Source organism: Thamnophis elegans, chromosome 15 (assembly GCF_009769535.1).
Source record: "Thamnophis elegans isolate rThaEle1 chromosome 15, rThaEle1.pri, whole genome shotgun sequence".
Classification (NCBI taxonomy): domain Eukaryota; kingdom Metazoa; phylum Chordata; class Lepidosauria; order Squamata; family Colubridae; genus Thamnophis; species Thamnophis elegans.
Genome location: NC_045555.1, coordinates 37,847,871 through 38,111,218, shown reverse-complemented (window position 1 = coordinate 38,111,218; position 263,348 = coordinate 37,847,871). Strand labels below are relative to the sequence as shown.

Sequence of the window (263,348 nt, the reverse complement as noted above, 5' to 3'; positions counted from 1 at the left end):
AATAAAATGTGAATGTACTTACTGCAATTGTGAACGCCATAAGCAAACAAGAATAAATGTGTATATTATCAATAACTAACAAACAGAAGCTATCTAATGCAAAATTTATTTGGCAGGCAAAGAAATGCATAAATATCATCATCTCCCCTGCATCTTTTCTGCACAAGGTCAGATTATTCCTCCTGAAGCTGATTTTGCTTTCCTATGAAAAGCAACTACTCTGGGAGGAGAGCAAGTGTAATATGTCATTGAAGCCAAAGGAACAGGTGCCACACAACACTTTGGTGACAGGAGCCACTTTTTTGGTAAGGTTGCACTTGGTGGAGTCAGAAGACCCAGGTTTTTCATGCATTGAAAAATTGGGGGGTTGTGTTTGTTTTATTGTGTCTGGTTTGTTTTTCTTTTATAGTAAACATAAATCTTCATTTACCTTTCCATTGTTTAGCTCTTTGTCGATGATTTTGAGAGATGCAAATTCTGGAGACTCTGGTGGCTGCAGAAATATGATATGGCAACCACATATGACCTATGTTTGTTCCTTCTTTCCTTCCTTCCTTGTATTTTGATTCCTTCTGGTCAGTGTTGTCTCTTGGTGATCACCTGGAAAAGTCCCTGCAGTTTTTTTTTTGGCATGATTTGGAAAGTGGCTTGTCATTGCCTCCTTCCTAGGGCTGGGAGAGAGTGACTGGCCCAGGGCCACCCAGCTGGCTTCATACCTAAACTACGGGACTAAAACTCACATCCTCCTGCTTTCTAGCCCAGTGCCTTAACTGCCTACATCCAGGGACGGATTTTCCTATTGCCCCTGTCTCGAATGGTATGACTGTTGTATGTTTTTAAGTTATGCATTGTTATGCTTTGTTTTTAATTTTTTAATTTTTTTGTCTGTATTCCCCTTCCCTGGTTGAGTTGTGAGCCGCCCTGAGTCCCCTTCGGGGGGAAAAGGGCGGCATATAAATGTAATAAACTGAACTGAACTATAGGCTAACTAGGCTTCAGCCTAGGGCCTCAAGATCAAGAGGGGCCTACATTCAAATTGTTAGCAAAATTAAAATTACACTATTCTAAAAACAGTGAACACTAAAACACTGAACCGAAAATAAGGAGAACTTCTACGCATATGACTAATAAACAAACATAAAAATGTATTGGTTAAGATCATTCCAGCACCGCGGCAGTTGGGGAGCCCGTCCACGTTCCCGGCACCGGCGGTCAGGCGAGAGGCGCGGCCGCTCCCAGTAGCCGCCCCGTCAACGCGGAGCCCACCAGCGGCCAGGCAGGTGAGGGCGAGGGGGCTGAGTCGGGCAGCTGAGCGCAGCAGGGGAGGCGGCTGGCCTCGCTGCCTTTGCCGCAGAGCAGAGCCACCCTCCGTCAGGAGGCCAGCTATATATATTGATATATATTGATATATATCACAGTAATGATGTATTTTATTGTCTCTCATGTAATTTACAAACTTAAAAATGGGAGGTGAAAGGGCCTCATAAGTGGAATAGCCTAGGGCCTCTTTTCATCTAAATCCGGCCCTGCCTACATCAAACTACTTCATCCCTGCTTGTATCTTAATTTTTTGCACTTTTGTGGCTAGTATATCATGAAATATTAAAATAACGCCTGCTATCTTTCATTCTTCCTCTAAGGGTAGTATTTATTAATATTTCTAATCCTCCCAGTGCCAGATAAATTAAACCTTGCCTTTTGATTATTCATTGCTATTGAATTCCCCAGAGTACAGAAAGTTGGCCTTGGTCGAGGTCACATAAGAATCCAGTAATGGAAAATAGAGTAAAATGTGGAGCCTATTATATGACAGGCACCGGCTTTAATCATAACTCAAGCCTTGGCAATTTGAAAGGAACCAGTCTCTGAAATAGCACTCTTATTATAGATAGCCACACACACATTTATTTTCAGGGACTGCTTTGGCAGCCCATCTCTCATTTCAGCATCAAAGGTCTTTTCCAGTATTTCTCTCAAGTGTTGGGATATATACCCTTACAAATATTGTTGGAAGAAATGTCCTTCTGGGTTCGGCTCCAAGTGGGGGGAAAAGACACTAGAAACATGGAGGCTGCTTGGAAAGATGGTTTAATGGTGATCAGGACCACATCTTTTGAAGTCAGGGGGAACCACATGCTTCAAGATGTGGGGTGAAGAAGAAAAGAGAAAAAAGAAGGGGTTTGCTGAGTTTTCAAACTCTTTGTTCAGCCCCACCTCTCTGTTTCCTGTTCCTATGTAAGAAATGTATTCTGATTGGTTGTCAGACTCCCATGGGGCCACGCAGAAGCAACTCTCTAGGCTGTGTTTTGAGTCCAAGTTTGGTTAAGTTCCTAGATGCCATGTGGTGAGTTTCTGTAGGTTAATCCTACCTTTGTTATGTAAAGTAGACTAGCTCAGGGCCCCTAATGACCCATTGGGAAAGGTGGGGGCTATTGAGTGAGTCTGTTTCCTGCCTAAAAACATGTTTCTCCAGTTTTGATCCAGGGAAATATAATATTCTGCCTTTTCAATATTTCCCAGGATATTTCATTTTTTTAGGAGAGAGGTGGGTGCTAACTTCCTACAATATATATATATATGGGAGGAAGATCACCACTTCCACTCTCTGTCCTTCGGCTCGTCACAAGAAACCATCCAGGCAGAAACCCAATATTTTTACTGTTGCCTTTTTGTTACATTTTGTTGTATTTGTGCTGATAAATAAATAAAGGGAGACTAGTATAGATCTATTTCAAGCTATTTAGCTCTCATCAGCTAGCCATACCCATGTTGGTAATCGAACCTGTGCTCTATTGCCTCTTAGGCAGATGTGTTAACCATTGAGCTACAGAGCTCGACTCCTTATCAGCCAGCCAGGGTGAGAGGTATATATTTAAAGTTAAATATATACCTCTTTAAATATATACCTCTCACCCTGGCTGGCTGATAAGGAGTCGAGCTCTGTAGCTCAATGGTTAACACATCTGCCTAAGAGGCAATAGAGCACAGGTTCGATTACCAACATGGGTATGGCTAGCTGATGAGAGCTAAATAGCTTGAAATAGATCTATACTAGTCTCCCTTTATTTATTTATCAGCATAAATATAACATATATATATATATATATATATATATATATATATATATATATATATATATATATACATACATACATACATACATACATACATACACACACACACACATATATATATATATATACACATACATATACATATACATACATACATACATACATACATACATACATACATACATACCGTATTTTCACGACCAAAAGCCGCACCGGATTATAAGCCGCAGTATCAATTAACGTTAATTTTTCAAACTTTTTCCACATATAAAGCGCACCGGGTTATAAGCCGCACATTTCCCGACGCTTCTGGACATCTGTTGCAGTCGCGAGGAGGAGCGGAGAACAGCGCGAAGGTTCTTGGCGCTCCAGGAAGCCCCGAAAGCAGCTGGGGGAGGCGCACGGCTTGGTTTCTCCTCTCTGGACGTCGCAGCAGCAGCCCCAAGCGCACCGATCTCTGTGTTTTTCGCATCGGGGCATGCTCTTGCAGCACACCCCGATGCGAAAAACACTGAGATCGGTGTGCTTGGGGCTGCTGCTGCGACGTCCAGGGAGGAGAAACCAAGCCGTGCGCCTCCCCCAGCTGCTTTCGGGGCTTCCTGGAGCGCCAAGAACCTTCGCGCTGTTCTCCGCACTCTCCTCGGCTCCTCACAACTGCAATAGACGTCCAGAAGCGGCAGGAGCTATCGAGCTGGAAATCCAATCCCCATTAGCCCCAAAAGCCGCTTCTGGACATCTATTGCAGTCGTGAGGAGCGGAGAACAGCGCGAAGGTTCTTGGCGCTCCAGGAAGCCCCGAAAGCAGCTGGGGGAGGCGCGCGGTTTGGTTTCTCCTCCCTGGATGTCGCAGTAGCAGCCCCAAGCGCACCGATCTCTGTGTTTTTCGCATCGGGGCATGCTCTTGCAGCACACCCCGATGCGAAAAACACTGAGATCGGTGTGCTTGGGGCTGCTGCTGCGACGTCCAGGGAGGAGAAACCAAGCCGTGCGCCTCTCCCAGCTGCTTTCGGGGCTTCCTGGAGCGCCAAGAACCTTCGCGCTGTTCTCCGCACTCTCCTCGGCTCCTCACAACTGCAATAGACGTCCAGAAGCGGCAGGGGCTATCGAGCTGGAAATCCAATCCCCATTAGCCCCAAAAGCCGCTTCTGGACATCTATTGCAGTCGCGAGGAGCGGAGGAGAGCGCGAATCTTCTTGGCGCTCCAGGAAGCCCCGAAAGCAGCTGGGAGATCTTTTTCCATATATAAAGCGCACCGGGTTATAAGCCGCACTGCCGGTTTTGGATCAAATTTTAGGATTTTCAGTGCGGCTTATAGTCGTGAAAATACGGTACATATATATATATATATATATATACACACACACACACACACACACACATACACACACACACACACACACACACACACATTCCAGGAGGAAACTCCTGGAAACACCAAGCCTGAAGTAGCCTGAAGATGACGAATGAGACTTTGTCGAAACGTCGCCAAGACATCTCCAATTCTACGCGGGAGAAAACCCGAATAACTAGAGACCTACATATATATATATAAAATAGGGATAAGATATCAGTAGAGACTTTAATCTATATCAGGGGTGTCAAACTCAAGGCCTGGGGGCCGGATTCAGCCCTCAGGGTGCTTAGATTTGGGCCACTGGGCTGTCCGGGAAAGGACCAGCCCATGGTGCCTCTGTAAGCAAAAGCCCCCCTCCCCAGCTCCATTTTCACTGGCAGAGGGTTGCAGGACATCGTCACAGCTGAAAATGGAGCTCAGTAGCCCAATTTCACTGACAGAGCACCTGGGCCACCACAGGGCGCCCCTGACATTCAGTGACATCGAGCTGGCCATGCCCACCATAGCCCCCCCCTCTCCCCCTGAGGTCAAACACAACCCTGATGCAGCCCTCAATGAAATTGAGTTTCACACTCCTGGTCTATATTCTCATGATTTTAGAAATGTGTACATATTTTTACTCAGCTATGATATGAAGATAGAACAAACGAAAAGGTTTATGACAAAATGGATGCAGAAATTCAAAGAAAGAGTACAGCAATAGGAAGAACTATGGATTACAGCTACAAAATTTACGCCTAGTAATAAATTAAAGGAAATGTGGTTCAAATAGTTTTATAATTGATTCACAATTCCATCAACAGTAACTGAGATGGGCAAATCATACAGTAATAAATGTTGAAAATGCCAAGAGGCAGAAGAAATATTTTATCATTTAGGCTGGGCATGTAAAAGAATTTAAAAGTATTGGAAAGATATAGATAGTATAATGCAGAAAAGTTTGGAAATTAAAATGGAAATGAACAATTGGAAAGAACAACTGCTTTTATTAGGTATAATCTTAGAAAAATATTAACAATTTAATAATTTAATTTAATTTAATAATTTAATGAGATATATACTTAAAGCAATAAAAATAATCTTTGTTCAGTTTTGGAAGAAAAACAGGAACTCAGCAATATTTAATAGAATAACAGATGTTGAAGGGACCATAGAGGTCTTCCAGTCTAACGTTCTGTTCAAGCAGGAAACAAATGATTGATAGGTTGACACTCCCCTCTTCTTTGTGGCAGCCCCTTAGATATTGGAACACTGATATCATGTCACCCCCAGTACTTCTTTTCACTAAACTAGACATACCCAATTCCAGCAACCATTCTTTATGTTTTAGCCTCCAGTCCTCTAATCACCTTTGTTGCTCTTCTCTGAACTCAACATTTTTACATTGTGATGACAAAAACTGGATGTAATATTCTATGTGTGGTCTCACCAAGGCATTTTATAAAGTGGTATTAACACTTCATGTGATGTTTTTGTTTGGGGACTTAAATTTGAAGAACATACATATACAATATACAAAACTAATAGTATATAAACATATACAAAAGAAATTTAACCAAATTTGAGCAAGAATGGTTCCCATGAATAAAACACATCACACAACATGGCAAATATAAAAATATACAGTCTGACTTTAAACGAGGTCTACATGCTAGCAAATATAGTAAATTAGTAATTGTATAAAGTTGTGAGAGACATAAATCGTTTCCCCTTTTTGAAAGTATTATTACTTTGTTTACTTTTTCCCGTTTTAAGTATTTTAGGTGCTTTAAATTTGCTTTCCCTTTTTAAATTTCCTTTTATCACCACATAAATAACTAGAAATGCGTGAATATGTAAAATAGGTGCCACTTCAAATTCCATTAGGGGATTTTGAGCAAGGCTTAAATTTTAAAAGTATATATTACAAACACTTTAGCTCAGAAGCATTTCTGGTGTTTTCCAACAAAGCTGTTTTTATAGCTTCTCCAGACTCCTTGTGCCATGATAGAATAGAATAGAATAGAATAGAATAGATAGATGATAGATGATAGATAGATAAATGATGGATAGATAGATAGATAGATAGATAGATGATAGATAGATAGATAGATAGATAGATAGATAGAGATAGATAGATAGATAGATAGATAGATAGATAGATAGATAGATAGATAGATAGATAGATAGATGATAGATAGATAGATAGATGATGGATTGGATAGGATAGATAGGTAGGTAGGTAGGCAGGCAGGCAGGCAGGCAGGCAGGCAGGCAGGCAGGCAGGCAGACGGATAATGGATAGATGATATATAGGCATATAGATAGATGATGGAGATATGATAGATAGAAAGATAGATCGAAAGATAGATGGATGGATAGATAGATAGATAGATAGATAGATAGATAGATAGATAGATAGATAGATAGATAGATAGATAGATAGATGATGGATTGGAGAGGATAGATAGGTAGGTAGGCCGGCAGGCAGGCAGGCAGGCAGGCAGACAGACAGACAGACAGACAGACAGACGGATAATGGATAGATGATAGATAGGCATATAGATAGATGATGGAGATATGATAGATAGAAAGATAGATAGATGGATAGATAGATGGATAGATAGATAGATGGATGGATAGATGGATGAATGAATGGATGACCTGGCTTTGCTTTGCAGTGGCCTAAGTCATTAATTTCATCCCTCCCTCCCTTTTGTCTGGATGAGAATACAGGACATCTCAGATAAAATTATGAGGGAACATTTCTAAAGGCATGGAACAAAGACATGTTCTAGTGATGAAGAAGATCAGGAAAAAATATTTAAAGCTTGGGTGGTATGATCATTCTGTTTTGAATCTGTTTTTGTGCCTTTAAAACCTAGGTTATTTCCTCTCTCTAACTATTTTTTACACTGAATCCACTTAGGTCAGTTAATACCATGAATATTCCCCACATAGTTGGAGCGCCTCCATGCCTCCTCTCCTCTTTCTCTGTCTCCCCCTCTCCCCCGTCCCCCTGCTCAAATTAATGAGTTAGACCACCGCAAAGACAAGCCAGATCATTTATTTTCAAGAGTGGCAGCAGCAGCCCGATTAGCATAATAATTTGCTATTCAACATTGGACTTAAATTTAAACAAGGATAACTGATGGTACGTACCTCTGTTTCATTTGCTACTGCTATAGCAAATTACCTTATGTGCTTTGGGCACCAAAAAGGTTAACCATCACTGACTTAGGACCATGATTGGCGGTTTGTCCAGATGATGATCTTGCAAAATCAGGATGTCCTTGGTTTTCCGGAGCTTCTCATCTTGGAACATTGGACAAATGTTTGCATCAGATGCAGCCAAGCATGTCCTGAAGCTATGTACACACCTTGGCTGGACATTGCATTGTTGGAAGAAATATCCTTCTGAGTTCAGTTCCAAGTGGGGAAAAAGAGACTGGAAACATAGAGGCTGCTTGGAAAGAAGGTTTTAATGGGGGAGAGGACCACATTGTTTGAGGTCCTGGAGGAAAAGGTGATCACATGCTTCAAGATGTTGGGTGAAGAAGGAAAAAAAAGGGGGGGCAAGATGCTGAGAGTGCCCTGGTTTTATGCCCTGTCTGGCCTTTGATCTTGATCTTGTATTCTGATTGGTTGCCATGGGGCCATGCAGGGGCAACTCTGTAGGTTGTGCTTTGAGTCTAAGTTTGGTTGCCTTGTTGGCTGGTGTAATTTTCCAGGTGCCTTATGGTGAGTTTCTGTAGAGGGTTAATCCCACCGTTGTTATGTAGAGTAGACCACCTCAGGCTTTAATGGCTCATTAGGGAGGGGAGGAAGCTCCTTTGTCTTTAAAAACATGTTCCTCCCTTTTCACATCCAGGGAAATATCATATTCAGCCTTTTTAATATTTCCTAGGATATTTCATTTTCTAGGAGAGAGGTGGATGCTAACTTTCTACAGCATTAAGCCAACATCTGGTGAATTAGGAAATGTCTGGGTTCACACCTCTCAGTATAACAAAAAGTAAAAGCTCCTGATAACCTTTTCACCTAAAAAAAAATCAATGTTTTTCATATTATTATTTGTTGTTATGAGCCACCCACAGTTGTCTTTAAGGTGAGTGACTGTAAGCTTCTTTTAAATAAATACATAATTATCTTCCCGAGTTCCTGAGTAAAATTGTGATCACTGCTAAAAAAAAAATTTTTCATCAAGACAAACCAAATATTTTAGGGACGAAAATGCAATTACTTTTTGGGACCTCATTACCTCTGTTTCCCCTCTTTCACGTGTTTAGTTATTGCAGCCTTACACATCCAGTGATTTTTGTGGGAAAGGCATTTGTTCTTACATTACAGCATCTGTAATGAGATGGATTAATTTATTGAAAACTAATTTATTTGGAATCTAACATAGTCTCCTCTCCTGGTATAGAGCCGAGGTGGCGCAGTGGTTAAATGCAGCACTGCAGGCTACTTCAGCTGACTGCAGTTCTGCAGTTCGGCTGTTCAAATCTCACCGGCTCAGGGTTGACTCAGCCTTCCATCCTTCCGAGGTGGGTAAAATGAGGACCCAGATTGTTGTTGGGGGCAATATGCTGACTCTGTAAACCGCTTAGAGAGGGCTGAAAGCCCTATGAAGCGGTATATAAGTCTAACTGCTATTGCTATTGCTATTGCTATTGCTATTGCTATTGCTATTGCTATTGCTATTGCTATTGCTATTGCTATTGCTATTGCTATTGCTATAGTGATGACTATCCATTACCCAGAACTATTCCTGCAGACTTGGCAGGAATAGAGCTGGTCTCAGGAGGTCAGATTTATTTATTAATTTATTCGGAAATATTTAAAAAATGATTTCTCTCACAGCTTTATATCTCTCAAAACTCTCATGAATCTCCTTCCTTTTTTGGATTCTTTCACTCCATTTATTATTTATTTATTATGCAATTTATAAGCCCCAATTCACAAGACACTAGTGATTTCATGATTCACTATTCATAAAAGCACTTGAAGAAAAAAAAAAGCACAATCAGTCCACGTAAATCTAGACAATATAGTTCAAAGTAACTATTTTTTTTAAAATAATAATAATAATACTGAAATTCAATTAAAATAAAAGCATTAGACCAGGGGTGGACTTCAAACATTTTAGCAAGGGGTTCTCTCGGCGGTTGCTGGGTGGGCATGGCCCAGGGGTGGGTTTCTTGCCCCGTTCCAACCGGTTCGGTTGAAACGGGGCCGGCGGCGTCCTCATGCATGCGCGGTGCACGCATGCGTACTAGCGTCTGCGTGACACTCCAGCTGCTCCTGGAGGATCGCGCAGGCGCTGTATGCGTCCTGCGCATGCGTGGAAGCGTAGAACCCGTCAAAACCGGGTAAGGAACGCGGGCGGGCGGGTAGGCCCTTCGCCGTTCCCGGAAGTTACTTACTTCCGGGTTCGCCGACCAACCGGTTCGCGGGGACCACCGCGAACCGGTTGAAACCCACCCCTGTCCCGAACCCCTGTGAATCCCCAGCAGCCAATCCCTGATTGAACATCTTAACACCTGGTTTAACAATGGAAATTCTGGTCCCCATTGCGGTTGTAAGTTGAGGACTACCTGCACTTAAGTTCCTGGGAGGCTGCGGAGGAATTCAAACCGTAAACCAGACTGGGAAGTCTAAAAATATCCCAGGAAACGGCCCCCACTGAACCATATTTCTCTTGTTGCCAAGAAAGCCGGAGATCCGTATTCAGGTCCATGAAATCACCACGAATTGAACTTGATTCGAAGGATATTTTGTGTTTATTTCTCGGAAGAAGGATGTCAGAGCCATTATTATTAGAGGGCAAAACCCCAGGCAAAATTAATGTTGCCAGACAAGCATCATAAACATGATATATTGCGGCTGATGAAGCATAACTCTCCCTCTTCACATATAGTAAATTGCCTTTTAAAAATCATAATTTTATTGAATAATGCTGCCACAGCTATTCTTACTCCTCTTTTTTTTTATTTTATCCTTTGTGTGGGACAGATTCCTCTTCTTAAAAACACAGACTTTTAAGACCATCTGTTGCCACTAGATTATAAAGTGCAGGGGTGTCAAACTCATTTTCATTAAGGGGCCACACAGTGGTGAAATCTAAAAAAAAAATCCTACCAGTTCTATGGGCGTGGCTTGTTGGGGGGGGTCATGTGCCTGGGTGGGTATGGCTATGTAGTCATGTGACTGAGGGGGCGGGTTCAAAAGACTTTAACAATGTCCTATTGGAGCGGGGGTTGGACTAGATGACCTCCAGGTCCCTTCCAGCCCTGGATTGCTGTGCTCTTTCAAGGTATCCTGTGAAGCTAGTGCCAGGTTTGTGGTCCTTCCTCCCTCTCCTTTTTTCTTCCCTTCCCCCTTCCTTTCTTTTGCAGCACCCACCCTACCCCAACCCTTTTTGGCGTAGCAGGCTTCAGGAAAGCCTCGCTCCCAGGAGGGAACCCCCAAATACTAAAAAAAAGTTTTTAAAAAAGTTCCTACCATCATGCAGCACAACTGATCTTCGGAACTTTTTTTTTACTTTCTTAATTTTTTTTTACTACTGGTTCGTGTGAACAGTAGCATTTTTTACTACCGGTTCGGGTGAACCAGCCGGAACCAGTAGCATTTCACCCCTGGGGCCACATCAAAGTTATGTGACTCCAGGGGCCAGGGTGAGCATGGTTGGGGTCAAGTTGGTGGCGTAAACGTGGCCAGGGTGGGCCTGGCTGAGGTGGGCATGGCCAGCTCAACATCACTCATGTCGGGGACGCAGGTGGTGGTCCGAGCGCTCTACCAGTCAAAACGGGCTCCTGAGCTGCCCGCAACTCCCCCGAGCTCCGTTTATGCTGGGAGAGGCCCCCAAGCCTTGAGTTTGACACCCCTGATATAGTGACTAAAGAAAGGAAGGATGCTAGCATATACAGGAAGTCTTCCATTTTCTTTTCTTTTTTATTAAATTATTTTATTTTTTTGTTACATAAACAACACATGCCCACACCAGTGGGAGAGAAAAAAAATCAAAACACAAAAAAGACAAAAAACAGAAAACAAGGCAGGAAAAACAAACAAAACAAAAACAAAAAAAAAAAAAGAAAAAAGAAAAAAAGTATAGAAAAAAAGAAAAAACACAAGTTTATGTTATAAAAAAGTATATCAGCTGGTTACAACATGTTTTTGTGCATCTCTTCCATTAATTCATATTAATTCAAACATCTTAACTCAAATGTTTACCATATTGACATCATCATACCTCCACTTTTAGTTGACTACAGTTGTTTAAACATCCTTCATCCTTAACTATGCCAAAGATTTAATCCATAACCACATGCAAGCATTTCATTTACTTGTTTATAAAATCCTCCATTAACATCAAATCCTCATATCCTGTTTTAGCTAAACATCCATAATATTTAATACCAAAAATTCCATCCTCCATGTATATAGTTTACTATCATTCTCCTTTCTTTATGTAATTATATCGTATATCATAGCATTTTTCCCCATATTAATTAAGATTAATTAAGATAGTTTTATTTTATTTTTTAATAGTGATTAAAAAATAGTGAGGAAGTCTTCAATTTTCATCCATTCATTTAGTGAAACTTTGAAGTTACGGCACTAAATAAAAGTGACTTACGGCCAGTTTTCACAGTTACGACTGTTGAAGCATCCCCATGGTCACCTGATCAAACTTTGGGTGCTCGGAAACTGGCAAGTATTTAAGAAATGGATATTTATTTATGAAAATAGAACTATGACCACTTTTGGTTTTCATATACCCATGAATGGTAGTTGCCCTGGGTCCAGATGATGGATAAATATCACTTGGTGGTTAAAGAACCAGATGTGAAAAGAAGAATAAGATGTACAAGGGTTCCACCACAAAACCGCGTTCGACTAAAGCACGTTCGACGAAATCGCATAGCTGACGTCATCATAGGGTGACAACAGCGCGGAGACAGAAGCACGCTGTAAACGCTAAACCTAAAATTAACCACTAAACCTAAACCTAACCCCCCTAAACCTAATCCTAACCCTAACCCTAACCCTTAACCTAACCCTAACCCTAATCCTAACCCTAATCCTAACCCTAACCCTTAACCTAACCCTAACCCTAACCCTAACCCTAACCCTAACCCTAACCCTAACCCTAACCCTTAACCTAACCCTAACCCTAACCCTAAACCTAACCCTTAACCTAACCCTAAAGCTAACCCTAAAGCTAACCCTAAAGCTAACCCTTACCTTAACTTGAATTGGCTTGCTTTCAAAGCGCTATTTAAAGTGCCCTTCTTTCTCCGCGCTCGCTGTTGTCGCCCTGTTGATGATGTCAGCGACGCGGTTTAATCGGGCGCGCTTTAGTCGAGCGCGGTTTTGTCGTGCCACGATGTACAAGTACCTTAACTGAATTTTTTAGCTTAAGGAATGGTTCCAGAGGTTAAGATTCTATCATCTTCTATCATATCGTCACATCACATCATCATTTCATTTCATCTCAATATCATACTGTACATCATATCATAGATATATCACTAAATAAATACTGTTGTCCAGATCTATTTGGAAGATTCTTCTGCATCTCATTCTATCAAAGCATATTTGACATCAAAAGTAAAAATTTGCAACTTTACAGCCACGCTGGATTTCATAAAAAGAAATGTTGAACAGTTAATAATGTTAGTATTAGCAATATTTGCATTCTGCCATTTCCCAATTGCAAATTTATTTTAAAAGTGTTGCTTAAGGAAGCCACTAATGTAGATCTTGATATAGATGCTGGGGAAAGGTGCTATTTTCAGCTCTCCTCTATTATAACCATCTGCACCTGAATTTTTTTCCAGTAGGAGGGACAGGTGGTCTCTTGCAGCCATATGCATCAGAGTGGAAACTGTTTATATTTAAACTAAGATTGTACTGTAACAATTCTGCCGCAGAGCTGAATGCTTCATGGTCAAAAGCATTCAGGTATGGCGAGAAAAGAAAAATGCATCATGACAAGCAAAATAGGCCAGGAACAAATAAAAAAAGGCCATCAGAGGTGTCAATTTGCTTTAGAGATAGATCCAATTCATTATATAATGCTTACCAAATCTGCATTTCCAGTTCTTCAGGGACATTCACCAACAGTTGATTACTCCTCTTTTATTTAAATTTCTGGGACACCATTTTAATAATTTTATTTTTTGCACTAACTGTTAAACAATCAAGATAAATTTTATTTCTTTAAAACAGCAAAATATGGCTAAATTAAGTGTAACTTTCACCTACAAATGGCTGCTGGCATTTCTTGTGGATAGGGCAGTGGTGGGTTTCAAATTTTTTTTAGAACCTCTTCTGTAGGTGTGGCCTGCTTTGTGGGAGTGGCTTGCCAGCCATGTGACCGGGTAGGAGTGGCTTGGCAGTCATGTGACTGGGTGGGCGTGACCAACTTGTAAAATGTGTTGAAACTCACTTAACAACGCTCTTGCTTAGCAACCAAAATGTTGACTCAGGAACTCTGGCATTTGAAGCACACAAGTCTTAAAGCTGTCAAGTTACAAGACCCTTGCACCCCATACCCTTTAGAAAAAAAACCCCAGGGGTGTTCAAACTTGACAGCTTTAAGACTTGTGGACTTCAACTCCCAGAATTCCTCCTCTTGCTCTTCATCTTGATGATGTGCGGATGGGTGGGGGGAGGGAGCTAGAACCGGTTCTAAACGGTTCTGTAGATTTGTGGAACCTCTTCTATAGAAGAAGTTAGAACTGACAGGAACCCACCCCTGGGATAGGGGATAGTTTTGTCTTGCTCATTTTATGGAATGTGTTTTTATTTGTCAATGACTAAAATAAAATGTTGTCTGCCTATCTGTCTGTGCTCTTTCTGTCAAAATTAAGTACTGAGATACCCAATCATAGTGTGGGAAGAAATATCCATCTGGTTCAGTTCCAAGCTGGGAGAAAGACACTGGAAACATGGAGGCTGATTGGAAAGATGGTTTAATGATGAACAGAACCACCTAGCCCATGGTTCTGGTGCAGCCGATAAAATGGAGTTGAGAGAGAGTAGTTTTTATATCATCCTTGAGCTTTGCACTTGAACTTCCTGTTCCTGTGCAAGAACATGTATTCTTTTGGCTGTTGTCAAATTTCTATGGGGTCATTTAGGGGTCATAATTGGCTCCATGGGCAAATGCAAATCCTAGGTGTTTATCTGAGCCTCCAGGTTTGGTTGAAGTTTGGACTGCTCTGGGGGAGGGGGGATGCCATTCCCTATTGTGGCTTAATGGCTTTTGTCCTGTTTTGGCTCTTGGGTGAGGGCTCATCCAACCATTCTCCCTTTGTTTTGAAACATCCTCTCTTGAAGGGGTTACCAAACCTGCATTTCTAAAAGCTGGCCTCAGTGTCCCCTGGGGCTATTAAGAAAAAGTGGGGTTTGCTTTCTACCTCTAAAAAAAACATGTTTCTCCATTTCTCCCTTTGGGGAAATATAATAATCTGTCCTTTTTAATATTCCTCAAAATATTTCATTCTTTTGGAGGGGTGGTGCTGGCTTCCCACACTAGCAAACCTACCTGCCTTTTCAGAGAGTTCTAAATCTTTGAAATCCCTAAGATGTGGAATTTCTTTGCTGAACTGAGATTGATCACCTGGAAGTTAGAGAGAATTGTTTTCCTTCCCTTTTTGTTTGCTTATCTATTATTGATGCTGAATGTCTTTCTTTCAATTTGCAACTGGTAGAAGGGGAATTACTTTATAAATCTACCCATGAACGGAGATGTAGTTGACATCTCCTCCATCCTCTTGCCTTGTTTTAAATCTACTACCTTTAATTTCTGGCATTAGAAAAAGGAACACTCATGTCCACAGCTTTGGAATGGAGAATCAAAAGTTTGCTCTGTTTCTTTAAAAAAACAAGTTTCCTTAAAAATATTCTGTGATCTTTTAATACAATCCAAGATCCATAGATCTGCCTACTAAGTTGCAAGTCGGGTTAGGATCACACATTTATTCATTAATAAAAATACTTTCTCGCACGACAATAGCGCGCCGACAAAACCGCGGCGAGAAAACCGCGACGTCATAAATGCGCCCACAACAACGCGCCGACAAAACCGCGCCCACAAAAGCACGATTTAAGTTAAGGTAAGGGTTAGGGTTAGGTTTAGGGTTAGGTTGAGGGTTAAGGTTAGGGTTATGGTTAGGGTTACGGTTATTACGCTGTTTTTGTTGTTTTTTGATGGCGCATTTTCATCGGTGCGCATTTGTCGGCGCGCTTCTACATGCATTTGTCGACGCAATTTCAACCTCATGGTTTTCTCGGTGCGGTTTTGTCGGTGCACTTTTGTCGGCATGCTTTTGTCGAGTGCACATTTGTCGGTGAACCGACTCACCGGAGTGTAAGACGCACAAAGATTTTAAAGAGGCAATGTTTTTTAAAAAGGTTTTGCACTCTGCAGACCTCCCAAAAATGGGCCATTTTTTGGTCAAAAAAAGGGCATGAAGAGTCTTTAGGAGGTTTGTAGAGTGCTCCTGGGGACTGGGGTGGTGGTGGTGGTGAGCAAAGAATGGCCCGTTTTTTCACTCATTTCTGCCCTCCCCAGCCCCCAGCAACACTCTGGAAGCCTCCTAAAGGCTCTGCACGGCAATTTTTGCAAACGGGGCAAGGTTTTGGGAGGCCAAAAATGCTGTATTCAGTGTATAAGATGCACCCAAATTTTCACCCTCTTTTTTTGAGGGAAAAAGGTGTGTCTTATACTCTGAAAAATACAGTATGCTAATTGTATATGTTTGTCAAGGGATTCTTACTTATTAACACTTAATCAGTCAATGCTGTGTGACCCCAACAAATGTTGATTTATTCAATAAATGATAATTAAGGAAATTATCACTTGGCTGATTATGAACTCAGCCAGTGTTTAATAGATTTTTAAAATAACAACGATTCAGTAGTCAACACTAACATTAACAATGACATTAAACAAGAGATTTATTGGTGTTCTATTTCCTGTCTATGGAGTTTGAAAAATTTAACCGCTTATATTTTTGCTTTATTATAGATTAAACTGTCTTACCTATTTAAAAAAGAACCCTACCAAATCACTCTAATATTTACTGATCGCCACTTCTAAAATAGTGTAAAACACCTTGATTTATAAGAAGCCATGAAATAGAAAATCGCTCTGTTGGCCAGTGACACTAGAAAATTGAGAAAATTAAGCATTGAACCATAAATATGACTTTCAACAAAATAGCCATTTGCACTGCGAATAAGGTGACCAGATTTTCAGATTGGAAAAGAGGGACGCCCTTGACCCGGGGGGGGGGGGGGCCTTGATTAAAAATTTTTTTTTTGTCAAAAGGTCACCCCAGGACACTGAAACCAGCATAAATACAAATCTGTTGCCAAACAAAATTTGATCACGTGACCATGAGGATGCTGCAACGGTCGCTAAGTGTGAAAAATGGTCGCAACGGTCGCTAAGTGTGAAAAATGGTCGCAACGGTCGCTAAGTGTGAAAAATGGTCATCAGTCACTTTTTTCAATGCCATTGTAACTTTGGTCACTAAATGTTTTCCCCCTCCTCGAGACTCCTCACTTAGCGACCATCAGAAATACAAATCTGTTGCCAAACATCAACATTTTGATCGCGTAACCATGAGGATGCCACAACGGTCGCTAAGTGTGAAAATGGTCGCTAAGTGTGAAAAATGGTCATCAGTCACTTTTTTCAATGCCATTGTATCTTCCTGATTATTAAAAGTGCAAATTCACTCAGTGTCAATCATGACTCCTGAGTCCATTTCAAAGTATTGTGCATAGAAATTTTAAAAATGGCTTGTTTCAATTTATTTTGGATAGAATCTTTTTTTAAATAGTCTAAGACAATTTAAAAAAAGAATCAACACAGAATACCACTATTTTTAAAAATCATATGCACAATAAATAAAATATTATTTTAAAATACATTGAGCCTATACTCCTTACAGTAAATGACTCATCTGGAAACAAGCCAATAGCATTTTTTGTGCTTTCAAATTTACAGATGTTCCAAAATCAGCTTAAAGTCCAAATATTTAAAGTAAAATTTTTACTCGGGAGTAAAAAGCGGCTGCCGGTCGCGCAGAGAACTTCCACGTGGTTCCATCCAGACTTGCCGCCCGTGCCAGCGCAGCACAGGGGCTGGCTGTGAACTCCGCAAAGCCAAAGGGGGAGAAGGGGGCTGTCTCCTCCCCCCAGCCCAGCGCCTCCCAATTCCCACGGTACCAAATAAGACAATAAGAATAAAATAAGTACATTATTTACAAAACATGATTTATTTTACTCACCACCAGTAAGCGCAGCTGCAACCCCAACAAGAAAGACAAAATAAAATGGAGACTCGCGCATGCGTCCTCAGCTAAGGAGTCCAGCCAATCAGTGAGCTGGTTGGCCAGCTCACTGATTGGCTGGAGTCCAGCCAATCAAATCAGTGAGCGGCAGGCTGGGCTGGCTTAAATTTGTAGGTAGCATAGAACAGAACGATGAGCCAGCCCAGCAGCTGATGGGCGGGAGCTGCGAGCGCCAAAAAAAGCGTGCCTTTTAAAAAAGCGTGCGGGACACGGGAAAATGCATCAAAAAGCGGGGGTGTCCCGCCAAAAGCGGGACGTCTGGTCACCTTAACTGCGAAGGAGGAGGAGGAGAAGAGGAAAAAGAAACATACTATGAAATAACTAACAAGCATTACCATATTTTTTATATTCTTTTGATTTTTTAAAACAATAGAAATGCAATAGCACCTAAAATTATATACTACTCCAATAGTGCTTTACACCATTCTCTGTATTGTGCCCAATAATCTAGGCCCTCATTTTACCAACCTAGAAAGGCTGAGCCAACCTTGAACTGGTCAGGATCAAACTTATCGCTAGGGGCAAAGTTAGCCTGCAATAGTGGACTATTGCCATCTAACCACTGCACCAGCACAGCTTTTTTTCTAAACAATATATAAGTAATAGCCTAAATATTAAACAAACCTGTGTTCTTTAATTTTCTTTACGATTTCTAAATAGATTTCATGTTTGTAAATCTTTATATTTTTATTATGCATTTTATAAACAACAACAAAGGTTGTGTGAGGTGATGAACACATTGTTCATTGCATGCTCCAGTAGGAAACAAGTGATATAATATTCACTCCTATTAATAATGTTTGGTTCAGTTATCTGCAGTTTGCACATTAGAAGAAAAACTTTGCTATGAACATAGAGCTTCCATTTTATTTTCAATTTGCTCGTTTTGGCGTATGCTATGTCAAAGATTTTATCGGTTCCCAAGAATGCACTTAGTTTGTTCATCTATTTACATTCCACTTTTCTGCAACATGCCAAACTTATCACAAAAGTATTCAAATAATACAATCATACCAATACAACACCACCCTAAGACAACAATCGGAGTTCTAATTATTACTGGGGGGGGGGGATAGGACCCTAATTACGTGACTAGATATAGAATTCAAATCTGGGACTGGCGATAAATCTGTTTATAATACCATTTGAATGGTACCATTCTTATTCAATGCACAAAAAGTTCCTTTTGTTTTAACGGATACTAATAAGAGAGAGACATATAAACAGGAACTTATGTGTATGGAATATGAGGCAAAGGAATTGTAAACTCAAAACGTTCTTTCTTTTCCTCCCAAAATACTTTGTACCTCATAATGAAGTCAGACACAAGTCTACTCTTAGCTTCTTTTTGCAATTGTAATTGTAATTTAATAAATTTATATGCCGCCCAATCCCGTAGGACTCCGGGCGGCTTACAACATACAAGACTAAAAAGATAAAAAGTTAAAAAATAGGGAAAGAGAATCGTTCCACAGGGCCAGAGCAGTAACAAAGAAGGCCCTCCCCCGAGGGGTCGTCAGCCGGCATTGTCCAGTCGACGGCACCCAGAGAAGGCCTAGCCTGTGAGTTCTTATCGGCCGTTGGGAGGTATGTGGCAGGAGGCGGTCTCGCAGATATCCGGGTCCTAGGCCATGTAGGGCTTTAAAGGTGATAACCAGCACCTTGAAGCGTGTTCGGAGACCGATAGGAAGCCAGTGCAGCTCACGGAGGATAAGTACACCTGATATCGCTCGCGCGGCTGCGTTCTGGACCAACTGTAGTCTCCGAACACTTTTCAAGGGCAGCCCCATGTAGAGCACATTACAGTAATCAAGCCTTGAGGTGACGAGGGCATGAGTGACCATTTGAAGCGCCTCCCGGTCCAGGTAGGGCCGCAACTGGTGCACCAGGCGAACCTGGGCAAAAGCCCCCCTGGTCACAGCCGACAGATGGTGTTCTAGTGTTAGCTGCGAGTCCAGGAGGACACCCAAGTTGCGGACCTTCTCTGAGGGGTGTAAAATTTCACTCCCCAGGCTAAGGGATGGAATATCTGGACCATGGGGCAATGATAAGCCTGTGAGTTTAAAGGAAACCTGGCTATTTTTTTTAATTCCCCGAAATAAGTAGGCTTTGGATCCAAACACCCCCAGTTGTCCAAAACTTGAACAATGCTTTTATGAGCCAGGACATTTAATTAGGACCAAGGGTTGAGTGTTGAAATAGAGCATTTAGCAAAATAAGGTAAATTAAATACTGCACCTGAATTGCCAAGTGAAAAACAACTTCTGCAGAAGGCTGATGGACAAAATATTGGCCCTTTTGACTCTTCATGATAACAAAGCAATTGCTATAGGTATAATTACTGTCAAAGGATTAGTGTCTGATACCGACAATTAATGAGCAGTCCTACTCAGCTAATTGACTGAACGAAGAACAGGAAATGCATGGACCTGTCCATATTTTCACCGGCTTCATTCATAACACCCTGAAGCAGGCAGGCAGGGGATGAATTCATTTATATTTTCCTGAACTTAAATCTATAAATAGTTTTTAGAATTTTAATTTGACACTTCTAAGGTTTCTTCAACAGCAACAAATGGGTGTTTCAACATGTTTGTTGACTACACAACATTTTCTTTGTTTTGTTGTTGTTTGAGTACTAATGGGAAGCCGTACTAAATCCCGATTGTAGTATCCCCCAACTGTTTTCTCACAGACGAAAATAGAAAGGGTTGCACTTGCAAACTAGTTGTATTCTTTCATTTATTCAACTTAGAGATGTGTCTTTTTCCAGATCTCTCTTTTCAGGCATCCTAGGGGGCTCATTTTAAACAACAGCCAACAGTATAGAATGCCTGTGAGTAGATTGGTATGGTTCCACCACAAATGCACGCACAACAAAAGCGCGCCTGACTAAACCGCGATGTCTAAAGTGCGGTGACAAAACCGCGCAACGAATGAGCGACTAATTAGCCCTAAAGCGCGCCGACGAAAGCGCGCCGCCAGAAGCGCGCTGTAAACCTAACCCTAAACCTAACCCTAAGCCTAACCCTAAATGTAAATCTTACCTTAAAGTAAATCACGCTTCTGTCGGCGCGCTGTTGTCGGCACGCTTTTGACATCGCGGTTTTAGCGCCGCGGTGTTGTCGGCGCGCTTATGACCTTCGCGCTTTTGTCGGGTCACGGATTGGTATGGCTGAGTCCAGCACTATATTATTTTTTCTTTTATTTCTATTTAAGCCATAGCTACTCCATACTAATTGAAACATTTCCCTGGTTGTACTAAATAATTTTATGCTAACTACTTTGGTGCTGACAGAAATCCTAAAATCACCTCCTCCACGGCTATTTGGCTATTTAGTGACACAAATGTTCTACAAGAAGGTCACCATGGCAAATAAGAATGACCATTTGCAGGCCACTGTGCTGCTCATATATAAACATTGTTGAATGGTTTATTAGGTTTTATTTATTTTACTGGATTTCAACTAAGTGACCATATTATAGTTCCTATTTGATTTGTCCTTACAGCTTCACTCCTCTGAGTGAGTAATTGTTGCTGATTGTTCAGTTAGCAAGTTGGGTCCAAATCATCCCAGATATGACAGCCACCACCACCTGTCCTCCCCTTGTCACCCCGAGCCTACCCAAATCCCTGCCCACTGCTCAATGGCACTAATCAGGGTGAATAATTGACATCTGGAGAAGGACATGAGCTGCAGTGGCGCACTGGTTAAGAGTGCAGTACTACAGGCTACTTCTGCTGCCTGCCTGCTGCCTGCAATTTGGCAGATCGAAACCCACAAGGCTCAAGGTTAACTCGGCCTTCCATCCTTCCGAGGTCGGTAAAATGAGGACCCAGATTGTTGGGGGCAAGAGGCTGACTCTGTAAACAGCTTAGGGAGGACTGTAAAGCACTGTGAAGCGGTACATAGCTATTGCTATGATTGACATCTGTAGAAGCACAGAGCTTGACATCCTACCAGATTGCCTGATTCGCATCGTCTATCGAGGTGAGGATGCAAGCCAGTGTGGAAACAGCAGCATTCGTGTGATGACATCATCGAGGTTTGCTGCCCTAGAACTTTACATTTTGTGCAGGATGTACATTCAGACAAGCTGAATAAACAACTCAGAACTTCAGTCTGACTCAGGGGTGGGTTTCAACCGGTTCGCGGCAGTCCCCGTGAACCGGTTGGTCGGCGAACCCGGAAGTAAGTAACTTCCGGGAACGGCGAAGGGCCCACCCGCCCGCCCGCGTGCGTTCCTTACCCGGTTTTGACGAGTTCTGCGCTTCCACGCATGTGCAGGACGCATACAGCGCCTGCGCAATCCTCCAGGAGCAGCTGGAGCATTGCACAGATGCTAGTATGCATGCGTGCGCTGCGCGCGTGCACGAGGACGCCGCCGGCCCCGTTCCAACCGAACCGGTTGGAACGGGGCGAGAAACCCACCCCTGGTCTGACTTAAGCGTAGTACATAAAATTATCCACTACAATGTCCTACCTGTCAATGACTGCATCAACTTCAACCACAACAATACAGGAGCACACAATAGATACAAACTTAAGGTAAACCGCTCCAAACTCGGCTGCAGAAAATACGACTTGAGCAACAGAGAGGTAAATACCTGGAATGAGTTACCTGACTCTGTGGTTTCATCCCCAAAACTTTAACTTTAGACTGTCTACTATGGACCTCACCCCATTCCTAAAGAGGTCTGTAAGGGGGCGCGCATAAGCGCACCAACGTGCCCACCGTCCCTGTCCTAATCTTCCCTTTTTATTTGTATCCATTTCATGTATCCAAAATCATGGTTATACCTATTTATGTTGTCTAAAACAGTGTTTCTCAACCTTGGTGACTTGAAGTCCTATGGACTTCAACTCCCAGAAACCCCCAGCCAGCATAGCTGGCTGGGGAATTCTGGGAGTTGAAGTCCACAGGACTTCAAGTCACCAAGGTTGAGAAACACTGGTCTAAAACATGCTTGACGAAATAAAAAATAAAATAAAATAAAATAAAATAAGTTCTTGCCAGAGAGGTTTATTGAAATAACCCGCAGACTTCTTAACCACACGATTTGCTTGCTTTGTCTTTTCATCAAGTCAACCTTCTCTCCAAACTGGGCTCTCAAGCTTTGTGACGTCTAGAATTAAATCCTTAGGATTCACTCTACACCGCTTTAGGAAGCCCGAGTCTAATTTCTCAACGGCGATTCTTACGACCGTTCATGAAAGTCTTAAGGGAGACACCTTCAAACGTTTGGCAACGTTAAGACTCGTGGAGTTCAATTCCCAACACCCAGCATAGCTGGCTAGAGAATTCTGGGAATTGAAGTCCACAAGCCTTAGACGTTGCCAAGTTTGAAGATCTCTGCCTCAAGGCATTGTTTCTCAAACTTGGCTACTTGAAGATGTCTGGACTTCAACTCCCAGAATTCCCCAGCCAGCATTCGCTGGCTGGGGAATTCTGGGAGTTGAAGTCCAGACATCTTCAAGTGGCCAAGGTTGAGAAACACTGCCTTAAGGCGACCTTCCTAACATTGCACAAGAAGCCACGCCCACCGCCCCCCCCCCCACACCCGCGAACACTCTTAAGCCAAAGGGAAACCCTTCCAGGAGGCGGGGAAAGCGCTCCCGTGACGTAGCACGCTGCGTTCGGATGACAGGGGGTGGAGGCGGGGCGAGCCCAGAGAGGGCGGAGTCAAGGGCTGGGCTCCGCATTTCGCCTTGCCCGGTTGGGCAGAACGTTTCCTGGCTGTCTCCCCCTCGGCCCGGCGTTGGTCTCGCTCTCTCCGGAGCTTTGGGGCGGGAGGCGCATACGCCCCCCGTGGGAGACCCGACAGGTAAGACTTGGAGGGGGGGGGGAATTCCCAATGGCGGGAGAGTTTAATGGGGGCAGAGAGGAAGCGGAGCCCGAGTCTCCAGCCGGGTTGGAAGTCACGCAAAGCCAAATGGCTAAAGGAGGAGGACCAGCGGGGCGAGGGTCTCCTCTTGTCTAGTCCCAGAGCAGGGAAAGCTGCCTTCTCAACCTATTCCCACTTTAGGAATAGGCGCTAGTCCCTAATATTCTTTTTTTCTTTTGTGGTGCAAAGCCAGGTTTCTTCCTTTACCTTCGTCCTATTCCCGCTTTCTGCTTACATGGTGTTTAAAGCCCTTCCTTTGCAACTCTTCTGCCCCATACACCTGTCGGTCCCCCCCCCCTCCAGTTCCTTAAATTTGCCTTCCCAGTAACAGTTGGAAGGGACCTTGGAGGTCATCTAGTCCAACCTCCTGCTCACCTGTACTAGGGATTCGAACTGCCGACCTTTCTGATTGACAAGCTCAGTGTCATAGCCACCTCGTCCCATTACATCCAGCTTACATACAACCTTTTACCTTTTTTCCCGGGGACTCCGGTGTGTGATGTATATTCTCATATGTAGAATGTTTCTGAAGCAGGCCCAATATGAATATAGTAGGAAATTTGCATGGGAAATAAATAGCAATAGCAATAGCAATAGCAGTTAGACTTATATACTGCTTCATAGGGCTTTCAGCCCTCTCTAAGCGGTTTACAGAGTCAGCATATTGCCCCCAACAACAATCCGGGTCCTCATTTTACCCACCTCGGAAGGATGGAAGGCTGAGTCAACCCTGAGCCGGTGAGATTTGAACAGCCGAACTGTAGAACTACAGTCAGCTGAAGTAGCCTGCAGTGCTGCATTTAACCACTGGGCCACCTCGGCTCTAAATAATGGGGGGTGAATATTGGTGGTATTTGTAAGAGGCGGTTCATCCTGAATGTCAGAGAAATCCTTGACAGTGTGTAAAGTTAAGTCTGGCCAAGAAAACTGCAGTTGCAGGAGTCCTCACTGGCTCGAAGGCACCAAATTAAAAAAAAATACAAGTTAAATGTATGTTGATAATCTATCTACTACATCTATCTCAGAAGAAGAACCCAAAGGTGGTTTTTTTCAGGAGGCAACTAGAGTTTCTTGTTTTTTCTTTGAGGACATTTCACTTCTCATCCAAGAAGCTTCTTCAGCTCTGACAGGATAGTGGGGAATGAAAGGATTTATATTCCTTGCAGACAGCTGGCCATTTGCATCCTTTTAGAGGGTCGTGGAAGCACTTGGTGGTTTATCTGTGTCCTCAGGGTCACCTGAGTGGTGCTCCTGGTTCCTGTAGTCTGACATTTTTTCCCTCTGGAAATCTATTCCTACTCCCACACCATTCAAAGGGTGTTCATCCCAAATTGTATAGCTAAGAAGATTCAGAAGAAAGACTGTCATCTTTGTTACCTGTCTGTATCTGCCTGGATCCATTGATATGATGATAACTGGAGATGATGATAAATGTGTGGCATACCTCAGCCACACTTCTTTCTAACTTTAAGCAACTGACAAAAAGAGCTAAATTGGTTCTAAAAACCCTTAAAAAAACCTAACTGCAAGTCTTTGCCAGTTGTACTAAACATTTGAAAGTTAGGCTGTTTCATAACATTGGACTTGTCAAATTTCAGATATATCTTTACACAGAATACAAAATTTTCCTGCTCTCTTAATGGCCTATATTCGCCTAGAAATCCTTAAGGGGATTTTCAGCAATCTTTCCACAATCTCTGCAGATAACTTGCACAAGCCAATTAGTTGTGTCTGTGAGATGCTTACATTTTTTAAAAAAATGCTTAAAATTACAGCCAAGGACTACTTGAGATAGAGTTGTTTATTATAAAACAATGAAATCAGAGCCTAGTCTCAATTTATTTGATAATAATCAACTCCACCTTGACTTGCAACCACAACTGGGACTGGAATGTATGTCTTTAGGCCAGTGTTTCCCAACCTTGGCCACTTGAAGATGTCCGGACTTCAACTCCCAGAATTCCCCAGCCAGCGAATGCATTCGCTGGCTGGGGAATTCTGGGAGTTGAAGTCCGGACATCTTCAAGTGGCCAAGGTTGAGAAACACTGCTTTAGGCAATGAGATTGTCAAGAGAGTCCTGGCCTAATTTACAACCCTTTTCGTCACAGTCATTAAGTGAATCACACAGTCATTCTCCCCTCCCCCCCATAGTTTTTAATTACTGCAACATTCTCAGAACTTTCAATTAATGACCATTTCTTTCCAAAATCTTGGTCCATTTAGCATTTCAGTAATATGACAAAAGAGGGCTGAAAGGATATTGTGGTGGTTACTGAGATTTTCCAGTTGAATCCTATCTCACATCAATAAAACTAATATAGATTCCGACAACCTTAAGAGTATGATGTGTTGAAAATACAATTCATTGACTAAACCTGCCTGCAAAACAACGATTTTGGCTTAATGTGAATTTGTGCTTATGACCTTGTAGCTGAATTGAATTGAATTTTGAATTGAATTTATTGCATTTATATGCCGCCCTTTTCCCCAAGGGGACTCAGGGCGGCTCACAATCCAAGTCAAGGGAAGGGGGTACAGATCAGGAATAAAAAAGACGAACAGGACAATACACAATTTAAAAGCACACAACAACCATACTATTCGAGAGGGGGGGCAAAAGCTCTTTAGCCCCAGGCCTGTCGGAACAGCCAAGTTTTAAGGGCTTTGCGGAAGGCCTGGAGGGTGGTGAGGGTTCGAATCTCCACGGGGAGCTCGTTCCAGAGGGTCGGAGCAGCCACAGAGAAGGCTCTCCTCCGGGTAGTCGCCAGTCGAAACTGGCCGGCGGATGGAATTCGGAGGAGGCCTAATGTGTGGGATCTAATCGGTCTATTGGAGGTAATTGGCAGCAGGTGGTCTCTCAAGTACCCAGGTCCAATACCATGAAGGGCTTTATAAGTGATGACTAGCGCCTTGAAGCGTATCCGAAGACCAATAGGCAGCCAATGCAGCTGGTGATACAATTAACTCCAAAATGACTAAACCATCCATAGAGGAAGAGAACTTTTTTTTATAATATACTACTGTACTGTGAGCTCTAAATTGTATGGTAAATATTCAAGAACATAAACCCCATACTCCATATTTATATTTTGCATTTAAAAATATTGTTAAAGAGCTTAGAGTGGCTTACAAAGTTATCCTTACAATGATTTGTCAGATCATTTAGCAGCCCTCAGGATTGGAAGCAAACGTCAGAAATAAGTAAGTTTTATAGTGACATTAATTTAAAATGACAGCCCAAGAATTCTGACCAGGACTTTGCTTTCCAATATGAACTATAAATATAGATTCTTCAAGAGTTAGCTTCCCCCCCCCCCCTTATGCTGTGGGAAAAAGAAGCCTGTCTCTTTTGAGAAGATAGGCCAATATCTATCTTAGATATTATTTGTACAGCAGCTAATCTATTACACCCTGTTGCAAACTGGTTTGCTCTGTTACCTGAAGCTGGCCTGACTGGAAATAGTCCTATTCCCCTGCTTTCCAGAGGGTTTTAGAGCTCTCTCCTCTCTTTTTCAGTGTATACATGAAACCTCTGGAATAGCAGATATGTTGGGACAGGATACGGCATCATTAATATCGTGATGATGCTCAGTTATGTATTTCTGCTCCCGGCTGTTCAAATGAAGTTGTCAAAGATCTCTCCCAGTGCCTGGAGGCTGTGAGGGTCTGAATGGAGGAAAACAGGCTTTTCTTGAGTCCCAGGGGTGGGATTGAAAATTTTTAGCAACTGGTTCTCTTCACAGTTCCGGGGGGGGGGGGGCATGGCCATGGGGGACGTGGCTTACTCGGTCTCCTCATGGCAGGACGGGGGGGGGGGGGGTGTCATCCTTAGAGACCGCCTGCTGCCAATTACCTCCCAAAGACCCATTAGATCACACAAGGTTGGCCTCCTCCGGGTTCCGTCTACTAGCCAATGCCACCTGGCTACTACCCGGGGGAGGGCCTTCTCTGTGGCAGCTCCGGCCCTCTGGAACGAACTCCCCGCAGGGATTCGGACCCTCACCTCTCTCCAGGCCTTCCGAAAAGCCGTCAAAATCTGGCTTTGCTGGCAGGCGTGGGGTTGATGAGTTCCCCTCCCCTCTCGACTTGTGTGGTTGCGTGATTCTTGCCTATTTTAATTATCTGTATTTTGTTCTATGTTCCCCGTTTCCCTTTTTTGAATTGTTCGCCGCCCTGAGTCCTTCCCGGAGAAGGGTGGCATACAAATAATAAAATCAATTCAATTCAATCCTCCCCAGGCTCTAGAAGCTTTCTTTGAGCCTCCGGGAGAGCAAAAATGGCCTGGAAACGGGCCTGTTTCCAGATTTCCAGACCTTCTAGTACGCCCATTTTTCGCCCTCCCAGAGCCTCTGCGCAGGCTCTGTATTTACCTGGCATGATGAACAGGCTGTGTGAAGACTCCTGGGAAGGGCAGGGTGGGGTGGGCTGGGTCAGCCGGTCCCTGCAACAATTGGTTCGGCGAACCGGGTGCAAAATTAGCATCTGGTTCGCTCGAGCTGGTCCGAACCGGCTGAATCCCACCCCGGTCTCGAATATTTCAGGATCACACGCCATGAGGTTTGACCCCATGAGTCCTGAAACTGGAGAGACTTCATCCTTCACTCTTGAGTAGTGTTGCAGGGCCATGTTTCAATTCAGTGTGCAATGTGTGGGTCCTCATGGATGTCAGAAGAGCAACTGTGGTAAAGGGGACTACACAACTTTATCTTTTGTGCCAATTGTATCGGTTCCTGGACTCGAAGGACGGTCTGGCTCACTCAGCAGCTGCCTTGCAAAGGGCCAAGTCAGGCACATTAGCAGTTAAAGGAGCAAGAAGATGTTTTTAAAGAAATATTTTTTTTTCAGTTTTTTAACTTTTGGTTGTTTTTTTTTTAGGTTTTAAAGATAAGACTGGACAGCCACCTGTCTCAAATGGTATAGGGCCATGATGGTGAACCTACAGCATGCATGCCAGAGCCGTTTCTGTGGGCACGTGTGCTGTCACCAGCTGGTCTTCTGGTTTCTGGTGCGCACATGTGTGCTGGCCAGCTGGTCTTCATGGGCGCTGGAATGCCAGAAAATGGGCCAAAAAACAGCCAGAAAATTGGCCGTTTTGTGGGCTGTTTTCAGGCTGTTTTGCGGGCCATTTTCAGGCCTTTTTTTGGGATGTTTTTGGCCTGAAAACAGCCCCAAAAAACCAGCCTGAAAACAATCCCCAAAAGGGCCAAGAAAGCCCAAAAAACAGGCATGCAGGTGCTGGCCAGCTGAACTTCAGGTTTCTGTCTCTCCAGCACGCACATGCACACATGCACACTCATGCACCCGTATTTCGGTTTGAGCACTTGATGCCAAAAAGGTTCGCCATCACTGGTTTCCTGCTTGAGCAGGTAGAAGACCTCCAAGGTCCCTTCCAGCTCTATTCTGATGATTGATTGATTGACTGATTGATTGATTGAAAGATCAGCTATGGGTAATAGAGCCAGCAGGGCGCAGGGCAGCCCAAAGGGTAGAGAAGGCAGATCCTTACCTTATTGAGGCTTGGGGCTACGATAGGAGGGACCAAGCCAGAAGTACCTTGTATTGGAAGTTTGTATCTTAGCCTAATGACTAGGTAGGATTTGGTTAACAGTGGCAACTGGGACAGTCAGGATTGCCATCACTAAACAATGTAATGACATGACATTGCCCTGTATGACCACATCACTTAGTGATGGCAATTTATTTATTACTTTATTAATTTCTATAGGCACCCAGGGTTAGATAGTGTCATTGACACAGTGGGCGTGAGTTTAGGTAGACTTAGACAGTGGAGGATAGGAGGACCTGACATGCTGTGGTCCCATATTCTGTATGACAGCCATGAAAAATTGTCAGCATAGATGTCAATGTAGCCAGGAAAAGGGCCCCTTCCCATACTCGGCCCCAGGTTTGGGCACAAATCAAGGTTTCCAAGGCCTTATGAAAGACCAAGAAGGTTGAGTATTGCTAGTCTTAGGTGAGAATGTCCCCTTGGGCAGAGGCTACAGCAGAGAAGGCATGTCTTCTTGTCCCTGCCTTCCCTTGAAGGACCATCCAGAAGCTTCAGATGATCCAGAACATAATGGCACAGGTAGTTATGGTTCTTTCCCCAGGCCTTGGGATCAGGATGACTCACCTGGATGAGTTACAATATATTTTAGTCTGGTTACAATTTTACTGTTTTAGTTGTGTTTTATTCTCTTTTATGTTGCATTTGTTGTGGATATTTTTTTCTTGTATGTTGCCCAGAGTCAAACTATTTAGGTTGGACAGCCAGAAAAATATTATGAATGAATAAATATCTTACTTAACACCAGATATGACTGAGCATGCCATGCAAATACTCTCATTGCCGAGGTGCAGCAATCCGCGCTGCCATGCTAATCGGTTGAGAGGCTATAGGTAAGTAAAGCTCAAGGGGAGGTGGGTGGGCCAACCTGATTGTCGGGGTGAACCAGTTCTCCCAAATCGGTCTGAACCGTCTGAATCCCACCCCTGGCTGCAGTCACCACTTTGGTCGATTTTAGTGTCCAGGAAAGATGAAGTCCTTTACTGTTTTGATGGTTTTATTGTCGGTTCCACCACAAAACCGCGGTAGACTAAAGTGCGCTCGACGAAAGTGCGTACGTGACGACATCACAGCGCGACGAAAAGAGCACGCTGTGAGCGGTAAACTTAAAATTAACGCGTAAATCTAAACCTAGCCCTAAGCCTAACCCTTAACCTAACCCTAAACCTAACCCTAACCCTAACCCTTAACCTAACGCTAAACCTAACGCTAACCCTTAACCTAACCCTAACGCTTAACGTAACCCTAAACCTAACCCTAACCCTTAGCCTAACCCTAACCCTAACCCTAAACCTAACCCTTACCTTTATGTGAATCGGCTTGCTTTAATTTTATTTTAATTTTAATTTAATTTATTTTTAATTTTATTTGTCGCGCTGCTGATGACGTCACGTACGCGCTTTAATCGGGCGCGCTTTAGTGGACCGCGGTTTTGACGGGTCACGTTATTGTCAATCTGCATTTTGATCTGTGTCTTCTCTGTAGTGGTCATTATCTTTGTTTCCTTAATGTTAAGTCCAAGTTTTCACTTTCATCTTTGGCTTTCAGGATTAGTCACTCCAGAGCGTCCATGCTTTCTGTAAGCAATGTTGTATCATCTACATATCAGAGGTTGTTGATATTCCCACTACCAACTTTAATCCCAAATGGTAGATTAATGTGCATTTCTGATAACCATTTCTGTGTACTAACTGTACAACTGTAGAAAAACATTCTTACATCATAAAATCCCACAGCATGGGGCAGACCTCCCTTTTTTGCAATAGTTAAACTCACAACATCCTCTTTTGCATAGGTAAAATGGTGAAAACTGCATGAGGATTGCCAGTCCTTCTTTTTTTAACAATTTGAGGGGACTTATTCTTTGCTTACATCCAGAATTTTATAACAGTTCCTTCCCTTTTGGTAATAAGAATTTGTGTGGCATATGTTCACTAACTCCCCCTTTTCTGTGAGACTAAGATGGGATTGGTTGTTATGTTGCTTCAATAAAAGGGTTTGTCAACAGTAGTCATAGTTTTCAATGGTTATGTTTATAATGCCATCTGGCATTCACAAGGTTTACAGCTGCTTTCTAGAAAGGGAATATACAGTGTTGGCGAATCTTTTCGGTACCGAGTTCCGAAACAGGAGCATGCGCGGGAGAGCGCTACAAACCAGAAGAACAGCTCCCTGATCTGCATGTATGTGCCACGAAGCTGAGCTTCTGCTTTCTGAGGTTCCACCACAAATGCGCGAATGACAAAAGCGCGCCTGACTAAACCGCGGTGACAAAACCGCGGTGACAAAACCACGCCGACGAATGAGCGCTGAAGCGTGCCGACAACAGCGCACCGACAGAAGCGTGCTGTAACCTAACCCTAAACCTAACCCTAAACCTAACCCTAAACCTAACCCTAAACCTAACCCTAAACCTAACCCTAAACCTTACCTTAACTTAAATCGCGCTTCTGTCGGCGCACTGTTGTCGGCGCGCTGTTGTCGGCGCGCTTTTGACATCACGGTTTTAGCGCCGCGGTTTTAGCGCCGCGGTTTTGTCGGCGCGGTTTTGATGTTCGCGCTTTTGTCGGGTCACGCTTTCTGGTGCGTGATTGCGCACTGGCCACCTAGTCTTTCAGTTTCTGGTGCGCATGTGTGCGTGAAGACCAGTTGGCCAATGCACATGTGTGCACTAGAAACCGGAAGCTCAGCTTTCCGGGACATGCATGTGCACCAGAGAGCTGCTCTTCTGGTTTCTGACGTTCCTGTATGTGTGAAGATCAGCTGACTATATGCGTACCAGAATCCAGAAGAGCAACGGGCAATGGCTGGCGTGCCTGGAGAATGGCTCTGTGTGACACTTCTGACATGCGTTCCACAGATTTGCCATCATGGGCCTAGTGCAGTGATGGGCAACCTTTTTGGCGTGGTGTGTCAAAAATCGGCAAAAAATCGAGCATAACTCGCGTTGTGTGTCACTTCGACAAAAACATAATTTTGCGCAATTTATAGTTGCTGCTAATGGCGCTCACAGTTCCCGTTGGCACTCCGCTGTTCCCTGCTGTGGTGCGGTCGTAACCGACAGTCCCAGGAGTAGACTCTCTGTGCCGGCCTGACTGGAGAGAGGCGCGCACTGTTCCCGCGCTCCTCTCCTGCGGGTCCTCCCTTGCCGCGCTGATGACGTGTGTGCGCATGGCACGCACGCCTTACCAGCAGCCCCTGCGCTCAGAAAGGGGCAGCGGCGATACAGTAAGTGAGTGTGGGCGGGGGAGATCACACGTCCCGCCCCCGCCCCGTTCCTCCAGCACAGATTCTTTCATCCTCGGCGGCCGTGCAGGAGCCGAGGATGAATCGCATGAAATCCTGTGCGTGTCACCCCAAATGGCTACGCGTGTCAGCACTGACACGCGTGTCATAGGTTCGCCATCACTGGCCTAGTGCCTAGTGAGAAGGTTTTATTTGTATTCATGTTTATTGGGTGTTGTGAGCCGCCTAGGACCGTCAATTGAGATAGGCAGCCATATAAATTCTTTAAATAAATAAATGCAGGCACATAAATATAAAGCTTATAGCCTTTTCAAGAAGCTTTATCTTTTGCTGGGATCACGTGGCTGCCTTCCGTCATTGTTTTTTGGATCCAGAAGGGAAGATTGATTTTTAAAGTGTTCAGCCCTGTTTTTTTCTCTCTTAATAATTTCACTGCACCACAAACTATGAAATGGTACTATGTAGTGGTCAGCTTCCTTTGACCACCAGAACAAAAACATTTTAAGGGCTAGAATATTGCAAAATATGCCTTCCAACGAAGTTGATGGAAGGCCATAGCAGCAAGCCAAGAAAGCACTTTTCTGGATGCTCGCATGCCTTTCTGTCTAAGTAGCAGGTTGGGTTGTAAGCTTTATTGGTGCCCAGAGGTGTCAAAAATAGCTAAGCTATATAATGCAAACCAAATTAACAAGATCTATTTCATCTCTTGGTGCTACGCCGATATTAAGAAACTATGTAGTGCAAATTAAGAATAAACATGATCATACAAATAATAATCACAAAGTCTTAAGTTCTGAAATAAATCTGACTTCTAAAGTTAGCAAAGAAGTTGTTATATTAAAAACTAAGAGCTAAAATACAAATTCTGCTTAGTAAAGATATTGTTAGTCACAGGGGTTCACCGACAAAAGGGCGATCGACAAAACCGCGCCCGATTAAACCGTGGTGACAAAACCGCGAGTTCTAAAGCGCTCTGATGAATGAGCGCTGAATTGCACCGACAACAGCACGGCGACAGAAGCGCGCTGTAAAACTAAACATAACCCTAAACGTAATGCTAACCCTAACCCTAAACGTAACGCTAACCCCAAACCTAACCCTAAACCTAACCTTAAACCTAACCCTAACCCTAACCCTAACCCTAACCTTAAACCTAACCCTAACCCTAAACCTAAACCTAACCCTTACCTTAACTTAAATCGGCTTTCTGTCGACGCGGTGTTGTAAAATGCCCTTCTGTCGATGCGCTGTTGTTGACGCATTGATGATATCGCGGTTTTAGCGACACGCTTTTGTCGTGCGCGCTTTTGTCGGGTCACGAGTCACAGGATCTAGGACATTTTTTTCTCAATCCTGACAACTTTAAGATGTCTGGACTTCTAGAATGTCCAGCATGATGGATGGGGAATTCTGGGAGTTCAGAAGTCCAGACATCTTAAATACGTCACATTGAAAAATACTGGTCTGTGAGGATGGCAGTGGAAAGTCAGAGGCCCATATTTGTATATATTTGGATAGATGTGAAGCAGAAGTGGGTTGCTCTCGGTTCAGCCTGGATCGGGCTAACTGATAGTGGCGGTAGCGGGAGGCTCCGCCCACCCACCCCAACAGTTCCGTGCATGCGCAAGAGCGCGCACACGAGTGAACTGGTAGCGCCAGAATTTGCAACCCACCTCTGATGTGGGTTTATCAATATCAATAACTGTATACACACATATACTTTGAGAGCCTGATGCTAATAATAAAAATACTGGAAAAAGCTGCTAAGGCTTTCCTTATCTTATTTTCACCAAAATGTTTTTTAGAAGGTCTTTTTATGTCTCAGAGGTATTGTGGGAAATTAAGCATGGCTGCTATCGCATTGATTCTGCTTATAACTAGTATCCAGACATCTTACAAGAGGTGTAAATAATCATTTTCTGAATAAGTAGATGGACTATCAGGACTTGATTTTATTATTTGTCTGGCTTAGGCAGAAAATGGCATAATGGACTTGGTATATTAATTACTTTCCCAATCAATAGCTGCATCTTAGGTGTACTAGATTGGTCTGCCTTCATGAAGTTATAAATAAATGCTGAGTTGTGTGTATAAGAGTAGAATAAAGAATGTGTAATGAGTGCATTGTTCTTTTTAAACCTCCAGATGTTCACGTAAAGATCTATGTGACTCAAGATACAGACAGGGGTGGGCTGCTACGGGTTTGCCTGGGTTCGGGAGAGCCCATAGATAACATTATGGTCTGTTCGGAGAACCCCCAAATCCCACCCTTGTCTGGCCCCTCCCACCCCACCCTTCCACCCCACCCTGCCCCTCCCAGGATTCTCCAAACGGCCCGTTTTAGATGTGAGGTAAGTGCAGGGCCCACACAGAGGTTTCTGGGAGAGGGGGGGGAAATGGGCCTCCCGGAAGTTCCAGAAAGCCAGAAATGGGCCTGTTTCCGGCCTCTGGAGGACCTCTGGAGCCTGGGGGAAGACGTTTTCACCCTTCCGGAGGCTCGAGAAAAGCCTCCGGAGCCTGGGGAAGGTGAAAATCCCCCCCCCCCCCCCATGGTGCAGGAGGTTGACTAGGCCAGTGTTTCTCAACCTTGGCAACTTGAAGATGTCCGGACTTCAACTCCCAGAATTCCCCAGCCAGCAAATGCTGGCTGGGGAATTCTGGGAGTTGAAGTCCGGACATCTTCAAGTTGCCAAGGTTGAGAAACACTGGACTAGGCCATACCCACCATGTCCCGCCCACCCAGCCACCAGGCAGAGAACCCGTTGCTGAAATTTTTGAAGCCTACCCCTGGATACAGGCAGTCACAATTGAGCTCAAAATCTCCGTTGCTACGTGACACTTTTCTTAAGTAGTTTTGCCTCATTTTACAACTTTCCTTGCCACATTTGTTAAGTGAATCACTGCAGTTGTTAAATTAGTGACATGGCTGTTAAGTGAATCTGGTTTCGCCGTTGACTTTGCTTGTCAGAAGGTGAAAAAGAGGATCACACGACCCCGGGACGTTGCAACTGTCATAAATGAGAACCAGTTGCAAAGTATCTGAATGTAAATCACCTGACTATAAGGAAGCTGCAGTGGTCATTACTGTGAAAAACAGTCATAAGTCACTTATGCCGTTGTAACTTCGAATGGTTACTAAACAAACTGTTGTAAGTTGAGGACTGCCTATATTTTCCTCTTTTCTTTTATTGTTACAGGTTTACTCCTTTATAAACTAATTGTATTTGAGCGAAACGTCTCCATGTATTAGTTGCTTTTTAAATACTGTAGTAGAATTTGTGGGCAGAATCTTTCTAATAAATAATAATCTTGAATTAACCTCCTTTTTAAAGATGCAAGTTAGCTTCACTGGCAGTGGTATCTTGATTCAGTTTTGGCATACAGAAATACAGGTAATCTTCCAACTATTTGCGGATATAAAAGTGATGAAAACATAAATATACAATTACCGTATTTTTCAGAGTATAAGACGCGCCGGAATATAAGACACACCATGATTTTGAAGAGGTAATTTTTTAAAAAAAAAAGTTTTTGCACTCCACAGGCCTCCCAAACCCTCTGCATGCCTCGTTTTTTTGGAAAAAAAAAAAAAAAGGCATGCCGAGGATTTGGAAGGCTTGTGGTGTGCTCCTGGGGGTGGGGTGGGGGGCAAAAACGAGCAAAAATGGCCTGCTTTTTTTGCTTGTTTTTGTCCTCCCCAGCCCCTAGGAGCACTTTGCAAGCCTCCCAAACCCCCTGTACGTCCATTTTTGCAAAGTGGATGGCATTTCAGTAGGCCAAAAATGCTGCATGTAATGTATAAAACGTACCCAGATTTTCACCCTCTTTTTTGGGGGGAAAAGGTTCATCTTATACTCCAAAAAATACGGCAATCCTTGCATTTAAGACCTTCACAGGTTTAGAAAGCAAAAGATAATACATGTAGTCTTTTAGGGACCATTCAAAGTTAAACTGCGCTGAAAAAAGGGACTTATCACCATTTTTCACACTTAACAAGCATTGCAGTCATGTGATCAAAATTCAGATGCTTGGTAACTGACTCAAATTTGTGGCGGTCACTGCGTCCCGAGATCATCCGATCACCTTTTGCAACTTTGTGACAGGAAAAGTCAATGGGAAGGCCGGATTCACTTAACAACCGTGTTACTAACTTAATACCTGCAATGATTCACTTAACAACTATGGCAAGAAATGTTGTAAAACGGGGCAAAATTTACTTAACAGATGTCTCACTTAGCAACATAAATTTTGGGCTCCATTGTGGTTGTAAGACACCGGCGGATTCACTTAGAGACCGCTTTGTTTAACAACTGAGTTGTTGGCTCCAAGTTCAGTCACAAAACAAGCACCAACTGTAAAGGATTTTACAGAATAAATTCTGTATACAGAATAAATTCTCTTTTGAACTTAAACTTGAAATGGAAAACAAAACTGGTTTTAAGGATGGACCTAACTGAGCATTATTTTGTCTGAAGGATATTTGTTGTTGTTGTTGTTGTTGTTATTGTTGTTGCTAGTGGGGAAGGCCTCCCTAGCTGTTTCCAAAATGGAAAAATAAATCATGGGAAATGTTCCATGGACTGCAGCCAATACATTTCCGTTGAGGAGAGTCAATTTGTATAGTCAGCAGTGATGGTAATGCACTTTACGATGATATGATGTTACCGTTCCATGCACGTGTCTTGAATGATGATAACTGCACCTGACAATTATGTCACCTGAAGAAAAATGAAATGTGGACCATATCTAAGACACGCTTGTTGTTTGACGTCTGCAACATTTTAATTATCATATCCAGAATTGTCACTAGAATCCAGAGCTGGTCAACCATTTATAATTTTAGCTTCAGTTCACTACTTACTTTGTTCTTTTACAGAATGGATATTTATTGGGATAGGTGTCCTCTCAAAGCCATAACAGGCATTAATCAGACTGAGATGATAAATTCTCCTAGGTGAGAAGGCGACAAACATTTTGGCTTCTGCTTAATCCTCAGATGGTTGAATCTAGATCAGTGTTTCTCAACCTTGGCAACTTGAAGATGTCTGGACTTCAACTCCCAGAATTCCCCAGCCAGCGAATGCCTCATTGTTTGTGAAAAATGGAGCATGCAGAGAGTTTGAGAGGCCTGCAAAGTGTTCCTGGAGTCTAGGGGGGCAGAAAATAGCAAAAAATGACATTTTTTGCAAAAACGGCCCTGTTTTTTTGCAAAAACAGGGCATGCATAGGCTTTGGGAGGCTTGTAGAGTGCTCCTGGGGGCTGGGGCAAAAAAGAGCAAAAAATGCCCCATTTTTCATTCGCTTTTGCTCTCCCCACCCCCCAGGAGCACTTTGCAGGCCTTCCAAAGCCTATGCACGTCCATTTTTGTGAAGGGGGCAGGGTTTAGGGAGGCCAAAAATGCTGCATTCAGTGTATAAGATACACCCAGGTTTTCTCCCTCTTTTTTGGGGGAAAAAGGTGTGCCTTATACTCCGAATAATACGGTAGCTTGTACCCATTGCTGCGTTTCCTGTCTTCAGGGGCATTGGAAAATAAGTTGACCACCTCTTCTCTATGACTTTGACAGTAGTTGTTCAGCGCATAGAAAGATGTGAGAGTCAACAAGGCTGGCATATTGTCTGTCACAGCAGCAAGGACCTCTATGGCAAAAGATGAAGTTTTCCCTTTCAGTCCAAGCCAGGGGTAAAATCAACTTACTTTTGCTACCGGTTTGCAAATGCGTGTGTGTGTGTGCATGCTCTTGCTTTGCTCGCATGCGCCAACTCCGCGCATGCACAGGACATTCTGGGCATGCGCAGAGCATCAAAAACAGGATGTGTTGACACCCGGATGGGTGGGCAGAGCCTCCCACCGCTGCCACTATTGATTTGCCCGAATCGGATAGACCCAGTCAAATTTCATCCCTGATCCAAGCCAATTTAGTTTCTGCTTCCAGGTGAGTGGAATTCCCACTAAATTGGAATTAATATGATAGCCCATTAGCCTGAGTTTGATCAAAGAAACTATCCATTTACAATCGGTACCTTCTTCCAGAAATCAAATTCAGATTTATACCACAAGTAGAGTAATGAAGTTCTCGCTTGACAATTGTCCTCTGTTGAAAGATTTTTGCACCAGATGATCTGGAATCTAAAAAGAGGTTAACATTTCTATGCTTAATGACACTACATTAAATTTAATGGGTCAACAGAAATAAGACTGTAGGTTGTTCATAGGATTAAGAGATCAGTTACAGCTTTTGAGTGTTACCTGGGGTCTTATTAAAACAAGCCATTCTTAGTTGTGTCCTAAGAATTGCACACACTTTGGTCTTAAGCAAAAATGGTCTTAATCAGAAATCTGTCTTAAGCAGGGGTTAAAGCAACTTATGTTCGCTACCAGTTTGCATGCGCAGAGCGTCAAAAACGGGATGACATCTGGGCCTCCCGCGGCCACTGCTATCAGTTCGCCTGAACCTGATAGAACTGGCTGAATAGCACCACTGGTCTTATTCATAATGTTTACCCCAAGAATAGAATAAATTTGAGACTTTCTTCTATTTGTATTTTGTATTTGTATTTTATTAAATTTATATGCCGCCCTTTTCCCTGGGGGGACTCAGGGTGGCTCACAACTTAAGAGGGGAGGGGGGAAAAACAAACTTTGGACATATAAAACAATACAAATTTAAAAACACAACATTCATATCATTCGGGCGGGTTACAATCTTAGTCCCAGGCCTGACGGGATAGCCAGGTTTTGAGGGCTGTGCGGAAGGTCTGGAGGGTGGTGAGGGTACGAATCTCCACGGGGAGATCGTTCCATAGGGTCGGAGCTGCCACCGAGAAGGCTCTCCTCCGCGTGGTTGCCAGTCGGCATTGACCGGCAGATGGGACTCGGAGGAGGCCTAATCGGTGAGATCTAATAGGTCGCGTGGAGGTAATCGGCAGTAGGCGGTCTCTCAAGTACCCAGATCCACTACCATGAAGGGCTTTATGGGTGATAAGTAGCACCTTGAAGCGAACCCGGAGATCGACAGATAGCCAGTGCAACTCGCGGAGGATAGGTGTTATGTGGGTGAAGCGAGGTGCACCCACAATCGCTCGTGCGGCCGCATTCTGGACTAGCTGAAGTCGCCGGATACTCTTCAAGGGCAGCCCCATGTAGAGCACATTGCAGTACTCCAGCCTAGAGGTCACAAGGGCACGAGTGACTATTGTGAGAGCCTCCCGGTTCAGGTAGGGGCGCAACTGGTGCACCAGGCGAACCTGGGCAAATGCCCCCCTGGTCACAGCTGACAAATGGTGTTCGAAAGTCAGCTGTGGATCCAGGAGGACTCCCAAGTTGCGGACCCTGTCTGAGGGGTGTAACGTTTGACCCCCCAGCCTGAGAGATGGAATATTTGCTGAATTGGTGGGAGGGAAACACAACAGCCACTTGGTCTTATCTGGGTTGAGCACAAGTTTGTTAGCCCTCATCCAGTCTAACCTTGGAGCTGCAAGAAAGGAAAAATGAGTCTTCTTCATTCCTTCAGGAGCCTGTATTTTGTTTGGATGTGAGGCAAAGCGTTGTTCTCCTCCCTCTTTAATCACCCCTTGATGTGATTCCAGTCTGCGAACATGGTATGTGTGATTTGTCTGGTGTTTAATATTCTCGGGTGACCCAAATGTTTCGAAGAGCAGAGACAGCAGGTCTCACTTTCTGTTTCTTGAACTGAGCTTCAGATGAGGGAGCAAGAAATTGCAGAGATCCCAACTTGTAATGACTGAGAAAAGCATGATCATAGAACATCAGCAGGCTATGCAACTATGGGGTGCCTCCAACAAAATCAGGTGGGGTAAGCTTCTATTGATACCACTAGCTAGACCAAGGGTGTCAAACTCAAGGCCCGTGGGCCAGATGTGGCCTGCAGGGTGATTAGATCTGGCCTGCGGGGCTGCCCTGGAAACAGCAAAGGACCGGCCTGCAGTGCCTCTGCCAGCAAAAATGGAGCTTGGGAGGGCCACGTGCTCAGGCCTCCACAGGAGCCCCCAACACGAGTGATGTTGAGCTGGCCACACCCACCCTGGCCATGCTCATTGTCCCCCCCTCCCCCAGGTCAAACATAACCCTGATGCGGCCCTCAATGAAATCGAGTTTGACACCCTTGAGCTAGATAATGCTGTACTGAGCATATTGAAGGAGCAAAGCAATAAGAGTTGAAAGAGACATCCTCGCCTACGATTAAATACCAGAGACCAACACTGGCTACTATTAACCCGTGACCCGACAAAAGCGCGAACGTCATAAGCGCGCCGACAACACTGCGGCGCTAAAACCGCGATGTCAAAAGCGCGCCGACAACAGCGCGCCGACAACAGCGCGCCGACAGAAGCGCGATTTAATTTAAGGTAAGATTTACATTTAGGTTTAGGGTTAGGTTTAGGGTTAGGTTTAGGGTTAGGTTTAGGGTTAGGTTTAGGGTTAGGTTTAGAGTTAGGGTTAGGTTTAGGGTTAGGTTTAGGGTTAGGTTTAGGGTTACGTTACAGCGCGCTTCTGTCGGCGCGCTTTTGTCGGCGCGCTTTAGGGCTAATTAGTCGCTCATTCGTCGCGCGGTTTTGTCACCGCGCTTTAGACACCGTGGTTTAGTCAGGCGCGCTTTTGTTGTGCGCGCATTTGTGGTGGAACTCTATTAACCATATCTAGCCTACTTTAAAGGGATGTGGTGCCTCAGTGGCTAAGACGCCAAGCTTGTCTATCAGAAAGGTTGGCAGTTCGGTGGTTTGAATCCCTAGTGCTGCGTAACAGAGTGAACTCCCATTACTTGTCCCAGCTTCTGCCAACCTAGCAGTTTGAAAGCACGTAAAGATGCAAGTAGAAAAATAGGAACCACCTTTGGTGGGAAGGTAACTGGGTTCCGTGCACCTTCGGCGTTTAGTTATGCTGTCCACATGACCACGGAGACGTCTTTGGCCATCCCTGGCTCTTTGGCTTTGAAACAGAGATGAGCACCGCCCCCTAGAGTCGGGAATGACTAGCACATACTGTATGTGAGAGGGGAACCTTTACCGTTGCCTTTAGCCTACTTTCCTTTGCATCTAAAAGGGATATGAAGCTTTCTGCATATGAAATTATTCCCGCATCTCTGCTGCCTTAGGAAGCTGCCTATAAAAGATTTTCTCTCATTCTTTCTACTTTCTCCATCAGCGATGAGCTCGCTGGTTAGCTCTGTCACAGAAGTTGCTTTGATCTCCTTCCCCATTTCTGACTGTGATCACAGAGGCTGAACCAATCAAGTTGCTTGTGGAAACCGCAGTACAGGAGCATGGAGTGTGACACCACATTGTTTCCCATCTACTAAATGGGAAGGAGTTCCCTTTTGTTGTGTCAGCCTCTTCAGCAATAGATAGTGCTGTCTTTTCTTGTAGGTGTCCCCTAGATTTAGAGTGGGTAGTTTGCTAACGCACATAAATTGAACAGCATCAGTTCACAAACATTGACACTGCTTTCCTTCTTGCCTTTTTCATTAGTAAGCTGGTTTTTGTGAGGATTGATGTATTTCCCCCCTGGCCTGCTCTGAGTAGTTTTACTAATGCTGGACCTTCATAATTTGATAACCAGAATATATTCTTGTGGAAGGTTTGGCTTGCAATTAACTGTCCAGGAACTTCAGATGTAATGCAGTGGTGGGATTCAAATTTTTTTTACTACTGGTTCTGTGGGCATGGCTTGGTGGGTGTGACAGGGGAAGGATACTGTAAAGTCTCCTGTCAGGGTTCCAATTAGCATCCAAAAGTAAATCAGAATCCAAAGCAAATTATTGCTCAAAGTTCCAATTTATTAAGAGAGCCATGTTGGCACATCTGGGAAAACCCAAATCTGAGAGCTTCCTGGCTTTCCCCACCCAGTTGAAAGTTCAAGATCTTTCCCCCCACACCCACAAGTCCATCACATGGTCCAATCTTCCACTGCCATGGTGGCAGATCCACCCATCCAATTCCGGTCAAGTGCAGAGATGCAGAGACAAAGGATGACCTTGGCCTTCTAAAAAGAATTTTGTTGTGACTACATAGTATGTTTCATTCATTCATTCATTCATTCAAGTCTTTAGCGTCGGTACGGCATCGCCAATCCCTTCGCTGTAGAGTCGCATGCATCCCGAACCATCGCCACCCATTGTTTGCGATTTTGAGCGGCAGTTTTGCCATCTCGTATGGTAAAATGGATTCGCGAGAGGTCTTCTTCAATCAGCTTCATCCATATTTTCTGTGGGGCGTTCTTATGCACTTTCCAGGTTTTGGGCACGGGTGCTTCAATGGTTATTTTGGGCCAGGAGTTGCTGTTCATTCTCCAAACGTGCCCTGCCCATCGCATTCGGTTGCTCCTTACAAGTGTTTCGATGGTTGGTTGGTTCAGGCACAGTTTCCGTATATAGTCATTTGTTTTCCGATCATGTAGACTGAGCCCGCTTATGGTGCGTAGGCATCGCATTTGGAACACCTCCACATAGTATGTGACTCCTTACAATCCCCTCTCCCATTTTCCCACAATAGAAAATGCATAGCAGAGTTAAGAAAACTATGGCAGGCCAAAGACCCAAAAGAAAAGATGGCTACAGGCCTGACATCTCTATTCCCACCCCACTCCAGGGGAAGGATACTGCAAAATTCCTATTTCCTCCCAATCGGACTCAGGAAGCAGAGAATAAATGGGAGCGGGGCCAATCAGAGATGGTATTTACCAGTTCTCCGAATATCACTCAAAATTTCCGCTACCGGTTCTCCAGAACTGATCAGAACCTGCTGAATACCACCTCTGATGTAACGCTGCAAGTGACTTAGCCATAACTGAGAAATCAGGAATCAACATCAGAGGAAGATTAATTGCAATCTTTCATATCCAGGGCTTTCTTAATGAGTGGTAACAACTGTTACACAACACAAAACATTTTCCGAGGTCGGTAATGCCACAAAACTGACTCTCTAACTGTCTAATTAAAACCTTGACACTCTTAATGGCTGATGCTCTTTTTTTTTTGTTCAAGCTCTCATTCACATAGTTTGTCAGGGTTGACTTCAAAACCAATATGGATTTTAATATTATTGGAAGTCTTAGGAAATAATCTTACAGAGTGCAGGATGGGCTGCCAAGTAGCTGTTCTAGAAGAGGCCAGGAATGTGTGATGTATTGTTGGATCTCTGACGAAGCAGTGAAAATTGGACAGGAGTGGAGGCTCATGGGGAAAAAATGCTGCCTACGAATAAAATGTTTTGAGCGAGACTGCTTTTAAAAATAATTCATGATTGATTGACCAAACCCATACTTAAGAAACACAGGCCTTATTTCCTGCAAAATAATGCTTTTAAAAATTTGCTTTTAATCTATCGTAAGCATCATTCCATATATAGATTTGTTTTTTGGGGCCCTGAAAAAAAAATCTCTTTAGCCATTAAAGCCAGGAAAGTTTGTGGAGATGGAATGAGAGAAATAGATGTTGAAAGCTGATTCTATTAACTTTCTCCATTCCCTGCTCTCTTATTTTATGGTTGATTTCCTTTCAACAATTTTGGACGTTTTGCCCAGCGTTAAGTTTTTGAATGTTATGGCTTTTTCTGCATCTTAAATATTTGCATTACGAGTATATTTTTCACTTCACAATGCAGGAAAGACTCGACTAATGGCCATAAATTGAGCCCTGAATTTCTGTTACTAAGTGAGACATTTGTTCAGTTAGCTTTGCCCCGTTTTACGACCTTTCTTGCCACAGTTGTTAAGTGAATGACTGCAGTTGTTAAGTTATTAACATAGTTGTTAGGTGAATCTGGCTTCCCCATTGAATTGCTTGTCAGAAGGTTGCAAAAAGGGATCACATGATCCCGAGACATTGCAGCCGTCATAAATATGAACAGTCGCCAAGCATCTGAATTTTGATCATGTGACCATGGGGATTCTCACAGCGCCTTCACTTAATAACCAAGAAAGAAACCACTCAACTCCATTTTGCAGAATTAAGAGTACTTTTACTGATTATAAGTAAGTTTGAAGTTTGAAGTTTTGTTTTATTTATATGCCGCCCTATTCCCTTTACAGGGACTCAGGGTGGCGAACAACTCAAACGGGGAAGGGAACATACAATACAAGACACGCATTTAAAAATAACCAACAACCATACCTGTCGAGAGGGCAGAGGACTCATCAACCCCAGGCCTGCCGACACAGCCAGGTTTTAACGGCTTTTCGGAAGGCCGGGAGAGAGGTGAGAGTCCGAATGTCCGCGGGGAGTTCGTTCCAAAGGGCCGGAGCTGCAACAGAGAAGGCCCTCCCCCGGGTCGTAGCCAGATGGCATTGGCTGGTAGATGGGACCCGGAGGAGGCCGACCCTGTGCGATCTAACGGGTCTTTGGGAGGTAATTGGCAGCAGGCGGTCTCTCAAGTACCCAGGTCCAATACCATGAAGGGCTTTATAAGTGATAACTAGCACCTTGAAGCGTATCCGGAGACAGATTGGAAGCCAGTGCAGCTCGCGGAGGATAGGTGTAACGTGGATGTATCGAGGTACACCCACAATCGCTTGCGCGGCTGCGTTCTGGACAAGTTGAAGTCTCCGAATGCTCTTTAAGGGCTGCCCCATGTAGAGCGCATTGCAGTAGTCCAGTCTTGAGGTCACGAGGGCGTGAGTGACTGTTGTGAGTGCCTCCCGGTTTAGGTAGGGATGCAACTGGTGCACCAGGCGAACCTGGGCAAATGCCCCCCTGGTAAAAGTAATTAGAAGCTAAGCAAAGCTGGATCTGAGCAAAAGAGCACGGAAGCATTAGATATCAATACATGATTCATTCCCCTCCCCTTGGTACCCCAGTCCATAGTCCAATCATATATCTCCACAGCTGTCAGGTGGGAGACATCTTCAAAAATCATTATCAGATTGGTATGCCGGACAGTTGGCCTTGGCGGGAAACTCCCCTCCTTTCCACATGGGCAAACGAACGGTGAGAACAACTCCCAATTAACAGTCCTCCTGTACAGAATATTTCCCTCTCTCAAATACCATGCCCTCCCCTCCCCGTTTCAATGGCAGCCGAAAAGCAAGCAGCAAAACAGAGGCTGACAGGGATGCTACAATGGTTGTAAGTGCGGAAAACGATCATAGGTTATTTTTTTCCTGTGCCGTTATAACTTTGAACTGTCACTAAATGAAATGTTGTAAGTCTAGGACTACTTGTGTTCCATACTTTCTCCTCCTTGTACCCTAGAAGGAATAGACCAGACAGACAGGCCTTGCTTATCAATGGAGACTGAGTGGAGCATGTGGCCGGTGTTAAGTGTTATCATAAAAGAGGACCTGACCTGGGCTGCTCACATTGCAGCACTGGTCAAAAGGGCCCAGCAGAGGTTATACTACCTGAGACTTCTCAGGAAATAACAACTGAATGAAAAACTGTGGCAACCTTCTACCGCTGCACCGCAGAGAGTATTTTAACTTACTGCACCTGTGTATGGTTTGCCAATTGCACCATGGCTGATAGAACAGCGCTCCAGAGGGTTAACATCAATGCCCAGAGGATCATTGGTTGCCCTCTCCCCTCTTTGGAAGAGCTTTATAGCTCCCGCTGCCTTAAAGCATTCCTAAAGATCCATCTCATCCTGGGCACCCTTTTTTTGAACTATTACCATTGGGCATACGGTACAGGACAATAAAAACAAGAACAAATAGGCTGAAAAACAGCGTCTATCCCAGGGCAGTAACTATATTGAATTCTACGGTATAGTGCAATATTCATGCAATATCGGGTTTTCAATTTCAATTGTACACAATGTGAAGGATGTGTGTTCATGTTTTATTTTTATAATTTAATATCCACCGAAGATGGCATTTTCCATATTTTTGGAGTATAAGATCCACCTTTTTCTCTCAAAAAAGAGACTGAAATCTGGGTACATCTTATACACTGAATACAGCATCTTTTGCCTCCTGAAATCCCGTCCCCTTCACCAAAATGGCGGTGCATACATAGCCTTCAGAAGGCTTTCAAAGTGCTCCTGGGGGTTGAGGAGGGCAGAAATGAGCTTGGGTTTTTTTGCTCATTTTTTTGCTTGTTTTTTAGGGGGCCACCCCCCAGGAGCACTCTACAAGCCTCCTAAAGGCTATTCATGCCCTTTTTTGGAAAAAAAATGGGCCTGTTTTCACGAAAAACAGGCCATTTTTGGGAGGTCTGCAGAGTGCAAAAACTTTTTTTTTTAATTTGCCTCTTCAAAATCTTGGTGCATCTTATACTCCAGTGCGTCTTATACTCTGAAAAATATGGTAATTTCGTTCATGAGGTGCAATGACAACAAACCAAACTAAACTAAAATTCTAACTATTGTAACTACTTCATCCATCTGTGTAGGTCATGCAACATGCTAAACCTCAACAGACTATGGTTTGTTTGGTTTATCGCAGGTGATTTATATTTTCAGTAACGCATGGTTAAAAAAAAGCATGAATTTGCACGTTGTGTGCATCCAGCTAGTATGAATTTCAATTTTAGTTGGTCATAAGTCTTTTTTTTAATTGCTGCTTTGATTTTCTGTTGACTGACTAGGGACGGCATGCTATCATTGAACTGCCTGATTTATATTAAGAAGTTCAGACAGATTTGTTTAATTATAGAAAGTAAATCATCTATTAACTAGATCCAGGGAGACTCAAATTATTGGGACTGTTGAGAAAAGGAATATAAACATCTGGAAGACTATTAGATCACTGCAGAAAAGAGTTTTCTGTCTCTTTCCTGTCATCTACAGTTGTTTACTTAAACATTTTATTTTAAAAATTGATAACAGCCTCCCATCTTAAGTACATAACCCTTCCTCTATATTTTTGAAGCATAGGCCTGTAGCCTTATTCATATTCATCCTCAATCATGGAAATTCCTTGAACCAGTAACTATCTCAGCCTTTTAGGTGGAAATGCTTTATATCCTGGAAGAAGGAAGAAATAAAGACTGGCATTTTTTTCTTTTCTTTTTAAGATTTCTATCAGGAACTCAATGAATATTTTAAATAGACATGCTATGTTCAACTCAGCACTAAATAACAATTTGAGAATTCCTTTTAGCCTTGTATTCTCGCTTTCCATCCCCCTTGGGCTAATTCCTTTTCTTATTTTGTCTTCGTAGTATAACAGCAAATTTATATCAAAGCTAACCATTGTAACATGCTTAGGTTGAAAAATAACCTGGGACAACGATGGAATATTTTTTAAAGTCTCAGTTACTTTAATCAGCTTGCATTAGCTAAATAATAATCTAACATTAATTATAATCTTAGCCCGGTTGTTCCTATTAAAGGTAAAGTAAAGGTTTCCCTCACATATATGTGCTAGTTGTTCCAGATTCTAGGGGGCGATGCTCATCTCCATTTCAAAGCCAAAGAGCCAGCACTGTCCGAAGACGTCTTAGTAGTCATGTGGCTGGCATGACTAAACGCCGATGGTGCATGGAATGCTGTTACCTTCCCACCAGAGTGATCCCTATTTTTCTACTTGCATTTCTACATGCTTTCGAATTGCTAAGTTGGCAGAAGCTGGGACAAGTAAAGGCAGCTCACTCCGTTACGCCGTGCTCAGCACCTTAGCCACTGAGCCACCGCGTCCCTGAATTGTTCCTATTACATTAATTATAAAGGGGCAATTGGAAAAAGGGATTATGTATTATGCAGTCCAGCCTTACTTTCTGATCTAATCATAGTTATGTTTATGCTGAAGTTGGATTGATGGATTTATTTTGTTTTGGAAATGATGGCAAAACCTCTTGGGTCCTGTAAACGTTTCTTGCCACAAATCATTAAAATTATTTTGTAGGTTTCGCTATAAAATAATGGCATACATTATCTTGGAAGCTGCGTTGTTGAAGAGCAAGCACCTTAAAAGCAAGACAGAACAAACAGCCTCAAACCACTTGCAAATTGAAGTCATCTTTATATGAATTGTTTCCATTTTTGCAATTCCCAGGGGTACCTCTGAAATAGATTGTTGTTTGTGTTTAGAGACGATGTTTCCATTTTAAAGAGTTCATCTTTAAATACTATTTAGTTCATTAGCCAACTTTCCACTTTTCTTCCTATAATAATCAAACCAATAAACTGGCTTTTTTTGACTGGGAAATGCAAGCTTTTATTAAAAGAACATCTTAATTACTAATGAATACTCTACAGAATGTTAGGCAACGTTTTTGCACTCTCTAGAGAGGGCAACCATGCCAAATTGCCCTTTCCCTAAAAACGGCTATGTGTGCGTATGTTCCAGCATAACTCTGGAAGACCTTGAGCAATTTCAATCAAACTTGGTACACAAAAACACTGTGGGAGTAAGACACCCTTAAAGCCCCTTGGGGTGTGTGTTCTGTTAAGATACAGCCTGTCGTGCCTTAAAATGGCTTCTACTGTACTGCCATAAAATGGCTTCTACTGTGCAGCGCAGTGGAGTTGTCATGGTAACAGCTTCACAGTACTCCACAAGGGGGCTCTCTCTGGTAAGGGGGAAAATCCAACATTAGAAATTGTGTTTGGTCTGGACATTTTCCCTCTATAAATAAATACCCTGGCAACGCTGGGTTATCGGCTAGTCTTCAAATAAAAAAAAAACCAGGGTATATTATCCGGGTTATTTCCATAATTACTGGTCACTGCCTATTTTTGTTATATTTTTGTAGTCGTAAACAAATACATTTGTAGCAGGGGTGGGTTTCAACCGGTTCGCGGCGGTCCCTGCGAACCGGTTGGTCGGCGAACTCGGAAGTAAGTAACTTCCGGGAACGGCGAAGGGCGCACCCGCCCGCCCGCACTCCTTACCCGGTTTTGACGAGTTCTGCGCTTCCACGCATGCGCAGGATGCATACAGCGCCTGTGCGATCCTCCAGGAGCAGCTGGAGCATCGCACAGACGCTAGTACGCATGCGTGCACCGTGCACGTGCACACACGTGTCGCGCACGTGCACAAGGACGCCGTTGGCCCCGTTCCAACCGAACCGGTTGGAACAGGGCGAGAAACCCACCCCTGATTTGTAGTTTGGAGAAGAGACTAGCTGACTTTACATGACTGCAGTAGTTGAGTTATGATGCAAAGACTAGGTTGGGTTTGATTTCACAACAGATACGTCGGTGAGTACTTTCACAATGTAAATTGGTGCCCTCCAGTTATTTTGGACTGGAAATTTTGTTGATTGGATTAGTTCTATTTTTAGATTATCTGGGGATCTCCCTTCATTTTATTAGTCATACCAACAGCCCTATGAGATTTTTAAAGAAATGTGTGTGACTCAGAATCACCTAACAAATTTCCATGACTGAAAGTACTGTAGACTTGAAACAGGATCTCCTTAACACTCACTCAATCAAAATAGAGCTGGAAAGGATCTTGAGGTCTTCTAGTCCAGCCCCCTGTTCTAGCAGGAGACCTTATATAGGCCTATACCATTTCAGACAAGTGACTGTCCAGTCTCTTCTTAAAAACCTCCAGTGATGAAGCACCCACAAGTTTTGACCACAAGCTGTTCCACTGGTTAATTGTTTTGACTGTTAGGAAGTTTCTCCTCAATTCCAGTTTGTCTCTCGCCCTGATTAGTTTCCATCCATTGTTTCTTGTCCTCCCTCTGGTGCTTTGGGAAATAAATTGACCCCCTCCTCTTTGTAGCAACCACTCAAATACTGGAATACTGCTATCATGAAGTCCTTCTTAGTAGTGGGATTCCAAATCTTTTCCTAACAGTTGTATGTGCCCGTGCTTTGCGCACACACAGCTCTCAAAGACTGCCCTTGGTGTCAGCACTGGTGAGCTGAGCTATTTTTTTTTAGCTCAGCTGAGGCGTGGCAATCTGCTGCGCGAATCAGCTGAGCTAAAAAACAAGGGGATATAGGACAGGGAATGACAGGGCAGGAGGGCGCGGCCAACCTGAAGTGGTATTTACCAGTTCTCTGAACTACTCAAAATTTCTGCTTCCGGTTGAATTGAATTGAATTTTATTATTTGTATGCCGCCCTTCTCCGGGAGGGACTCAGGGCGGCGAACAACTCAAAAGGGGAAAAGGGGAACATAGAACAGAATACAAATAATTAAAATAAGCAAGAATCACACAGCCACACAAGTCGAGAGGGGAGGGGAACTCATCAACCCCAGGCCTGCCGGCAAAGCCAGGTTTTGACGGCTTTTCGGAAGGCCTGGAGAGAGGTGAGGGTCCGAATCCCTGCGGGGAGTTCGTTCCAGAGGGCCGGAGCTGCCACAGAGAAGGCCCTCCCCCGGGTAGTAGCCAGGTGGCATTGGCTAGTAGACGGAACCTGGAGGAGGCCAATCCTGTGTGATCTAATGGGTCTTTGGGAGGTAATTGGCAGCAGGCGGTCTCTCAAGTTCACCTGAACTGGTCCAAACCGGCTGAATACCACCTCTGATGTAACGCTTGCAAGTGAATTAGACATAATTGAGAAATCAGGAATCGACATCAGAGGAAGATTAATTGCAATCTTTCATATCCAGGGCTTTCTTAATGAGTGATGACAACTGTTACACAAAACAAAACATTTTCGGTAATGCCACAAAACTGACTGTAACCGTCCAATGGAAACCGTGACACTCTGAACGGCTGATGCTCTGTTTTTTGTTTGAGCTCGCATTCACATAGTCCGTCAGGGTTGACTTCAAAACCAATATGGATTTTAATATTATTGGACCTTCTTTTGTCCAATTAAAACCATGTCCTTCTTTTCTCTAGCCAAACCAAATCCTGCTACCGTTCTTCATAAGGGTTGGGGTTTTTTTTGTCTCCAGGCCTTTAATCATCTTAATTGTTCTTATTTGCACTTTTTCCAAAGTCTCAGCATCTTTTTTTTTTATAATGTGGTGACCAAATAATGAGAGCTTCTCTGGATATTCTGACTGGGACGGACGAGATACTGTATGTAATCTAGGACATCTAGAAAGTATCAGGCTATGTTTTGGGTTGCTAGGAAGCAAACCAAAGCATTCTAGTCAGCAGACTGGGGTAATGCCTAGTCTTCCCTTTTAAGCTTCATCTGCGCTAGGCCCAAAATGGAATTTTGTGCAACGAACCCTAGGAATCTGACTTTCCAGCTGTCTCCCAGCTGGAAAGAGCCTGTTTGGAGTGTCTCCTGGCTCCTTGAGAGACCGCCTGCTGCCAATTACCTCCCACAGACCCATTAGATCTCACAGGGTTGGCCTCCTCTGGGTGCCATCTACCAGCCAATGCCATCTGGCTATTACCCGGGGGAGGGCCTTCTCTGTGGCAGCTCCGGCCCTCTGGAATGAACTCCCCGCAGGGATTTGGACCCTCACCTCTCTCCAGGCCTTCCGAAAAGCCGTCAAAACCTGGCTTTGCCGGCAGGCCTGGGGGTGATGAGTTCCCCTTTTATGTTCCCCTTTTTCCCCCTTGAGTTGTTCGCCACCCTGAGTCCTCCCGGAGAAGGGCGGCATACAAATAATAAAATTCCAATTCCAATTCCTTCTTCTTGGCTTGTCACCTTTTGGACTGGTCTCCAAACAGGTGCTGCCTTTGTCCACATTTCAATCATTTTTATCCAAGACACCAGACCAGTGGTGGCTTTGGGATCCCGTTGCAACTGGTACGGTGCAAAGGGGCTGGGCATCCACATGCACGCATGCAGCATGCACGCAGTGCGCACATGCGTAGTTACCGCCCGGGACACTCCGCAACGCTCCAGCTGCTCGGCGGAGGTCCCGCAGGCGCCGTAGGCTCCATGCGTGTGCGTGTAAACCCCAATTGACTCAAATACAGGTAAGGAGGGCAGGTGGGCTGGTGGGCCCTCTGGAACACCGTACCGGAATGATGCCTGGTGCTCCCAGCAGGCACCGGTACACCTGTACCGGGGCATACTGGTTGTATCCCACCACTGCTTCAGACTGATTATGACTTGACATCTCAGTTTGACGATAACTTCTATGACAGGGAATTCAACTTGCGTGGCTGCCTACAAGATGATTATCGCTGAATTAGAGTAGAAATTCTGCCAGGGTTTAGGAAGTCCAGTGGTAAATTGTGAAGCTTAACAAGCTAGCGGGTGTTGTTGTTGGTTTTTTGTTTTGTTTCATTTTTGCTAGCTCGAAGATTGAAAAGGAGGTGAACACTGCAGCTTTTTAGTTTCTTCAAAGGCCCCCGGATCTGCCCAGTTCAAGACTTACTTAAGCTGCTCTGTCTTTTTAACCAACTTTATGAAGTTTCAGAGGAAAAATAAAGTACAAAACAACAACAGCAACAACCAAGATTAAAAAGGAAGGGAAAGTTGAAAAGAGACAAGGGAAAGAAAGGGGAAAGGGATACAAAAACAGTGACAGTGACTTCCCACTTTCTTGTAATTATACAATTTTATCATACAAATATATAATAAAATAACCCATTACTTTAAATTAAAACAAAAGCGTCATATACACAGTATACAAGCTACACAATAAAAAAGCCCACTAAAATCATATAAAAAATAACCACTTACTCTAAGTTTAAATATAAACCTTTGAAAATATAAAATATGCGTATCTAATAATAACAGTAAAAACAATGTGTCTACATAGGTAGTCCTTGATTTACAATCATTTGTTTAGTGACGGTGCAAAGTTACAGCAGCACTGAAAAAAGTGATTTATGACCACTTTTTCTCACTTATGACCTTTGCAGCTTTCCCATTGGTCATGTGGTCAAAATTTGGACGCTTGAAAACTGGCATGTATTTATGACACTTGCACTGTCCTGGGATTAGGTAATCATTATTTGTAACTTTCCCAGCTGGCTTTTGACAAGCCGAGGTGGCGCAGTGGGTAGAGTGCAGTACTGCAGGCCACTTCAGCTGACTGCTAGTTCAGCAGTTCAGCAGTTCAGATCTCACCGGCTCAGGGTTGACTCAGCCTTCCATCCTTCCGAGGTGGGTAAAATGAGGACCCAGATTGTGGGGGCGATATGCTGACTCTGTAAACTGCTTAGAGAGGGCTGAAAGCCCTATGAAGCGGTATATAAGTCTAACTGCTATGGCTAACTTCTATAAAGTCAGTGAGGGAAGCCAGATTTTCTTAACGACCGCACGTTTCACTTAACAACTGCAGTGGTTCGCTTAGCAACTGTGGCAGAGAAGGTCATAAATTGGAGCAAAGCTCAACTGCCTTGTGTCAACCATGAAGATGATCTGACTGAGGCCATTTTGAGGCTTCAGTGCTGCCACAGCTGAAGCTAAGGGATAGGAAGGAGGGGAATAGAGATAGCTGGGGTTTGTAGCCAAAACAAAATACTTTCTCTTGGGAACCAAGGACATTTGAGCAGGTTCTTGGAAGGTAGGGATTGAAGTCACCTAGCAACTGGGCTGCATCCTGATTGGACCGTGTGGCTGATAGTTTTGAGAAAGTGAAAAACGTCTACTTTTAATTAGGTGAAAACTGCGGGAACATTTAGAGTCAGTTTTCACTAGCCTGTGCCAATATAAAATATCCAATATTCTTTGAGGAATCTACCTGTCTCAGAGTTTTGTTTGCTGTAGATATGTTACTTGGAACCCTGACACCTTGCTTAGCAACAGAAACTTTGGGCTCAGCTAAGTTGAGGGCAACCTATAGTCATAACAAATCTTATCAGCAAAGCCTAAAACCAAAACTTCCTTTTTCTCTGTCTCGTTCCAAACAATCCAGAAGTGATCTCAAAACCTAAGCTGTTCTGATGCTTTCATTCTGAAGCTTTTCTTTATTTCCTTTCCCAGAATGTTGCGATTTCGTCTCCTTCCTGCTATGGCGGCCTTGGCTGTCACTTCCAGGCGCCATTTTGGTACTTCTCGTTATGCCCAAAGCCGACGCAGGCTTATGATGGTAGCCTTTGCAGGGACAGCAGCTCTAACCACAAGCACCGGGCTTCTTTGGAGAAGGTGAGTGCTTTGAAACTACCATTCCTTGTTTTGCTTTGGGTTGCTAAAGCAAAATGACAGGCAGGTTCAAAAAAAAGAAATAAATGTTGTAGATACAATTGTGAGGAAAAACGAAATGCAACCACGTCATGCAGTTTGCATTTATATAACCCTGTTGCAGATTAAAGAGCTAGCTGATTGAATCTGGGCTATGTTCTACACCCCTACCGTTTCATTCCCCTAACCTAGATTTGCTACTGTTTGCTGTCGAGAGGTAAAACATTTTTCAGCATTACAGCTGTTTTATGAAGGGCAACCCAAGAGTCTGGGCCGTACTGTGGTGGGTTTCAAAAATTGTTCGAACCTACTCTGTGGGTGTGGCTTCCTTTGTGGGAGTGGCTTGCCGTCCATGTGACCGGATGGGAGTGGCTTGCCGCCCATGTGATCGGATATGAAGATGCCGACGACACTTGTCAGAACCACCTTAAATTACCTCACACACAGCACTGGCATGCATAAGAATATGATGTCAACTTGTTTTTTAAAAGGCATCTTTGGTTTGCGTTAAAACAACTTCAACACACGCAATGTTCTGATTGCACCACAAACGCAGTAGTCATCCTTACCTTTCACAGAGGCACTGAGTTTTATAAATATGAGCATGATAGTGTAGAATAATCAGATCCAAGGACCAGTGGTGGGTTTCAAAAAAGTTTGGAACCTCTTCTGTAGGTGTGGCCTGCTTTCCGGGTCCACTGGTGGAACCTCTTCTAACCGGTTCGGTAGATTTGACGAACCAGTTCTACCGAATAGGTGCGAACTGGTAGGAACCCACCTCTGGGGCCATAGGATATATAGCAGTGATGGCTAACCTTCTTGTCGTTGTGTGCTGAAAACACACAGCACATGCACGTGTGCCTACACTCATAATGTAATGCGTGTGCAATACCCCTCACGCTTCCCCCTCCCCTCGCACATGTGCGCACAACTCTGCACACACACCCACACCGCATTTTTTGCCTAGCAGGCCTCAGGGAGGCCTCCTGGCTCCAAAAATGGGGCACAGTGTGGTGCGCCACATCTCCCCTCCAATGGCCCATTTTGGGCCTAGCAGGCTTCCCTGAAGCCTCCTGGGACCAAAAACAGGGTGCAGGGGAGCGCCCCCTCAGGCTTCCCCCTGCCCCCCACGCATGCACGTGTGTGACACTGCCCCCATGTATGTGCACACCACATCTGCATGCGCTCCAGCCCTCACTCATCTGCAGCAGAGATCCGAAAATCAGCTAGTGGCAGGAGACGTGCGCGCATGCCGGTGGAGCTGAGCTGGGGAACTGCTCATGTGCCCACATGCCGTAGGTTGGCCATCATGGATATATAGTGGGTTATAGATAGTCGGGGTGACAAATTAGTCCACAGTGCTAGCTTAATATTGCTTTTCTTGCATCTTGTTTCTTTTTAAATAAGTTGGCAAATCTCCGGGGAACAAAAATGCAGTGAATATACAAATAAATAGCATCTATATTGTCATATAGCATTTTAGAATCACTTGGTAACAGCACGGGGACCAGCCTGGGGTTTTAAAGTTCCTATTCGTTGTGTGGACAAATGATTTATATGCTGGAACCGCATAACATAGTTAACTTGGGTCCTGAAAAAAGTATTGTTTGGGACTTGTATGCTATTATTGAATCATAATGGCAGTTTGGTTTAGTGGTTAAGGCAACAGGTTAGAAAGCAGGAGAACATGAGTACAAGTTCTGCAAATAACTAACTAACTAACTAACTAACTAACTAACTAACTAATAACTAACTAAATAACTAGATAACAACTAAATAACTAAATAACTAAATAACTAAATAACTAAATAACTAAATAATAACTAACTAAATAACTAGATAACAACTAAATAACTAACTAACTAACTAACTAAATAACTAAATAACTAAATAACTAAATAACTAAATAACTAACTAAATAACTAAATAACTAACTAACTAAATAACTAACTAAATAACTAACTAAATAACTAATAAATATTGTGGACTAGGAATTCATAACACATAAATTCATAACTTAAAATGAAACCGCAATAAAGACGCGGTCCACATTTGCTATGTCTTTATATGACGTAGTTAAATGAAAGTTTAAGATAACTTAGCCAACCTAACCAATATATTGTTTTAGTCTATTTGTAACGGAATCTCTGCATAATGTGGCTGGACAAGAACATACTGTGGTTGCTACTTTTCAACGTGTCTACTGAAAAATACACTTTCTTGAATTCAGTGTGATTTAATCCTGAATTCATCTCAAAAGTACTGGAATGTTTAGAAAACCTGAATTCACAAATACTGTATTTTTCAGAATATAAGATGCTCTGAAGTATAAGACACACCTAGCTTTTGGGGAGGAAAACAAGAAAAAAAAAATCTGTCTCCCAGCAATTTGCCTCCTTGCAACAAACAATTTGTTTCAGTTTCAGCACATCCTGATTAGCACCTCAAAAAAAAATCTGCCTCTGCCTCCCAGAAATTTGCCTCCTTGCAGCAAACAGCCCGATTCAGTTTCAGCACAGCCTAATTAGCACATGCAGCTGATTGTCAGTTGGATCGGCCTCCCGATGATCAGCTGTTTCAGGCTGCAGGGATTGCCATAACCTCCGGGGCACCCCATTTTCCGCTTGTTCCAGGCAGCGGGAATCAGAATGGGTGAAATTGGGCCGTGCAGAGGCTGAAAACTGGGCGGCAGTGGCCAAAAATGGGATGTGGAGGCTGAAAATGGGGCGTGTGGAGGCGGCAATAAGCAATGGTAATCCCTGCAGCCTGGAACAGCTGATGGTTGGGAGGCCGATCCAACCTACAATCAGCTGCTTTGCTTAATTAGGCTGTGCTGAAGCTGAAACTGAAACAGGCTGTTTGCTTCAAGGAGGCAAATAGTTGGGAGACAGAGGCCAAAGGGGTGGGGGGGCTGGCAGCTGGATGGGGCTACATTCGGTGTATAAAATACACCTAAATTTTCACAATCTTTTTTTTGGGGGGGGGGAGGAAAGGGTGTGTTATATCTGAAAAATATGGTATTTATTTACATACCTGAAGTTGGAATCAAGAGGTATCTTCAGGTTAGGTAAACTTTCATGGAGCAGCCTTTTAATGAGAAACACCAACTAATTTAAAGTGAAATTTTGTATGAATAATCTAACAGAGAAATTGAACCACTACAAACAATGATATAACACAATGTGTGGTGCTGGGATTTCCCCCCCCCCCTCCAATTAATTAGGCAGATTCACTTTCATGGGTATATGAATGCTTGCTGTGCTGCAGAGCTACAATTATGTGGGGGCAGGAAGATAATGGATTTTTCTTCTTTGAAGTTTCCCTTGCATCACACTGAGACTCTGATATGTGACACTAATAAGGAGTGTGTGGTTTCCAGTCGAACCTTGTGTAGACTATTTCTGGAGCTGTTTCTCTTAATGAGGAATTCAATGAGAAGCACCCTGATAGTAAACCTTGATCAATCCTTTGTTTATGTGCTGAGATGAATGGGATTGGTGAGCTACCGGCATGTTACCACAATTCAGAGTATTTGTGAATTATGCTATGGGCCTTTAAATGGTGTGGGAAGCCATCCCCCCCTCCTCCTAGAAGAATGAAAAATTTTGAGGATTATTAAAAAAGTTATTCCCAAACTTCTGGTTGGGCTGTTGAGCCTGGTTTTTTTTTCGTGACCCGTCAAAACCGCGGTCCACAAAAGCGCGCTCGACGAAAGCGCGCATTTGACGTCATCACAGCGCGACGAAAAAAATTAAAAATTGAAATAAAAATAAAATTAAAGCAAGCCCATTCACATAAAGGTAAGGGTTAGGTTTAGGGTTAGGGTTAGGGTTAGGTTAAGGGTTAGGGTTAGGTTTAGAGCGTTAGGGTTACGTTTAGCGTTAGGTTAAGGGTTAGCGTTAGGTTTAGCGTTAGGTTAAGGGTTAGGTTTAGGGTTAGATTTAGGGTTAGGTTAAGGGTTAGGTTTAGGGTTAGGTTTAGGGTTAGGTTTGGGGGGGTTAGGGTAAGGTTTTCGCTTTATTTTTACATTTTTCGATCACAGCGCGATGTTTTCGTCGCACTGTGATGACGTCAAATGCGCGCGTTCGTCGAGCGCGATTTTGTCCTCCGCGATTTTGTGGTGGAACCATGGAAAGGTGGTATGAAAAGTCACCTAGGGCAGAATTTCTGCACCTATTTCGAATGTTTCTCCGGTGGGCAAGAAGACCATTTTTCACAATTACCTTGTCAGGAAGATGTCGATGATATCTCCGCGTTTAGCCAATTTAGGAATAAGATGTCTAATTCATACTGGCGGAACTACGAATTGTCTTTTATTAACGGAGAACGCCTCTTCCGAGAGGGGAACCTCACAAGGGCGTCCTTGGACATTCAAAAAGGGCAGCAGAAGTAATTTATTTTTATGAGAACGCAAGAAATCCAAGGCTGCTATTATCTCAATAATGGGAGATGGAGATGGGAACAATAACAATTTCAGCAGAGAGCAAATGCTCGCAAATGTGAGTTGGAGCCCATCAACACGTTCGGAGGATTAAGAGATCAGCCTTGTATCCATCTTTTTTATTTGCACAGTGCATTTATCTTTGTCTCTAGAGTCCAGATTTTATTCACCAGTCCATTTCCATCCCTTCTATTACTGAGCAGGAACGTAGGAAAGAAAAAAGAATCATCAAAGCTGCAGCACTTTTAATTGTTTAGCTGTTTTTCTCAAGCAATGTCCAAGTTATGCTCCCTGAGTTGTCTGGCCTGGTTCTTTTGAGGTAACTGTAATATGATGCCTGGCTTTCATGTTAAGCTGGAAATCCACAAAACGAATGAACAAGCTGCTTATTTCTCCTTTTTTCAGTAGGGAAATTACCTGTGGAGGATAATTCTGCATTAGGTTCGAACACTGGATTAAGGGATTAAGTATTTGTAAACACGTCAGATCTCATACATCAATGTGAAGCCGTCCTTCTAAATCCAGGCATAATGCAGGACTGGGTTGTTTATGCAGTGAAAAATTAATTGGTTGTTCTTATGGTGGTTTATGGCATGGGGTGGCTCAGTGGCTAAGACGCTGAGCTTGTCGATCAGAAAGGTCGGCACTTTGGTGGTTCAAATCCCTAGTGCCACGTAACGGAGTGAGCTCCAGTTACTTGTCCCAGCTTCTGCCAACCTAGCAGTTCAAAAGCATGTGAAAATGCAAGTAGAAAACTAGGGACCATCTTTGGTGGGAAGGTAACAGCGTTCCGTGCGATGTCAGTGCTGGCTCTGCGATTTTGAGACTAAGATGAGCACTGGCCCCTTAGAGTTGGGCACATATGTCCAAGAGGAAAATTTACCTTTATGGTGATTTATGAAATCAAGAGTCCTGGTCTAACATGATATACAAACATTAATTTTTGCTTTTCTAGGTTACCCTCTGTATTGCTTGGCAAACTAACATTCTTCTTGCCTGTTGTTATACGTCTTATGTAACAACCTTTGCAGGACAAATATATTTATTTTACATACTGAAAATGGCATTTTTGTGGACAAGTATATCCCTTAGAAAGTGAAGAGATTTTCCCTTCTGTTGGTTGCTTAATACTAAAACAGTGAAATTGAATTATGTGAAATTTAAGAGAGTATGACATACAGATGGTCCTTGCTTACCAACTGCCCTGTTTAGCAACTATCTGAAGTTACGACAGTTGGGGGGGGAAAAACAGCTTTCAACCAATCCTTACATTTACAGCTAAATATCCTTAGCAGACCATACTAAACTAGCCATAATTTTCTTAACCACATTTGTTGAATACCACAATTGGCTTGGATCCTACAGTATTCTCAGCCATAAATCATGGGCTATTTATGGGATTTTCATGGACAGGGCATCCGTTTGACAATTGGTAGAATGGAATCCTAGATTGGTGTGAATTTGCTGCTGCTGCTGATATTCTCATGTTTAAAACTTTTAAGTAACTCATCAAACATGTTTAACTGTGTTTAAATTTGTTCAAACAGAAGTAACCCTCAACTTGTGTCCACAACTGAGACCAGATTTTCTGATGTTAAACAAGTGAGCCCTACCCAATTTTACAACTTTTTTTTTGGCCACAATTGTTAAGCAGAGCATTGCAGTTCTTAAGTGAAGCATACGGTCATTAAGCAAATCCGGCTTCTTAACTTTGCTTGATGGAAGCTAACTGGGAAAATCATAAATGTCATTCACATGACTCTGAGACAGTTCAACTATTGTAAATACATGGCAGTTGTCAATCATCCAAATTGCGATCAGATGACCATTGGGATGTTGCATCAGTTGTAAGTGCAAGGACCATTTGTAAGTCACTTTTTTTAGTACCATTGTAACTTTTAACAGTCACTAAATCAGTGTTTCTCAACCTTGGCAACTTGAAGATGTCTGGACTTCAACTCCCAGAATTCCCCAGCCAGTGAATGCTGGCTGGGGAATTCTGGGACTTGAAGTCCAGACATCTTTAAATTGCTAAGGTTGAGAAACACTGCACTAAACGAATGGTTATAAGTGGAGGACTACATGCATGTATTTTTGTTATTTGGTACATATAGGAGCCTTTAATGCTGGAATGGATTATTGGAGCTAAGGTCCAACGCATCTATAAGGCAGCACATTGGAGAATGCTCATCCATTGTCATTTATCTCTTAATGAGGCAAATTCCAGAGGTCTGTTTCAACCAGGGGTGGGTTTCTCGCCCCGTTCCAACCGGTTCGGTTGGAACAGGGCCGGCGGCGTACTCGTGCACGCGCGCGGCGCACGCATGCGTACTAGCATCTGTGTGATGCTCCAGCTGCTCCTGGAGGATCGTGCAGGCGCTGTATGCGTCCTGCGCATGCGTGGAAGCGCAGAACTTGTCAAAACCGGGTAAGGAGCGCGGGCAGGCGGGTGTGCCCTTCGCCGTTCCCGGAAGTTACTTACTTCCGGGTTCGCCGACCAACCGGTTCGCAGGGACCTCCGCGAACCGGTTGAAACCCACCCCTGGTTTCAACCCATCAGAAAGCTCATTCAGCATGCCCACTGTGGGCTGGGAATTCTGGGGTGTTCTACAAAACATCTAGAAGGCACTGTTTAAAAGGGTCTGGGGATAAAAATGGCATTGAAAGTGGATTTAGAGCTGACAGGCCAAGAGAATGACTTAGAAAAAGATGTTTCTCTTGATCTTCAAAAGCAGCTGGCTCAGGTTTTAAAAATTTTAAAGGAAAATACGGATGACAAATCAAGAGAGTGACCTGGATATTTTTTTTTCCTCCTTACTGGATTTACAAAAGAGGCTTGTTAAAATCTTGAAGAACTCTGTGCAATGGGGGAAAGAAGAAATGAATAGGAATCAAACGCTATAGCAGTATTTGAATATGAGCTAAAGATTAAGATTGTTAGAAGCGAAAGGAAGGAATATAAAATTGGTTTATTTAATCCAAGGGAAAACAAACATATTGTTACTTCTAGCAACCCTTTATGGGCTTTCTGCTAACGCCAGGACTAAAAATACAATACTTTATAGATTTGTTTATAGATAAAAGATGGGGTACTAGATGAAGAGATAAATGTTTGCCTTAGAGGAAGTGAAGAATAACTTAATTTGTACTTGCACTGATAAAGTTACTTTATACTTTTCTTCTCTTTATGATATTCTTTTTCTCCTTTCTATTTTTCCCTCTTTTTTTTGCACTTTTTACATCTTCCATCCTCTTTTCTTTCAAAAAAGTCTAGCTTGTATTAGATTAAACATGTTAGCATCCTGGGATTTTGCTCAGATGTTTTTGGGTTTAACTAGGGTTGAACTGATAGACAGTTGCGGTTGATGGTGATGGAGATGATAAATAAAGAGAAGCAGGATATTCATTAGAGGAAAAAGCTGTTTTTCCTGATGCCACATTAGGTTGTTTCCTGCAGAAAAGGTGTCAGTGAGCTTTGAAGTAAATATGTAAAACTAGGTGGATACCGTGCTTTACAATGAAATTGTGTGATCAGGCAATGCAGGAGAAATCCGGTTCACTCCGGTTCAAACTGTTGACTCAATGGCGGTCACTGATTGAAACACATAAGGAAATATCTCTCCTGCCTCCTTGAGTCCAGAAGCAGTTCTATAGGTGGAAGGCATAGACATTTTGGTGAGGTACCGACGTTTAGTACTGTTAAGGAGCCCCAGACCACTCCTGAGTGAAGGAGTGGAATGTCTGCCAGTTTGAACTGAGGCAATGGAATGTGAGGCAACTGGTAGTTGGAACAGAGTTCTTTTCAGGTGGGGAGGGGGAGTAGAACTCCTTAGCATTAGAGATTGTGTTAAATACTATATTGGAAATGCTAATGATCTGATGATCATTTCGAAAAATCCTTTCTTACTGAGCACTTAGAAGCCAAGAGGAACATACGTGCCAAATTTCGAGTTTGTAGGCTTTACGCTTCTGGAGATTTCATGATGAGTGAGTTGTATTTGGCTTATAGATAGATAGATAGATAGATAGATAGATAGATAGATAGATAGATAGATAGATAGATAGATAGATAGATAGATAGTCACAACCCCTGGTAAGCCCCAATTATGGGAGGAAGCTAACTGCTTCCATCATCTGTCAATCGGCTCGTGACGAGCCGATTGACAGATGATGGAAGCAGTTAGCTTCCTCCCATAATTGGGGCTTACCAGGGGTTGTGACTCTAAATATATACCTTCGTCCCTGGCTTCAGCTGATAAGGAGGAGACCTGTGGCTTAATGGCTAAGATGTTTGCCTAAGATGCAATACAGCACAGGTTCGAATCCCAGTAAGGGTATGGATAGCTGATGAGAGCTAAATAGCTTGAAATAGATCTATACTAGTCTCCCTTTATTTATTTATCAGCACAAATAAAAAAAACATATATATATATATATGATATATATATATATATATATATAGATAGATAGATAGATAGATAGATAGATAGATAGATAGATAGATAGATAGATAGATAGATAGATAGATGATAGAGATATAGATATATAGATATCACTTTTGCCTGACATCATTTCTATGCCTGTTGGGTAACTGAAAATCAATACACTATCATCAGAAATTAAAACTAATCACAGTGAGTGGCACAACATCAGAATCATAGGTATTGCTATGATGGGAAGAAATTACGGACTATGGCTGTACAGGCTTATGTGTGTGCACGTTTTAGTGACTTGCAACTCGGCTACATGTTTCAACATAATAGTTGTATTGTTAGAACGAGGTATGCTTTCAGGTGTGGTAATTATACCCATACTGGTTACTATACCTGCAGCGGAAAAACCACTGCAAATTATTCCAAGCTGAAAATGTGCACGTGTGTGCATTAGTACAAATTTTATTTCAATTACCTTACTGTCACTTTTAATCCAGGGGAAATTGCTGTTTCTACAGCAGCTTGAGCACCCTCTGGTGGATGACTCGAGTCAAAGCTTCTGAAGTAGAGTTCTTTCATTACAGTCTAATCAGGATTTGGCTAATAAGCCTAATTATAACTGTTTCTAGGGAACAGCAGAAGTGCTGAACAAAATCTGTCTGAAATTAACCTTGAAATTCACGTACAAAAAAGTATTAGATCTCTCTTCTGGTTTCTGTTTCTCAACCTGTGCCCTTGCTACTCTTCATTTCAGCCCCAGGAAGGTTACAGTTCATTATCCTTTTAATCAAAGAAATATGTTCCGTGTCCTAAATTAACACATATGTTTCATTATGAATCGACTAGCATTTGTTCCTTGGATTCTCCTGTGGAAAATATTACCTCAGCTAAACTATATATGCTGTTAGTTGTCAAGGAAGGATGGCAACAGAGTGGCTGAAAGGATCTGATTGTTTGATTAAACATAGCGCGATAAATATACATGGACAGGTGGATTCCATTGAATTGCATTGATTTTAATAAACCTCAAGGCTTATCAGCAGACTTGGAGCTGAAAATTGATATTGCCGCACCCAGTTCCCAAGTATTTTGCAGATGGCTGACATTCCTCTTAGCTTTGTTACCTGTCACATCAGCATAGGGCTTGCTAGAAACCAGTGAATGCATTCTTTTTCTGCTTTTACTGCCTTCTGTTATGTAAGTAACCTGTTTCCCTGAAAATAAGACCTCCCTGGATAATAAACCCATTCAGGCTTTTGAGCGCATGCGCTAAATAAGCCCTCTCCCAAAAATAAGCCCTCCCTGAAAATATTGCAACACGGCAGCAGCCATGAGGTAACCACGCTCACTGCCTCCTGCACCTCAAAATAATAAGACCTCCCCCAAAATAGTGCTTATTTGGGGGGGGGGTCAAAAGAAAATAAGACCCTTATTTTCGGGGAAATACGATACTTTTAACATATGCTGCTTCTAGGCAACCACTGGTTGTATCCGTGTGTCTCATCAAGTTCTAACTTTCTTCATGATGTCAGCAGAACTATAAAAAGGCATCAAACCCAGGAATGGGCTCAACAAATCCATAATCACTTCCATCACTTGTGTCTTCCTTCCCACAGTTAATAGAATTGTTCTACGGCATATGTATGGTCGCAAGAGGTTAATTGTGTATACAGAGTAATTCAGGGAATCCTGCCACACCTTAGTGATAATGACATTACATTTGCAAAAGGCTCTGTGTGCCAAATTACGACCGAGGGCTTTTAGTCAACCAGTGGAACTACTTTTCCATGAATCTGGACTTTATTTGCTTCTAATTTTTCCTCTTGAACTATTTCACTGCTCTTTTGCCTTTTACATGTTACTGGATCATTTTTTCCATCCGTTTTTGTGTCAGTATCCCCCCAAAAATGCATAGTGGATTTCAGGGATGGGTTTCTCGCCCCGTTCCAACCAGTTCGGTTGGAACGGGGCCGGCGGCATCCTCGTGCACGCGTGCAGTGCACGCATGCGTACTAGCGTCTGCGCGACGCTCCAGCTGCTCCTGGAGGATCGCGCAGGCGCTGTATGCGTCCTGCGCATGCGTGGAAGCGGACAACTCGTCAAAACCAGGTAAGGACTGCGGGCGGGCAGGCGCGCCCTTCACCGTTCCCAGAAGTTACTTACTTCCGGATTTGCCGACCAACCGGTTCGCAGGGACCGCCGCGAACCGGTTGAAACCCACCCCTGGTGGATTTCTGAGAGCTACGGTTGTCTTTCACCAATGTCGTTTAAATTATTTTCCTTTGCAGAGATAGATAAAAATTCATCAAAATCATGTCCTGTCTAGCAAATGATTCGTTTGTTTAGTCCATCTGTATTGTGAAATTCCATCTTTCATTCGCATAGACCTGGCCCTTAACCAATTTTCCCTCCATCTTTAGCATAATCATAATAAATCACTGACTAAATCCAATATTGGGCATCTGTTTACTTCTTTGCCCTTTAGTTAATTACAGTATTTGTTGTTTTTGTAAGTTTATACATTTTGTTCCATTGATACTATAGTTCTTCAGAATGCTTCAAAATAGGTTCATTGATTACAATCCTTTTTGGTTTTATTTTTTTCCCCTCCTGCTAGTAGATTTTATGAACAGTTAAAATCATTTTTAATACTATGTGTGGCATTAATTTTCTAAGTATAGCGATCTGGATGTCCCAGATTGGAGAAGACTAGTCTAATCTGAGAATTGAAAGGATTAAATTGTTCAAATGTAATTTGAATTAAATATTGAACTATTATCATTTTGTAATTCTCAATCATTTACCAAGATCTTATGCTTAGGTCTTTCTCAATCATGCTATCTTGAATTATTTTGATGGGAGACACCATAATTATAACCTAAGATATTCTGAATGCATAGAATTCTCTGCTCTTGAACTATAATTCCTCGTGGCACGACAAAACCGCACTCGACTAAGCCGCACCCGATTAAACTGCGTCGCTGACGTCATCAACAGGGCAACAACAGCGAGCGCGGAGAAAGAAGGGCGCTTTAAATAGCGCTTTGAAAGCAAGACGATTCAACTTAAGGTAAGGGTTAGGGTTAGGGTTAGGGTTAGGGTTAGGGTTAGGGTTAGGGTTAGGTTTAGGGTTAGGTTAAGGGTTAGAGTTAGGTTTAGGGTTAGGGTTAGGTTAAGGGTTAGGGTTAGGTTTAGGGTTAGGTTAAGGGTTAGGGTTAGGTTTAGGGTTAGGTTAAGGGTTAGGTTAAGGGTTAGGTTTAGGGTTAAGTTTAGGGTTAGGTTTAGGGTTAGGTTTAGGGTTAGGTTTAGGGGGGTTAGGTTTAGGTTTAGGGGTTAATTTTAGGTTTAGCGTTTACAGCGTGCTTCTGTCTCCGCGCTGTTGTCGCCCTGTTGATGACATCAGCTACGCGGTTTCGTCGAGCGCGGTTTAGTCGAACGCGGTTTTGTGGTGGAACCATAATTCCTATAGAGGGAAAACTTCATGTCCTTGAGGAACAGAAGGAATAGCTACTACCAAAGCAATGGTCAGGTAAAAGGGACTAAAAAATTTGACCAACAAAATAATGTGAGAAAACTGTTAAGACAATCCTTTTCCTAGATCACCAGAAGATAAAAGGAGGAATAGAAACCCATTCAGATTTGCAAGATTCTACAGCTTTATACAAGGGATGTGGTAGCTCAGTGGCTAAGATGCTGAGCTTGTGGATCAGAAGGTCGGCAGTTCAGCGGTTTGAATCCCTAGTGCTGCGTAACAGGGTGAGCTCCCGTTTCTTGTCCCAGCTTCTGCCAACCTAGCAGTTCGAAAGCACGTAAAAATGCAAGTAGAAAAATAGGGACCTTTGGTGGGAAAGTAACAGCCTTCCTTGCGCCTTCGGCATTTAGTCATGCCGGCCACACGACCATGGAGATGTCTTTGGACAGCGCTGGCTCTTCAGCTTAGAAATGGAGATGAATAGAGTGCTTGTCTTTTTTTAGGACAGTGGTGAGTAGTGGGTGTTAGCTGTTCCAAAGGGTGGGGACCACACAGGAAAGGCCCAAGTGGGCCAATATTTAAGGGAGGGGTCTTGGAGTGTATCCACTCTGATGAAATGCACTGAGTAAGAGGTAGAAACCTATAATCTACTTATTTTTCTTTGTGTAGCTGAATTTTTGCACTGTTCTATTAAACAGTAACCCTGCTGAGATGTGACACTGTAAGTTGGTAAACCACTTTCACCTCGGAGAAATGGATGCACTTTGAAAGAATCAGAATGGAAATTGCTGTTAGTGAAACAGGCTGAGTTTATTGTTTTTCTCCAAGGCAGATTGGTTTGAAGGCAATGATATTTACAAAATGTGAGATAGTTACATATTATTAGCATTATATCCCACCTTTATTTTGGGTGAACTCACATAGGGGTGCATAATGCTCCAGCCTCCTGTTTTCCCTCACAGTAATGATCCCGTGAAGCGATTGGGCTGAGTGAGTCTCACTGACGCCAAGTCCCCTCAGCTTTCATACCTAAGGGAGGGAGGACTGGAACTCAGGATCTCCGTGTTTCTTGTTCGGCTCCTAAGTAATTATTTGAACTGATTCCAATCACATTAAAATGAACATGTGTTACTGGGTTGGATTTCACCCCTCCAAATAATTACTAAGGATATGCGTGTTTTGCCCTACACTTAAAAAAGGATTTAATTAAGGCTATAATTTTTTTAAAAAAAAGGGAAAGTTCTTGTTGCTATGTTTGGAAGTCAGCTGGGCTTAAGTTTGTTTCCTTTCTTTTGGGGAAGCAAGACACACAGCTTTAATTTCCCCCTCCTTGGTATCTAGCTTACAGTGTGATTTATGTAGGACAGGGGTGTCAAACTCAAGCCCCAGGGGCCACATCCGTCCCCCCCCCCCGGGTGCTTAGATCTGGCCATCAGGGCCACCGTAGAGACAACAAAGGACCCGTGACCCGTCAAAACCACGGTCCACAAAAGCGCGCTCGACGAAAGCGCGCATTTGACGTCATCACAGCGCGACGCAAAAAATTAAAAATTGAAATAAAAATAAAATTAAAGCAAGCCGATTCACATAAAGGTAAGGGTTAGGGTTAGGGTTAGGGTTAGGTTAAGGGTTAGGGTTAGGTTTAGAGCGTTAGGGTTACGTTTAGCGTTAGGTTAAGGGTTAGCGTTAGGTTTAGCGTTAGGTTAAGGGTTAGGTTTAGGGTTAGATTTAGGGTTAGGTTAAGGGTTAGGTTTAGGGTTAGGTTTGGGGGGGTTAGGGTAAGGTTTTTGCTTTATTTTTACATTTATCGATCACAGTGAGATGTTTTCGTCGCGCTCTGATGACGTCACGTACGCGCTTTCGTCGAGCGCGCTTTTGTCTACCGCGGTTTTGTGGTGGAACCCAAAGGACCAACCCACAGTGCCTCTGCCAGCGAAAAACAGAGTTCAGGATCCTGTTTTCTCTGACAGAACACTCAGGCCACCACAGGGGCCCCTAACATGAGTGACATCGAGCTGGTCATGCCTACCCTGGCCACAGCCACTCTAGCCCCCGAAGGTCAAACACAACCCTGATGCAGCCCTAAATGAAATCGAGTTTGATACCCCTGATGTAGGAGAAAACTGGGGAGAAGGGGTGGAGTTAAGCACATCATCAGCTTAGAATCTTTATGTTGCCGCAAACGGTTCCACCACAAATGCGCGCACAACAAAAGTGCGCCTGACTAAACCGCGGTGTCTAAAGCGCGGTGACAAAACCGCGCGACGAATGAGCGACTAATTAGCCCTAAAGCGCGCCGACAAAAGCGCGCCGACAGAAGCGCGCTGTAACGTAACCCTCAACCTAACCCTAAACCTAACCCTAAACCTAACCCTAAACCTAACCCTAAACCTAACTGTAAATCTTACCTTAAATGAAATCGCGCTTCTGTCGGCGCGCTGTTGTCGGCGCGCTTTTGAAATCGCGGTTTTAGCGCCACGGTGTTGTCGGCGCACTTATGACGTTCGCGCTTTTGACGGGTCACGGCCGCAAACAATCAAAGTCCAACCTGAATTCTGTTGACCCTTTTCTGGAGCCAATTTAGTGTTGAACTTCAGTTGACTAGATTTTTGCGTATAGGCGTATGAATAAATTTTCTATGCTGCAATCTAATGGACCGTCCTGATTCTTTGCACCTGACAGTTTAGCTTTTACCTAAGATGCCATAGGAGTTCTTGCCAGGTCCTCAGGTCAAGCTGTCTTCTGATGCCTATGATTAATTGTGATTTGATGTGACCGGAGACTGGTGCCTATCTTTTGTTTGTCTTACCTCCTGCTTAGTGCAAGATTTACTTCTTTTGCCTTTGTGATAAGAATGGGGACTACTAATAACCACCCTCTAGATGTGAATGGAAAGTCAGTTTGGTCTAGTGCAGTGGTGTCAAACTCAAACTCAGTCAGGGTTGTGTTTGACCTCAGAGGGCCATGGGCCAGAGTGGGCATGGCCAGCTGAACATCACTCGTGTTGACGCTTGTGGTGGCCCAAGCGTTCTCCCAACCAAAACGGCCCTCCTGAGCTCCGTTTTCACTGGCAAAGGGTTGCAGGAGAACGTTGCAGCTGAAAACGGAGCTCGGGAGCCCATTATTGCTGGCAGAGACACTATGAGCCAGTCCTTCACTGTTTCCAGGGTGGCCCCACAGACCAGATCTAAGCCCAGATCCAGCCGCCGGGCCTTGAGTTTGACACCCCTAGTATAGTGGCTAAGAGGCTAGAAATCAGGAAACTAGAAGTTCTAGTCCTGCCTTAGGCACAAAGCCAACTGAGTGACTTTGGCTGATCACTTTTCTCAGCGGTAAGGAGGCAATGGGAAAATTAATAGACTTGAAGAATAATATTTAGGGGCATGGTTGTCTGAACATAATAAAGCACTACACGTATATTTATTAATTGCTAAATATTGGTTCTTCTCTTTGCTTAGACAGAAATCCTTCTAATGGGTCACTGCCTTCTCAATCTCTTGGGAAGCTATGCTGAGTGATCACTTGGACTAGAAACCTCTTTGCACAGCATGTTCCCTTGCTTCACCCTGGAGCAAATTAGGGAGAAAATAAAAATCACTGAATAATGTATTGAAATGCTATATAAAAGAGTTTAAACCCATGAAAGTAAACAGTGCAGATTGAATGGAGACCCTGATTTTAGTTCTTCAAAATGCTTCTTTTAAAGTTGCTATCCAGCACACCTGTGGGTTTTCTTTTTCCTAATTCTAATGCTGAACATTTTAATAACTTCAATGCTCCATCATTCTATGGTCCTACGTTGTTGCTGTTGCTTTATTTATGTAATAAAAACCTAAAAAGCCATAAAAAAGAGGAAAAAATATCACAAAGAGAAAATGATACAAGAGCAAGAACAATATATCAGGGCTCATGTTGATGAGGATTTTCAGTCATCCAGTTAGAGCAGGGATGACAAACTCTATTTCATTAAGGACTGTGGTTGATCTCGGGGGAACGGGTGGGCGTGACCGACTGGGTAGGCATGGCCGAATGGGTGGGCATGGCCAGCTTCATGCCACTCATTGGACGTAGCCAACTAGGTGGGCTTGGCTAGCTTGACGCCATTCCCCAAACTGCTGGCATGTTTCCTCTTCGCACTGGATAGACCGGGCTGAAGCTACACTGACCCGATGTTTCCTCTCCGCATTGGGTAGACAGGCTGAAACCACTCTGGTCTGATGTTTTCTCCTTGCACTGGGTAGACTGGGCCGAAGCCACGCGGGCCTGATGTTTCTTCTTTGCATTGATTTTTTTTTTTTTGATTTTTTTTTTTTTGATTTTTTATTAACATTTGTAGGCCGCCCTTTTCCCTGAGGGGACTCAGGGCGGCTCACATAAAATCAGGGAGGGGAAGTACAAACAGTAACATAGACACATATAATAAAAGTAATAAGCAACATACATTCATCATTCGGGAGGGGCGGCTATCCTTGTCCCCAGGCCTGACGGGCTAGCCAGTTCTTGAGGGCTGTGCGGAAGGCCTGGACGGTGGTGAGAGTACGAATCTCCACGGGGAGCTCGTTCCAAAGGGTCGGAGCTACTATTGAGAAGGCCCTCCTCCTTGTAGTTGCCAGCCGGCACTGGCTGGCTGATGGAATACGGAGGAGGCCCAATCTGTGTGATCTAATTGGTCGCAGGGAGGTGATTGGCAGGAGGCGGTCTCTCAAGTATCCAGATCCACTACCATGCAGGGCTTTATGAGTGACTAATAGCACCTTGAAGCGCATCCGGAGATCGACAGGTAGCCAGCGCAGCTCGCGGAGGATAGGTGTTATGTGGGTGAACCGCGGTGCACCCACAATCACTCGCGCGGCCGCGTTCTGTACCAACTGAAGTCGCCGGATGCTCTTCAAGGGCAGCCCCATTGGGTAGACGGGGCCAAGGCAATGTGAATAGACCTAGCTGAAGTGATGCAGAATGGGCCCTTACATTTTCCAGGATGGCCCTGTGGGCGAGATCCATCGCGGGTCGGATGTGGCCCGGAGGCCTTGTGTTTGACACCCCTTAGTTAGAATTATCTGGAAGTTCAGTCATGGCAGCTGGACATCTTTTCCTTTTGGTTTGAAACGCTCATCCAGGTAACTTCTTCAGTTTGAGCAAGTTGGTTAGGAGAACCCCAATATTTGTCCTCCAGGATTGTTTTTTGAATGGATTGACTCATTAGGCGGGTAGGCAGAGAGTCATTGAGGGCTCTTGCTCCTAAATATTCTCTTAGGTGGGTCATTAAGTGCGTGTCCTAACCTAGGCTTCCCCAGACCACGAAGCAGACTCCTTGTCCTGACAAATACCCTTTTTATTAAGTTAATGTGAATTTTGCTCATTCACATCCAGCAAAGTCTTTCAAGGGAGGATGTACAGTCACAGAGTTTATTTGGCTTGGAGAGCTGTCAGGCTGATATCTGCAAAACGTGGCAAGGAGTCTCGGAGAGTCACGAACCAATTAATCGAACTAATTGTCTCCTGCAAACTCCACTCCCCTTTCGCTCCTCTTTTAATTCCCTATGGGAGGGGCCATTCATCATCCACCTGTGGCCTTACTCCCAAGTTGGCCCTTGTTCCTTAGCTGTTCCCTTCTTCTGGCAACTGCGCATGCACACACTGGGAACAGGCTGCAGCTGTTCTTCTGCCTCACTGATATCTGACTCCGAAGGTAGCTGATAACTGTCAGATGGCCTCATTGCTACCTCTGACACAGAACCCTCATCAGAGACTTCTCCAGACTCCAGGACTGGCCCATGTTCCTCCCCAATCTACTCACTGTCCGAATCTGTTGCCTGTTCTGCTGGCCAGTGGCAGGTCACAACACTGTGACCCCCACAGTGAACCTGTGAAGTGGTCTTGATCTTCCTGGGGGCTGATACAAGAGCAGCATAACTTCCAGACAAGAGCTTTTCATATGTATCTGTGTATGTACATTAAGCTTTACACAACCGTTTTAATAAAACACCGCTGTATTTCACTGTAACCTATACATAATCCACCTCTATTAGGAACTTGTTTATGAGTCACAAGTAACAACATCAGCTCTTCAATCTACAGACATCTGGCCTCATTAATTTATCCCTGCAATGTTAAAAGTTTGGACTTTTATCCATAAAAGGGGCTTAGGGAATCATTTTTGATTGTGCTGTTGCACATTCCATGTAATAGGCACACATCATTCAAAAGAATATAAACATCCAAAATTACTATATCTTGTCTCAAGGTCAAATTAACACATGCAATTATTCCCCCCCCCCAGAACTTAATAACATTAAAATGTTGCAAAATACAGTGTTTGTTTTAACAAAGTGTTAAACAAACATTTCTAATAACAATCCTTTTCTATACAAAAACTCAGTTATTCTTTACAAATCATCCATTAAGTCTGAAATATTGGTGTTTTTTTGTTAAATCTAAAATCTATTGTCATTTTTTATATTAGGTTTAAAACAACTTTAGAGAAAATAGGTATATCCAATTCCTTATTTCATTCATTCTTTTAAAGTGCATGTGAAATTGATTTTGATTCTAATTGTGGGCTTTTCTCTCTCATTAAATTGGATAAGTATTCATGTCAAATGCATTAAGTGACTCAGAAGCTGAAAATGCCACTTGTCGACATCAGAATATCAGTAAACGTTGTAGTTATAATGCTGCCAGCGATTGGCAATGCACAATGGGATTTATCTAATAAAACACAGAAAATGGTTAAAATTCATTATCATCAATACCTGATCTAAAGTAAAAAATCCCAGCATCCAGCCAAATCTTCCAGATTTTAAAATATATTTTAAGGTCTGAATTACCTAAAGAACGTTTAGCTTAGTGTGCAAAGCAGCTTTTAATAAACTTCCAAAAGACTAACTAAGCGGTCTTTGCTAAAACATACAAAAAGCTTCAGTGCAATAAAAGAACAGGAAATTAAGCAAAACATACTTTAAATATTGAGTCGGGATCTTTGATACAAGTAGTCCTTGTTTAACATTGCAACTGTACTTTCTTGATTTTTCTATTGAAGATGTTTCGCTTCTGATCCAAGAAGCTTCCTTAGTTCTGATAGGTCTTTAGCTCTTCCATTCCCCACTATCCTGTCAGAGCTGAAGAAGCTTCTTGGATGAGAAGTGAAACGTCTTTAAAAGAAAAAGCAAGAAAATCCAGTTGCCTCCTGAAAAAGCACCTTTGTACAATGAATGATTAAAAGAACTAGGCTTGCCTAGTCTAACGAAGAGAAGGTCTAAGGGGTGATTTAATAGCTGACTTGAGGGCCTGGTCAGAACTGGTGAATTGGTCAACCTGCTGAATACCACCTCTGGATTATTGCCTTGTTTTACGACTTTTCTTGCAACAGTTGTTAAGTCAATCACTACAGTTAAGTTAATAACCTGATTGTTAAGTGGGTCTGGCTTCCCCATTGACTTTGCTTGTCAGAAGATCACAAATGGTGATCATGTGACCATGGAGATGCTGCATAAGTGTGAAAAATGGTCACATCACCTTTTTCAGTGCTGTTATAACTTTGAATGGTCACTAAATGAACTATTGTAAGTTGAGGACCACCTGTACAATAGTATGAGTATTTTCCCTCTTAGCTAATTTTAGTTTTGACTTTCAGTGTTAAGGAGTAAGATGCTGCGTTATTTTATTTATATAAAATATAAATAAAATGTTATTTATAAGTATGTTAGGTAGGAATTTTGCTGTTGGAGAAGAATTGATAGCCAGGAAAACAAGCAAATAGATCAGTGTTTCTCAACCTTGGCAAGTTGAAGTCCTGTGGACTGTTACAGAAGAAGAAGAGGTTGACCTCTTCTCCATAGCACCTGAGGGCAGAATAAAAAGTAAAGGTGAAAGATCGTTAAAAATAAATCCAACCTAGAAGTAAAGAGAAATTTCCTGACAGTGAGAACAATTGACCTGCTTGCCTCTAGAAGTTGTGGATGGTCCATCACTGGAGGTTTCAAGAAGAGACTGGCAAACAATTATGGCAAACCTAGGATGCCCTCTCTGTGGGCATGCCAGCCATTGCCCCAGCCCAGCTCCATCGCACATGTGTGCGCACCTCCCACCATCCAGCTGGTCTTCAGGTCTCTGTCACGCATAGGCAGGAGGAGGGGCATTCCCCGATCTCCGCAGGTCCCCCCCATCCACAGATGCCTCTCCGTGGCAAAAATGGGAGGAGAAAGGAGGGGGAACCTGCAGAGATCGGGGGAGGCACGGCTGGCAGAAAGGCAGGAGAATGCTAGGGTGCGCTGGGAGAAGAAATGGGGGGGGATCGGGGAAAGAACATGTGGCAGAAATGCAGTAGAGAGCTAGGGTGCGCTGGGAGGAGAAACGGGAGAGATCAGGGAAGGCACGGGCAGCAGAAAGGCAGGAGAAACCTAGTGTGTGCGGGGGACGGGACCTGGAGAGATTGGGAAAAGCACGGGTGGCAGAAATACAGGAGAAGGGGATTGGACTAGAACAGGGGTGTCAAACTCTTGTCATCACATGACATATTGTGACTTTTCACCCATTCACTAAACCAGGGGTGGGCATGGCCAGCATGTAACATATCTGGCCTTCGGCCCGCAATTTTGACACTCTTAGACTAGTATATCTCCAAAGTGTCCCTTCCAACCTCTTTATTCTGTTTTAAGTTTTCAACTACTCTTTTTTCCCATAGGGGAAAAAAAAACAGAAATGTATCTCTGCAACTCTAAAGCTGTTTAGAGTGGAATCCTTGGCTCAGTTGCTTTATGGATCCCAGTTCGGCCCTTATCCTAATTATAGGCTGTTGGAAATTGTATATGTTTATAAGAGTAGTGTATCAAGCTCCAAAATGCGTATCTGATGTAATTCTGAGTCTAGACAGTGGTCGTGTGAGATTTGATGTAAGAGCTCTGGTATTAATTTTCAATTATTGGCTTAAATGCCATTTTTTTCCCCAGTTGGGTTGACTCCATTTCTTTTGTTCAACAAATTCCAATTCTCTTGAATAAAAGTAATTTTTAGGTGGTGGTGGTGGGAATTTCCTACATTTCATCCAATTCACTCAACCTACCTAAGAAAATTATCAGCAGAAAGTGTTTAGATGCTGAACACTGGAACAAGTAAGGCCTCATTGCAAAAACTACGTAAGTATGATTTAATCACTCCAGGGGGGAAAGCAGAGAATTACATCCATTCAATGATCTTCCCGTTTCAACGTAATGATTTCGATTCAGTAGGTTGCCTTATGTACATGGGAGATTTAATAATCTATAGCTAGTTTATCTGTTCAGTTGAATCCATTCTCCATGGTGTTGTTACATTGCTATTCCTATCATGATCCCTGAAGAACTCATTTTTCCTTTGTTCTTATGTACTCCATGCCAGTCTGAGAAATTTTATGTTAATTTCTTCCTATTGGATAAGAAACACTTTATTACCCAATGTAGTAAAGTTTAGCACAACAGTTGTGACCCGTGTTCAAACAACTAATTTTTGGTCTCCATGAGCAACATGGCTGTGTTGCTCCATCAATTCTTGGTCATGTATGACTGAACTATTAATTGTAACCTATCAATATTTTACATTATTAGACTTTACAGTACAGTTTATTTCTATATTACTGATTTATTGCACCATCCATTCAACATCTAATTTAAAACTTCCTATACTGGTAGTCCTCGAGTTACCAGCACAATGGAGCCCAACATGTTGCTAAGTGAGACATTGTGAAGTGATTATTGCAGTGGTAGGATTCAAAAATTTTGACTACCGGTTCTGTGGGCGTGGCTTAGTGGGCGTGGCATGGCTTGGTGGGCGTGGCAGGGGAAGGATACTGCAAAATCCCCATTTGCTCCCGATCAGCTGGGACTCGGGAGGCAGAGAATAGATGGGGGCGGGGCCAGTCAGAGGTGGCATTTACCGGTTCTCAGAACTACTCAAAATTTCCGCTACCGGTTCTCCAGAACTGGTCAGAACCTGCTGAATACCACCTCTGGATTATTGCCTTGTTTTACGACTTTTCTTGCAACAGTTGTTAAGTCAATCACTACAGTTAAGTTAATAACCTGATTGTTAAGTGGATCTGGCTTCCCCATTGACTTTGCTTGTCAGAAGGTCACAAATGGTGATCATGTGACCATGGAGATGCTGCATAAGTGTGAAAAATGGTCACATCACCTTTTTCAGTGCTGTTATAACTTTGAATGGTCACTAAATGAACTATTGTAAGTTGAGGACCACCTGTACAATAGTATGAGTATTTTCCCTCTACTTAGCTAATTTTAATTTTGACTTTCAGTGTTAAGGAGTAAGATGCTGCGTTATTTTATTTATATAAAATATAAATAAAATGTTATTTATAAGTATGTTAGGTAGGAATTTTGCTGTTGGAGAAGAATTGATAGCCAGGAAAACAAGCAAATAGATCAGTGTTTCTCAATCTTGGCAAGTTGAAGTCCTGTGGACTTCAAGTCGCCAAGGTTGAGAAACACTGAAATAGATCATAGAAGAAGTCAATTCAGAGTTCTCACTTGAAGGACGAACGTCCAGGTTTATGTTTTTGTATTTTGAACACATCATATGAAGACTCCGCTTTTTTGAGAAGTCTATAATGTTAGGAAAGATGGAAAGAAAGAGAAGAGGATGATAGCAGGATGGTCTTGATTATAGGGGTGATAGAGGCATTGTTGGATGACCTGAAGGGCCATTGGTAACAGAGCATCCTGGAGATTTTCCTGCAAATTAACGAGCTTGATGTTATGGTATATAATCAGTCGTGATCTATTTATGTTGTACTTTGAAGCAATATTAGGTTTTAGTCAATGTTCTGTAGCACATTACTAAAGATTCTAATCCTTTTTACACTCTGTTATTATAACTCAACTTAATGTCTAAGGAGATTCTCAGTCATCCAGGTCATGGTTGTCCCAAAGATGCTTTTTTCAAGAGGCAACTGGACTTTCTGGTTTTTTTTTTAGGATGTTTTGCTTCTCATCCAAGAAGCTTCTTCAGTTGATACAATTGGTATAACTGGTATAACTCGTTTCAGTGGGGAATATAAGGTGGATTTTGGTACAGAAGATCAGCAGCACTAAGCTTTGTGTAGAAGGGAAACCACAATTTTATTTTGTTTTTGATAGTATTCAGTATTCATATCCATATATGAACTCGCTCATCATTATTATCATCATTTTAGCCATTGTCTATCCCTGTGATGGCGAACCTATGGCACTTGTGCCATAGGTGGCACACGGGGCCCTCTCTGTGGCCACGCAAGCTGTCGCCCAGCTCAGTTCCAACGCGCATGCGTGCTCACCTCCTGCCACCAGCTGATCTTTGGCTCTCTGCCACGCATGTGGGAGACGCACGCGCATGTGCAGAGGAGAGGCAGGGGGTGTATGCGCATGCACGGGGAGCCTCTGCCCTGTTTTTGGTCCCAAGAGGCTGCAGGGAGGTCTGCTAGGCCCAAAATGGGGCATAGGGCCCGTGCGGGGGTCACGTGCACATGCACAGGGGGGAAGGGCGCAGGGGTGGGGTCACGCGCACATTGCATTATGGGTACACTTTCGACACGTGAGGACAAAAAAGTTAGCCATCCCTGGTCTATCCGCTGCAGGATGAAGGCCTCTTCTGCATGTTTCTAGCCAATATGGTGTTCTGTCCCCCCACTTCACGGCTCTTAACAAACGCAGGCAGGCAAACTTAAAAGGAAGTCTTTCTTTATCAGTTCTCAGTTCAAACTGGCTTCGAGCCCAAAAATAACATAAATACAAGTCTCCGACAAGAATACAAAACAAAACTCTTACAAGCAATGTACTTCTTCCAAAGTCTCCACGAATCAGGGTTACAGAAAACACCAAAGCACTTATCCAAGTGTAACAAGCAATGTTGTACGAACCCAGGAACACACGAAGGAACGTTGACTCCTGCGACTAGGGCGTGGCAGTATCCATCCTTTTATCTCCAAAACCCCACTAACGAGCCCCAGCTGCATCGTTAATCATTGCATTCCGAAAAGACTCACAGCAGACATCTGCTGAGTCACAACATATGGTCCTGAGTTTCCTTTTACCAATTGGGCCCACAATACCTGTTGATGTTAATCCATCTTGTTTTAGGTCTCTGTTATGGATGCTTTTTACCAAGTTCGTATCACAATGGAATGAACTCATTGTGGTCTTTTAAATTCTCACTTCTTTCCTAATTAGCATTTAAATGAGCACATGTCTCTTCTTTTTTTTGCTGTACCAATTGAACAGAGCCACTTTCTCTGTAACCATGAATAGGTTCGTTGTAGTCCTAGCCGTATCTACTCAGCACTTATTGTGCTGGTGAGAGTTACTCCCAAGAAACTCAAGATAAGATTGTAACAATGTGACTTCTGTTTGATTACCCTTCCCTGGGATTTAATAGAATTTGTTTTCCAGAATGTTGCATAACGAATTTAATAGAATTTGTTTCCTGAATGTTGCATAAAGAATTTCATTCAATAACCAGGAAACTTAATAATAATGCTATTCAGCAGAAGCTTCGCCCATTTTAAAGATGCATATGATGTGCTGCTGTGTTATCGTGACCTGCATCAGTTCATTTGCATTCATCACAATGATTTTGTATTTTAAAGACCACGGGCAGCATTTCTGAATGGCTTAGTATCTCCCTCGGGTTTCCAACTTTGCTTGAATACATTAGTACTTTCAAGTCTGTCACATAGAATAGCTGTCAAAAGCTGATCAGGAGTTAGCAGCACCAGAACTGCTCATCTTATTCCCTTCTTCCATTTTTGAGGATATATCCCACTTCTTCGGCTCTTCTCTCTTAAATGAATATGGAATTTGAATGTACAAGTGAAACTTGAAAAATTAGATATTCTAATTTTTCGAGTTTCACCTGTATGTACTTTTTCAGTGGAGAAGGTGATACTTTTGAAAGAACTGAGCCTGAGCTCATGTTTCTGGATGATTTTATCGTTTTCTTGTGATGCTTCAGACTCAAGCTATATCCATTTATAATATTGTAGCCATCGCACTTAGGCTTATATACCACTTCGCAGTGCTTTACAGCCCCTTTCTAAGCAATTTACAGAGTCAACCTATTGCCTCCAACAATCTGGGCCCTCATTTTACCGACCTCGGAAGGATGGAAGACCAAGTCAATCTTGAGCCAGTCAGGATCGAACTGCTGGCAGTCAGCAGGATTTGCCTGCAATACTGCATTCTAACCACTGTGCCACCATGGCTCTCAAATTACAACCACAATTGAGACCAGAGTTAAGCCAAAAGGTCACAGCCAATTTTATGACCTCTTTTGCCACGGTTATTAAGCAAATCTCTGCAATCATTATATGGTTGTTAAGATAATTTAGTTTCCCCTGTTGACTTTACTTCCTGATGGAAAGGTTGCAAATGGCAATCACATGACTCCCGGGATGCTTGCACCCATCATAAATATTAGCCAATTACCAATTGGTTTAATTTTGATCACAGGACTATGGGAATGCTGCATTGGTTGCAAATGCGAGGACCAGTTGTCATTTTTTTGAGTGCTGTTGTAACTTTGAACAGCTGCTAAACAAGTAATTGTAAGTCAAGGATTACCTATAGCAGTTCAGTATATGTTTATAAACATCATTGTTGGCAATTTTTTTTAACGAAAAGCTACTCACCTAAATATGGGTTCCACCACAAAACCACGTTCGTCTAAAGCGCGCTCGACGAAACCGCGTAGCTGACGTCATCACAGGGCGACAACAGCGCGGAGACAGAAGCACGCTGTAAACGCTAAACCTAAAATTAACCCCTAAACCTAAACCTAACCCCCCTAAACCTAAACCTAACCCTTAACCTAACCCTTAACCTAACCCTAAACCTAACCCTAAACCTAACCCTTAACCTAACCCTAATCCTAACCCTTAACCTAACCCTAACCCTAACGCTTAACCTAACCCTAAACCTAACCCTAAACCTAACCCTTACCTTAATTTGAATCGGCTTGCTTTCAAAGCGCTATTTAAAGCGCCCTTTCTCCGCGCTCGCTGTTGTCGCCCTGTTGATGACGTCAGTGACACGGTTTAATCGGGCGCGCTTTAGTCGAGCGCGGTTTTGTCGTGCCACGCTAAATATGATCATTTTGTAAATCTCTTTAAAGAAATCAAACTGCCATCTTTTCTTTTGGATCTTTGGCCTGCCACACTTTCTATTATTCTACTATGTATTTTCTACTGTGGGAAAATGGGAGGAGGGGTTATAAGGAGTATGTAGCCAAAACAAAATTCCTTCTAGAAAGCCAAGGTCATCCTTTGTCTTTGCACCTCTGCATCGGACCGGAACTGGATGGGTGGAACTGCCAGCATGGCAATGGGAGATTGGACCATGTGATGGATTTGTGGGTGTGGGGGCAAGATCATGAACTTTCAACTAGGTGGGGAAAACCTGGAAGCTTTCAGATTCAGGTTTTCCCAGATGTGCCAACATGGCTCTCTTAATAAATTGGAACTTTGCTTTGCCTTGGACTCTGATTTACTTTTGGATGCTATTTGGAACCCTGACACAAAGTTGATTTCATGGGACAGGTGAAAAGTTCTAAAACATGTCTCCTTGACTTTCTGTTTCCTTTTTATCAGTGATTTTATTCTTGTAAGATTTTTCTTAAGTCGATGAGCAGATAAATGCCTAATTTTGAGGGGAAAACAGTTTGATAGCCTTGTACTCAATTGGCTCAGTAAATTTGATTCTCTGCCACATCCTGGGTGCTTGCTAAATTTATTGCAAAATTGTTTTCCTTTTGTTTGCTTCTGTGGTCACCTGTTTTTGTCACTATGGGGAAGGGTTGTCCCCAATATCATCATCCACAGAAATGTTGTAGAGTTATCATTTTTTTCCTTAATTAGCTCATTCTGTTCTCTGGATTTGAAGTGGTGCCTCTCACTGTTCTTGCTTTTGTTCTCTCTATTGTTCATATGTACAAAATTATAGTCCTTTGGTTATCCCCCCTACAAGAGCCAAGGTGGCGCAGTGGTTAAATGCAGCACTGCAGGCTACTGCTAGATCAGCAGTTCAGCGGTTCAAATCTCACCGGCTCAAGGTTGACTCAGCCTTCCATCCTTCCGAGGTGGGTAAAATGAGGACCCAGATTGTTGGGGGCAATATGCTGACTCTCTGTAAACCGCTTAGAGAGGGCTGAAAGCCCTATGAAGCGGTATATAAGTCCACTGCTATTGCTATTGCTATTTATATTATCCTCTATAATCAAGGACCTCCTTTTCTTCATTGGCTTCCAACATCCGTCTTTAAAGAGGTATGCAGGATGCATTTTTCAAAGTATTATTTGCATAGGCAAATAGTAAAAGAGAAAAACATCTATTGCATTTTGCTAAGCAGTTGTCATTGACAAAATTTACTCAAACTTCAATTAGATCAATTAATATATACACATACATATACAAATAAATGGCTGCGTGTGTGTGTGTGTGTGTGTGTGTGTGTGTGTGTGTATACTCCAGCATAACTCTGGAACGCCTTGAGCAATTTCAACCAAACTTCGTACACAGATGACTTACTCTCTGGGAACAAATACTGTGGGAGTAAGACACTTGTAACACCCCTCGGGGTGTATATTCTGTTACGATATAGCCTATTGTGCCTTAAAATGGCTTCTACTGTACTGCTGTAAAATGGCTTCTACTGTACTGCTGTAAAATGGCTTCTACTGTGCTGCTGTAAAATGGCTTCTACTGTACAGCACAGTGGAGTTGCTATGGTAACAGCTTCACAGTACTCCACAAGGGGGCTCCCTTTGGTAAGGGGGAAAATCCAACATTGGAAACTATGTATGATCCAAACATTTTCCCCCTATAAATAAATACCCAGTCAACTCCAGGTTAGTAATTAGCAAAATAGTAATCAAGATAACAGTCAACCTACACTAGAGTGGATTTCCTTAACAACCCTGCTAATTTAAGATTTATACTTGCAACTTTTGTTCATGTGCCTAAACATTTAGGGTGAGCTATTCAAATTACATAGATAACATTCAGTTATTGCTGTGTTATATTGCATGCTGCTTTTTTTGCAGCAAACTTCTCTGTGGCATATTGTTAAATGATCAGTGACCTATTTCAACAGTTACCTTTGGACGTTGCTTATTGCTTATGAATGTCCAGATGCTAAGGCAACACACAGTTTCCAAGCTTGACTTTTTCTTCCATTCAGTACTTCCTTCGTTATAGAATTCCTTGCTTGAATTAAGCCCAACTTATGCATGACATAAAAACCGAGGAATCTTCATATAACTCAACCCAAAATTTGTATTGTTGTTGTTGTTAGTTGCAAAGTTGTGTCCGACCCATCACAACCCGCATTGACAACATTTCGCCAGGCCTTCCTATCCTTTACCATCCTCCGGAGTCCATTTAAGCTCATGCCTACTACTCCATCCAGCCACCTCATTCTCTGCTGTCCCCTTCTTCTTTTGCCCTCAATCTTTCCCAGCATCAGGCTCTTCTCTAGTGAGTCCTTCCTTCTCATTAGGTGGCCAAAGTATTGAGTTTCATCTTCAGGATCTGGCTTTCTAAAGAGCAGTCAGGGTTGATCTCCTCTAGGACTGACCAGTTTGATCGCCTTGCAGTCCAAGGGACTCGCAGGAGTCTTCTCCAGCACCATAGTTCAAAGGCGCTCAATTCTTTGGCGCTCAGCCTTCCTTATGGTCCGACTTTCACAGCCATACATTGCAACTGGGAAAACCATAGCCTTGACTATACATACTTTTTTTGGCAGGGCAATGTCTCTGCTTTTTAGTATGCTGTCTAGATTTGCCATAGCTTTCCTCCCCAGGAGCAAGCTTCTTTTAATTTCTTGGCTGCAGTCCTCATCTGCGGTGATCTTGGAGTCCAGGAAAATAAAATGTGTCACTACCTCCATTTGCCAGGAATTGAGAGAGCCGGATGCCCTCTCAATTGTCTTTGTATTATTGCTATGCAAATCCTTGAAAAGAAGTGCTTCACAACTCACAGGAACTTAGACAAAGCACGTTTCTTGGAAGAATTAAAGCAGTTGCATGTTTTTTCCAGACTCATTTAAACTGCTTCATAAATTCAACTACTTATAAATGCTTCATAAGCAACTGGGGGGCAGGTTGAGAAGCAGCTGTGCAAGCTTCTGGAGAGGCGGAGAAGTTTGTCTCTAGATAATAAACCCAAGAATACCTGGAACAGGCCCTTTGCAGGAATTTCTGTATGAGGATGCAACATCTGTCTTCAAAGTGTCAAAACAGGGATGTCCTTTGAAAGCTGACCTTGTGCTTGGCACCACCAGCAGAGGAAAATATATGCAGGTAGAGACAGCTGGGAATAGCAGTGTGAACCTTGCAAACACCATATTATTTTAACACTTTGAGAAAAAAAGGTGTTTTGTCCGGGATAATGAGCTTCGTAAATCACCTGTTTTGACTAGTTTGCACAGTCAGGATTAAGGCCATTCATTTATCTGAAAATGTTTTCTTGTGGGCATTTTAAATAATCAGAAGGACTTTCCTCCCTCTTTTTAACCTTAGAGCCCAGGCAGAAGCATCGCCTCCTGTGAATCATGACATGCACACGACGGATGAGAAAATGAAAGACAGAGAAGTAGCGAATGAAGGGAGCGATGAAGAGAAAGCTCTAGAGTCCAATAACGTTTCTCAGGCAGAAGGAAAGAAGAAAAAGCAGCGTTCTGGATTTCGAGACCGTAAGGTATGTCTTTGTTAAACTGCATTTATATGAATAAGTGGTCAAGAGCAACCTTTTGACAGGCCATTCATTTTTATTTCTTACTAGCTGATAACTCAGCGTTGCCCCAGTATTTATTTTTCCTAATCCTGTACAGTGGGACTTCAGGTCACAAAAGGTTCTGACCATGATCAAATCGGACCTAAAAATCTGCTAAATGTTTCACTCTGTTCACGAACACATCCTCGGGTGGCGATCAAACAGAGCCGCAGTGATTTCCCCTTCCGCTCCTTTTTGTGTGTGTGCGCACATGCACAGTGAGTGTGTGTGCACATGCACCTAATCGGGCGCTGACCAAAGTCCTGGAACGGATTACAGTTGTGACCGGAGGTAACACTGCATTGGACAGGAAATGGAAGAATGATATCTATATTGTCGCGCAACACCCCACGCTCCCCACGCTTCCCATGCATGATCCTCTCCCCGGTGGCTCATTTTGGGCCTAGTAGGCATCCCTGCTGTCTCCTGGGAGAAAAAACAGGCTGCGGGGGGGGGGTGTGATCGTGCCACACACCGCTGTGCTCCCCCCCCACCATCCCCCGTGCATGTGCGGCAGAGACCCAAAAATCAGCTCGCTGGCAGGAAGCATGCACACATGCACAGTGGAGCTGAGCTGGACTCTGCGTGCCACCTGTGTGCCAGGACACACACACACACTGAGGGGAGTTAGGGGTATCTTACCCCCACAGTATTTTTCTCCAGAGAGTAAATCATCTATTTTCCAAGTTTGGTTGAAATTGCTTGAGGTGTTCCAGAGTTATGCTGGAACATATATATACACACACAGCCATTTTTATATAGAGAGATATCATGTCTTTAGTGTTTTTACAAATAACTCAAGGTGACAAACAAACAACACTCCTTCCTCCTCCTATTTTTACCACTATAACAACCCTGAGGTAGGTTGGGCTAAGAGAGAGAGACTGATTCAATGACATCCCGCTGACTTTCATGGGAAAGGTGGGGCTTGAACTCATGGCCCCTTGCTTTCTAGTTTAGTGCTTTAATCTCTAATAATCCCACAAATATTTTTGAGGATGACAAGGATAAAAAAGAATGGTTTAAACCAGGATGCAAATCAAATGAATCATTATTCATATATGTGGCTGGGGTTTCGATTTTGGATCCCCCCCCCCCCGAGTGTGAATGAGAGAATTGTGGTATCCTAGTTTTGATAGGTGACATTTAAGCCATAAAGTTAGTGCAGGAAATTAAATAATTTTTGCATAACTGACTATCCAGTCTCTAATGAGAAAAATCCCCCCATCTCTTTTGGTAATTGATTCCACTGTGGCATTTGTCATATTATTGGAGGCTTCTTCCCCTAATATTTAGCTGAAGTCTTTAATTTAGATTAACTAAAATCTTTACTTTCTTCGTGCATCTTTTTAGGTGTTTGAAAATCAAGCTGGAATACAAAAGCCATCTCGGAGCCGAATATGTCCTTGTATATCTTTTCATAGGACTTAATTCTAGTTTCCTTGTCATCCTTGTTGCCCTTCTCTGAACATTGTCCAGTTTGTCTGAATTATTAAAGCATGGTGCTCGAAATTGGATTTAGCACTTACAGTGAGATCTGAGTAGTGTTATGATAAGGATGAACTGGAAATTATATTTCTTTGAATGCAACCTAAAATTGCCTTTACCATTTTTTGTAATCATATCACATTTGCTGTGTTGTGTTTAGGCTGCAATCAACTGCTTACTCTAGCATGATTTTGGACAGGTACTATTATCAAACCAGGACTCCCTATCCTCTCTCTGACTGCGCACTTAAAACATCATTGTTTTTACAATATATTCCAGAAACTTCCCAAGTATCAGGATTGAACTAACTAGTTTCTGTTTTTGTCCTTTTTGAAAATTGGGAGAACTTTGTTTCTCCTCCAAACATTTGGTACTTCAGTAGTTATTCAAGATTTTGTAAAAGTAATATATACAAATGCTCAGGCCATCATGAAGTGTTTTAGTACTATAAGATATAGGCTCTGGGAATTTAAATTCATTCAGAGTAAATACGCAGTCCTAATCACCTTTGTTGCGGTCTCAAAATTCAATGCTGTCCTTTCTTAGAAAGGAATGAGGCTTTGGGCTTGAGGGTGAAGGAAGCATATGGAAGAGAAGAGCAGAGTTGGAAGGGACCTTGGAGGTCTTCTAGTCCAACCTCCTGTTTAGGCAGGAAACCCTACACTACTTCAGACAAATGGTTATCCAATCTCTTCTTAAAAACTTCTAGTTTCGGAGCATTCACAACCTTTGGAGGCAAGTTGTTCCACTGATGAATTGTTCTAACTGTGAGGAAATGTCTCTTTAGTTCTAAGTTGCTTCTCTCCTTGATTAGTTTCCACCCTTTGCTTCTTGTCCTGCCCTCAGGTGCTTTGGAGAATAGGTTGACTCCAGTGGTGGGTTTCAAAAATTGTTCAAACCTACTCTGTGGGTGTGGCCTCCTTTGTGGGAGTGGCTTGTCGCCCATGTGACCGGATATGAAGATGCCGATGACACTTGTCAGAACCACCTTAAATTACCTCACACACAGCACTGGCATGCATAAGAATAGGAGGTAAACCTTTTTTAAAAGGCATCTTTGGTTTGCGTTAAAACAACCTCAACACACGCAATGTTCTGATTGCACCACAAACGCAGTAGTCATCCTTATCTTTCACAGAGGCACTGAGGTTTATAAATATGAGCATGATAGTGTAGAATAATCATATCCAAGGACCAGTGGTGGGTTTCAAAAAAGTTTGGAACCTCTTCTGTAGGTGTGGCCTGCTTTCCAGGTCCACTGGTGGAACCTCTTCTAACCGGTTCGGTAGATTTGACGAACCAGTTCTACCGAATAGGTGCAAACTGGTAGGAACCCACCTCTGGTTGACTCCCTCTTCTTTGTAGCAACCCCTGAGATATTGGAACACTGCTATCAGTTCTCCCCTAATCTTTCTTTTCATCAGACTAACCACGCCCAGTTCCAGCAACCGTTCTTCTTATGTTTTAGCCTCCAGCCCCCCAATCATCTTTGTTGCTCTTCTCTGCACTCTTTCTAGAGTCTCCACATCTTTTTCACATCGTGGCAACCAAAGCTAGATGCAGTATTACAAATGTGGCCTTACCAAGGCATTATAAAGATATATTGTCTTTTTTTTTTCATCAGCCAGTTGAGAACAATGGCACAGAAGAGGAAAAGAAGAACTCTTTTCTGGAAGTCTACGAGTGTCCTTTTATTCATTTCTTGCCATTGAAATGATTCTCTCTAAATATGTGTGGATGACTTGCAAGATTGTGTTAATGTAGCCTTAGGGGAAAGTAGAATTCGTTCATCTAATTCTGTTTCCTGTCTGCTTTACCGGGAGAGGAGCTGACATCAATCTTGCAAGCCTGAAAGTACAAACTTTTCTCTGCCACTTTTAACTGCTTGATCCATTAGGCTGGGGTCCTTCCTATGTTTCTTTCTCTGACAGTTAAACTCGGCCTCTGGTTCTCCAATTGTTTCCTAGGCAGTATCTCCTCCCTGCATTCCCCCAAGGTCATATAGACAGCAGGCATCAATCCGTGTTGTTATTATTAAGGATTTATTTTGTCCAATCATTTCTAAATCAAATTATTCTATCTCAGCAGAATGTCTCCTGTGGGAAGCAAACAGGCGTGGAATGACCAATTAGCTTATCAGAAGCCAAGTCATAGGGCTGGACAGAAGATCACCATGCAAACTCCCATAGCTTCTCTGCACTTGTGGTGTGCCTCACCAGCAACCAATAGTAATAGTTAGGCTTATATACCGCTTCATAGGGCTTTCAGTCCTCTCTAAGCGGTTTACAGAGTCAGCATATTGCCCCCAACAACAATCTGGGTCCTCATTTTACCCACCTCGGAAGGATGGAAGGCTGAGTCAACCTTGAGCCTGGTGGGATTTGAACAGCCAAACTGCTGAACTGCAGTCAGCTGAAGTAGCCTGCAGTGCTGCATTTAACCACTGCGCCACCTCGGCTCTTAGATCCTCATGCATCCTCCCCAAACCCCTCTGTACTCACACTGCGCTCATCCTGCCACTTGTGCACCGTTGTGCACAGAAGTAGTATTCAGCCGGTTCGGATCGGTTCGAGCAAACCGGTAGCGGAAATTTTGTGTAGTTCAGAGAACCGGCAAATGCCACCTCTGGTTGGCCCCGTCCTCCCTCCCCTGTCGTTTCCTGTCCTATAGTCCCTTATTTTTTTAGCTCAGCTGATTTGCGCAGCAGAGCAGATTGCCGCTCCTCAGCTGAGCTAAAAAACACCTCAGCTCACCAGCGCTGACACCAAAGGCGGTCTTCAAGTGCTGCACACATGCGCCGAGCACACACTCATAGAATCGGTAGAAAAAGATTTGGAATCCCGCCACTGGTTATGCACCTTGTTGAGCTTACTTGTGCTCATTGCAGGGGTGGGTTTCAACCGGTTCGCGGCGGTCCCTGCGAACCGGTTGGTCGCCAAACCCGGAAGTAAGTAACTTCCGGGAACGGCGAAGGGTGCGCCCGCCCGCCCGCGGTCCTTACCCGGTTTTGACGAGTTCTGCGCTTCCACGCATGCGCAGGACGCAGACAGCGCTTGCGCGATCGTCCAGGAGCAGCTGGAGCGTTGCGCAGACGCTAGTACGCATGCGTGCACCGCGCGCGTGCACAAGGACGCTGCCGGCCCCGTTCCAACCGAACCAGTTGGAACGGGGCGAGAAACCCACTCCTGGCTCATTGCTACACCTCTCTGGTCACCAATGCACCCTCATGCACCTTTCCCCACCTGGCAGCAACCACCCAAGCCGTGCTTTGCAGGAGATGACTAGACTGAGCTTGAGGGCAGAGTCAAATGGATCATCACTTTGGAATTGCCATGCTTCCACTAGAGACCTAAGTCCAACTCCTGGTGAATTCTATTGACTCTTATCCAGCGCCAATTTGACTTAGATCAGATTCTTACCATGAAATAAATTCATGGTCCTTTTGAACTCTATCCTGGCTCCTGGTTTCTTGCACTTGACATGCTGCCGTTTGAAGATTGCAAATATTCATCAATAACTATAGATATCAGAAACTATCTTTACAGATTAAAAGAGTTGGAAGGGACCTGGTAGGTCATCTAGTCCAACCCCCATACCCAAGCAGGAGACCCTACCACACCATTTCTGACAGATGGCAGTCCAGTCTCTTCTTGAAAGCTTCCGGTGATGAAGCTGCCACAACTTCCAAAGGCAAATCCTCTTCCATTGGATGATTGCTCTCACTGTCAGAAAATGTATCCTTCTTTCTAGGTTGAATCTCTCCTTGTTCAATTTCCTTCCCTTATTCCTCGCCTGGCCTTCGGGTGTCTTGGAAAATAGCTTGACCCCTTTCGTCTCTGTGACAACTCTTCAGATATTGGAATGCTGCTATCATGTCTGCCCCTGGTCCTTCTCTTCACTCGACTAGCCATGCCCAGTTCCTGCAACCATTCATCGTATGCTTTAGCCTCCAGTCCCCTAAACACCCTGTTTGCTCTTCTCAGCACTATCTATTTACTTTTCCATGCTGATAACCACTTGCTTTAGAATTTTCTTGCAATTTTTCTTTTTCTTTTATGGTTATCATTTTATCATATGCTGGTCTTCTATTGTGTTTGGTCCTGGATCGAGAATTCATTTTGATTGATTGAATGATTGATTGGAACAAGGCAGGGGAGTTAAACTGTGATGGTATTTTCTTACTGGAAAAGCTTCACTCACAAAATAGGGCTGATTGTCACTTTTATTTCAATGCCAAGTTTAACTGCCTTCTAATTATTTCTTCATGATGGTGCTGTTTTGTTGTCTGCTCTGTTGTTTTTGTGCTTAATTTGTTTTCGTTTTTTCAGAATGTCCCACTATTTCAAGACTGAAACCTAATTTGGCTTTTATGTCTTTTGCCTGGAGGGTAGATTCATAATACTGATAGATAAATAGATCTTATCAACTCAGCTTGGGCCTTTAGATATAATTATATATTTCTGTCAAAAGATCACTTACCCTTAAAAAAAAATATGGCTAAACTATTGGAATTTAGAGAATTTTCACATCCAGTATTTTTTTCTTTTTAGGTGATGGAATATGAAAACAGGATCCGAGCTTACTCTACTCCAGATAAAATCTTTCGATACTTTGCCACATTGAAAATCATCAGTGAGCATGGAGATTCAGAAGTATTTATGACCCCACAAGATTTTGTGCGATCTATAACACCAAATGAAAAGCAACCAGAAAGTAAGTCGCCTTGGATACTGTGATGGAAAATAGAAGGCTGTGAGGCACACCCAGTAATTCTAGTTCAGTGTTTCTCAACCTTGGCCAACTTGAAGTCCCATGGACTTCAACTCCCAGAATCCCCCAGCCAGCACAGCTGGCTGGGGAATTCTCAGAGTTGAAGTCCACGGGACTTCAAGTTGGCCAAGGTTGAGAAACACTGTTCTAGTTATTTCCTTCTTTGTAAAAACTACTGAGATTGATTTCCTGTAGCTGTGCAATTTTATGCCAGTGGCCATTTCTCAGTTTCTCCCACCTCATTTTTAATGTTCCCCAGCACATGGTTTTAAACAGTTACTGAGATAATCTTTAGTAATGGACTAAAACAGCCTTATAAACGTTTTTTATTGCAGTTAAGATCTAGCCAACGTGTTGTAAAAATAATGTGGGTAATTGGCACTAGGTTGTATATGACTCTTTGTGAGCATGAAGTTTTTAAAAGCTTTCTCTAGCTTAGTATCTGCCACATTTTATTTGTCTACCATTCCTATTATTTGCAAATGGTCTTGTGGGAGACAGACAGTTATAAGATAGAGATGTACATCAATATGAATCAATCCAATAGAGGACAAAGGTCTTCATTGAAAGTCATCGGTATACTATGGTGCAGTGTAGCATAGTATCATACTATATAATCCAATATTGCATTTTAAGTATCCATTTCCGCCCCCTCCCTCCCAAAATTAATTTCTTCCTGAAAGGAAGCCAACCAGTAAACAGTTGTACGAATAGCTGGATTTAGTGTGACTTTTAATCCATAGAAATGTGGCACACAGATCTCAAAAGTGATCATTCAGTGATCATTCATCACAAAGTAGATCAATTTGCGTATTTTGGACTGCTGATTCCTATTGTGCTGGCTAATGACTGCAATTGAATTTGAATTGAATTGAATTTATTGCATATGTATGCCGTCCTTTTCCCCCAAGGGGACTCAGGGCGGCTCACAATCCAAGTCAGGGAAGGGGGGTACAGATAAGGGATAAAAAGACGAACAGAACAATACATAATTTAAAAGCACACAACAACCATACCATTCGAGGGAGGGGGGCAAAAGCTCTTTAGCCCCAGGCCTGTCGGAACAGCCAGGTTTTAAGGGCTTTGCGGAAGGCCTGGAGGGTGGTGAGGGTTCGAATCTCCACGGGGAGTTTGTTCCAGAGGGTCAGAGTAGCCACAGAGAAGGCTCTCCTCCGGGTAGTCGCCAGTCGGCATTGGCCGGCGGATGGAATTCGGAGGAGGCCTAATCTGTGGGATCTGATCGGTCTATTGGAGGTAATTGGCAGCAGGCGGTCTCTCAAGTACCCAGGCAATGAAGCATTTCATTTATTAAATCCTGTTATATCAGTATTGTTGATTTTTTTTATCAACTTAACATGAAACGTATTTGTAAAATAATAATGTTGGAAGGGACCTTGGAGAGCTTATAGATCACAGGTGTCCAACTCGCAGCGTCACATTGCTGTCACATGACGTTTCGCGATGGTTTTCCCATTGGGGAGCTGGAGTGGGTGTGGCCTGCATGTGACGCATCCAGCCCGCGGGCTCCCAGTTTGACACCCCCGTTCTAGATCATGCCACATTAATCCGTATAACATCCCAGACAAATAGCTATCCTGTTTGAAAGTCTTGGAAGATGCTTGTCCTATTGGGACAAACTGAATATATAAAATAGATAGTAGAAATAGTAGAAATACACCGAAGGGAGGAGTAGAGGGATAGAAGAAAGAGGGGTAGAGAGGGTGGGAGAGAGGATGGGAGGGAGGGTGAGAAGGAAGGGAGGGGTGTACTGGGAGAGAGGAGTGGTAGAGGGGGAGGGGAAGTAGGGTAGAGGGGAATATTGGAGGGAAGAAGGAAAGTTGGAGGGGGGCGAAAGAAAGGGTGTATGGAGGGTCAAAGAGGTACATTGGGTTTGTATTTTGGGGGGTATTATTGACAAGATGAATGGCTGTGTTTATTGTTTAATGTTATATGGCCCCGGTTATGCACAGTATATATGTGACTGTACGAAATGAAAATGGAAAATAAAAACACATTTACAATAGAAAGTCTTGGAAGATGGAGCAGCAGGTTGTTCTACTGTTCAGTTGTTCTCACAATCAGGAAATTCCACCTTATTTTGTGTTTGTATCCCACTCTGAAAAGTTTCCACGCACTGCCCCTTATCCTGTTTTGGGAATTATGGAGAATAAATACGTACCCTCTTTCTGTGACAACCCTTCAAGAAATTTAAAGGTTGTTGTCATCTTTCTTGATTATCTTTTCTTCTTTAGGCTAAACATAATCCAGTTCTTGTGCCATTTAGAAAAGTATCTATTCATATATTACTGCATTGTTAGGGATATTGCTTTTAAATTATTGGCATCCATTATCACTAGGTAAAAATGATGACTTTCCTTATAACAATATAGAAGGAGGTTCAAGAAATATTAATTGTCCCAGGGTTGCTAATGTCACTGTTCTGTCTTTTTGTATTGTCCACCTAATTGGCTTGATTTTATTCTTTTAATGATAATTAGTGGAAACCATTACATATGAGGTGTGTAACAGTAAACGTTTCATACACACCAGCCATCCCTTCACAAAGCTGTGAAGGGATGACAGACATATACTGTATTTTTCGGAGTATAAGACGCACTTGAGTATAAGGCGCACCAAGATTTTGAAGAGGCAATTTAAAAAAAAGTTTTTGCACTCTGCAGACCTCCCCAAAACGGCCCATTTTTTGCAAAAACGGACCAGTGTTTTTTTTTTTCCAAAAAAAGGGCATGAATAGCCTTTAGAGGCTTGTAGAGTGCTCCTGGGGGGTGGGATGGGGCCAAAAATGAGCAAAAAACGGTCAGTTTTTTGCTCATTTCTGCCCTCCCCAGTCCCCAGAAGCACTCTGAAAGCCTCCTAAAGGTTATGCATGGCCATTTTTGTGAAGGGGGTGGGGTTTCGGGAGGCAAAAAATGCTGTATTTAGTGATAAGTCGCACCCAGATTTTCAGCCTCTTTTTTGTGGGAAAAAAGTGTGTCTTATACTCTGAAAAATACGGTGTGTGTATGTATGTACGTATGTATGTATGTGTGTGTGTGTATGTATGTGTGTATGTATGTTTTTGTGTGTGTGTGTATATATATGTGTGTATATATATATATACACACACACATACACATATACATACATACATACATACACACACACACACACACACACACGTTTCGTAAATTTTCACGGGTGTAGGTATGCTGGTCTTGTTGTATTGGGTCTTTTCCCGTGTAAGATTGAGATTGTCTTGGCAACGTTTCAGTGAGGTCTCACTCGCCATCTTCAGGCTGGTGTTTTTGGCTTAAAGCGTGGCTGGAGCTGCCGTTTTTCTATAAATCTTGGTAGAGTGCTGGCGTTGTTTCAGTAAGTGGATTGATTGGATGTGTGGCTGTATCATGATTGGTAGATTGGTGCTGATTGGTGCTGGCTGTGGGTCTGTTGTTGTTTTGTGTTGTAATAGCCTGGGTGGTGGGTGGGGCTCGTTTGTTTACCAGGGCTGGTTTCCAGATGTCTGGTAGGCGGGAGGTATCGTCACGTTTATTCATGTTGTGGGGGTGTTCCTCTATTTTGATAGCTTCCATAATTATTCTCTTGTTCAAGTGTTCAGTTTTGGAGATTAATTTGGTTCCTTCAAAATTAATTTCATGTCCTGTAGCTTTAAGGTGCTGAAAAAGGGAGGAAGTTTTTTTCTTTTTTTCTTACTGCGTTCTTGTGTTCTACGATGCGTGCATTCATTCTCCTGTTCGTTTGTCCTATGTATGTTGCAGGGCAGATTTTGCGTGGTATTTCGTAGACTCCTTGGTTTTCGAGCTGGATTTTGTCTTTGGGGTTTCTTAAGATGTTGGCTATTTTCAGTGTTAAAAGCTTTCTTGATATTGTGTTTGTGAAGAAAACAACAATGGACCCACAGCCAGCACCAATCTACCAATCATGATACAGCCACACATCCAATCAATCCACTTACTGAAACAACACCAGCACTCCACACACCTATACACACATACATACATACACACACACACCTTTAATTCAAGGTATTATATGTTAATTATGCTTCCACTTTTTCTTTAAAGAGGTTATAAAATGCATGATTTTATTCTATGCGAAAAAAATCGAACCCATTTTCCAAACTCCTATTCCCAACTAAAACCTAAAGAAGAAAAGAAAACTTAAATAAATGTACTTAAAGAAGTGTTTCCTCTACTTCAGTGTTTCTCAACCGTAGCTACTTGAAGATGTGTGGACCTCATCTCCCAGAATTCCACAGTCAGCCAACTCCCAGAATTCCACTGCTCTAGTTCCCCAATCCCAACATGCTGGCTAGGGAATTCTGGGAGTTGAAGTCCACTCATCTTAAAGCTGCCAAATGTCAAAAGTTCCATTTTATTAGAGATGTCATATTGGCTGAATGAAGGGGAAGGGACGCAGTGGCTCAGTGCCTAAGACGCTGAACTTGTTGATCAGAAAGGTCTGCAGTTTGGTGGTTCAAATCCCTAAGGCCGCGTAACGGAGTGAGCTCCTGTTAATTTGTCCCAGCTTCTGCCAACCAAGCAGTTCGAAAGCACGTAAAAATGCAAGTAGAAAAATAGGGACCACTTTGGTGGGAAGATAACAGCGTTCCATGCACTTTCAGCGTTTAGTCATGCTGGCCACATGACCATGGAAACATCTTCGGACAGCTCTTTGGCTTAGAAACAAGATGAGCACTGCTCCCTAGAGTCAGGAACGATTAGCACACATGTGCGAGGGGAAAGTTTACCTTTACCTTTATTGGCTGAAAACCAGAATCTGAAAGTTTCCAGGTTTTCCCCACCCAAAAGAAAGTTCAAGTCCCTGTCCAATATCCACATGTCTGTCACGTGGTCCAATCAGGCACCATCCAAAACTGGAGATGCCTCTCATTCATTTCATCGCAGCTGCAGAGCAAAGTGGCCTTGACTGTGAGAAAAGAATGTTATTTTGGCTATATATCACCCATACTCCATATAATCCCTCCTCCCATTTCCCCACAGTAGAAAATGTGGCAAGCCTGAAGGCCCAAACGTAAAAGATGACTTCCAGGCCTGACACCAAATTTGAAAAACACTGCTCCATATTTTCATTAAGCAAAGCCTTTTGTAATCTCTTAAGGGCAACTACTATTTGCCTTACTATATGAAAATAAGGACATGTGTTTTTCTATACAGGCCAGACTTCCTCAAACTCTGATCCCATCCAAGTGTGCTGTTTCCAGCTACATGATTAACGGTTATAGTAGCTGGGAGATGACAGGAGTGCAATTGAAGGAACAATGAATGGGGGGGGGGAAGCATACCTAGAGGGGTGGGTTTCAACCGGTTCGCGGCGGTCCCTGCGAACCGGTTGGTCGGCAAACCCGGAAGTAACTTCCGGGAACGGCGAAGGGCCCATCCGCCCGCCCGCGCTCCTTACCCGGTTTTGACGAGTTCTGCGCTTCCACGCATGCGCAGGACACATACACCGCCTGCGCGATCCTCCAGGAGCAGTTGGAGCATCGCACAGACGCTAGTACGCATGCGTGCATCATGCGCATGCACGAGGATGCCGCCGGCCCCATTCCAACCGAACCGGTTGGAACGGGGCGAGAAACCCACCCCTGCATACCTAGCTGCAGGTAAATGATGTTGATATAGTTAGGAGGAGGTGGAGTGATTAAAGTCAAAGATTTATTATAGAAACCTGTAGAACTAGATAGAAAATTAACCTACTATACCGTAAGGTTACTTTCTGTTATTTTTTTCATGTTTGATTTGATATCTAAGGCTTAAGTGATGCATTTTCTTTAAAGAAACTGCCAAAAATGTCATTTTCAAAATATGGTAATAACGCTGTTTGGTTTTATTCCCAGATTTAGGTCTTGATCAATTTGTGGTGAAACGCTACGATGGAAAGGTGAGATTTCTAAATCTTTGTGTGCATGCTAATTGTCTTTTCAACAATGGTGTTGTGAGGAGGGGGATGGGGAGGGTGAAAAGATGTCCCCTTTCCCCCCTATTCCATGTATAAAATAAGCAAAGGCCTATCGATTTTCCAAGCAGACAATATTCTTTTTTTCTGGCTCATTATAATTAATGTAACTACATCTAAATTCTTAGGAGTTTTTCTACCGACTTTTACGAGACACTAGAACAGTGTTTCTCAACCTTGGCCACTTGAAGATGTCTGGACTTCAACTCCCAGAATTCCCCAGCCAGCATTTTCTGGCTGGGGAATTCTGGGAATTGAAGTCCAAACATCTTCAAGTAGCCAAGGTTGAGAAACACTACACTAGAAGCTTCAAAGTAAAAAATAAATGGCTTGCTTTCTACTATTTATGCTGTGTCATTGCAGCAAAATTGCTACTCCAGTTTCCTCTTCATTGTAGAGTTCACATTGTCCTCTTCATTGTAAGTTAACTTCATTGTAAGTTCACGTATACGAATTTTCAGGAATTTATTTTTTCCTGCCTCAAAAAAATGGAATATGTAAAATGGCCCCCATTTTTCTCTTGAAAATGGAAATAGGAAGGTGTTAACCTTTGCTAACCTATTCATTGCACTGGGTATCAATATCCAGATTCACTGTATATATTTAAGCACCACAGTGAATTAGGATATTGATATCCAGTGAGGGTATTATTGTGGCCCGCCAGTGTCCAGAGGATCTGGCAGCAGATTCGGACAGTGAGGAGGAGGTTGGGGAGGAACATGGGCCAGTCTGGGAGTCTGGGGAAGGCTCTGACGAGGGCTCTGCATCAAAGGCAGAGATGGGGCCAAGGCTGTCTGACAGTTATTAGCTGCCTTCCGAGTCGAACATCAGTGGGGCAGAAGAACAACTGGAGCCTGTTCCCGATGTACACATGCGCAGAGCTGCCAGGAGAAGGGAACAGCTAAGGAACAAGAGCGGACTCGGGAGTAAAGGCACAGGTGGATTTGGATTTGGATTTTATTCAATTTGTAGGCCGCCCTATTCCCCGAAGGGACTCAGGGCGGCTGAACAAAGCCAAGGGAGGGGAAATTACAAAAGTAAGACAAAGACAAACAGACAATACAAACAATTTAAAAGCACAACAGACACAGCAAATTTGAGTGGGTGGGGGCACTCAACCCCAGGCTTGCTGGGACAGCCAGGTCTTCACGGCCGTCCGGAAGGCCTGAAGGGTGGAGAGGGTCCGAATCTCCACGGGGAGCTCGTTCCAAAGGGCCGAGGCAGCCACAGAGAAGGCCCTCCTCCGAGTAGTTGCCAGCCGACATTGGCTGGCAGATGGAATACGGAGGAGGCCTAATCTGTGGGATCGAATGGGTCTGTGGGAGGTAATCGGCAGAAGGTGGTCTCTCAAGTACCCAGGTCCAATACCATGTAGGGCTTTATAAGTAATAACTAGCACCCTGAAGCGTATCCGGAGACCAATCGGTAGCCAGTGCAGCTCGGGGAGGATAGGTGTACCAGCGTGCACCCACAATCACTCGCGCGGCTGCATTCTGGACCATCTGGAGTCTCCGAACACTCTTCAAGGGCTGCTCCATGTAGAGGTGGAGGGTGAACGGCCTCTCCCATAGGGAATAAAGAGGAGTGAAAGGGGAAGGGAGTTTCCAGGAGACAATCAGTTTAATTTATTAAGAGTGAAGATCTGTTCCTGACTTCTTGCCAAGTATAGTCTGCCACAGAGTGGCGTTTGGAAGATATCGGCCTGGCAGCTCTCCAAGCCTGATAAAGGTCTGTGGTTGTGATATCTCTTGAAAGACTGTTGGCTGGGACTTTGCTGGAGAGGAATTCACTTTGGGGTTTTATCGGGACAAGGAGTTGGCTTTGTGCTTGGATAGCCTAGTTCACAACAGGTGCAGTGAATATGGTCGCAAAGGGCATCCTATTTCCATTTTCAAGAGAAAAATGGGAAACATAACTTTTCGGATTTTTGCTCTTCTTTCTCTCTTTCCTCTGAGGCAAACTTCCCTTTTTTTCCCAGAGATAGGATAGAGTTCCCACCACCTGCTTAGGGATAGCAGAAAGAAGTCTAATATGTAGCTACATTAACTTTCCTCCACGTCATTCTGCTCCTGTTCTGCCTTTTTCCTCAGCACATCTGGATGGGCGGAAGGAATAATTTAAGTTGTCATTGGTGACAGTTTTGAATCATTCAATTTAAGGCCAGTTGCTGCCAGTTTTTATCAGACTGACTGGTAGAACAAGCTGATTAACACAATTATTGGTTATTCTGGAGTGGTGGATTTAATATTTAATATCAGTCTCTGAATGATCAACTTCCTTGTTTGAGAAAGAAACACAGACTTACGCTCCCAATTGAGACCAGAATTCCTCTTGCTAAGCAAGATAGCTGTTGTGTGAGACACATTCAATTTTATGAACCTTTTGCTATGGTTGTTAAGTGAATCACTGTGGTTATTAAATTAATCCCATGTTCATTAAGTAAATCAAGCTTCCCATTGGCTTCGCTTGTCAGAAGTCGGCTGAAAAAATGACAAATGATGATCACAAGCCCCTCCCCTCCATGCTGCAACTGTCATAAATACATGCCAGTTAGAGTCGAGGTGGCGCAGTGGTTAAATGCAGCACTGCAGGCTACTTCAGCTGACTGCAGTTCTGCAGTTCGGCGGTTCAAATCTCACCGGCTCAGGGTTGACTCAGCCTTCCATCCTTCCGAGGTGGGTAAAATGAGGACCCAGATTGTTGTTGGGGGCAATATGCTGACTCTGTAAACCGCTTAGAGAGGGCTGAAAGCCCTATGAAGCGGTATATAAGTCTAACTGCTATTGCTATTGCTATAGTTGCCAAGTGCCCAAATTTTGATTACGTGACCGTGGGAGTTGCTGCAATAGTTGTAAATTCCAGGAGTGGTTGTAAGACACTTTTTTTCAATGCTGTGGTAACATGGATTGGCCACTACACAAATGGATACAAGTTGAGGACTACCTATATAATTTAAAGTGTGCAGTCAAACTACTGTTATTTTTTTTTAAATGTGTACGCTGCTCTTTGAAACAGTTTTCTCCCAAATGCTCCAATATAAGACTTATGATATTTGGCCACATACAGATGTGTTCACATTTTTCTAATGTGTAGTAAGCTCTAAATAAGTAGAACAGTTTGCCTTTTTCTGAAATACTGCATTAGATTTTTTAGATATTTATTATTTTATGAGCCCTTGTGTCACCCAGTTTATTCTTTCATCGTAAAAGAACAAATGTCTTAACTGTGGTTAATTTGAACTGGAATTGCAGAGTGATTTTAGGTATGTTTGAAAAGACAGTTTACGTATCTCTTCATAGTGTTTCTGTTTGGGAGGATGGGCGCTTCAGACAATTCACTGGGTCTGGGACTTCACCTTAAAGATTTGGTTGTGCTGAAAAAAACATTTCAGTGGTTTCCCCATTTTTTTCCTGATTTATCTCATTCATATTACTTTAAAATTACATTGCTTTTCTGAGCTTAATAGAACAGTTTCTCTTGGTATGCATTCCAAGAGAGGGAAAACTTAAATTAGCAATATATGCACAGCTTTAATTGTCAGTGCTGTATGCATATTTATATGTTGCTGCTTTTCCTTTGAAATCTACAATTATTTGAAAAAATTGTGACAGATGGTGTGGCTTATCAGGAGAAGTAATTATTTGTATAACCATGTCTGTGCCTTTTAGTACACCCAGAAGATGAGATATTAGCATATATTTTAGTAGATTTGTTCTCCAGATAACTGGGCCAGCTGCCAAAGATTCATTGGAATCTCAGGTTAACCATGAAGTCAGCCATTAATTTTAAGTGCCAATGGATAATTGGGTTAATTTGCAGTTCTGCACTGAGGTTATTATGAAGGAAAATGGGTTCCAAAGGACCATCTGTTTCTCCAGCCTAGTTCCTGAGGTGTGTTAGGGCACAGGTACAGCTTAGACTACCTTGATAAGATTGATAAGAGCCGTGGTGGCACAGTGGTTAGAATGCAGTATTGCAGGCTACTTCTGTTGATTGCCAACTGCCAGGAGTTCAGCAGTTCGAGTCTCACGGGCTCAAGGTTGACTCAGCCTTCCATCCTTCCGAGGTCAGTAAAATGAAGATGACCCAGATTGTTGGGGGCAATATGCTGACTCTGTAAACTGCTTAGGGAGGGCTGTAAAGCACTGTGAAGCGGTATATAAGTCTAAGTGCTATTGCTAAGTGCTATTGATGTCTATCATTCAACATGTGGAAGACACCAAGCTGGAGAAGAAGAGGAATGATTGGTAACTTTCTAACTTTCTTCCTAACTGCTATTAGGAAGAAAGCATTGCTTTTTTCTTATAAAAGTTGTTTTATATCTCAAACTGGAGATGACGGTGGAGGGCAATTTGGCTGCAACATTCATCACCTCATTTTGACAAGGTTGACCCAACTGATCTGCTTGGCTAGGTGGTTGTTCCCTCCCTACCTCAATGCTTCGTGTATGTGTTCTCTCAAAGTTACATGATCACCGGAAGAGGACAACCAGATAGAAGAAAATATGATTTTTTGCTCAAGGGCGAATCTATGACCTGTTGGCTTCTTCTTCTTGACTCTGCTGAAACTTGAAGGCTTTATTTTTGTTGCCATAAATTGAAAGTACTGAACTAGACTGTTATATAGATTCCTTCTTGTTGTGGTCTGCGGAGTTGGCAGCAGAGTTGGACAGTGAAGAGGTTGGGGAGGAACATGGGCCAGCCCTGGAGTCTGGGGAAAGCTCGGATGAGGGCTCTGCGTCAGAGGCAGCGTGGGGGCCAAGGCCATCTGGTAGTGATGTGCTGCCTCCGAAGCCTCCAGAGTCTGACATCAGCGAGGCAGAAGAACAGTGTGAGCCTGTTTCCAGTGTGCATAGAGCTGCCAGAAGGCAAGAGCAGTTAAAGCAAAAGGGGTGACTCAGGAGTAAGGCTTGGAGGTGATTGGCCCCTCCCATAAGACATAAAAGAGGAGCAAACAGATGTGAGCCTTTGAAGGAAGCAGTTTTGTTCATTCTGATTGGTTCAAACTCTGAGAAGCTCTGTTTGACTCTGTGCTCCGTTGGGCCTTGCAAAACTAAAAGATGGGTGCTTATCAGCATTACCCTGAAAGACTGTGGCAGACATCTGGAGGACTCTTCACAGACTGTTTGTGACTCATTACAGGCTGTGAATGACCCTAAAGAGGGTTTTGGGGACTAAGGGTGTGATTTATGCTTCATCAGGAAGCCTAGTTCAGAACATTTCTGTTCTTGATATTGTAGCAGGGCAACTGATAAATACCATTGATTTCCTCCCCTTTATTTGTTGCTTCTAAGGAGTTCAGCAATTCTTTCTTCCCGAAATGTTAACTTGCTATTCTTTTTATTCTGCCGTTCCTGCCATTATGATGTACATGATGTTTTGTGTTGGTTTATTTTTTCCTATCGTTGTAACAAACCTTTGCTGATTTTCTTCCTTTTCTTCCTAACCTTTACCCCCTCTTCTCAGGATTTTTGGCAGGTACTGACTTGTCAGCATGTGCTTTAACCAGTTTGTGCTTCAGATCCCATATCCACCCCTTTTAAAAGGGACAGCATATATATATCTATATATCTATATATCTATATACACACATATTTACCTTTTTCTCCATCATCCGTCTTAAAATAGAAGTTTTCTTTATTTGGACTGTGCTACTTAAACAAATTAAAATATGGGCCTTTCAAACTTTTTTGATAGAAAAAAAGTACTAAAGGGAATTAATTACTAAGCTATTTCATATACTGTACAGGTTCCCCCACCACAGTCACTAAATCAGTGTTTCTCAACCTTGGCAACTTGAAGATGTCTGGACTTCAACTCCCAGAATTCCCCAGCCAACGAATGCTGGCTGGGGAATTCTGGGAGTTGAAGTCCGGACATCTTCAAGTTGCCAAGGTTGAGAAACACTGCACTAGATGCTATTTCATTACCAGGTTTAACAGCTTCCTGGATGCATTTTATGAACCTTTTCTATTCCTCAACCAAATGAAATAATAATTTTTCTTTACGATGAGAGCAATAAAACACGTTGATTTAAAGTATTGAATATTTATGCCCTGTAAAAATAGGAAGGAAAGAAAAATAGAAAAGTTGATTTAAGGAACAGGGCATTTCCTTGAGCACAGTTGTGTTCAACATAGTACTGGAACATTTTTTTCCAATATAACAAATTTCCATTATCAGTTTCCTTGAGATAATAACTTTAGCTCCTTTGACACATTTCATTTTTCTCCCCCACACAATTTTTACTGAGAAACAAGCCATTTGAATTAAAAAGAAGACATGTTTAGAAATCCACTGTTAGTTTCTCAACTGCATTTCAGGACCATCCTATCATAACAAGTAGTTCTCAGTGAATTATGAAGGAATGAGCTTTAGAGAAAAGCTGCCTATAGATTCTACTTGAGATTACATTAAAAGGGAGGTGTGCAATTAGTTTTCCCAAGGGGACACATGAGAAACTTAGACAGTTGTGGAGGACCAAACCATGTGTAAATTGAAAAAAACAGTTGTCTTCAAAATAAAACGTTGGTCAGACAGGGAATGCCAAAGGGCCAATTGTGCCCAGGAGCTGTAAAAAGCCCAGGTGCGTATTAAAACTGTTTTGCTGTTAATATTGTCTTTTTAAAAATGAAAACAGCATTAGGAAAAAAAAAAAAAGATAAGTAGGACACTGTTTCCAATGCAGAATAAATTATATCTGCAAGTGCTAGATTTCCTCCCAGTGCAAATCCCACTTCCAGAAGTGGGTTTTTTCTTCAACAGACATTCAGATCATAGATATCACCCTTCCCCAGTCCTCCTCCAGGAGCCAACCCTAAAGTAGTCTTTGATTTCGGGCCACAATTGGAACCGGAATTTCTGTTGCTAAATGAAGGGATCGTAAAGCATGAGTCATAAGACTACATCACTTAGTGATGGCAATCTGACAATCTCATTGCTATTGTAACTCCAGATGTGTTAAATGGGAAGCAGATGTGAGTTCCAGGTAAGGAATACAGGAGTTGAGCGAATGCAGTTCGGGGGGGGGGGCAGGGAAATAGCATGTAGGGCCACATGTGCCAGGCACAAAGAGCCCTTTCTGTGGGCATGCGCACTGTTGCCAGCTGCTCTTTGGGTTTCCGGCCTACGCATATGTACTGGCCAGCTGGTCTTCATGCGTGCTGGAGTGCCGGAAACCCGAAGACCACCTGGCCGGTGCGCATATGTGTGCCAGCCACCTGATCTTCAGGTTTCCGGGGCTCCGGTGCGCACAAAGACCAGATGGCATGTACATCGGAAATCTGAAGACTAGGTGGGCCGCCCACGCATGCACACAGGCCAGCTGGTCTTCGGGTTTCTGGCTGTCTGGTGCATGCACGTTTCAATTTGGGCACTCAGTGCAGAAAAGTTCCGGCATCACTGATGTAGGGTATGTGCATGCATCTGTGTAAGTATAGGAAGACGGGTCACTGACAAAAGGGCGAACGACAAAAGCGCGCCCGACTAAACCGCGGTGACAAAACTGCGAGTTCTAAAGTGTGCCGACGAATGAGCGCTGAAGCACGGCGACAACAGCGTGGTGACAGAAGCGCGCTGTAAACACAACCTTAAACCTAACCCGAACCCTAACCCTAACCCTAACCCAAAACCTAACCCTAAACCTAACCCTTACCTTAACTTAAATTGCGCTTCTGTTGGCGCGTTGTTGTCGCTACATTGACGTCGCGTTGATGATGATGTGATTTTTGCGCCGTGGTTTTGTCGGCGCGGTTTTGTCGTGCGCGCATTTGTCGGGTCACATAGGACGACCAAGGAAAAACTACATTGTGGCTCAAGAATTTCTTAGTACGCCATCACTCTGGGACTGCAAGAAGTCTTCAGCTGCAGCTTCTCCTGGAAGCCTCAGCTGTCCTAGCCCAGCACCAGCCACAAGCTCTGCCCCCTTGCCACCCTGTACTCTGAGACCCCTGCTACCCTGCGCTCCATCGCCCTAGCTGACCTTTGCCATCTTCCTGTTCCCACTGCTGATGAGGCATGCCCAGTCTGCCCCTTCATGAAGCCGCTGCTGGCCACATGAAGCCATTATTGCTAGATCATGTGAGGAATCTGTCACGGATAGACCAGAGGAAGAAAGCCTCAGGCGGCCAACAGCTGTCTTGGTCAGTAGAGGGAGAGAGATAATGGCAAAAGTCAAGTAAGGCTTCAGGTGCCATGGAGTGTATTGTATTTGTATTTGTATTTATTATACTTGTATGCCGCCCTATTCCCGGAGGGACTCAGGGCGGCAAACAAACACATGGGGAAGGGGGCAATACAAAAACGAACGAGACAAAACAGGATACAAAGACAAATTAAAAACTTACACAACAATCAGCAATTCAAGTGGGGCTGGGAACTCATCAGCCCCAGGCCTGCCGGAACAGCCAGAGGTCTTGACGGCTTTGCGGAAAACCTGAAGGATGGTGAGGGTCCGAATCTCCACGGGGAGATCGTTCCAGAGGGCCGGAGCAGCTACAGAAAAGGCTGTGTAGAGGGACAAAAGGACATAGATGGGGAGAGATAATTGGACAGGGTAGTTGAAGTGCTCCTGAGATTATAAATATGGGTGGGCTGCCAAGTGTCCAAATTTTGTTCATATTACGTTGGAGATGCTGCAATAGCCAATGTTAGGCATAAAGAATTAGGAGCATCTATAAAGTTGCAACATAGAAGTTTTATTTAAACATGTACCCAAGAATCTGGCCAATAATAGTCAGCACTAAATTGATGCTAGATCAGAGTTAACATAATTCAAAGGAGGGCTGGACTTGGATCCCTTGTAGCAATGTAAGGACTCTAAACTGATGACACATTTAATCCCGTTCTCTATTTCTGCCTGCTCTTCTCCTACATCCATAACTTCAAGGATCATTAAATGAATGGTCAGAAGTCAAGGACTACCTATAATGAGTATTTCCACACAGACACACACAAATAGAATCATTAATGACCCTCAGAGTTCCTGCTTTAATTTCATCTGGTGATTGTAGCTGAAAAGATACTAAGGGAATTGGGAGGAAAAGCAGAATAATGACAGAAATATGTTTCTAACAACATTCTAGAAAGCTCTCTAGCTTTTACATTTGCTAATATCGTGACCCATCAAAACCGCGCTTGAATAAACCGCGCTCGACTAAACCGCGTCGCTGACATCATCAACAGGGCGACAACAGCCAGCGCGGAGAAAGAAGGGCGCTTTAAATAGTGCTTTGAAAGCAAGCTGATTCAACTTAAGGTAAGGGTTAGGTTTAGGGTTAGGTTAAGGGTTAGGGTTAGGTTAAGGGTTAGGGTTAGGATTAGGTTTAGGGTTAGGTTAAGGGTTAGGTTTAGGGTTAGGTTAAGGGTTAGGTTTAGGGTTAGGTTAAGGGTTAGGGTTAGGTTTAGGATTAGCTGTGTTTATTGTTTAATGTTATAGGGCCCCGGTTATGCACAGTATATATGTGACTGTACGAAATGAAAATGGAAAAAAATAAAAAATGCATTTAGGTTTAGGATTAGGTTTAGGGGGGTTAGGTTTAGGTTTAGGGGTTAATTTTAGGTTTAGGGTTTACAGCATGCTTCTGTCTCTGCGCTATTGTCGCCCTTTTGATGACATCAGCGACGCGGTTTAGTCGGGCGCGGTTCAGTCGAGCGCGGTTTTGTCGGTGAACCTGCTAATATTTATGGCTGGAGTGCACCTCTTAATAGCTTTGAGCATTTCCCAGAGTGAGGTGTCATAATTCCAAATTGTAGTCTTGAGTTCTTTCCATTGACAAATGTGTCTGTCTGTGGAAGATTTCCCCAAGGAGACCTTTATAACATGAAACGTTACATCCTAAGCAAATGGGGCATTTTATAACAAGGGTGATATTCACTTCTTTGGCATCTGTACTGACAAGTATTGAATGTGAAGCCTCACGTAGGCCCTGGAGAAAGACTTACCCTGAAGCGCTCTTCACTTGTTTGCCCATATATCATATATAAGTCAGTTTAGAATACTGATAATTCTCTCTCTTTTTCTTTTCTGAGGTAAATTTTTGGTTTTCTTTTAAAGAAGTGTTAATATTTTTTTCACCATCGATAAACCTGGAGCCATGGCAGGGGTGGGTTTCAACCGGCTTGCGGCGGTCCCTGCGAACCGGTTGGTTGGCGAACCCGGAAGTAAGTAACTTCCGGGAACGGCGACTGGCCCACCCGCCCGCCCGCGCTCCTTACCCGGTTTTGACGAGTTCTGCGCTTCCACGCATGCACAGGACGCATACAGCGCCTGCGCGATCCTCCAGGAGCAGCTGGAGCATCGCACAGATGCTAGTACGCATGCGTGCGCCGCGCGCGTGCACGACGACGACGCCGGTCCCGTTCCAACCGAACCGGTTGGAACGGGGCGAGAAACCCACCCCTGAGCCATGGCATAGTTTTATACTGAAAACAAACTTTCTGTGCAAATGCAATGCAGGAAGCTACTGCAACAGCTGCAAGCACAGTATTATAAAATAAGATAACCTTTATTGACATTTTTTTTCTGTGGACACAACTGGCACACATTAAAAAAATGAAATTCTGATGCCCGTTCTCAAAAGAATCCACCCAAGTTAGCAACACTATCTGGGACAAAATGCTTTAACCAAATTTCCATTGCAATAATTTATCACCTCCCAGTTTGTTATTAAATCTAGCTTCATGTAATACATTTTAGGCTCTAAGGAGCGAACATTAGCAGACAAAATAGATGCTAATGATACTCGTGAAACACTGGGGTTTTTTTGCATGGAATCTTACATAGATTAACATCAACCCTGTGAAATTAGCAAACTTTCACACTTTATCCTATCTCATGGAATTGGATTTAGGATAATACTCTCAGAGTTAAACATTCTTCTAAGTAATTCTCCTTTCTGTCACTTGTTTGGGGAAATAGGGGGAAAAAAGCTATTAGAAATATATGCAGATAATTGCATGAAAAATAGGTGTATATGAAAATCAGAATCAAATAAACCATTGGTAAATTGTCAACAAGAGCAGCATGAGGAGCAGAACTCCTCCAGGGTATCAATTCTGTAACCAAGTCACTGATTTAGTGTAATCTGTAAAAGCCATGAAATAGATTAATTCAGTAACTAAGTTAAGATTTAAGATTTAAGATTTAGTTTATTTGTATGCTGCCCTTCTCCGGGAGGGACTCAGGGCGGCGAACAATTCAAAGGGGGAAAAAGGGAACATAAAACACAATACATGTGATTAAAATAAACAAGAATCATACAACCATACAAGTCGAGAGGGGAGGGGAACTCATCAACCCCAGGCCTGCCGGCACAGCCAGGTTTTAACGGCTTTCCGGAAGGCCTGAAGAGAGGTGAGGGTCCCAATCTCCGCGGGGAGTTTGTTCCAAAGGGCCGGAGCTGCCACAGAGAAGGCCCTCCCCCGGGTAGTAGCCAGGTGGCATTGGCTGGTGGACGGAACCCGGAGGAGGCCGACCCTGTGTGATCTAACGGGTCTTTGGGAGGTAATTGGCAGCAGGCGATCTCTCAAGTCTCTCTCAAGATGAGAGAGCGAGAGAGAGGGAGGGAGAGAGAGAAGTTATGGCAGCTAATTGAAGAGGTATACATGTCCCAATGGTGTTTTTTTCAAAAGGCAACTGGACTTTGTTTTTCTTTGAAGAACTTTAGCTCCTCATCCAAGAATCTTCTAAAGCGAAATGTCTTCAAGGAAAAACAAAGGAAGTCCAGTTGCCTTTTGAAAAAACACCTTTGGGACACCATGACCTGGATGAATGAGACTGTCAATGCGTTACCTGACTCTATGATTTCTTCTCCAAGCCCCCACAACTTTAACCTTAGACTGTCTACTGTGGACCTCACCCCATTCCTAAGAGGTCTGTAAGGGGCGTGCATAAGCGCACCAACGCTTACCGCTTACCGTCCCTGTCCTAACAACCCCATTTATTTGTATTCATTTCATGTATTCATAATCTTGTATGTATCTATTATCTTATACATGCTTGACAAAAACAAACAAACAAACAAACAAATAAATAAAATAGAATAGAATCTCTACAGACAAGACATATCAATATACTTCCTTAGTAAAAGCTGTGGTCTTCTCTTTGCTGGAGATACTTCTTCAGTGATAGACTGCTTCTTGGCTATCTGGTGTATAGCTAACACTTAAGAAAATCTTTGCTACGTGTGGTGCGCCCTAACATTTCAGCTTGTTTTTCTTATGAGATAATGCACTTGTAGCTCTCTTTCAAAATACATCCAGTAGCATCTTTTCAAAAACACGACAGAGCAGTGGAGGCAAATTACACCCGTGTTATCAATAAATCATTGCCTCTCTCACTTAAAACTTTTTTGTGTGCTATTTTTTGTTGCCTGAAGATACATTAATTTTGGAAGAATCCAGCGGGTGGTCTTCTCTGAGTTGCAAAATTCTATATTGCACGTAGAGTGTACAATGAAAGGATAAATACCTTAAGTGATTTGAAGAGACCAATGCGGACTGTTTCTGAAATATTGGAGATCTGCCAGTAATATCAGATATATTCTGTCCCTTTTAAAGAGGCTTTTTCCTTCTTGCTTTCTTTAGAAGGACTCATCCCTTGCTTGCTGGGCTCCTGCTGCCTGTGGAGGGTCATGGGATATTGGTGGCTTGTTTTCCTCTGGACAGTAAAATGCTCGCCTTCTAAATTCTTGCATTTCAGGTGCAGCTTTTTTAATGGCGATGGTTAATTAATTTGTTACTGGGATAGGTATCCATGCACATTTCTCTTTCTAGCCTCTCAGAACCACCAGGAACTCAAGTCTAGCTCGATGTATCATGAGGTCAATTTTATGGGGCTATATTGCATATGCTGTTCCTTAAAAAATAAAAAAGTTCTCATTTTTCTCACGGGAATAAACATGTTTCCTTGGCTCAAATTATAAAAATGTGCGCTGTGCACATTTTTTCTTCATTTTCTAGGTTTACCGTACAAAGGCATTGCAAAGCGATTTCCCCACTAAGGCTGCAGTATTTCATAGAAATGCTCATCTCCATACATTTAAAAAATAAAAAAAATATCTCCTGGATTATATCAATTTTTCTGCTAATGTAAAACATGCTTTTTAGTTAGCTGCACCACCCTGTTTACTGCAGAACCGTGTTATACAATTCAGTAGTGCATCCCAGTAATTGTCCAAAATAAGATTCATTATGTAATGGGAGTTTCGGGTATCTATAGCAGAGGTGTCAACCTTGATTTCATTGAAGGCCACATCAGGGTTGTGTTTGACCTTGGGGGGCCATGGTGGGCATGGCCAGCTCGATATCACTCATGTCAGGGGCACTTGTGGTGTCCTAACCACTCTTCCAGTGAAAGCAGGTCCAGATGGTCTCTTGCAACCCTGTGCCAGCAAAAACGGAGCTCAGGAGGAGTGTACGTAGCCCACCCGGGCTCCGTTCTCTCTGGCAAAGGCAATGTGGGCTGGTCCTTCACTATTTCTTGGGCAGTCCCATGGGCCAGATTTAAGCACCCCATGGGTCGGATCCGGCCCCCGGGCCTTGAGTTTGACACCCCTGATCTATAGGTCTGCAGTCTGAATTTAACATGTGCTGTTTGATCATATATGTAAAGTTTGGGTGAGGGAAAATGGACAATTTCTCCATTAGACCTTTCCAGCTAATTGTTCTCCTGGATTTGTTGATCACTACAAAATAGATTCAAATAATTATCAGTTAAGTTCCTTAATTCCTATGGTAATTAAAGATCCCATTCTTTTTTTTTGAGACTCTCAGGTTGAGAGTGCTTATTTACACAGACAAATTTAGATCATGTTATTTTGAAGCAACAACGTTCAAGTGCCGTATATACTCGAGTATAGGCCGACCCGAATATAAGCCGAGGCACCTAATTTTACCACAAAAAAAACTGGAAAAGTTATTGACTCGAGTATAAGCCTAGGGTGGGAAATGCAGCAGCTACCGGTAAATTTCAAAAATAAAAACAGATACCAATAATGTTTTTGAATATTTATTTCAAAGAAAAACAGTAAACTAGCGGTGTATTCAATGAAATACTTCACTCACCTCATGATGCTGATATCCCGCTGTGATGATGATGTCCCGTGCAGCCGCGGGAGCGATGTCCTGCCTCCTATGACACACGGCACAGTGATTCCTATCATTGGATCACTGTACCAGAGGAGGTGGGACATCGCTATGTGGCTGCTTGCCATAACAAGGAGGAGGTGGGACATCGTTGCAGAGCGGCAGGAGGGGGAGGAAGGGGAATCGTAAGACAGTCCTGCATTACATTAGAACGTGAGGAGGGGGGATGGTGCGGTGCGCGCTGCGCGGCAAACTGACACAGAGGGAGGGGAAACTCACAGGGGCGCCGGCGGCATGGCCCCGCCCCTTTTTCTCCTCCATTTCGGGCAAATTTTTCACTGACTCGAGTATAAGCCGAGGCGGCTTTTTTCAGCCCAAAAAGTGGGCTGAAAAACTCGGCTTATACTTGAGTATATACGGTATCTTGGTAGTGAGCAATCAAAAAGAGATTTCAAAGGTGTACATCTCTTGTCCATCTGTCGAAACTAAGGGATGTTAAAATATATTTGGATAAAAACCCGTTGGATAACAGCTTGGAAAGGATACCAATTGGGGTTGTGCACAATGTGAAAAATTATTGGCAATTGTCCATTGGATTTCTCATGGACATAACATCTCTCTGTTATGCATTAAAGCAGCCATCTGTTTCAAGCTTTCATGCAAACCTGAAAAAAAAATGATGTTGCTGCTTTCAGGAGTTCCCTCATTAAAATTAGATTTAAATTGATATGATCCTTAAGGCAGACAGAACCTTTTCCCCCCCAGGATTGCCAACATGCCTTTAATGAACAGTTGAAATTGACAACCTGGAATGTAGAAAATATACCTATAAAGGTGCCCATCCTAGCTAATCCAGTTTTACTTCGTAATACACAATTCTCTTTGCCTTTAAACTTTTCTACATTCCCCTAAAGGGACGCTTGTCAATCAGAAAGGTCGGCAGTTCGAATCCCTAGCGCCGCATAATGGAGTGAGCTCCCATTACTTGTCCCAACTTCTGCCAACCTAGCAGTTCGAAAGCATGTAAAAATGCAAGTAGAAAAATAGGAAGCACTTTTGGTGGGAAGGTAACAGCGTTAACCACAGAGGTGTCTTCGGACAGCGCTGGCTGTTCGGTTTTGAAATGGAGATGAGCACTGCCCCCTAGAGTTGGGAACGACTAGAACATAGGTGCGAGGGGAACTTTTACCTTTTCAACATTCCCCCAACTCCAGTTTGAGAAGCAATTCTCAGTGGGATGACTTGGTGAAAGTTTACTTACATCCAAGTAAGTGCCTAAGAGCCATATGCTGCCAATTAAAAGGAGATTACTTGAACTTTTGTGTACATTATGCTGTTAGCTAACCTGAAAGTGGTCAATGGGGATTGAAAGAGAATGATATTACAACAAATACAATACGCAGAATCTTAAGCATTCATATTTTTTCTAATGATTGTTCAGTTACTTTAATCCCAAATTAGGCAGATGAGACCACACAAATTATCTAAATTGTTAAGATGTATGCAGTTCTGGCACGCATGATACACAATACATATTTGATGGAAAAACAGTATATTGATTGCTTAAGATTATCTTTTTTTTTAAAAAAAGTATTGAAGTGTAAATATTAATGGCATGGAAAATATCACTGAATGTTCACTGCTTTCTTTCATGATTTAAGACAAATGATCAGTTTGTAGTCATTCTCCATTTTATAGCAATTGTGTTCCCTATACCTCTTGATATACAGACATTGTTCATTAAATGTTTTGTATTATTATATGAAAGTTAAAATACTATAATATTTGAGGGCTAGCTGTGTTCGTAAAATGATTATCTGTTTATAGTTTTGATGTGCTCTTACTGGCAATCTGCACTCATATTTTGTCCAAACTAGACTAGATTACATCAAGATTTTCAAAACAGGAAGAAGTGGGTGGGGATTACACTTTTCTCAAATCCCTTCTAGTTCTTAGAAGCTTTTACCACTGTGTTGTGGTAGGTAACATTTAGACTATTTTTTCTGGAGCAGAACAAAGCATTGTAAGACAATGGAAATCAGAAAATACTAATTATTTTCTCCAGCAGAAACTCCCCATAGGCTGCAACCATCCTTCTTTCCTTCCTTCCTTCCTTCCTTCCTTCCTTCCTTCCTTCCTTCCTTCCTTCCTTCCTTCCTTCCCAATTAGCTTGGACAAAGTTGTATCCACATTTTCTTTAAAGCCAGAAATAAAATAATAATAATATAGATTCTAATTTATGCAATGTATTCCCTTCAATTTAAATATGTATGCTCAAAAAAAGCAAAAGAAAAAAAGCTGGAGACACAGATAAAAATTCAAAATATGCTTATTGAATGCACACCTACCAAGGGTATATCGTAATGGGCATTGTTATGGTGATTAATAATATTAATGTGCTATAGTTCAATTTCTGAAATTGAATTTGTGGTGCTAGTAAATAAAGCGAGATAAATAATTATTTGGCATGTTTTTTTTTACCTTTGGTGTTTCATAATTCATATATCTGAAAGCATATTACTAATCTCTGTGCTTTAATAAAGCCTTTGCAATTTTATGTGCTTGGCTTCGTTCATGTGATGACCGAGCTTTCCATAAATTGCTAGGTTAAATGTGGCCATCCTATTTTGAATTTAATTGCAGCTTCAAAATCCCCAGTCCTTTTTTCCCTTGATACAGAGGACAATGAAACAGCTATGTGTGTAAATGTACTTTATGATACTGTATAGTATATACGTGATGCCTTACAACAATCAGACAATATTAACTTCTGTTTTAGAACAGATGAATACATTTGTTGTCACTTTGACAATCAGGCCTTTAGTCTGTCTTAAAACATTTCTTCTCTTTTCCTGCCTGGTCCATACACAGCAACGTCATCAAAATGCATTTGCTTTTTATTCCTCATTTAATTAAAGGTCTAAACCGATGTTTCCCAATTGTCATATTTCCAGATGTGTGAACTTGGAATCTCAGAATTCCACACTCATTGATTAGATGGTCATTGATTAGAGTTCCGAGGGCTGAAATCTACATATCTGGAAATTGCCAAGTTTGGGAAATATTAGTCTAAATCCATCTGACAGAAATTGAACTGGTCATCTCTTTGACTATATTTGTATTGCAGTAGAGAGAATATATGCATCACTCTTACATGTTGGTATATACTATTCAGCTGAGCGGTATGGTGGCCTAGAGGTGAAGACACTCGCCTCCCACTTGGAAGGTTGGGAGTTCAATCCTAGGTAGCATCAGGTATTTCTCTTCTAGGGTGCAAAGAAAAAAAATATACTGAGAACTCTGCTTGGCATCAGGAAGGGCATCCGGCCAGTAAAAGCTCAGCTCCATCCAGTCACCCGGACTCTATCCCGAATTAAAAGATTACAGTGTCATAAAAAGGGAGTTCGTATACTATTCAGTTACACTATAATTATTTCTAGTTGCTTGTAACCTATGGCTAGAGACACTTTCATTTTTCTAGGAATATTATTTTAAATTCTAAATGAATTAAATTGAATTACTTAGTGTGACAATGAGCTTCAGACAATATTGAACAGACTCAGTCGATTTGGGGGAAATATAAAACTTTTCAGTAAGTCAAACTGTTTTTTAAAATAATCACCATCACATTTTTTTCAGTAATGCTTCCATTTTTATCAATGGGAACTTTATAAAATAGTTAATTTGATAACAGATAGAAATGAATTTGGAATCCAGGTGCAAAGAGGACTTACAATAGGTGGGTAGAGCAGAATGTACTATTAGTCTTTCTGATGTCAATGGCAAGTCATTAAGAGAAGCCTAATCTACTTAGTATTAACTACATGTCATTTACTACTACTACTACTATTACTACCCCTGTTACTACTACCACTGATGATACCACACCTGCATGCTTGCTTTTTAAATAACTTGCATTTGATTCAAGAGTAATAATGCATTGTGCTGAAATGATAGTTGGGGGAAATGGTATAAAACACATTCTTATACAAGAGAAACTGGTTTATAATAGAATGTGTTTGAATTACTGACATCCCTGTTGCATTAATCGATTTCACAAAACTGCATCAAAGTGTCAGAAGCTCATTCATTATGATATTTAGAACTCCATAATGTGAAGTGGATATTCTTAGCAGTAGTATATGCTGTATGAGATACATATTTTTACTACTCCTAATGTAAAGAAAGATACAGAGTGCCATAATAAAAATTGTGAATCATGATTGGGATAAATATTGTTTGGGCCTAACGTTTTACAAACAGAATGCCTTTAAATGAGTTCAAAATCTTAAATTCTGTCTCTCTCAATCTGCAATCTATACTTCAGTGGAAATCAATCTCATTTCAGTGGAACTTTCTTTACAGTTAGAGTTGCATGCTAAGGAGATACTAAAATGACAAGAGACAGGAGTAGTAACAGTATGATCACCCAGTCTTGAAATTATAATACTGTAAACAACAGAGTTCTGAGTTTAGGTACAGTTTTCATTAATCCTAGAGAGCAGTGAGTCTCAAATCTTTTTCCAGATGTTGTCAATTGTATGTGTAAATGTTGGACATACAATATCCTTATGTAGCTTTTCCCTTTTGATTTTGTCAGAATAAATATAATGACACCGACAGAAGAGAATATTTGTAGTTCAACCATGAACGACATATTTGTGGGGTCCTTGGTGCTCTCTGAGCTTGGTTTTCTTTTTGCAGTTGTTTCATTACCCACCTAGGTAACATCATCAGTGCTAAAAGGGAGTGCTCTTTTTTATACACTAGTAACTTGCCCTGTCGGTGGGGGTGTTCTTTGGTGGTTCATTTGTTAGGCTGTTATTTATTGTTTGAAAGCCACCAAGTTCAGAGAACAAAGACTTCATAAATATAATGAGTGAATACTGGTATCAGTATTTTGCAGAATAAGTACAACTTTGCTACATCTCACACTCCCTAAAATGTTTTCACAATGTTTGGTGCAGAGGTGGGTTCCTACCGGTTCGGACCGGTTCAGCCAAGTAGGTAGTAACTCGGCTTGCCATGCCCCTGAACCAGCAGCACCATCTTGATTTTTTGGTTCTGTGCATGCGCAGAACAATCTTCATTGCAAAAATTTAATCCCCCCCCTTTTCTAATGTTGTGTGCATGTGCATACCTTTTTTAGGTGCAAATGCGCACGTGCGCGGAGCAGGCAGTAATGCCGGTAGCAACTCACCCCTGGCTTGTTAATTATCCTTTCTCTCAGTATGATTACTTTCTTTTATTATGGCTTTATCTCCAATTCTGGTACTTCAGACAGAAATAGAACGATAGCATCAGGCAGCATCTGAATCTCTTATCTCAGTTTCTAATCAATGCCTTCTCTACATTTCTTAATTATGACTGTTATCGTTTCAAATGTTCCTTGCTCTTCAAATGCAACAGATGATGATGTGAATGTGCTTTAACTGTTGTTGCTTAACAAATTGTCTTTCCTTTATCTCATATATGATGGGATCCTCGCTAGACAGAGGTAACCGATAGGGGACAGTTGTATAACTGGACCCTGGTGTGTTGTTGATGGTGTCTTTTGTTCCCTAATACCGCTCTTAAATTTGTGCTTGTGATTTATGTGCTCCCGTGCTTGCATGTTTCATATACATTAACCACAACTCACTTTTTAATATTTCTACTTCTTCTCTGTGTGCGTGCGTGTGTGAGTGTATGGTGCTTGTCTTCTAATATCTTCTGATACTTCTGAAAAAAAAATAGCTATTTTAAAATGATAGAACTCAGCCTCTCTAACCCAATTTTTGCATCTTTTTTTGGCCTTTAAAACTTCAGAAGGCAAAATGACTTAACAGCTTTTAGTTTACTAATTAAATCTATGGATAGAATGAGAGAAAAAAGAAATTGTTGGATCAGAACAGTCTTGTCTGCATTACAATTACCAATTGATGATAAACTGTGGCCTCTTAATCATGACACTGAGATTAGATTCGGTCTTTTATCTTTATTTTCATTAGCTATCATTTCCCAGTCCTGCTGTTTAAAAAGAGTTTTGCATTATGTATGCCTCACCAAAAATCATAGCCAAGATAAATCCTTTAAATCATGTCTGCAAAGCTTCAAAGCTAGTTAAGTTTTGCAGTTTTAGAAAATACCTGGTACTATTAATTCTGGTTTCCTGAAATGTTCATATAGTGCAACACTGCTATTAAATTCAAGTGCTGTAACCTTCAGTATTTTATCTGTGCATAGAAGTATAAAAACTCTCCAAACCAGACATCAGTTAATTCTTTCTGATCACTATGTATTAAAAATGGCAAGATAGAAGCTTTAAATTACCTACTTATAAAGTTAGAAAGAAACAAGGCATATCTTGATTTGCCTTGGATTGAAAATGTTAATAGCACAATCCTAGCCTGCTCAGTTAGAAATAATTCCTCTACTCAAAAGGATGTAGACTTCAATAAAGACCAAAATTTACGTAAAAGTATAGATAGAAGAGAACTTGGTTTTAATATTTTAACCCCCCCAAAGCCCATCTGACAGATTTAAAGGCTGGAAAGATATCTGAATGGTAATAGAAGGGATTTAGAAAATGAATAATGGCAATAATAATAATAGAGTATTAAAGCTGTGGTGTGTTATTAATTAAATATATTTTTCTTCTCTTGGGATTGTGGTATTCGTAATCTTTTAAAATAGAGAATTTCCCAGGAACGTGAGAAGTTTGCAGATGAAGACAGCATCTTTTATGCCCTTGGAGAATGTGGCTTGATTTCCTTTTCTGATTATATCTTCCTCACAACAGTCCTGTCAAGTAAGTACATGTTTTTGTTCCATACTCTTTCTATTTCAGGTGGGGTTTTTTTCTAAATACAGAAAAACAGAGTTTGAAGGGATCTCTTATTACCGCTTAAACACCATCGGCATTGACAAAGTCACCATCAGTCAATTGCAAAAGGCAACTTTGCTTGGAACAGCTTACATCCTGCAACGATTTCTCTACAATTAAACAACGTCTGCCTACCCCAAGTCCTTGAGAAGGACTTGATAGGTGGATAAAAATGTCAAATCCAGTCTAGACATCTGGCTGATTGTGCAATGCGCCATAACAACAATGCTTTTTTTTTGTGTGTGATTTGATCAGGCTCACAGTTGTTGTCAGTGTGCATTCAATTCTCCATTTTTAGATGATTTCTTTGGGTCCCATTTGTGGCTGATGTATATCAGAAATGAACAAGCTCTTTTCTTCTTTCTCTTGGAAACATTCCTGTTTTGTCAATTTTGGATTTGGCGTCAGCCCTCTTGTCATTTATCCTGCTGTGGAAAGAGCATCACTGATTCTGTCTGGTTGAGAGTATTCTCTCCCTATCTTGTTCTAAGTCATTTGGCTGGGAAAACTGCACATATTCTGCATTTGGCCCCCGTGAAGGCAGGAAAAGAATTATATGTGCATCATTAAATTCTCTATCTGGAAAGATTTGAAATCTCACAAAACTTGTATGGAAATTAAAATTCAGAGCACATCAGCTCCAAATATGCTAAATATTATATTTACCAAGCCTTTACGACTCCTGCTCTTCTTGCTCACCTTTTAACTCCGTGTTAGCCTCTTCGATAAGCAGAAGACACATCATGAAACTCTTTTAGGTGTTTAAGAAGCAGCCTCAACTCATGGACAAGATTCAAGTCAGGCCCTGATCCCCGTAATTTCATACCTACAATGACTACTGGGGATCACAGAGGCACGTTGTGGCTTAATGATGCTGGAGATGGTCTCAGCTCTGGTGGTTCAAGCCCTAGCTCTGCATGGCAGGGTGAGCTCTGTCACTCGCCTCAGCTTCTGTCCACCTAACAGTTTGAAAACATGTTATGCAAGTAGATAGATAGCTACCACTTTGGTGGGGTGACGAGCTGGTGCTCTGTGCAGGCAGTCAGATTCCTGACCGCTCTGAACTTTCTCAGTTCTGGCGCCCACTTGCAAGGCACCTTCAGGAAGGGAGAAGACCTTGGGAGACACTGCAGGAAGAGCTGCTTCTCTCTTTCTCTGGTGCGAAGCCAGCTCGCCCATCTGTGATACACCTTGGGAAATGCACAAGCATTTCCTATAACAGGGCTGCTACCTTGGGCAAGCCAAACTGCTATTCTGCAGTAGCATTGTGGGCTCTTGGCTATGTAACAACACCGTACGCTAACAACAACAACAACAACAACAGGGGATCGGTTCCACCACAAATGCGCGAACGACAAAAGCGCACCTGACTAAACCGTGGTGACAAAACCACGGTGACAAAACCGCACCGACGAATGAGCGCTGAAGCGCGCCGACAACAGCATGCCGACAGAAGCGCGCTGTAACCCTAAACCTAACCCTAAACCTAACCCTAAACCTAACCCTAAACCTAACCCTAAACCTAACCCTAAACCTAACCCTAAACCTAACCCTAAACCTAACCCTAAACCTAACCCTAAACCTAACCCTAAACCTAACCCTAAACCTAACCCTAAACCTAACCCTAAACCTAACCCTAAACCTAACCCTAAACCTAACCCTAAACCTTACCTTAACTTAAATCGCGCTTCTGTCGGCGCGCTTTTGTCGGCGCGCTGTTGTCGGCGCGCTTTTGACATTGCGGTTTTAGCGGCGCGGTTTTAGCGGCGCGGTTTTGTTGGCGCGGTTTTGACGTTCGCGCATTTGTCGGGTCACGCAGGGGATCACCATAGTTTCTAACAGAATCCTACTGAAGCTAGCATTTTTGTTCTGTCATTGAGTTGTGGCATTTCTTGCCTGTGCATCAGTTTGCTACATGAGCTAACTTTCCATCTTTGAATGGGGAGGTGAGACTTAACTGTATTTTCCCCAAAATAAGGCCAGATCTTATATTAATTTTTGCTCCAAAAGACGCATTAGGTCTTATTTTCAGGAAAATATACGGTAAATGCGTCTGGCTGATGATCTTAACAGGGGCTTATTTTTGGAGTAAGGCTTATATTACGAGCACGCTGAAAAATCATGCTAGAGCTTATTTTTTCCATTAGGTCTTATTTTTGGGGAAAACCTTTTGTTCCTCCCTTCCCAGTTGCTGATCAAACAAGTAGAATTTTGTGATGCCCAAAGGTATTGAGATAGTGAGTCCAGAAGGCAACAAGGGCATTGCTGGTCAGCTATATTTATCACAGAAAACTATTGTGCATGTAGCTGAGAGAACTGACCATCTTGTACAGAAACGCACACCTGTACAAAGAGAGTAAATAACCTGTCTGCCAGTGTTTTTGTTTTGAAAACAACCAATTTGGCCAGGTGAATAGTCTGTTGGCAAGAAGAAACAATACTATAAATATGGAAATGATTTCCCCGTTTTCTGTTGTGCACAGGCATTATTAGGTCTGATTTTCAGAATAGCACAACTGAAAGAGGCTGAGGCATCAGAAGAGCCGTTCCCATGTTAACATTTGATTTGATATTTGATTTGATAAGTTTATTTATAGGCCGCCCTTTTCCCTGAGGGGACTCAGGGCGGCTTACAACTTATGGGGAAGGGGAATACACAATTAAAAATAGAAACAACATTCATCATTCGGGTGGGGGCGGATTATAATCTTTAACCCCAGGCCTGACGGGATAGCCAGATTTTAAGGGCTGTGCGGAAGGTCTGGAGGGTGGTGAGGGTACGAATCTCCACGGGGAGATCGTTCCAAAGGGTCGGAGCTACTACTGAAAAGGCTCTCCTCCGTGTGGTTGCCAGTCGACACTGACTGGCAGATGGAACTCGGAGGAGGCCTAATCTGTGAGATCTAATAGGTCGCGAGGAGGTAATTGGCAGGAGGCAGTCTCTCAAGTACCCAGATCCACTACCATGAAGGGCTTTATAGGTGGTAACATTTATAGGTGGCTTTATAGGTGGTAACATTCCTTGTGGCAAGAAGAATAAAGAGAGGGAGATGCTTGTTCCTCCAGTAAAATCCTTGCTGTGGAATTAAAGAGTTTAAAGATACGACATGCAGCACGCCAAGTTCTCTTTACGAGAATGAGTTGATCTGTTCCATGCATTTTTTTTTTAAAAAAATAATGCTGCATAATGAATTCAGCAGCCTCAAGCCTTTCGATGGTTCTGCTGCTCTTTGCAGTTTTGTGATTATAAAATGTTGGGACTGAGCTTCTGATATCATAGAACCTTTATAAACAGCTTATCCGATCAGACTGAAATGTCACCTAGTACAAAAAGTCCCTGAAACTGAGATATTGATCCCACTAAGAATGAAACCTTCTTTGAGTTGTGTAGGGTGTGGACACCCTAATGCTTTCCATTCAAATGAAGAACTCTCAGGGCAATGGAGTATGAGGAAAGTGGAGGAAAGGAACAATAGGATTAGTCTTTCTATACCTTAGCATCGTGGTGGCGAACCTATGGCACACCAGAGGTGCCACGCAGAGCCCTCTCTGATGGCACACGAGCCATCCCCCCAGTTCAGCTCTGCTGCACATGCGCACGTACCTCCCGCCGGCCAGCTGGTGTTTGGGCCTCTGGTGCACATGTGCAGGTATGGGCCGTGTGTATGCACTGGGTGTGGGTATGGAATGGGCGCACTCGCCTGCGCAGGGTTATAGGCATGCAGGGTGCACACTTGCATGCGTGTGGGGTGGGGGGCACTTTATGCAGGGGGCGGGGTGCATGCATAGGGGCCACACACGTGCTTTGGGCACACGGTCCGGAAAAGGTTAGCCATTACTGCCTTAGCCAATGGTTAAGTGTGTTGCCAATTCATATTTATTAAAATGTGTTGAGTGCAATTTGTCCTCAGCCATCTTTTATATTGGTCAATGATTTGCAGACAAGGATGTAGTTGACATTATTCACAGTACGGGTGTTTTGCTGTATGATAATGCAAATTCCTCATGATTGTACCCTTGGGCAACTAAGCACCACATTTAATCAATGTTATTTGATTAACGTTACTTGCATTTACAATGAGTAATCAATTCAGTTCACTTTCTTGATAAGGCCATATGCCAGTTATCAGAAAAGTGTAATTACTAGAGTTAGAAAGTGAGAGAAGATTATGGCCTATTGTGTGCAGAAGCAGAATATAGCCTGCATTGTGCAAACCTACAATACTGGATTGCAAGGGAGTACCTGGAATCCAGGCCATCTCTCCTATTTTTGCTTAATTTAAATCCCAATACAACTACTACTTCTTTGGAACATGAAGATAATTATATTCTCCATCCTTGTCATTTCCTTTTGGCGATAGCGCCTATCTGTTTTCTTGATGTTTTCTTGTCCTTCCTTTGCTGTGTTGGTGTTAAATTATCCACCTGTTTAGACTCTAGAAAGAGTGCAGAGAAGAGCAACAAAGATGATTAGGGGACTGGAGGCCAAAACAAATGAGGAATTGTTTCTGGAACTAGGTATGTCTAGTTTAATGAAAAGAAGGACTAGGGGAGACATGATAGCAGTGTTCCAATATCTCAGGGGCTGCCACACAGAAGAGGGAGTCAAACTATTCTTCAAAGCACCTGAGGGTAGAACAAGAAGCAATGGGTGGAAACTAATCAAGGAGAGAAGCAACTTAGAACTGAGGAGAAATTTCCTGACAGTTAGAACAATTAATCGATGGAACAACTTGCCTCCAGAAGTTGTGAATGCTCCAACAGTGGAGGTTTTTGCGAAGATGTTGGATAACATTTGTCTGACGTTGTGTAGGGTTTCCTGCCCAAGGAGGGGGTTGAACTAAAAGGACTTCAAGGTCCCTTCCGTTACTTTATTCTATTCTATTCTATTTCAAGTGTAGATGTTTGGCTTCTGGGAGAGATACAAATTGTTTTTGGTGTGCTCACCTGCTACCTTAACAAGGGACTTGACATGAAATCAGAATCCGCAGCATAGTTTTCATTCCTTTACTCTTATTCCTTGGTCCTGAGCTGTAATGGCCTGTTTGTTTTCTTCCTCCAATAAAATAATCTGTTGCTGCTCTTAGTGAATTTAACTATGAAGGACAAGAACAGAATAAATTTACCTTTATTGGAACATGGAATACTAATGAGCTATTTGTATGCGGCCATAATTGCAGCTATTAATTTGGTTATATAAACAAATGCAGCTGAAGGAACCCACACTTTAACGCTGCAATCCAAACTGAGGATGAGAAAAGTGAAGTTGATAAAGACACCCAGGAACTATTGCCTAGGCCAGTGGTTCCCAAACTTGGCAACTTTAAGACTTGTGGACTTCAACTCCCAGAATTCTCCAGCCAGCTGGAGAATTCTGGGAGTTGAAGTCCACAAGTCTTAAAGTTGCCAAGTTTGGGAACCACTGGCCTAGGCCAGTGATGGCGAACCTTTTCATCACTGAGTGCCCAAACCAGAATGTGCACACATGCTGAAGCGCCGTAAACCAAAAGACCAGTTGGCTGGTGCGCATGCGAGCCAGCCACCTCTTCTTCGGGTTTATGGCATTGGTCTTCACGCATGCTGGAGTGCTGTAAACCCAAAGATAAGGTGGCCAGCGCATGCATGCACACGTCAGCCACCTGGTCTTTGGGTTTAACGGCATGCGCATGTCCATCCGCCAGCTGGTCTTTGGGTTTCCGACACTTTGGAGCGTGTGAACACCAGCTGTGGGTGCACCAAGGTACACCCACGTTACATCTATCCTCCGCGAGCTGCACTGACTACTGATTAGTCTCCGAATCCGCTTCAAGGTGCTGGTCGCTACCTATAAAGCCCTACATGGCATCGGACCTGGGTACCTGAGAGACCGCCTCCTGCTGATTACCTCTCTCAGACCAATTAGATCGCACAGGTTAGGTCTCCTCCGAATTCCATCTGCCAGCCAATGTCGGCTGGTGACTCCCCGGGGGAGAGCCTTCTCTGTTGCAGCTCCGGCCCTCTGGAACGAGCTCCCTGTTGAGATCCGGACACTTACTACCCTCCCGGCCTTCCTTAAAGCCACTAAGTCCTGGCTGTTCCAGCAGGCTGGGGGGAGCTGAGAAGCATCTACCTCCACGGAAATTGTGAATGTTGGTTTTGTTTTTAATATGTTGTCTTGTCTCGTTTCTCCCTTTCCCTTGTCTTTTGTGAGCCGCCCGGAATCCTCTGGGAGTGGGCGGCATACAAGACAAACAAACAAACAAACAAACAAATTAATAATAATAATAATAATAATAATAATAATAATAATAAGCTGTTCAGCGCGCATGCGTGCACTGGAAACCAGAAGAGCCACTGACGATGGCGTGCATGCCCACAGAGAGGGCTCTGTGTGCCACGCTTGCCAGATGTTCGCCATCACAGGCCTAGGGAAAGGGGCCGGAAGTGCAAAATAGATAGCGTTTGAAAGCAGCTCAGAGAAACACCTCTGTAAGAAAGAAGAGCAGGTACAGCATAATCAGGCTTGCAAGATTCTGTTATAATAGTCAGTCTCAATAAAAAGTAATTTTAGTCTTCTTTTGGAGTTGGTTCCCCGGTCTGATCTATCTACGTAGTGGAGCTAAGAGGTGGATACTTACTTGGGTATAAGAAATTAGTGGTGGTTCCTCCTGAGTAGAGTGCCCTGTGAGTAAGATCTATTCTATTTGTCTAATGGAACCTTCTATGCAGAGGTGGGTTCCTACCAGTTTGCACCTATTCGGTAGAACCGGTTCGTCAAATCTACCGAACCGGTTAGAAGAGGTTCCACCAGTGGACACGGAAAGCAGGCCACACCTACAGAAGAGGCTCCCAAAATTTTGAAATCACCACTGGTGGGTGTGTAATGTCCCGCAGTTATCTACGCATTAATAATGATCTAGTAATATTTCCTTATACATTTTAGGGACCTTTCCTTACATAATTGGTATTTTCTTTCATACTTTTGGATTTCTAATTTCTGTTTCCGTTAGTTGGCAACTGCTAAAACCAGTCCCACGTGAAAAAGTATTCAAAGCCTTCTTGATTTTAATTGTCAATTTATTTATTCCTGCACATTGTAATATTTAGTCATTTACATATCTCTGTTTTTCCACTGTTGTGCAAACACAATTCCAGCAGCTGCTAACATGTGTAAAATTAAATATATATTATACTCCCTTTCAAATAGCCAACAAAATATTTCTGGTTTTAATTCCATATCTTGCTTTACGATGGCTTCTAACCACTAACTTCTGAATAGCTACTTGGACCGACCTAAGTACTAATTCATAATTTCATATCCGGTCACATGGGTGGCAAGCCACACCCATCCGGTCACATGGGTGGTAAGCCATTCCCATCCGGTCACATGGGCAGCAAGCCACTCCCACAAAGGAGGCCACACCCACAGAGTAGGTTCCAACAATTTTTGAAACCCACCACTGCTTCTATGTAAACAGAACATTTGTGGCCATAAGTAGTGAAACACTTCCTCTGTAAGCAACATGGAAAATGCAACCTCACTGAAATTCAGTTAGTTGAAATCTGTGCTGGTCTACGGAGATTCTCAGGCATCCAGGTCCTGGTTGTTCCAAAGATGCTTTTTTCAAGAGCCAACTGGGCTTTCTTTGTTTTTTTCCTTGAAAAGGTTTTGCTTCTCATCTAAGAAGCTTCTTCAGTTCTGAACTGAAGAAGCTTCTTGGATGTGAAGCGAAATGCCTTCGAGGAAAAGTCTAGTTGCCTCGTGAAAAAGCACGGTTGGGAGGCCTATACTTGTAACTGATTTGAAGCAAGAAAAATGAAATGTCCCAACGTAGATGTTCAGTGTAATAGACTAGAATAACAGAGTTGGAAAGGGACCTTGGAGGTCTTCTAGTCCAACCCCCTGCTTAGGCAGGAAACCCTACACCACTTCAGACAAATGGTTATCCAACATCTTCTTAAAAACGTCCAGTGTTGGAGCATTCACAACTTCTGAAGTTGTTCCACTGATTAATTGTTCTAACTGTCAGGAAATTTCTTCTTAGTTCTAAGTTGCTTCTCTCGTTGTTTAGTTTCCACCCATTGCTTCTTGTCCTGCCCTCAGGTGCTTTAGATAATAGTTTGATTGCCTCTTCTTCGCCCCTCCTTCGTACTGCGGAATACCATCTCATCTCCTTCCATTGTATACCTCCAGCCCATGTATATTTATATTTTTGAAAGTTCCAATAGCCCTTCGGTAAATGAATATCCAGTAGAGAAACAGTTTTAAAACTTTTGTATAATTAGCCCAAGAAAATGGGTTCTGGTTATTCTTTTTGTTATTACTGCAGTGTCTACGGTTGGCCAGGGCTCAAATAAAATCATATCCCTTTTACAAGCAAGGAGCCATTTGCATCCCGCGTAGAAAATGAAGTCTGCTACTATATTTTATTCATAAGTAATTTACTGCTCTTGAGCAGTCTGCTTCCCTAATTCGCTCTTGTGTGTCTTATACTTTTTTTCCCCCCAAAAGACATGATAACAATATTTTAAATTGTGTCAGGGTTTCCTGTCTTCTATTAAAATGTTCGGGGAAAATAGCTTAGAGGACTTTGCAGTGATGTTTATCTGTTTCTCCAGTGTTAACTTTTTTTTCAGCACAGTTAGAATTTCCTTAGTGGGGAGACACAAGGTTAAGGGAAATTAGCTGACTTTGCTTTTTTTTTTTTGTCTATAAGTTGGAAGAAATTGCATTTTGGGCAGCTAGTTGGAAACATGGTAGTGAAAAACAGAATAAAAATCTCCTTATTTGTTTAAAATAAATATATCTTGATTTTCTGTTTTAAAAGTACTTGTTTATTAATCACATCTATTAAAAATATTCTATTTACCATGTTTCCCTGAAAATAAGACAGGGTCTTATTTTCTTTTGACCCCCGAAATAAGCGTTTGGCCTTATTTTCGGGGAGGTCTTATTATTTTTGAGGTGCAGGAGGTGGCGAGCGGGGCCACCTCATGGCTGCTGCTGTGTTGCAATATTTTTGGGGAGGGCTTATTTTAGCACCTGCACTCAAAAGCCTGATTGGGCTTATTTTTGGGGAAACAGGGTATTTTATTACTTGTAGCTGGTTTTTTTTTAATGCTGCGGCATCTCACAAAGTAAAAACAAACAAACAATATAATCCGGGTAGTCCTTGACTTACAACCTCAGCGGAGGCCATAATTTATGTCGCTAAGTGAGACATTTGTTAAGTGAGTTGTTGCCCCATTTTATGACCTTTCTTGCCTCTGTTGTTAAGTGAGTCACTGCAGTTGATAAGTTAGCATGGTTGTTAAGTGAATCTGGATTCCCCATTGACGTTGCTTGTCAGAAGGCCGCAAAAGGTGATCACACGACCTTGGGATACAGCAGCGGTCATAAATATGAATCAGTTCACGATGGGGATTTTGCGACCATTTTGAAAAATGGTCATAAATCACTTTTCTCCCTCTGTCCTTGTAACTTTGAACAGTTGGTAAATGAACTGTTGCAAGTTAAGGGCTACCTACCGTGTTTCCCCCAAAATAAGACATGGTCTTATTTTCTTTTGACCCCCGAAATAAGCACTTAACCTTATTTTCGAGGAGGTCTTATTATTTTTGAGGTGCAGGAGGCAGCGAGTGTAGTCACCTCATGGCTGCTGTTGTGTTGCAATATTTTCAGGGTGGGCTTATTTTCGGGAGAGGGCTTATTTTAGCGCATGCGCTCAAAAGCTTGATTGGGCTTATTATCCAGGGAGGTCTTATTTAAGGGAAAACAGGGTATATAGTGATTAAGGTGCTGGATTAGGAAGAGGGAGTCCCAGATTTTACCCATCACTTTGGAAGAGAAGCCACATGGTCATTACATCACTCACATTCACTGCATCCTAAATTAGGAAGTTGAAAAACATCAATCAACCCACAACCTGAATCAGCATGGTAAATAACCTTCAGTGTAGTGACTTCCATCCTGCAGTGGAATCATCATATCAACCACAATCACAGCAGGGTCACAGATGCCTTATGTCTGCCACAGAAAATTCCTAACAAAGAATGTCTAGGATTGTGGTCCTGTTTGGTAGTTTATTTCATCCTAGGACCGTGATGGCACACGGATACTGCAAAATCCCCATTCCCTCCCCACCCCGCTCACCTGCTTTCCAGCTCTGTTCTCCTGTTCAGGGCAACAAAAGAAGATCAAATAGCAATAGCAATAGCAGTTAGACTTATATACCGCTTCATAGGGCTTTCAGCCCTCTCTAAGCGGTTTACAGAGTCAGCATATCACCCCCACAATCTGGGTCCTCATTTTACCCACCTCGGAAGGATGGAAGGCTGAGTCAACCCTGAGCCGGTGAGATTAGAATCGCTGAACTGCAGATAACAAGTCAGCTGAAGTGGCCTGCAGTACTGCACCCTAACCACTGCGCCACCTCGGCTCCTTGAGATGAGGCTGGGAGGCATCAGGGGCAGGGCCAGCCTATTTACCGGTTCTCCAAACTATTTCCGCTAGGAGAGGAAGACATGGAGGGGAAGTAAGAGTAGGAGAGAGGGCAGGAAGGGGAAGAAGAGGGGAGCAGTGGGGTGAAGGAAGGGGAAGAAGAAAAGAGAAAGGAGAGGAGGAAAGAAGAAAGTAGAGAAGAAGGGAAGGAAGGAGAAAAGGAGAGGGAAGAAAAAGTAGGGTTGTGGTAAAAACAAGATGGATGTATGGGATGGCAGGTAAAGCAATCCCGATTATATGTTTAAATTTTTAGATGAAGAAATGAATTGTTATAAATGTTAAAAGATAACACACAAAATTAATAATAACTATGTGAATGTAGATTTGTGAACGTATGTATGAAGAATAAAAATAAAAAACTTTCTTTAAAAAAATTTCCGCTACTGGTTCTCCTGAACCAGTCAGAACTGGCTAAATACCACCTCTGATTGGAGCCTTTTCCAAAGAAATGGGTCCTTGCACAGTGTGTCTGAAATAGAATAATTTAAGCCTGGTCATTTGTGCCTCAAGTGAGAATTCTGGATTGAAATTCCAACTTAACCAACTCCTCTGTTACCCTCAACCATTACAGAGCTCTCTGCCTGCTTAAATTTGGAAAGAAAGAAAAATTATATTCATTGAGTTTTCACATCCTATTTAGTTGGAGCAAATTAAGCCATTCTATGAGGATCTTTTTATGTATGTCAGTCATTAGCATGTTATTTTATGCCACAAATTAGAATGCTTTCCTTATAAGACTAATAGCTTTGGCTGAATTGAAAACTGTCTTTTTTCCTCCATACCTTCAAAAATTAGCCACAGAGAGATTTCGGTAACATCTGCCATCCACTCTTTAATATTTACTGGCAATATGCTTCATCCATTTTGCCAAATCTCCAGCTGAGATAGTTGGAGATTTGGGACTGAAAATAATTGTGGGTCAGGAGCAATCATACTGTAAAGCATTTGACAGAGGCAGGATGTTACCTTCATAATGCCATTTGTTTTATTTATAAAATGTATTGACTGCCTATCTTACCATAGGGTAAGACTTAGAGGCTTACAGACACACAGACACACACACATGTACATACATATATACATACATACATATTTATATATCACATGTATACACGAACACACTTGTATAAACACACACACACACACACACACACACACACTCACACTCTCAGCAAAAATGCAACATAAAATGGTTTTTATGTCTGGAAGGCTCCTGGATTGGGGCTGAAAGGCAAAAGGGAAGCAGTATGCTCTCTCGCATATTGGCATATCCGGTGCTCTGACAAAAGAAAACTACAATAGCAATAGCAGTTAGACTTATATACCGCTTCATAGGGCTTTCAGCCCTCTCTAAGCGGTTTACAGAGTCAGCATATTACCCCCAACAACAATCCGGGTCCTCATTTCACCCACCTCGGAAGGATGGAAGGCTGAGTCAACCTTGAGCCGGTGAGATTTGAACCGCAGAACTGCAGAACTGCAGTCAGCTGAAGTAGCCGGCAGTGCTGCATTTAACCACTGCACCACCTCGTCTCTCTCTCTCTCTCTCTCTCTCTCTCTCTCTCTCACACACACACACACACACACACACACACACACACACACACACACACTCAATTAAAACCTAAATAATTAAAATAACATTAAGACCTAAAGAACATGGGAAGAGGAGGAGCACAGAGAGGGGGAATGGGGATCAGTTGTTACTTTAAGCCTGGCAGACTTCAACTCCCAGAATTCCTCAGCCAGCTGGCTGGAGAATTGTGGGAGTTGAAGTCCGCCAAGCTTAAAGTTGCCAAGGTTGGAGACCCCTGTTCCAGAGGCCCTCCTCCTGGACACACACACACCTAGCTGGAATACTTGGGCAGATGGGACTTGGCGCATGCCTCTAACTGCCAACATGGGTGGGGTGAGACGGACTGCCAATCCCAGTGGGGCGAGAAGGTCCCTCAAGTAACCTGGACCCATGCCATGAAGGAAATGCCATTCTGAGATATTCACAAAACAAAATTTAGAGTAGCAGTTTCTTTTACAGTAAAACAAATCCTTCTACATGCTTTGTTTTTCGCTACATTCAGCACGATCAGTCTTACCAAATGAGGTTTTTGGAAGTTATAGTCCCGGTCCTTCTGCAGGATGCCAAGTTGGGGAAAGCTCTTCTACAGTATCCAATCATGTGTTTCTTATGGAAATCATAGTCCATGGGTTTTCAGAGGTCCCCCTCCCTCGCTTGTCAACTAATAGTGTAATGCTGAAAGAGAAGGGCCTGTCCATTAATTTGTACATTACCACTTACCCGTCTTTTGAAGAGACAAGTTTATATCCTTAATTAGTAACCCTCTGAATAGTCACATCATTTCATGTCTCCTTTAAAAAAAAATCATATTTGCGGGGGTGGGTGTGTCTTATTCTAGTGCATGCGCTCAAAAGCCCGATTGGGCTTATTATCTGGGGAGGTCTTACTTTCAGGGAAACAGGGTAGGAACCACCTTTGGTGGGAAGGTAACAGCATTGCACCTCTGGCATTTAATCATGCTGGCCACATGGCCACGGAGGCGTCTTTAGACAGTGCTGGTTCTTTGGCTTTGAAATGCAGATAACCACCGCCCCTTAGAGTCAGGAACAACTAGCACATATGTCCGAGGGGAACCTTTACCTTATCCTTGAAATGTATATATTGATAGTGTTGTGGCCAGGCAGGAGCCATTGGAGCTGCCGCCAGACTCCGACAACGAGAGGGCTTATGAGTCGGCCTTGGAGGAGGTGGAGGACCCTGGACAGGGTGTCGACTCCGAGCAGGGCGAGGAGAGACTGATTGGCCACCAGGTGGCGGCGGAGCCTTGGATCAGAGGGAGTGTTCAGGGAAACACTCGTGAGTTGTTGCAGGATGCACCCCGTCGAAGGGTTACTCGACAGAAGGAACAACTGAGTACTTACAGGAGACGATTGCGAGCAGCTGTTGGTCATTGGGATCCTCTCCTGAGTATAAAGGGAACTGTTGGTGCCACGCCTGGTTGCAGGAGTCAATGTTCTTGTTCTCGTTCCTCGTTCGCATTCACAAATCGAGAGAAGCCAACTTGGATAAATGGCTTGATATATAGAATCCTGTTTGCAGTGTTTTGTGAGTTATAGGACTTTTGCCAGAGCAATTATCTTTGTTTCTTTTGGGCTCGCAGCCAGCAAGAGCCGGGACTGATTAAAACATTCTTTTGTATGTCTGTTTGGCTTTCGTTCCTGAACGGAGAAGGGGGGGGGGGATCAGAACAGATAGCATATAGATATATAATCTTCAAAGCTTAATTGTGAGCAGGGGGGGGATTGATGAAACTCAGGATGGCCAGAAATATTCTCCAAATCACGGCAGACCATAATTAAAACACTGGCCATGGAGAAGTATCACTCAATGAAGCGGTGGACGTGATGAACCAGGGACTTGAAGCTGTTAGGGACTGGATGAGGGCTAACAAGCTTGTACTCAACCCAGAAAAGACCGAGTGGCTGTTGTGTTTCCCTCCCAAAAATTTGGTTGGTGTTCCATCGCTCAGGCTGGGGGGCCAAATTTTACACCCCTCAGACAGGGTTCGCAACTTGGGAGTCCTCCTGGATCCGCAGCTGACCTTTGATTACCATCTGTCGGCTGTGACCAGGGGGGCATTTGCCCAGGTTCGCCTGGTGCGCCAGTTGCGACCCTACCTGAACCGGGAGGCTCTCACAACAGTCACTCGCGCCCTCGTGACCTCTAGACTGGAATACTGCAATGTGCTCTACATGGGGCTGCCCTTGAAGAGCATCCGGCGGCTTCAGCTAGTCCAGAATGCGGCCGCGCGAGTGATTGTGGGTGCACCTCGGTTCGCCCACATAACACCTATCCTCCGCGAGCTGCACTGGCTACCTGTTGATCTCCGTGTGCGCTTCAAGGTGCTTCTTACTACCTACAAAGCCCTTCATGGTAGTGGATCTGCGTACTTGGGAGACCGCCTCCTGCCAATCACCTCCTCTCGACCCATAAGATCTCACAGATTGGGCCTCCTCCGAGTGCCATCTGCCAGCCAGTGCCGGCTGGCAACTACGCGGAGGAGAGCCTTTTCAGTAGCAGCTCCGACCCTCTGGAACGATCTCCCCGTGGAGATTCGTACCCTCACCACCCTTCAGACCTTCCGCACAGCCCTCAAGATCTGGCTATCCCGTCAGGCCTGGGGGTAAGACCATAGTCCGCCCCCACCCGAATGTTGTATGAATGTTGCTTGGTTTTAATTATATATTGTGTTTTTATGTTATTGTATGTCCTCCCCTCCCATACAAGTTGTTAGCCGCCCTGAGTCCCCTCAGGGAAAAGGGCGGCCTATAAATAAACTCAACTGAACAACTGAACTGAACTCTAAAGTCTGCTGAATTTAAGCAAAATATACCAAGTGTATTAGAGGCATAATTCTCTTCTACACTTTGGGAGAATAGCATCCTATGCAATTCAGGGCAGTTCCAGATGGCCAGTTTTCCATCATTCAAGTCTTTGTTTCACTTTTGAAATGGAACTGGGCTGGAACAAGCTTTTCTCATTATTTAAGTTATCAAAATGCTAGGGGGTACCTCTGTATAAGCCTGTAGTGTTTCCTGAAAACTGGACTTCAATCAGAATCTGTCCTCCCTGACAAACAAGCGAGCAAAGGTGTCTTAGTCAATTTGCGTTCAGCTGTTGGCCAGTGACTAAGTGCCAGGTCCCATCTATTCAGTGTTATACTTGGGGGTGGAGGAACAACCTCTTTTCTCCCTTCTACCCAGCACTTTGTTAGACATACATAACAATTTCAAAGCTGTAGGGCTCTCTGAATTTGATTGTTTTCTTGCAGACATTTCATTACCGAGCAAGGCAACATTATTAGTGCTGCTCAGTCTTTTTCTGAACCAGGCTTCCCCAGCAGCACGAAGCCGAGTCCTCATCCCGATAAACCCCTTTTATTTAATTTACAGTGAATTCCTCTCCAGCAAAGTCTTTCCTCTCCCACAGTCTTTTAAGATATTTCACAATTACTGACCTTTTATCAGGCTTGCAGTGTGACCAGACCGATACCTTTCAGACGCCGCAATACTTGGCAAGAATGCAGGAATGAACTAATTGTCTCCTGCTAACTCCACTCCCCTTTCGCTCCTCTTTTATTCCCGACGGGAGGGGCCATTCACTGTCCACCTGTGGCCTTACTCCCAAGTCAACCGTTGTTTCTTAGCTGTTCCCTTCGTCTGGCAACTCTGCGCATGCGCACAATGGGAACAGGCTCCAGCTGTCTGTCTGCCTCACTGAAGTCTGACTCCGAAGACAGCTGATAACTGTCAAACAGCCCTGGCCCCATTGCTGCCTCCAACGCAGAGCCCTTGACAGAGCCTTCTCCAGACTCCAAGACTGGCCCATGTTCCTCCCCAACCTTCTCACTGTCCAAATCTGCTGCCAACTGTGCTGGCTGTTGGAGGGCCACAATAAGTCTGAACTCTTTAGTGCTGAACAGCACTGATGATGTTATCTAACTTGGGTAATGAAATGTCTGCAAGAAAACAACCAAGCTCAAGGAGAACAGCAAGGATCTCATAATGTAAAATTCTGTCAAGATGCAAAATACAAATTCAAAGCAATATGTTCCAAGATCAGAGTATCAATATCATAGAGTTAAACATGTGGACTTTGAATGAAAAATATTAAAAAATGCTTATATCTGTTGCATTGGAATCTACTATGTTGATGTACTGAGCCGAGGTGGCGCAGTGGGTAGAGTGCAGTACTGCAGGCCACTTCAGCTGACTGCTATGTGCAGTTCAGCGGTTCAAATCTCACCGGCTCAGGGTTGACTCAGCCTTCCATCCTTCCGAGGTGGGTGAAATGAGCACCCAGACTGTTGGGGGCGATATGCTGACTCTGTAAACCGTTTAGAGAGGGCTGAAAGCCCTATGAAGCGGTATATAAGTCTAACTGCTATTGCTATTGCTATAATTCAACTCTGAGCTCCAAATAATCTCTTCAATCGGAACCTCAAGTTTCTTATGTGATTGCTGTGTTGTCATACGGATATGGTGGATGTAGGATATGGTGTCTCTTCCTACTGTGTCTCCTTCAGTAAGTCCTGCTGCCCTGCTACCACAGTTAGAAAAAGAATGGCTGCTTAAAGCTCTTGAGTAGAGACAGCAGGAAGGTTTCTGCTGCTTCTGCGTCAATTATCAACACTCGCAAATAGAAGTTTCTATAGCACCAAATCTTTCAAGTGTAGCAGAATGAAGCCAGGATCCGGCACAATTGGAAATGGTTGACAATAATATCAACAACTGGGGCATGGCACTTATGCTTCGTTGCATCAAGAAATCCCCTAGATATTCTTGTTTACCAATGTAGTTGAAATTGTAATATGGAATCAAGGTGCCTGCAAGAAGTTTAGTGAATTCAATTGTTTTTAAATTACCCTGTTTCTTCAAAAATAAGACCTCTTTGGGTAATAAGCCCATCGGGCTTTTGAGTGCATGCGCTAAAATAAGCCTTCCCCCCAAAATATTGTAACACAGCAGCAGCCATGAGGTGACTACGCTCACCGCCTCCTGAACCTCAAAAATAATAAGACCTCCCCGAAAATAAGGCCAAGCGCTTATTTCGGGGGTCAAAAGAAAATAAGACCCTGTCTTATTTTCAGGGAAGCACGGTAGTAGAGCATTGAATGATTTTTTTCTTGTTGGGATTAATAATTGTAACCTTCCACTGAAAATATCTTCTCTCTATTGTTGCCTGGTATTTCCCTTTTCTTCCATGTATATCTTTTTCTCTGGACATCTTTCATGCTATGAAACTAGGATTCCCTTGGGAAGTTGCCTTCTTGATGCAGACTGAGGACATGGTAGACCTCCCATGAATCCATTCCCCTTAAGATGTATCACTCACATTCTCAACAGAATTTGCAGATTACTTTAGAAATCATTGCATTTCATCTCATCAACTTCAAATCAAGAGAAATATGTTTCCTTCCCCACTTAAAACACCAGGCGTAGTAAAGGATTCTGATTTCTTACTGGGTTTTCCTTGAAACCTTCAAGACCTCCCTTCTGGTCCACACCCAACCAGATAAGTACTAGTTCTGTTTCATTTGTGTCTTTGAGGCAGGGTTAAGCTTGGTAGATTAAATCTGTAAATGCTACAGTACATTAGAAAAGATAATGTCAGACACACGCACACAAAAAAACAGGACCTTTGTAAGGTTGCATTACAGAAGATTTATTCAAGCCTATACACAAGGACCTGGCCAACTAATTTCATCGCTAAATTGCTGCCAGGTAAGGATCAGAAGGGGTTGGACTTGGAGCATTTGTGGGAACGCAAGGATTCTAACTGATGGTGTGTTTACCTCCCCCCCTCCCCCCCGCTCTTCTCCTTACAGATTTATGTGATCTCAGTATATATTTTCTTCAAGTTACATGCCTGGGATATGCTCTGTGAATTAGATAAAGATGCACTTAGCTATTGTACTAGGAAATACATGTCACCTGCCCAATAATATAAGTAGTCAAGAATTCACTCAACCTTCAGCTTACATATTTTTTTTATATGTGGCCTCCTAGAGATTCCTGGCAAAAGCACTTTTCATATTTATTCATCTAATCTTCTTGTTACGGAGATAGGAATAAATTTCCATTGCCATGAATTCTCACTGAAAATTGAACACAGTCCTTTGAGCATTAGCTTAGCTCCGCTGTAAAGGAATACAGCAATATTGTTGTTATAGCAAGGTATTTAATCTCTCATGGTTTTGGAGTCAGGATAAGAAATAATCAACATGACTCCTAGAAATGTTTTTTAGAGAAACAGTATGTATTTTCAAGTACATATCTCTAGCTATTTTAAATTCACCTACCTTCAGCTAAGTGCTCCCAACTCAGGTACAGATAGAGGGTGAATGGTCCCTCCCATAGGGAATAAAGGGGAGCAAAAGGGGGAATTTGTAGGAGACAATTAGTTCGCTTATCATTGTGAAGAGCTGCTTATCTGAGTTCGTGCCTCACAGAGACTCCTTGCCAGGTATTTTATTTTACAGCGTTGCTAATAGAAGCTTAAGAGCCGAGGTGGCGCAGTGGTTAGGGTGCAGTACTGCAGGCCACTTTAGCTGACTGATCTGCAGCTCAGTGGTTCAAATCTCACTGGCTCAAGGTCAACTCAGCCTTCCATCCTTCCAAGGTGGGTGAAATGAGGACCCGGACTGTGGGGGCAAGTTGCTGACTCAATTTGCTAAAAAAAATTTGTAAACCGCTTAGAGAGGGCTGGAAGCCCTATGAAGCGGTATATAAGTCTAATAAATAAATAAATTAATTAATAAATAAAGTACACTCTTGGCTTGGCAACTATCCAAGGACTGATAAGGTCTATTTTTGCAATTAAACCTTGAAAGGCTTATTGCCAGGACTTTTTCTGGATGTGAATGCCAGAAATTCACATTAACCAAATAAAAAGGGGTTCTTTTCGGGACAAGGAGTCTGTTTCGTGATTCTGTTAAGCCTGGGTCAGAACAGTACCATCTCTATGTTTATACATCTTAAATGTCTTCTTCGGTTCCACCACAAAACCGCGTTCGACTAAACCGCGCTCGACGAAACCGCGTAGCTGATGTCATCAACAGGGCGACAACAGCGCGGAGACAGAAGCACGCTGTAAACGCTAAACCTAAAATTAACCCCTAAACCTAAGCCCCCTAAACCTAATCCTAAACCTAACCCTAAACCTAACCCTTAACCTAACCCTAAACCTAATCCTAACCCTTAACCTAACCCTAAACCTAACCCTAACCCTTAACCTAACCCTAAACCTAACCCTAACCCTTAACCTAACCCTAAACCTAACCCTAAACCTAACCCTAAACCTAACCCTTACCTTAAGTTGAATCGACTTGCTTTCAAAGCGCTATTTAAAGCGCCCTTCTTTCTCCGCGCTCGCTGTTGTCGCCCTGTTGATGACGTCAGCGACGCGGTTTAATCGGGCGCGGCTTAGTCGAGCGCGGTTTTGTCGTGCCACGGTCTTCTTCAGCTGTGCACGCATTGCAAACATTGCCGCCAGCAACCATGTCTCTGGAGATCCTCAGTCATCCAGGTCACGGTTGTCCCAAAGGTGCTTTTTCAAAAGGCAACTGGACTTTCTTCATTTTTCCTTGAAGACGTTTCAGTTCAGAACTGAAGAAGCTTCTTGGATGAGAAGTGAAACGTTTTCAAGGAAGAAAAAAAAAAGGCCAGTTGCCTCTTGAAAAAAGCGCCTTTGAGACACTAGCTGCCACATGTCCCTAATGGTGCTAAATTTACCCAATTGGAGGGTGTGTCAGCTACACGCCAGTACTTCATAGAACCACCCAGCTACTTTGTATTCGATAAAATCACATGTTGCACGTCTCCAAAATGCAATGCACAATGCCAGGCCTAGCAGTTTGGCAATTGCCCTCAAGATTGTGAAATGGTCTACAATTCAAGAATGGACATTGAAAGTCACAAATTTAGCCGAGATGGGTAAAATATCTGCATATCTTAAAGACCACTCAAATGAGAGATATAAACGAGACTGGAAAAAATGGATTGATTATATACAAAATAAATACGGGACTAAGAAATTCCAGATAGCTTATGCTTAAGATCAGGAATGATTTAAATTGTTTAAAGTTAGTTTAGCAAGGAGGAGCTAAGTTCAATGTAAAGATGTCATCAATTTTTTATTCTTTTCTCCAATATATTTTAGACTGTGTTTGTTAAAAATCTATACCGTGTACGGGTTCTGGGAAGTCGGGGGGGGGATGGTGGGTGGGGTGGGGGGAGGGTGGGGGGGAGGGATATATCAGGTTTGACGAGACGTGTTAGATTTTAATGTAATTTGACCCCACATGTATACTGTTTTTTTCTTATATTTTCATTATTATTATTACTATTTTTTCTTTAAAACTAGGATATGTTAAGCATATTGACATGTAGCGGAAATACACCAATGAGAGGAGGAGTGGGAAACAGAAGGGAGAAGAAAGATGGGAAGAGAAGGATAGGAGAGAGGGTAAGGGGGGAAGATGAGAAGGATAAGGAGGAGTGGATTGTAGAGAGAGGAGCAGTAGAAAGGGAGGGGAAGTAGAGTAGGAAAGGATGATGGAGGAAAGATAGAAAGTTGGAGGGTGGTAGAAGAAAGAGATATATGGAGAGCAGAAGAGCTATAATGGATTTCTATTTTTCTGGGCATTGTTGACAAGAGGAACTGATGTAATTATTATTTAATACTATATGATACGGGCTATGTATAGTATACATGTGAGTGTGTGTTATGAAAATGGAAATAAAAAATATTCTTTAAAAAAAAGAGAGAGATTGTGAAATGGTCCTTCCAGAATGGTGTCTCAAAGATGCTTTTCCCAAAAGGCAACTGGACTTTCTTGGGGTTTTTTTTCCCTTTGAAAACATTTCACTTCTCATCCAAGAAGCTTCTTCAGTTCTGAACTGAAGAAACTTCTTGGACGAGAAGTGAAACGTTTTCAAAGAAAATTCCTTTATAGTGCCTTGGTAAGTCCACACTTTGAATACTGCATCCAGTTTTGGTCGCCACAATGTAAAAAAGATGTGGAGCCTCTAGAAAGAGTGCGGAGAAGAGCAACAAAGATGATTAGGGGACTGGAGGCTAAAACATATGAAGAACGGTTGCAGGAACTGGCTATGTCTAGTTTAATGAAAAGAAGGACTAGGGGAGACATGATAGCAGTGTTCGAATACCTCAGGGGTTGCCACAAAGAAGAGGGAGTCAAGCTATTCTCCAAGGCACCTGAGGGCAGAACAAGAAGCAATGGGTGGAAACTAATCAAGGAGAGAATCAAGCTAGAACTGAAGAGAAATTTCCTGACAGTTAGAATAATTAATCAGTGGAACAACTTGCCTCCAGAAGTTGTGAATTCACAACACTGGAAGTTTTTAAGAAGATGTTGGATAGCCATTTGTCTGAAGTGGAAGGTTTCCTGCCTAAGCAGTGGGTTGGACTAGAAGACCTCCAAGGTCCCTTCCAACTTTGTTATTCTATTCTATTCTATTCTATTCTAAAAAAATGAATAAAATAAAGTCCAGTTGCCTTTTGAAAAAAACACCTTTGGGACAACCATGATCTGGATGATTGAGAATATCCATAGACATACTTCCAAAATGGTAGTATCACGAGGAAGGAAACAGTGGATGGGAGATCTAGGTCAATCCATCAGAGGTCTCATAATGGAGACATATACTAGGTTCCTAAGTTTACTGTTATAAAAGGAGGAAAGTTAAAATCACAATCTGGTTGATAATACTACATGCAAACCTTGAAAAGCATGCAAGAGCCTTTGGACTTTAAACAAATAGTAATATATCTGAACCTACCTAAAACTCAAATGTCTTAGTTTAATTTCCTTAGAAGCCCCGAGAACAGCAGTTCTGTAACGCAAATATATAGTGTCTGTTGGCAGGGAAAATCCTTTGAGAGTTCTCTGTGCTATCGCAAGCTGTATTTCTTTAGTTGCTCTGGGGCAGCTATGACAATTGTTTGGTAATAAGATACTAGGAATGGAACCGGCATTAAACATTTTGGAGAAAGCCATATATTTCTTATACCACGTTGGCTTCTACTGCATATGAATGAATATTGTGCTGCGTTCACATCTTTGAATTCCAACAGCGTATGAAGATGCATATTCCCACAGGGAGATATATTTCCTGTTCCCTCCAAATAAGAGGAAAGAATTAGAAGGAAAAAACCATCCTATATTAATGCAGAATGATTATAGTGTCTGATTTCGCATGTAATGTATTAATTGGGGAGGGGAGAACAAGAGAGAAAGTATGATTAATAGTATAATGAGCATCTAAAGAAAACATCTCAGTTCATTGAAATTCTTTTAAGGTTTCTGAGGCCTAATATTCCCATTCTGCAGCACAAGATGAGAATATTAAGACATTTGCAAGGACGTCTACTATAAATAGCATTCTCAGTTTACTTCTCATTGCAGAATAGTATAAGTTTGCTAAAATTCCATTTAGACGTCTTTTTGATGAGCACCAGAAAATGTTACGAGGCTCAGAGGCTGTGCCTCTGCCTCTAGGCAGTTGCCATGTGTAGAGAATATGAAGGGATTGAGTGTCGAAGATTAAAAGCAAATATACTCCATATAGTCCTCTGGTGATTGATACGGGAAGTGTATTGAACCTATTATTTTTATTTTTTCATGTTTTATGGAAAATATTAATGAGACCTAAGGGATTCAAAGTATAGTCACTCAAAAGATGGAGAGGCTGTTTTAGGGTATAGGTCAGTAATGACTAGCCTTTTCCGGACTGGGTGACCAAAGTGTGTGCACATGTGCATATGTGCAAATGTACGTGTGTGCAAATGTGTGCTCATTTGAACCCCCAAAATGCAATGCACATGTCGTTCAAATGCATGCACCCTGCCCCTCATACATAGGCATGTGGGACCCATGCATGCCCCCCATGCATGCATGCCCCCCCACATACCACGCTCCCTGGGCATGCATGCACGGCTGCCGGCAGCCCCCCCCCCATGCATATGTTGCAGAGACTCAAAGACCAGCTGGCCGGCGGGAGGTGTGCCCGCATGCACAGCATAGCTTAACTGGGGCGACTGCCCACGTGCCCACAGAGAGGGTGCTGCATGCCACCTCTGGCACCTGTGCCATAGGTTCGCCATCACGGGTATAGGTAGTCCTCAACTTATAACAGTTCATTTAGCGACCATTCAAAGCTAAAGCAGCACTGGAAAAAAATGACATGACCATTTTTCACACTTACAACTGTTGCAGCATCCGCATGGTCATGTGATCAAATTCAAGTGCTTGGCAACTGGTTCATAATTACCATTTACCTGGTTCATGATGACCTTATGAGAACCTCTGACAAGCAAAGTCAATGGAGAAGCCAGGTTGACTTAACAACTATATTACTAACATGCAATGAATCACTTAACAGTTGTGTCAAGAAAGATCATACAATGGGGTTAAATTCACTTAACAAATGTCTTGGTTAGAGACAGAATTTTTAGGCTCAATTGTGGTTGTATGTCGAGGACTACCTGTAATTGCTCTTACAGTAAGGTGAACTTTGTCATTTTTTGCTATTCCTGAAGGTGAATAGTGTCTAATTAGCTTGAGGGCAGGGTGGGACGTCTTGTGAATCCTCTCCTGGAAACTATTGGGGTGGAGTGTTGAGCGCGTGAAGGCAAACCAGCCTCACCTCCTCCACAGAATGACTAGACAAAAATCACATTACACTCAGATGAAATTCTCATATCATGTAATTGATGTAAATAAGCAAGTGATGTAAATAAACAATTGAACTAATGGCTGAGTGTATTTGACCCAAACCAAAGATGCAGAGGGATAATAGTAATGAGAAGACTTGATATGGAAATACAGATAACAGCCTCTATTCAAAATTAAGTAGCAAACAGAGTATTACTAGACACAAAGCTTTCTTCTGAGTCATTCCCTGGCAAAATGTGCCATAATATGGATATTACAGAGATATTTCTTTGGGACAGTAATTATTGCAGCTACTAGATTTTAGTTAATATTTTCCTGAGTGCTTAAAACAATGGAGAAGAGGGGAAAGGATTTATTAACTTCCCTAGACCAAAGATATCAGCATGAATAGGCTAGGGCAATGATGCTGAACCTCATTTTCCGCATATTCGGAAAATGCCTAACTTGACTCTGCCGGCATATGACACAGACACACACAATGACAAAAGAGAATTCTTTATGTATTTGTTTGTTTTCTTTAAAAAATACAGTCTAATTGTGTGATGATAGGTATTATATAGAGAAATACCAAATCATTACAAAATGGAAACACACTTATTTTTAGAGACTGCAGGGTCCATTGTGCAATTTCCAGAAAGTCCAGAGGTTGTGCGACACCCCCCCCCATTCTCACATACCCTCTGCAGATCACATAAGAATGGGGCGTGCTTTTGAGAATAGCAATAGCACTTAGACTTATATATTGCTTCACAGTGCTTTACAGCCCTCTCTAAGCTGTTTACAGAGTCAGCCTATTGACCCCAACAATTTGGGTCCTCATTTTACCCATCTCGGAAGGATGGAAAGCTGAGTCAGTTTTGATACCTCAGCCCTCAACTGCTCCAAAACTCGGCGAATTCAGTTCCCGACAGATTTTTAAGTAGAATTTTTGTCCCAGCGCTCGTCATTCTCCTGATAGTCGATGCCCAAGGAAGAACTTGCTGACATCGGCTGCTTTGTGATTCTCTATTTTCTCTGGCCCAAAATAGCAGGCCATGTAATAAGTCATGTGGTTTTCTTAATACTGTTGTTGTGTCTTCTGAAATGAATTTCCAATGAATACCAAGGTACCACTGTGGTTTTCAGATATTGATGAATGTTGACATGTCACCCAAAATATTCTAGTGTTATCACCTTTGACGTGTATGTCATCAGTTCGCCATCACTGAGCTAAGTGTGGGCTCACCAATATATTTTTAGAAGCGGGAGGTATAACCTGTCCTTCATCTTCCTATAACTTTCGTTACAGTTTAGTTATGAGCCGTGGTGGTGCAGTGGTTAGAATGCAGTATTGCAGGCTACTTCTGCCGCCTGTTGGCTACTAGCAGTTTGATTTTCACTGGCTCGAGGTTGACTCAGCCTTCCATCCTTCTGAGGTCGATAAAATATAGACCCAGATTGTTGGGGGCAAGAGGCTGACTCTGTAAACCATTTAGAGAGGGCTATAAAGCACTGTGAAGCGGTATATAATTCTAAGTGCTATTGCTATTGCTACTAAGGCCACAATGTTTAATAAGAAGTAACTCCAAATGAAAACAGCAGGAGTTGATATCAAGTAAATAGCACTTAAAATGAAATTGTCATTTGTCTGATTTTTCACGCAGAATCTTCTTGTTGCAAATGAGTTAATTAAAACCTTTCATTGTCTCACTTATTCCACCAAATTCGTCTCCGCATACATTTATCAGAGGGCTGCCATGATAAACAACTTGCATTTAAATTTATGCTTAGATTTGAAACTTTTAGTTTAGCATTGGATCCTCCATATCTAATTAGGCTTTCTCTATCCTATTTCCTTAGAGAAGACAGACATTACAGATGTTTTGGGTGTAGTAGACCCGTAAATAAAGTTATGAAACATAATATGGATTTACTGGAGAAAAATAGCCCTACAGAGCTCATAATTTCAAGATATTACTGAGATATATTTTTGCAAGAAAATTGCTAAAGAGGAACTATTAAGATAATACATATTAACAAAACTGCAGAAACAAAAACAAGAAAAAGAAAACCCACTTGAGAGACATAAGAAATATATTGCAAAAACAAGAACAATATTTTTTAAAATAGAAGTTTTAAGCCGTAATATCACTCTTAAATCATTATACTCATTATAATTATTGCTACTTTCTGATTACTCCATAATGTAAAGTCTATAATATACTGGGTTTTTTTCCCCTAGCTCCTCAGAGAAACTTTGAAATTGCTTTCAAGATGTTTGATCTAAATGGCGATGGAGAAGTGGATATGGAAGAGTTTGAACAGGCAAGTTTCATTTCTTTTTTCCTTTCCGACACAATTTTTAAGAAAGCGAATTTGTGCAGTTCTCTGCTCTTAAGAGGACTGTCTGTTCATAATCCATGATAGCATGGATTATATGATTCTGTCCTGAGGTGGTATTCAGCCGGTTCGGACCAATTCGCCCAAACTGGTAGCGGAAATCACGGGAGGGCCTGCCCACCCGCCTCAGCTGTATGCCGTCCTATTCAGGCATGTTTTTGAGGCTGGGCTCACGCGCGGAAGGCACACGCGGGGTGAACTGGTGGTAAGAAAATGTGAAACCCACTGCTGATTCTCTCTCTCTGTAAAGCAGTCTTCCTCAACTTGACACCTTTCAAGTGTGTTGGGCTACTACTGGCAATACTGGCTGGCAACCCCATTTTTTCCTCTTTCTCTTCCCTACCCTTTCATTTCCTCTTTTTCCAGTTTTTATAGTTATAAGGGAGCTTGCTAAAGTGTTACTGGATTGCCTGGTTTTTTTAAGATTGCCACCTTGGCTTTTTTAAAAGATACACACAGTTCCAAACAGACAGCTAACATCCTTTTGTTCCGTACCACCTCTGACTGGCCCCTCCCTCACCTATTTTCTGCCTCCTGAATCCCAGCTGATTGGGAGGAAATGAGGATTTTGCAGTAACCCTCCCCTGGAGTGGGATAGGAATGGAGATTTTACGGTATCCTTCCCCTGCCACACCCACCAAGCCATGCCACGCCCACCAAGCCTTATCATGCCCGCCAAGTCATGCCCACAAAACCAGTAGTAAAAAAAAGAAAGAATCCCACCACTGGTCTGTAAGAATCATATATATATAAGAACAAAACAAAAACATTTTCATAGATAGTTGAAAAGCAGCATGTTATATGAGTAACCAGTGCTTGATCATTAGTATGTTACATCAAAACGACAACTCTTTTTGTGGTTTGTTGTAGACTGTTAAAGCCACTGAGGGCCCTGACTATCATAGATCATTAAAACCAGAACACAATTAACATCTTTCTGACCCTTTATTTCTCTGGCATTGTCGGTACAAATAATCAAGATGTCTTATTAGAAAGCCTGACCTTCAAAATGCTTCCAAAAACAACTGCTTTGAAGCATTTCAATCTGCATTGTATCATTTTACATTTGAATCAATCTGTTAGAATGATTAATGTCACATTAAATGTGTTCAAGTTCTGAAATTCATCTCTGATAACTTTTGAATGAATTTTCTTACGGATCCAGACAGCAATGTATATAACATTTGTGTATTTTTGTTCACATCTAAGACCTTGATTTTGCAGACAGAGCTATTTCACTGATATTTAATGAGCTCTGAAAAATAGAGCCTCCAATATGTCGTAATCTCTGCCAAGCTGCAGCTCGCAGTCCATAAATAAGGAAGACAATGATTTCCCCCCCTTACTCAGTCACAGTTTTATTATTTTTTCCAGCCTACTTTTCTTCTATGAGTTCAGATCAGTGGTGGGTTTCAAAAATTGTTGGAACCTACTCTGTGGGTGTGGCCTCCTTTGTGGGAGTAGCTTGCCACCCATGTGACCGGATGGGAGTGGCTTGCTGCCCATGTGACCGGATGGGAGTGGTTTGCCACCCATGTGACCGGATATGAAATTATGAATTAGTACTTAGGTCGGTCCAAGTAGCTATTCAGAACTTAGTGGTTAGAAGCAATCGTAAAGCAAGATATGGAATTAAAACCAGGAATATTTTGTTGGCTATTTGAAAGGGAGTATAATATATATTTAATTTTACACATGTTAGCAGCTGCTGGAATTATGTTTGCACAACAGTGGAAAAACAGAGATATGTAAATGAATAAATATTACAATGTGCAGGAATAAATAAATTGACAATTAAAATCAATACTTTTCACGTGGGATTGGTTTTAGCAATTGCCAACTAACGGAAACAGAAATTAGAAATCCAAAAGTATGAAAGAAAACACCAATTATGTATGGAAAGGTCCCTAAAATGTATAAGAAAATATTACTAGATCATTATTAATGCATAGATAACTGTGGGACATTACACACCCACCAGTGGTGGGTTTCAAAAATTTTTGGAACCTCTTCTGTAGGTGTGGCCTGCTTTCCGGGTCCACTGGTGGAACCTCTTCTAACTGGTTCAGTAGATTTGACCAACCGGTTCTACCGAATAGGTGCGAACTGGTAGGAACCCACCTCTGGTTCAGATATAAGCTCTTTTGCCTCAGAATTTCCCCAAAGCCTAATGAGAGAGCTACCAGACTAAGAATGGACTAGCACTTGGTCTCCCAACATCTCAATAACTATATCACACAGATTGTAAATCTAGGTTTGTTTTGGTTTTGGCCATTACGCCAAGTTAGGTATCCCTAGGACTTTAGCAGAAATATAGTCTTCTACTGTGGCCTTCTGCATCGAGTGTGGGGTTGATTTTGCCTTTTGCCAATGCCAACATTAGAAAGAATCTCTTTCCAAATGCTTCCAAGATAAAATAGAATAAAATAACATTGAAAAAGAAACTTGAAGGTCTTCTCTCTAGTCCAATCCCCTGCACAAGCAGGAGACCCTTCAGCATTTCAGACAAATGGTCATCCAATCTCTTCTTAAAAACCTCCTGTGATGGAGCACTCATAACTTCTGGAGGCAAATCATTCCACTGATTAATTGTTCTGATTATCAGGATATTTCTCCTTAGTTCTAGGTTGGTTCTCTCCTTGATTAGTTTCCACCCATTGCTTCTTGTCCTGCCCTCAGGTGCTTTGGAGAATAGCTTGACTCCCTCTTCTTTATGGCAGCCCCTGTTGGAACACTGCTATCATGTCGCCCCTGTCATTCTTTTCATCAAACAAAATAATTCTTTTCATTCAGATTGAATATTCCCTTCTAAGGCTGGAATATCTTCTAACTTTAGAGGTGTCAGATTCCTTAAGTTAGTCAAGCAGGAAGCTGAACTACCCAAGAGATTCAGACAACACAGCTAGGAGCTACATTTTTATTATAATGTCAGCATCAACTTCATTTAGTAATCAGGAAAGAAACCACTCAACTCCATTTGAATTGAAATCAAGTGTACTTTTACTAATTATAAACGAACAGTTGCAAAGCTAAGCTGAATCTGGTTAATTAGGCGCGAAAGCGAATAATATCGTGTATAACTCAATCCCCTCCCCTTGGCACCCCAGTCCATAGTCCAATTATAATGCACCCAACTGTCAGGTGGGAGATAACTTCAAAAGGCATCACCAAGATGGAATTCTGGACAGTTAACCTTGGCAGGAAACTCCCTTCTTCCACATGCGCAGTAAGATGGTCAAACAGCGTCTAGAATCTTCCTCCAGCACATCATGATTCCCCTCCCAAATACCATGCTCCCCCCTCCTGTTTCAATGGCAGCTGAAGCAGCAGCAAGCAGAGGATGACATATAGTTCTAGAACCATTACCTTTACCAACAACTGAACTACTGAGTGGCCTTGAGTTTGATACCAAATTTGGTCATGTTTTTCCCGCATATAAAAAATGTTTCTCCCTTTCTTTTCTCACTGTTGGTGGTTGGAGACCATTGCATGTTTTTATTTCCCACTTGTCTACACTGAGAATCCCTTGCCACAAATGAAAGCTCCAGGAGAGAGGGAAAGGGATAAAATTATGAAACCCCCTAAGATGCTACCCCCCCCACCCACCATCAGTGGGGCTTGGGCAAAATTTAATAATCCTTTTCCAACAGGGACAAGAGGAAACTCAGCAGTCTCTTTTAAAAAGCATGTAATATTGTAAAATGGGAATTACCATTTTTTATATCTGAAGGTTATCTGAAGGTTTTATAGCTGAAGGTTAGAATCCCTAGCACTGCATAAGGGAGTGAGCTCCTGTTACTTGCTTCTGCCAACCTAGCAGTTCGAAAGCATGTAAAAATGCAAGTAGAAAAAATAGGAACCACCTTTGGGGGAAAGATAACAGCGTTCCATGTGCCTCCATCATTTAGCCATGCCGGCCACATGACCACAGAGATGTCTTCGGCTAGCGCTGGCTCTTCAGCTTTGAAATGGAGATGAGCACCACCCCCTAGAGTCGGGAACGGCTAGCACATATGTGTGAGGGGAACCTTTGCCATATTCTTTTTTATGATCCCTTTTTCCTGTACCTTCTGGCTACATTGAGGTGGTTGAGTTATATATTACCTGTTAAAATAACATACTCCTATTATTGTAGGAGGAAGTGATATTCTGTACTTAAAAATTAACTCTATTGCACTGGAACATTAAAAACTGGCAGACTCCTGACCAATTCGGAAATTTTTTTTCCTGGAATGAAAAGACTGCAATGTCTGTATCAGAGGAGAAGTTAGGGCAGTAACCTTTCATTTCTCTGGAGTCTAAATTGTATTGGAATATATCACATAATAAAAAAGAAACATCGTAAATTCAATTCTCTATTGGATGATTAATAACCTGTCCAGGAATATTGCCAAGAATTGAAATCTTGTTCCTGCTATGGATTTATGCCGAATATTCTTTTGTTTCATTGAGTTATTAAGTGTATTTCTTAGTTCTCCTTCAAGTTAGCAGTCTTTCGAAGCCATCTTAGAAAATACAACATACAATTCAATCTCAACATCATAAATCAATCCAAAATTATTTTACAAATAAAGCGGTTAAAATAAGTCAGATCCAATATTTAAGCAGAAATATATACATTGTTCAGGAATTCTTGACCTCTTTGTTTACACATTGTCATCTACTTACTCATTTTTTTTTAATTTGAATTTGTATTTAAATCCATATGCACAATTGAAAAGCAGCTGGGATTGTTTTCCTGTATTTTTAATTCTGTTTAGTGGTTTAGTAATCCTGCTACTATTATCGGGGTTAGAATTAGAGTTGCCAGGTTACGCTGACCATTTTTCTTGTGTGAAAATAACCTCATTCTTCACTTCTGCTGTCTCACTGAAATCAATAACCTGAGAACAATATCCTCAGAAATTGTCAAATACTGCAACAGTTCTTTGTTTCTCTGTGTGCAACATATGTCCAGCTTTTATTTCCATACCGTGTCAGAGGAAAAACAATTGCATGAGTCTCATCTCTGCAGATAGAAACATATTCCAGCATCTGAATATCTTTCCCAAAGCTTTGATTGCTCCTCTCTCAAATGCTGGTCTGGGACAATTGTTTCCTTTTTTGTTGATAGCTAATTCTGAAAAACAAAAGATAGCTACCACTTCAACACCTTCCTTGCCCATTCTAAGGCAGTTTGCTACACCTCCTGTCCAGAGGTGTGTTGCTAATTTTTTTACTACTAGTTTGGGCACACACGCGCGAGACACTTCTGCACATGTGACAGAAGCGTCCGGGCGGGTGGGCGGAACCTCCCACCACTGCGGCTACTGATTTGCTCAATCCGGGCTGAACTGGCAGCAACCCACCTCTGCTCCTGGAGGTGAAGATTGAATATAAAGAAGATCATGGATTTGATCTTCCTTATAGTCAAAGTTATTCCTGGTTTTTTTCACCATGCACCTTGAATTTTCCACTAGAGTTTGCAGATTTTCAACTGTGAAAGAGACATCATCAGCAAAATTATTGTTTCTTCTCCGATTTTAAAATTTCATTGTTTTCCAATCCAGGATGGATGGATGGATGGATAAATGGATGGATAAATGGATGGATAAATGGATGGATAAATGGATGGATAGATAGATATGTTCAAATCCCAGTAAGGGTATGGCTAGCTGATGAGAGCTAAATAGCTTGAAATAGATCTATACTAGTCTCCCTTTATTTATTTATCAGCACAAATGCAACACAAATGTAACAAAGGCAACAGTAAAAATAATGGCTTTTTGTCTGGATGGTCTCTTGGGATGAGCCGATAGACAGAGAAAGGAAGCAGTATGCTTCCTCCCATATTTGGGCATACCAGGGGTTGTGACACAACGTGACCCTACAAAAGGGCGAACGACAAAACCGCGCCAACTAAACTGCATCGCTAAAACCGCGATGTCATCAACGCGCCAACAACAGCGCGCCAACAACAGCGCGCCGACAGAAACGCGATTTAAGTTAAGGTAAGGGTTAGGGTTAGGGTTAGGGTTAGGGCTACAGCGCGCTTCTGTCGGCGCGCTGTTGTCGGCGCGCTTCAGCGCTCATTCGTCGGCGCGCTTTAGAACTCGCGGTTTTGTCACTGTGATTTAGTCGGGCACGCTTTTGTCGGGCGTGCTTTTGTGGGTGAACTGTGACACAAAATAGGTAGGTAGGTAGGTAGGTAGGTAGGTAGGTAGGTAGGTAGGTAGGTAGGTAGATAGATAGATAGATAGATAGATAGATAGATAGATAGATAGATAGATAGATGATAGATAGATAGATAGATAGATAGATAGATAGATAGATAGATAGATAGATAGATAGATATAGACACACACACACACACACACACACACACACATACATACATATACATATACAGACTCAGGCTTTTATCCTTCCAATGTCAGTAAAATGAGGACCTAGAGATTATTGGGGGCAATATGTAAACAATGCTTATTTTGTAAACTTCCCAGAGAGTGCTATAAAGCATTATGGTGGGGCAATATATATATAACTCTAAATGCTATTGCTATTGCTGTTTTGCCCTCTGTAGGTTCAGAGCATCATTCGTTCCCAGACTAGCATGGGGATGCGTCACAGGGACCGTTCCACTACTGGGAATACGTTGAAGACTGGCTTCAATTCAGCATTGACGACATACTTTTTTGGAGCCGATTTGAAGGGGAAACTCACCATCTCCCACTTCTTGGAGTTCCAGCGGAAACTTCAGCATGACATTCTCAAGCTCGAGGTTAGTGTCTAAATAATCCACAGGGATCTTGCTTAACTCACTTTCCATTTGCTTACAGATTTCTAATATTAATATCACTAGCTTTAGTTACCAGGGACACAGCTTATTTAAACAGATGGTATAATCTGTGCACCCAAGAGGTCTCGTTCCTTTCACTTCCCATGAGAATCCAGATGCTTTTAGATTTCCTGAAATATCCCAGATAGCCAGATGAATGCCTGGTTGATTTTGGAGCAATGGGCTAAAAAATAAAACATACCATATTGCAGCACAAAATATTTCTATTCTGCAGTAAAAAAAAAACCAACACTCTTGCTTTTAGTTTTCTGACCTGATTTCTTCTATTACATATGTCCCAAACTTTGCCCCATAAGATTAAATCTCTCTCTCTCTCTCATTGTCTGCCTGTCTTTCTGTCTATCTCTCTTCTATATCTATCTATTATCTTTCCAAAATTATACACAAAAACGTGTTACTTGAAAACAGATGAGTTTGTCTTTTTTAAAAAAAAAATATGTTATGTGTGCTCTTGAGTTTATGTCAAATACAATATGTACTTAGTGTGATAATCTCTCTCCTGTAGGACTAAAAAGGACATTCCTGTCCATTAATCAATATCAAGGAATATTTGATAGTTACAATTTAATGCTGTTTTGGTTAATTAAAATAGGCTGTCGTGAATAACTGTCTAAAACTAATCTGCTTTTTTGAAAAATACAGTGAAGTATATCCCAGGTGAACTGCTATTAAAGAAATTATATTATCATGAATCTGTCAGAGGAAGAAGCATTTCCAAATGTTAATAAAAGTTACCCGTCAGACCATCTGGGTATTTATTTTTACCCCAGTAAATCTCTATCCCTTTTTTTAAACACCTTTTAGAGAAAAACTAGAAACATTTATAAACCAGACTAATATGGTACACTCACAAATATGTCCAACCTGATTTGGCGAAGAGGAATGAATTGATCCTAAAACAGGATTTACAACAGAAAATCAATTCTTCTTAGTGTACTTTATTTAGAGTTTTAAGCGCTACTTAAGCGTACTTGGAAACCAATTAAACCAGCCAGGAAGGGTATCAGTTCTTTATAAACAAATTAGATTGGAATAAAGTTTGTATTTAATGTATTTGAATTCTGTCAGAAGCTACAGACAACATTTCTTTATCAGAGTCTTTATTTCACTTTGCTAGATAAAGTCACATTGTATGTTGATCCTGGAAATCTTTTTTTTTTTTTTTTTTTTAAAGTTTATTTATAGGCCGCCCTTTTCCCTGAGGGGACTCAGGGCGGCTTACAATCAAAAAGGAAGGGGAGTGTAGGACAATACAAAAAAAGAAATGTGCACAAAGTAAATTAGACAATAAAACTCAACATTCACTCAGCATTCGGGAGGGGCGAAATAAGATTATCCCCAGGCCTGACGGGTTAGCCAGTTCTTGAGGGCTGTACGGAAGGCCTGGACGGTGGTGAGGGTACGAATCTCCACGGGGAGATTGTTCCATAGTGTCGGAGCCGCAACAGAGAAGGCTCTCCTCCGAGTAGTCGCCAGTCGGCACTGACTGGCGGATGGAATACGGAGGAGGCCAACTCTATGTGATCGGATGGGACGCAGGGAGGTAATTGGCAGAAGGCGGTCTCTCAAATAGCCAGATCCACTACCATGGAGCGCTTTATAGGTGGTGAGTAAGACCTTGAAGTGCACCCGGGGACCAACAGGTAGCCAGTGCAGCTCACGGAGGATCGGTGTTATGTGGGCGAACCGTGGTGCGCCCACGATCACTCGCGCGGCCGCATTCTGGACTAGCTGAAGTCTTCGGATGCTCTTCAAGGGCAGCCCCATGTAGAGCACATTACAGTATTCCAGCCTAGAGATCACAAGGGCTCGAGTGACTGTTGTGAGGGCCTCCCGATTCAGGTAGGGCCGCAACTGGCGCACCAGGCGAACCTGGGCAAATGCCCCCCTGGTCACAGCTGAGAGATGGTGGTCAAAAGTTAGCTGTGAATCCAGGAGGACTCCCAAGTTGCGGGCCCTTTCTGAGGGGTTTAAATTTTGTCCCCCCAGCCTGAGTGATGGTATGGTGGTCAAATTTTTGGGAGGAAAACACAACAGCCACTCGGTCTTGTCTGGGTTGAGTATCAGCTTGTTCGCTCTCATCCAGTCTTTAACAGCTTCCAGTCCCCGGTTCATCACGTCCACCGCTTCATTGAGTTGGCACGGGGCGGACAGATACAACTGTGTATCGTCCGCATATTGGTGATATTTTATCCCGTGCCTTCGGATGATCTCGCCCAGCGGTTTCATGTAAATCTAGGAATGCATAAAACTAGAGGGCTTGTTATCTCCAGAAACATCACTCATTTGCATGAATTAATGTTTTCACAAATATTAGTTGTCATGCACAAGATTTTCAGAGAGGAACCTTAAATTTGATATTTAAATTTTATGCCTGATGGCATCAATAATAAATTAAAGCTTGTGGCTTCATCATCAAGAAGAAACCCAGAAAGAAGAATGATGGACTGAGTATCATGATAAAAATTACAGTGTATCTCAAGTTACATATGGAATGCCGTTAATGAATGCACCTTTATGCAAATGAAAACTCTCATGTAGGACAGCATTATTATGACTGAGTTGTTTGTAACTAAAATAAAAGATAAGGAGAAGAACATTACCTGAATTGAAATAAATGTACAGATATATATATATATATATATATATATATATATATATATATATATATATATATATATATATATATATATATATATATATATATATATATAAAATGTGGTTTTTTTATTTGTGCTGATAAAACCACAAATATAACAAAGGCAACAGTAAAAATATTGGGTTTCTGTCGTGATGGACTCTTGTGACGAGCCGAAGGACAGATGATGGAAGCAGTTAGCTTCCTCCCATAATTGGGGCTTACCAGGGGTTGTAAAAATCATATACATACATACATACATACATACATACATACATACATATATGTATATATATATATATATGTGTGCGTGTGTGTGTGTGTGTGTGTGTGTGTATATGTGTATATATGTATATATGTATATATGTATATATGTGTGTATATATATATATATATATATATATATATATATATATATATATATATATATATACCGTATTTATCGGCGTATAACACGCACCGGCGTATAACACGCACCCCCCATTTTAACACAAACCCCCCATTTTAACACAAAAATTTGAGTAAAATTTTTTTACAATACAAGTAATTAAATGAAGACTAAAATAAGTGTTTTGGCATATTGAGCTTTTTATATTTCTTTCTAATATTTCTTCCTTAGTTGAGAACTTCCTCCTCAGCTTACTTACGCATTAACTGTTTGTTGCTTTTATGGTTTATTCATTCACTGCTCCATCTTCAGTTTTTTTCACAGGGGGAGGGCTTCCTTCCTTCCTTCCCTCCCTCCCTCCACTCCTTTGGGCACCAATTTTGATCCAATTCTCTCTCTCTCTCTCTCTCTCTCACACACACACACGTTCTTTGGGGGGGGTTGAATTACTCCGCCTCACTGCGCAAAGTCGGCTCAGCATGTGTTCGGCCCACACTTACGCCGAATCAAATCCGCGGCCGGCGGGACCAAGGCAGGGGTTGCATTTCAAAGCCGCCAGTCCTCTTGCTTCTTCTCCTTCACCAGCAAAGCTCCCGCTGGCTTCCCGGCCCATGGCTTTGGCGTCTCTCCCTCCACGCGGAGCACCTGAGCTGGCTCCCGCGTTATCCCTCCCCCTTCCTCCTCTGCCTCAAAAGCACGGCAGAGGAGGAAGGGGGAGGGATAACGCGGGAGCCAGCTCAGGTGCTCCGCGTGGAGGGAGAGACGCCAAAGCCATGGGCCGGGAAGCCAGCGGGAGCTTTGCTGGTGAAGGAGAAGAAGCAAGAGGACTGGCGGCTCATCAAAACAAGTCTGGGGAGGTCCTTTGCGGGCGGCCAGTTCTAGCCGCCTGCAAAGGACTTCCCCACGTTTGCTTTGGTAGAAATCTCTGCGCGGCAGTTAGAAACCTCTGCGCGGGGATTTCTTTTTATGTGCGCGGCCGCGCAGGCGCGGAACAGTGATCATGGGCGCCGGTGAATCAGCTGGAGCAGGCAGTTTGGGACCCGGCGTATAACACGCAGTATCGGCGTATAACACGCAGGCAGGGTTTAAGCTTGCAATTTTAGTTTTAAAACTGCGTGTTATACGCCGATAAATACGGTATATGTGTATATATATGTGTATATATATATGTGTATATATATATATATATATATATATATATATATATATATATATATATATATATATATATGTTATATTTATGCTGATAAATAAATAAATATATATATTAGATTTATCTATTAGATTTATAATTTATCATTATTTATCAGCACAAATAAAAAAACATATATATATAAGAAGCTGATAAGGAGTCGAGCTCTGTAGCTCAATGGTTAACACATCTGCCTAAGAGGCAATAGAGCATAGGTTCGATTCCCAACAAGGGTGTGGCTAGCTGATGAGAGCTAAATAGCTTGAAATAGATCTATACTAGTCTCCCTTTATTTATTTATCAGCATAAATATAACATGTATGTATGTATGTATGTATGTATGTATGTATGTATGTATATGTGTGTGTGTGTGTGTGTGTGTATATATATATATATATATATATATAATTTGAGTTTGAGCTAGCAAATACAGTATATTGATTTAAAAACATAGGAACATGGAAAACTGATGGTGGAAAAAGATGTAGTGATCCATTGAGTCTGCAGTTTGAATCTATCTGGGGGATGTTTTCTTTTTAATTAATTGATTTATTATTTTTCCATTATTTTTATTTTTGTCGGATAATGGACATGCATGTTTAAACTCGCATGATTGACCCACTGCCTCCACTGAGTTGGTTCCAAGCTTCCACTACTTTCTATGAAGTCATACATTCTAACATTACTTTTGAACATCCTTCCTGTCAATTTGGTGGCCGGTGGCTCAGCAGTTAAGATGCTGGACTTGTCATATGCAAAGCCGGCAACCCAGATTGGAAACCATGCTCCATGCAATGGGGTGAGCTCCCAACTTCCCCCCAGCTCCTGCCAGCCTAGCGGTTCTAAATCTGTTGTGGCCCGCCAGTAAAACTAGTAGCAGACGCAGACGGTGAGGAAGTTGCGGAGGAACATGGGCCAGTCCTGGAGTCTAGGGAAGAGTCTGATGAGTACTCTGCATCAGAGGCAGAGATGGGGCCAGGGCTGTCCAACAGCTATCAGCTGCCTTTGGAGTCAGATATTAGTGGGGGAGAAGAACAGCTGGAGCCTGTTCCCAATGTGCGCACGCACAGAGCTGCCAAGAGAAGGGAACAGTTAACAAACAAGGGCCAACTTGGGAGTGAAGGCACAGGTGGAGGGTGAATGGCCCCTCCCATAGGGAATAAAGAAGAGCCAAAGGGGAATGGAGTTTGCAGGAGACAATTAGTTCGCTTAATTAGTGTGAATATTTGTCCGTGACTCTCAGAGATTTCTTGCCAAGTATTTTCTTGTACAGCATTGCGTTTGGAAGTTATCGGCCTGGCAACTCTCTAAGCCTGATAAGGTCTGTGGTTGTAAATTCACCCTTGAAAGATTGTTTGCCGGACTTTGCTGGATGTGAATGAGAGGAATTCACATTAGCTTAATAAAAAGGGTTTTTTGTCAGGACAAGGAGTCTGCTTTTTTGATTCTGTGAAGCCTAGGTCAGAACAAAATCATTCAAAAGCAAGTAGATAAAGAGATATCACTTCGGTGGGAAGGTAACAGTGTTCTGTGACATCATGCTGGCCACGTGACCACAGAAATATCTTCAGGCAGCACGGGCTCACTGGCCTTGAAATGGAGGTAAAACCACCCTCTATAGGCAGCCAATGACTAGCCAAGTAAAATCTGCAGACTCCTTTACCTTTTTTGAACCGTTCAGTTTGAGAATATGCCCCTGCGTTCTTGATTTTTTGCTTAATATTGGGGATACTGCCTTCTAGAACCTTATTGACACCTCTAATATATGTAATTTAATATCTTTATATTTATTTGTTTGTATTACTCCCCCCTGGGTTTGTTAGCCGCCCTGAGTCCCTCTGGGAATAGGGCGGCATATAAATGCAATAAACCTATAACCTATAACCTGAAGGTCTCAATCATACCACCCCCTTTTCCTTCTGTCTTCCAGGCTGTCTATATTTAGTTCCTCCCATCTCTTCTGATATGCTTTGTCCCTCAGATAGAGGACCATTTTTGCTGCCCGTCTCTGGACTCAATCTTATCCATTTGGATGAAGTGAAAAAGCCACCCAGTGGTGAACTTCCATAGGATGACATTTCATCCACGATATTTTCCCCAGTGAAATGAGTTGGTGACTGGACCAAAATTACTAAGTCAGATTCTATGTTCAAGGGAAGACTAGAAATCTTGGTCGTCTATTTTCTAGCCACTGTACTAGACTGTATGATATGTTATTAAAAAGGTAAAGGTTCCCCTCGCACATATGTGCTAGTCGTTCCCAACTCTAGGGGGCGGTGCTCATCTCTGTTTCAAAGCCGAAGAGCCAGCGCTGTCCGAAGATGTCTCCGTGGTCATGTGGCCAGCATGACTAAACGCCGAAGGAGCAAGGAACGCTGTTACCTTCCCACCAAAGGTGGTTCCTATTTTTCTACTTGCATTTTTACGTGCTTTCGAACTGCTAGGTTGGCAGAAGCTGGGACAAGAAACGGGAGCTCACTCTGCTACACGGAACTAGGAATTTGAACTGCCAAACTGCCGACCTCTCTGATTGACAAGCTCACCGTTTAAGCCACTGAGCCACTGCATCCCCTTGTGATATGGTATAGGGAAAGGATAAAGGATAATTGTTTCTGTTAAATCTAAAGTTTTCATTCTCAATTACTATTACTTTTGATAAACTTTTCTTATGCTTTGTTTTTTTTTCCCCTTGCAATTTGGGGATAATCAACTTCATATATTCATCTGATAGCAAACTCACTTTGTCATCTCAGTGCAAGAGCTACTGCGGAGAGGGGAAAATATCACGGATTGGTGGGCTGCCCGTTGACTTTTAAAGTGGCTTTTTCTGCAGCTGTAATTCCCTCCGCAAGCTTGTTTGATCTTTGATTGGCAGCCAGAACTAGTTGAGGGATTTCTTGTCAACAGTGTCTTGACAGAGAGATAGATGAGGGAGGGGGAGAGAGGGAGAGAGAGAGAGAGAGAAGGGGAAGGGGGAGGGAGGGAAAGAGAGGGGGAGAGAGGGATGGTGTGTGTGTGTGTGTGTGTGTGTGTGTGAGAGAGAGAGAGAGAGAGAGAGAGAGAGAGAGAGAGAGAGAGAGAGAGAGAGAGAGAGAGAGAGAGAGAGAGAGAGAGAGCCCAGTTGGTAATAAAACCCAAGCATGTCAGGTTGGGTTTTTTTTTTCCCCCTTACATTTTTCTAGTTTGAGAAATATTTTCTCTTTTCCTAAAAGTACAAAAGGGGCTTGTAAGCAGAAAGGACACAACGCTAGACTACCTCTGTCGGACTAAGTTATGTATCTTACGATTCATGATGTATGTATTTATGGTGGTTATGATCATGATTTATCCCTTATCCCTTTTATGTGCACTGAGAACTTATGCACCGAAGACAAATTGCTTGTGTGCCCAATCACACTTGACTAATAAAGAATTTTATTCCATTCCATTCCATTCTATTCTACATATGCTTTGAAGGTAAAGTGCAGTTGTAGCCGCCAGGAGCTGAGCGCGGAAATATCATCTTCCGCTGGCTTCGCACCCGGGCGGTTTCCTCCAACTTCTTCCCCATCATGACTACCACCACTACTTACACGGGGATGGACCCCAGTGGCCGAAGTAGCTCAAGGGTTCTCCGCCCCCCAGGTGGTGGTTCTAATTTCAACATAGGGTTTGATTTGCCAAAAGATCAGCAAGGAGGAAAAAGGAACAAGATGGCATCTTCCATTTTTGGGACTCCAGAAGAAAATCCGCCATCTTGGGCTAAGTCAACAGCCAAGCCCACCGAAGTTGAGGATAATTCTGAAGTAGTTGTATCTGAAAGGAGAGGTTCTTCTGATGCAAGCTCTGGTGACTATGTTTAAATTGCTCATTAAAATCCTGGAATCTGCTGGTGGCCATAATTAATTCTGCTGTTCAGTTGCAGGCTGCAGTGGGTTTCTGAGATCAATGACCTATGTCCAAAACAGTTCCCAAGAACTCGGCATCCATGAGATCCTACTGTCAGCAGGAAGTATAGTTTCAACCCATTTACTTTATAATTTTGATGCAAAGATAGGTAGAGATGACCTAGAGCCGTGATGGCTAAGGCTGGGTCAACACAATGACCTGTATTCCTGTTTTCTTCACAACCACCATGTCAGTTAAGTTGGGCTGAGAGAAAGTGACTAGCCTGAGGTCACCCAGCTGATTTTTCAGGCCTGATTTGAAACTAGAACTCCTGGTCTCCTTGGTTTCTAGGCTAGCACCCAAACTGTCTCTCCCTTCAAGTTCCTAATTGCTAGCATCAGGGCTACAAACTGCCATTCTTGAAGCCAGAAGTTGAAACCTAGAGGACTGCACACTTTTCTGTGTCCTTGACATTGCTTGTTAAAATAATATTATAGTTATTTTTTAACTGATCCTGGACAGAATTTGCATTGGTAATGTTAAAGAAAAGACTTCATGCTGAGAATTGGTGATAAGCTTACAGCATTTCACTTCCATAATAGGCTTTATCTTTTAATAGGGTGAGGTGGATTTTCCTAGTGGTGCTTACTTGCCTTATTGTATTTTATCTTGATTAATTCCCTGGGCCTCCATGCTAATAATTCTCTCTGTGTTCAACTATTAGCTGAAAGATTCCCTCTCTTCTTCCTTTGCATAACAGAACTGGGGTTTTCATATTAGGCTACTTCTTCATTTCCTCCTCCTTTTAATTTAAGTTTTGAAATTAACCAAAAGTGCTTTGAATAGCTAATTCCAGTGACGTTTTTCCTAGACAAAATTATCATTTCAAGAATGCCCTATGCAGCCCTGCCATTTTTTTTAAAAATTTTGGTCTAAATGCACACAGAGGGGTATGCATGCTTAGGGTTTGATTCTGATCAAGATTAAGCTGAGTTTACAAAAGAGAATATTTTAATCATGGTGGGGAACCCCTTTGGATAGGAAGCATAATTTTATCGATGCATTTGTGAATCCTAGCTGCTCTTGACTTTACTAATCATGGTGTCTTTTGTCGAATTTAAAGGTTGGAGATGTAGCCTTATAAGGATTAAGCAATTCTAGAAGATTCTAGTTTCTCAGAAACTTTGGGGGGGATCTTGCTTGTTTTGATAGTATGCTTTGACATGGTTTACATTTTGGAAGAAGTAGAATACTTTTGACTATCAGTAATAGAGTAAGCTAGTAAGTTAAGAAAAAAAATGTGAAAAGTTAATTAATGGTAAAATCTAGGTCAGTGATGGCTAACCTTTTTCGGACTGAGTTCCTAAAGCACGTGAACCCCCAAAATGCAACGTGCCCCCCGCGCATGTGAACGTGACTCCTCTGCATGCCCCCTGCGCATGCATACATGACCCCCCCAAGTGTGCCCTGCCCTTCGCACATGCTGCTCCCCCACATAGGGGGCCCTGTGCATGCATGGCAGAGACTCAAAGGCCAGTTGGTTGACGGGAGGCACACACACATACGCAGCAGAGCTGAACTGGGGCAACGGCTCATGTGCCATCAGAGAGGGCGCTGGGTGCCAGCTCTGGCATGCGTGCCATAGGTTTGCCATCACAGATCTAGGTGTTCTTAAATTTAACAACCTAAATTAACTATGGAATCTTCCGTTAAATAAACTGAACTGCGAATATCTTTTCCCATTTCTGCCTTTTAACTATGAGGATGGAGTGTTGTGTACCACGCTTAGAAAACGGGATTGCACTGTGGAAACATGACACTGCTTTTGCTGTCCTCCTGCCAGCCCTGCAAATGCCACGTCTTCGTTATGAGAGTCTTTGTGGCGTCTGTCAGACTTATCTTGGGGTAGAAAGAAAAGTGATTCAGTTCAATTTTCTTTAATGGAACCTGGCATTCTTTGTTCATTTCAAGGCTTTCTGAAGCCTTTCTGTAGGTTAACTGAAAAGCGTAGGAGGCTCTGTGTGTACATTGTTTATGGTCACTCTGGAAATAATGCACCTTCTGGCTCTGTTGCAAGATGAAGCTGTCCAAGGAAAGCCAAGTATCAGAAAATTAACCCATTTGGTAAGATTTCCAGAAGAAGTTGTTGGCAGAATAGAGAACAAGATTGACATCACACACCATTTAGGGAACCATTTTCCCCAAGAGGAAAGTTACAAATGTTTTATCATCATCCAGCAAAATTACCCCAATGATATGTAAAACAAAAGGGATGATTGTCGATTTCAGAAAAGGCAGGCACAGCCATACACCTCTGTGTATTAATGATTCAACTGTGAAGGTGCTTAGTAGTATCAAGTTTCTGGGTGTGCAGCCGACGAGTAGACTAGTTTGGTCGCTCAACAATGAAACACTGAGCACATCTTCTTTCCCCCTGTCCTTACCACTTTCTATAGAGGGATGATAGAAAGCATCCTGTCGTATTATATTACTGTGCAGTTTGGAGGTATTACCGTTTCAGATATGAAGGCTGTGCAGAGAGTGGTGAGGACGGCAGAAAAGATTATTGGAAATGCATTTCCTTCTATTCAGGACATGGCATATAAGCAATACTTGACCAGGGTCCATGTTATTGTCTGGGACAATATACATCCCCTCCATGACAGGTTTTATTTTTTATCTTCTGGAAGGAGGCTTTGTGATATCTAAACCAGAACAACTAGATCAGTGATGGCTAACCTTTTCGACACCGAATGCCAAAAGTGCACGTGTGCACCCATAATGCAATGTGCGTCCCCCCCATAATATTAATATTATTATCAATAATAACATTAATCCTCAAAAATATAGCTTGCCTAATAATTGTGTACACTGTGTATGTGCCTGTGTATGCACGCGCATGCACACATGCCATTGTGTTCACAGAAAACAGTTATAAAAATCTTAGCTTATCATTTCTCAGTTAAAAGAATAATTGGGTATAATGATGAATACCTCTAAAATAATTTATCTGAAATAGGGAGGAAAATAAGCCCTATTTTTCTCAGACGCTGATTTGGGTATCTCCCTTCAGCCCCCAAAGCACAGTAGAAAAAGTACTGTGGAAAACCAGTGATTCCATACCGTAGTAGCCCCACGAGACACCCCCCCCCCCAAATATCTTTGTCTTGTCTGGCTCCAGAAATCGCAGCTGTTTTTGAGGTCCATGAAGCACAACTGGCAGTTCAGGGCCTCTCTAAGTAACACTTTGCTTTGTTTACAATGTTTCTTCCTTCACCAAATTGTGTGTGTGTGTGCCTCCTCTTGTTTTTTTTATTGATGCTTTGGAATACACAGTAAATTAAATATCAGTATCAGAATGTGGTTTCATCTTCTATGTAGCAGTTTCATCTTCTATGTCGGGTCCAGGTTCTTGGAAATTTTATAATTCTCATGTGAAATGGGAGCCATTGGAGAAGTAGTATATATATATATATTCTGTTCTGCTTCAGGCTGTGAAAAGCTTTCCCTGATTTTGCTGTTTTATAATAATTGGAGCAGACGGGAGCTGTTCCCCAAATGCTGATGCTCGTACATCCAGACAGATCCATCATTTTTAGGGGTTTTGTTGTACCGTTTCCTACTTCCTTCAAAGCTTCAGGGTTATTCTAAACCTATCTTTATGCTAAAATATGTTGTGCTTCCTTTAACAAAATGAGAGACATCAGAAGGACAAGCTTTGTAGGTTGATGGCAGGCCATAAAAACAAAGGGCCATAATTAGCCTTGTTTTCACAAGTATTCAATTTCACCATACAGATCAGTGGTGGTATTCAGCCGGTTCGCACTGGTTCGACCTGCAGGTGGGCCTGTACACCTGCCCTGGTGCTATGCCGTCCTATTTACCATGTTTTCTAAACCACATGCATGCATGCAAGCTGCATACGCTCACATTTTTGGTGCGCGGCGAGCAAGTGGTAAAATTACCGTATATACTCGAGTATAGGCCGACCCGAATATAAGCCGAGGCACCTAATTTTACCACAAAAAACTGGAAAAGTTATTGACTCGAGTATAAGCCTAGGGTGGGAAATGCAGCAGCTACCGGTAAATTTCAAAAATAAAATAGATACCAATAATGTTTTTGAATATTTATTTCAAAGAAAAACAGTAAACTAGCGGTGTATTCAATGAAATACTTCACTCACCTCATGATGCTGATATCCCGCTGTGATGATGATGTCCCGTTCAGCCGCGGGAGCGATGTCCTGCCTCCTATGACACACGGCACAGTGATTCCTATCATTGGATCACTGTACCAGAGGAGGTGGGACATCGCTATGTGGCTGCTTGCCATAACAAGGAGGAGGTGGGACATCGTTGCAGAGCGGCAGGAGGGGGAGGAAGGGGAATCGTAAGACAGTCCTGCATTACATTCGAACGTGAGGAGGGGGGATGGTGCGGTGCGCGCTGCGCAGCAAACTGACACAGAGGGAGGGGAAACTCACAGGGGCGCCGGGCCATTCACGAGCGTCACCCAGCGGCATGGCCCCGCCCCTTTTTCTCCTCCATTTCGGGCAAATTTTTCACTGACTCGAGTATAAGCCGAGGCGGCTTTTTTCAGCCCAAAAAGTGGGCTGAAAAACTCGGCTTATACTTGAGTATATACGGTATGTGAAAACCACCACTGATACAGATAGTCATTGACTTATGACCCCAATTGGAAGCAGAGTTTCCATTGTTAAGCAAAATGGTTGTTAAGTGAATTTTGCCCTATTTTAGGACCTTTTTGATCATTGCTGTTGAGTGAACCACTACAGTTTTTAAGTGAATCATGCAGTCTAACACCAACTTTTCTGAAGAACTAATTTTATTAAATTTTAGAATTAGAATTAGAATTAGAATAAGTTTATTTATAGGCTGCCCTTTTCCCTGAGGGGACTCAGGGCGGCTAACAACTTATATGGGAGGGGATACATACAATAACATATAACATAACATGTAATTAAAAAAAAAAGCAACATTCATTCAGCATTCGGGTGGGGGCGAATTATAATCTTTACCCCCAGGCCTGACGGGATAGCCAGATCTTGAGGGCTGCGCGGAAGGTCTGGAGGGTGGTGAGGGTACGAATCTCCACGGGGAGATCGTTCCAAAGGGTCGGAGCGGCTACTGAAAAGGCTCTCCTCCGCGTAGTGGCCAGCCGGCACTGGCTGGCGGATGGCACTCGGAGGAGGCCTAATCTATGAGATCTAATGGGTCTCGAGGAGGTAATTGGCAGGAGGCGGTCTCTCAATTTTGAATGTCTATCTCTATTAATAAAATGGTTAGTATGAAAAAATGCTATTAAGACTCATTCTGAAAAAAAGGTTGTAGAGATTCTGCATCATCCAGGTCATGGTTGTCCCAAAGGTGCTTTTTTCAGGAGGCAACTGGACTTCCTTGTTTTTTCTTTGAGGACACTTCGCTTCTCACCCAAGCAGCTTCTTCAGCTCTGACATGATAGCGGGTGATGGAAGGATTTATATTCCTTGTAGACAGCTGGTAATCTACATCCTTTTAGAGGGTCGTGGAAGCACTTGGTGGTTTATCTGTGTCCTCAGGGTCACCTGAGTGGTGCTCCTGGTTCCTGTAGTCTGCCATTTTTTCCCTCTGGAAATCCATTCCTACTCCCACACCATTCAAAGGGTTCTCTTCCCAAATTGTATAGCTAAAAACCTGTAGAGATTCTGTCATCCGGATCATGATTGTCCCAAAGGTGCTTTTTCAGGGGGCAACTGGAGTTTCTTGTTTTTTCTTTAAAGATGTTTCACTTCTCATCCAAGAAGCTTCTTCAGCTCTGACAGGATGGATTTCCAGAGAAGGAAAATGGCAGACTACGGGAACCAGGAGCACCACTCAGGTGACCCTGAGGACACAGATAAACCTCCAAGTGCTTCCACGACCATCCAAAAGGATGCAAATGACCTGTGACCCGTCAAAACCGCGCTCGACTAAGCCGCGCCCGATTAAACCGCGTCGCTGACGTCATCAACATGGCGACAACAGCCAGTGCGGAGAAAGAAGGGGGCTTTAAATAGCGCTTTGAAAGCAAGCCAATTCAACTTAAGGTAAGGGTTAGGTTTAGGGTTAGGTTTAGGGTTAGGTTAAGGTTTAGGGTTAGGTTTAGGGTTAGGTTACGGGTTAGGGTTAGGTTTAGGGTTAGGTTAAGGGTTAGGATTAGGTTTAGCGTTAGGTTAAGGGTTAGGTATAGGGTTAGGTTTAGGGTTAGGTTGAGGGTTAGGGTTAGGTTTAGGGTTAGGTTAAGGGTTAGGTTTAGGGTTAGGTTTAGGATTAGGTTTAGGGGGGTTAGGTTTAGGTTTAGGGGTTAATTTTAGGTTTAGGGTTTACAGCGTGCTTCTGTCTCCGCGCTGTTGTCGCCCTGTTGATGACGTCAGCGACGCGGTTTAGTCGGGCGCGGTTTAGTCGAGCGCGGTTTTGTGGTGGAACCCAAATGACCAGCTGTCTGCAAGGAATATAAATCCTTCCATTCCTTACTATCCTGTCAGAGCTAAAGAAGCTTCCTGGATGAGAAGAGAAACGTCTTCAAAGAATAACCAAGAAAGTCCAATTGGCTCCTGAAAAAGCACGTCTGAAGAAAGTTGCAAGAAATTGAAATAGTTAAAAGGTTTTTCTTGGTTTGCAAATACCAACTTTTTACACTTTTTACACCTTTCTATCTTTCACAAGCTTAAGATGGCAGGATGTAGGCAACTGAATTACTTGTCTGGAGACCTGCAATGATGCTCGATGCCCAGGGATATAATGGCACATACCCATCCCTGCTTAGAAAGCGGAGTTCTTCCCGAGAGTGGTATTGCTTACATTTTTAGAATTATACAAATAAAGTAAAAATAAAATAATAAAAGGATATGGCATACTTTCAGTTTTGATGCTTCTCATAAGTATTGTGGTCTGTCTTGTTCTGTTTTTATAAAACGGCCTTGCTGATTAGATGATAAGATGATTGGAAAGTACAAAAGCTACATTGAAAAATGGCATTTATTCACTATTGTTTTAATATGATTTAGACTTTCTCATCACTGTTTCCTTCCTTTTATCTTTTGTGCAACAGAGGCTTGGTGACTTTGAATTTTATAAAGGCTTTAAGTTATCTTCTATTAAGTTCCATTATTAAGTATTATTCAAATCTCAGTTAAATGGTATGCAAATAAATTCTAGAGGATTAAGTGAAATTTCTTCATCAGCCACTTTTTTGATGCTGAGTCAGAGGCCACTGTAACAGGCAGTAAGGAGCATAACAGATCAATTTAGCTTTCTTTATAGGTGGAAATGTTACACCCAGGGACCCTAGAAGTAGAAACATGCTTACATTTGTGAAAACGTTTTAAAGAAAAAAAGATATATTTATTTAAGAAAGAAGAAATAAATATTGTTAGAGTGTCCTGCTGTGACAGATGTACATGGTGGGGAAGATAGTTTTTTTCCCTATTTCAGTTCAGTTCAGTTTATTATATTTATATGCTGCCCTTTTCCCCCGAAGGGGACTCAGGGCGGCTCACAACTCGAACCGAGGAAGGGGGATACAGACAAAAAAATTTTAAAAACAGCAAGCATAACAATATATAATTTAAAACTCACAACAGTCATACCATTCGAGACGGGGGCAACAGCTCTTTAGCCCCAGGCCTGTCGGAACAGCCAGGTTTTGAGGGCTTTGCGGAAGGCCTGGAGGGTGGTGAGGGTTCGAATCTCCACGGGGAGTTCGTTCCAGAGGGTCGGAGCAACCACAGAGAAGGCTCTCCTCCTGGTAGTCGCCAGTCGACACTGGCCGGCGGATGGAATTCGGAGGAGGCCTAATCTGTGGGATCTAATCGGTCTAGTGGAGGTAATTGGTAATTGGTAATTTATTTATTTGGTTTCTATAACTGCCCAACAACTCAGGGCAGCTCACTACTGAGAAACACATATTACAATTAAGATCTTAAAAATATTTTAAAACAATAAAAATGTTAAAAATAGCAATAGCACTTAGGCTTATATACTGCTTCATAATGCTTTATAGTATTCTCTAAGCGGTTTAAAAATGTCTGCATATTGCCCCCAACCATCTGGGTCCTCATTTTACTGACCTTGGAAGGATGAGTCAACCTTGAGCCAGTCAGGATCAAACTTCTGACTGCGGGCAGAGTTAGCCTGCAATACTGCATTCTAACCACTGCACCACCGCGACTCATATTAAAAAAACATTAAAATGCTTTAAAAAACCACTAAAGAATCTAATTCAAGTACATACAAGCAAGACATTTGGCCTGTTACCAATACAGCCAGGATGCGGGGCTTTGGTGCATGTAGTGCCCGAGGCTCGGAAACACAGACAGGTCTTTAAAGATAGGACTTATTGCCTGTCCATTGTGCCCCTCTTCACTTTTTTGACTGCAAGATAAACTTATGCTTTGTTAGAATTAAATATAAACTGGCTGAGATACTGCGGTACTTTAGATTCAAGAGAAAGAAAAGCATTTTAATGGATATTTTTGATTTATATCCCAAACCTGGCTTATTCAATGCAATACAATAGCAGAGTTGGAAGGGACCTTGGAGGTTTTCTAGTCCAACCCCCTGCCTAGGTAGGAAACCCTATTCCGTTCCAGACAAATGGCTATCCAACATCTTCTTAAAGACTTCCAGTGTTGGAGCATTCACAACTTCTGGAGGCAAGGTGTTCCACTGATTAATCATTCTAACTGTCCGGAAATTTCTCCTCAGTTCTAAGTTGCTTCTCTCCTTGATTAGTTTCCACCCATTGCTTCTTGTTCTACCCTCAGGTGCCTTGGAGAATAGCTTGACTCCCTCTTCTTTGTGGCAGCCTCTATTAGAAGACTGCTATCGTGTCTTCCCTAGTCCTTCTTTTCATTAAACTAGACATACCCAGTTCCTGCAACCGTTCTTCATATGTTTTAGCCTCCAGTCCCCTAATCATCTTTGTTGCTCTTCTCTGCACTCTTTCTAGAGTCTCCACATCTTTTCTACATCGTGGCAACCAAAACTGAATGCAGTATTCTAAGTGTGGCCTTACCAAGGCATTATAAAGTGGTATTAACACTTCACGTGATCTTGATTCTATCCCTCTGTTTATGTAGCCTACAACTGTGTTGGCTTTTTTGGCAGCTGCTGCACACTGCTGGCTCATATTTAAATGGTTGTCCACTATTACACTTTAGACCATTGATCTATTCAGTATGTGGGGAGACCTTTTTTTTTCTTCCATTCCTGCTTAGAACTCTCCCAGAGGTGATATTCAGCCGGTTTGGACGGGTTTGGGTGAACTGGTAGTGGCAACCTGCAGGTTGGCCCGCTCACCCGCTTTGGCTCTATGCCATCCTATTTAGCCACATTTTCTAAGCTGCAAACATGCATGCAAGCCGTAGGTGTGAGCAAAGTGCATGCGTGGAAGGTGCACACTCACAAAGCAAGCAAGCATGCGTGTGTGCGCGGGGCAAACCAGTGGTAAATTTATGTGAAACCCACTTCTGAACTATTCCCATTGTAGGATTTCAAGAGTGTCTATTCTCAGTTGTGCCCTGCTTCTCCTTTTTCTTCTCCTCCTATTTTTTCTAGAGCCGAGGTGGCGCAGTGGTTAGGGTGCAGTACTGCAGGCCACTTCAGCTGACTGTTATCTGCAGTTCAGCGGTTCTAATCTCACTGGCTCAAGGTTGACTCAGCCTTCCATCCTTCCGAGGTGGGTGAAATGAGGACCCAGACGGTGGGGGCGATATGCTGACTCTGTAAACCTTAAAGAGGGCTGAAAGCCCTATGAAGCGGTATATGTCTAACTGCTATATCATTCTCATTGGCTTTATTGCCTTTGTGTGAATATATGGAAAAAGGAAAGAAATTCTTTCTTTTTTTCACTGATCTGTACTTAGGATGAAAGGTTAATTCATCTTAAAAAATAAATTTTAAGAAGGGAAGATGGACTTGGTGCATTTGAACATTAGTAATGTGTGAGAGAAACAACCACAACTATCCAAAAACTTCAGCAATAGCAATAGCAGTTAGACTTATATACTGCTTCATAGGGCTTTCAGCCCTCTCTAAGCGGTTTACAGAGTGAGCATATTGCCCCCATAGTCTGGGTCCCCATTTCACCCACCTCGGAAGGATGGAAGGCTGAGTCAACCCTGAGCCGGTGAGATTTGAACCTCCGAACTGCAGATAACAGTCAGCTGAAGTGGCCTGCAGTACTGCACTCCACCCACTGCATCACCTCGGCTCAGCAGATGCAGCATAAAGCAATCCAAATTATTATGGCCAAACTGACAAGAGGTGCCATGTAATACCAGAAGCTCACTTGCTGCCCATTAGCTTCTGGATACAATTGTCCCTTTTAAAACCCTACATGACTCAAGAGTTTATAGTGTCTGTGACCTGCCTTATCCTGCCTTGATTTGGACCATCAAGAAAGATCTGGGAGAGAAGACTTATGGAGGGTCCTGTTTAATTATTATTATATTGGTGAGTCAGTCTTTACTCATGGCAATATTTTTAGAAGTGATGCAAAGTCACCCAGCTGGCTTCATCTACAAGGCAGAAGTAAAACTAATAGCCACCAGGCTTGTAGATTGCTACCTACCCTGTTTCCCTGAAAATAAGACAGGGTCTTATTTTCTTTTGACCCCCGAAATAAGCGCTTGGCCTTATTTTCGGAGAGGTCTTATTATTTTTGAGGTGCAGGAGACAGTGAGCGTGATCAACTCATAGCTGCTGCTGCTGTGTTGCAATATTTTCAGGGAGGGCTTATTTTCAGGGACAGGGCTTATTATGGCGCATGCTCTCAAAAGCCCAATTGGGTTTGTCTTAATATATTTTTAGACTGTGTTCGTTAAAAATCTACACCGTGTACGGGCTCTGGGAAGTCGGGGGGGGGGGAGGTGGGGTCTTGGGGGGGAGGGGGGATATATAGTATGTGCTAGATTTTAAAGTAACACGATTGCACTTGTATACTGTTGCTCTTTAATTCCAGTGTAAAAATAGGATAAGCTGAATATATTAATAGATAGTAGAAATACACCGAAGGGAGGAGTAGAGGGATAGAAGAAAGAGGGGTAGAGAGGGTGGGAGAGAGGACTGGAGGGAGGGTGAGAAGGAAGGGAGGGAGTGTACCGGGAGAGGGGAGTCGTAGAGGGGGAGGGGAAGTAGGGTAGAGGGGAATGATGGAGGGAAGAAGGAAAGTTGGAGGGGGGGCGAAAGAAAGAGTGTATGGAGGGTCGAAGAGGTACATTGGGTTTCTATTTTGGGGGGTATTATTGACAAGAGGAATGGCTGTGTTTATTGTTTAATGTTATATGGCCCCGGTTCTGTACACTACATGTGTGACTGTACAAAAATGAAAATGGAAAATAAAACACATTTACATAAATAAATAAAAAAGCCCAATTGGGCTTATTATTCAGGGAGGTCTCATTTTTGGAGAAACAGGGTAAGTTAAATATAAATAACATTTTAAAAATACCCTCATTGAGACATAAGGTTTACATAGCATGCTTCTGCAATCTTTGACCTTGGCGTGTGTTGATCGTTGAGTTTTTGATGGATCTGTGAAATTTAGGAGATCTTACATGCTGTCAGATTGAGTGAAAAATTGCAGCCAGTTGAACTAGTTCGGATTAATTTGCAGGCTTATTTAAATGCCATAATACTGTTCCAGAAAGGTGCTGACAGTGTGAAGGCAAACATCTGAAGGGCAGGTTATCACATTAACATCATATGTATTTCTGTATCAAGTATTTTCATTGGCAATTTTTATTCCTCGAAAGGAGAAAATCTTTGTGAATACCAGCAATTAATTGAAGACCAATGAAGATTAAATTGAACTGATTTGAATGTTATTAAAGAACAATAAGGTTTTACTTTGTACTCCTCCCCCTTCATTTAAATTACTTAAAAGATTGGAGAAATTTTTTTTTTAAACAGAACTTTTTTATTTTTCTTTTTAAAAAAAACACAAATATGTCATCATTTGTCAATCATTAAGACATTGAAGTACAATTTTTTTTGTTGTGTGTGCCCCTCCCTCCCTCCACCCCCCCACCCCCCTCCTCCTTCCCCCCCCCAACTTCCCAGAACCCGTACACGGTATGGATTTTTAACTAACACAGTCTAAAATCTATTGAGAAAAAAGAAATAAAGAAATTAATGACATTCTAGATTGACCTTAGCTTCTTCTTACTGAACTGACTTTTAACAGTTTAAATCATTTCTGATCTTAAGCATAGGCTAACTGGAATTTCTTAGTCCCGTATTTATTTTGTATATAGTCAATCCATTTTTTCCAGTCTCGTTTATATATCTCATTTGAATGATCTTTGAGATATGCCGATATTTTAGCCATCTCGGCTAAGTTTGTTACTTTCAATGTCCATTCTTGGATTGTAGGCAAGTCTTCCTTCTTCCAATATTGCGCCACCAACAGTCTTGCTGCAGTTATCAGGTGCAGAATCAAATTAGTCTCTACCACTGTAAAGTCAGTACATATACCTAGTAAAAATAACTGAGGAATAAACTTTATCCTTCTTTTAAAAACATTTTGCATGACCCACCATATTTTTATCCAAAATGCCTTAATCTTTTGGCAGGTCCACCATATATGATAATATGTAGCATCGAGAGAACCACACCTCCAACATTTAGGCTGTACATTCGGATACATAGAAGCCAACTTTTTAGGATCTAAATGCCATCTATAGAACATCTTGTAAAAATTTTCTCTCAGATTTTGAGCTTGTGTAAATTTCACATTTCTTACCCAGATTCTTTCCCATGTATCCAACATTATTGGTTCCTCAATATTTTGAGCCCATTTTATCATACAATCTTTAACTAATTCTGTTTCCGAATCCATCTGTATTAATACATTATATATCCTCTTTATATGCATTAAGCTTTGATCTCTTATTTGTTTAAACAGATTATCCTCAACTTGGATAAAACCAATTTTTTGATCTATTTTCCACCTAGCCTGTAATTGCCCATACTGAAACCATGTTTGAACTACCTTCTCCTCTTTTAATACCTCTAAAGATTTTAATTGTAATACCCCCCTTTCCGAGGTAAGAAGCTGTCTGTAAGTAATTCTGTCCTGTTTTTGTGCTGTATTCATATTTTCAATTGCGTGTCTAGGAATTGCCCACATGGGTATCTTGTCATTTAATTTATATTGGTATTTCTTCCAAACCCGCAATAAAGCATTTCTTAAAATATGACTTTTAAAATTCTTATCCAATTTTTTGTTGAATAACAGGTAAGCATGCCAACCAAATACCAGATCGTGTCCCTCAATATTCAATATTCTATCATTGGTTAAATGAGTCCAATCACTAATTACAGATAATGCCACTGCATCATAATATAGTTTTAAATTAGGTAGTTTCAATCCTCCTCTCTCACGTACATCTTGCATTATTTTCATCTTTACCCTTGGCTTCTTTCCTGCCCACACAAATTTGTTGATACCCTTCTGCCATTCTAAAAGGTTCGCATCTTTTTTAAGTATAGGTAACATTTGGAAAAGCAATAAAAATTTTGGTAAAATGTTCATTTTCACTGCCGCTATCCTACCCAGCAAAGATAAGTGCAATTTCTCCCATTTTTTCATCTCTGTCTGTATGCTATGCCAAAGTGCTTCATAATTATGCTTATATAATTTCCCATTTGAAGTTAAAATGTTAACTCCAAGATATTTGACTTTTTTAACTACCTCACATCCTAGCATCACTCCTAATTCTTCCTTTTGTTTAATATTCATATTTATAGCTAATATTTTGGTTTTTCCTAAGTTTATTTTAAAACCCGACACTTGACCATATTGATTAATCGTATTCATTAAAACCATACTGGATTCCTGCGGTTGTTCCAATATTATGACCAAATCATCCGCAAAAGCGCGGACTCTATATTCTTGCTGCCTAATCTTGATCCCTTTTAAACCATCCAAGCCCCGTATTTTATTCAACAATACTTCCAAAGTTATAATAAACAATAATGGGGACAAAGGACAGCCCTGTCTTGTATCTTTTCCAATTTGAAAAGAGTCTGTTAAATTTCCATTGACTATAATTTGTGCTGTTTGCTGTTGGTATATTGCTTTAATTGACTGTAAAAAATTATCTCCTATCTGCATTTTTTGCAGTATCTTCAGCAGAAATTGCCAGTTAACTCGATCAAAGGCCTTCTCAGCATCCAAAAATATAAACGCAGCAGGGATCTGGTTGTTCTTTCCCAAATATTCTAATGCATTAATAATTAATCTAACATTACTTTTCATCTGTCTCCCTTGTATAAAACCTGTTTGGTCCATATGTATCAATTGTTGAATGACCAACATTAACCTATTTGCTAATATTTTAGTAAAATTTTTATAATCTACATTCAGTAATGAAATAGGTCTATAATTTTTGGGTTGAGTAGTATCTTGATCTTCTTTGGGTATCAAAGATATAAACGCTGTCTTCCAAGATGGAGGGACTTTACCTTCTGTTTGAATCATATTAAATAATTCTCTAAGAGGTTCTACCATTTCTAACTGTAAGTTTTTATAGTAAACCGCTGTCAAGCCATCTGTACCTGGTGCTTTCCCTGACTTTAATTGCTTAATTACCTGCAGGATTTCCACCGAGGTTATTGGTTGATTCAATTTTTGCCTGTGTTCTTCTCTAACTGAAGGTATTTTCTCTTTGTCTAAATATTTGTCTATGTCTAAACCATTAATTTTATCCCCTTTATACAGTTCTGTAAAAAAATTCCCAGAAAGCCTTTTGAATCTCTTCCTGTTGAAACACCTCCTTCCCTCTGTAAATCAGTTTAGATATATTTCGAGTTTTCCTTTTTTTCCTAATCTGATAAGCTAACCATCTGCCAGGTTTGTTTGCATTACAAAAAGTATTGTGTTTTGCATATAATAAATTAGTAGCTACCTGGTCAGAGATCAACATGTCAAATTGAGATTTTAATATGTTAATAGCTTCCTTAACCTTTGTATCGTCTGGGTTCATTGTTAACTCCAGCTCTTTTCTCTTAATTTCCTCTTCCAGTTCTGTTCGTTTTAACCCTTGCTTATTTCTATGTGTTTCATTTATATTCATCAAAACTCCTCTCATATATGCTTTGCTTGCGTCCCATACAAATTCCATAGATGTACCCTTATTCATATTCAAAACAAAATATTCAGATAGTAATTTTTTACAATCATTAATATACTTTTCATATCTAAATAAGTTTTCATTCAATCTCCAAGACCTTCTTGCCTGCACTACCCTTCCCAACTCCATCCAAACTGGGTTGTGGTCCGAAAGGACCCTAGCTGCAATCTTTGTTTTCTTGACCCTAGAAAGCAAATCATTAGTGGTTAGGATAAAATCAATCCTTGAAAGGGATTGATGCCTGTCCGAGAAGAAAGTGAAGTCATATTCCTCTGCATTTCTTTCTCGCCAAATATCTCTCAATTCAAAATCATCCATAATGTCAAAGAAAGATTTGGGTAACTTTGCTCGCATCTTGGTATTTAGGCGGGAAATCTTCTTATCTCTCTTAGTATCTATCACTCCATTCCAGTCACCTAATAGTATACAGGAACTATAGTCCCACTGTACTAATTTAGCATGAAGATTTCTATAGAATCTATCTTGCTGTTGATTGGGAGCATAAATTCCCAAAAGTAATGTCTTTTTCCCTTCTAAGATTAAGTCTAAAGCAATATATCTTCCGAAGGGGTCTGCTTCTATTAATTCAGCTTTCATATCTTTTCTTAAGTATACAACTATACCATTCTTCTTTTCCATAGCAGAAGCTGCAAAATGTTGACCAAGTTTTGAGTTGATCAAATATTTTTGATCAGTTGACTTGATATGAGTTTCTTGCAAACAAATTACATCGTTCTTAAACTGTTTGAGATAATGAAATATTTTCTTCCTCTTCTGTGGAGAATTCAGTCCGTTGACATTCCATGTTAAAATCTTAGTTGTCATCTTTGGTTGGTTGAAGCATTTTTAGAGCTTCCTGCACGGCCTGTTTAACCTTAGGTCTAGCTCCTCCCACTGCTTCCAGATTTGTTATTGTAGTTCCTTGATCGATGGCCGATGATTGTTGATGCTGTTGCTTTTTAGCTTGTTTCTCCATACGTCTAGTAGTCATGCGGCTAGGTCTTAGTTCCATAGCACCTTGCACTTCTAGAGAAGAGAGATGCTCCATCTTGTCTGGTGGTTGTGTAGTTTGCTGTCTATCCTGTCCTTCTTGTGGTCTTTCTCTGGGTCCAGATGGTGCAGGGTGTCCGGCCTTCAATATATTATAATAAAAATCTCGGGCTTTCCATACAGAGTTGAGGCGGTACCTTTGCTTATCAAATGTAAATATGATGCCAAATGGCGCATCCCATCTATACTGTATCTGACGATTTCTGAGTTCTTCGACCAAAAAAGCGTAGTCTCTCCTGGCTCTTAACATTTGAGGTGGTATCTCTTTCAAAACAGCCAGGTCTTGACCGCCAATTTGAAGCTTAGTGTTATAAGACGCTTGCAGTACCATATTTCTAAGCTCTCTTGTAGTAAAATATATAACGATGTCTCGAGGAAGCTGCTTCTGCTTTGCCAGCCAGGAGTTAACGCGGTAAGCTTTGTCAATTTGCCAGTCTTGGTTGGTCCCTGGTCTTCCCATCAGGCGATCAAAAGCTTCCGATAGGATCTGTTTCAGGTTCTCCTGTTTCTCCTCACGCAGCCCCCTTACTCTTAATGCGAACTCCATTTGTCGGTACTGTATCATAATAATTTCTTTTTCAGCATTTTCCACTTTTTGTTCCACCACCTCTGTTTTCAATGTCAAGTTAGCATTGGCATCATTAAGAACCTCTAGAGTATCTTCCACTCCAGAAATATGTTCTGTTAATACAGTTACAAGACTCAGCATGTCGTCTCTAATTTTATCAACCTTAGCGTCAAATTTCTCATACAGCTCCTGTTTAAGTCCTTTTATTTCACTTTTAATTTCTTCTTTCATTTCTTTTATTTCCTCTTTTCTCTCCTCTCTATTATCTCTAAACTTATCTTCCATTTTAATTGTCTGTGCATTAAGAGCCTCGCTTAGATTACTCAGGAAAAATTCTTTCGTTAACACATCCCCAGCAGGGGGCGTAGGAAGCGGAGGCTGCAGCTTTGTGCCAGGCACTGAAGATGTGCCCCTGGAAGTAGAGGGTGACGACTTCAAGTTAATATTTGGTTTTGAGGCCATTTCAAAATTTATCTGCCTGCAGTTAGTAGAACTCTATTGCCTGAATATGCAGCTTTAAGTAAAGAGGCTTTTATTTTGAAGTTTAAGGCTTGGCAAAACTTTCAGTGAGTAAACATTGTATCAAAACCGTTCAGCAGATTCATCACCATTTAACTTCCAAATAAGCAAAGTTAATGAAGGAGTAAAATTCTTCTATTGTGAAACCAAAACATATGATAAGCAATCTCTTTTGTTTTGAATTCTTGTGAGGATTAGCAAAAAGTGTTCGTTATTACCGGAGAAACCAGCCTGCTCGGCGCCATTTTAAAAGCCTCTAAGTAAATAATTTTTCGGAGGAGAAAAAGAAAAGAAGCTAAAATGTTGATAAACAATTATTGTCCACGCAGTAAACGGATTCAGCTCGTGATAAGATTAAATCAAACAAAACTTTGAGCAGAGTGGGGGAGACTTACTTTGTCCCTGCACAAGGCAGTTTGAAGTTCCCAGCACGGACAGCCGTTCTGCCTTGGGCTAGCCCCCCTTTCCTTGCAAGCACAAAAGCTGCAAAAATCGAAGAGCATTTGCCAGCAAAACAGTTTCTTCTTTCCTTCTTGCCTGAAGGATAAGAAAACCTGATAAGACGTCAGATGGAAGATCCTCTAAACAGGTACGTAGCCAGGAATTCGGAGGCAGCTCATTTTTTGCTGCCTCCACCAGCAAGCTCCTCCCAGGAAGCCGGAGAAATGTTTTTAATTGCTTCAAAGTTTTCCTGTCTGTGAATGATGTGGAAAGAGATCTGGAAGCCTTCAAGTTCCATCTTATCTTTTGAACTGATGTATTGAAAGGTTGATGAAGATAAATAATTGTTTAAAAAGGCACTCCTCTCCCCAAAATTTACAACCCATTGCAATACATTTCTGCAAACATTTTGTTGATGCATGCATAAAATTTCATCTAAAATATAATGCTGTAGTGGTTAGGGTGCAGTACTGCAGGCCACTTTAGCTGACTGTGATCTGCAGTTCAGCGGTTCAAATCTCACCGGCTCAAGGTCGACTCAGCCTTCCATCCTTCCGAGGTGGGTGAAATGAGGACCCCGACTGGGGGCAAGTTGCTGACTCAATTTGCTAAAAAAAATTGTAAACCGCTTAGAGAGGGCTGAAAGCCCTATGAAGTGGTATATAAGTCAAATAAATAAATAATAATAAATAAATAAATAAATAAATAAATAAAGAAATAAATAAATAAATATTTGGTGGCATGCCAGCCATGAGCTAATTTTTTGCCCTTCCGTAGAGCCAGGGAAGGCCATTTTTGCCCTCGTCAAGCTTCAGGAAAGCCTTCAGAGGCTGAGGAGACTGAAAAATTGCACCAACGGGCCAACCGGAAATTTAGAAATGATCCGTTTCCAGTTTCCAGAGGGCCTCCAGGGAGCCGGGAAGGCCGTTTTCGCCCTTGCCAGTCTTCAGGAAAGCCTCTGGAGCCTGGGGTGGGGTTGCACATACATGCACACGGTTGGGTCACGTGCATGCTCAGGTGGGCGGAGAAGGATTGAGTGGGCACGCACGCGATAGCGCCCGTGCTAATTTGACACACCATTAGAAAAAGGTTCGCCATCCCTGCTCTAGAGAAACATTACTTTTATGAAAATTAACTTTGCCCCAATATTTAAGATTTAAAGTCTGCCATCCATTGAAATTCAAAGAGACGTCCTGTTATATTATACTCACATTAGAGTGGTTATCTGTAAGAGGTTGCATGGGATAGGAATCCAAAGACAGTTAAAATATTACGACTATATTACCAACTTTTATATTTTTAATACATTAATATTTTGTTAGTGTGAGTGTATCTCTTAACAAATTTTTATCTTGCAATATTTTACTTAGAACCTTAAGTTGAGAGTGATTCATAGCTTAGAAGAGATAGTAATGCTCACTTTGATGGTTCTTTTATAATTTCCATTAAATATACAAGATAATAATTACATTCCTGACTATTAATATCAACTTTATACCTATGTTGTATATTGTATGCATACTAATGCTGTAATTAAAAATATAGGAGTGTTGAGCATGGTGCTTAATGAGGTTAGCATTCCTTTTCTGATCCTTTAATCTGCTTCTTGTTATTTTTTTTAAAATGTGTGATTTCATGTGGAAGAGAACTTTTCAATAAACAGTATTGATATGACATGAGCAGGTGAATCCGTGCCGTTCTAGGTAACTTCTCTCCTTCCCTTTTTGTCTTCCAGTTTGAAAGGCATGACCCTGTAAATGGTCGAATCACGGAACGCCAATTTGGCAGCATGCTGCTGGCTTATAGTGGAGTACAATCCAAAAAGTTGACTGTGATGCTGAAACAACTCAAGAAGCATTTCCAGGATGGAGTGGTTAGTAACATTTTGCAGCAGTATGACGGAAAAGGGCTGGAGAAGTTTATTAAAAAATAATTGTTTGCATCATAAATGTTCCTGATAGAACAATTAATCAGTTCTGAGAGACCGCCTCCTGCCGATTACCTCTCTCAGACCAATTAGATCGCACAGGTTAGGTCTCCTCCGGATTCCATCTGCCAGCCAATGTTGGCTGGCGACTCCCCGGGGGAGGGCCTTCTCTGTTGCAGCTCCGGCCCTCTGGAACGAGCTCCCTGTTGAGATCTGGACCCTTACTACCCTCCCGGCCTTCCGCAAAGCCACCAAGCCTGTTCCAGCAGGCTCGGGGGGGGGGGGGGGGCTGAGAAGCATTTACCTCCACGGAAATTGTGAATGTTGGTTTTGTTTTTAATATGTTGTCTTTGTCTCGTTTTCCCCCTTTCCCTTGTCTTTTGTGAGCCTCCCGAAGTCCTCCAGGAGTGGGCGGCATACAAGACAAATAAATAATAAATAAATAAATAATAAATAAATAGTGGAATGTCTCATCTCCAGAAGTTGTGGGTGCTCCAACACTGGAGATTTTAAAGAAGAGATTGGACAACCATTTGTCTGAAATGGTATAGCAGGGATGTCAAACTCAAGGTCTGTGGCTGGATCCGGCCCATGAGTGCTTAAATCTGGCCCAGGGGGCCAGCCTGGAAATATCAAAGGACCGGCCCGTGGTGCCTCTGCCAGACGAAACAGGCCGTGGCTGTTTTCGGCCTTCCTGGCCTCTAGCAGCAATCTGCCAGCCAAAAATGAGCTGCGCGGAGGTCCTGGGGGCCCCTATGCGGCCCATTTTCAGCCTCCCCGGACTCCAGAAGCACTCTGCCCGCTAAAAATGGGACAGCCCATTTTGGGCCGGCAGACTGCTGCAGGAAACTGGATTGGGCTAGATTACAATTATGTGGCCTCAAGTAATGGATAGAAAACAAACAACATCCTATGTTAATACTACAGTTTAATGCCAGATGTTTCATACTCTAGGTCCATTTAATCTGCAATCAACAATCTATAATTGACATTTTTATTTACTATTCTGGAAATTCACCTCTGCTGTTAGATCTTGTATTATCATGTTATTTATGCTATTGTATTTTTATTATTAGTTGAATAATAAAAATACAATAGTATGAATAGCTTTTCTGCCTGGAAAAGCAATTTACTATTGAAGAATGGGGGTATAAATTTAGAAATAAAAAGTTTAGTGGAGTATGGAAAATAAGTAATAAATGTTGGCCCGTAATATGTGGTAGAAGAGATAGGAAAAATGGTTATAATAAAGAATTGTGAAAAGAAAGAAGGGAAAAAAAACTTATCTTGAACCTGGATCAAATGCCCACCCCGGCCACTCCTACCATGACCATCCTGCCCCCCCCCCCCACATACACACACAGCCCTCTGAGGGCAAATACAACTCTGATGTGGCCCTCAATGAAATCGAGTTTGACATCCCTCTGGAATAGGCAGAGTACTTCCAGTTCGCTCAGGGACATGTATACGCAGACGCAAAAAACAAGATGGTGCCGCCTATGGCGCCGCAAAGAGAATCAGTTCAAGAGCACGGCAGGCTGAATTACTACCTACTCAGCCAAACTGGTCTGAACCGGTAGGAGCCCACCTCTGGGTATAGAGTTGCCTGCTTGTGCAGGGAGTTGGACTAGAAGATCTCCAAGGACGCTTCCAACTCTGTTATTATGTCATGGAAAGCATAGTACTATATAAGTTACTGTTGTTGGGGTATTCAATGCTAGAAGAAACATTGACCCATAACATTATAAAGAAGTCAAGGCATAGAAACAATGGTGGGGGGGGGAAGCCACTTGTAACAATATGCTCATCTGAGATCCTTGATCTCCAGTTTAAAGATGGATAATGGATTTTGAATAAACATGCTTGAATTGAAAGGACGTCTTTAGTTTGGATTTTAGCAAAGTGTTTGACAAATCAGTTCAAAATAGTTTAATAAGCAAACCAATTACAGGTTAGCTAGACACATAGCAATGATGTGGATACATAGCTGGCTTCAAGCCATACTCAAAAGAATGCTGTAAATTTATTCACCAAGCTAGGGGTATATATTTGGAATGGAAGATCTCAAAGATCAGAAATGGAGCTTACATTCTTTCAATATTTTTATTAGAGATTCAGCCAGAGGAATGAAAGATATAGTGATCAAGGTTGCAGATAGCATAAATCGGATTAGATAGTTATTATGTGAATGAGACAGAAATAAAATTGAGAATGATTTTGATTGACAGATGAAAATTTCTTCATTTAAGGAACATTACCTGACTTAGTTACAGTACTTGTGAAAAAGTTCTTAAGCGTAATACAGGTAACCCTCAAGTTATAATCACAATTGAGCCCCAAATGTCTGTTGCTAAGTGAGACATTTGTTAAGTGAAGTTTGCCCCGTTTTATGGTGTTTCTTGCCACAGTTGTTGACAGAATCATTGTAATGGCTCCTCTCCTAACTTGAGAAAGTAAAGACTCTTGAAACGGATTATTTCAAAAGGAACCTTTAATCAAGCAGGATGGAAACCATTAGAAGCAAAGCAGCATCTGAAAACCTTTAGGCCATGCAAAAGGGATTAAGCTGATAATGACCCCTCCCCTTTATCCGAATGCAGATTCTGACCAATACACAAGTGTGAAGATGCTTCCTTAACTCTTCTGCCCTGGGAGTCAATAAAGTACACGTTCCTATGGCTATCTCTAGTTAGACATCAAAGTTATATATCCCACATGGCTACCATAAACATCCCTCCAGAGATGTTGGGACCTTCAGTCTCCCGGTGACAAGAAACCAGTTGTAAAGTTGTAAAACTCAGTTTTTTCAGATGTAGCTAATGATTTAACTCCCAGGCTCCCCTCCTCCCAATTGAATGGCAGTATCACTTTTAGGGATCTGACAATCATTGCAGTTGTTCAGTTAGTAACACTGTTGTTAAGCAAATCTGCTTCCCATTGACTTTGCTTGTGAGAAGGTCACAAAAGGTGATCATGTGAGCCATCAATTCACGCCAGTTGCCAAGCATCTGAATTTTGACTAGATGACCGTGGGGATGCTACAATGGTCGTAAGTGTGAAAAACAACCATAAGTCACTTTTTTCAGTGCCGTTGTAATTTTGAACTGTCACTAAACGAATGGTTGTAAATCAAGCACTACTGGTAGTTGATTGCAGTCTGGTTGAATCAGAGGGGTCATGTACTCTTCAGAAAGACAAGTGAAATTTTAGCGTACATCTACAAAAATTGTTTATTTATTTATTTACTTATTGGTACGATTTATAGGCCGCCCAATCCCGGAGGACTCCGGGCGGCTTACAACGAAGGAAGAAGGAATAATAAAAAATGAAAATAAAAAGAAAAAATGAAAAACAGGTTAAAATCAACACACATGCATTCGTTATGATCGGGGCTGGGCCTCAACAATGAGGTCAACAGCCCCAGGACTGCCAGAATAGCCAGGTTTTCACAGCTTTTCTGAAGGCCATGAGAGTGGGTAAGGTCCGGATTTCTGGGGGTAGCTCATTCCAAAGGGTCGGAGCAGCCACAGAGAAGGCTCTCCTTCGGGGAGCCGCCAGCCGACATTGTCTGGCTGACGGCATCTGAAGGAAGCCCACCCTGTGGGATCTCACCAGCCATTGGGAGGAATGTGGCAGTAGGCGGTCTCGCAGGTATTGCTTCCAATGCATGGGAAGTCATTGTTCCCTTTTCTTCTGCTTTAGTCAGATACCATATTGAAGAAAAGTGCAGCATAATGAGGTGCAGAAACTTAAGTTTAAAGTAGTTGCTTTGTGAATGCTTCAACCTCAATCAGGCCTGTTTCCAAACTTAAAACACTTCCTGAATCATTGAAAAAGCCCATTTCAAGCTTGAAAAGGTTTGATTTCAGAACATTTTCCACACTTCTAATTCAGAAGAACTGTAACTGATTTAGAAAAGGGAAGAAAAGATATTCATGAAAACAGAAACTTGAGCCCTGCGAAGAGAGGGAGGAGTTAGATATCTTTAGTCTCAATAAGAGAAGACCAATGTACTAAAAGGAATTACAACCTATTCTTTTTCAGAGTCAGGATATTAAAATTAAAGGAAAGCAGTTTGTGGTTTGATATTAAATGGAGTGAGGGACGATGCGATGACTCAGTGGCTAAGATGCTGAGGTTGTCGAACAGAAAGGTCGACAGTTCGGTGGTTCGAATCTCTAGCGCTGCATAATGGAGTGAGCTCCTGTTACTTGTCCTAGCTTTTGCCAACCTATCAGTTTGAAAGCATGTAAAAAATGTAAGTAGAAAAATAGGAAACACCTTTGGTGGGAAAATAACAGCGTTCCATGCGCCTTCGGTGTTTAGTCATGCCGGCCACATGTACGACGTCTTCGGACAGCATTGGCTCTTCGGCTTTATAACGGAGATGAGCACTGCCCCCTAGAGTCAGGAATGACTAGTACATATGTGTGAAGAGAATCTCTACCTTACCTTTATTAAATGGTGTACTACTTGGAGAAAAAAGTTTTGCTTTGTTTTTTTCCTAACCAGGCCTAACCTATTTATTTACAAACATATTTTATATTTTAGTTTAATATTCTAAATGTCTGTTTTTCTTTTCTGTCCTGAGAATATATACTTTTCAGTAGCCATTGGAGTGAGTTAGGAGTTGAACTGCAGATTTAGAACAAAAGAGAAGGTGAGGGAGAGAAATTATTAAGTATAGGAGAAGTCGAATCTGTGAATAGTGCATATTTATTTGGAAGCAATTCACACCATGTTCATGGGAAAGTATTCTCAGGAAAAATATGATTGCAGTCTGAGCATTAAAACAAAGGCTGAGAATTAAGTCCAAGGTGCTTTTTTTTTGCATTTTTACTTCAGAGTGACTTTTCACAATGAATTTGTCTGCACATGGTACCCTCGGGCACCTCTCCATATTGCTGAGTCTGAATTTCTGATACATTGTAGGACACCCACTCAGTTTTTAATTGACCCTCTCACTATTGAAAACATTCTGACTTTGTATAAATTTCCCCTCTAAGGACAGACTCTCAAGCAGCATCTTCTGACCATCATTTTTTTGTTTAAATCTCATTGAAGAATCCCTGGAACTCTGCTTGAAAACCACCCAAAGCAGGGGTGTCAAACTCAAAGCCTGGGGGCTGGATCCAGCCTGCGGGGTGCTTAGATCTGGCCCGCGGGGCTGCGCTTGGAAACAGCGAAGGGGCGGCCCACAGTGCTTCTGCCAGTGAAAACAGAGCTCGGGAAGACTGTATGTGGCCATCCCAAGCTCCATTTTCACTGACAGAGGGTTGCAGGAGGCTGTCGCAGCTGAAAACGGAGTTCAGGAGCCCGTTTCTGCTGACAGAGCACTCGGGCCACCACAGGCGCCTCCAACATGAGTGATGTCGAGCTGGCCATGCCCACCCCAGCCCCCCAAGGTCAATCACAACCCTGATGCGGCCCTCAATGAAGTCGAGTTTGACACCCCTGACCCAAAGCAATTCCTTCCTACAGCAAGAGACACATTTAACTCCATAGGTTAACTAACCTCCATGTTATTTAATCACAGTGTGCTCTGAAGTATATATTTGGAAGAAAAGGTAAAATATATTTTGACAAGCAAGCATGCCAAACATACAGGTGCAATAGAAAAGGGCATAAATCAGGTTCCTTCCAGTTTAACCAGCATTGTGGTTTTTTTTTTTAAAAGATATCTTGGCCCGTAGCTCCAGTTATCAAAATGACTGCCAGCACAAGCTGCATTTGCTGGATTGCTATCAGGCAGTTTGGGGATTATCGGATCAAGCTAGTAGACACAGAATGACTGCAATATATCCTTCTATCCAACATCTCTTAGCCTGAATAATTTTGCAGTGAAATATTCAGGGCAAAAATGACTCCTTTTAAATCATGATTGGACAACCCGAATGCTCAGACAAATCAGTTCTTCAGCAAGTCCATTTAACTTCATAATGCCATTAAAAAGTATTTTCTCTGATTCGTAACAGTTTCCTCTGAACTTTGTTTTATTAATAGCTTGTAAGAAAGATGATCTTCTCTTGAGCAACTTATGTAAGTCATTTTTAGCATTGACATGCTCTGTGTGCTTTAGCTGTGAAGATAGTGTGGGCTCATTCATTATTATCTAGTATCTGGAAGTCATCCTTGCTATTAAATTTCTGTTCCGGTTGTAAAGGAGTTTAGAGATGGCCTTGAGGAAGATTTGAAAGAACTTTTAAAGGAGAGATAAGAAATACACCAAGCATGTTGGTGAACCTATGGAATGCATGCCAGAAGCGGCACACGGGGCCATCCTGCATGGGATGTGTGGCCTCACTGACTCCTCTTTTGCACGCCTGTGGCTGCACGCATGCCGCCCACTGTCCTTCATGGTGCAGGAGTGCCGAAACCTGGAAGGGCAGCATTCCATGCAGGTGTGCACTGGCACCTGAGCTTACGGGTTTCTGGCGCCTGTATGTGCGACGGCCAGCTGTTCATCAGGCGCACAATATGCTGGAAACCGGAAGCTGGTGCACGCATGGGCAATGAAATGCTGCTCTTTTGGCGTTCCCAGGTGCACAAAAGACAGCAAGGCAACACGTTCCTTGCGGGATGGTTTTGCGTGCCATTTCCAGCATGCAGTGATGAAAAAGGTTTGCCTTCACTGCACTAAGTCATTGGATAGTTGTTGATGATGCAACAATAAAGTAGCATTCCTGAAATCCTCGATGTGTCTTTTTCTTGAACTGGCCTACCTTGAATGGGTGACATCTGTCCTGAAAGCCAGTCTCTCTCTCTGTTTCATCTTCATCCCTTCATGGTATTGGACCTGGGTACTTGAGAGACCACCTGCTGCCAATTACCTCCAATAGACCCATTAGATCCCACAGACTAGGCCTCCTCCGAATTCCATCTACTGGCCAATGCCGTTTGGCTACTACCCGGAGGAGGGCCTTCTCTGTGGCTGCTCCGGCCCTCTGGAACAAGCTCCCCGTGGAGATTCGGACTATCACCACCCTTCAGGCTTTCCGCAAAGCCCTTAAAACCTGGCTGTTCCGACAGGCCTGGGGCTGATGAGTTCCGCGCCCCCGCTCGAATTGTGTGGTTGTTGACTGTTTTTAAATTGTTGTAGTTGTTTGTCCGTTGTCTTTCCTCTATGTTTGTATTTGTATTCCCCCCCCCCCTTTACTTTGGTTTGTGAGCCGCCCTGAGTCCCTCTGGGAATAGGGCGGCATAGAAATGCAATAAATCAAATCAAATCAAATCTTACACCAAACAAAATCTAGGTAGTTATTTTGAGCTTCTTTCTCACCTTTCTTTCAAATATTGGACTGTGACATCGCTTCTCCAAGTTTCTCCTTAATGGCATGTTCTTTGCTTCCCCCTTAGCAGTGGTTTCAGTCCAGGATCATCCCTAAATTCCTTTACACCAGTTAATTCAGATGTCTAAAACTTACTAAAATTGTTGTATTTTCTCCACTTGTTTTTTTAAATCAGAAGTTTCCCCTCTTTTGTATAATCATATTTCTCTTTAAATGTTGCTTTAATATCTTATCCCATATTTTGATTACAAAGCGCAAAGGACAGAACCTATTTTTGCTTTGTTTTGCCTCCCAGAATTCTCCACATCTTAAAAGTTTCCAAAGTTAAGAAACACTGGTTTAGATAATATAGGACCAAACCTAATTCTACCTTAATTACATGTAGGGTTCCTTTGGTGTTTCAAATTAATTGTCAGACTCAAGTAACTAGGAACAGGAGATCAAAGCACTTCACATTTATTAAATGCTATCTATACACATTCCAGTTGTCGTTTATGGCTGTGAAAGTTGGACCACAAGAAAGGCTGAGCGCCAAAGAATTAAGGGCTTTGAACTATGGTGCTGGAGAAGACTCCTGCGAGTCCCTTGGACTGCAAGGTGATCAAACCGGTCAGTCCTAGAGGAGATCAATCCTGACTGGTCTTGAGAAGGCCAGATCCTGAAGATGAAACTCAAATACTTTGGTCACCTAATGAGAAGGAAGGACTCACTGGAGAAGAGCCTAATGGTGGGAAAGATTAAGGGCAAAAGAAGAAGGGGATGAAGAGAATGAGGTGACTGGATGGAGTCACTGGAGCAGTAGGCGTGAGCTTAAATGGACTCCAGAGGATGATAGAGGACAGGAAGGCCTGGAGGAACGTTGTCCATGGGGTCACGATGGGTCAGACACAACTTTGCAACTAATAACAACACCTATACACAAGAATCTAATCTAACAGTCAAGGCAAATTTAGCACTAGATAGGAGGGTAGCAATCCTAAACTGATGAAGCATTTGACCCTGCCTTCTTTCTCAGCCTGGGTATCTCCTACATCAATTTGAGGAATTCCAATTTTCATGCAAATTACACCACTCAGGGGCATTTCCCCACCTAAAATTAATTGTCCTCAAGGAATGTGATTTTCTTTAAATCAGGGATGGAAAGAAAATTCAACATTTTTGCTCTCATCTTGTAGTCCCCTGTTAAAATCCCTACTCTACAATGTATTCTTAAAACACTAAGTGCTGTTTCTGTCTCTTCAAGCACTGGTTTTATCCTGCATCTTCTAAAAGTCCAGATTCGACACCTATTTTTTATTTCTCTCTTCAAACCAAGGGCTCCAGAATACTCATTCAAATATATCTTGACTCATCTCCATCCTAGATCTTGACTAACTGCCATACAAATAAAATAATTATTTAGAAATTCGAATATCTTAATTTAACAGTTGCTATGCTTGTCATTTGGAACAGTGACTAGGAGAAATAGAATTCCCATATAAAAAGGCAAAACTGTGTGGCCTCTTTTTCTAATTGGCATTGCACAGCTTACATGCTTACTGGTTATTGATCTTTACAACACCACAGCAACTGCTCATTTTCATCAAGCACGGGGAAAATAATTGAATATTTGCCTGTCGACAAGAACACTTACAAATTGCATAATATCCGAGACAATGAATACAAATCATAGTTCCATACTGGTAGCTTGCTTTGTTAGCAATTGTTTAGAACTTAGTGTTTCTTTAAATAGATTTGAATACCCGTAGAAAGGATTCAAGAGTAGCGGTTTGTGTTCAAATTGTAGAGCAAACTAATTAAACTAGACAAATCATCTACTGCGGAACCTGCTTGCTGAAATTCAGACTTAATTATTCCTGCTTTTGGCCGGATTTTTTTCCTCCTTGAAAAAAAACAACAGTATTTCTTACCACTCAGCTGTTCCACAAGAATATGTGTAGCAAATGTGTTTTGTGTTAAACCTGCCTATTCCATCTTTAGCATAATTTAATCTTGCAAGCAACGTACTATAGTATAGCTGTATATGGCAAATTGATTACAAACTGGGAAATTGGTTTTCTATTCTATCCAGCAAAATCAAATGAGTCATTTAAAATGTTACTTCTGTTTGGCTTACTAATTTGTTTTTCATTATTTTTTTACCTATTTGCACTTTGTCATTTTCATTTTTAGATACTCCTATTTTGGCGCCACTATTCTTTTCCTCAGGCAGGTGGCAGGCATCCTTGGCATTAAAAATGCACACTTTTGTAGTTTTTATTCCTAGAATAGGCACTTCTGGCAAATGTAGTATAAAATGGATCCTACTGTAGTAAATACCTTCTGTATAGTATGTGAAAGCGTAAAGCTGCAAGTGATGTTAGTAGATGTGAAAACGTTTACCAAACAGGAAAAATACAGTGGGGGTAAGACATCCCTAGCACCCCTCAGCAGGTGTGTTCTGTTAAGATGCAGCCTGTTGTGCCTTTAAATGGCTTCTATTGTATTACCGTAAAATGGCTTCTACTGTGCAGCGCAGTGGAGTTGCCATGGTAATGGTTTCACAGTACTCCACAAGGGAGCTCCCTCTAGTAAGGAGGAAAATCCAACATTAGAAATTAGGTTTGGTCCCGACATTTTCCCCCTATAAATAAATACCCAGGCAATGCTGGGTTATCAGCTAATATAAAATGAATAACTGCATAAGCATCCAACCATACTTTAGAAATTAGGAACAGCAGGTAAGAAGCATGCTAGTTCATAGTTCAATTTGTAAATGCTTTGACATACAATAAGTTGACAGCTAAATATTTCTAAATTTCTAGAGAAATAAACAGATTTGTTTCCTCCATTGCTAAAAACAAGAGGCCATTTGAATTGATCTCATGAATTGGTAAAATTGGCTAACATTTTAGCTAAAGTGAAGCTGATTATATTATTATAGTAATGATGATATTTATCCCAGAGAAATAGGCCGGATTCATAGCTAAGTCAAAAATGGATTGCAAATATGAAATTTTGTGAATTTATACATTGACAGCATTCTTGTTTTCTACTTATTTTTTCCCCTTTAAATATGTTGTTTTCTTTATCTTCACTGCAGGGACTAACATTTGAGGAAGTAGAAAATTTCTTCACATTCCTGAAAAACATAAATGATGTTGATACAGCTTTAAGTTTCTACCACATGGCTGGAGCATCTCTTGATAAAGGTAATCAACATTTTCCCACCTGATATTTTAAAGAAAAAAATAAAAAAAAATTATATTCACTTTTACCAGATGTTAGAAAGTGCAGGTTTTGTGATATTCTGAATATTTAAAAAACCCTTCATGAAATCATTCTTCAATTTATCATGAAACAGTTCAACAGTGTAACATTTACAGTCTATAAGCAGATATCCATCAACTGTATTTTTCAGAGTATAAGACACACCTTTTTCCCTCAAAAAAGAGGCTGAAAATATGGGTGCGTCTTATACACTGAATACAGCATTTTTTGCCTCCCAAAACTCCGCCCCTTCACCAAAATGGCCGTGCATAGCCTTTAGGAGGCTTTCAGAGAGTTCCTGGGGGCTGGGGAGGGCAGAAATGAGCAAAAAACGGTATGTTTCCCCCCCCCCCCAAGATCCCAGCAGCACTCTTTCTAAAGACTATCCATTTTTTTTTTTTACAAAAAACAGCCCTGTTTTTGTGAAAAATGGACCAGTTTTTGCTTGTTTTTTGCCCTCACCCCCCAGGAGCATTCTACAAGCCTCCTAAGGGCTATTCATGGCCTTTGGGGGGGGGGATGGGCCCATTTTCATGAAAAATGGGCTGTTTTGGGGAGGTTTGCAGAGTCCAAAAACTTTTTTTTTAAAATTTTCTATTCAAAACCTTGCTGCGTCTTGTACTCCAGTGCGCCTTATACTCCGAAAATTACAGTAACTCTGACTATCTAATTCTAGGTAGTTTCTAGTAAATAATATAAGTAGGCATTAAAGCTCTTTCTCAACAGAAGCACCATATCTGAGCATTCAGAGTCAACCTATACTACTAATGTGTTAGCTTTCTGTATCCAGTGAATTTTGTATATATGGATAAAATTATAATGTTAACTGAGTGTGTGTTTGAAAATTACAATGACTCTACCATACTGATAGGCTAGAGGTGAATATGTACTCCAGAGCAGTGAGGTTTTTTGCACCTTTTTTGTCCATAATCCACAGTGGCTTAGTGACTCAGTGACGCTGTGGCTCAATAGCTGAACTTGTCGATCAGAAAGGTCTTCGGTTCGGCGATTCGAATCCCTAGCGCTGCGTAACAGAGTGAGCTCCCATTACTTGTCCCAGCTTCTGTCAACCTAGCAGTTCGAAAGCACATAAAAAATGCAAGTAGAAAAATAGGAACCACCTTTGGTGGGAAGGTAACAGTGCTCTGTGCGCCTTCGGTGTTTAGTCATGCCGTCCACATGACCACGGAGATGTCTTCTGACAGCGGTGGCTCTTCAGCTTTGAAATGGAGATGAGCACTGTCCCCTAGAGTCGGGAACGACTAGAACATATGTGCAAGGGGAACCTTTGGCCGTTACCTGGCCATAATCCAATTATGGAAGGTATTTAAGAAAGAATCCTCTTAATTTAATTTCTAGGGTGTCAATACTTGTCGCTGGCTTGGTTCTATCTCGGTCTTCAGCCTCACTGCACCAACTGGCAAACAGGATTACGTAATTGCATTGTAGCTTTTGGTTACTTTGTGGATGTCCCCTAAACTCTTTCTCCCTGCTACTCTTTAAGATAAATTAAGGTGGACTGCACTTGAAAAAGATTTTAGCACAGCACTTGGTATTAAATATTTTGTTTGTTTGTTTCTTTATTAGATTTATATCTTCTTTGTACACTAGCTCAAGGCAAGTTACATAATATTCTGTCCTTTTTTTTCACCTACATCAGGGATGTTAAACTCAAAGCCCATAGGTGGATCCGGCCTGCAGGGTACTTAGATCTGGCCCGCAGGGCTGCCCTGGAAATAGCAAAGGGCCAGCCTGCGGTGCCTCTGCCAATGAAAACAGAGCTCAAAACGGCCGCGTGTGACCCTCCCAAGCTCTGTTTTTACTGGCAGAGGATTGCAGGAGACCGTCCCAGCCGAAAACGGAGCTCAGGAGCCTGTTTTCACTAGCAGGGCACTTGGATTGCCACAGGCGCCCCTGACACAAATGACATCAAGCTGGCCACACCCACCCTAGCCATGCCAAACACAACCCTGATGTAGGCTTCAATGAAATTGAGTTTGACACCCCTGACCTACATTAACCTTCCCAGATAGGTTGTTGATTGGTGCAGAAGCACCATGAGCATCCGTAGGTGAAGGGTGCCTTGAATTTAGGTCGCCCCACTCCTTCAAATACTGTACCCCACTGGCCGTTGTCTGTCCCAATGTTGTCTTCTCAGCACCAGGCAGCATCTTATCCTGACACCAAGTGCGCACAATGTCTGCAATAAACTTCATGCATTTTGTGATATCGTATGAAGCATATTCATTCAAGTTCAATAGAGTCATGTTTTTCTTGTGCTGTAGCATATGTTACAATTTCCCCAAAGCTGCTGCAGATTTTCAGACACTGGAAAGATATTTCACTGAATTATAAAGCAGGAAGATTTTAAATAATATAAATATCATTTGCATAATTCATGCTGTGGCAGCTATTACTTCTTTTTCCCTGTCCCAGTTCTATGTGAATGTTCCATGTAGTTGGTCTATCAAGGAAGTGGAATTACCCTGTTTTCCCGAAAATAAGACCTCCCCAGATAATAAGCCCAATCGGGCTTTTGAGCGCATGCACTAAAATAAGCCCTCCCCAAAAATAGTGCAACACAGCAGCAGCCATGAGGTGACCTCACTCACTTCTCCTGCCCCTCAAAAATAATAATAATAATAAGGCCAAGTGCTTATTTCAGGGTCAAAAGAAAATAAGACCCTGTCTTATTTTCGGCAAACACGGTACTGTCTTGAACAGAGAATTTTGAGCATTCTAAAAAGGAATCTGGGTCCAAGTTAGTTTAGAAACACAATTTTAAATATGAGTGACTAGGCTTAAGTTCAGTTTCACACTTCTAGTTGTAATTAAAAATTTTATGAGTTAGAAAGTGAAACACTTAGATTTTTTTTCCCTAAAGGTTTATCCAAACATCCTTGTTATTTATTTGTTTGTTGGTTTCCTGTCTTTATTATTTTATAACTCAAAGCAGCGAACATATACAACACATTTTCCTTCTCCTACTTTCCTCTCAATAACAACCGTGTGAGGTGAGTTGGGCTGAGAGAGAATAACTGGCCCAATATCACCTAGAAAGCTTTCATAGCTGAGGCAGGAGCTGAACTCACGGTCTCTTGCTTTCTACCTAGTATCTTAACCATTAGACCAAACTGGCTGTCTTAGGTGAGATAGGCAGAATAAAGATCTGATTAATTAATTGACAGCTGTAAGCCAGAGATTCTTGGCTAACTGTTCTTTAAGGAGTTGGGCTGATGGGCTGCCTCCATCTTATTCCTCATCCAGAGTTGGAGGCCAACTAAGTCTGTATGTTTTTCCCTATTTCAGGGGTGAAATTCAGCAGGTTTTGACAGGTTCTTGAGAACCAGTAGCGGAAATTTTAAGTAATTCGGAGAACCAGTAAATACCACCTCTAACTGGCCCCAGAGTGGGGTGGGGAATGAAGATTTTGCAATATCCTTCCCCCAAGAGTGGGGAGGGAATGGGGATTTTACAGTATCCTTCCCCTGCCACGCTCACAGAACTGGTAGTAAAAAATAATTGAATTTCACCACTGGCCTATTTCCATCTTTTCCAAGTACAAACGTTGCCATTTCACATGATTTTGATAGCTCAGAGTTGACTGTGGTGATGACAGCATGTTCAGCAGTCCAATTCCTATTGGCTGCTTTCCCCAAAGTAAGACCAAACCGGAAAATAAGTCCTAGCATGATTTTTCAGGATGCTCGTAATATAAGCCCCTCCTCAAAAAATAAACCCGTTAAGATCGTCAACCAGATGGGTGCATTTAGTACTGTATGTATATTCATGTTTATATAAAGAGTTTTTTTTTATGTAGTTTCCATTATGCCTTGCAAATCATTTCTATTTTTGTTGCATTAAGTATCGATCAGAGGAATGTCCTATTTTACTTAAAGGCTCACATCAAACAAGCTGCATTGTTCGTTTAAAAAAAAGAGTTGCATTTTAATTACTAGCGTCTGTTCCATAAACAAGGTTTAGTATTTAGTTAGTGCGCACAGTTATTAGATCCATAATATGGATCCTGGTTTTCTGGGAAAATAAATTATACAAAATGGATCGCTGAGCATGTGATTGACAACCAAAAATCCTCCACTTCCTGTTTATCTTATCTGTACGAGATTTATTTAATATATTCTCCCCTATACACAGATAAGGAATTTGCCCATTTCCCTGAGAGGAGTAGAAATCTGTTCTGGGTGAGATTTAGGCAGCCATGAAACAGAAAAGGCATGAATTATGAGGGCTGCATCGTGTCCAAAGCCATTTTAGGGGGAAATTTTGATTTCAGTGGACTCAAAGGGCCTTGCAAACTAATAATGCCAGTAAAAAGACTAATCAGCATAGGAATCAAAATTTAGGTTGCTTGCACTGAGCCTTGCCAAGTCATCCACCTGCATAAATACTTTGCTTTGAATTTTTAATGAAGCAGGCGAGGTGCTCCGTTTTTTCATTGCATCCCAGACCTTCTGTGATCTGATTCTGTTGAATTAAAATATAGCCTCCTTCACTGCGGTTGAAGAATGGTTTCAGCTGGCCAGACTATTCAGCAAAATGTCAGTGTGTGCAGAACAGTCGCTGGAAATCACTGAGAAAAGGAATCTTACATTAAACCTAATTACATTGGCTACTTCTACTAGCAGCTCTCCAAGATCTTGTGCTGAAGTTTTTTTCCACAGTTCTTATTCACCCTAGATCAGGGGTCTCCAAAGTTGGCAATTTTAAGCTGGCTAGGGGAATTCTGGGAGTTGAAGTCCGCAAGTCTTAACGTTGCGGGTTTGGAGATCCCTGCCTAGATGCTTAGCTGTGGATGTTGGAAATACAGAAAGATGGGATCTTTATATAGGAACTTTGACATGCAAAATTTCATGCCCCATTTCTGCAAGGTATTCATATCAGGGGTGAAATCCTCCAGGTTCAACCCGGTTTGGCTGAACCGGTAGGGATGATTGTCCTTGGTTCCGTGAACCAGTAGTAAAAAATAAAGCTTCTGCGGACCGCACAGTTCAGCTGTGAACCAGGCGATCATCAGAAGATTCCTCCCCACCCCCTGCATATTAAAGCATTTTTTCCCTGCCAGTTCGGGCTAATAGGCAGGGGGAAAATGCTTTAAAAAGCCAGGAGGGAGGGTGCTGCGAAAGAGGGAGAGAGGAAAAAAAGGAGAGGGAGGAAGGACCACAAATTTGGCACTAGATGCAGCTTCAGAAGATACCTTGAAAGAGCACAACAATCCAGAGCTGGAAGGGACCTGGAGGTCATCTAGTCCAACCCCCTGCTCCAGCAGGACATTGTTAAAGTGAGTTTCTGTCTTTTGACTCCCCCGGTCACATGACTACATAGCCACGCCCACCCAGTCACACGACCCACCACCACCAAACCTCACCCACAGAATCAGTAGGAAATATTTTTAGATTTAACCACTGATTCATATGGAGCCATTACACACAGAGGATAACCCATGATACAGATAACTTAAAGAGACTGTGAAGTTAAGGCTTAGGAAGAGGAAGACCGAGGTGGCGCAGTGGATAGGGTGCAGTACTGCAGGCCACTTCAGCTGACTGTGATCTGCAGTTCAGCGGTTCAAATCTCACCGGCTCAAGGTCGACTCAGCCTTCCATCCTTCCGAGGTGGGTGAAATGAGGACCCAGAGTGTGGGGGCAAGTTGCTGACTCAATTTGCTAGAAAAAATCTGTAAACCGCTTAGAGAGGGCTGAAAGCCCTATGAAGCGGTATATAAGTTAAATAAATAAATAAATAAATAAATAAATAATAAATAAATAAATAAATAAATAAATAAATAAATAAATAAATAAATAAATAAAAGACAACTGAAGCATAGAGCACGCCTACTTAGTGAAATTTAATTTAGCAGCTATCACAAGAGCTGGGGGCCTTATTTCATTCTTGGCCTCACGATGTTCTCCCTCGTGGGAACATCCTAGGCTGCATTTCCTAGTTGCTGCGGATGTTGTTTTAGCCCCTGCTGCTAGAGCAGTGATGGTGAACCTTTTCAGCACTGAGTACCAAAAAGGTTGTGCAGAAACATCGCCCATGCGCGCGCTCGTCAGAGCCACACTCCAGAAAATCCGAACTTCCAGTTTCTGGCACACATGCATGCCCAACAATCAGGTGGCTGGTGTGCATGCGCACACCAGTTTTTGGCTCTGCCGCACGTGCAAAGGACAGCTGATTGTCACACACATATGCCTGCCAGAAACCCAGAAGGCCAACAGGCAAGGCCGTACGTGCCGGGCATCATGGCTTCATGTGTCCCTTTGGGCACACTTGCCATAGGTTCGCCATAGAGCCGAGGTGGCGCAGTGGTTAGGGTGCAGTACTGCAGGCCACTTCAGCTGACTGTTATCTGCAGTTCAGCGGTTCTAATCTCACCGGCTCAAGGTTGACTCAGCCTTCCATCCTTCCGAGGTGGGTGAAATGAGGACCCAGACTGTGGGGGGCGATATGCTGACTCTGTAAACCGCTTAGAGAGGGCTGAAAGCCCTATGAAGCGGTATATAAGTCTAACTGCTATTGCTATTGCCATCACGGCTCTGGAGCCTTTTACGATGAAAATGAAATTGTGCTGTTACAATCCTGTGTATGTGTTGCATTGAAAAATTCAGTGCACGTATTTCACATTGGTAAATGCAGCCTTGAGTTGAGATCCATAATTGCCAAGCAATTACAATTACCCTACTTATTGGGTTCAGCTACTCTCATTATGTATTTATTTACAGAGCGCTATACAAACATTTCTATACTCCGCCACTTCGTTTAACTCAAAAGGAACAAAACCATGAAACTGTGTAACAGTTCCAAAGTAATACATTATAAGAACAGTCCAGATCCACCATTGTCAACAAAAGCCTTTTGAAGTCTTCGTGGTCTTGGGAAAGGCAAACAAGGTGAAAGTTTCATGTCCTTTGTAGGCAAAATATTTCATAATGTGGGGGGGCCACACTGGGAAAGGCCTTCCACTCCTTTTACCTCATGTTCTATTTTTGAGTCATTTTCAAGGGCAACCCCATACGAAGTGCAATATCAACGTTTAGATGTGCAAAGAGGAAGATATGAGTCACCCCACACCATCGTGGTCAAGAAAGTCTGACAAATGATTGAAACGGACTGAAATTGTACACTTTCAAGTCAGAAGGCCGTGCTGTTGCCTATCCAGGATATGAAAAACAAAGAAGAAATAGCATTATTTTCATACACAAGAAAAATAAACAAAGTATTCCAGATGAGAGACAGCAAAGTATCCAGAGCAATAAATGGATGAATAATACGAATTAAACTTTACAGATAACCTCTGTTTGTGTTTAATATCCATGTTTTTGCTCCAGTCAGTTCTTATGCAGAAGAAAAGGAGGTTGATGAATGTTATGGTCACCTTTAACCCTAAAATCAACAGAATATGCAAGCAAAATACGCTGCTTTAGCTGTGGGAATGCTAAACTTAATTGGATTATATGACCTTGCAAACCATAGGTGGGTTCCAGGGGTGGGTTTCAACCGGTTCGCGGCGGTCCCTACGAACCGGTTGGTCGCCGAACCCGGAAGTAAGTAACTTCCGGGAACGGCGAAGGGCGCACCCGCCCGCCCGCCCGCGGTCCTTACCCGGTTTTGACGAGTTCTGCGCTTCCACGCATGCGCAGGACGCATACAGCGCCTGCGCGATCGTCCAGGAGCAGCTGGAGCATCGCGCAGACGCTAGTACGCATGCGTGCACCGCGCGCGTGCACGAGGGCGCCACCGGCCCTGTTCCAACCAAACCGGTTGGAACGGGGTGAGAAACCCACCCCTGGTGGGTTCCTACCAGAGGTAGTAGGTAGTAACTTGGCCTGCCACACCCCTGAACCGGGGGTGCCACCTTGATTTTCGGCCCTGTGCTTGTGCAGAACAATCTTCATTGCAGAAATTTAATATTTTTTCCTTTTCTAATGTTGTGCGCATGCGCAGACCTTTTTAGGTGCAAATGAGCACGCACACTGAACCGGCAGTAATGCTGGCAACAGCCCACCCCTCTTGCAAACCAAAATGAAACAGAAGACGTATTGATTTCTGCCAATCCAACGATTTCTAAGAGAGAGAGAGAGAGAGATCATCAGATGGAGTGCTCAGAAATCACATTTATTATTGGTAGAAAGAGCTAGAAGAGGTCAATTCTAACAGCAAAGATGTGGCCAGAAAAACTGACTATAGATTTGTTCACAGACTGCTCATGTTCAAGTTGGAAATCAGGCTAAAGTGGGAAAAAGGAAGCCAAGCAGTTTCTATAACACGATCTTGAATACATAGCTATCATTTTGAACAAGAGTATCAGGAATTGCTTTGAAGCAAGTCTGGAATCTTACTTGATAGGAAATCAGAGGAACTACGGAATGAAATCAAAGAAGGCATCAGGGTGAATGTGAAAAGAGGCTAAGAACATTGGGGCTGGAGGAAATGCTTAAGGAAAAAAGCAAATGGATCATGGAGCAAATAAATCCAGAGTTCTCATTTGAGGCCCAAATGAGCAGGCTGGAATTGCATAGTTTGAATATGTTATATGAGGACTCATTTCCCTTGAAAAGTCCTTAAAAGTTTTTCTGCGAGAAAAGAGGATGACAGCAGTGAAGTGATTGGATTTCATAACAGCAGCGATAAGTTCATCTCTGAAGACCCACAGCCTCTCCTGCCCGCTTAGAAGCAGCTTGTGGAGAAGATTCTAGTCTATAACTTTGCATGCCTCTCATCCATAGAATATCCATAACCTTTTATTGGATATCTATTATTTTAATATATTTGGACCTATTTATTATTTTAATGGATATGAGCCTATTATTTATTACATTACAGTCAAGCCTATAGTTTCCTTTCTGAATATAAGTGCCTTACCATTCTTTCATATGGATTCCTCCTGTAATAATTCCAGTTAAATTGGTATATTCTCATATATTTACTTCTAAATAATATATTTACTGGCATTCCATTTAATATGCTTCATTTGTCTTCTGACAATTTCACATTTTCCTTGCTTTGTTCTTCTCTATGTTCCATATTCCAATTATATGTGTCCTTTTTAAGTAAGGAACTAGGTGTCTATATCAGGGCTGTCATTCTGAAATGTCATTTTCTCTCATTTTAATCAGCATAAAGAAATGTGTGGGAACAACCTAAAACCACTTGTAGGATTATTATTTTTTGCCAACAATATGTTAAAAGTTTTGTCCTTGGGAGCTCAACTTCTCATTCACAGTTTGGCCCGTTTCATAATTTTTGGGACACGACCTGTTTCTACCTGGATATAACTCTATTTTTAGCGATAACATTTTCAAGCTTTTCTGAACTAGCTCCTGTTGTAAATCAATTTTTTAAAAAATCAATTCAGATTTAATTACATCAATATTTTTAGGGTCACTTCACTCAGTCCTCGGCTGCAAGTTACATTTACCTGGTAATTTCACTGTTATTACTTATAGGTGAATGAAGTTTCTGCTTTCGGTATGAAATACTGATTCCTTGTATTTGAGATGATTGCATTTGAAATAATTTTTGAAGCCTGCTTCCTTTCCTAGCTTGAAGTTTGAGGGGCAAATTGAATGTTGCATACATTCTTAAAGCATACACAAGCTCTTAATCTCATTTGAAACCATAGAATGGAGAAAGTAAATTTTTCTCCTTATTCCCTTATTCTACCATGGCCTCTCATCAACCTGTGTAAATAGCTAATATGTAAATAGCTATTATGTAAATAGTTAATAGCTCTGTGTGATATTTTTCATGAAAATAACCAGTGCAGAGAGTTGCATTTACATTCTCCTGCATTGTGATCAGAGGTGGTATTCAGCTAGTTCAGATTGGTACACACGAACTGGTAGTGGAAATCGCGGGTGGGCCTGCCCCCCCCCCCGGCTCTATGTCATCCTCTTTAGGCACATTTTCAAGCCGCGCACATGCATGCAAGCCACATGTACAATCAAAGCGTGGCACGACAAAACCGCGCTCGACTAAAGCGCGCACGATTAAACCGCGTTGCTGACGTCATCAACAGGGCGACAACAGCGAGCGTGGAGAAAGAAGGGCGCTTTAAATAGTGCTTTGAAAGCAAGCCGATTCAACTTAAGGTAAGGGTTACGTTTAAGGTTAGGTTTAGGGTTAGGGTTAGGGTTAGGGTTAGGTTAAGGGTTAGGGTTAGGTTTAGGGTTAGGTTAAGGGTTAGGGTTAGGTTTAGGGTTAGGTTAAGGGTTAGGGTTAGGTTAAGGGTTAGGTTTAGGGTTAGGTTAAGGGTTAGGTTTAGGATTAGGTTTAGGGGGGTTAGGTTTAGGTTTAGGTGTTAATTTTAGGTTTAGCGTTTACAGCGTGCTTCTGTCTCCGCACTGTTGTCGCCCTGTGATGACGTCAGCTACGCGGTTTCGTTGAGCGCGCTTTAGTCGAACGCGGTTTTGTGGTGGAACCCAATCAAAGCACATGCACAGAAGGCCTAGCACATGTGTGGACGGGGCACGTGCACTCACTTTTGCGAACCAGAAGGGAAAGTAAGTTAATATCACCCCTGATTGTCAAGTGAACTGGGTTCCACATATAGCAAATGTTTTCTTAAAATATGTGTTAAAGTAGTGCTTTTTCCAAACTTGGCAACATTCTAAATATTTAGACTTCAATTCCCAGGAAATTCTGGGAACTTGAATTCCACACATTTATAAAGTTGCCAAGTATGAAAAACACAGCTGAAGTATTAAATGCACTGAGACTCTTAACCTGCTGACTGTTTTCTTCTGGACATTTTTACATGCATATTAATTGAGAGTCACCTTGCTCTAATAAATTGCCCACCCTGAATCATGGTGTATGGGTGCTTAGAACTTGGCACAAATAGAGCTTGCCACAGCAAAGCAATTTAAAGCCTCTGCAATCTTTGCTGGACATCTACTTATTTACAATTAAGATAACTTTGCTCAAGCTCGGGGAAAGCTTTAAATGCTGTGTCAGAAGATGCGACAGTTTGTTTTAAACTGGGATCGCAGCAGAGGAAGGGCAGTTTTAAAACCCTAGTCAAACGCTACAAGCATTCCCGAGTTCTTCCCCAGTTGCCTCTACTTTTAGGAACCCAGTTGTGTGATTGCTAATCTTATTAGCATCAGGTGTCATAAGGATACAAACTATCCCATATTTACCATATGGTACCTTTTATATATACAGTGAAGCAATGGTAGTAAACCCTCTCAATATTAAAATGTGTGTTGATGGGAGAAAAGCAGAATTACTTCTGCTTCCTGGCCTTATTGGAGCTCTCTAAGCATGGTTGTTTGCTTATAGATCTTTAGGTAATGAGTGAAAGAATTACCCCAATAAAACATGGGCAAAAAAACCCAACTGTTGGAAGAAATATACATCTGGGTTCATTTCCAAGTGGGGAGAAAGACACTGGAAACATAGCGGCTGGTTGGAAAGATGGTTTATTGATGGACAGGACCACATGGGTTTGAGATCCTGGGCAGCTGAACACATGGAGTTGAGAGAGAGAGAGAGGTATTTACACCCTCTCATGGGCCTTGCCCTTGAGCTTCCTGTTCCTGTGCAAGAAATGTATTCTATTGGTTGTCAGACTCCCAAGGGACCATGCAGGGGTCATAGCTAAATTTCTATGTTGTCTGAATTAAGTTTGAATGAATATCTTGCTGGATGATGCAATGAAGAAGCTTGGTTGTGCCATGTGGTGAAGTGTGCTGATAGATAATCCTATTATGTCCTGGAGAGTCATGTCTTAATCCCATCACCCTGAGGCTGAAGCCCAATTGTCTTGTATATAGGCTGGCCCATGCCCACTGGGGCTATTAAAAAAGGTGGGGGCTGCTTTCCAAGGGCATGTTTCTCCTTTAGGAAAATATAATATTCTTTTTAATATTTGTCAAAATATTTCATTCTTCTAGGAGTGGGGTGGATGCTAACCAGGGGTGGGATTCAGTCGGTTTGGATGAACCGGTAGCTCTAACCATCAGCTCAGAGCAAACTTGTTCGCTCCGACGATCAGGTGGGTCCGCCTGCCCACCCTTGCGCTTTACTTACCTATATCCTCTCAGCTGATTAGCACGGCAGACCGGATTGCCGTGCCTCAGCTGTGTTACTCCCCAAGAAGCAACGTGGAAGGTAAGTTTTGCTAAAATTGCACACGTGTGTACAACGCGCTTTAGGCGCGGGCGCACACTAGTCACACGATCACCAAACCAGTTGTTAAACCGGCAAGATCCCACCACTGGTGCTAATTTTCTACACAACCAAGCTCAGAGAGCACCAATGACCCCACAGTTCAAGCCTAGGCTACAAATGCTTTCTTGTTTCTGTTCTTGGCCTTAGTTTGCTAAATCCATTTTCTTTAAGCTATTTTCTGTAATGTAGCTCAGATGTCCGTTCCTTTTGATCTTCAGACAGCCTTGTTCATTTTCATCACTCTGTAGTTCTCCCTCTTCCCGCCCCCCAACCCAAAAAAAGTTTCATGCCTAAACTGATTTCTACCAGCTCAGCAGCAAATGAAAAATCTGAGTAGGCCGATTTTTGTAGAAAGTTGAAACACAGAGAGATGTTCCACAGATGGGTCAATGGGTTCTCTTAAGATCCTTGCTAACTGCCCTTGGCGGGATGGCTTTCATAATTAATTAACAGCTAGCCTACTTAGAACCAAACTAATGAGATTTCTTTCAAAGCTTTCAAACACGTTAGCATTCCAATTAAGTTAACTGGAGGCATATCTTCCAAAGTATTAATATGCAGTTAGTTTGCTGTACTCTGAGCCAAACTCTCTGCCCCTCCTTTTGGATTTCCTTAATTTTTTGTCATACAGACTACCACGGCAAAATATTTTCATATCTGCTGACTTTATCATACAAATGCAAAAATACATCTTGCAAAGCTTAAAATGCTGTGCTGATTCTCCTTATGACAGGGGCAATTTAATTTCTACAGATTAATTAGTTTAATATTGCAGACAGGGTCATGTGTATTTTGGACTATTAGGCTAGCAGCTGGAATTAAATATTACTAGATGACCTAGAGGATAGAGTTTGATTTTTCTGTCACTAGATTTCTCTTTAAAAGATTGAATGATGCAGCAGTTTTCCAGGTGGACCTGAATGAGTATTGGTTACACATAACAATGTTTCTCCTGCTGTTTGCTTGGCCCTACCGTGTTTCCCTGAAAATAAGACATGGTCTTATTTTCTTTTGACACCCCCCCCAAAAAAAATAAGCGCTTGGCCTTATTTTTGGGGAGTCTTATTATTTTTGAGGTGCAGGAGGCGGAGAGCATAGTCACCTCATGGCTGCTGCTGTGTTGCGCATTGCCATTTTTTTGCAGTGGCTATTAGCGTGATAAAAGTGGTGCGGTGGCTAGGGTTGAGGGAGCGGCCGTTAGCCCACCCCATGTGGGGTGCCTGGGGCATGTTTCCCCCTCCCTTTTCCCCTCTCCAGCCTCGCCTTCTCACCTCATGTTTGCGCGGCAAGCAACCAGAGGAAATGGTGGGGACCGGCTGCTCATGCGGTTAAATATTTTCGGGGAGAGCTTATTTTAGCGCAGGCACTCAAAAGCTCGATTGGGCTTATTATCCAGGGAAGTCTTATTTTGGGGGAAACAGGGTAGATTGTTATGGAATTGTTTAGCTTAATTGAACTAGGTTTTCTAATGCTAAGACTTGATTATTTGCTTTCTTTCCCCCCACATTGTAAATGTTGTTACTCTGTGCTTACTCATAAGCTTTCAGAAATATATGAGTGTTTCAGATTCTGCCTTCAACGTAGAACTGTTTATTTATTGTACAGTATAAACAGCTTTGTTCAGGTATAGAAAGAAGGTGGTTAGGGACATTGAGCTCCAAAGTTGAAAAAGATAAATTGATTTATAATTTCAGACACTAAAACTGCCCGCTTTCACAACCGGGAGTTTCTCTAGGATTTTGCCATTTTCAGCAATATATTAAAGAGATTGAAATTTGTTTTATGCCAGGTCTAATTTTTTTATCCATGTCTTCCAAAATTGACTGTGCAAATAGATAGTAGCTCACAGGCACTGAAGCAGAGGTATTTCTCTCTGTCAGATACCTCATTGGATATACACAATCATTTAATGCCGGGATATATCTTTTAGAACAGGGGTGTCAAATTCGTGTTGTCATGTCATCATGTGATGTATCGTGTACTTTCCCCTCCTTCGCTAAATGCTGGCCGGGTGTGGCCAGCACATAACACATCTAGCCTGTAGGCTGCGAGTTTGACATCCCTGTTTTAGAAAGTCAAATCAGAACCAGCAAAGGATTGATTATCTGTGGCCTGGAAGAATCAGTCACAGAAAAATGGGCTGATTTTAAAAAAATATGTTCTAGTTATAGAGGAATAATTTTATCTGTGTATTGCATGTAGCACACACACACACAAACACACACATAGAGACATATGTATGTATGTATGTATGTATGTATGTATGTATCAGTGGTGGGTTTCAAAAATTGTTCGAACCTACTCTGTGGGTGTGGCCTCCTTTGTGGGAGTGGCTTGCCACCCATGTGACCGAATGGGAGTGGCTTGCCACCCATGTGACCGGATATGAAGATGCCGACGACACTTGTCAGAACCACCTTAAATTACCTCACACACAGCACTGGCATGCATAAGAATAGGATGTAAACTTGTTTTTCAAAAGGCATCTTTGGTTTGCGTTAAAACAACTTCAACACACGCAATGTTCCGATTGCACCACAAACGCAGTAGTCATCCTTACCTTTCACAGAGGCACTGAGTTTTATAAATATGAGCATGATAGTGTAGAATAATCATATCCAAGGACCAGTGGTGGGTTTCAAAAAAATTTGGAACCTCTTCTGTAGGTGTGGCCTGCTTTCCGGGTCCACCGATGGGACCTCTTCTAACCTGTTCGGTAGATTTGACAAACCGGTTCTACTGAATAGGTGCGAACTGGTAGGAACCCACCTCTGGTATGTATGTATGTATGTATGTATGTATGTATGTATGTATGTATGTATAGTATGTCATGGTTATAAGTGGAGCTTGAAAATCTATGCTTATACTTTTTATATATATTATATATGCCTACCAATAAGTTTTGCAATAACCTTTAGAAAATGTGATGTTGAACAATTTAAATGCATCACAAAAGAAGTGGGAATAACATACCCATTAGCATTGAAAATAGATGCCAGAATAAAGCCACTAGGATTAGACTATGTGTTTAAAAGTCTAAATGCTAGGGTTCGTGCTCTCAGTAGGCCAAGTGGTTCCACCACAAAACCATGTTCGACTAAAGCACGCTCGACGAAACCGCGTAGCTGACATCATCACAGCGCGACGAAAAAAGCACGCTGTGAACGCTAAAGCTAAAATTAACCCCTAAACCTAACCCCCCTAAACCTAACCCTAAACCTAACCCTTAACCTAACGCTAACCCTAACCCTTAACCTAACCCTAAACCTAACCCTAACCCTTAACCTAACCCTAAACCTAACCCTAACCCTTAACCTAACCCTAAACCCAAACCTAAACCTAACCCTTACCTTAACTTGAATCGGCTTGCTTTCAAAATGCTTTTTAAAGCGCCCTTTTTCTCCGCAGTCGCTGTTGTCGCGCTGCTGATGATGTCAGCGACGCGGTTTAATCGGGCGCGCTTTAGTGGAGTGCGGTTTTGTCGTGCCACGGGCCAAGTATTTCCATCAATTGTTTATGGCGTAAGTTAGCTAATGTCCGTGAAGCTGAAAGAAGGAACAGCTTTCTCTGTGCCACCAAGTAAGAAACAATCAAAGGGTCCCAGGCTTTTTACTATACCACAAAGATACTTAGTGGAAGATTGCTTAAATATGAGCCAGCAGTGAGCAGCAGCAGCTGCCAAAAAAGCTAATATGATCCTTGGTTGTATAAACAGAGACAAAAAAAATCAAAATCACATGAAGTATTAGGACCGCCTAATAAAGACTTAGTAAGGCCACACCAGGAATACTGCATTCAGTTTGGTCACCATATTACAAAAAAGATGTTGAGCCTTTGGAAAACTGCACAGAATAGCAACTAAGGTGATTAAAGGCCTGGAGACTAAAACATATGAAGAAGCGTTGCAGGAATTGGCTATGGCTGGTTTAGAGAAAAGAAGGACAAGGCATGACATACTATAGTCTTTATTGTCATTGTACAAAATAAATATGACATTGGTTGATAGCATTATTCCAATATTTGAGGGGCTGCCACAAAGAAGAAGAGGTCAACTTATTTTCCAAAGCACTTGAGGGCAGGACAAGAAACAATGGATGGAAACTAATGGAGAGAAGCAACTGGGAATTAAGGAGAAACTTCCTAACAGTTAATCAGTGGAACAAAAGTTACCTTCAGAAGTTGGAGGTTAAAAACTGGAGGTTTTTAAAGAGAGACTGGACAGCCACATGTCAGAAATGATATGGTCTCTCCTACTTGAGATGAAGGTTGGACTAGAAGGTCTCCAAGGTCCCTTCCAACTTTATTCTGACTAAACTACTACAAAGAAACCTATTGAGACCTTAGCTTAACATCCTTTCCAGCAGAGGTGTGGGTGAGACCAACTAATAAAGAAAACCAATGTGGGGCAAAAAGAGAATATAAGTGGAAGGAAAAAATCCTGAGTAAGCACTTCTAAGATTTTCTGTTGTGATGTTGCTCTCAGAGGAAGAAGAAAATACCATACGTAGTTGATTGATTAGTTCATTCACCATCTATTAACTTCCTGCAAAAAATTAACTTAGGGCTGAGCTTGCTGTACCTTTCAAAAATTAATTTGCTATATACACAGTGGTGCTGAAAGGTTTGTATACACTTTTGAAATTTCAATATTTCTGCATAAATGCAACCTAAATATGATTCATTCTCCACACAAGTCATAAAACTATAACTAAAAAGCACCTAGTTAAACAAATGAGTCAAAAACATTCTACTTGCTCATTTGTTTGCTGAGGAAAATAATCCAAAACTACATTTTTGTTTCTGGCAAAAAAAACCACCACTTATGCGTAGTCAAATCAAAAATGTAGTTATTTGAGGGGCAAATTTATTTACCCATTTTGTTCACTTACAAAATTTATATCCAGAATTCATATTATATTGTTTTAAAAAGTAGCAAACCTTAGAATTCTAGTCATATTAAACGTGACCCGACAAATACGCACACCACAAAAGCGCACTGACGAAACTGCGGTGAGAAAACCGTGAAATCATAAACACGCCCACAACAACGCGCCGACAAAACCGCGCCCACAAAAGCACGATTTAAGTTAAGGTAAGGGTTAGGTTCAGGGTTCTGTTTAGGGTTAGGGTTAGGTTTAGGGTTAGGTTTAGGGTTAGGGTTAGGTTTAGGGTTAGGTTTAGGGTTAGGTTAGGGTTAGGGTTAGGGTTATTCGGTTGTTATTAGTTGTTCATTGAAGGTGCACTTTTGTCGGTGCGCTGTTGTCGGTGCGCTTCGCTCATTCGTCGGCGCGATTTTGAACTCGCGGTTTTCTCGCCATGGTTTCATCAGCGCACTTTTGTCAAGCGCGCATTTGTCGGTGAACCGTATTAAATCTGTCTTAAATCTCACACATCTATTCTTTCTTTTATCCTTTGGTTTTTGTAATCTGGAAAGTGTTCTGCTACCTCTTAGCCCCTCTGCCTGGATGATTTTACCATTCCGTTTCATAGTACAGGATCCCAAATGCTGGAATCCCACTTTAAGGTCCTAAAATGGAAATGGGACATGCTCCACACTCTTAAAAGAAGAAACCATAGATCCTTATTCCTCAACTGAGCCTTTCAGATTTAGCCACAGTTCTTTATTTTTGCCCTTTCTGTTTGCTCCATATACCTCGGAACAGGGAGGAGGGAATGAAATAACTAGGAAGCTTCCACATTGGAGAAGCCAATCTATTCAAGTGAGCACACAGGTGACGGGGTCAACCTCTGGGCTTTTGCTCCCCCTGCCAGAAATCCTGAATAAATACCCCCACTGCCAGAGATCTATTTTCTATCTTCTACTATATTATATTATCCTATATATAACGCCTGGCCCATTAAGGAGAGCGAGTGTGGCGTCCTAGAGCGGCAATTGTTCATCATATCATGGGAGGGAGAAGGGAGAGCCTGGGCCATTAAGGAGAGCGAGTGCGGTGTCCTAGAGTGGCAATTGTTCGTCATGTCATGGGAGGGAGAAGGGAGAGCCTGGGCCATTAAGGAGAGCGAATGCGGTGTCTTGAGCGGCAATTGTTCGTCATGTCATGGGAAGGAGAAGGGAGAGCCTGGGCCATTAAGGAGAGCGAGTGCGGCGGCCTAGAGTGGCAATAGTTTGTGATGTCAGTTCCTTCGCAGCTTCCTCTGGAAGCCAGCTATGACGTTCACCCTCCAGTGGACCAATGGGGAATGCCTGATGGATTAGGGGCAAAGTGCTAGAATCGTAGACAGGGCGGGAAAGAGGAGTGCATGGGAGGGGAAAGGAAGAGGGCAGGGATGATGGGCATAGGAGTAGTGGGGAGAAAGGGCCCTCTCAATGGCTCCCTGTCAGACAAATGCTTCGACGTGTATAAATACCTGGGCAACACCAGGTTACCAGCTAGTTCTGAATAAAGGCCTCCAAATAAATCCTGTTTCCAATGTTTAATCTCTTCAAGAAGAGATTGCGCAGCCACTTGTCTGAATGGTATAGGGCAGGGGTGTCAAACACATGTCACATGACGCATCACGACTTTTCCCCCCTTCGTTAAATCAGGGGTGGGCATGGACAGCACGTGACACATCTTTGGGTTTACAGCACTCCAGATGCATGAAGACCAACCGGCCAGTGTGCATGCACATGCCATAAACCCGAAAACGAAGTAGCTGACGCACACATGCGCACCAGCTAGCTGGTCTTTGGGTTTACGGCGCTTCAGCATGTGTGCGCATTCTGGTTTGGGCACTGAGTGACAAAAAGGTTCGCCATCACTGATCTAGAACATAGCTTTGTTGCACCTATGGAGATGATGAAATAAAAGGTCCTAGGAGGATTTATATGTGTTAACATATGACAGAATTCACCAGGATCATTTCCTGGGTAACCAATACTCAAAACAGCTGCATTCATGCAAGAAGCACAGATGTACTCCCAGGGATCCAAATGACACCAATAAAGGCTGTTCACACAAGTACGGTGCTCTTAGGACCTAGCCATCTGGAGTTAACTCCAGCTATGCCATGCAGGCTTTCTATATTTTCTCTCTCTCTGCCTCCCAACTTCTCCACTACTGTGTCAAATGAATTGCCCATCATGAGAACAAACGGCTGCATCTGATATAATTGGCTTCAGTGGTGCAGTTAGATGAGAAATTACATGTTGGCTTCAGCACTTTTCATCCTTCCATTTAGCAAGTGCATTTAGCTTCAAAACGGCCCGGTTGCTTCATGTTGAAATTGGGGATTGGTGGATAAGAGAGTGGGGGAAATCCTATCTTGACTTTGCTCATCAGGGGGGGGGAAATGATCAGAGACTTGAGTATGTTTATATTAAGTCTTTCATTTCCCACAAAATGTTGACATCTGGCTTGCCTTTTGTTTTCGTTCTTGCAGATACGATGCAACAAGTAGCCAAGACAGTGGCAAAGGTGGAACTATCAGACCATGTATGTGATGTTGTGTTTGCTCTTTTTGATTGTGATGGTGAGTATCTTTCATTTACCTGTAGTCTCGCTCCTGTGTAAGAAAATAACAGAATAAAGAGCTTGTAGGGACCTTTAAGGTCTTCGAGTCCAGCCCCCTGCGCAAGCAGGAGACTCTATATCAGTGATGGCTAACCTTTTTGTCATCGCGTGCCAGAAGTGTGTGTGCATGACAAAGCACATTTGTGCCCACATCCATAATGCAATGTGACATCTTCAGGTGCTCCGCACCCCTGCACATGTGTGTGTGTCCCTCCCCTGGTGCCCCCTTTGTGTATGCACATGTGTCCCCGCTCCATGGGCCATTTTGGGCCTAGCAGGCCCCCCTAAAGCCTCCTGGGACCAAAAATGGGGCACTGGGGAGGACCACACCTCCCTGTGCTCCCCACACGCATGTGCACGTGACTCTCCCAACCTCCACGAATGCACACACATTTCCCACCTGTGCCCCATCCCACGCGCATGTATGGCAGAGACCTGAAAATCAGCTGGCCAACGGGAGGTGTGCGCGCATACCCGGTGGAGCTCAACTGGGGCAACTGTTCACATGCCCCCAGAGAGGGCTCCACGTGCCATCCCCGGCTCTATACCATTCTAGGCAAGTGGCTGTCTAATGTCTTCTTAAAAGCCTCCAGTGATGGAGTACCACATCTTCTGAAGGCAAGCCATTCCACCGGTTTATTGTTCTTACTATTAGGAAAATTTCTCCTTAGTTTTAGGTTGCTTCGCTTCTTTATTAATTTCCATCCATTGTTTCTTGCCTTGCCTTCTGGTGCTTTGGAAAATAGGTTGATCCCTCCAAATATTGGAAATTTGCTATTATGTCATCCCTAGTCCTTCTTTTTGCTAGACTAGACAAACCCAATTTCTGCAACAATTCCTCATATGTTTTAGCCTCCAGCCCCCTAATCATCTTTGTTGCTCTTCTCTGCAATATTGCATTGCGATCAGTGGAGAGCCAGGTTCAAAAGCCCTCTCAACTCCAAAGATCACAAGGTGACCTTGGAGAACTCACCTTCATTCAGCCTTGCAGGATTGACACACGGACGGGAGCTCGTCCTCACTGCCATTTTACATGTTTTCTTCTATCAACCATTGGCCCCTGAAGGTTAACTTTGCTATGCTTCAGAACTATGCCAGTCATACATTCATACTGGTAGGATGAGGTAGTTTCATGGATAGCTTCTCTGCAATCCATTCTGCTCCATTCAGCAATTCTTCTGGCAAAGAAAATCAGCCACCAATCATTCTCCCAGGATTGGCAGCCTTCTTAAGTTTCCATCAGCCAATCAACTGGAATATTTTCAGATCAATTCAGGGTGTTTTTTTTAATGAACTCAAATTCATTGTTTATTTGGTCAACTTTTTTTTATTTTGGGCAACTCCGGCTCTTTATTTATTTGTTTAGCCAGAAGAATGCTGATCTCTTAATCTCCCGGAAGTCTACGATATTCCCAAGGCAAGCATTGTCTGTAGCCTGCAAAGCAGCCGACAGGTTATATAGAGATTTGCTGCTGCTTCCTTCCCTTACATTGGCCCTGAATTGCCTGTCTAGGCTACTTCTTGGCTGATTTCCAAACTTTATAGTGCTCAAAAATCAAATCCATTGGGGATCGTTGAGTGTTTGTTTTACTGTTTCCAAAAACTGTTAGCCTTAAAATAAGGACTCAATCAAATAAGGTTGGGTGAAATATTATAAATGTGAAGGCACACCGAAGAGCCATTGCTTTCTAAATTCAAGAAAAGCCTAAAACAGAAGCCTAATTAATGCAGATGATCAGAGAAACAGGTAGCTTTATTTTCCTTACCCCTGGGAATATTGACTTTCAAGCAGCATCTGGCCATACATGAGATTGATGTTCCCTTCTTCAAAAAAAGAAGCTGCACAAGACAGGCGGATGGTCTTTGTTGCAGCCACAGATGAAAGAACTTTCCAACAACTGGACAAGGTAAAATGGTCCAGCAACAAGACCTGTCAGCCAATTGGAACTCTAACCTCCAAAGACAGCTAGTCTAGAACAGGAGTGGGCCCTTTATGACCTATGGACTTCAACTCCCAGAGTTCCTGAGCCAGCCGCACAAGTGCTTTGCCCTCCCCCACCCCGCCCGGTTCCCACGGCTTGGTGCCTTTGGGATACCGCAAAGTCAGTGAATGGTGCTCTGCCTGGCCGGGAGGGTGGGGGTGGGGTGTCTAATGGGGCTTATTTTCAGGGGAGTGCTTATATTTTTGCCCACCCCAAAAATCTGGCATGGCCTTTTTCCATGTGTGTATTTCTGTGTGTGTGTGTGTGTGTGTGTGTGTGTTCACACACACACATACATTCATACATACCGTGTTTCCCTGAAAATAAGATTGGGTCTTATATTATTTTTTGCATTCGGGCTTATTTTCTGGTTAGGTCTTGTTTTCTGGGAAATACAGTACTAAATGCTTCCGTCTGATTGACGATCTTAAGAGTGTGTGTGTGTGTGTGTGTGTTATACATTTTTCTTTAGTAAACATAAAAACTTAATATCTACATGAACAGTGTGTTGTCTGGGTTCAGTTAGTTTTGAAAAGTAATAGTGGTAATAATATTCATAGCACTGATAACCACATAATAATAATAGTATTTGCTTATCCATACTAATAAACCTTCATTGTATAGTTAATCATTCTTTTAAACTTTTGAGTTTCTAACTTCTGTTTCTGTCAACTAAACATTAATTAAATGAGTCCCATGTTAAAAAAAATATTCTGTTTCTTCCTTCTCCTTTCTAGACCGGGAATGTCAAGCCTCAAATCAGATGGGTCCCCCTAATTATTTGTGCAGTTCTCCCCCCCCCCCCCCCTGCTTGCAAGCATTGTAGCTATAAAACTGCTCCAATGTTTTTAGAGTTCTGGTTGCTCTTTTCCTGCACTTTTTCAGCTCTGTAATATCGAACTATTGTTTGTCATTTTCTGGTGTTGTTTATAAATCCTGTCTGGGTCACCATAAAAAGAAATGATGACAGAAATATAATTTCAACATAGGAATTTCACTAGTGCACTAGAAAACAGAGCTGCTTGTGGAAAACCAGCCCACTCCAGATCTTTTCTTATTTGCAGCTTGCCACCGGTCAAATATATTTTAGCAGCCTCTTTTTTTTCCTGTCGTATCCCCATTGTTATTTTGACGTTTGCTTCCTCTCTGGTTAATCTTTGAGGCACCCTTGAGTTATCCTAATCTGTTAATAATGAGTTAAAATAATGAGTTTCTTCTTAATCAGGCAGTAGGGGAATGAGCAACATGGAGGACATTGTTTCAAACATCAAGCAAACCTCTTCTTGACTTTTGCCAAACAATTCAGGTTGGATTACAATTCAGTAGAACTAAAAGCAAGAACCTTTTTGGCTAAAGCAGAACCCAAAGGAGACAGAGCAAGTAGGACAAGGCTGGGGCATTTTCCACCTCTCCTCCTCTTCATAGTTAATTTGTCAGACCACCTGTAAATCTTGCCACCCTACCTTCTTATGCCCTGATGGAAGGACCTCAACAGCAGTAACGGCTTAAGGAGAAATAGAAAAGGTGTCCATGGGATGAGTTGGGGAGCATGCAGGCCAGTCTTCTTCTCCTTCTCCTCCTCCTCCTCCTCCTCCTCCTCCTCCTCCTCCTCCTCCTCCTCCTCCTCCTCCTCCTCCTCCTCCTCCTCCTCCTTCTTCTTCTTCTCCCCCTCCTCCTCCTCCTCCTCCTCCTCCTCCTTCTTTGTGTTATTTCCATCTTATCATTGGGTCCTCAGTTTTGCATTTTGCCGGCCACTTCATCCAATGCAGCTTGTTTGTATTCTGAATCCATATATATTTCTTAAATTTTGTGGTATTTGTAAGTTAAGATAAAGGAAAGAGAAGAGGATGGCTGAATATCTTAGTGTAGGGATCATCCATAAGGGGCATGGTGGCCTAGCGGTTTACTCGTTCGTCTGATGAACCGGAAGGTTGGCAGTTCGAGACCCAGCCTCCCAGTCTTGCCCCAGCTCTTGTCCACTTAGCAGTTCAAAAACATGCAAATGCAAGTAGATAAATAGGTACCACTTCAGTGGGATGGTAACAGCAGTTCATGCGCCTTTGGCATATAGCCATGTTGGCCAGATGACCATGGAAATTGTCTTCAGACAACGCTGGTTCCTTTGCTAGGAAATGGAGATGAGCATCTCTCCTAGATGTCACGTTCCGGTGTTCACATTGAAAATAAACAGAGAGTCAGTTTGTTTGGTGAAAAACTTTATCTAACAAACTACGTGATAACCAGCACTAAATGACTATGATACAAAGGTAAGCAAATCCAAGTCAGTTCTTACAAAGTTAGACCCCATCACCATAGATATACCACTACCCCGCCCAGTTCCACCCACAAATCCACCCAATTACCTAAATGATACCCCTAATCACCATGACCCTCAACCACCCTCAGCCACAAGCCCCACTCAGAGTCAGCATTGCCTCTTTCCTTATTGGCTGCACCCGAGTAGAAGAGTTACTTCAGAGTAGGCAGCTACACCAGAGTAGAAGAGTTACTTCAGAGTAGGCTCTGAAGTGTAGCTGCTGTCCAGGAGGTTCTAACAGGCTCCGCCAACATCAGAAGGATGAGGGGAAGGGCTTCAGCGGTGGCTGCAGTGGTGTTAGCGGCAGCAGCTGTGTTGGCGTGTAAGCATGGCCGAGCGGTGGCATTGGCGGTGTGTAAGCATGGCTGAGCTAGTGTGACATTGGCGGCATGGAAGCCCTCGCCAAGGATGGGAGGTAGCGGCGCTGCAGAAATGCCGCTACCCCCGAATGTCATCACAAGGGTTGACACTAGATTCAGACATGATTGGAAATATCCTTACCTAGGGAGCATCCTTTGAAAAGCAGAATTGAAACCCCTTACAAGCAAAATGGAAGCATGGGCCAAGAATTAGCTTTCCTATGTAAACAGCGTAAGTTCAGTATTATTATTGATTTGAGGAAAGTAAAATTGTAGGAGTAGTTTTAAACTAGTCTTCCCCCAAGCTGAAATCATTACCTTGGTTCTAATGGGAGTTCAGTATATCTAGAAGGCAGCAAGTAGGTGGACATAAATTTAAGAGATTGCTACAGAAGGTTATTTGAAAATCAGTCCTGAAGGGCTGCGTGTTAGTTATCTACCTTAATGTATTTGTAGAGAGTGAGCCAGGGACCATTTTGCTGTAAAGAATAATTTGGAAAAAAGAGGCTGCTTCTTAACCCAGCCCAGTTGGGATTAAAGTTGTTAAATTGTTTGTTTTGCTTCTGATAAGAAGGCTGGGGAGAGCAAATAAAAATTAGCCTGGGATTTCAAAATCTTGACTTTAAAGTAGGCCACTGGATGACAGAGTTGATTAATAATTTGTTTTGTTGGTAACGTTCCCTTCTGCCTTTCAATTGTTCTCATTAAATTACCTGTACATGACACCTAACCAAAAATAAAAACCCCACCCAATTCCCAACCTTGGAGAATATTGGAATTATTTACTTATGAAAGAGGCAAATCTTTTTTGTCTCAAGGACCCGAGACACGCAGTGTGACTTCTGCTGCACACGAAATTTCTTACCTAAGCTACATCTGCATACATCCCGCTGAAGAAGAAAACGTGACAAATTTCAGGAGAAATCCGAGGCTCCATTGCGTGACTTTAGTTCGAGCTCCCCGCAATAGTTTCTTAAATGTAAAATTGTTAAAAGGTTGCTCACATCAAACTAAAACATTAACCTGCTTAGATAGCCAATGATGTTTCATTTTACACAGATAATAGATTTTTCAAAATCCATGGCCAAATGAACTGCAGTTTGTATACAGCATAGGTGTCAAACTCCTGTGGGGGGGGGGTGGATTTTGCCTGTGGGGTGCTTAGATCTGGCCCGTGGGGCCACCCTAGAAACTCCCAGTCCCTGTTTTTGGCTGGGCCGGTCTCCTGCTGCCCTCTGCCAGTGAAAACAGAGCTCACTGGTGGGGGATTTGCATACCCCTCGAGTCCCATTTTCACTGGCAGAGGGTGGCAGGACGCCATTGCAGCTGAAAATGGAGCTCTGGAGCCCATTTTTGCTGGCACGTGTGATGTCAAGCTGGCCACGCCCACCCTGGCCCCTGAGGTCAAACACAACCCTGATGCGGCCCTCAATGAAATTGAGTTTGACACCTCTGGTATACAGGTAGTCTTCAACTTACAACCATAACTAAGCCTAAAATTTCTCTTGTTAAGTGAAACATTTGTTAGTGAGTTTTGCCCCATTTTACCACCTTTCTTGCCACAGTTTTTAAGTGAATCACTGCAGTTGATATATTAGCGTTCTGACCCCCCTCGCCCCACACCAAAGCACTCCGAGCCAAAGAAACTTTACAGAATTTATTAACAGACAGACAGGTCCTTGGCAGCAAACCGGCATAGACACGCCTGGGCAGCAATCCAGTACAGATAAGCCCTGGCAGCAATCCAGCCTGCCAAGCTCACAATACTGTTCTCCAACATTAGTTCATGTGTTGACTTCTGCAAAAGGGGCGTGTGCACAAGCATTCCTTTTATAATCTGGAGAGGAGCCTAATTACCAGCAGCTGAGTGCAATTACCTCCTGTAACTGCACAACTGTTCCTTACGCCTATTAGCTCTCCGGTGCCGGGCATCCAGGAACAACTCCCTGCTGACATCAGGATCACACTCCCATGTCTCCTCCCCACTGGTCCAAGGCTCAGGAGCCTCTTGGTGGCCAGCCAGCCTCTCTGCGCCCTGCTTGGAGTCGGAACCCTGTCCAGGGTCCTCCACATCCTCCAGAGCTGACTCATAGGGCCCCTCGCTGTGGGAGTCTGGTGGCAACTCCAACGGCTCCTGCTGGGCCACAACATGTTAGTAACCTGGTTGTTAAATGAGTCTGGCTTCCCCACTGACTTCACTTGTTAGAAGGTCACAGAAGAGGATTACATGACTTTGGGACACAGCAATGAAGCAGTTGCCAAGCGCCTGAATGTCAATCATGTGATCATGGGGATGCTGCAAAGGTTGCAACTGTGAAAAATGATTGTAACTTTGAATGGTCACTAAGTAAACTGCTGTAAGTCGAGGACTGCCTGTACTGAACATTGCTACTCCATTCAGAAGCACTGTTGCATATTGGTTTTCTTGTTTTGGGATAGCATCCTTGTGAGATCCCAAACAATAATCTAAACCAGCGGCCCACAACCTTTCGGGTACTAGGCACCAGTTCCGTGGAGGGAGGTTTTTCCACTGACCGGAGGCGGGGTGGTGCTTGCATCCTGTGGATGGGGCTTTGTTTGTTTGCACATCCCAGTTGCTAGCGTGCCACGGACCAGTGCCAGTCCACGGACCGAGGTTGGGAACCCGTGTTCTAGATCTAAACAGAAGAGTGACAAAGAAACCCTCTTGCTTATTTATTAACTTTTAATCTTTGTTAGTTGTTAGTTGCGAAGTCGTGTCTAACCCACTGCGACCCTGTGGACAACGTTCCTCCAGGCCTTCCTTCCTGTCTTCTACCATCCTCTGGAGTCCATTGTGAGCTCACGCTGACTGCTTTGGTGACTCCATCCAGCCACCTCATTCTTGTCGTCCCCTTCTTCTTTTGCCCGCAATCTTTCCCAGCATGAGGCTCTTCTCCAGTGAGTCCTTCCTTCCAATTAGGTGGCCAAGGTATTTGAGTTTCATCTTCAGGATGTAGCCTTCTAAAGAGCAGTCAGGGTTGATCTCCTCTAGGACTGACCGGTTGGATCGCCTTGCAGTCCAAGGGACACGCAGGAGTCTTCTCCAGCACCATAGTTCAAAGGCCTCAATTATTTGGTGCACAGTATTCCTCATGGTCTTTTAATCTATCTAATGGCAAAAGAGTTATCTGTGTAGATTACAAACTTACTAAAAAAGAGTGAGTTATAAAGCAGAAAAACACAAGGCGAGAAGTATAATAGAGAAGTAAGATTACAACATCTAATAAGGGATTCTTGAACATTTTATTTGGCTTGGATTTTGAAGTGAGCCAACACAATGTTTACCAAATGAGCAGGACATACCTTCCTATTTCATACTTCTCTGATTCTCTGAGAGCAGCTTTTTGGCTTAAAACCAGATGCTCATATTGGTTTTGAAATAAATTGTAACTTCAGAAGAAAAATTCAACTTTAACCGCCACACCAAACAGGCTTGCGTAAGACAACTGCTGCTGCAGCCATTATTTTAACAATCTTCCTAGTCATCTGAACAATTTCATAGCTGATAAAAATCCTAAAGTCTTCCATTTTTCCACTAGGCAGAGAATGATCATATTCAAGAGAAACCTTACAAATGAAAATCATTGACTGTTTTATTCTGCATCGGGTATTATTTATTTATGATGTTGGATTTCTGGTTAATGACTGTAACAAAGTTTTTGTTGGGTAATTCATATTAATGATGTTTCCTTTTCCCTGAGTTGTTTCTTTGTGTGTTTCCGCATGCCAACTTAGCCCTGCATTAAGTTTAGCTTCCCCTAGTTTATTTTGGACTAAAATAATGGACCACTTGTAGAGTTATAGATTCAGTGAACAGAGAAAATGTACAAATAACTGTATTTTACAATTTACAATTACAAATAACAATTTAGATTGTAAATTTTAGGGGAAAAGAGCAATAAACACAGGTAGCTCTTACCCATAACACTATAACCAAATCCAAAATTGTCAGTGTATAAGTAATTATGAGCTGGAATAGACATGGTAACAGGTCAGCCAATGGGGACTGTTTGGTGACTCAGCCAGCTCAGAGCCTGGGCGTGGCTTAGCCTAACTGATCTGTATAAATATAAATGCTGCTTATTGTCTGTGCTTCTCTTAACTCTTCCTCTGTGATGGTTGATGCTGACTTCTGGATTCTGAGTTCTGGTTCTGGTATTGTATATAAAGAAGTTTCTTATTTAAATGAATTCTGCTGAATTATTTACTCGTGTGCTGGTTGGATTGCTGCAAATTCTAACAAAAATTTCTGTTGTTAAGCCTATCAGTGGTTAAATGAATGTTGGCCCATGTTACAAATTTTCTTCCCAAAGTTCTTAAGTGAATCACTGCAGTTGATAAGTTAGTTAGGTTTTTAAGTGAATCTTCCCTATTGGCTTTGCTTGTCAGACGGTCACAAAAGGTGATCTGATAACCCTGGGAGCTGTCGTAAATATGAACCAACTGCCAATCATTTGGAGTTTGATTATTTGACCATGCAGATGCTGCAGTAGTCTAAGTGTGAAAACAGTCATAAGTCACTTTTTTCAGGGTAATTTCAAATGGTCACTAAATAAACTATTATAAGTCAAGGACTACGTGCAGTATAAAAGATATTTGCAGCATATTTACTCAACTGCTGGATAAAAGTCAGTAGACCCTATTGAGCATAAACAGTTATTTCAAAGTTAGGATTGCTCTGCTTCTAACTGCATCTTAAGACTGGATACTATCAAAAAGTCCTGAAGGATATATGTTTGATAGAATTATTAAATTATAATTTTCAATGGCAATGAAAGGTATTTTCCCCCACTCAGAAAAGTCTGACTTCAGTCTGGATTGCAGAACTGCTTGTTAGAATAGTGTCTGGATCTTAGTTCATTGTATAAGTAGGTCACAATTAGTGTGAGTTTGAAAAACGTCATATTCAATGTGGTGCGAATTTTGGACTTTTTTGTTGTTGTTGTAAATTGCGAAATCGTGTCCGACCCTCGCGACTCCATGGACAATGTTCCTCCAGGTCTTCCTGTCCTCTACCATCCTCTGGAAACCATTTAAGTTCATGCCGACTGCTTCAGTGACTCCATCCAGCCACCTCATTCTCTGTCACTCCCTTCTTCTTTTGCCCTCAATCTTCCCCAGCTCTTCTCCAATGAGTCTTTCCTTCTTATTAGGTGGCCAAAGTATTTGAGTTTCATCTTCAGGATCTGGCCTTCCAAAGAGCAGTCAGGGTTGATGTCCTCTAGTACTGACCGGTTTGACCTCCTTGCAGTCCAAAGGACTTGCAGGAGTCTTCTCCAGCACCATAGTTCAAAGGCCCCAATTCTTTGACGCTCAACCTTCCTTGTGGTCCAACCTTCACAGCCATACATTGCAACTGGGAAAACCATAGCCGTGCTAATGCATAGCACTTTGGTTTACAGGGTGGTGTCTCTGCTTTTTAGTATGCTGTCTAGATTTGCCCTTTAATGCAACCCAAAATTCAGTTAACGTGAGCCTCATGCACAGTTGTGTTGGGGGTCTTAGACATTGCTTCAAGGCGCTAGTCGTCACTTATAAAGCCCTTCATGGTATTGGACCTGGGTACTTGAGAGACCGCCTGCTGCCAATTACCTCCACTAGACCGATTAGATCGCACAGATTAGGCCTCCTCCGAATTCCATCCACCGGCCAGTGTCGACTGGTGACTACTCGGAGGAGAGCCTTCTCTGTGGCTGCTCCGACCCTCTGGAACAAGCTCCCCGTGGAGATTCGAACCCTCACCACCCTCCAGGCCTTCCGCAAAGCCCTTAAAACCTGGCTGTTCCGACAGGCCTGGGGCTAAAGAGCTGTTGCCCCCGTCTCGAATTGGTATGACTGTTGTGTTTTAATCATGCATTGTTTTTTATGTTGTTTTAAATTCTTGTTTGTATCCCCCTTCCCTGGTTGAGTTGTGAGCCGCCCTGAGTCCCCTTCGGGGAAAAGGGCGGCATATAAATAAAATCAACAACATCAACAACATTGCTAATCTTTGTGCATACAAATGGAGAAAATAAAAATATTCCAGCAGAAAACTTTATAATTGTTTTTTTAAGCCTTATTATTACATTAGACCAGAAATTTGATGTCATTGAACAACATGAGACTGGTCAGAGCATCACTAAAATAGGACAGTAATGTTGGAATGTCTGAAATCTACAATAGAATTCCTTTGTTTTTATTTTGTTTTCTATATTTTGATTTTGTAGACCATAAATTGTAATTAATATACAGTGTTTGTAATCCTTTATGCTAATATTTCACATAATATGCATACAAATGTTTATGTTTAAATTTTCTCATTGCCTCTTTTCATGAAGCTGCAACCAATTATATTTTTTCACAGGAATATCACTTTGAATGGTGCAAATTCAAAAAATGTGATGATAGTGTCATGGAATTCATTAACTGCATTAATCGAGGCCAGCTTGTATCATTTTTCCTTTCATCAACCAACTCTTTCATTTGAACATAAGATAGAAAACATTCCTCTTCCATCTCTTTAAATACCTCTTTAAATGCAACATGGAAGAATAGTGGGGAAAAATAAAGTTACAATATATGTGTACGTAAACCCATGTACTTATCTTTTTAGCACGGTTTCAATTGCTGGTAAATTTAATCCAGGCGGGAATTGCTTTCATTACTGAGTAGAAGGGAAGAAATGTAATGTACTGCTTTAATACCTATTTTGAATTATAAGCTTTCCACAAGGCTGCTGAAAAATAACTTTTGTGAAATAACCTCTTTCTCCATATTATCATCAAGGCGCTACTTCAACGGAAGTCCATGATTAAATTCGGTTTTTTAATAATCAGAGTTCAAGACAATAATTAAAGAGCCAGAATCTCATCTACTCATGACAATGGATCTTTGTATATTAGTTCGCTTTGTCTATATCTACAATATAATATAATAGCAGAGTTGGAAGGGACCTTGGAGGTCTTCTAGTCCAACCCCCTGCCTAGATAGGAAACCCTGTACCGTTTCAGACAAATGGCTATCCAACATCTTCTTAAAGACTTCCAGTGTTGGGGCATTCACAACTTCTGGAGGCAACTTCTATTCCACTGATTAATTGTTCTACATATCTACATATATTTGACTATGAGAATAAGGCTTTTTGTTTTTTAATTCTCCCAAATTCTCCCTTTTTCCATTCCACCCATTATGCTGAACAAGAATGACCAGAGCTGTGTAGTAATGATTATTTCCTTAAAGGAGCCATCAAAACCTAGAATATAGTATTTCTGAATCAGAAATGCAGGTAATGAACAAAAACAATCAGAAAAACAGGAGAGGCTCGGCCTAAAACAATAAACAAATGCAGAATTGGGCTACAAAGAAATTATAGACCCTCCTGATATATTCCTTTTGTGTTGACTCTTTGACTTTTCTGTTCAAGATGTTATCTGCTTCCAATATGCCTAGGAATTTATAACTGTCATCCTTTGCTAATGCTTTCACGATGCTTCCATTTCCCAGTTCTATTCCTTCTATTTTTTTCCATTTTTCCTCGCTGCATGGATAGTATAGCACATTTTTCAAGTCCAAAGTTCATTCTGATGACGCTGCTGAACAGTTGAACTGTCTTGAGTATTGATTCAAGTTCAATGGGGCTTTGCGCATACAGTTTTAAGTCATCCATGCATAGTAGATGATTTATCTTGTCATGTTGGCTTGAGATTTGGTAGCCCAGTTTTGTGTTTTGTAGGATTATTGTTAGTGGGATTAATGCGATGTTGAACAGTAGTGGCAAAAGTGAGTCCTCTTGGAAGATTCCTATTATTATTATAACAATTGTATCACAGCGGCCAGTTGTTTCGCGGATTTGGCATTGGTTACTAGTCGGGCCCCACCCAGGGGCCTAGGACGTTGTAACGTATTTTCGTAATATGCGTGCAGATCCAAGCAGTGCGGCTTTTTGCATTTGACTGATGGTGATTTTGTCAATTTTTAACTGTTTTAAATGTAATTCCAGTGCTTTTGGAATAGCACCCAGTGTGCCAATTACCACTGGAATTACCATTGCTGGTTTGTGCCATAGTCGTTGAATTTCAATTTTTAAGTCCTGGTATTTTGTGATTTTTTTCATGTTCCTTCTCGGCGACCCTGCTATCACCTGGTATTGCGATGTCTATGATTGTGACCTTATTTTTCTCAACCAATGTGATGTCTGGTGTATTATGCGCCAGTATTTTGTCTGTTTGTATACGGAAATCCCACAAGATTTTGACCATCTGATTTTCGGTGACTTTTTCAGGCTGATGTTCCCACCAGTTTGTTGCTGTTTTAATATTAAAATTTTTGCACAAATTCCAATGGATCATTTGTGCTACTGAATTGTGCCGCAATTTATAATCAGTCTGCGCGATTTTTTTACAGCAGCTGAGTATATGATCAACAGTTTCATCAGCTTCTTTGCAAAGTCTGCATTTGGCATCATCAGAGGATTTTTCGATTTTGGTCTTGATGGCATTTGTGCGGATAGCTTATTCTTGCGTAGCCAGGATTAGTGACTCTGTTTCTTTCTTTAATGTACCTGTTGTTAACCATAACCAAGTTTGTTCACTGTCCACTTTATCTTTTATTTTTTCCAGAAATTGGCCATGCAGTGCTTTGTTCTGCCAACTCTCCATTCTTGATTTTATCACATCTTTTCTGTATTCTTGTTTTGTCTGTTGGGCCTTCAGTAGATTTTTGTTCTTTACTTCGATTAATAGATGTTCTTGACTTTCTTTTATTATTATTATTATTATTATTATTATTATTATTATTATTATTTACTTGTTTACATTTTCCATTGTCTGAACTGGTCTTCCCTTTTCTTCCCTCAGGAAATGGAGAGCTGAGCAACAAGGAATTTGTTGCCATCATGAAGCAGAGGCTTATGAGGGGATTGGAGAAGCCCAAAGACATGGGCTTCACGCGGCTCATAAGGGCTATGTGGAAGTGTGCTCAGGAGACGGCCTGGGATTTTGCCATGCCCAAGCAATAACCCCCAGAAGACAAGAAAGCCTGGCTGTACCACCGACCTGGCAAGAATCCTGAATTCTCCTGCCGCCTTCTGCCTTGTGGCAGATGCCCCAAGATGGAAGGTCTTCTTCAGTGGAAGGACTTGTCCTTCATTATGGCACTGAAAGACAAACTTTGGGAGGCAAAGACAATGGAGCTGCACAGCTGACTTCAAAACATCTAAACTGAAATTTGAGTCCATTCTGACATTTATCTTGACAGTTTGTTTACTGACCTGCAAACATTTTTTCTGTTTTCCATTAAGTTTTCCTTTTTTTTTTTAATTTCTGGAAGACCAAACCAATTCCTTCGTCAGTTGGTTTTGAACGTTCCATCTGTAGTATCTCTAGTAGAAGATGGCTGAGTAAGGATGGTTCAGCGGACAGTGTATGAGTAGCAGACTGATTAGAAGGGGTTTGTTGGATCCAAACAAAAAAACCTCCTTAGACTGAGTCAGCACTTATCCAGTACCCCAAAATTGATCTGAAACATTTGAAAGTTAAGGGGGGGGGAGAAGGGGGGGATCACGATAAACGAATCCCGACATTCAGAAATCCTTACAAAATGCCCAGATGCAGACTCTCTTCTCAGTTGTCTGTGAGTTTCAAAGCGAAAGTCAGGTGGGGTGTTAATATGAAGGAATTTTTGCAAGAGGGCTCCTCCTGCAAAAATGGCTTTGCATTGCATTATGAAAAAACATTGAAGAAGTGAATGCTTCTTGGTTGATCTTTAAAAAAAAACACCACAAGTTAAACATAATGTTTTTTCTCATTTCTCATTCCATAAGACCCTTATCCAGGGATGGGCTTCAAAAATTGCAGCAACGGGTTCGCTGCCTCGTTGCTGGGTGGGTGTGGCCATGGTGGGTATGGCTTAGTCGGCCTCCTCCACAACAGCAGGGAGGGGGGCGTTTTTCACTCTTCCCAGGTTCTAGAGGCTTTCCTCGAATCTCTGGGAGGGCGAAAACTGCTTCCCCCAGGCTCCGGAGGCTGGAAACAGACATGTTTCCAGACTTCTGGAACCTCCAGAGGCCTCTCTGAGGCTCCTCATGGGCCCTGCAAGTGCATGATGGCATGATGCACCTGGCATGATGAACAGGCCGCATGGAGATTCTTGGGAGCAGCGGGGTGGGAGGGGAGGGGCAGGGTGGGCGTGGTCAGCCAGGGGTGGCATTTGGAGGTGCCTCGAACTGGGCAGAATCCTAGCTAGAGTATTGACCAAGCGGATCCCCAGCAGCCATCCCTGCCCTTACCTTAGATGATGATTCTTACCCACGTTTGCATTTTCTGTCTGTAATTTTTCCCTAGCTTGTGATCTTACCATGATTTGTTCTTAAAGCTGTTTTTTACAGAGCTTTGAGTGCTTGAGAAATGTTATTCCAATTACAATGGATGCCAAGAAATCCCTTGGTTGAGAAATGTGTCTCTGGTGTCTTTCTCTATATAAAAATCCCCTGGATTTAAGCAAGGCTGACTTTTCTCAATGATGACATTCAGCTGACCTTCGGCCGAAAGGAAAAAGGATGAATGGAAAATGTGATGCAATGGATGCCTTTTCTCGATATATCAACTAACAATTCCATTTGATTGGTGCTTCAGAATATCTAGAAGCAGTGAACTTGCTTTTTATGTAAGAAGATGCATGGACCAGCATCCTTATTCCTTTTCATTATCAAAACACACAAAATGGGTTAGAAATGGGAAGTCTAAGAAATGGAAGCATTAGGTAAGAAAAAAGGATTTAGATCTATTCCAGGCATGAAATCCTATTATCTTCGCTACTTGTTCAGTAGCGGGAACATGCACGCCTTCTGTGCATGTGCAGAGTGTGCGTGATGATGTCAGGGTGGGTGGACGGAGCCTCGTGCCACCACGAAGGCGTGCGGTTCACCCGAACCGGTGCGAACCTGCAGAATACCACCTCTGATCTATTCCTCTTTCTCTGATTATTCGCTATTTCTCTTGAAGTTGTGAATGCTCCAACACTGGCGATTTCTAAGAAGAGATTTGGATAGCCATTTGTCTGAAATGGTATAGAAGCATGATGGCGAACCTATGGCATACATGCCAGAGGAGGCACACAGAGCCCTCTCTGCTGGCACGCACCGTCACCCCAGGTCAGATCTCTGTGGATTTTTGTGAGCTTCTGTTTTCCTGCAAACTATGAAACAGAAGCTCACGAAAGAAAAAGATCTTACCACTTGCTGCGCTGCCGGTGTTGGGATGCCCCGCCTCCTGCCAACCAGCTGGTCTTTGGGTCTCTGCTGCGTACTGGTGAAATTCCATTTTTTTTTACAACTGGTACTGTGAGCTTGACTTGGTGGGCGTGGTGTGGCTTGGTGGGTGTGGCAGGGGAAGGATAGTGCAAAATCTCCATTCCCACCTCACTCGGGGGCCAATCGGAGGTGGTATTTGCCGGTTCTCTGAACTACTCAAAATTTCAGCTACTGGTTCTCCAGAACCTGTCATAACCTACTGGATTTCACCCTTGCTGTTGCGTATGCGCACATGTCCAATTTGTGGATAAAAGGTTCGCTGTCACTGGTATAGTAAGCAGGGGGTGGGACTAGAAGACCTCCAAGGTCCCTTCCAACTCTTATTCAATACCTTTATATTCTTGCACACCTTCTTTACTTTATACATAAGAATTTGATCTTTAAACTTCTTTCTTTTTTAATTTTTTTAAAAAATTAATATAATAATTTCATCTTCAATTAAACAGTGTGTCATCTGGGTACAAATATCTTTATAAAATGATAATCAAGATTTACAACAATCTTCATTACATTAACATTAATTCTATAATATTAAAATGATATTAAAAATAATCATAATGTTTACTTCTCTCTCTTAACATATCTTCTTTTATTTCACTCCTCTTTTTCTTTCGTTTTCCTGTTTCTAACTTCCATTTTTGTGATCTAACCATTGATAAAATAAGTCCCATGTCATATAGTATTCAGTTCATTCTCTCTCCATTGGTAGTGTTAGTCTATTAATTTCTGCACGTTCTAATATTTTCCTGATCACATTCTCACAGGGACGTGCAGTCACTGGAGGCAGGGGAGGCGGGGCCCCACCAGTCTCATGAGGAAAAGGAAAGAATTTTTAAAATAATTAAAAAGGCCAAGGTAGTTGCTGACAGACTCCAAGTCACAGTGACTTTGAGTCTGCTTAGTGTTAATTGTAGGGGGAGGCGAGAGAACTATGGGCCTCCTTTGCATAAGGAATTTTTCGCCTTTTAAGAGTTAAGCAAGGGTTAAAAAGCGAAAAATTCCATATGCAAAGGAGGCACGTGATTCTCCCGCCTCCTGATCTGGGAGCAGCAAATCATGCCTTGCGCCGCTTAAGCGGGGAGGGCAGAGACTCCATTTCCCAGGCTGCAGAGGGAAAGCGAGCTAAAACCTTCCTCGCTGCAGGTTGAACTTCTCGGTTGCAGATGAGCGAGAGAGAGAAAACCGTGAAGGGAGAAGAAAGAGAAGGAAGGAAAGAAGGAGGTGGGGGAAGAAGGGAGGAAGGAGGAGGAGGAGAAGCATCTCTGGGCAGGCGAATTATGCATGCACTAAGCGAGCTCTGAGAGAATGGCTGTGGAAGGTAAGGGCTGCGGTTCTCCTGCCTTTTCCTTTTGCAAAGCCAGAGGTGCCCCTGGGCGCCCTCCCCGCCTTCCTCGTCCTTTGCTCTCACCTGAGGGGAGCAATCGCAACCGAGTCGTGTGTGTGTGTGTGTGTGTCAGCAAGCACATCAAAGGCTTCGGCGCCTTGGCCAAATGAGGGGTAGGAGTGGGGGTGGGTGGGGGATGCCGGCCACAAACAGAGGCTTGGAGGGGGCACGGAGAGGTGAGTCGGCGAGGAACCTGCTGAGCTAGGGACAGCCGCCACGGCTTCCCTCTTTGCTAGGCTCCTGCATAGTTCCACTGCAGTGCTGGCTGGCTCACGCCTCCGCCCCCTCCCCCGACCACGCTTTAAAAGGAGCTTGCGGTTTCGTTCAACGGAGACCCATCCAAATCCTGAACACATAACCCCCCCCCCTTCGCCTTCCCTTTCGAGGGCGTTCATGGAATCCCCACCGTGTCCTTTTTATCTGCAGCTGTTAGTCCAATGTTAAGCTATTGAGTTCCTGCCTGCCTGCCTGCCTCACCGGCCATGAAGCTCACCGCACGTCACTGCATTCCCATCTGTGGGGATCTCTTCACTTCCAATTTTGTGCAAAAACAATTCTAGCAGCATTTAATTTATGGATAATTAAATATGCATTCCCCCTACTGTATTATTATTATTCCCTTTCTTTCTAAGGTTTTCAACAGCTGGCCCTGATTTCCTTGACACACTCATTTTCCCTTCCTATGTTTGTTTTGAAATCTGATCCCCATTTATTCTATGTTTAAATCACTTCAACATGTATTTCTCATACCAGTTTTATTTTGATCTTGATCTCTATTCATTCAGCACCCAATCATTCTCGGATCTATTATTTCTTCTTTGTATTCAGCATTGCTTCTTTCAATAAACATTCATTTCTTGGAACCAATTCTAGCCACACCTTTCCAACCAGCACTTACATGACTCCAAACTTTCTCCATTCTTATTTCCATCTTTACTCAGCATTTTACTAAGGTACAAAAATTTGTCTACTAGATTTTCACTGGTTATATATAGTTTGCAGTGATTTACCATCCTGTTTTTTTAATTTTCATGCAGACCGCTCCACACTGTGTCATGCAATCTAACATCTGCTATAAATCATGTGGGTCCTCACCCATCAATAAAATCTTCCCTGCATTCACACTTGTGCGTTTAACACCTCTACTTTCCCAACAGCAATCTTTATCAGTACAAATCTTTTTATTTCCATTTCATTCTATACAATCACATGTTTACTGTGCAACCGAGGCATATAACATTGGGTAATAAACACAGCCCTCACTTTTATAGAAAATGCCCCCTACAATACAAACCCAATATACCGCCTTAGCCCACCATACACCCTCTTTCATTCCCCTCCAACTTTCATTCTTCCTTCTCTCATACCCCTCTACACCTACTTCCCCTCCCCCTCTATCTAACCCTAACCCTATCACTCCCTCTCTTAATCCATTCCCTCCCTTCCTTCTCCTCCTCCTCTCTCTCACCCTCTCTACTCTCCTTCTTCTTTCATTCAGCTCCTCCCTTCGGTATACTTCTATTACTTTCCAATATATTCAGTTTGTTCTGTTTTGACACTAACATTAAGAAAACCACAGTATACAAGTGCAATCATGCTTTAAAATTTAACACATATTATATTTCCCCCCTCCCCCCCTCCCCCTAGATCCCCGCCTCCCTTCCCTCCCCCCGACTTCCCAGAGCCCATACATGGTATAACTTTTTGACAATCACAGTCTAAAATATCTCTACATTGAACTCAGCTTCTTGCTGTTACCCAAATTTTTAACAATTTAAGTTATTACTAATTTTAAGCATAAGCTATCTGGAATTTCCTAGTCCCGTATTTGCTTTGTATATAATCAATCCATTTTTTCCAGTCTCGTTTATACCTCTCATTTGAATGTTCTTTAAGATATGCTGAACCAACAGCAATCTTTATCCATGTATCCATAACATTAAACAATCACAGGGATACATTATGCTCTTCTTAACCCCTGGTCAATTCTGAACCATTAGCTAAGCTTTCCGTTTCTTTTCACAAATGCTTTATTACTATCATATTACCTCATTCGGCAATCAACCTTCAACTTCAGTTTATGAAAACCATTCCATAAATCAAGTTCATTCACTTTGTTGTTTGCTTCCTCTAAATCAGGGGTGTCAAAGTTGATTTCATTGAGGGCCGCATCAGGGTTGCGTTTTACCTCGGGGGGGGGGGGCATGGCCAGCTCGACATCACTTGTGTCGGGGGCATCTATGGTGGCCCAAGCACTCTGCTAGCGAAAATGGGGCTCCCGAGCTCTGTTTTTGGTTGCAACAGCGTCCTGCAACCCTCTGCCAGTGAAAACAGAACTCAAGAGGGCCTTGGGTAGCCCTCGTGAGCTCCATTTTTGGCTGTGACTGCCTCCTGTAACCCTCTGCCAGCGAAAATAGCATTTGGGAGAGCCACCTGCGGGCCTCCTGAGCTCTCTTTTCACTGGCAGGGGCACTCTGGGCCAGTCCTTTGCTGTTCCAGGACAGCCCCGCAGGCTAGATCTAAGCACCCCGCGGGCTGGATCCGGCCTCTGGGCCTTGTGTTTGACACCCCTGCTCTAAATCAACAAATGCACCAAAAAATATTCTCGTATTCAAATCTAGGTACCTGGGTACCTGAGAGACCACCTCCTGCCAATTACCTCTCTCAGACCAATTTGATCGCACAGGTTGGGTCTCCTCCGGATTCCATCTGCCAGCCAATGTCGGCTGGTGACTCCCCGGGGGAGGGCCTTCTCTGTTCCAGCTCCGGCCCTCTGGAACGAGCTCCCTGTTGAGATCCGGACCCTTACTACCCTCCCGGCCTTCCGCAAAGCCACCAAGTCCTGCTGTTCCAGCAGGCTGGGGGGAGCTGAGAAGCATCTACCTCCACGGAAATTGTGAATGTTGGTTTTGTTTTTAATATGTTGTCTTTGTCTTGTTCCCCCCTTTCCCTTGTCTTTTGTGAGCCGCCCAGAGTCCTCCGGGAGTGGGCGGCATACAGGACAAATAAATAAATAAATAAATAAATAAATAAATAAATAAATAAATAAATAAATAAATAAATAAATAAATAAATAAATAAATAAATAAATAAATAAAATAAATCTATGGAAGAATAAGGAACTGGTGTGCATATTCCTGCTTGGTGTATCCCAGATGTTTCTTTTTTTTTTAATTAAAAGTTTTTTTTTATTTTAAATTTTCAAAACAAACACAACACAAAGAATCCTCCTTCTTTACATACTGTAGAAAGTGCATCAGTTGGTTACAAAAAGCTTTCGTGGGTCTCTTCCACTGTTGTCACAAAATTCGTATTAACTCAAGTATTTTAAATGAGATATTTTTATACATATTACCATCATCATACCTCCATTTTCATTTGACTATAATTGTTTAAACGTCCTTCATCATAAAATGTATCGAGATTTAAAACCTGACCACATACTGGCATTTCATTTGTTATTTCTAATATCCTCCAATAACACTATATCCTTATGGCCTATTCTGACTAAACATCAATAATATTTAGTAACAAAAAATTCTAATTCTCCTTTCCAAATCACTATTTACAATTTACATCCAATTTCCTTATGTTGTACCCATACATATATATAGATTGTTATCATTATCCTTCCTTCATTTAACTCTATCCATTATCATAACATTTTCCCCCCCTAATAAGCAAAACTTAGCTAAATTCAACTTAGTTCTTTTTTATTATCCTTTATATATAACCAAATAATTTCTAATCTTCCTTTCATAGGTACCATTCAATATTCATATCCAATTACTACTTGTCATACCAATACATATGTATACATTATTATCATTATCAGTTGTTTATTTAACCATATCTATTGTCACTAAATTTCACTAAATTTAACTAGTTTTAGATTATACACTTTCATCTATCAACCTGTATCTTTCCATTAGCAAAACAATCTCATGTCTTCTGCCATTTGTGGTATCAGTCCACTAATCATCTCTTTAATCAACTTTATATGGACTCCTCTTAGCAACTCCTTGCTTGTAAAATCTCTCATTAATTTCGATGCCCTTCTTCTGTTTCCTTGATCAGCTTATCTTTAATTGTCAGTGGTGTTATCAATTATGTTGCTAATAAAATTTCTCTCTTTAAATCCATAAATTCTTTTGTTTTTTCTTCTTCTGTATCTTGCCATTTGGGGTAGAGTTCCCCTCCATTTAATTCCTCTTTCCATATTCCACTCTTTTCATTTCCAGACACAAACCAGTCACCATAGATATCAGCGGATTTGATTTCTTTGTGGTCATTTTTCTCTTTGGTTTTTAGGACTCCAACCTCCACTTTTTCCACTTGATAAATATCTCCAACTTCATCTTATTTTACTGTTACTCTCTGATTGGGTGTATCTTGTGCTTTTTCTTAACTTTGTTGTGTCTCACTGTTTTAATTCTTTTTTAATATTTTTTATAATAATAATAATAATAATAATTTTTCATTTCTGTAAGCCGCCCGGAGTCCTTCGGGATTGGGCGGCCTAGAAATTCAATAAATGAAATGAAATGTTAGATGCTCTAGATTTTCCAACTTCTTCTCCATCCTCTCAAATGTGTTTGATAATTTCTGAATTTCAAACATCATCTTTTGCAAACTTAAAGCTTCTTTCTGCTGTTGAACTTGTGTCATAATTTCCACCTGACAAATACTGCTGCTCTGGCTTGAAGGATTTTTACAAGGTTAAACATAAATTCACAGTAAAATCTTCTTTTCACTTTCTCTGGTTAGAGATATAGTTCAAAAGGAGACCTGTGCAAACAATTGGTCCTTTGATTCTTATCACTTTCTATAAACAAACTGTGAGACTTTGAATTGCCAAGCCAGACTGTTCAGTGAGGAAAGTGAAAGTGCTTTGTTCCCAATACACAAGCCTCCAGCCTCCGAGCAACAGCACTAACTTTCCCTCTGTTGTTAGAATTCTCTTTGTTTCCTCCTTTTCTTTTTTATATTCCAAGTTAAGAAAATAGAAATCAAATTCTTGAGTAAAATAGAGTAGAAAAGGGGGAAAACACACGTAGTAATGAGGAAGGAGAATTTTAGTCCATAGGTTGCAAAAATAGTAATTAAAAAAAGATAGAAGAAAACTTAACCCATTCGTTTTAAAAGGCTTGCATAAATTCCATTCATAAAAACAGCATTTGAGAGCAAGATAACACACTGACCAAAGCTTAATTCCAACGCTTATTTCTTCTGTTCTCAGATTTAAATTAATGTTAAGTTTTTTGTAGGTAGTCTCTTTTAAAACGGTAAAAAAATCCTCACCCGCTGTAAACACTTTCTCTTTCCGTTTCCTTCCATTCGGAGCCGTCCCAACTTCATCAGCCTAGAGGCTGTGCTTTTATCGCCAGCTAGAAGAACTTCTCCTGGGTCGATCAGGGACTTTGCGGTGTCCCTGAGATCAGCAGGACGTAGTCTTCCCATTCACTGTCTCTGCGGGACGGTTTAGTCCTAATGGACCACCCAGCGATAAAAGTTTCAGCAGCAATCTCAGAGCATTGAGATCGTATGTCCGTCTCGTAGCGACGTTGGCTCCTCCTCCCCCCAGATTTTTCTTATTGTTGCTTCTCTTTCCTTTCAGTCCTAATTCTGCTAAAGCGGGAACCTAATCTCTTCCTGTAGTTTTTACTGCCTCTCCTACAGAACAATAACAACATTCTTTTAATTGCCAGGCACAGATGGTCTTCAGGCATGTTAAATAACTCACAAAGCCATTTCATATCAGTCACATTCTGACTTGAACGTTTAGTCACTTAACTTTGTCTCTTCTGGCAGCCTCACTTTTTTTTTTCAGCATTCTCACTGCATGTATTACTCTCTTTTCATCGCTTTTTTTTCCTCTTGAACAGTAACATTTATAGCATTTGTTTTAAGCCCACTTTTTAACAGAATAATGTCATAGAAAAAACTCTAAAATTCTCCTTCGGCAGTCGGTCCCCTACACCGGTTGCAGTTACTTCAGATACTTAAATCCTTTCATCCCTTATAATTTATTTATTTCTTTATTCTGCTTGAGACTCCTTTTAAAGCTTTTTCACCCACTTACAAAATAGGCTTTTTAAAACTTTCCATCAAAATCATTCTACATTTTCTCTGCTTCTCTTAACCATTCCTCGCACTTTTCACCGTGACCCGTCAAAACCGCGGACAACAAAAGCGCGCTCGACGAAAGCGCGTACCTGACATCATCAGCAGCGCGATGAAAAAAATTAAAAAATAAATTAAATTAAATTAAAGCAAGCCGATTCACATAAAAGTAAGGGTTAGGGTTAGGGTTAGGGTTAGGTTAAGGGTTAGGGTTAGGTTTAGGGTTACGTTAAGCGTTAGGGTTAGGGTTAGCGTTAGGTTAAGGGTTAGCGTTAGGTTTAGCGTTAGGTTAAGGGTTAGGGTTAGGTTTAGGTTAAGGGTTAGGTTTAGGGTTAGGTTTGGGGGGGTTAGGGTAAGGTTTTCGCTTTAATTTTAAGTTTTCCGCTCACAGCACGATGTTTTTGTCGCGCTGTGATGACGTCACGTACGCGCTTTCATCGAGCGCGATTTTGTCGTCCGCGGTTTTGTGGTGGAACCCTTTTCACTACATTCTTTGCAATTTTATTTTTCTGTACATATGCATTACGTATCAATATGGATTCTTATTTTTTGTATAGCCATCATGTTCTTATATTCATTTTTCTTATCCACAGTCTTTTTCCCTTCATGTCTTTAAACACTCACCTGAACCTTGCAAGTGTAACCAGAATTCTGGAATAATTCGAAGCAAACAATTTACACGTCACAATCAAGATTTTGCTGAAACAATATATTGGTTTCTTTTCTTCTTTTCTTTAATTATGAATGCTGTTCCATCATCTAGCCGAGGTGGCACAGTGGGTAGAGTGCAGTACTGCAGGCCACTTCAGCTGACTGCTATCTGCAGTTCAGCAGTTCAAATCTCACCGGCTCAGGGTTGACTCAGCCTTCCATCCTTCCGAGGTGGGTAAAATGAGGACCCAGACTGTGGGGGCAATATGCTGACTCTGTAAACAGCTTAGAGAGGGCTGAAAGCCCTATGAAGCGGTATATAAGTCTAACTGCTATTGCTATTGCTATCTAAAAGCACCAGCCGACCATAATAACATATCTGACATTCCCATCCCAAAGGTGCTTTTTCAAGAGGTAACTGGACTTTCTTTTGTTTTTTTCTTGAAGTCATTTTGCTTATTATCCAAGGAGCTTCTTCAGTTCTGACTTCTTGGGTAAGAAGGAAAAACAAAGAAAGTCCGGTTGCCTCTTGAAAAAGCACCTTTGGGACAACCATGATCTGGATGACTGAGAATCTACATAGACATTCTCATACTCTTGGGAAAGATCCCAAGGCCTGATCATTCCCTCCATGGACATATGAATATTATTTCAACCTTTGTGCCTCCCTCAGTTAAATCATTGCATTGCACCTTCTGCACAAACTCTTAGCGGCTGTGTTCAAGATTTTAACACAGTTGTTGGAAAGCCTGAAATGTACATGTTCATTTCTCTCCTAATAATTGTGATCCCCTAATAATGGCATTAGTATTTCAGGAGTCAATGTGATCAAAGTCATAGTAACTTGCACAGCAGAGTACAAAACTATTCCGAGATGGACACTGGCAGTGGTGGGATTCAAAATAATTTTACTACCAGTTCTTTGGGCGTGGCTTGGTGGGCGTGGCAGGGGAAGGATACTGTAAAATCTCCATTCCCTCCACACTCCAGGGGAAGGATACTGCAAAATCCCCATTCCATCCAGATCAGCTGGGACTCAGGAGGCAGAGAATAGATGTGGGCGGGGCCAGCCAGAGGTGGTATTTACTGTTCTCCGAACTACTCAAAATTTTCAATACCATTTCTCCAGAACTGGCCAGAACCTGCTGAATACCACCTCTGAACACTGGGATATTGTTTATTACTGGTGTGGTGTCCTTTCAAAAAGCTGGATTTAAGAAGATCTTGGCTATGTTAAATGACACAATTTCTTCTGAAAACATTGACTCCTGGATTTGCTGTGCATTTTGGATTTGATCCCAAGATGGTGCTTGAGGGCCCGGAGGAGGACAAAAGTGGCACCATCTGCAACTCTTAAAAGCCGCTGTATCTTTTCCTGAGAATTCACCCCTGCCAGTCCTATTAATACCTTGTGTTCATTTACAGAAAGAAGAAAATGAATAATATTATTATCCATATATGTAACAATATATTATTCAGCAATGAATAATATATTGTTACATTCAACCTTAACCTTTTAAACGGGTAATATTTAATAGGTAACTTGTAATTAAACTGTAGTTGGTAATGCACTATACAGCAAGGGTGTCAAACTCAAGGCCCGGGGGCCGGATCCAGCCCATGGGATGCTTAGATCCGGCCCACGGGGCTGCCCTAGAAACAGCGAAGGACCAGCCCGTGGTGCCTCTGCCAGCGAAAACAGAGCTCAGGAGGCTGACATGCTCCATTTTCACTGACAGAGCATTGCAGGAGCCCTTTCCAGCCCAAAACAGAGGTCACAAGGGCCACCTATGGCCCTCCCGAGATCCGTTTTTGCTTGCAGAAGGTTGTTGCAGCAAAAAACGGAGCTTGGGAGCCCGTTTTCGCTGGCAGAGTGCTCGGCCACCACAGGTGCCCCCAACAGAGGTAATGTCAAATTGGCCACGCTTATCCCGGCACCCCAAGGTCAAACACAACCCTGATCCTCAATGAAATCAAGTTTGACACCCCTGCTGTACGGGGAAACTTATACTTTCTAATGTAGAGTACAGTTAGTACTTTTGCTACCAATGGTTACAGACAAAAGCCTTTACTCGCAATTGAGTCGGACTGCTGTCCATCCATCTTTGCGATTTCAGGAGAGTAGATGCATAACATTTGCTGCCTCCTCCTTCCCCGCCCCGTCTCTATCCTGCCAATACTGTGTCTTTCCTGACTTAACTGCTGAATTGTGCTGCCTTGTATGTGTAGCATGTGTTGCGTGTATTCCTTGGACAGCAAAGGTGACCAACAAGTGAATACTGGAGCACATGACACCAGACATGTCATTGGAAGGCAAAAATCACAAAACCACCTCTCACTTATTTTGGCCACATCATGCAGGGGAATTCACTGGAGAAAGTAATTATGCTTGGAAGAGTTAGCGGTAAAGGTAAACCAGGACATCAAAGAACACAGTGGCTGGTAACCAGAGGTGGGTTCCTACCAGTTCGCACCTATTCGGTAGAACCGGTTCATCAAATCTACCTAACCGGTTAGAAGAGGTTCCACCAGTGGACCCGGAAAGCAGGCCACACCTACAGAAGAGGTTCCAAAAAATTTTGAAACCCACCACTGGTCCTTGGATATGATTATTCTACACTATCATGCTCATATTTATAAAACTCAGTGCCTCTGTGAAAGGTAAGCATGACTACTGGGTTTGTGGTCAATCGGAACATTGCGTGTGTTGAAGTTGTTTTAACGCAAACCAAAGATGCCTTTTAAAAAACAAGTTTACATCATATTCTTATGCATGCCAGCGCTGTGTGTGAGGTAATTTAAGGTGTTCTGACAAGTATTGTTGGCATTTTCATATCCGGTCACATGGGTGGCAAGCCACTCCCATCCGGTCACATGGGCAGCAAGCCACTCCCACAAAGGAGGCCACACCCACAGAGTAGTTCGAACAATTTTTGAAATTCACCACTGCTGTTAACCATCAAAGTTGACACCAGACACCAGTATAGAACAACTCAAAGAAGTAGTGCAAGAGCGGTAGATGCGGTCGATCATTGGACACGACTGAATGGATAGCAGCAGCAGCATGGGATAAGCAAGGGGTCTATTGATTCTTCTGCCTTTGGCTTTCCTCCTTCATTGGATCACCAGCCAATAGGAAAAAGGTCTCAATCTCAGGTCTGCAGCAGGAATAGCAATAGCAACAGCACTTAGACTTACATACCGCTTTCCAGTGCTTTCCAGCCCTCGCTAAGCGGTTTACAAAGTCAGCCTCTTGCCCCCAACAATCTGGATCCTCATTTTACGCACCACAGCAGGATGGAAGGCTGAGTCAACCTTGAGCCTGGTGGGATTTGAACTGCCAAATTGCAGGCAACTGGCAGGCAGCAGAAATAGCCTGCAGTAGTGCACTTTAACCACTGTGCCACCGTGGAATGGGAGAGATCTGGCTGCAAGAGCCTGCCCATCACCTCTAAGGTCTTTCTTAAGTCCCTCTTCCACTTCTCTACCTGGGCCAACCGCCAGTGTGTTGCAAGACAGCGGAAAGGCAGAAAGGGAGGTAAATTCCGATGATTTAGCTTAATGGAAATGGTTAATAAATAATGAAAGGGCTTATTGAATAAAACATAAATGTTATCTTTAACTATTTAAAATACTGTCTAGCCTGCATTTTTTTTAATCAAATCCATATAGAGTTAAAAGCTCAAACTTCTCAAAGCTGCGGAGATTGGAATGGGATTTGGAAGGAGTGATGTGTTCGGATGGTTCCCAATCACAATCACTATGTCCTTGGGGTAGGACAGGGGTCGGAAACCTTAAACACTCAAAGAGCCACAAAGGTCCTAAACGGAAGCCCCTCATTCAGTTCTGGAGCTGACCAGAAGTCCGGTTCCCCCACCATAGAGTCTCCTCCTAGCGCAGCATCCTTTTTCCTCTACCAGTCCTAACCAAAAGCCCTATCAATTTTGGAGCGACAGGCAACGGGGAACCACAGAAGAGGGATGAAAGAGCCACATGTGGCTCCAGAACCATGGGTTACTGACCCCCAGGATAGGATATTCATCTGAAAAATGAAGGAACGCAGATCATAAGGCTCATGTACTTCAGCGATTAGATCTACAGGCTATTAACCCGCAAGGAATAAACAAAACTAAGGAATGTAAAATTCAATGTAAATCAAAATGCCACAGATAACAAAAAAGACATAAATAATACCCCAAAGGACAAAAGGCCACGTCTTTTATTGTGAAGGGCAAAAGGCAGATAACCAGAAACAGGCGACCTTGAAGGAATAGATGAATAGAGGCAGCTTAGAGGTAGGGCAGGACACTGAGCTGGAAATAAGAGCCGAGGCAAAGCAGGGCCCAAGGAGAATGAATAAATATTGTTTGAAGAAAGGTCAAAGCCAAGGCAAGAAAGCAAACATAACTCTGGGCATCAAAACATGAATAATAAAAATTGCCCTGAACTCTGGGATTTCTAAAAGCTTGACAATGTGTGGTGTTGCCTTGGTGGACAAAAGCAGATGTGGAGAGTTTTCCTAATTGCTCAAAATCTCTCCAAAAAGACTTATTAGAATGGCAAGAGAACAATCTCTACGGACTTGGATAAGCAGTTTTCTTTGAAAGGTGGCCAGTATTTCCTCTTCTTAAGTCTTTCTTTGCTTTCTTCTCTTTTATCCTTGTTCAAAGTGGTACCTGTATGGCAGTGACGTGCGGTCAGCTTTAGCCCCCGTGAGGCTGTTTTTAGACTTGTGGACTTCAACTCCCAGAATTCCACAGCCAGGCATGCTAAGTTCCGATTTAAAGTGACAGCATTTTTCCCCCTTGCAAAATAAGTTTTCCCATTCTTTTTCTTCTCCCTCCCCCTCCTTCCTCCCTCTCTCCTTCCCTCCCCCTCTCTCAAACAGACACACGCAGACAGAGAACTTCAATCCTTCTCTCATTCACTCACTCTCAGACACAAAGAAGTTGGATTGGATATATTTTCCAAAGGCTTGAAAGCAGCTCCTCTGCCATACCCCCCTTCCCCTGCTGCCTTCCCATCAAACTTTTTGAATTCCTCCCCCCTCCCCACACACGGACCTTTTCCAGCTCTTTCAGAGACGATTTCAACTCTGCTTCTCCCTGCCCTACCCTGCCCTCTTGAAAAGCCAGAGCTCTGAAGTCAGACTGAGCTAGTTGCTCCTAGAAAACTCTAAAAAGCCTCTAAAAATGCCCTCTATAGGAGGCGAGAGAATACGTGCCTCATTTGCATAAGAAATTCTTCCCTTGTTAACCCTTGCTTAACTCTTAAAAGGCGAAAAAATCCTTATGCAAAAGAGGCCCCTAGTTCTCTGGCCTCCTCCTAGTTAATACTGAGAGCAGACACCAAGCCACTGTGCCTTGAAATCTGGTAGCAACTACCCTGGCTTTAATTATTTTAAGAAAATTATTTAAAATCCTTTCCTTTCCCTGAGGAGACTGGTGAGGCCCTGCCTCCCTTGCCTCTAGTGACTGCACGTCCCTGCTGTACGGTTCCCATTCCATTCACAGCAACAGAGGGCAGTAATGCAGCAATGATCAACACGAGACACGATTTCCCTTTGGTTCTTATCTTTATGCTGCAGTACTTTTATCAATTTCATCCATTAGATACAAAGGCTGAAACAACTGCAGGACGACGGACAAGAGAAAGAGAGAGTGATGGAAGAAATGCAAAGAAAGAAATAGAAGAAACTTGGTCTTAACACTCTGCAAATAACTGCCTAGTTTATCCTTCCAAAATCACAAGAGAGATGCTCATTGCTGTGAAGACAGCTACTGTGCTACGATTAATTCTGTTCACAGCTATGGTGGCTCAGACTGGAGTTCAACTCAATATCTTGTCAACAGCACCATTTCCAGACACTCCATAATATGAGGACGTTGAAACGATATTTTCTTCTATCCTTTCTCCCTTGTATCTGACTTTCATCTTAATGTTCTTTTTAGACAAGAAGTTTGCCCTTTAAGTACCCTGTTTCCCCAAAAATAAGACCTCCCCAGATAAAAAACCCAATTGGGCTTTTGAGTGCATGCGCTAAAATAAGTCCCCCCCCAAAAAATAAACCCTCACCAAAAATATTGCAACATAGCAGCAGCCATGAGGTGACCACGCTTGCAGGCCTTCTGCACCTCAAAAATAATAAGACCATCCCAAAAATAAGGCCAAGCTCTTATTTCGGGGGTCAAAAGAAAATAAGACCCTGTCTTAATTTTGGGGAAACATGGTATTATAGCTTGAAATGTAGGACTAGTACATTGGTGAAAGAAAAATAAGAATCTAACAGATTTGTAGGGGGGAGGGAGCTGGAACCGGTTCTAAACGGTTCTGTAGATTTGTGGAACCTCTTCTATAGAAGAGGTTAGAACTGGCAGGAACCCACCCCTGAACTGGCTGCATTAAAATATGGAAACAGTAGAGCATTGCAGAGTTCCTAAAATAGTTCTCGAATCTTCAAAGAATCATAGAATTGTAAGCAACTTCTGATGTCATCCAGTCTAAAGCTTTGCGTAGTAGCAGATCCACTAAAGTTTTATGATGGATGACTCTCCAGCTTCATCTAGTATTAACCATTGAAGGAGAACAAGCCATTTTCTAAGGCAGTCTATTTATTGGTTGACAGCCCTTACCCTCAGGGAATTTCTCCTAATAGCTATCTTGAGTCTACTTCCTTCCAGTTTCAAATCACTGCTTCTGGTCCTGCCTTCCAGGACAGCCAAGAACAAATCTAGTCCCTCTCCCTTGTGTCCGTCCTTTAAATATCTGGAGATTGCTCTCTTTTCTTCCCTCAGTCTTCTCCTCTTCAGGCTGTAACTAGTGGTCCACGTAGAACATGGTTTCTGGTCCTCTCACCAATTCCGTGGCCTTCCCCTCAACGTGTTCTAAGTTGTCAATATCCGTTTTAGATGATGTACCCAAAACCTTATCCTCCAATGCTAAAAGCAACAATAATGCCTTGAGCATTTCAAACTATCATAGAATTGTTTTTAGTTCTCCAAAATGGTTTTCTATCTTTCTCAGGCTTGGAACCCCTATTAGTTAAAATATATATTATATCCCAGAAACATGGCTCAAGAGGCCACACTCTAGTGATAGAAAATTGACTATGTTTGAATTTATTATTTTTATGCCCTTAGTCCTGTGATGGCGAACCTATGGCACCCGTGCCACAGGGCACGCAGGGGCCTCTCTGAGGGCACGCGAGCCATTGCGCCAGCTCAGCTCCACTCTGCATGTGCACAGGCCCCCAATGGGCAGCTAATTTTTTGGGGTTTTACCGTGCATACGTGGGGGGCGGGGGCATGCGGGAGATGTGCACACATGCGCAGGGGGGCGTGCGTGCATGAAGGGGGGAGCGGTCCTCCCGCAGCAAATATTTGCTCCCAGAAGGCTGCAGGGAGGCCTACTAGACCCAAAATGGGGCGTGGAGGGGGGTCGCTCGTGCATGCATGGGTGTGTGGGGACGCACAAACTTTCAGAACATGTTAACAAAAACATTAGCCATCACTGCCTTACTTTCTTATAGAACTCTACAAAGTTTTGGCATAATCCTTAGGTTCTGCATCATACAGTTTGATAAACCCTGCATTAGCATACAAATCTGTTCTGACCCCCCTCGTCCCACACCAAAGCACTCCGAGCCAAAGATACTTTACGGAATTTATTAACAGACAGACAGGTCCTTGGCAGCAACCCAGCACAGACAAGCCTTGGCAGCAATCCAGCCTGCCAAGCTAACACCACAGTTCTCCAACTTTCATAAATGTGTTGACTTCTGCAAAAGAGGCGTGTGCACAAGCATTCCTTTTATAGTCTTGAGAGGAACCTAATTACCACCAGCTGAGTGCAATTACCTCCTGTAACTGCACAACTGTTCCTTATGCCTATTAGCTCTCCGGTGCCGGGCATCCAGGAACAACTCCCTTGGCTCCTCCCCCCTGCTGACATCCGGATCACACTCCCTTGTCTCCTCCACACTGCTTAATCATTTCATTAATCACCTGCTTAATCATTTCATTCTTCTTGGAAGAAATATCCACCTGGGTTCAGTTTCAAGCTGGGACAAAGACACTGGAAACATGGAGGCTGATTGGAAAGATGGTTGAATGATGAAGCAGAACCAACCAAGTCTTGGGTCAGCTGAAAAATTGGCTCGATGAGTACATGGATTTTTGTAAGTTTCAGAGATGCTGCTAGGGAGGACAGTGCAATGTCTGAAATGCTTTAGAAGATTGTGCAATATAGTGAGCTCTGTGTCTTTTGCCAAATGGTAATGGATTCATCCAGGAGTGGGATTCAGCCGGTTCGGACCAGTTCGAGCAAACCGGTAGCTCCAACAATCAGCTGGGGAGCTGAATCAGCTGAGAGGATATAGGTAAGTAAAGTGCAGGGGCGGGCAAGCTCTGATGATCAGGTAAGCCCACTCGCCCGCCCCTGAGTTTTACTTACCTATATCCTCTCAGTTGATTCGCGTGGCAAAGCGGGTTGCTGCGCCTCAGCTGTGTTACTCCCCAGAAGTAACATGGAGGGTAAGTTTTGTTAAAACTGTATACCCGTGCAAAGCACGCAATCACCGAACCGGTGGTTAAACTGGCAGGATCCCACCAGTGGGTTAATCCCATTATATCCTGAAGGGTCATGTCCTGTTCTTCTTAGTCCCATCACCCTGAAGCTGAAGATCTTTTATTTGGTAGATAGGCTGGCCCAGTCTTTCTTAATGGGCACAAAATATCTGCTGAGGCTATTAAGAAAGACTGAGTGTCAGGTGCGACTTCTGATTCCTGCCTCTAAAAAAACATGTTTCTCCATTTCTCACTTAGGAAAATATAATATTCTGCCTTTTTAATATTTCTCAAATATTTCATTCTTATAGGAGAAGGGGGGGAACATTCCCACATTCTGAAACATCGCTATTCCTGATGCAGATGGAAATTTCCAGTAAAAAAAAAAAATAGTTATGTCAGTATAATTTATACATAATTATGCAGAACTGCAGTAGTTTCCCAGGGCTTAAATAAATGCTTCCAGCAAATTGATGAAAGTGAAGCTGCGCTATCATCATTTCCAAGGGAGTTTATGACTATCTAGATGAATTTATCTCTATATAAAGACATCTCAATTTTGCACATCAAAACCATTTAAAAACAAAACTCTTTAATCTAGAGCAGGGGTGTCAAACTCAAGGACCGGGGGGCGGATCTGGCCTGTGGGGTACTTAAATCTGGCCTGTGGCACTGTCCTTGAAACAGCGAAGGACCAGTGCTTCTGCCAGTGAAAATGGGCTCCTGAGCTCCGTTTTCAGCTGTCACGGTTTCCTGCAACCCTCTGCCAGTGAAAATGGAGCTCGGTAGTCCATTTTCACTGGCAGAAGCACTGCAGGCCAGTCCTTTGCTGTTTCCAGGGTGGCACCATAGGTCAGATCTAAGTACCCCACAGGCTAGATCTGGGCCTGGGGCTTGATTTTTGACACCCCGCACACAGCCCTCCTGAGTTCCGTTTTCACCTGCAGGAGGCCATGCAGCCAAAAACGGAGCTCGGGAGCCTTTTTTCGCTGACAGAGCACTTGGGCCACCACAGGTGGCAACAGGAATGATGTCAAGCTGGACACACCCTCCCTGGCCACACCTACCCCAGCCCCTTGAGGTCAAACACAACCCTGATGCGGCCCTTAATGCAACCCTCAATATATGTATGTATCAGTGGTGGATTGCAGGCGGTACGCCCCGGTACGGGCATACCAATGCTTGTCGGGAGCACCACATACCGTTCCGGTACGGTGCTCCGGAGGGCCCACCTGCCTGCCCGAGGTCCTTATCTGTATTTGAGCTCTTCGGCGCTTCTGCACATGCGCACGGAGTGTAGGGCACCTGTGTGATGCTCCGCTGAGCAGCTGGAGTATTGTGGAGGCAAGGATGCAGGCACGCATGTGCATGCGTGTGTGTGTGCGCGCATTCTGCACGCGTGCATGTGGGGGACACCAGGCCCTGTTGCATCGTACCAGTTGCACCGGAGTCTGGAACCCACTACTGATATATATGCACACAAGTGTGTGTGTGTGTGTGTGTGTGTGTGTGTGTGTGTGTGTGTGTGTTACCAAAAATGGCAAGGGACACATCCTTCCTTTAAGCCCTACTGCAACAGCTCTATTGTAAGGTGTAGAACAGAGGAAATTCTAATTTCCAGATAAGTATCAGAGAACTCTGATGCAGACTAAAATGAGATTTTTCAAGGGATTTACCCGTTTATTACAGCAAAGAGCTCTCAAGCCTACAACATCATTATTGCTTCCGAATTTAAGCTCTGGAGCTTCTTCTTACTTTAAACAGGAAGGGGAGATTTCACAAAACCAATTTTTGGATTAGGTTTGAATTATGCTTCGAGTCGAAGCACCTAAAGTTTAGAAAAGCACTAAAATGCCTCCTTCCCTCCCCCTTGAAGCTGCTTTAAAATAAACACGTTCTTTTTCACATTTTAAAAAAAATTATTCAAGAGTTAAAATCAGTGGTGGAATCCTAACGGTTTAACAACCAGTTCGGCGATCACGCGCTTCACATGCACAGTTTGGAGAAAACTTACCGTATTTTTCAGAGTATAAGACACACCGGAATATAAGATGCACCAAGGTTTTGAAGAGGCAATTTTTTTAAAAAAAGTTTTTGAACTCTGCAAACCTCCCCAAAGCAGCCCATTTTTGGGAAAAATGGGCCCATTTTTTTCAAAAAAAGGGCATAAATAGTCCTTAGAAGGCTTGTAGAGTGCTCGGGGCGGGGGGGCAAAAATGAGCAAAAAAAAGCCCGTTTTTTGTGAAAAGGGCCCATTTTTTGTCAAAAATAGGGCATGGATAGCTTTTAGGTCTGAACCAATAGAATCCCACTCCTGGTTAAAATGCAAACTTGCAAAACAACAACAACACCGAAGAACAGAACAAAACTCAACAAGAGAAAAACCAAAAATGAGGGCATTTTATTTAAAAAAAGAAAAAAATGCACATGCATAATTTTATTTAATTTTAAATGTATAGAAGTGAACTTCCGTACGTTTGACTCCAAACCAACCTGAATTGGATGTCACAAGACCTTTATTTTATTGTGTTTTAATGCATTGCAATAAGGCAACAATTGTTTTATTCTGTGGACTTAGCTTGGTTGTAAGGGCATAATTAATTATATTCCACAGCGGCTGCACCTCCTGCTCCTGTTATTTCTACTAAAAATTGCACACCCCTGCCATGATGGGTCTTGTCTGTTCAAAAGTAAACTCTAGCATCCTTGTTTTCTAGAAAAACGGGAAGTCGAAGAATTAACAAATGTGAGCCTGTCAAGTCCCAACTGCTAAGTGTTTAAATTCACATAGCAACATTTTAAAATAACAGAGACAAACTATTCATCATAACGAGTAATTATCTTCACTTGCTGTCTAAAAAACTCTCTTCCTACGTAAGAATTAACAGCCACATAAATAAGATTTTCTCCCAGATGATCTGTCCCCAACTTGGGTCTTCCAAGTTTTCCCATCACACTAAGGTGCATTCACAGATCAATGTAATAAAATTATTTTATTTGGCCTCATAACAGTAATGCTCTTTGTGTAAAAACTCAGTGACTTGAATGATTTTGCTCACTGTGAGAATCCGTATAGCAGTGGAGAAAGTTAGCACCCACCCCTCTACTAGAAAAATAAAATATCCTAAGAAATATTAAAAAGGCAGAATATTATATTTCCCTGGATGAAATGGAGAAACATGTTTTTAGGCAGGAAACAGGCTCACTCTTAATAGCTCCCCACCTTTGTCAATGGACCATTAAGGCCTGAGCCAGTGTATTGTACATAACAAAGATCCACCCCCTTCAGGTAGAGCCATTTCATTGCCCTTCATTGCACCATCCACCAAGTTTCAACCAAACCTAGCACACAGACAACCTACAAAGCTAGCTATGACCTCTAACAGCAACCAATCAGGATACTCTTCCTGTACCCCAGGAAGTTCAAAGCCCAGAGCATAAAAATAAAACCCAGCGACTCTCAGCATCTCTTCTCTTTTCACCCAGGAACTTCAAGGCATGTGAAGTTCACCATTAAACCATCTTTCCAAACAGCCCCCATCTTTCTAGTGTCTTTTTCCCTACTTGGAACTGAACACACACACACATACAAAATATTTTGAGGAATATTTAAAAAGGCAGAATATTATGTTTCTCTAAATGAGAAATTGAGAAACATGGTTTTTTTTAGAGGCAGGAAGCAGGCTTAGTCTTTCTTAATAGCCCCCAGCAGATATTTTGTGCCCATTAAGAAAGTTTGGGCCAGCCTATTCAAAAACCAGCCGCAGTCTCCCTGCCCGCCCAAGCAGAAACTGAGGAGGCCACTTTTTAGAAATGCAGATTTGGTAATCCATTCAAGACAGGATATTTCGAAACAAAGGCAGAATGGTAGGATTAGGAGTTCAAAGCTCCTTCATTGCACCACCACCCCAAGCAGTCCAAACTTCACCTGGGAGCTCAGATAAACAATAAGGCAGAGGTTAACCAGATTAGCTCAAACAAGCACCTAGGATTTGCCTCTTTTGCCTATAGAGCCAGCTATGACATCTACATGACCCCATAGCAATCTGACAATAGCCAATAGAATATTAAAGGACATGTTCTTGCACAGGAACAGGAAGCTCAAATACAAGAAGGTATAAAAACCCACCCACTTTCAACTCCATTTTGTCAGCTGCACCACAGCCATAAACCATAGTGTTCATGATGAAACCATCTTTCCAATCAGCCTCCATGTTTCCAGTATCTTTCTCCCAGCTTGGAACTGAACCAGATGGACATTTCTTCCAATTTCTAGCAGTTTCTTCATTTTCTGAAGAACCACAGCTGTTGAAAACATCTGTTTCTTGACACATATTTATATGAATGGTGCACATGGAGGACTTCCTGACTCCCCCCCCCCCCAATACGTCATGTACATCCACATGAAGGGTTAAATCCAGAGGTGGGCTGCACATACTTTAACAACTAGTTTGCCGAAAATGTGAGCTCACATCAGGGGTGGGTTTCTCGCCCCATTCCAACCGGTTCGGTTGGAACGGGGCTGGCGGCGTCCTCGTGCACGCGCGCGGTGCACACATGCGTACTAGCGTCTGTGCGATGCTACAGCTGCTCCTGGAGGATCACGCAGGCGCTGTATGTGTCCTGCGCATGCGTGGAAGTGCAGAACTCGTCTGGTATGCTGAGTGCATGGGATTGCTTGGGATGATATGAATGATCTCACTTTTATTATTATCACTGTTGTAATTTTGTGTTTTAATTATTCTGTGAGGACTGCTTGAGTGAGAGTTTGGGTATGACTGATTCGGAGGACCTGCCGGGGTATGCGGGGGTCACCGGGGTGGTTGGGGGGACTACAACCACGGGAGAGGGTCGGAGCATTGCGGTCATAACAGGGAGAGGCAGATATGGCGGGGACTTTAGGGCAGGCCATCATCGGGGAAGGAGGGCTCGCTGTGTCATAGAGATCCCTCCTTCCGGCCCTAGAAGTCCCACTCCAAGGTCAGATGGTGCGAGTATTCAGGACCCTGGTCTCAGGCTGCTGTCGCTAAATGCCAGGTCTGTCGTTCATAAGGCCCCCCTCATCCGGGACTTGATAACTGATGAGGGCGCAGACCTGGCATGTATTACTGAAACATGGCTGGGCATGGAGGGAGGAGTCCCCCTCGTTGAGATGTGCCCAGCCGGATTTCAGGTGCTACACCAGCCGAGAGCCCAGGGAAGGGGTGGCGGTGTGGCTATTGTAGTCCGGGAGTCTTTAGTACCTCGTAGGATCCCTGCTCCGAAGCTTGTCGGGTGTGAGTCCCTGCTGGTGAAGCTGGACCTCAAGGGTCAAGTGGGTCTGCTGCTTACGTACCTGCCTCCCAACTGCGTTGCAGCAGCCCTCCCCTCGCTCCTCGAGTCAGTAGCCGAGCTAGCAGTTGAGTTCCCTAGACTTATAGTTCTGGGGGACTTCAACTTGCCTTCGCTCAGTGAACACTCTGATGGAACGCAGGAGTTCATGGCTCCTTGACTCAAGTAATCCGGGGCCCAACTCACTCAGCGGGTCACACGCTCGACCTCGTATTCCTCTCGGAGCAGTGGAGTTACAATCTTGGTCTGAGGGGTAATGAGATCATACCCCTGTTGTGGTCAGACCACTACCTACTGAGGCTAGACTTCCGGAGGCCAAACCCCCACCGTAGGGAGGAGGAACCGACCAGCTGGTTCCGCCCCAAGCGACTGATGGATCCTGTTAGGTTCCAGACGGAGCTTGGGGTTATTCCTGATACCCTCGCCCACAGTTCGGCAGAGACCCTCGTCGCTGCCTGGCACTCGGCAGCTTCGGAGTCTCTAGACCGGATTGCGCCGCTACGGCCCCTCCGGGTCAGCGGCCCCCGGAGGCCTCCTTGGTTCACTGAGGAGCTCCGGGAGGTAAAGCGCTGGAGGAGACGCCTAGAGCACTTGTGGAGGTCCGATAGGTCCGAGTCGAAACGGGCACTTTTAACAGCATGCACCAAGGAGTATATTCGGACCTTAAGAACAGCAAAAAGAACATATATTGCCTCCTTGGTAGCGTCCGCCGAGTCCCGCCCAGCCGCCCTGTTTAGGATAACCCGCTCCCTCCTAAATAGGAGGGAGACGGGGGACTCCCTACAGGGTAAGGCTGAGGAGTATGTCCAGTTCTTGGCGGACAAAGTTGCCCGGTTTCGAGCGGACCTGGACTCCACCCCAGTAGATCCAGCCGGGACACAAGGAGAAGACTTGGCAAACCATCTCTGGGTTGAGTTTCAGGAAGTTGCCTCTGGGGATGTGGACAAGGCTATGCGAGCTGTGAGTGCCTCCACCTGCATACTGGACCCGTGTCCCTCCTGGCTGGTTGCCAACAGCAGTGAGGTGACACGAGGCTGGATCCAGGCGGTTGTTACCGCCTCTCTTCGGGAGGGGTACTTTCCCACCGCGCTCAAGACAGCGGTGGTAAGACCCCTCCTGAAGAAACCGTCTTTGGATCCAGCTGTTCTTAATAACTATCGTCCAGTCTCCAACCTTCCCTTTGTAGGGAAGGTTGTTGAGAAGGTGGTGGCTCTCCAGCTTCAGCGTACCTTGGAGGAAGCTAACTATCTTGACCCCTTCCAGTCTGGCTTCAGACCCGGTTACAGCACAGAAACCGCTTTGGTCGCATTGACCGATGATCTCTGGAGAGCTAGGGATGGAGGCCATGCCTCCATCCTAGTTCTCCTGGACCTCTCAGCGGCTTTCGATACCATCGACCATGGTATCCTTCTGCGACGACTGCAGGAGATAGTGGTGGGCGGCACTGTTTTGCAGTGGTTCTGTTTTGCATTTTTTTGGTTCTCCTCCTATCTCTCGGACAGGTTGCAGTCGGTGTTGGTGGGGGGGCAGAGATCGTCCCTGAGGCCCCTAACTTATGGGGTGCCGCAGGGGTCGGTCCTATCCCCCCTACTATTTAACATTTACATGAAACCGCTGGGCGAGATCATCCGAAGGCACGGGATAAAATACCACCAATATGCGGACGATACACAGTTGTATCTGTCCGCCCCGTGCCAACTCAATGAAGCGGTGGACGTGATGAACCGGGGTCTAGAAGCCGTTAAAGACTGGATGAGAGCAAACAAGCTGATACTCAACCCAGACAAGACCGAGTGGCTGTTGTGTTTCCCTCCCAAAAATTTGACCAACATACCATCACTCAGGCTGGGGGGACAAAACTTACACCCCTCAGAAAGGGCCCGCAACTTGGGAGTCCTCCTGGACCCACAGCTAACTTTTGACCACCATCTCTCAGCTGTGACCAGGGGGGCATTTGCCCAGGTTCGCCTGGTGCGCCAGTTACGGCCCTACCTGAATCGGGAGGCCCTCACAACAGTCACTCGAGCCCTTGTGATCTCCAGGCTGGAATACTGTAATATGCTCTACATGGGGCTGCCCTTGAAGAGCATCCGGAGACTTCAGCTAGTCCAGAATGCGGCCGCGCGAGTGATCGTGGGCGCACCACGGTTCGCCCACATAACACCGATCCTCCGTGAGCTGCACTGGCTACCTGTCGATCTCCGGGTGCACTTCAAGGTCCTACTCACCACCTATAAAGCGCTCCATGGTAGTGGATCTGGCTATTTGAGAGACCGCCTTCTGCCAATTACCTCCCTGTGTCCCATCAGATCGCATAGAGTTGGCCTCCTCCGTATTCCATCCGCCAGTCAGTGCCGACTGGCGACTACTCGGAGGAGAGCCTTCTCTGTTGCGGCTCCGACACTATGGAACAATCTCCCCGTGGAGATTCGTACCCTCACCACCGTCCAGGCCTTCCGCACAGCCCTCAAGAACCGGCTAGCCCGTCAGGCCTGGGGATAAGTTTATTTTTGCCCCTCCCGAATGCTGAGTGAATGTTGAGTTTTACTGTTTAATTTACTTTTGTGCACATTTCTTTTTGTATTGTCCTACACTCCCTTTCCTTTTTGATTGTAAGCCGCCCTGAGTCCCCTCAGGGAAAAGGGTGGCCTATAAATGTCTAATAAAGACTAAATACTAAAAACCGGGTAAGGAACGCGGACGGGCAGGTGGGCCCTTCGCCGTTCCCGGAAGTTACTTACTTCTGGGTTCGCCGACCAACCGGTTCATGGGGACTGCCGCGAACTGGTTGAAACCCACCCCTGGCTCACATGCACGTTTCATGCATGCGCACTATGTGCATGCAACACCTAAAATAAGGCTTTTTTTTATGGGGGCAGCTTCTTGCGCACCTGCTAGGTCAGACATGGTTAGTAGAATGGGAGAGGTGTGCAAATCATCTTGGCTGCAGGATGGGGCGAGTGAGCCAAAAAGTGAGATATCTAGGACCCAATAAGTGTCCAAGCAGGTGGTCGGGGCCAACCAGTGCTCAGAACTACCAGTTCGGTCGAACCGGTCTGAACCGGCAGCAGCCGCCCACTGGTTAAAACAGTGATGGTTAACTTTGTGATGAAACTGGAGAGCGCATGCGCTGGAGCACCGGAACCCGGAAGAAAGCAACTGGCCAGTGGGTTCCACCACAAATGCGCGAATGACAAAAGCGCGCCTGACTAAACTGCAGTGACAAAACCGCACCGACAAAACCGCACCGACGAATGAGCGCTGAAGCACGCCGACAACAGCGCGCCGACAGAAGCGCGCTGTAACCCTAACCCTAACCCTAACCCTAAACCTAACCCTAACCCTAAACCTAACCCTAACCCTAACCCTAAACCTAACCCTAACCCTAACCCTAACCCTAACCCTAACCCTAAACCTAACCCTAACCCTAAACCTAACCCCAAACCTAACCCTAACCCTAACCCTAAACCTAACCCTAACCCTAACCCTAAACCTAACCCTAACCCTAACCCTAAACCTAAACCTAACCCTAAACCTAACCCTAACCCTAACCCTAACCCTAAACCTAACCCTAAACCTAACCCTAACCCTAACCCTAAACCTAACCCTAAACCTAACCCTAAACCTAACCATAAACCTTACCTTAACTTAAATTGCGCTTTTGTCGGCGCGCTGTTGTCGGCACGCTTTTGACATTGTGGTTTTAGCGCCGCGGTTTTGTCGGCGCGCTTTTGACGTTCGCGCATTTGTCGGGTCATGTGGCCGGTGCACATGCACATGATGGCAAGTTGCTCTTCTGGGTTCTGTTGCAAACATGCATACCGGCCAGCTGGTTTGGCACGCATGCTCAAGTAGAGACAGGTGTTCCTTATAGAAGTAATCTGAATCCTGGGCTGCTACTGCCATCACTCACTCCAGGTTAAGAAAGCCGCAAACATTCAGTTGAAGGTCATGTCTCCAGCAGAGCTTCTGAGAGGCTCAGAAATGGTCCTTGCCATTACAAGAGCACCTCTGCCATCTGGTGGCCAAATGGACTCACAGCCCTTTTTGCTAAGACTTGGAAAGATGGCTCTTCTTTTATTAGACTTACATTCCTCCTTTTCTTCAAGAGTTCAAGGTGGTGTGCATAGCACTCTCACTATTCTTACACCACCCTCTGGGTATATTGCAGAATATACAGCCTCATAACTAACCTCCATTTACCCCTGAATAAACTAAATTATTAGTATTGGTATTGGACCTGGGTACTTGAGAGACTGCCTGCTGCCAATCACCTCCACTAGACCGATTAGATCCCACAGATTAGGCCTCCTCCGAATTCCATCCGCCGGCCAGTGTCGACTGGCGACTACCTGGAGGAGAGCCTTCTCTGTGGCTGCTCCGACCCTCTGGAACGAACTCCCCGTGGAGATTCGAACCCTTACCACCCTCCAGGCCTTCCGCAAAGCCCTTAAAACCTGGCTGTTCCGACAGGCCTGGGGCTAAAGAGCTGTTGCCCCCGTCTCGAATGGTATGACTGTTGTGTGTTTTTAAATTATGCATTGTTTCGTTTTTATTTTTTGTCTGTACCCCCTTCCCTGATTTGAATTGTGAGCCGCCCTGAGTCCCCTTCGGGGGAAAAGAGCAGCATATAAATATAATCAAATCAAATCAATCAAATCAAATCAAATTAAATAGAAAACTATATTTAGAGAGATTGTTACTCCAAAAACATTTTATTAAAATAAAGTTGATAAAAATAAATCCAATTTAAATTTAAAAAATCAAATTAAATTTTTAAAAATCCAATTTTTTTATTTTTAAAAATCATCAATTTTTATCCACCCTGGTGCCAAGTGTCAAAGCAATGATCAGGTACTTAAACAGTTCTTTTGGATCCTGAGACAATAAGCGTCATTGTTAGTTGCGAAGTCGTGTCTGACCCATCGCAATCCCACGGACAACGTTCCTCCAGGCCTTCCTGTCCTCTACCATCCTCTGGAGTCCATTTAAGCTCACACCGACTGCTTTGGTGACTCCACCCAGCCACCTCATTCTCTGCCGTCCCCTTCTTCTTTTGCCCTCAATCTTTCCCAGCTTTAGGCTCTTCTCCAGTGAGTCCTTCCTTCACATCAGGTGGCCAAAGTATTTGAGTTTCATCTTCAGCATCTGGCCTTTTTTAAGAGCAGTTGATCTCCTCTAGGTTTGACCGGTTTGATCACCTTGCAGTCCAAGGGATTATAATTATATTATAATTATAATAAGCATACCAGTAAATAAAGACATCTAAAGCTTAGGCAAACAGATTGAAAAGCATAACATGAAAAGCATATATACAAACCCGATAATATCCAAATCTCTTACACGCTGCCAGAAGTTCCTTAATAATGACGCAGAGCAGTAGTGGGATTCAGCCAGTTCGCACCTATTTGGGAGAAACGGTTGTCAACTTTCTGAGCACGTCGGAGAGCTGGTTGTTGGAAGAAATGTCCTTTTGTGGTGGTTTTTTTTTCCACTTTACAGGACTAATCTTGTAAGAAATGCAGGAGGGAAACATTCTAGTGTTGTTTCTAGCCTCATCTTTATTGCCCTGCTTACAGAAACTGCCTCTCCGGTTAGCCCTTATTACATTGTAACAGCTAAGGCGAAGCGCCCATCAACGTGAGTGCTGTTGAGTTGGCCACACCTACCCAGTCACATGAACACCGAGCCCCGCTTACCCAACTGGTCATTAGGGCAGAGAACTGGTTGTTAAATTATTTGAAACCCACCACTGACACAGAGGTACCCCAAGGGCAGCCAGTTTCCACAGTACCCAGTGCTAGGTTCTATACAGAAGCTCCCCACAAGCAAGAGAGCCCCCAAGGTTTTTCTCAAAATCTGGCCCCATGACTTTGTGGCCTTGCTATGGTCAGGAAACTGCAAGTTTTGACTTGACTGGTTGAACACACATGACTTTAGGATGGGAATCGATAGTCTAAGTCTTTCACAGCTTTGAAGCTACCTGAAAATTCTTCCTTCCTCCATTATTCAGAGTGAAGAACAAGCGAGTTGGCTCAAAGTGAGATCTAAAAGACTAGAACAGTGTTTCTCAACCTTGGCAACTTGAAGATGTCCGGACTTCAACTCCCAGAATTCCCCAGCCAGCGAATGCTGGCTGGGGAATTCTGAGAGTTGAAGTCCGGACATCTTCAAGTTGCCAAGGTTGAGAAACACTGGACTAGAATGTTCTTAATGTGGAGGAAAAATCAAAACATGACCCTAAACTTATTGTGATGACCTGGGGGCAAGGCACAGAGGCAACACAGTCGGCTAATAGTTCAAATCACCCCTTTATTGCTCCAACTTTCCTCCAAATGCTCCCACATTATGGCAAGCCCAAGAACAAAGTGATCACACACCCACTTTCAGAGGTTCCACCACAAAACCGCGGTCGACTAAAGCGCGCTCGACGAAAGCGCGTACCTGACATCATCACAGCGCGACGAAAACATCACGCTGTGAGCGGTAAAGTTAAAATTAACGCGAAAACCTTACCCTAACCCCTCCAAACCTAACCCTAAACCTAACCCTAAACCTAACCCTAAACCTAACCCTAAACCTAACCCTTAACCTAACCCTAAACCTAACGCTAACCCTTAACCTAACCCTAAACCTAACCCTAACGCTTAACGTAACCCTAAACCTAACCCTAACCCTTAACCTAACCCTAACCCTAAACCTAACCCTAAACCTAACCCTAAACCTAACCCTTAACCTAACCCTAAACCTAACCCTTAACCTAACCCTAAACCTAACGCTAACCCTTAACCTAACCCTAAACCTAACCCTAACGCTTAACGTAACCCTAAACCTAACCCTAACCCTTAACCTAACCCTAACCCTAAACCTAACCCTAAACCTAACCCTAAACCTAACCCTTAACCTAACCCTAAACCTAACCCTTAACCTAACCCTAAACCTAATGCTAACCCTTAACCTAACCCTAAACCTAACCCTAACGCTTAACGTAACCCTAAACCTAACCCTAACCCTTAACCTAACCCTAACCCTAAACCTAACCCTAAACCTAACCCTAAACCTAACCCTTAACCTAACCCTAAACCTAACCCTTAACCTAACCCTAAACCTAACCCTTAACCTAACCCTAAACCTAACCCTAACGCTTAACGTAACCCTAAACCTAACCCTAACCCTTAACCTAACCCTAACCCTAAACCTAACCCTAAACCTAACCCTAAACCTAACCCTAAACCTAACCCTAAACCTAACCCTTAACCTAACCCTAAACCTAACCCTTAACCTAACCCTAAACCTAACGCTAACCCTTAACCTAACCCTAAACCTAACCCTTAACCTAACCCTAAACCTAACCCTAAACCTAACCCTTAACCTAACCCTAAACCTAACCCTAACGCTTAACGTAACCCTAAACCTAACCCTAACCCTTAACCTAACCCTAACCCTAAACCTAACCCTAAACCTAACCCTAAACCTAACCCTAAACCTAACCCTAAACCTAACCCTTAACCTAACCCTAAACCTAACCCTTAACCTAACCCTAAACCTAACGCTAACCCTTAACCTAACCCTAAACCTAACCCTAAACCTAACCCTAAACCTAACGCTAACCCTTAACCTAACCCTAACCCTAACGCTTAACGTAACCCTAAACCTAACCCTAACCCTTAACCTAACCCTAACCCTAAACCTAACCCTAACCCTAAACCTAACCCTAAACCTAACCCTTACCTTTACGTGAATTGGCTTGCTTTAAAAGCGCTTTTTAAAGTGCCCTTTTTTCTCCGTGGTCGTATTTGTCGCGCTGCTGATGACGTCAGGTACGCGCTTTAATCGGGCGCGCTTTAGTGGACCGCGGTTTTGTCCTGCCACGCTTTCAGAAGCTCCTGGATGCAAGCAGTCCAGCAAAATGCTGTGAGCACAACAGCTGCCAAGCAAGAGATCCAGTTGGGCAATGGTTTCAGGAAGCAAAGGAACAAGGCAATTAATCCAGGAACCAAGAAATAAAGCAAGAAGTCAAGGAAACTCCAAATGTCGGCAACGGCACACAAAACTCCATGAATTCAATGTTTGTTCCCAACATACGGCCCTTCCCAGAGAGTCTCCTAAAGTCTCAATCCCCAGGTATGCCTTGTGAAGAGGGGTGGGGCACTCTCCTCCCGAGTCATCGGGTTGGCCTATGCTGTTCTCGCTTCCTCTCCTCTCTCCCTGCTCAGGGATCAGGAGGAGGCGGTTCTTGCACATCGCCTGAGCTCCTTCGCTCCTCATTTCCACTGCCTACCTTCTGTTGGTCATCCTGACTCTTCCTCCCTGCTAGCAAGCTGTCCCACTCCTGAGGGGCCCTGGCCTGCCTCCTCCCCACATTTCTCCAGAGCCAACAAAGTCATCCCCTCGGTCTCCTTCGGCTCCAGCTCCGGCTCGTCTTCCTCAGCAGATTCAGGCTCCGATGGGGACATGACACTTCTCAAAATAGTCTTCTGCATTGCCACTACCGGGTGGTGCTGTGCTTCCCTGTTGATTTTTCTCCCAAGTACTAATCAACTAACCGCAACTTGGTTAGATCTAGAATCATCTGCAGTACACTTTCAAAGTATTGGATAAATAAAGCCCTACATGGCTTAGGACCCGGATATCTGCGAGACCGTCTTCTGCCGCATACCTCCCAACGGCCGATAAGATCGCACAGGGTGGGCCTTCTCCAGGTGCCATCAGCCAGACAATGTCGGCTGGCGGATCCCCGGGGGAGGGCCTTCTCTGTAGCCGCTCCGACCCTATGGAATGAACTACCCCCCGAGATCCGGACCCTACCCACTCTCATGGCCTTCCGAAAGGCTATCAAAACCTGGCTATTCCGGCAGGCCTGGGGCTGTTGACCTCACAACTGAGGTCCAGCCCCGATTAGACTGGGTGCATGACGTGGTTCTTTTTAATCTGTTTCTTTCGTCTTTTTAACTCTTTACTTTTTTAAAATTTATTTTCTGTAAGCTGCCCGGAGTCCTTCGGGATTGGGCGGCCTATAAATTTATTAAATCAAATCAAATCAAATCAAGGGCTAATACCTTCATGATCTATCATTCAGGGCAAATTATGGCCCGCTAGGCTAAAAAACCCATTTGCTTCCCTCCCAGCAGGATTCTTCCACTCTAGAATTAGAAACAAATTCAGATCGTTTTCTTTACTAGGTGCTCTGTCTGTATTACTGTTTCAAAAGCAACACTCACCAGCGTCTCCCTTATGCGTGAGACGGCAATTTAGGAGTGTTGATTAAGCACAGCTCCTGCTGAGAAAGATTGAGGAGAGTGCCAAGAAGAGAGAAAACGAAGCAGGAGCCTGAGACAGCCAACGCTCCACTACGTCGTTTGAAGGCAGTGCTTTCCAAAACTGGATAAATGACCCCAATTTGGGTAAAGATGATTTTTCTTTGGGTAACGATACATGAAACCCATTATCCATTATCACAGGGGTGTCAAGCTGGATTTCATTGAGGGCCGCATCAGAGTTGTGTTTTACCTCAGGGGGGCCAGGGTGGGTATGGCCAGAGTGGGCATGGCCAGCTCGACGTCGCTCATGTTGGGAGCTTCTGTGGTGACCCGAGTGCTCTGCCAGCGAAAACGGGTTCCTGAGCTCCGTTTTTGGTTGCGACGGCCTCCTGCAACCCTCTGCCAGCAAAAATTGAGCTTGGGAGAGCCTCATGAGGCCCTTCCAATCTCCATTTTTGCTGGCAGAGGCACCATGAACTGCTGCTTCGCTGTTTCCAAGGAAGCCCTGTGGACCACATCTAAGCACCCCATGGGCGTTGGCCCCCGGACCTTGAGTTTGACGCCCCTGCATCAGAAGTGGGTTGCTAATCTTTTTACTACCGGTTCGGGCCGAACCGGCAGCAGCCCACCTCTGCCCTGCATTATCACAACCAGGACATTTAAACTGACTTAACGTTTGCCACGTGTATTGAAATATATTCAACATTTCCCCAAGATAAAAAACGGATGAAATTACCCAAGGTAATTTATTGAAATGACATAAAGGTGATGCAGTGACATTGTTTTCATAATAGAGGTAGTCCTCAAGTTATGACTATTGATTCAGAGAGTTTGAAGTTACAGTGTTACCGAAGGAAGGGTACTTATGGCTGGCCCTCAAGGTTCATAAGACATTTTGATAAGCAGTTTTGGTTAATGAAGTGGGGGGAAATTTGGGCAAGAGCGCTAAGGAGTGAAATAGCATGAACATTGAAGGGAATGGCTCCCCCTCTAGACTAATCGAGCAAACAACTTGATAATTGCACTTGACATCATGTTGTGTCTAAGCACATTTTCCAATCGGAGTTTTATTAATTGGGGTCAGCCTGTACGAGCTGAGTGACTTCACTTCCTCTTTGCAAAACTCTAGCCATCTCTGTGCAGAGCTCAAGTATTGGAATCCCAAATTTTATGATTCTGCCGCCTTCTTTTCCAGGACAAAAACCTCTCCATCCTACTTTAGCATACTCCTTGTAGATTAGTTTTGCTTGTCGATGCTTCTCTTCTCAGTTAATAAGACCCTTTACAAGGATGATATATCATCACATATTTTCTATCATCACATTTTATCTATAACAATCCCATTATGGTAAATAGATGTGAGATACGGATGTTCTGGAAGCAAAATTGCTCCTTTTTTTAAAAAAAATAAAGTATTTGGATAACCTTTCCATTGTGATAATGGGGCTATTAACTTGCAATATGCCATGAAAATCATAAAACCTCTGGGACTTCTGCTTTGAATGTGAGCCAAGGTGATTCCTCTGTAGAAGGAGAGCAGCAATCATGTCACGATGCGTTGTTAATGTGGGGCTTTCTTTTGCAGTATGTATCCATGCACTTCAGGAATGTCTACGGACCGAGAACTTTAAAAAGTCAAGGTGATGGACACAACATTGCAATAAAAGCAGCGGTGGGCTGCTGGAAGTTTGGGAGAATCTCTAGCTAAGATTCTGTACAGTTCGGAGAACCCCCCAATCCCACTCCTGGCTGGCCATGCCCACCCCACCCCGCCTCTCTCAGGAGTCCCTACATGGCCTGTTTTGGATGCAGGTAAGTGCAGGGCGCATGTGGAGGCTCGGGGTGGGTGAAAAATGGGCTGAGAATCAGTGATTCTCCAAGACCCTCCACTCATCAGAACCCCACCTAGTCTCAGGAGCAGTTGATAGACGCTCTATATTTAAGCCACAGCAACCACTCAAGGCTGACTGTGGCTGAGTGTTCCCAGTTGTTTTCTTATAAGAACTCTCTTGGCTGTGAAACATCGCTTGCAGTCAGTTTTTACTCTGCCTTCGCCTGTACACTTCAGAACTTACCTCCCATAGACCCGTTAGATCTCACAGGGTCGGCCTCCTCCGGGTTCCGTCTACCAGCCAATGCCATTTGGCTACCACCCGGGGGAGGGCCTTCTCTGTAGCAGCTCCGGCCCTTTGGAATGAACTCCCCATGGAGATTCGGACCCCCACCTCTCTCCAGGCCTTCCGGAAAGCCGTCAAAACCTGGCTGTGCCAGCAGGCCTGGGGTTGATGAGTTCCCTCCCCTCTCGACTTGTATGGCTGTATGACTCTTGTGTATTTTAATTACGTGTATTGTGTTTGTATCCCCTTTTTCCCCTTTTGAGTTGTTCGCCGCCCTGAGTCCCTCCCGGAGAAGGGCGGCATACAAATAAACTAAATCTCAATCTCAATCTCAACTTAATTCTTCATCAAGGATGACTTCCTGGTTTCTGATCCTTTGCTTCCTCCTCTATCTGCTTGCTAATGATCCAATTCTGCAGACTGCAGCTTGCAGTGCATTCAAACCAGAGGTGGATTCCTGCCAGTTTGGACCAATGTGGCCAAACCAGTAGTGGTTTTCCGGCCTGGATCACTGGAACCGGCGGCAACCCAGGCCTGCCACGTCTCTGAACTGGTTCCCTAGTCTCTTCTCCGGTCATCAGCATGTTTCTGCACACGCATAGAACAGTTTTCAGTAAACTCTGCATGCGCAGCAATGCATGGTGGGCGCGGGCACAAAATTTTTGTGCACGGACAAAACACCCTCGTTCAGCGAACCCGTAGTAAACGGGTTAGGAACCCATCACTGATTCAAACTGTTATGTATTGAATATATATAGTTGAGTTAAGCCCTGTTAAAGTAAACTAACCTTTAGTTGACCCTAACTGTTAGCTCCAACTGTTTTGGAGGGAAACTTGATACATTCATATTTGGGCGGGCTTTTTCAAGTACTATGATTGGTTAAGGCCCTGAGGAACTAGAGTATAAATTGCAAGCATTTGCCGGCAATTCCTCAGTTCCATTTTGAGTCAATAAATACTGTTGTAGCATTGTTGGTCTGGTTCTTGCCTACCGAAGCCCACCACACAATACAAACACTTTGAAGGAGGAGGAGAAGGAGAAGGCGGGTGATTGTGGCGATTACAGAACAGTGAAGAGAGACATTAATAATGAGCAGAAGCAGGAAGGACAAGTCTCTTCTCATTTTGATTTATTTTTAAAAATACATATGATCAGCCTCTCTTGAGGTTCTGGAAATCAGTTAAATCAAAAGAACCAGAATGGCCCAATTCACATCAAAACAGCAGCAGATCTTCTACTCTAGACAGGAAAAACACCGAAGGAATGGAGTAGCCATCATTATTAAATGAATGCTTGGGCCACAGTTAGGTTTGACCTAAAACATGACAGGATGCTCTCAATGTGAGTTTAAGGCAAGCCTTTCATTATGATGAGAACCAGCCAGGTCAATGCTTTAGCCCCAAATGGATAATTAACGGTTTTAGGGCAGCCTACAATGTTTGATGGACACACAACATCAAAAAAAAAAAAAAAAAAAGCCCGCTTATCATAGAGGAATGTTAGAAGAAAAATATCATCTGGGGCAACAGAAAATTCAGAAAAGCCCTCTGGAACGAGTTCCCCGTGGAGATCCGGACCCTCACTACCCTCCTGGCCTTCTGTAAAGCTACTAAGTTCTGGCTGTTCCGGCAGGCTGGGGGCTGTTGAAGTATCCAGTCCCGCTTCAATTGTGATTGTTGTGTATTTTTAATATTGTTCGTATTATCTTATTTATCCCCTCCCCTGTTTTATTGTGAGCCGCCCGGAGTCCTTCGGGAGTGGGCGGCATACAAAACCAATAAAAGAAACGAAACAAAAATTCAGTTTGGTATGTTAAGGAAACTAGATAAGAAACTAATAAGGGATGGTGATTAAGAAACAGAAAAATCTTTTCTCAGGAGAAAAACTGTAATAAACTATAAAAAAGGCACAAGACATGATGCTGTCAGCAAAAAAGGCTGCCTGAAATATCAACCTGGACCTTGTTTTTAAATTCCACTTCATGTCTTTCCAATGACTTGTGCATCTTCTGTTAATTTCAAACATCTCCAAGGTTGCAATGTATGAATTTTACAATAGCTTGTTCTCTTTACCTGCTAATCAGGAGTGGGTTCCTGCCAGTTCTAACCTCTTCTATAGAAGAGGTTCCACAAATCTACAGTGCCGTTTAGAACCGGTTCCCGCTTCCTCCCCCCCACCCTTCTGCACCTCATCAAGATGAAGAGTGAGAGGAGGAATTCTGGGAGTTGAAGTCCATAAGTCTTAAAGCTGTCAAGTTTGAACACCCCTGGGTTTTCTTTTCTAAAGGGTTAGGGGTGCAAGGGTCTTGTAACTTGACAGCTTTAAGACTTTCGTCTTGCCAGAGTTTCTGAGCCAACATTTTGGTTGCTAAGCAAGAGCATTGTTAAGTGAGTTTCACCACATTTTACAAGTTGGCAGCGCACACCCAGTCACATGGCTGGCAAGCCACTCCCACCCAGTCATATGGCCAGCAAGTCACTCCCACCCGGTCACATGACCGGCAAGCCACTCCCACAAAGCAGGCCACACCTACAGAAGAGGTTCTAAAAAAATTTGAACGTTTCGGCGAGCCAAAAACACCAGCCTGAGGATGGCGGGTGAGACCTCGCCGAAACGTTGCCAAGACAATCTCAATCTTACACGGGAAAAGATCCACAACACAAGGTTATCAACTAGTTCAAAATAAAATTCTTCCATTTCATCCCAGAAATGAAGTTGGAAGAGACATTAAGAACTCTTTCCATCTGTCTTGATAGAAATTACAATATAACGGGATACGAGTTTGTATTTCAATATTACCATCTTTACAAGGGCAGAGCCTTTACGCATATGGAGTGCTATGAAATTTTCCTTCTAACTCTGTTGATAATATTAAACTGCAGAAATGTAAGCCCTTGTTGAAATCCATTGTTTGTAAGTTACTCTAGCTACAATGCTTCTTTGAAGTGACTAAATGGCCCAATTGTATCTTAGGTGAGAGTTTACTACATTCTGACTGTAATTCTATATCAAGGATCCTTTGCTTAAGTGCCACCACTTGCTCTATGGATATGAATATCTCCCTTGAAAAACCCAAAAATTATGTATCTTTTTTTCTCAATTTAAAGCACTGTATCCCACTTTGTCAACTTAAGATAGAAGGACTTCAACTCCCAGAATTCTCCATGTTGTCTCAGGTGTTCTGGGAGTTGAAATCCATATATCTTAAACATAGCAAAATTGGGAAACACTGATTTGCATTCACGAAGGAATCATATTTATTGATTAATGTTAGTTGTGTCAGATTTTGAGGTTGGAAATTAGCCTTCAACCAATATGTAATACATATAGCTATATCCTAGTTTCATTTTTTAAACAGTAACAGACTTGGAAGGGGCCTTGTAGGTCACCTAGTCCAACCCCCTGCCCACGTAGAAGACCCTGCCTACACCAGCGATGGCGAACCTTTTTTGGCTTGTGTGCAATAAGCGGGATTGCAGGGCGTTGTGCATGGGCATGCCGCACCCATAATGCAATGTGTGACACCCCCAGTGCACATGCGTGCATGATAGGCGCTTCTCCCTTTTTTGCATGCTTTTTTTGCCCTTCCCAGGCTCCAGAGGCTTTATAGGAGCCTAGGGAGGGTGAAAACAGCCCCCTCGCCCCCGGAGGCCATCCGGAGGCTTCAGGAGCTTCCCTGAAGCCTCTGGAATGCAAAAAAAACGGCTCTATGGGCAAACCGGAAGTTCAGGAACAGACTTCCGGTTTGCTCGTAGGGCTGGTTTAAGCCCTCCAGAGCCTTCAGAGGCCTTCCGGAGGCTTCCCTGAAGGCTCTGGAGGACTAAAAATGACCTTATGAGCAAACCGGAAGTCACAGGGCCTCATGTGCCCTGACAAAAGGCTCCGCGTGCCACCTGTGGCACACGTGCTATAGGTTCACCATCCCAGCCCTACACCATTTCTGACAAATGGCAGTCCAGTCTCTTCTTGAAAGCCTGCAGTAATTAAGCTCCCACAACTTTTGAAGGCAACTTCTGCTCCATTGGTTGATTGGTCTCATTGTCAGGAAATTTCTCCTTAATTCTAGGTTGAATCTCTCCTTGTTCAGTTTCCATCCATTATTCCTTGTCTGCCTTTGGGTGCCTTGGAAAATAGCTTGATCCCCTCCTCTCTATGGCAGCCCCTCAAATATTGGAAGACTGATCTCATGTCTCCCCTGGTCCTTCTCTTCACTAGACTAGCCAGGCCCAGTTCCTGTAACCATTCTTCATATGTTTTAGTCTCGTCCCGTAATCATCCTGTTTTTTTATAATTTTTATAAACCCAATTTGTAGGCGTGTTAGGCACACATATTTTTCCACTTGGAATAGCTTTCTTAGGAATTTTAACTATACTCTTTCAGGCTTTTGTAATTAATTCCAGGTTTTAACTAGGCTTCATATAACAACTGGGATAACTGTATGTATATTAGACACCTTTGGGGGGGGGGGATAAAGAATTGATGCTGAACTCTTCTGGGCATTTGAATCAAACTGAGCAGTGTACATATGACATGTTCTAGAGAGACCTGCTCTATTTTATGTCTTTCAAAAGGCCAGTTCATTTTTTATTTTATTTTTAAAAGAACAACCTTGTAAAATACATGACCTTTGTTTTTTCATGATTGATCTGTAATGAATGCAGAAAGGGAGCAAAACTCCTCAGTTCTTCTGAGGCCTATTTTATTTCTGACTAACTGATAATCCAGCGTTGCCCGAATATTTATTTATAGCGGGGGAAATGTCCGGACCAAACATAATTTGTAATGTGAATTTTCTCCCTTACCAGATGAAGCCCCCTTGTGGTGTACTCTGAAACCATTACCATGGCAACTCCAATGCGCTGTACAATAGAAGTCATTTTATGGCACAACAGGCTGTATCTTAACAGAACACACATTCCAAGGGTTTTTAGGGGTGTCTTACCCCTGCAATATTTGTTTCCAGAGAGTAAGTCATCTGTGTACTAAGTTTGGTTGAAATTGCTCAAGGCGTTCCAGAGTTATGCTGGAACACACACAGACACACACATGTACGTTTATATATACTGTATATAGAAAATAAAGCTGCATTGTTTACATAAAGTAATATAAGAGACAAGTTTCTGTCCAGCTTAGGGGATGAAACTCTCCCTTAAGGGTATTAGCTGTTATGTTGATATAATAATTAAAGACTAATGATGCCAAAATACATCTCGGTTGTCATTCAAAAGTGTCTGATGCTCA

The 263,348-nt window shown here is 42.7% G+C and overlaps 2 protein-coding genes across 2 annotated transcripts; both read left to right on the top strand.

Moving 5' to 3' along the window:
* The first annotated feature begins 23,468 nt into the window (after nt 1-23,468).
* On the top strand, nt 23,469-223,198 carry MICU1 (mitochondrial calcium uptake 1). The gene is made up of 12 exons (XM_032232122.1): nt 23,469-23,609; nt 54,185-54,346; nt 84,267-84,444; nt 90,558-90,720; nt 96,653-96,696; nt 117,531-117,645; nt 143,696-143,778; nt 150,416-150,613; nt 178,268-178,405; nt 188,831-188,939; nt 208,579-208,668; nt 222,223-223,198. The coding sequence occupies exons 2-12, from the start codon at nt 54,186-54,188 to the stop codon at nt 222,381-222,383; spliced, it is 1,440 nt and encodes a 479-aa protein (XP_032088013.1). The 5' UTR covers nt 23,469-23,609; nt 54,185; the 3' UTR covers nt 222,384-223,198.
* LOC116518642 (jupiter microtubule associated homolog 1-like) lies at nt 158,389-158,751 on the top strand. The gene has a single exon (XM_032232158.1). The coding sequence runs from the start codon at nt 158,461-158,463 to the stop codon at nt 158,749-158,751; it is 291 nt and encodes a 96-aa protein (XP_032088049.1). The 5' UTR covers nt 158,389-158,460.
* Nucleotides 223,199-263,348: the final 40,150 nt, after the last annotated feature.

What these genes read in the sequence shown, in the direction of transcription:
- MICU1 (XM_032232122.1), top strand. Translation starts at nt 54,186, where the DNA reads ATGTTGCGATTTCGTCTCCTTCCTGCTATGGCGGCCTTGGCTGTCACT. An exon ending in AAATGAAAAGCAACCAGAAA is followed by an intron (nt 90,721 to 96,652) that starts GTAAGTCGCCTT and finishes TTTTATTCCCAG; the next exon opens with ATTTAGGTCTTGATCAATTT. An exon ending in ATGACATTCTCAAGCTCGAG is followed by an intron (nt 150,614 to 178,267) that starts GTTAGTGTCTAA and finishes TTTGTCTTCCAG; the next exon opens with TTTGAAAGGCATGACCCTGT.
- LOC116518642 (XM_032232158.1), top strand. Translation starts at nt 158,461, where the DNA reads ATGACTACCACCACTACTTACACGGGGATGGACCCCAGTGGCCGAAGT.